Below are 253,555 nucleotides of genomic sequence, written 5' to 3' on the forward strand. Positions count from 1 at the left end.
TTTAGCAGCTTTCTTCTTTTTCTTTTTAGTGATTAACCGCTTTCCGACCGCCTCACGCCGATATACGTCGGCATAAGGGCACGTACAGGCAGAATCGCATACCTGTACGTTGCCCTTTAAGAGGCGGCTTGTGGGCGCGCGCCTGCCGGGAGTTTCGCGAGTGTGATCGCAGGTCCCGCGGACTCGATATCAGTGGGGATACCTGCAATCGTCTCACGGAGAGGAAGAACAGGGAAATACTAATGTAAACAAGCATTTCCCGTTCAGCCTAGTGACACTGTCACTGATCACAGCTCCCTGTAATCGGGAGCGGTGATCAGTGTTGTGTCACACACAGCCCCTCCCCCCCACAGTTAGAATCACTCCCTAGGACACACTTAACCCCTACAGCGCCACCTAGTGGTTAACCTCTTCACTGCCAGTCACATTTACACAGTAATCAATACATTTCTAATTGCACTGATCATTGTATAAATGTGAATGGTCCCAAAATCATGCCAAAAGTGTCCGATCTGTCCACCATGTCGCAGTCGCAATAAAAATTGCAGGTCACCGCCATTACTAATAAAAAAAAAAAATTATTAATAAAAATGCCATAAAACTATCTCCTATTTTATAAACGCTATAACTTTTGTGCAAACCAATCAATAAAAGCTTATTGCGATTTTTTTTTTACCAAAAATATGTAGAAGAATACGTATCGATCTAAACCGAGGAAAAAAAAGTTTTTTTATATATTTTTTGGGGATATTTATTATAGCAAAAAAAACAAAACAAAAATACAAGGAGTTATTGCAATCATTGCGAAGTCCGAAAGGTTTCAGGGTTTCTACTCCAACCTGTTTTCTGTTCTAAAAGGGGTATTCACCCCATCTTGTATCTGAAGGCATGCAAGATTTGCATAGGTCCAGGGTGCCTAGGTCTGGTCATTGCCTCCCTTCATCAGGGAGACATCCTAGCCTATGGACATTGAGGATGCCTACCAGTGGCGGCTGGTGAAGTTTTAGGAACGCCCTTCATTTTTGACCCCTCCAACTTCTCATAAACCCCACCCCTTACAGAATCCACCCACTCAGTCTCCTGTATTCCACTTGCTTCCACCCATAGTGTTGGGAGTATACAGCTCAGCATCACAGGACAGCGTATACAGCCCCAGCATCACAGGACAGCGTATACAGCCCCAGCATCACAGGACAGCTTATATAGTCCCTGCCTCCTGATTGGCAGGGAGGAACGTTAGCGAATTCATTTTCGCTATTTTCACACTATCGTCACACAATTGGGTGGGATCGGGCGCACTCTCTGCGCCCCGAGCCCACCCTATTTTGAAGCCTATTAGAGCCTCTGGCTCTAATCAGGTGCTTAAAAAAAAAACACACCCCCTCCAAAGGAGTCCATGTGTCTGGCGTCCTGAAAGGGGCTGGGCGCATGGATAGGGGAGCGGTGACCACAATGCATGACCACTGATGCCTACTTGCATGTCCCCATATTTTCAGCACATTAAAGCTACTTATGTGTTACTGTGGGCACACGTTACCAATTAGCAACCCTTCTATTTGGTATTTTTTCTCTGCATTCTGTGTGTTCACCAAGTTACTACTAGCCTTCCTGTGCTTTCAGAGCATTTCCATTCTAGGACACAGACCATCTCCTCTTGAGAGAACAGTCAGCACAATCTCCATCATTGTCCAATGTAGTGTTCAGACTTCACAAAGGTTTGGTTGAGTCCTAAACCTTCAGAACTCAGTGCTAGAACCAACACCATTGCTTTGAGGATCTGGATCTAATCCTGGATACTGTTTAGTCCAGAGTTTTCCTACTTTTAGGGAAAACGCCAGATTTGTTGCTCTTAGATTTGGACCCTACAATTTAGGAGCCATCCAACTCTGTTTCTGCATGAGAGATCCTGGGCCTGATGGTGGCCTCATTCTGAGCCATCCTGCTTCCTGTGCAAGGCTTGTCTCTGAAATGGCTACATTGTCTTGTAAGAGCCTCTTCTTATTCTACACAAAGCCCAGCTTGTCTTGCAGCTTGGAGTCTTATTTCACCCCAAGGGGGTTTCTTCCTTTAACCTTAACCAGGACATTGTTCTTCCATCCTATCATCTTCAGTGTCTGGATGTAGTTAGTGTAGTTTGTCTAAAGGAGGAGATTGCTGTAAGATGAACACAAACTTATTCTCTTTTCATCATTCCCTGAAGGTCCCCCATAAGGGACAACAAACTTCTTATTCCACCATTTCTCAGTGACTTTCAATAAATCATCATACAAGGCTCATCATCCTCATACACTTAGGAATTAGGTTCCTTCCTATCAAGGAGCGTGCTACTAGATCAATAAATGTTTCTTGGACCATAAGATATCACGCATCTTTTTTTTTTTTTTTTTTCAGCTTTGCCAAGCTACCACCTAGTCTTCTGTTCATACATTCTCAAAATGTTACCAAGTGGATGTTCAGGCTACATCTGATGTAAGGTCCTCATCAAGCTACAGGTTGTCCCTATTTCACTGTTATGATCACTGTAAATTGCTGTATAAAGGTGGACATCCTAATTGTTTGACTTACTTTGCATCCCTTATTAAATGAAAAATAAAACCCAGATTTATTTATTTTTTCACTCACCATTTTCTTGGTGAGTGAACCATCAGTTTCTTGGAGTTCATTAAGACCCCTTTCACACTGAGGCAGTTTTCAGGCGTTTTAACACTAAAAATAGCCTCCGAAAAGCGCCTGAAAACTGCCTCTCATTCATTTGCATGAGTGCTTTCACACTGGGGTGGTGCGCTTGCGAGACATTAGAAACAGTCCTGCAAGCAGCATCTTTGGAGCGTTGTAAAAAGTGCTCCAAAAAAAAACGCCCCTGCCCATTGAACTTAATCAGCAGCGCTTTCGAAAGTGCCGCAAAACGGATGTTTTTTGGGTTTTTTTTTTTTTTTTTTTTTTAAGGTCACGTCATTGAACCTTAAAAAAAACGCCCCGCTAGCTCCTGAAAAGCACAGCAAAAGTGCCACTAAAATGCAGCTATAGTACACAAAAAAACGACTGGCGCAGTGTGAAAGGTGTCTAAGGAACACAGGTACCATCACTCAGTGTTTGCACTCTAGTCCTTCTATTGCTTTTGTTCAAAACTGCATCATCTTGAGAGGATTACACATGGATGGTTAAAGTTGTTGGGTTTTTTTTTCTCTATACCAGTACAATTAGTCCGAATGGTAGCAATATAACCCAATTGTTTACGCTTTACTTTTGATCCTGTGTTCGGTAAAGAAACAGATCTTACAATAAGAAAAATAATTTTGACTGACTTGTAAATTACTTATCATGGAGTATAGTACAAGCCTTGTATTCATAGACCATGGTTACATCTAGGGTAAATTGAGGCAATTGGACAATGCAAAAAGCTTGTAGGGCTGTCCCTACTATACACTTATGAAACCCCACCCACCCTGGGAGACTTTTTTTCTTTTAGCAAGCAATATTGAGTGATAAAGACAGAGGGAGGGACCTGTTTCTTGTGCTATACTCCAAGATAAAGAATTTACATGTATGCCTATTAACCTAATTGTACAGTACAGGACTTGTATTTATAGACTTTGGGACATCCTCACGGTACAGTGTAGTATGACCGCGCAATTGTCATTTAAACAGCGACAGTGCTGAAAGCTGAAAATTGGCTTGGGCAGGAAGAGGGGACATGCCCTGTATTGACGTGGTTGTAAACCCTTACAGACCACTTTTACCTACAGGTAAGCCTAGATTAAGGCTTACCTGTAGGTGCAAGAAATATCTCCTAAACCTACATGGTTTAGGAGATATTTCCAAAAGACAGGCACCAATGTTTACGGCGCACTGAGCGTGCCGTCTCTAACGGCGATCATGCGATCAGTGCTGTGATTGGCCGGAGCCGCGATACCTGGAAATAAGATGGACGCTTCGTAGGAGAAGGGACAGCGGTGACATTGCAGGCTCCCTTGTCAGGTAAGTGACATATAATAGGCTACTATGTGATGCATAGTAGCCCATTATGCTTTACCTTTGCAGGGAAACAAAGAGGAAGTAAACTCATGGGTTTAATAAAATCAATTGTGCTCGCGCTAAAAATGTGAATTGAAAAAAAATATGAATATATATAAACGGAGTATAAAATATAAACTAATTGTGCAAAAATGTTAAACCATAATTAGTATGCTAATAAAAACATACATGTAAATATATATATATATATATATATATATATATATATATATATATATATATATATATATATATATATAATGTGCAATCCTTATATATAAAATTCACAAAGTGCATCCACATAAAAGTGCAATCCTTATATAAAATGCTGAAAGTGCATCATGCATGAATATAGACCTAATTAATAAGTGCAAATCCTGTGACAATCAAGTGTCCAAACAAAATACGATCAGTAGATTCAAACTGAAACAAAGAAGTGCAAGAAAACAGTGTCCATGAATTAAGTGTTCATCAAGCTTCTCCTGAAAAGTGTCCAAATCACAACAAGCTGGATGTGCTCTCCCGTGATCCCCCACTTGTGCTTGCGCTCACCTCTATTCGTGTGACACGGTAGTTAAACAGTGTCAAAACACGCATTGGGGCCACTCCTGGGCTCACTCAGGATGCAATGATGTATGTCCAATCCTCACAGGTAAAACATCATTCATAAAAGAGAAAAAGAAAGCTCCATGGTGTAATATAGTAAGGGATTTATTTAAAGTAAAAGAAGTTCCTCCAGGAGGGTACTCACAGTATGCAGGTGCTACAGTGCACCAAACTATACAGGTGTATTTCGTTTAGCAGCGGCTCGTATGGCGTGCGGTGTGGTGTATATTCCTCTCCTTCCCTGCTGACAGCTCCGTCCCACCCCTCCCCGACGCGTATTCGGCACAGGGATCACGTGCCTTCCTCTGGGGGATATCATTGGACGGACTCTCAATGTGAATTTTATATGCTGCTGGCGGCCATTTTGCCGAGGACCACAGACAGCACTAGTGTGGAACTGCAGCTGAAATGAGCGGCCAGTGGCCATTTTGCCTAGGACCAACCATCTATGTTGTAATAGGCTTCAGCTGTGTATAATATTGCAATGGAGAGCCATGTTTCACATCACCCATCATCCAATAGAGTTATGTCGGCGGCCATATTGCCTAGGTCCGCAGACAGCTCTAGTGATGGGCTACATTAATAAGCAGTTAATTAAATAAAATTAAATAAAACAGCAACTGACAGCGCTATAAAATTAGATCCATCACAAAAATAACGGCCATGAATACCATAGCGGACAGTGATGGTATATGAAAGTGATCCTATACAGTTATATTGTGTTTGATAATCAAGGAAAGAGCTGTGCATCAAGAAGTCACCACACCGCACCTCATATACAATATGAAAGAGCCTGACCAAATTAAAATAAATCTGAATTGCCTTTAAAAACACATGCAAAAAGTTTAAAACATAAATTCCATAACTAAAATGAGAAATCTACTCGGATGACCTTATATTTCTCCTAAACGGAGTATTTAGAAAACCCCCCCATCAAAGAAGATCCGTATCTCTGGCCCCTATTGAAGAATAAAATAAATTTTAATATAATATGTTAAAATCAATATACACCCCTAAACCCAATATCATATCAGTAAATATTTATGATATATAATATAAAAATATTAAAAGTATTACAATTTTTTTTATTTTTATTTTTTTTATTTTTTATTTTTTTTTAAATGTTATAATGATATTAAAAAACCACCATAACAATGATAAGAACCTACAAAAAATGGTAATATTACCAACATTAACAGGTGTTAACAGGGAATCCAACACATAAATTTAGGATTAACCTAAAAACCAACCTGGATAATATATCGGAATAAACATACAGAGAAATAAAAGAAATTATTTATATTAAGTTCGTCGCTACCCTGGCATCCTCATGTGAAGTCATCTTAATATAAAGCCCCATGGTTGACCTGACCATCTGTCAAACCGACCATAGTCCACAGTGGGTCTTTATCTAGAGTGGGAAACTCGATACCGTTAAATACATAGGAACTAATTAAAAATTACTGAGGAAACATGTTAAATCAAAGTCCCTATTGAGCCCCCCAGGGGACAGAGAGCCCAACTGGTGTATCCACCAAGATTCTCGTTTACTAATTTCTCTCGTGAAATTGGAACCCCTCCAGTGGCGTTTGGGAGCCTCTATCCCCCAAAATTTCATCCCTACCGTGCTTTTATTGTGCATTTTCTCAAAATGGATATAGATTGCACATTATATATATATATATATATATATTTTTACATGTATGTTTTTATTAGCATACTAATTATGGTTTAACATTTTTGCACAATTAGTTTATATTTTATACTCAGTTTATATATATTCATATTTTTTTTCAATTCACATTTTTAGCGCGAGCACAATTGATTTTATTTATATTCAAATACACGGAATGAAACGTGGTGAAGTGTTTGCTGCTTTAAATATAGTTGTTTTACTCCTTAGAGGCATTGGTCCACTTGTGGCTCGCAAGAACCCCACCTGTTTGTTTAAACTCATGGGTTTACTTCCTCTTTAAGTGTGAATTTCAGTATTTAGGCAACAAACAAGTAACATGTGCAATTAGCAATGTGATTTAAGGTAGATATTAAGTCAAAAAACATATTTCTTATTTTCAGTAAAGGCGGATTATTGTAACCCATCAATATTTTGTCACCTATGTCAAACTGGTGAGGTTTCCCCTTAATTTCTGTCCCCAAAGAGAGAGACAGCTCCCACATCACCCCACAGAGAGACTGCTCCCACATTACCTTGCACAGCCGGAGAGACAGACAGACTGCCGTGCCCCCACAGAGAGAGCCTCAGCCTGCCCAGCAAACAGAATAAAAGAGACTGCTGCTTACTGCTTCCCATTCCCGGATTCAAGTCTGTTTACCTGATTTAACTTCACACACAGTTATGTGACAAGATCACAAAGTATTGCTAGCACTTACTAGCAGTGGCGTCACTAGGGTTGGTGTCACTGCCTCCCCTAATAATCTTTTTCCCATATATACGCTGGGCAGCACACAGTCAGGGTGTGCACCCCAAGCCGGCTTCTGTAAATGATGCTGTTACCCCGATCTCTGCGCCAAGACATGCTCTAGGGGCTACTACACATTACGGCTCATCATTTGGTTGCTAGAGGTTACTAAACGTTACTGCTTGCTGATTGGTTGCTAGAGGTTACTATACATTACCACTCACCTTTGGTTACTACACATTACCACTAATCATTAGGTTACTATATATTACTGTCCACCATTCGGTTGCTAGAGGTTAACATACATTACTGCCCACCATTTTGTTACTAGACATTACTGTCCACCAATTGTTACTACACATTACTGCCCACCATTTGTTACTACACATTACTGCCCACCATTCGGATGCTAAAGGTTACTATACATTACCACTCACCATTCGGTTGCTAGAGGTTACTGCACAATGATTGCCTGCAACTCAGTGTCCCCCTCTGCAAGCTGCTCAGTCCTGCCGCTGCTTAATTAAGCCCCACCCCCGCTGCTGGCAGAAGGGTGAGGAAGAATGCACACAGCCCTGTCTGTGTGTCTTTAACCACTTGAGATCCGCGCTATAGCCGAATGACGGCTACAGCGCAGACCTGCTTTGCCGGGACTACGTCCATTGACGTCGTCCCATGCACGAGCGCCCCCCTTTACCACGTGATCAGCTGTCAGCCAATGACAGCTGATCATGTGATGTCAACAGAGCTGGTAATCGGCTATTTCTTCTCGCGCTGACAGCGTGAGGAAAAAAAATGCTGATCACCGGCTGCCGTGAGAGGGACATCAGTCCCTCTCACAGCAAGCTGCTGCAGATCCTCAGTGCCCACCTGTGCCCCCTGCCAGTGCCACCAAGCAATAGGCAGCAGTGTCGCCTACCAGTGCCCACTCATTAGTGCCCACAGTGCCACCCATCAGTGCCCACAATCAGTTACTCAACAACAGCGCTGCACATTAGTGTCACCTACCAGTGCCCATCAGTGCCACCTCTCAGTGGTACCTATCAGTGGCCATCAGTGCCGCCTTATCTGTTCCCATCAGTGCCGCCTTAACTGTGCCTATCCATGCCCATCATTACAGCCTATCAGTGCCCACCAGTGCCGCCTCATCAGCGCATATCAATGAAGGAGAAAAATTACCTGTTTGCAAAATTTTATAACAAACTATGAAACATGATTTTTTTTTTTCAAAATTTTCCATTTTTTTTGTTTGTTTACCAAAAACTAAAAATCCCAGCTGTGATTAAATACCACCAAAAGAAAGCTCTATTTGTGTGAAAAAAATGATAAACATTTCATTTGGGTACAGTGTTGTATGACCGCGCAATTGTCATTCAAAGTGCGTCAGCGCTGAAAGCTGAAAATTGGTCTGGGCAGGAGGGGGGTTTAAGTGCCAAGTAAGCAAGCGGTTAAACTCCGTGCTCGTGCTGCTGACCAGATGGGGGGGGGGGGCGCAGGACATTACAGAGAGCCATCTCTGCCTCACTCACTGTCACAGACTCACAGCAACTCCGGTCCTGACAGAAGGAGAAGCAGGCTCTCTAGAACATGAAGCCCATAGCTGTGCCTCTCCTCTGTCACAGTGTGGCCACGAGAACAAGTGGGGGCTGATGGTAAAGTGCAGGGAACAGAGCAGACTCCCGCCCGCCTCAATACAGTACAGCCACACTTTCAGCTGCCCGCATCTTCTTGTCAAATATGGCGAGCTGTAGGAAGATGACGGGTTACAGTACAGCTCTAAATGCTGATTGGCTGAGAGGCGGTGGTGGGTGGAGCAATTATCAGAGGTGCAGATCTGATTGTCTCGGGCAGCTGGCTCTCGGGTATCTCCGGAAATTGCACATGCGCAGTTCCGAGCTGAGCTGGTCACAGACATTTTACTGCTACTTTTTCCGTGCTGCGGACATTTACGGGCAGGGGAAAAAGTGCCGTTTTTACAGCCTGCCTGTAAAAATGCAGTTGGTTGGCAACACAATACAGGTGGTTGGCAACACTGCTCCCCGCTGAAACCACTGCCAGTGGAAGAGAATTCCACATCCTTACCGCTCTCACAGTAAAGAACCCTCTACACAGTTTAAGGTTAAACCGCTTCTCTTCTAATTTTAGTGAATGGCCGCGTGTCTTTTTAAATTCCCTTTTGTGGAAAAGTTGTATCCCTATTGTGGGATCACCAGTACGGTATATTTACATTGAAATGATAACCCCTCTCAAGCGTCTCTTCTCCATAGAGAATAAATTCAGTGCTCGTAACCTTTCCTCATAACTAATATCCTCCAGATCCTTTATTAGCTTTGTTGCCCTTCTCTGGACTATCCAGTTCCAGCACATCCTTCCTGAGGACTGGTGCCCAGAACTGGACGGCATACTCCGGGTGCGGCTAGACCAGTCTTGTAGAGTGGGAGAATTATCGTTTTAACTCTGGAGTTAATCCCCTTTTTAATGCATGCCAATATTCTGTTTGCTTTGCTTGCAGCAGCTTGGCATTGCATGCCACTGCCAAGCCTATCATCCACTAGGACCCTTAGGTCCATTTCCATCCTAGATTCCCCCAGAGGTTCTCCCCCTAGTGAGTAGATTGCATTCCTATTTCTGCCACCCATATGCATTATTTTACATTTTTCTACATTAAACCTCATTCGCCATGTAGTTGTCCACCTCTATAATTTGTTCAAATCTTCTTGCAAAGTTTCCACATCCTGCGGAGAAATTATTGCCCTGCTTAGCTTCGTATCGTCCCCAAATGCTGAGGTGTTTATCCCATCCTCCAGGTTGTTTATGAATAAATTAAATAGGATTGGTCCCAGGACAGAACCCTGGGGGACCACACTTTCCACACTGGCCCAATCTGAGTACTCCCATTTATCACTACCCTCTGAATTTGCCCCTGTAACCAGTTTTAAATCCATGTACTCACCCTACAGTCCATGCCGACAGACCTTAGTTTGTACAGTAAACGATTATGGGGAACTGTATCAAATGCCTTTGCAAAATCCAGATACACCACATTTACAGGCCTTCCTTTATCTACATGGCAGGTCACCTCCCCATAGAAGGTTAATAGATTGATTTGGCAAGAACGATTCTTCATGAATCCATGCCGATTACTGCTAATGATACCGTTTTCATTACTAAAATCTTGATGTTAGGCTAACTGGTCTGTAATACCCAGTGATGTATCTTGGCCCTTTTTTAAATACTGTAGCTACATTGGATTTTCTCTAGTCAGTAGACATTTGTAAAAATTAGGAACGAATTAGGAACAACGGTCTGTCAATTGACTTGACTGAGTAGCTTAAGAACCCTTGGGTGCAAGCCATCTGATCCCGGTGACTTATTAATGTTGAGTTTTTCAAGTCTATTTCTAATTCTATCCTCTATCCACGAGGGTGCTTCCTGTGACGTATCATAAGGATAAACTTTGGAGTTTTGGTTACTGAATCCCCGCCGTTTCCCTCATTAAGAATTCATTCATTCAATACCTTCGCCATCTCTCCAGCCTTAGTAACCAGATTCCCTTCAGCATTCTTTATGGGGCCAGTGTGATCTGACCTCCCTTTCTTACTATTTATATACTTAAAGAATTTCTTGGGATTTTTTTACTCTCCTCCGCTATGTGCCTTTTATGTTCTATCTTAGCCACCCTAATTGCGCCCTTACATTTCTTGCTGCATTCTTTGTAAAGTTGGAATATTGATGACGATCCCTCAGCCTTGCATTTTTTTAAAGGCCTTCTCCTTTGCTTTTATATGCATTTTTACATTGGAATTAAGCCACCCAGGACTTTTACTAGCGCTTTTAAATGTATTTCCCATTGGGATGCACTGGCTAATACCCTTATTTAATATGCTCTTAAAGCACACTCATTTTTCCTCCGTGTTTTTTGTTCCTAAGATTTTCTCCCATTTAGTATCTTCTAGCAAGGATCGTAGTTTAGGGAAGTTGGCTCTTTTGAAATTCAGTGTCTTCGTATTCCCCTTGTGTTTTATATTTGCGTTATTTATACCGAAACTAATTGACCTGTAATCGCTGTTTCCTAAATGAAGTTAATGCATAAATAAAAATTATATATGTATAGTTTACAAGGTAACTGCAATACTCATCTTTATTTTTCATCAAAATTTGCAACATTGACAAGTTTTGGGCCTAATCATTTGACCCTTTCTCAAGCCTATTGTCTGATATTCACCACCTTCTGTCAATTATCTTAAATCAAAACTAACGAACTGATATACATTCACTAAAGACTTATACACATGGACCAAAAATTGGTTGGTTCAGCAGGAACCAGCTGACTGGCGGCCAGTTTGTACATTTGTCTGTTCTACAGAAACTGGTCTTATGATAAGCTTCTGTCAAACGGATATGCTGGAAAACCAGCATCTGACCAGTGTGTACTGGTGGGGGGTGGGGGGCGGTTCCAGTCAGAATACAATAGCACAGTGGGGGAGATCACCACGAACTCATTGCTTGTGTTAGTACAGCAATCTTTTTTCTTTTTCCGTTTAGCCAGCTGGGTTGAACGAAAAAAGAAAAACCTCTAATGTGTACCCAGCTTAACCTTAACTCTGTACAACTTAATTAACTTACAGCATTTTTTCACACCTGCCTAAAACTTTTGCACAGTAGTGTAAATCATTTAGGTTGACTGGCATGTTAGCTGATGCTTAAAGGATAACTTCACCTTTTGTAACAAATGCACTAGCCCCTGCACCCCTGGAGTCCCTGTTTTGACAGCGAGTGGGGGATCTATTCCCCCTGATCAGAGTCACAATCAAAAAACAACACGGCCATGCGGGGCTCTGGCTTTTAGTTCTCAATAAACTGCAAGGGCACTGTTGATTGCTCTAGGTAGTTAATTGAGCTTCCTGTCAAGAGTGTAACTGCCTGCCCATATTGGAGGTACAGGCAGACAGCTACACAGACAGTCTGCAGGATGCTTTACAGGTGCCTAACAAAAAATAAATACAATTTTTTTAACCTGAAAAAAAAAAAAATGTGCATTTATTTTTTTTTGTAAAAGTGAACTTATCCATCACTTGTTAGATGTGATCATACTTATTAGATGGCATACGATGCATGTACAGTGAGGGAAAAAAAGTATTTTATCCCCTGCTGATTTTGTACATTTGCCTACTGACAAAGAAATGATAATTTTATAATTTTAATGGTAGGTTTATTTTTTTTCCAAATAGCGTTTTTATTTTCAAACACAAGTGCATTACATTGCAGTGAGAACATTCTGAGCAATGGCGGTACCTAAACTTAAGTTAACATATAGTTTGCTGATGCTAAATTTCTATACTCATAGACAAAAGTATTACTAAGTGCCTTCGGTAGTCCAATGCTTGTCATCTAGTGATTCATTTGTTTTACATGTTATTGGAATACCTGCTTCACCACTGCATAACTGTGGTTATATGTTTCAAAACTGTAGAAGTCATAAATCTATACATTAAGAGAAATTAGAGGTAGATAGTGGGAGGTGGAGAAGAAGGTGGGGGAGAAAGGAAGGAGAAAAGGAATGAGATTTAGAAAAAAAGAAGGGGGGGTGATATAGAAGTCGTTGAGATGGTGGTGTTACCTGGTCAAGGTGGGTCCTCCCGGAGGTGCCATGGCTCCCAGACCCTGTTATGTGCCTCCAGTCTGTCTTGTATTCTGGCTGTCATATTTTCCATCACTTCTATGTCCTTAATTCTGGCATAAAGATCCTCAGCAGTTGGTGGGGCGGAGCGTTTCCAGTGTAAAGCTATGAGGCATCTTGCTGCCGTTAGGACATGACGCACTAATTTCTTATATGGGGTGGAGAGTTTGAGTGGTGATAGACCTAATAAAAAGAACTTTGGGGACGCCTGGACCTGTGTGTCCAATAGGCGATCTAGTAATCCTTGAACTGTGGACCAGTATGGGGCCAGAAGTGGGCAGCTCCAGTATATATGTAGGAAGGTGCCTTTTGCTCCTTGGCAACGCCAGCACCTATCGGAGGTATTAGGGAAGATAGTATGGAGCACCTCTGGGGTCATATACCACTGTAGGAGAATTTTATAGGAGTTTTCCTTATACAATGTGCATATTGAGCTCTTTGCTGCTTGGGACCAAATGATCTGCCACTGTGTCATAGGAATGTCCTCACCAAGAGTCCTTTCCCATTTGGTCATATAAGAATGTTTGCCCTGCCCATCTTGGGAGAATGTGTTTAGGATCTTGTATATGCCCGATATGAGCCCTCTCTGGGCATTGCCTGCCAGAATCATAGTTTCGAATGGGGAAGGAGGTGAGAATTGAAGGTTGGGTGTTATAGTAAGAGCATAATGTCTGATTTGTAAGTACCCATAAAACGCCTGTCTAGGGAGTTCATATTTATTTTGTAGATCAGTAAATGGCAAGAGTTTCCGTGTCCTAGGATCCACCAGGCTTCCAAAATGGAATAAATTCTGGGAGGTCCAGGGGTGTGACATTTGATAGGTGAGGCTATCAGGCACTTTGGGGTTACAGACAAAAGAGGTCAGGAGCGATCTCTCTGAAGACAGTCCATGAGTAGAAGCCAGTTTACGCCATACCCTCTGCAAGAGGGACATGGGACCTAGCATACGTTCAGGGGCCACATCCGCGTTCGCACTCCATAATAGGTTATTTGGATGTGTGGGAGCTAGCCATAACTTCTCAATTTCCGTCCATTTATTGTAGGACTTGTGGGTGTACCACGATGCTACTGCACATAGTTGAGCTGCGTAATAGTATTTATTGATATTAGGGAAAGCTAGTCCCCCTTCATTGCGGGACGCCATCAACACCGATCCCGGTGCCCTGTGTCTTTTATAATTCCAAACAAATTGTAGGAGATCAGACTGGAGTTTTTTCAATTGGTGGAGCGGAATTGGTATGGGTAGTGTTTGAAAAAGATAAAGGAGCTTCGGAAGGATAGTCATTTTAAGCGAAGCTATTCGACCTAGGTAGGTTTATTTTAACAAAAAAAATTCAGAAAAATGCATTTCAAAAAAGTTATAAATTGATTTTGCATTCTAATGAGTGAAATAAGTATTTGACCCCTTCGCAAAACCCTTGTTGGCAATCACAGAGGTCAGATGTTTCTTGTAGTTGGCCACCAGGTTTGCACACATCTCAGGAGGGATTTTGTCCCACTCCTCCTTTGCAGATCCTCTCCAAGTCATCAAGGTTTTCAAAGCCGACTTGTGGTAACTCGAACCTTCAGCTCCCTCCACATATTTTCTATGGGGACTAGGCCACTCCAGGACCTTAATGTGCTTCTTCTTGAGCCACTTCTTTGTTGCCTTGGCCATGCATTTTGGGTCATTGCCATGCTGGAATACCCACCCACGACACATTTTCATTGGCTGAGGGAAGGAGGTTCTCACCCAAGATTTGACGGTACATGGCCCCGTCCATCTTCCCATTGATCCGGTGAAGTCCTGTCCCCTTAGAGCAGAAAAAGACCCCCAAAGCATAATGTTTCCACCTCCATGTTTGACGATGGGGATGGTGTTCTTGGGGTCATAGGCAGCATTCCTCCTAATCTCCAAACACAGCGAGTTGAGTTGATGCCAAAGAGCTCAATTTTGGTCTCACCTGACCACAACACTTTCACCCAGTTCTCCTCTGAATCATTCAGATGTTCATTAGCAAACTTCAAACGAGCCTGTACATGCTATATAAAAAAGGGAACTGCGCTCTCAAAATAACATATTAACCAAATATGAATACAAAACAAATATAAATAAAAATAACATATATAAAGTGACATATATAAAGTCCTCAAGTGGACAGTGAAACCTTAAAAATTCCTCCAATGGAAAATAAACAAACAGTAAAAGTTTGTGAAAATGCTGTGACTTTTAAGGACAGGCAAAGTGAATCCACCAAAGAGTGCACGCTTACCAGCTGCACAAGCTTTAACACTTGTGGCTAATACCCAGCCAGGGCCTTTTCCTCCAGGGACTTCAGATGTCTGGTCCAGCCATATGATGCAGTAGACCGTTGATCCTGAAGGTGGTCAAAGGCACGGCTCCTCTGGCCAAATCTGGACTATTGTGGCTAAATGCTCTGTAAAGTTTATGAAACTGTGGTATAGTTGAAAACTAGAGCGTATATGCGCTCTTGAGCAGGGGAACCTTGCGGGCGCTGTAGGATTTCAGTCCTTCACAGCGTAGTGTTACCAATTGTTTTCTTGATGACTATGGTCCCAGCTGCCTTGACATCCTTAACAAGAGTTTCCCGTGTAGTTCTGGGCTGATTCCACACTGTTCTCATGGTAATTGAAACTCCACGAAGTAAGATCTTGCATGGAGCACTAGACCAAGGGAGATTGACAGTTACTTTGTGTTTCTTCCATTTGCGAATAATCACACCAACTGTTGTCACCCTCTCACCAAGCTGCTTGGCAATGGTCTTGTAGCCCAGTGGTTCTCAACCCTGTCCTCAAGTACCCCCAAAAGGCCATGTTTGCAGGTTTTGCTTTATCTTGCACAGGTACTTTAAATCAGAGTAAATGGCTTGGTATTTTGGACAGCTATTTTATCTAAGAGAAATTCTCAAAACATGGCCAGTTGGGCGTACTTGAAGACAGGGTTGAATACCACTGTTGTAGCCCATTCCAGCCTTGTGTAGGTCTACAATCTTGTCCCTGACATCCTTGGACAGCTCTTTGGTCTTGGCCATTGTGGAGAAATTGGAATCTGATTGATTGCTTCTGTGGACAGGCATCTTTTATACAGGTAACAAGCTGAGATTAGGAGGACTCTCCTAAAGGGGGTGCTCCTAATCTCAGCTCATTACAAAGCTATAGAAGACACCGGGGAGACAGAAATCTTGCTGACTGATAGGGGATCAAATACTTATTTCACTCATTAAAATGTAAATCAATTTATACATTTTTTAAAATGCGTTTTTCAGGATATTTGTGTTGTTATTCTGTCTCTCACTGTTAATAAAGCTACCATTAAAATTATAGACTGATCATTTCTTTGTCAGTGGGCAAACGTACAAAATCAGCAGGGGATCAAATACTTTTTTCCCTCACTGTACAAGCTATCAAGTATCTGGTGAAGAATGACCCAACTGTTAGCTATTGGGTTTGTCTGCACTACAGAGAACCTGCCAGGATATATTGGGGCTCTCCTTTCCAACTTGTTTTGAAGGCACGTGTTCCTGCGTGGTGAGTGAGGTAAAGAAATAGGTGACCGATCTGGATCTTCTATTCCAATCCACGCAGGGGCTAAAGTACCTTAAGAAGGGAACAGGTGATAAAGATATATTATCAGGTTCATATAAAAACATGTTTACAGGGTCCTAGTCCCTGCATCAGCTGTGGGCTATCTAGTGCCCAATAGCTTTAGGAAAGCGGGTTTAAATAAAAGATGACTGAGGACTTTTGGGAAGCGAAAGTTAAGAGAGCTCCTGTGGTATAAAAAAAGTCGAGAATGGCAGAGAGCAAGAGAGGGGAGTGAAGGATGGATCAGTAGGGAAGGAGAATTGGGGAAAGAGAGGGAGTGGGTCTCCTCTTACTCGGGGCTAGGATTCAAGGTTGGGAGGCCAAAGGGTAAGCCAGGGTTTCCTTTTTTTTTTTAGAAATTTAGTTTAGTACATTTAGAAATTTAGTTTAGTACATTTTTCAAGATACTAGTTAATTTCTCATTAGCCATCATCAATGTCGTACACTCTTTGACCTTTTGGAAACTAACCATGGGCTTCTTTCTAAGCTTTAGCAATCACTTGAGTAACAGCCAAAAATAAGCATATGCCAGTTTCTCTTGGTGTAGGAAAGGGCCTGGGACTGTACAATGCAGAAAGGTCATCTTTGCTTCCTTTGGGGCAACTGTATGGAAAAAGCTTTGGAGAAAGCCAAATATCCTAGAACAAAAAGCTGTCAACTTGGCAGAGTACCACCAGACATGTAATACCTCTTCCTGAAGCCCACAATTTCATTAGCCAGTTAGACTGGTACCCAGTACCGCCCAAAAGTACTTTAATATCTATATTTCTGTAATGTGATATAAAGGAACATTTTGTCATTTAAAACCAGCTTTTGGTCCAGGGGTTGGAAAGATCTCGGCCCCAATTCAGAGTATAACAAATAGAATAGGTCCTCTCTGGTTCAAAGTAGAGTATAGCAGGGAAATTATCTTTGGAGACCCCAGGGAGTGCAGGCATATGTGTTCAAACTGGTTTTGCATGTGGGAACCCTGAATATTTCCTAAGAGTTGAAATCCAGTAGCAGATTTGGAGATAATGTTTTTTTAGGTGCTTGGTTATATTCTTGTAGAGCCAACCAAAAAGGGAATGAACACTACATTAGGAAATGGTTATATGTGGATGAAGCCTTGAGCCGTCCCCCAAACAAAAGGCCTTTGGTTTGTCCCTAGCCAGGGGGAACTGTGTGTTAGTAAGGTAAGTAACTTCTGCATTCCCACTCCATTATTCTATGCTACTATAGACCTGCCATAGATACACCCTACATCAACATCATCCTATAGTGTTGAGGAAAAATAGAATATGTCTGACTAGGTATGTTCAATTACAGATTGCAGTGGATAGCACTGCCATATTTGGACAGGAAAGTGGAGATTAACATTGTACAATTTCATAGTCCGATCTAGCTGAACAGATCTTTTAGTGATTTCTGTTGGGCTTAGGGCCCTTGCACACAGGAGTAAAAAAAATAGGACTTTTGTAGTCACCGTAAAATCCTTTTCTCTGATGTTCATTGATGGACACAGCACTTTAATCTTGACCTTAGGGTTATATCGCCACCTTTAGGAGAGGACTAGGCAGAACACAATAAAAAACAAGCACAGTACCTCCCAGGGGGCGGTCCTACTGGCTATAACCCCTCACTCTGCTCCCAGCAGCTCAGTTCATCAAAAAGCAGTACAAACATAAATAGGAGGGGTGGGTGCTGTGTCCGTCAATGAACATCAGAGAAAAGGATTTTACGGTGAGTACAAAAATCCTATTTTCTTTTTCGTTCATTGACGGACACAGCACTTTAATCTTGACCTTAGGGACGTCCCCAAGCAGTGTCAAAACGAAGGGTGGGAACACAGAAAATAAACTCCACCCACCACCAAAAGAACTCCCCATCAGAGGAGTCACAAACTCAGACGGCCTGCAAAACCTTGCGGCCCAAGCATGCATCCGAAGATGCGTCCACATCGACCTTAAAAAATTTGGTGAAAGCGTGTACGGACGACCAGGTAGCCGCCTTACACCCAGAGAAACAGACGTTTGATGCCAGAAAGCCCCGGAAGCACATTGCCCTGGTAGAAAGCGCAGTGACAGGAAAGGGAGGTGCCCGCCCCCTTATGGCAAAAGCCTGAACCACAATCTGTCTGATCCACCGAGAAACGGTGGCCGAAGAGACCGCCAGGCCCTTCCACCAAGACACACAGAGTCTGACCTCCGAAAAGGAGTCGTAGCAGACAGATACACCCGCAGGGCCTGGACCACATTCAAAGAATGGAAAGCGACCTCCTCGGGATGCAATGGCCGAGGACATAAGGACGGAAGCACAATGTCCTCGTTTAACTGGAAGGTCGAAACAACCTTTGGAAGATAAGAGAGCTGTGGACGCAGCACCGCCCTATCCTCATGTAGATAAAAGAGACTTGCATGCCAAGGCCGCCAACTCAGAAACCCGCCCTGCAGATGTAATAGCCACTAGAAAGACTACTTTCTGAGAGAGTGTCCATAAAGGGATCTCCCCAATGTTTTCAAACGGTGGTTTCTGAAGCACCAAAGCACCAGATTCAGATCCCACGGTGGCAGTACCGGAGGAGCCACATGCCGAACCCCCTGAACAAACGTATGCATCAATGGGCGGACCGCCAATGGCCGCTGAAAAAAGACAGCCAAAGCCGATATCTGCCCCTTAATGGTACTCAAGGCAAGCTTCTGATCCATTCCTTGCTGCAGAAAACAGCAGGATCTTGGAAACCGGATAAGAACGCGGATGCCACTCCATCTTCTCACACTGGGAGATGTAGGCCTTCCAGGAAGAAGACTTTCGCACCCTTAGCATAGTGGTAATCATTGAAGCCGACAAAGCCGACAAGCTCTCGATCCCTCAGCCCCTGACTTTCAATAGCCATGCCGTTAAAGCCAACAATGGTAAGGCAGGGTGGAGTATCGGACCTTGAGACAGAAGGTCCTCCTGCACCGGCAGCCGCCCAGGAACATCCGCACCATGTGGGCGTACCAAGGACGTCAAGGCCAGTCTGGGGCCATCAGAATCATCAGAATCCCCTCGGCCTCCACTCTGTGCAGCAGACGAGGGAGGTGCCTGAGAGGGGGAAAGGCATAAATTAGCAGATAATGCCCCCATGGGGCTACCATTGCGTCTGACGCTTCCGCCCAGGGATCCCTTGACCTGGCCACAAACCTCTGCACCTTCTGGTTGAGCCGAGAAGCCAGGAGATCCACATCCGGCATGCCCCACCTTAGGCAAAATGAGCCGAAACACTTTCGGATGCAGTGACCATTCCCCCTGGTCCAGCAATTGACAACTAAGTAGTCCACCTGACAGTTGTCTACGCCCGGAATGTACCCGGCTGACAAAGCCAGCATGCACCGCTCTGCCCACTATAGAATGTGGGAGACCTCCAGCGCCGCCGCTGAGCTCCTTGTCCCTCTATGATGATTGACATACGCCACCGCCATGGAGTTGGCCGACTGGATCCTGACTGGACGACCGTGCAGCCTCTGTGACCATGTGGAGAGGCACCGCCCGATCGCCCGCAGCTCCAGCACATTGATCGACAGACGGAATTCTACCTGCTCCCAGCAACCCTAGGCCAACTGGATGCCAAAAATTCCCCCCCAGCCGGTCAGGCTGGCGTCCGTCCAATGAAGAGGAAGGAACGATTTCCCAGACCAAAGGGCCAGGGACCTCAGCCACCAGAGAAATGAAGCCCTGGCTAGCTGGCTCACCTGGATTTGATAATCCAGGGATGTCGGAGACTTGTCCCATATGGACAGGATCTCTTTCTACAAGACCCGAGTGTGGAATTGAGCATATGGTACAGCCTTGAAAATGGCTACCATGAGGCTCAGACCTCGCATGCAGAAACGCAGCAACAACCACCTGCGGGACATTAGTAACCGCACCGCGGATTGGAGAGCTTCAGCTTGCTTGAAGGAAGACAGACTCGCCTTTGGGGAGTCCAGAATCAACCCCAAGCACTCCAGGCATTGGGTCGGCAGCAACACCGACTTCTGGAGATTCAACACCCAGCCAAACTTCTGAAGAGTCTGCATGGTGATCGCCACATCCTCCCTTAGTCCTGAGGCAGAAGCCACCCTCAGGAGGAGATCGTCCTGGTAACCCATGATCGCAATCCTTAGTTTCCGCAGCAATGCCAGAATCGGAGCCAGCACCTGGTGAAGACCCTTGGTGCCGACGCTAGGCCAAAGTGAAGAACTACCAATTGGTAATGCTCGTCCCAGACCGCAAATCGCAGGAACCTCTGGTGTGCAGTGACCACATAACGGATTCCATTTTGAAACCTCCGAACCTTCACAAAACAATTGAGGGCCTTGCAATCCAGGACCGGACGGACCCTTTCCTTCTTTGGGATTACAACCCGATTGGAATAGAATCCCTGAAATCTTTCCGAGGTCGGTACAGGTACTATTACCCCATGCAGCAGTAAGTCTTGTACTGCCCCAAACAGGGCCTCCCAACGAGCCAGAAGGAGATGAAGGTTGGAGGGAAAAAAACCTGTCTGGCAGACAAGAAAAACTATCTTGTAGCCTGACAAAACCAGCTTGCAGACCCACTGGTTGGAAAGGAGAGAAGTCCACCGGTCAGCAGACTCCTGAAGGTGACCCCCCCACCCGAGAGCCGGGCGGAGGTGAACCTTCATGCGGAAGCCGATTTGTTTGCAGGCTTGTTCAGCCTACGATACCAGGGCCCCTTGTGGACTGGGGACGCTTACCCGCCAACTGGGGCGGATGAAAAAACTGCTTATGTGCGGAAAGAGAGGGGGCCCTTGCCTACGGCTTAGCTCCTTACCTTTTCTGGATTGTGGGAGCAAAGTACTCTTTCCCCCAGTAACATTTTCAATAATGTCATCCAGCGAGGCGCCCAACAGCCTCCCTCCTTGGAAGGGTAACTCCGCCAGCGCTTTCTTAAATGTCTGGCCCGCAGACCAACACTTGAGCCAAACCAGGTGACGCAGCACTACTGCTGATACCGAGGCTCTAGAAAGCAAAAGGACTGTATCCCGGGCAGCATCACAGATATACTTAAGGTTGTGCACCAACTGGTCTGCCAGTTCCACACAGACTGGGGAAACCTGTTCCTTCCCCAACTCACAGTGCAACAACTTAGCCCATTCAGTAAGTGTTTGTGGTACCAGAGCCGTGGCTAACACCGGCCGAATCGCTGACCCCACAAACGTAAACACAGTTGGGGCAACCGCCTCGGCCTGTCGGCAGGGTCCCTGAAAAGGGGGGAACCCTTCCACCGCAATCGTGGTCGGAATTCTTCAGGAATCCCTCCTCACAGGAGTAACGCACAGCCATTCACCTCGCTTCCACCCTTGCAAAAAATTATTCCAGGACCGCCGACAGAGCATCCATGGGCACCGCAGGTACAGGGGAACCGGCTGCTATTATAGGGGTGTCTGAGGAAGAAGTGCCCTGAAAAGGCACACTGCGGGCGTTCCCACTCCTTGTCAATAAACTTCTCAAAATAAGTTAGGTAGGGAAACACCTTAGAGGTGCGGATCGGCTTGTGTGAGCCAAAAGGGACCAACACATCTGCAGATGCCCCAGCCATATCCTTTACCCCTCTAGCGCTTTCCTGTGCTAAAAACTGACATGGAGGCTTCCTTCTCACTGTCTGGCAAGTCATGGTCCTTGAACTCTGAAGTGTCAGAATAGGGGCCGTCTGCCACAGCGGGGCCTGAGTTTGAATCAGAGCTTTCCCCGGCAGACGGGGGGGGCGTTTTTTTACACACCTTGCGCCCGCACGCCGCTTCCACACTGGCAACAAATGATTCCCGGGCCACCAACAAAGCGTCCATGGGTACCGCAGGTGCAGTGGAACCAGTTGCTATCATAGGGATGTATGGGGAAGAAGCGCCAGCATCCGACGCCATGTCTGACCCACTCTCGCCTGTCACCCGGGACCGAAGGCAAGAGACAAAAAAATGCCTACCCTCCCAGCTGCCACAGACTGAGGGCCCCCCCCCCCCGCAGGACTCGCCACCCTGACCCAGGCGTTGTGTTGTGCTGCTGTGCCGCTGTCCGTTCTCCCTTTCAAAACACGGGGTGTTCAGTGTCAGTTTCGCGCTGTTCCTGGCTTAAACAGCTGCCCAGCGCTAGAGAACTAACAGACACCATCCCTCGTGGCCACAACAGCAAGGCTGCGGCTACAGGAAAATGGGCGGGGTTCCCGTGGCGAACATTCCCCTCTGCATGCGGCAAACGAAAGCAAAGAGCCGCGGTTCCCGCGCCGAACGTTAACAACGTTAAAATGAAAGGATAAATGAGTGGAACAAACAAACGCACAGCACAACCCCCTGCCAGGACCCAGAGACCACCCGGAGGACCCCCAGGCCAGGTACGTGCCCCTATGCCCAGCCACACAGCGCCCCCTTAGAATGGGGTGGAGGGAAGAGGCAGGGAGAGAGAGAGACCCCCTAATCGACCTCCCAGGGAGTGCCCAGCTGCTCCAACCTGTCTAAACAGGTGGAACCATACTTACCCCTCTTGCAGGGACTACTGGACGCACTCCACAGATAGACCCATCACCCGAGCAGTACGGGGTGGCTGTCGGCCACGGCACACTGTGATTCAGACAGCAGGAGCCCGGTCATATGTGTGCCCCGGAGTATATAGCTCACCGGCCGCCCCTGGGCCAGAATGGGGCCTGTCGTGGCCGACCCAGCGCGGAGCTAAGGTCTGCACACACTCGATGGCCAGGCTGGGGAGACTACCAGGATCTATACTATCCAGCCTGGCACCCAGCCCGGCTGTTGATTGTAGTTCACAGGAAGCAAAAACAGCAAAAAAGAAAGAATTTCAAAGACCACTGGTCCCCACAGAGAGCCAGGTCCTTCTAGACTAGGCAGAAAAAAAAATGAGCTGTTGGGAGCAGAAGGAGGGGTTATAGTATGAGGTTGGTCTTAAGAGTCTCCTCAGTGTTCAGTCCCATAGAAACTAACATGACACAAAACAGATGAAAAGATACCCTGTCACCAGACCTCACTTTTTCAATGAAAACTTAGCAGCAGTAGAGAATAAGCAGCACTTGTGTGTTTTCCCACTTGGAAATTCTTCCCCTGTGTAACTTCAGGTGGGAATCTAGAAGTATCAATTCCTGTCTGTGCCCTCCCCGGCTGCTTTGCAGGCAGACAGCAGGAGCCTGCAAAACTACTTGTTAGAAAATGTTAGTATTTTAGGCAAAATTAGCCATTATCAGTAAACCTATAAAGTAATTAAACAGTGCCAGTTGCAGCCATTAGGGCACAAAAATGAAAACCAAGCAGGTGGTTACTATAGTATGTGCAGAGCACAGGTGTCACTGCTGGCTTTATTCAGCTCTCTGCTGTGTGCAGGCTCCTAACATCTCAGCCTCATCATTCGATAAATGAAAGCCCGTTCGGTGAGCCTTCAATAGCAGGGGAATACTACAAAACATAATTTTAATGACAGCTCTGTGGCTGCTGCTGTCACACACAATTGAACAAGCCTGTTCAATATAATCAATAATTACAGGTCGAATAAATACATGAAAAAGGTAATTTGGCATATCTTATGGAAATAGTTTGGGCACGGTGAAATACTTTACAATGTAAGGCAAAGCTTAATATAGTTAGGCAACTTCCCATTAGAATAACAAGGGATGATTCAGTTACTGAGTTGCTGTTCATACTGATGTAAGACTTGAGGTTATCCTCTAAAGACATATTTTAAGAGTGAACACAGAAACGTGCAACCAAAACACTGAATAATAAATGTGCTAATAAAACATTCACAACATTGTAAACATTCTTCTAGTTCCAAAAACCTAAAAGGAAATCTATGGTCACAGCATACACTTTCATTTTATAACATCAGCATTGTAATAAAAATACAAACAATATTTCATTTTGACAATCCAATATAAGCTTACTTGAAAAATGGTGAGTGCTGTCTGCTGCCCAATCTTTCCACATCTTCCTGGATTCCTTGCATGCTTTGCAGCTTCTCCTCTGCTTTAACTTACAATTTCTAAGGACTACATAGTACCTTGCGGCCTGCAAGCAGTGCCTCCTGAAACTCTGCCTCTCAGCACCTTTGTAGTTGCTGTAGTTCAGAAGGCAGGCTCTGTGAATTCTATGACACAGCAATGCCTATCAACAGGGCAGAGTGAATACATGTCACAAAATTCAAGGCAGTAAATATGTGGGGATGTTCTCAAAGTAAGTTTACAAACTTCAAGATAATTGACACTGTATGTAACCGCTTCAGCCCCGGAAGGTTTTACCCCCTTCCTGACCAGAGCCCTTTTAAAATTTGGCACTGTGTCGCTTTAACTGACAATTGCACGGCCGTTTGACACAGTACCCAAGCAAAATTTGCATGCTTTTTTTTCCCACAAATAGAGCTTTCTTTTGGTGGTATTTGATCACCCCAGAGGTTTATTTATTTTTTGTGCTATAAACAAAAAAAAGAAGCGACCATTTTGAAAAAAAATATATATTTTTCACTTTTTGCTATAATAAATCCCCCCCAAATTAAAAAAAAAAAAAAAAAAAAAAACACATTTCTTCAATCAGTTTAGGCCAATACACAGTCTTCTACATATTTTTGGTAAAAAAAAATAAAAATAAAATCGCAATAAGCGTATATTGATTGGTCTGCGCAAAAGTTATAGCGTCTGCAAACTATGGGAAAGATTAATGGCATTTTTGTTATTTTTTTTTTTTTTTTTACTAGTAATGGCGGTGATCTGTGATTTTTCGTGGTATTGTGACAGACAGATCGGAGACTTTTGACACTTTTTTGGGACCATTGGTATTTTTACAGCGATCAGTGCTATAAAAAATGCACCGATTACCGTGAAAATTTCACCGGCAGGGAAGGGGTTAACACCAGGGGGCAAACAAGGGGTTAATTGTGTGTTCCCTCACTGTGTTCTAACTGTATGGGGATAGGACTGACTAGGAGAGGAGCCATATCATTTTTCCTACTTAGTAGGAACAAACGATATGGCTCCTCTCCTCTGACAGCACAGGGATTTGTGTGTTTACACACACACAAATCCCTGTGCTGGCGTTCGTGCCCCCCGGCCACACGCATCGAGACCCCCCCGTCGTGCAGCGGGCACACCCTCTGGTGGCCGAAAAAGGGTAGGACATACCGTACGGGATTTTGCCCAGGAGAGCCATTGTGCCACAGTATATCTGCCTGACATGGTCGGCAAGTGGTTAAATATGTTGCTCAACTGTCAGCATGCCTTTGTTCCCTAAACCTAAAAGTTGAGAGATACAGAACCGTGACCAGTATTATAATTTTTAGACAAACTACATAATGTGGTTTACCAACTCACAAAAACACTAAGATAAACAGTTAGTAAAAGGGTTAGTGGATATTGCTCTCCAGCTGCTTCACAAATTTATTTTGGTAATCCACTGAAGTTAAAACAGACAGTGGAACCATACAAAATGTATGCAGAAGCCAAAACATTAGGACTCAGTATCATTGTGATTTAAGACTTAAAGCGGAACTTAAAGCGTTTGTTACCCCCAACACGTCATGTTCCTGATATGTGCCTGCTGTACCATGTACTTGTATGAGAAAGTATCCTGTTCTCTTTGTATTGCGCTTCCTTTTATTTAAAATCCCTGGTGATCGTACCAGTCCCTCTGTTTTCCTATTAAAAGCTGACCACACTAAGCAGAAGCGTACAGCGTGGTCAGTTCTCTAGGTATGCTGGGAACTCAGCCTGCTCTCCTTCAATGATTTACATTCACTTTGTCTGTAAATACTCATCGCCTTGCTGGAGCTGACATTTTCTCGTTTTCTGCAGAGTCTTTGGTAGTCTTGATTGACCAGCAGAAAATGACGCTACTTCCATGCTTGCACACAGGAGTTTATTCACTCCTTAAGCCAAGTTGTGCAGAGAATGTTCACTGAGTTGCGCATGCACATTGGAAGCTTTTTTGCAGCAGCAGCAAACACAGCGGGGGGCATTTACTTAAAATGGAGAGTGTAACATCTGGTGCAGCTGTTCATGGTAGGTAGCCAATCAGCTTCTAACTTCAGATTGTTCAATTAAACTTTGATAAAATAAAGCCTGGAAGCTGATTGGCTTCTATGCAGAGCCGCACCAGATTTTGCACTCTCCAGTTTTGGTAAATCAGTCCCAGCATGTCACTGCTGCAATAAAGAGTCTTCCGCTAACAATTTGTGTTTAGTTCTGCTTTAAAGCACATCTAAACCAACAAATATTATATTGCAGCCTACAAGTTCTTAGAAGGGGTTCCTGCATTCGTTTTATTTTTCAGGATTTTTTTTTTGTTGCAGTTTTTCTTTTACCTGGTAATCCGGTAAACAACATACCCTGTGCCCATGGGTGGCTAAGCTCACTCACACCACCGCATCTATGAAAGGAGCCATGTTTTTCACCCAAGCTGGATTACAAATATGTGACTACAAAACAAAAAGAACAAATGAAGTATGCTGTATAGTGCAGGTAAAACAATTTATTAATAATAATAATAATAATAATAAACAATGAATTGCACTCACAAAAGTTATGTTGTGATTATTTTGTGCATCAGGCATGAGCACATCTGAGCAGTGAAAACTGAATGGTCAATCTGAATAACACTGCATGTAACATAAAACCAAAAATGCTGCAAAAATTTGGGAGCACCACAATTTTACCAAGGTAAAATAGATTCTCACATGTGGCTATCGTGTAGGGCACCACTGCGTTACACAAGCTAAATGTAAACAAGTCCGAACAGATTTAAAATAATGAAACATCCTGACCTCACATGCTCACTTGGATTGCTGAAAATAAAAGCATGTCTAGGGATAGAAAATAAAATCAGAAATTATTTTGCCCCAATATTTTCCAATGTATCATCTCAACTTTGACAATAAATTCCTGAATTTGATGGTTATTACTCACATTTTGTCAAGATGTATGTACACTTCATCAACAAAGGGTGGTCATACAAGATTTGGCCTAATATGCCAACCTTATGTTAGGTGTATTTATTTGCTATGTGTAGAATACTGAATATAAACTTGTTTTGTTCTGGTATTGAGAACTTTATACTGGCTTAATTTTTTTTTTAATAATGCAAACAGCAATGTATAAAAGGCTATAAGTGAAAACAGCTAGTCACCGCCTCCTTCCTTTGCACTGACCTATCAAAAAAGTTAAAGCAGATTGGCATTTTGACCACCATGGTAAAAAAGATTTAGGAGAACAGGGAGAAGTTGACATCAAAATCTTTAGGTAAATAACCGATGTAAGTCAATGATGTGCTCCCTGAAAAAAATACTATAGCTTCCCATTAAAATAAGTCAATTTGTGCATCTCTGTAATTCGTAAATACCATGCTTCCCACAGACAAGGAACTGCTGTCCAATCTGTCGGAAAACAGACATCGTAGTGCCAAAAAAAAAAAAAGTGGGCAGGCAGAAGAGACATGCAATGCCTCTTTAACAAATTAAAAACTTCCCTGCCTGCTCTCAAACTTCTTTAAAATGTACACTGAGCTGTGCATGTGCAGCTCAGTTGACATTCTCGACACAGTGCCCCTATGCTGGGGTGACTAAACTCCTGCGTATGCATGGGAGTTATATCATCCTGTGCTGGCCAATCGAGACAGCTGAAGACTGGCACCTGTAAGAGAAGATGCAGGCACAGGTCCTCACAGGAATCATACCACAGAGGTAAGTATTGCGGACTTTAATTCAGATTTAAAGTTCAACTCCAGCCAAGCAGCAAAACATACAGTTGAAGGGTTTGTAATTCTAGGCAGCCAACATTGTGACCCAGGCACCCCCTCCAGAAAGCACAGGGAGATTCTCAACAGCACCAGCACAACTTAATTAAGAACACACCTCCAGCTTGCTGACCGGTCAATAAACAGACCGGTCAATAAACAGAAGCAGGCTGAGGTGGTCATCACGTTTTATCTGTGCTCACCTGGTCAGCAAATGTGCCTGTAGTACAGCCTGACTGGCTCCCATTACTGCTGTACAGGGAACCATAAAAAGTTATATCAAGAAATTCAGGTGCTTATCAAGTTGCACATAAATACATGTAATATTTTTATGAATAGTCAGAAACGATTGGTGTTTTTACATTTGTCTGGAGTTGAGCTTTAAGATTTCATAATTGTAAGTTCCTAAAAGAGAGTTTAGTATGTGTTTGATGTGTGCACAGCATGCTCCCCAAGTCTCTAACAATGAGTGTTTTGAGGTAACTGATGCAGTTATATCAATGCTGCGCTGCATTCCCCAGATCCAAAGAGTGCATTTACATCTCTGTGGTATGGGGTGTTAGATAAAAAAAAATGCCTGCTGAATCTTTGGCACAGTTGCAAAACACACTTGCATTGGGATACATGGTAAAGCATGCAAAAAACTAAAAAAAGAAGAGCCTACATCTCCCTTGATGTTTGCCTACAGTGTTCTGTGGGATAAGGAAAGAAAGGGGTGGACAAAGTTGTAGTTAAAGTGCATGTAAATCCAACAATTGACGCTTTCCCTATTTCCTCCTTTTTGGTCTGCCAAATATACCATTGAATGCAGAACTGCAGCTAAAGACTACATCCTATTAGACGGTCTGCCAAACATACCATTGAGTGTTTTTATCCTAACTTTCACCAAGTGCAATATAGTTGTTAATTTTGCCAGAGCACAAGTAGGAGTTATGGGGATGTGAGGAGGTCGGTGTTCTTTGTAATGCACCAGAAATTAAGTATGCAGGCCTGACAACACGTGCTGTGGAAGCCAAAAATACTCTGCCGTCATTTTAAAGAGGATGGTAAAAGCATACTATATTTTGTGGCACATCAACAGTTTTTTTATGCATTTATTCCAGAGATGCATGAAGAATATGGTTTTTATTTTGTCTTAAAATAAGCTTTAAGTGTTTTTTTTGTGTATTCAGGCCCTAACTACAGTGCATATTTAAAGAATAATTCTGTCTGTACGATTAGTCCCCAGGGGAAAGCCCACTTATTATATACCTGAATATAATCTTATAATCCACAAAATAAGGGAACTGCGTTACAGTAACTTTAAGATATGCTAATATTCTCAAGTAAGAAATCACAACAAAGCAAACACAGGTCTAGCTAGTGTGAAATGTCAAACCAATAGGCATACGTACATGTGGCAGAAAGTATACTGCCCACTTTTCACTCGCTCTGTGCAAATGCATAATGCAGAGCTAACACAAAACCCAGTAACTTACTGTACTTAAAAGTTGATTCCATGCAACAAAATCAAAAAATATAAAAAACGCACACAGCACAGATCACAGTACAAACAATTGCAAAATACTTCTACATAAGCACTCAAGTGGAATTGAATTTAATAATGCTTTTTTTCTGCAGTGCACATTTTACAAAATACTACAAAAACTCCAAGTGCCTGTACTAAAATTCCTATTTAGGAACAAAGTCAATAAAAAAGTGTACCTGTCACCTGTAAACTGTAGAGGCTGCCATTTCTGGGATGTACCAATGGTTACTAGAATGCACTCCCCAGAAAAGAAAAAGGAAAAAGTAAAAAAAAAAAAAAAAAAAAAGGAAAAGCACAAACTGTCTAGCCCGCAGCAACCAATCACACTTCATTTTTCAGATTAAACTTCATTAAACTGAAATCATACTGGCTGCTGCTGGCTACATCACTTTGCACATCTTTTTTGCTTTACATTCTGAATTAGCATTGCAAGTTTCAACAAGGTGAAAGGGCTACTTTATTATACCTGACTGAAGCTGCATGTTAAAGTCATTAATATATTAAGGGCTACACCCACAATATGGCTGCTTCCACTGTATGGAGGAGATGGGTCCACTTTAATAAATACCAAAGACAAGTTATGTAATGTATGCACAGGTTACCTGTGCATTATCTGTACATAATCTGAGTCATTAATATACACATTTATATATATTTATATAATAAAGTGAATTCGAAAAGGTCTTGTTTCTTTATAAACTACATTGCCAAGTCATTAAGGAATTATTTAACCTCCTCACTGCGGCCTAGTCCTGCACTTCTGTACTTCAGGCAGAGAGCTGCAGGTACAATGGCAGTGAAGTGGCTTCCACACCATGGACTACAACAAAGTGACACATAGTGTCACAAACATAGCAGTGAAAATGCATTGCTGTAACTATTCTACACTTTTTTTTTGTCTGTGTATATTTTTTTTTTTTTTTTAATAAGGATATATATATACATTTATTTATTTACATACACATTGTCCGCAGTTTTTTTTATACAATCAAGAAAAAAAGATACAATTTGTATCAACAAACAAAAGGTCAATTCTGGCTATGCAAGATGGATATTTCGGCTGCCCTTGGCCAATCCTGGATAAAAGTGGTACAACAAATCTTAACATTCATTGTTGCTTTAAAGAAAAAGTAACTTTATTTAAGGAATTTAAAGTCGACCACAACCCAAACTTTTTTTTCCCCAACACAGAGGGCAATAAAAAAGATCTGATTAGTTTTAAAACTCTTCATCAAACTTAAAAAAGATAGGGATCAGGGTGCTTTATATAAGAATAGTTTGGTAAATATATATCGGAGATTTTAGATTTAAATCTTTTCGTGCTCTGAATGTGCTGTAAACATTTGTATTCCAATCAAAGAACAGCAAAACAGATATGAATAGAGGAACAAATCCAAAAGGATCTGGCCTACCTTTTCATTGCAGTTACTTATGTGTCCAACTATCCAATATAGTTTCTCACTAACAGATTTCTCCACACAGGCTTGTGGAAACACAGCCTATGGCTAGCTGAAGATTTGTGACCATTACCCAGGAATGGTAGCTTGCACAAATAGAGAAGTGAAACTGAAAAGTATGATGCACAACACTGAGGAGCAATACAAATCCTCAGCACGTTAAAGTGAACATTTCAGAACATCTTTTATATGTCACAAACAAGGCTCCTATCTAGAACTGAAGGTGCCACTGCCTTACTCCTAGAAGTAGTTCCATTTTCACAATGGCACAAACCTGAGCTATATGCTTCCAAGCTAAAATAACAAATTAGAGGTTAGTTGTGACAGAAGAGCCATTCTGACAGGTTCACTTTAATGCTCAATTATAGTGTTCATAAGAGGTATGCAAGTTCAAAGCTCATGCACAAACAGTATAGTTGTACATCAATGCCACTTTCACTTCTCAATGAGCCCCATGATTGAAAGCATCTGAAAGAAGGCTGCTTACTCACAATACGTTTCTCAGTTCCTTTTTGCTGTGTTTCACAGACATGAAAAGGAAAGTACATGCAGCGATAAGCAACACAATTCTTACAAACACTGACTCAGGAGGCTCAATATATGTATCACAGGTTCCCGTTACCAAAAAAAAAATATGTAAAAGTCAATGTGGAGCAGCCGAAGACCCATTCTCAGAAAGCCAGAGAAAACCCTGACGGCAGCCTGACGTTCCGTTTTGTTTCACAGTAAGAAACATTTAGGCAGTTATCACCTTCTCATGAAGAAACAAAAAGGCCAATCAGCTTGGCCCTTCTAAGCTTACATGAAAAAAAACTGAAGTCACCTTAAGCCCAAAGCAGTGGCTATGGATCGGCTTCAACACCATAAATTATTATACAATGGGGTTCATTAAAAAAAATTTAAATAAGCGGTAGTGCTAAGGGTCAGCAACCTGAGTGCAGCAGAAGACCACCAAGAAAATGCCTGGTCTGGCAATGCTAATTGCAGTGTTCCCCCTTACACCTATGTACATGGACCAACAATAACAACCGCAAAAAAGTGCAACTAATCCACTAGCAAAGTAGTGAATAAAGTCTGCATCTCAAACACATCCAGTACCTGCTGGAAAGGAGCAGCATTGATAGTTACACCTTCTGTATCTCTAACTAGAGTATCATGTACAGACACTAAATACAAGGTGGAGTGTCTCCACTGAGTCGTGTTTGACATTACTGACATCCTGACATCTACAAATTAATTGGTAGTAGAAAAAAAATACTACACAAGTCAAATTAAATGATTAAAATTCTCTCTTCCTATTGCAGGAATGACACCTCAAGAGCTGCACACCCTTACTGTCAGGTAAAGGACTAGTAAACCTCATAAACAAGCTTGGGTAAAAGAGCTAGAAATAACATTCAAATATCATAAAAACTTCTGTATCTGTATTAACCCTAGAACAAGCCAACACATGTTGGCAACATGCTGTTGATATGTTTCATTTTAGGCTAAAGAATGCCTACAAATGGTATTTTGTAACATTAAAGTGGTATTAAACCAATGCAAACATTATATAGCAGCTTACAATTCTTACATGATGGCTGCAATAGTTTTATCTGGTAATCTAGGTCAGTAAGTTTTTAAAAAACAGGCTCTCCAGCAGGATGCCATCAGTTACAGGGATGAGACAAACCATTTACCGACAGGGGTGCTTATAATGATCAGATTTTATTTATTGCAAAAGAAAAAAGTGGTTTGCTGAAACTGCATAAAAAGTATTAGCTGGAGTCTGGCATCAATTTGTTAGCGTATTTAAATCTGTTAGTCCATCGAACACTCCCCTCCCCCCAGATTGACAATGCAGCTGTCCAAAAGGTACCCCTGCGCTAGTTCGGCCACACTCTAATACAGGAGGTGGGTTACTGGCCGGATCACCAAGTGAAAACAGAGGGGGAAAAAAGCCTAAAAAAGAAAATGAATGCAGTCCCTATATCTGATGATTGGTAAGCTCCAATATAATACATTTTTGTTTTGGGTTTAATACCACTTTAATTTATGGTATTACTAGACATAGATTACCTGTTTCTGGGTAGTAAACAACCCAAATACCACATGTATCTATTAAAAACATATATATTTGTCTACAAAATGTTATCAAAAGCTCTTATCCATGCCTGCATTATAATTTATTAGCCGTTTAACCATCTGGGTACTGGCAATAAATATCACTTCATGGCCAGTTAAAGCCAAACAACTAATAATGCATTCAGAAATTAAAGTCTTAAGCTACTCTCCTCAGGAGCTGTATCAATGGTATACTATCAGAATGGGTTTTTCCTTCAAGAAAAATGTCCAGGGTTTTTTTTGCCCACAAACGGACACATAGCGACATCAAAAAATATACAAACACATTTCTTCCTCTATTACAAAATACTACATGCATTTGGCCCACCATGAAATTTAAAGGCCTCCTTTGAATTTTGGGCACCAAAAGCACAATTGTGATTAAGAGGCGCATGGCTATTACAAAATATTACTGAGGTACAACTGACCAGTGACCTGTCAAAAATTGTGCAAAAAAACAAAGAAAAAAACAAAATTAAAGTTCTGTTTGTGCAAATATAAAATTTGTAGTACAGCTAAATATTGCAACATGGTAATGTATCTATGAACTCTGAAAGATACACAAAGATGTGAGCGTTCAGCAATACATTTCCCTGTGCAATAGAAACCTCCTTTTACGCAAAGACAGAAGTTTTGTTGAACAATAGAGAAAAGGAACTAGCTATGTACAAGGTTGTACTGATTGAAATTGCAAATACACATGTAAGCATGCAATATAATTGCTAACAATATGAACAGGTGTTTTTTGTGAACAGCTGAACTTAACATGATGCAAGCAACTTATGTGCTTTGATGATGTGCTGGGATCTCCAGCATTGGAGAGATTGACTGACCCTTCCATCCTCTTTATTAAGAATAGGAATCAGTGACTTAGCCTTCCAAGAAACTGAGGTTTTACCTGTCAAACAGGTCTAGCAGGGATAAATATATCTATACAGTAAAATATGCACTCCTTTGGGAATGCTGCAAAGATCAGAACGTTTACGTTAAAAAAATAAATACAAGTTTGTCTTTGTAAAGTTTCAGTTGTGGCAAGAAAAAAAAAAAAAAAAAAAAAAGGTCGATAGGTCATCTGAGAAAGCTAAAATGAGAAAAACACTGCCAGGTTTTATTTAGGCAACTTGATCAATAGATACTATTGTCCAGGCATTAAGAGATGATATTAACAGTGTTGATGACCTGATCGTAACCTTGATACAATAATGGCTGCAAGCTGCTGGGCATCGGTCATATGTGGGTTCTTCTCCATGACAGAGAGTACCATCCCAGGAGGAAAGATGTTACATAGGTTTTTGTAGGTCTGATACTGATGCTCTGGAATGATGTGCTGCTCTCTATGCTCACTAGCCATAACTGGCCAGTGAGGAGATCTCCAGAGCTGTTCCATCTTCTCAGGCATACTTCTTACCATGACTGGTTCATAGCATGGCTGCATGAGACTATTACTAAGTGGGTATGAGTGGTAATTATAGGAGTCAGTGGGGCAAGGTAAAGGGTCCCAGCTAGCATGTTGTTCACGGCACAGTGGAGGTCGTCTTTGCCGCATGGGGTTACTCTCATAAAGACGGGAGTCTGAAATGCTATCCATTCTAGTCATGACCAGTGCTCTCCCAGGCTGAGCATTAGCAGAAGGATGCATATTCTCTGGTGCTGGGTAATCTCCAGGACAGCTGGACCTTGCCCCAACAAGTGGATGTTGTATATGTAAAGCCAGATGCGAGGAGGACTGCTTGCGGGAATTCTGCATTGGCTCCTCCTGGCCATAGCTCTGAACTCGTGTTAAAGCTTCATGGTAGCCATGTGCAAATGGCTGTAGCCTATTATGTGGAGGTGGCCTTTGGGGTTTGATAGTATCTTCAGGTCCAGGATCAGAGATGCCCAAATATAGGTCACTGTATGATGAGTAGGAGTCACTGCTAGTGTGACTCATGCAGCTATCTGGACATGGGCTGGAGTTCCTTGAAAATGCTGCTCGGTCCTGCTCTGTGCTGTAGTATTCAGAACTGTGCATACTGCTTATGCTCAAATTAGAAAAATCACTAAGCATTGAGTAATAACCATGGTCTCCCAGAGAGTCATATTTTGGATACTCCTCATTGTAACTGACAGAATTGCCATGACTGTTAGTGACCAGTATCGGTGGATAATGAATGCTTGTCATGTGCTCCAAAGAGGATTTCTGGTGGGAGAACTGTGATGATCCAGGCACAGGGCTGCTTGCTGAACGTGTGTTCAAAGCGCTGACAGCATGACTTTTGGAAGGTGGAAGAGTTGGCACGCTCAAGGCAGATACAAGTGATGGCACAGAGTTGGCCTCTGATTTGCGGGCTGCTGAAAGCCTCTGTTCTGGCTCTACAGCTGCAGAACGAATACTAGGATCAGATTGTCTTTTAGGAGCAATTCTCTTTATTTCCATGGATCCATCTCCCTTGGAATTAGATGGCCCAGTACCACATTTTACCAATGCACCTTCACTCATAGTCTTGACAGCTGACAGTTTCGCACTTATTCTGAGTTCATCGGCTACTGATCGCAGAGGCTGGTTTGCCCTCTCAGGGTGGTAGTATTTACATTTGTGACCATACGTACATTTCTTCCCTGAAATAGATGAAGGGCATTACCAAGAAGAATAATTTTAAAATAACATGTGTTTTAATTCAGTTCATTACTGTTCTATATAGCCTGTAGCATTTACTTTTGTGTACTAGTGTGTAAAGTAATTTCTGTAAGGTATAGAATTTATTAGAACTTTCATTAATATTACATGACATCCAATGTATCATTTGTGTGATGCCTCCATAACTTAAAGGAAGCGGTCATGGGTAAAAATATTGAGCTGCCTTTGCATAGCTGACTGGCTTCAAAACTTTCTGGCCTAGGCAAACAGGTGGTAAGTGAACTCTTGACCTACGCAGAAAGCATTAAATCCACAGGATCAGCATGACAGCCATAGAACTATTATTTTAAGAAGCAATGACAGCCCCAATTTTTCTCTCGTGACCAGTTTTGTTTAAGAAAATACTGTGGTTTGTTGAGGGCTGGCCATATGGAGTGCTTCAAGGTGCCTGCAAGGTTTTTTTATTTTTATATATTTATTTATTTTTTTAAGTGGAACTTTAGGCTGAAGAAAAAAGAAAACTTGCAGGCAACAGGAAGTTATTGTATTGCAAAATATACTATGCTGCTAAAGAACTGTATTACCTTCCTGCTCGCATGTTTTCTGTAGAATGTATACAGAGCTGCACAAGTGCAGCTCAGTGTACATTATCGGCACACCTCTGCATGGGGATAATTGAACACACGATTTATGTCATTCTGGACAAAAATACCAAACCTGGAGGAAAACTGGGCAAAAGTGGCACCAGCAAGGGAACTCGCAGACATCCCATCATTACAGTAAAGGCAACTTAAATTGCACTTTTTATAGTTCCCTAGGCAGTGTTAAAAAATAAAATCCAACACTGCCTTTCACCACAATTCTCCAAGTTGAACGATGCCCAGTGTCACTCAAGACAGAGGATTTAGCAAATACTGCAAGTTCAGGACATCGGAACCGTGTCCAGCCCAAGTGGGTTTCATGACAGTGCCCTTCATTCAACATGCACTACTGCAGAGATTGACGCCGACACTCATGTCAGTGCTGCTCTATGCATCAGTGAGGACCATCCAGCACAGACAAGAGGTGAGGAGGACCCTGTGGCGTCATGAATCCAGCCTGAATACTTTAGAAAAGGTTTACATAATAAACCATAAAGTGCTGCCAGCAGGTGCCACAAAAGGGAAGGCAAAGGGGAGTTGCAAGGGCCAGAGGTGGGCTTTAAAGGCATTAATAATCCTTCCTACCTGCATAAGTTGTGCATGGATTATGTAGTTTTATAGTGTCACTTGTTGGCCTGTATCAACAGCCTATAGTAGAGCAAAATCTTCACATTTCAATTTCAGATGTTTGTCTGTATTCAAACACGAGGCATGGCACTGCACGGGTTAATGCATGACCTGTATTTTGAAAACTGAATTTCCTGTTAAGGAATTACATATCCCACAATACCCAGATCGCTCAGTTTAGTGCTTTGCAGGTGAGAACTACACAGTAATTAGATCCAACATAGGAAGAACCATTAACAGAGCTCACACATGCTGAAAGATTTGTTCTCGTCACATTGCAACTCCAACATTTGTGATGCAACACAGAGGAAATGGCTAGGCATACACTGACATAGTGACCCAGAACAGGAAGTTGTCTTGTCCCTCAGCAATAATACATGGATATAGGGGAATTAATTAGCTATAACACTACAAACTGCAGCCCATCAATACAAGGCAAGACAAACATCCCAGGGAATATAACTACACCAATACCTAGTCAAAAAAACAACAAAATAATTTAAAAGTGTGCAATGCCTTTAAGCATGTTTACATAAAGTTTCAGGGAGCCGCCAAGTCCTGGGATGCTCTCAAAATGGGACAGGTTACTTAACTGGCCAAAAGATGCAGGTGATGTAAACTGACTGACACTAATTGCAGTTTGTTTTATAGAACAGTGTGGGATTTAGGGCCTTTCAGGTAGACTGGAAAGAAGCTGGATGCAGACACATGGATAAAAAACAATCCATACAAACAGCCAGCTTAACACCCTCAAACAAGCCATGTATATACTTCAAGATGTATCAATTCCTTTGCACTTGCCGTGCAATATTAGGTCAACGGCCTCATGTAGCAATAGGCTGTTGGTGAGATCATCTGTTTAGATGACTAACATTACTGGGGCAGGAAGCAAGGTGAAAGCCTCCTCAATGGGGAGACATAGACAGCAATCAAACTTGACAAAATAATTTAACCCTTACCTGAAAAAAAAAAAAAAAAAAAAAAAGATTTTGTACTCATCGTAAAATTTTTTGGAATCCATTGAGGGATTCGGTTAGGTTAAAGTGATGCCTACAGGAGATTGGGACACTGGTAATGACCACTGAAAGCCAGTAACCTATATATAATCCCCTTCTCTGCCCATCATGCCTCAGTTTTGTGAGATAGCAGTACATAGGGCCAATAACACAGAGGGGCAGGACTAGTGTCCTCAATAGACTCGAAGAAAAAGATTTTACAATAAGCATAAAAAATCGTATTTTCGCTAGTAAGACTGAAGAGCCAAAAAAGCAATTAACCAAGATAACATTTAGAAACAAAGACAAAACTGAAATGGATATAGAACAAGAGACCAACAGTTACATCAAAAAAAAAAAAAAAAAAAAAACCTAAAAAGGGAAGCTTGGGCAATAGAATAAAAAAAAAGACTAGCTGGTCAAAAGTGAAGGAGAGAAGGACTAAGCATTATACTCTTAACCTTCGAAGCAGGGTAGGAGTTTCTAGAATGAGGAAAGGGCTGTGCTGCCACATAACCATTCTTGTAATAAATATACAGTTGACATAGCCCTCACAAAATACCATCACAATGGATAGACAAAAGAAAATATTTCCCAAGCCCAGAGGGATCCCATTGAAAGCACTCCAAAAGCCATATGAAGGGGAAAAGTATATCAAGTGAGCAAAACCCATATGCAAAAACGGATAGGCAGAGATGAGAGGACCCACCATACAAAGAAGTGCCCTCAGGGTGACCCAATGGGCATCACCCTATTGATGGGCAGAGACTGAGTATCAACATCTTCTTGATTGAAAGGAATTACCTGGAGGTCTTTGCTTGAGTCTAGACACCCCGACACAGAAAGGGAGCTCAGTGATGGATGAGAACCCCCAAGAGAAGGGAATAGAAAAGCAAATTCTATATACCCAAAACACTCTGAAGAAAGGAGGCACACATTTTTGGACGGATAAAGAGCAGAAGGGGGACCTCTTTAGTGGAGGTCTAACACAAACTCCCTTGGACTTAGGTGAAACAAAAATGCCAGTAGAAGACCCATGTTCTACTTATTTTTTCAGTGCAGGGCAGTGCACATCAGCACAAGACACGGGTTCATATTTATCTGATTGTAATACATTACTTCTATGCTATATGCGCTGGCATTCATTGATCAACACATGCTAGTGCAGCTATGTGAAAAATTATGACTCTGGTACAAAGTATTGCAAACTTATTTACAAATGAAATAAGAGGAATTTTACACTTGCCTATAAATTGCTTATTTTGGGAGTTCAGTACAGGATTGGGCCGAGTATTTACAGACCCTGGGTTATAGGAGCATGCCTTCAGGTGATTGGACACTGGTAAGCTTTTGAGGACAAGGCTCCTGGACCCCTCCCCTATAACCTTAACCCACTGTGTGAGTCTTCAACTTCGTAGCAAGCAATGTAGAGTAACCATGGAATAGAAGGGAGGGTGGCCCATGTCCTGTGCTGTACTCCAAGATATGGAATGTATAGGCAATTCAAAATTCCTCTTACCCAAAACTGTACAGTACACAGGCCAAGTATTCATACACGACCCCAAGCAGTGAATGAAAAGTTTGGGCAATAAGTAGACAAAAAGAACTGTGGCAACAGGCTAAACAACAATGGTCAACAGACTCATCAAAGTGCAGCTCAAAGCTAGAGCCTCAAAAGATTAGAAGTCCACCCAGTAGAACTTTAAAAAGGTATGTAAAGAGTGCCATGTGGTGGCCTTGCAAAGATGGGCTACAGAAACCTAGTGCCGGAATGCCTAGGAAGCACACACTGACTTTGTGGAGTGAGCACATAAAAGCACAGGATGGGATTCATTTTTGAAAGTGAAGGCTCTAGTGATTAGATTTCTTATCCATAGAACGATGGTGGATCTGGAAACAGAAAGCTCCCTTGCGAGGCCCTGAGGACAGGAAAAATAGGGAATCACTTTTCCCGATTAAAGCTGTTGCTTTGAGGCAGACACTTATGGCTCTGATTACGTCCAGGCAATAAAGAACAATTTCCTTTGGGCGATTTGGAGTGGTAGGATAAGGAGAAGGATGGTAGTACTAGGTCTTAATTAAAGTGGAAGACTTCTTTTCTTTTCAGTTCAAAAGGGTGGATTCTGCAGGGCAGAGAGAACCAAGCTGAAATCCCAAGAAAGCACAGGGTGCTGCAAGGGAATCTTGATGGTAGCCACGCCTTGAATAAAGGTTTTGAGAAGGGGGGAGTGAGGCAAGAGGTTTTGGAGAAGACAAGGCCAAAAGCTATACTTTTGGGGTGCTTAAGACCAAAATTCTGGTTAAGACCTGACTGCAAAAAGGCCAGATTGTAAGGCACAGCATAAACTCTGAAACTAAAGTGCCTGTGTTCCCAGCAGGCAAAGAAGGATTTCTAGGTATGATAGTAGAGCTTTCTGGAAGTGACTTTTTTGGCTTTTAGCAAAGCAGAAATTTAGAACAAGCATCGGGTTTTCAGAGGCCCATAGAAACCCATACAGGTTACCAAGAAGGAAAAGAGGGACCAGAGGGGGGCGGAAGGCTAGAAGCCAAAAGAAAAAGAGTCTGAGAGGCATTGGGATTTTTAATCTCAGCACGGTCCATTTGACGGAAGCCGAGAAATTGGTTCTGGACAAGGGACTGAAATTCGTTCCCCCAAAACCCTTAAATAAATTTGGTACATTCATCGATGTACTCAAATTTACGAGGAAATTAAACATACACAGACATTTTCTGAATCAACCCTCCATCCCTACTACAGCTAACCATAGTTCTAATAACATAGAATACATACATTCAGGTTTAACTAACCCTTCCTTATTTAACCCCCCGGGGAATTTGGCCCCGTCTCTTCAAGTGTTTAAAAGTTTAGTCCTACAGGATTTGGACGAACTTTCCAAACCTAAAAGGAAAACTTATATTGACCCCCTAATTAAAACAGGACTTAAAGAACTCTGCAACAGGAAGAATCTTGTCATAAGACCCTCTGATAAAGGCGGGGGTATTGTAGTCCTCAATAAGGAGGACTATGTTGGGGAAATGCTTAGAATTCTCCAGGATCGAGACACATATACCCCCATCAATTATAACCCCACCCATAAATTTAAACGTACTTTGGTGGAGTTGGTTGATGAAGGGTACTCTTTGGGGATTCTAAGTAGAAAGGAGAAAGACTATTTAGTACCCACTGTCCCGCGGATTCCTGTGATTTACTATCTCCCAAAGGTCCATAAGGACCCAGTCAATCCCCCTGGCAGACCCATTGTCAGCGGGATTGACTCGGTCACTTCCAGGATAGGGAGATATGTAGATTTTTACCTCCAACCGTTGGTTAAATTGACTCAGTCTCATCTTAAAGACACCAGAGACGTCATCCAACGCTTGGAGCCAGTTAGGCTCAGAGAGGGCACGTTTCTGGTCACTGCCGATGTAGCTGCCCTATATACGTGCATACCACACTGTCTGGGGTTTGATGCCGTTGAGAAACATCTGTCTAGGAACAATACCCTGCCACTATTACAGCGCAACTTCATCATGCAGCTCCTACGCTTTGCCACTGGCCATAATTACTTTTGGTTTCAGAACCAATTTTACATATAACGAAAGGGTATGGCCATGGGGGCTAAATTTGCCCCGAGTCTGGCCAACCTTTTCATGGCCCAGTGGGAGGAGGATGTCGTCTATGCCTACCAGAGACCAGAATTGGTTCTTTGGGTTAGGTATATAGACGACATCCTCCTCCTATGGCAGGGAAGCCGTGAGTCTTTGGATGAATTCATGAGAGTTCTGAATGCCAATGACCGCGGGATTTCTCTTAGCTACGAGGCCAGCTTGAGCTCCATCCATTTTTTAGATCTTGAAGTTATGGTTGTTGACCAACATCTCGAGTTCAAGACCTATTTCAAGCCCACGGATCGAAACGGGTATATCCCGTCTGATAGTTGCCATCATGCACAGTGGCTACGGTCGGTTCCACGCAGCCAATTCTTACGGCTGCGCCGTAATTGTTCAAAAATATCTGACTACTATGCCCAATCTCATATTCTAAAAGAGAGATTTGTTGCCAAAGGCTATAAGGCGGGAGACCTTGATGCAGAGATCTATAAAGTTTCACAGGTTGATAGGAGCTCTACCCTGGTAGAACGCACCTCCAATATTTCAGATTCTAGAGCCAAATGGTCTTTCTTTACTACATACTCTACTCAACATAAGGAGATAAAGGCCATCTTCAGAAAACACTGGAAAGTCCTTAAAAGTGACCGACTCCTAGGCCCTGAGCTACCCGATAATGCGGGAGTCATTTTTAGAGGTGCTTGTTCCATACAGGGACATATTGCCCCTAATATTATAGACCCTCCAAAGAAAGTTTCTTTCTTCCAACAGAGTCAAGGTTTTTACCAATGTCGCAGATGTAACGTATGTGCACATAATACTTTAATGGGACGTAAAACCGATACTTTTATTTCTACCACCACTTCCCATATCTATCACATGAAAGAGTTTGCTACCTGTGCCACTCAATATGTGGTATATTTGATTCCTTGTCCCTGTAAGAAACAATATGTTGGTAGGACCATTAGAACATTCACCACACGCGTTAATGAACATATTGCAGGTATCAAGGGTGGCAAAGATAAACATACTGTACCCCGACATTACCTACTCCACCATAATAGGGACCCCTCGGGTAGTACGTTTCAGGTGATCGACAAGTTTGTCCCCCACTGGCGGGGGGAGTCACGTATACGAGGGGTCTCTAGGTTAGAAACTTATTGGATACATGAGCTTAGATCTTATTTTCCTTTTGGGCTCAATGTGGAGTGGGATCTGAACTCATTTATCAATCTTTCCTAATTTTCCCATACATTTGTATTGATTTTAATTTGCTCTACATGGTTCACATCTACCCAGGCGATATAAGACTTATTTCTCCTTTTGCCAGCATATAATTATTTTGTTTACTGTATATCATAAATCACGATTTAATATTGATATGGCTTATTTGCCTTTCCCTTCCCCTTCCCCCCCCCCCCCTGTCCTTCCTCTCTTTTTTTGATTAGTATACATACACATGTTTTCACATCTATTTTACTTCATTTTTATATTAGATATTTTTTCTACCAGGGGTTTAGTTCCATCTGTATTTATTATTTGCTAGGCCAACCGGATTGTCCTATTTGGATTGTGTACCATCTTTCCTAATAGATTGATATTTTCGATGTGCATCGGGTCATGTGACAGACCCGAAGAGTCAGGTGACCGCGGTGTTGACACGCCTACATCATTCCTGGCTCTTCCTGATGCCGCGTCGGGGTTGCCCAGCAACCCGTACGCACTGCCCGCACGTGATGGATGTTGTCAACACGTGGGGCGGTCCGGGTTCCACATGACGGCCGCGCGATCACGTGTTGTGTTTTCGCACGCTTTCTGCATCGAGCGTGGTGGGTTGCTGGGCAACCTCCACGTGCGCCCTGTGATACTTCCGGGTCGCGGCGTTAGATGCGGGAGCCCTGTTTTGTTTCAGGACTTCCCAGCATATACACGCCCTGTGTTAAGTGCCAATCACAGGCGATCAGTATGAGACGTCCTGGGATATTGGCTAGAAACTTTCTAATTTCTCTGTCATAAGCATACTAATAGGCTTAGAGGAGGGGGCGGATCAGTGCCAACCAGATGACCCCTACCCCTGGCCAATCAGATTCATTATTGTTCAATGTTTGACAGCCGATTGGTCCTTGAATATGTTTGATGGTTTATTGTATTTTATAAATATCGGCAGTGTTATGAGGGTCCCATATACCCCTGTTGAAGATCGTTTTGATCGAAACGCGTAGGGTGGATATTATTTACCCCATACACTGCTTTTATTCGTGATCACGTTTTAATTTTTGCTCTTTGTACTGCGATTTTTTAGTAATAAAAATACGGAGTTACACTATGTGGAAGTATCCCTTTTTTCTCCACATGTTCTGATACATCGAGGAACTATTGATCTGTGGACACCATCTCTGACCCAGTTCTAGTGGACCAGAAGGGACATCCATAACGGATAGAGGCTCTACCCCTGCCTCCACCATAGAGGCTCTACCCTTGCCTCCATCACCTCATGTTTTTGCCCTTGGAGGCACAAAGCTTTATCGATTCTATGCTTATGGCAATAGAATCCAACCCAGCCGGTAAGCGTATTCCATCTTTTCACTTACCTTGAAGACTTCTGAGTACATCGTTGAGAAGTTGAATGTATTGCCACACGGATCACTTACCTTGATTGTGGACTTTTGTGTTTACAGCAACACGGCATTTTTTTGGGACATTATATGCACGTGCACAGTAATCACTTATACATGTTGATTTAGCGCTACATTTATTTAATATATGGTATTCATTCTTGTCACATGGTTTGTAGCAGCTTATCCACTCACTGTTCATCCTCTTTTTTTTAGGGCAGCGCAATAATTATTCCCTTCCTAGAAATAAGAGACCCCTTTGTCTCTTAAGACCTGGGCTTCAACAGCCAAACCATTAAACCCAGTGACTGAAAAGTAAGATGGAAGAGAGGGCCTCGAGACAGCAAGTCTGCCCTATTGTGAAGAGGCCTGGGGTCATTCTCCTAGCAGTTTGGGTAAGTCTGTGTACCAGATTTGGTCCAAAGAGAATCATCGTCTTCTCCTCTTGCTCTCCCCCCTCCCCCATTGGCGAAACGCGCTGGGGCGGGTCCTGACGATGCGGACGTCAGTTCCGGTCTGCGGAACATCCAGAGTAACCATGGCGGAAGCAATGCTGGCTCTCTGTCCAGCTGTACAGAGTGGCTGCGGCTTCTAATAAGTATTCATGCTGTTAATATGTGGCAATATAGAGCACCAACAAATGGGAGTGGAATATTCTGTTTTAACTTAATAAAGCTTTGGTTTTATGCGAGGAGTCCCCCTCTCTGTTCTTCTCGTTTTGAGTGAAGTTAATCTGGGTCTGAGGGAAAGAAGATAAAGAGACAGTACTATAATGCGCAATCTGACCTGTTGAACAAAGGTCCATCTATTTTGGCGAGTTTAGGCTGTCCAGAGGAGTGGGCATGATTGGTGTGGTGGAATTTGGTCACCATTGTGGAGTGGAGCACTCAAAGATTTTAAGTGGAGCACCTTGTAATAAATTCATATTCATGAACTTATGTTGGAATGGACACTGATATGCACTTTATTTATTGACTGTACAGAAAAAGGTTTTTATTTTATAAACTTTTTATGTATGTTGTATTATATATCAAAGTTATTATATTAGCATTATTGCCTTTCCAGTGTTAATTGCAAAGCGCAGGAAACACTAATGATGTGAATATGCAGTTAGGCATATTGAATGTCTATGGATGCCAGGTATTCCCCTTGTATCCAAGAGGCGATAACCAAACTTGTGGATTCCATGCAAAAGTTTGGAATTTGAAGGCATTTGTTGAGGAATTTTAATTGCAGAATAGGACGAATATCCCTGTTGGGCTTTGGTACCATGAACAGGTTTAATTTGAAACCTTTAAACCTGTCTTGTGGGGAGATACTGGCACAACCACTCCCTGGGACAAGAGATGGTTCAGGGAATTCTGCAAATCTGAGTATCCGTGGAGAGTATTTGGTTGATTTGAGAGAAGAAAGTGGTGACGTTAAGTTTTGAACTTTGTTTTCTACCCCCTTGAAACCACCAAACCCACGGGTCTGCGACATCTGTGACCCAGGGAGGCAGACTATAACAGACATCCCTCACTCTTAAAAGAGTGAAGATGCCCCTTCATTAGGAAGAGGGCCTAGGAGAAGACTTCATGGGCTTTGTGGACCATGTCTTGAGCTGAAAGGAAGGGCTAAACTTTGAAGCGGAGGCCTGGGTAGAACAATTTTGATGCTGTGCATTTTGAAGAGGTAGATGTCCCTGAGAAGGGCAATTTTGAAATCTTCCACTCTGGAAGATAAACCTTTCCTCCTGTGACCTCTTAACATTTTGTCAATTGCCTCCCCAAAAAAGATGTGTGCCTTCAAGGCATATACACAGGAGGAGTCTTTTACAGACAGCTTCAATTGTCCATGCTTTGAGCCACAAAGTTCTTTGCATGTGAATGGAGATTAGGGCCATTCTGGACATTTGTTTCATCACGTTCTTGGGCATCCGCACCAAAAAAGCAGAGAAAAAGGTAATTGCTCAGTTAAGACAAATTCCTAAAATACGGGATCATCTTGGTTTTTCATTGCCCTGGTGCAGTTAGCTGCAGGGCTGGGCCTGCAAAAGTAAAGAGCCTTCAAAAGCTTCTTACGCTTCCTGTCTACAGAATCTTTTAACAAAGGCACATTGGTACAGTGAGGTACCGGAACAGACCACTTTTTAAGTGAACTTTTTCTCCACTGGATTTTTATTATTATTATAATACAGGATTTATGTAGTGCCAACAGTTTTCGCAGCACTTTACATCATGAGGGCAGACAGTACAGTTACAATTCAATACAGGGAGAAATCAGAGGGCCCTGCTCGCTAGAGGTCACAATCTAAAAAGGGAGGGTCAAGTGATACAAAAGGTAATAGCTGTGGGGGATGGGCTGATGGAGAAAATAAAGTTGTTAGATGGGGACAGGATAGGCTTCTCTGAAAAGAAGGGTTTTCAGGAATTGCCTAAAAGCAGGCAGAGTAGGAGATAGTCGGACAGATTGGAGTAGGGAATTCCATAGGACAGGAGGAGAGGTTCGGGAGAAGTCCTGGAGGCGAGCATGGGAGGAGGGGACAAGGGAACTAGAGAGCAGGTGGTCTTGGGAGGAGAAGAGAATGATTTGGTTGGTATTTTGAGACTAGGTTAGTGATGTAGCTGGGGCCAAGTTGTGAATGGCTTTGTAAGAAGTGGTTAGCATTTTGAATTTAATTAGTTGGGAGAGTGGCAGCCAATGGAGGGATAGGCAGAGAGGGGTGGCAGACATTGAATGGTTGGTAAGATGGAGGAACTGGCAGCAGCATTCATATTAGACTGAAGGGGGATAGCCTATGTAAAGGTAAGCCAATGAGGAGGAAGCTGCAGTAGTCGAGGTGATAAATAACCAGGGAGTGGATTAGGAGCTTTGTGGTGTCATTGGTTAGGAAAGGGTGCATTTAGGAAATGTTGCGGAGGTTGAGGCAGCAAGCTTTGGAAAGGGATTGGATGTGGGGTCAAAACTGGATAGAGTTTGGCAAAGATTTTTGGAAGAGTGAAAATCTTTTCTAGAGTGATCCAATCGTCAGATTGCCCATTGTATTTGTTCATGAACGAGGAATGTCTTTTTATGTAGATTTTGCAGGTCCCTTTGTACCTAAAGGGGAATAGCGAGACAGAAGGAGAATTAAGTGTGACAAAGCCGAGGCTCTTGAGCACAACAGCAGTGCGTGTATCAACATTAGCAAGCATGTTGTGTGAAGCTCCAGCTTAAGGCGTATAGAGGGTAAAAATTCAATGCAACCTCCCTTATTGCTGCCTCCGCGTCTTCTTTGTTCCCTTCTATGCCCACATACTGGGATCTGACAGGGGAGCTGGAGAAAGAGCTTGGCGTTTGCAGTCCTGGACAGAGGTGACTGTATTAAAGTGGTTAGTTGTCCAAGCAATTGTGACATAAATGCAGAAAAATCCGCCTTTGTCAAGGTAGGCCGATAGACGTGTGACTAAAATAGAAATAGATGCAGAGATTGGTGTTAATATCAGGTACAATTCCAGCGCAAGGGAAGCATTGCCACTTTGAGGTGGAGTGTTGTGCAGGCCTTCAGCAGAGCGAATGTTATCTTTTGCCTTGTTTCCACCATAGCTACAGGTGAGAGTATTCCCCTGTGGGATACTCACTAAGTAGAGTACAGAATATAAGGTAACAATGTGCAGGAGTATGCAGCAACCCAGCTGTAGATCTTCCTGTAGCAAAGTCCTGGTAGTGAAAGGGTGGGGGTGTCTGAGTAATTAGAAGGGATCTAGAAAGAAGCTGAGGCAAAGTTTGTGACCAGCGGTGTGATACATACTGTTCTTTTACAGTAACAGTCAGAGATACAAATCAAAGTTACCTGTCTACAATGATGGACCATATAAGAAGTCCAGGCTTCGCTCACCACTGTGAGCATATCCCCGTGTTCATCAGGGTCTGTGTTTTATAGGGATGGTCCATGGCCCTGGACCTGTATAGCACCCTACGGCTGACTAAGCTTAGAGTAAGAGAAGAGGTCCATCACCTATCAAAAAACAGAATTCAGAGTAGTGTAAGATTATAGGGGAGTTGCCTAGGGGGCGTGTCCTCACAAGCTTGCCAGTGTCCAATCACCTGAAGACCTGTAATCCAGGGTCTCTGAATATTCAGCCTATGTCCTGTACTGTCCGATTAGACTAAAGTGATTTTTTTTCTTCTCAATTTTGCGCTTTCAAATGTGACGTAAAAAAAAAAAAAAAAAAAAGAAGGTTCAAACCATCAGTATTAAAATAGAAATTAACAATAAAAAATCATCAGGAAAAAGGCTTGAAGTGAGAAGAACAAGTTTTTTGGGTATGTGTAGAGCATTAAGTGTTCTAAACTAGTTAAAAAAGACTGAATGGATACAGCCTTAGGAATAGCCCTATTAAACGGCTGATAAAGCGACAGCTAAAAGAAAAAACAGTCAATTTCAATGATTTAGCCCGACAGCTACCGGAGAAGACATGAATGTTTAAATGCAAGGCAGATGCAGAAGGCGGTGCAGAGGAGATAGAGGACCTGCAGCTTCAAGTCTTATTGTTCAAGTGGGAGGAAGAGTTGGACTGCATACAAGCTACTACCGATGAAGTAGAGGAAGAAAAATTAGATTGTCCTGCTCCTTTGAATGATTTAATACATACATTGAGCCAGGAATGACCTCTGATCATCAGCGGAGTTTCTAATGAAAGCTCCAACAGCAGGTCAGAAGAGGTGACAACCCTGGAAAGACAACTGAGTCAGATGTTCCTTGGACATATTAATGGCACCCCAGGAATGTATCCAAAGTACTGTTTCTTGCCCATGTTATTAGACACCTGTGCCATGCAAGAAACAAGCCTAAATGCTCAAATCCAGACATTTGCTCCACATGTCCAGTGAAATTAGATCCTACTCTTTGAACATCAGGGTCATTTTTAAAAAAGCACTTAGCTCAAAGAGATACATTTTTGAAAATTAAAATCACTGCCAACACAGGATGCAAAGTCATTCCAGCTAAATCAGAGTGGGAATCCAACTGTCTGTAAGGGTCCTTTCACACTGGGGCGGTTTGCAGGCGCTATTGCGCTAATAATAGCGCCTGCAAACTGACCCGAAAGTGCCGCTGCTTTAATTCCAGTGTGAAAGCCCCGAGGGCTTTCACACTGGAGCGGTGCGCTAGCAGGACGGGAAAAAAAGTCATGCTAGCAGCATCTTCGGAGCAGTGAAGGAGCGGAATATATACTGCTCCTGCCCATTGAAATCAATGGGACGGTGCGGCTATACCGCTGGCAAAGCGCCTCTGCAGAGGCGCTTTGAGGTGGTTTTAACCCTTTCTCGGCCACTAGCAGGGGGGGGTAAAACCCCCCTGCTAGCAACCGAATACCGAAGGTAAAGCGCCGCTTACAATAGCGGCGCTTTACCACCGACAACGCCTCCGCCCCAGTGTGAAAGGGCCCATAGTGAAATCCCAAAATGTGAGCACATCTGTTTGGTAGTATGTCTGTTAAAGTGGAATACTAGAGCATCTATGGTGAGAAAAGACACTTCCAAGAAGGAAAAGCTCCATAAGGTTCTCTTGAGGTGGCCCGGATGCTATAGGGCAGTGATGGCGAACACTGGCACCCCAGATGTTTTGGAACTACATTTCCCATGATGCTCAACTACACTGCAGAGTGCATGAGCATCATGGGAAATGTAGTTCCGAAACATCTGGGGTGCCAAGGTTCGCCATCACTGCTATAGGGAGTCCCCAGTCCTCAGAGAAATTACTTAAACAGTGGGTATAATGAAAAAGTCTTTGCAGCTGTGGGAGCTTTAATCACTTCAGCTCTGGAAGATTTACCCCCTTCATGACCAGGCCATTTTTTGCAATACTGCACCATGTTATTTTAACTGACAGTTGCGTGGTCGTGTAACCCTGAACCCAAATAAAATGTATGTCCTTTTTTTTCCCTCACAAATAGAGCTTTCTTTTGGTGATATTTGATAGCCTCTGCATTTTTTAAAATATAAACAAAAAAAGTCAATTTTGAAAAAAAAACCCAAAAAACTATTTTTTACTTTCTGCTATAAAACATATCCAATAAAAAAAAAATCAATTTAGGCCAATATGTATTCTGCTACATATTTTTGGTAAAAAACCTCAATACGTGTATACTGATTGGTTTGCGCAAAAGTTATCTAAAAACTAATATGGAATTTTTATTTATTTATTTTTACTAATAATGGGCCTAATGGTGGGTGGCCACTTATAGCGGAACTGCGATATTGAGATGGACAAATCGTACACTGCCACGACACTTTTTTGGGGACCAGTGATACTAATACAGTGGTCAGTGCTAAAAATATGCACTGTTACTGTACCAATGACACTGGCTGGGAAGGGGTTAACATCAAGGGGCGATCAAAGGGTTAAATGTGTGCCTAGCTAGTGATTTTGTGTACTGTGGGAGGTGCTTTTACTAAGGGAAGGCATGGATCGGTATTATCTCTGCTTTGCAGGAATACAGGATCCATGCCTTCCCTACTCACAGAACGGCAATCCGCCTTGTTTACATAGGCAGACTGCTGTTCTGCCTGTGTACCAAATGATCGGCTGGTGCCGGCGGACATAGAGTCCATGGCTCCTGCTGTGCATAACCACAGCGAGAGCGACCCACCAGAAGCGTGCACTTGCGCCTGATACCCGGAAGTGCAGGATCACGTATATATACACACGTGATCCTGCGCACAGAGGCCATCTTGTAGCAGTAAAACTGCTATAGGGCTGTCGGCAAGTGCTTAATAAGCCCTAGGCCTGAAATAACAAGTTGATCTTCCAAAAACAAGGTAGCACATACTGCATCAATTAGGTTAAAACCTTTTGTACACTAGTCATCTGCAGGTGGCACAAAAACAGCCTCTCTAGGGGTAGACTGTGAGGATTCTAAAATGGGATCAGAAAAGGTTAAGAAAGGCCTCTGGCACGGATTGAGGTGAACACCCAGAAATGTCAGGGCTAGACTTTATCAAGGATGGTGCAGGGGCATGCTTAGAGCCTCTGCAAGCAAAAGGTCAGACAAAAAGTAGACACAGCAGTCCCTGTTTACATGGGGAAGGCTTCAACCTCGTCCCATGGAACTCAAGAAGCTTCCAAAGAGGATGCCCCTATAAAAATAGGGGGCTCAGGTTCTATATTGCAGGCGTCTGTTCCTTCCAGGGATACTGGATAAACACCAAAAGAACCAGAAGAGGAGTATAGGTTGGGGTTACCCATTCCAGCGGGACTGCCCCCTATGCTAATGAGGGTTGCAGGTGGATGGAGGTGATAAAGTCACTGTAGTTAGACAGTGGAACGAGATTGGATAAATCTACATGGTGCTTCATGAGCAGCAGCAGGCTGGAGCTTCCTCCAAGCTGAACACCAGGAGAAAGAGCAGAGCTTGCACAACACTCCACTTAGCTGATGACACTGGTGCCCAATTGCTCCAGCCTCAACCAAGTTTATGGTGGCAGGAATTTAAAAATGGTTCTATAACGATACCAACTGTGAGGCAAGCTCATGATGATTCAACCCGACCAGCCTCACTCACATTAGTATTCAGAGACTGGGTCACACCAGAAGCTGTGCCATTGCTCAGGCCCCAGAAAGTACTGGCTTACAAAGTCACTGAGGTCTGGAAAGCACCACAATGCAGAGCTGGGGGCTCCAAGGTCACATTCCAGGCTAGCAATTGTATGGAAATTTTTTGGATGAAATCCAACTTTAAAACTCTTGGAACATCTAACTCCTATATAAACTGCATGCATGGTCTTAAATATGAGAAATCATAAACTCATGCTGTAAGAAAACTCACACCACACCCACACTATACAGTTAGCATTGTCTGCTTACCATAGGGACATGGTTGCTTCTTATGCTCAGGAACAACAGGCTTTTTACGCCAGAAGTTTTCTAGACTGGGGCCATGCCTTCCTAGTGGGTCATCTGGAGGCATAAACCTGGATATACAATGGAAAAAGATCACATAATTTAAATTAGATTTTAGAGAAGCCATCAATGCAAAATTCTATGGTATGCTTTGTAATGTGTAATTATTTAAAGGAGGAACCAAACACAGCCCGACACACGGTGATGTGAAAAAAATGTAGTCATTAACCACTTCAGCCCTGGAAGATTTTACGCCCTTCCTGACCAGAGCACTTTTTACAATTTGGCATTGCGTCGCTTTAACTGACAATTGCGCGGTCATTTGACGCTGTACCCAAATGAAATTTGCGTCCTTTTTCCCCACAAATAGGAGGTTTCTTTTGGTGGTATTCGATCACCTCGTCGGTTTTTATTTTTTGCGCTATAAACAAAAAAATGAGCAACAATAAAAAAAAAAAAATTAATATATATATATATATATATATATATATATATATATATATATATATATATATATATATATATAATTTTTTTTTTTTTTTTTTTAACTTTTTGCTATAATAAATAGCCCCCAAATTAAAAAAAAAAAAAACACAAATTTCTTCATCAGTTTAGGCCAATATATATTCTCCTACATATTATTGGTAAAACATAAAATCACAATAAGCATATATTGATTGGTTTACGCAGAAGTTATACTGTCTACAAACTATGGGAAAGATTTATGGCATTTTTATTTATTTATTTTTTTTAACTAGTAATGATCTGCCATTTTTAGTGGTACTGCGACGGACAGATTGGAGACTTTTGACACTTTTTGGGGACCATTGGCATTTATACAACGATCAGTGCTAAAAAAATGCACTGATTACTGTGTAAATGTCACTGGCAGGGAAGGGATTAACACTAGGGGGGCGATCAAGGGGTTAATTGCGTGTTCCCTCAGCGTGTTCTAATTGTGGGGGGATAGGATTCACTAGGAGAGGAGACAAAGTTTTTCCTACTTAGTAGGAACAAATGATATGGCTCCTCTTTCCTGACAGCACAGGGATTTGTGCCGTGCAGCAGGCGTGCGCGCCCTTTGGTGGGCGCTAAAGGAATGGACGTACCCATGTGGGATTTCAGCCAGGGAAGCCATTCTGCGGCAGTATATCTGCGTGAGCTGATCGGGAACCGGTTAATAGAGAGGTTCAGGTTTTGTTTTTCATACTGAAGGTGAGCCAGACACACGATAAGATATTAGAATTACCAACAATAAAAATTAGATTTTTTGTTTACCTGTAAAATTATTTTCTTGGAGTACATCATGGGACACAGAGCAACTTCATACTTATTACAATAGGGTTATGCTGCCACCTTCAGGTAAATGAACCGTGCCAAAAAAAAAAAAAGATCGGAAGTCCCTCCCTGGAATAACCCTTCCCAGTTAGGCAAGGCTTAGGTTTTTGTAGCAAGCCATAAGCCACAAAAAGATGAGGGGTGGGATCTCTGTGTACTGGGATGTCTTCCAAGAAAAGGATTTTACAGGTAAACCAAAATATCCCATTTTCTTTATCGCACATCATGAGAAACAGAGCATTTTCATATCCATAACGATAGGGAGAACTAAACCAAAACCGGTTAGCACCTCACGTGCAGCCTGCAAAACATTCCGACCAAAAGGTAGCGTCTGCCAACATCCTGAGAAATAAGCTGAAAGAGCCAAGGAGAAATGGTAGGCTTGAAAGCTGGTTGACACTTCCTTTGGCCTTCAGCAAGCACAAAAAGGGAATCTGATGAATTGCACCAGTCAGCTTTAGGTAAGACCTGACAGCATGAACCACAACCAAAAAGTGTGAAGTCACTCAATATCTGTGGCTTAAAACAGAACGGGGGGAGGGGGCCTGACAGTACTGGAATAAAGTACATTCCTGCTGCAAGCCTTGCTGCTCTCACGTGAGGAACCAAGATGCCCATGGTCTGGCGGGAATGCAGTGGTCGGAGGGACACTCTCTGACTCCTGCATTTGGCACCCCGAGACTCCCGGCCTGGAGGGGGGCTGGGGGCTACATAAGCTTAGCATGATAAATAGCAATGAAAGTGTGCAATTAATTAGAACCAACCATATGGCCTCTTAAAATGAATTACCCTTCCAAGTGGACAAATTACCTCTCCTATAACCTACCCACCACACAGGAAATAAAAGGAAGATAATCAAACTATTAAAAAACCTGACAGAAATCCTAACCCTTTCCAACCTTATCAAGTTAACAAAAACATTTCAACTGAAGTTCCATTTTATTTGAACTCCAAATTGTTGTTACATTTTTCTGTGCATTATCTTTACTGTCTTACTGAACAAGTCAGAAAGATATTTGCACAAGTGAACTTCAATCAGCGCAGCAAAAAAAAAAAAAAAAAATTGAATAATGTATAAAATTAATAAAATTAGTTGCAAGCTAAACACCGACAGTGATTTCACTGTGCCCTCAAATGCACATATAGCAATATTAGCGTAGCGCAACAATATATAACAATAATTAAATACATAAAGTTTGTGTCAAATAATAAAAGTCAATATTCAATCTTCCATCACCATTGTAAATTAAGTACCATAAATCTTCAGCAATATAATAAAATAAGTACTGTAGTGCCAAACGTGCCTCCACCACCAGTAACATGAAGCCACTCACCTCCCAATTTGACCTTCAAAAAGTGCTAATTCTCCTCCAGGTGAAATGTCAGGACAGGTTCTGACCATCCAACGCCTCCAAACTGTCAGCACCACTCTCAATCATAAAGGACTCGTTTTTCAGTTGCGGTTGTAGGGAATTTTTACACTCACAACTGAAAATGAGTCCTATATGATTGAGAGCACTGCCAACAGTTTGGAGGAGTTGGATGGTCATAACCCGTCCTGACATTTAATCTTGAAAGGGATTTAGTGCCTTTTGATATTTTTTAGGTCAAATTGGAAGGTGAGCAGCTTCATGTTACTGTGGAGGCACGTTTGGCACTACTTGTTTTATTATATTTCTGAAGATTTACAGCACTTTAATCACAATGGTAATGGAAACGGAATATGGACTTTTATTATTTATTGACACAAACTTTATGTATTTGATTATTGTGACACAGGTGCATCTCAAAAAAGGAGAAGATCAAAAAGTTAATTTCAATAATTCAATTCAAAAAGTGAAACTCATATTATATAGGATTGATTACACACAGAGTGATATTTCAAACATTTTTCTTTTAAATTTTGATGATTATGGCTTACAGCTACTGAAAATCCAAAATTCAGTATCTCAGAAAATTAGATTATTACACAAGACCAAAAAAATTAATAAAAAAGAAAGGATTTTTAACACATAAATGATGGCTTACTGAAAAGTGGGTCTTGTGTCTCCTCTTCCTCTTGACAATACCCCACTGATTGAACCTTTACAGGTGTTTTGAGTTTATTAGCTGCTTAGAGTGTGACACTACGAGTCTACAACATTGTCACAATATTCAAATTTCTGACATACTGAATTTTTGGTTTTCACTAGCTGTAAGCCATAATCATCAAAATTAAAAGAAAGAAATGCTTGAAATATAATGAATCTATAATGAATCTATACAATATAGGAGTTTAGCTTTTTGAATTACCAAAATAAAATTAATGTTTTGCTGATATTCAAATTTTTTGAGATGCACCTGTATAGCGCTGCGCTACACTAATATTGCTATATGTTCATAAAATCAGGCAGATACTTTGGCCACTGGCAATATTGAAAGAATTACCCCAAAATGCATCAGAATCTCTGTATTTGCATCTATTTTACATGAACATATAACGCAACTGGACTGAGCTGCATTCTATCAGTTCATTAAGACGTTGAATTCCCATCCCCTTTATGCCAAGCTAAAACTTTAGCAGGCAGCTCAGAAAAAATAATAATGATTTTAATAACAGTTACTGCCAGCTCTGTTATTTTCTTATTTGTTTTTTTCCTGTATGGTATAGAAAAGCAATTAAAATTACAGACTTCTGAGATCATGGATACAGGCCAATGGCAATAATGCAGAACAGAAGACCCTTACTTGTCATTGACAAATGAATACATAAGGAGCCTCTCTTCAATGAACTTCTTCCACTCAGGCTTCTCATTTTGGAGGTCTCGGTAGTTATCATTAGATACAATGATGCCATCAGAATCAAAGGCCAGCTTGACAATGAAACGATCATCATAGCAAACCACTCTGCGACCCTGCACCCGGCGGGATGGCGTAAACACAAGAATTTTCTCCTTCTCGAGCTTTCGAAGAACCTCCTGGTCTGTTATGGGTGACCCAAGAGTTAAGAAAGAAAAGTTCATAATGTATAATTTCATTATTTATATGCAATACACTGCTCATTTTATCTCCACACAATCATATTTTTACCCTTTTGAACCTAAAGCGCACCTGTGATTTGCCCACAGCACAGCAACAGGTTCATTTTCGTAACAGCCTCACTAGCAGCTTTTATTTAACTTCCATTTGTGCCCCTGCCACTGTGTTTGGCCACTGAAACCAAAGAAAAATATCATAACTTTCTGGTATTGGGAGGGACTTTTTCTCTTCTATATCACAGTGTTTGGCAATTTGCCACTTGAGCTAACACCACCGGCACATTTTTGGAACAAACAAAGCAACACAGAATGGAAGGAATGGGTGCGCCATTAAAGTGAACCTTTTGCTCTACCTTGCATGCCAAAAGCACAGATTTACTTTACCTTACTTGTATTCATTTTGTTCTCAGCTATAAATCTAAATGATTTACATTTTTCTAGGAACTGTCTGAGCATACTTAATCCTAAATTATGCGTACTGAACCATTGCAAGTGTTACTTTGTGCAACATATTCTGAGAAAGAAAGCATCAAGTTCATGAAATACGGTACACCACTTTCAGATCATGGTCCTTCATATCTACAAAATCGTGATGAAGTTACACCCTGCCAGCTTCCTCTTTGTGATCCATTATTGTCATCTACTTGTACATTTTTTTGTTTTCCTATTTATAAAGACAATTTGTCAAGTCCAGCTATATTCGTCAGAATCTGGTTTGGGCTGGTATTTTAAACTTTGAATGCTCTCTAACTATTATATTCTGACCCTTACGGACATGCATTCCTCCTTGAAAAGCTAGGAATATCCCAGTGAAGCGTATGCACAAGTCTTACAGGGCTGTATTTTTTTCCTTTATCATATGCTAATATTTCAGTGATGTTTGATAAGTAAATGTTAAATATCTTATTGCTCATAAGAGATTTTGGAAATGCTAAAGTTGAGGACTCAAACTAGCAAGTCAGCTATATGATTTTTCCAATTGCTCATAATTCAGTGAATTAACATTTATTATAGATTTGTCATTTTAACACAAACATTAGGGAATACACAAGAAGCGTCAAAGTATTATAATGGTTAGTAACTTATCCCAAATGCAGAAAAAAAAATGTACCTGTAATGGGGGCATCAGGTCGAGACTGCTCCTTTCTCCAAGCTGGTACAAAGACAGTGATGTCTTTGTGGCCTTTCTCCAGAAACCATTCCACAGCCAGCTGTATTCCTCGGCATGAGAAGACCTCTTTATTGCCATGGCTAAATGATGACAGATAGAAGATTAAAAAAAAAAAAAAAAGACACATTCAAGACACAAACATGCTCCTCTCCTTCACTCAGTGACATCAGCATCTCTGCTTTATAGGAATAGAGGTTGTCAGGTACAATCCCATCTACTACATCTGTTAAAGTGAACCTGTGGACTTGGTAAGCCAGATAAACCAGCCGCAACTTTATAAACAATCAAATCCAGGTAGTTGCATGCTAGCTTCATTCATTTGTAGAGCGCCCCAGTGCTGCACAAAGGCCGTCCACTATAACACACACGACAATAAGAGCTTTATTCGTTCCCCTATTCCTCTACCTGCCAACTTCTACACCCAATCCCCCATATTTACCATATCTCCATATAGTGGATTCAAGATAATTTTTCAGTCATATACATTGGAGACAAGCAAACACACTCAAAAAGCATTCCTGAATTAAACTTTTCATCACCTTTTTGAAATGTATTTACGTACCGAAAATGCTTATATACTTTATAGGTCTATGTACTTAATTGATGTAGACACCTTTTGCTACCCATGTCTTCCTGTAAAAACTCTCAATAAAACCTGAATTACGAAAATATACGCATTTGAATGTCCACCTAGTCAGCAGCATATTGACTGCATGGAGTCACTGAGGGCACCCTCTAGTGGCTAATCAACAAATCTCTACTAAAATAAAATAAACTTCATTACAAGCCAGACAAAATATTGGTGGAATGATTAAATATCAGAAATAATCTACTTGCAGAAAGTAAGTATACCAACCTCATTGCTACATTACTTCCATCAATGACGATTGGTCTAAGGTTATCTGAACTGTCAACAACTTCATCTTCTAAAGACAGTTCAGGACTTGTTATCTCTTTGGTGCAAGGGCCTCTAGGTACAAGATTGCTACTCAAATTGCCTCCACTAGTCTGTGCTTCCGACTCTCCCTTATTGCCTAGCCTCACCAGCTCTGCCAGAACATCATTAATAAGAGCATCTGCCCCCAACTTGTTGAGGACAGCTTGGATTTGTTCTCCACCGTAGCCCAACTTTAGGGCAAAGTCCATTTTTGCTTGATATTCTCTGTCTAGGCTGCTCTTTGCATCATCTGACTTGGTTAGTTGTTCAAGGGGAACTTGAATACTGCCCTGAGAGAAGCTGGGACGGTCCAGACAGGGGGATCTGCAGAGTTGTCTGTGTGGCTTGCTGGAAATGTCCATGCCTTGAAAAAGGGTACTAACATAGCTGCCGAGGGCACTTTTTCCTCCCTGCTGTTCTGCTTCACTTTCAGAGCTGGTCCATTCATCAGATTCTCCACTGCAGTCTCCCATCTCGTATTCCATCTCAATTGTAGCCGCCCGCTCTTCTTTGGACGGCCTTGTCTTTTCCATTTCCAGTTTTCTGACCATGGACCAGGCCGTCATCACGTTTACCAGATGGCCAGAGATCACAAGGCTCCCCTTTTGCTTTGTTAATACAACCAGTTATGTGGATTTGAGGGCATTTTCAAGCAAGGGCAAGATTCTTTCCATTTTTGAAAACCAAACTCTTGCAGGGTATGTTCTGGGATGCCAACAGATAAAATGTATTCCTGAAAAAAAAAAAAAAAAATGAAAAGCCTTTATCAAAATGATTTTGAAATAATCCTTATGTAACTTGAAATGATCAACATACAGATTTCTTATGAATGATGGTCAACTCCAATTTTTAAAGGGAACATTTCTGAATAGAAATATGTAAACAGATTGCTTGATTTTAAATTGAAATATAACTGAAACATGCGCTGTCTTTACTAGAGTTACCCTGGCCTTTACCTTACCTTTCCCTCTTCTCAACAGCATATGCTGACTTTTTTTTTGCAACCCCCTCCCCCCACTTCAGCTTAGTCACCAGTTGCAAGGTAAAATACCCAGAACTTCTGAATTTTGGCCAACATGTTACTTGCACTGGTTACACAGCCTTCTGCACAGTTCGACAATTCAGCCTGGAGGTTCCACTGGGCTTTTTGCTCCAATCCTAGTGGACAAGTGATAAAAAGGGTAATATAAGCTGCTGGGGGGGGGGGGGGGCACAGAAAAGGGTCACAACTTATAAAGGACTGACCCAGAACAGGCACGTTGTGGTGAAGCCAAAACTTCTGCTCTGATAAGTCCTCACTGAAAAGGGAATGAAAAATAATGATGACAACTTCAGAGCTTCCACCATTAACCATACTGGCGTTTAGCGGCTTCCAATTTTTTTTCCATAACAGGTTCCCTTTAAAGCCTAACCCATTGCAGGTCTTAAAAAAAAGATGTTCTTGCTCAAGCAGATAAAGAATATATACTGCTAGTTTTCTATCGGCCAATTTCTTTAATGAAAAAAATCCCCCCTTTTCCTCACTAGTCTGCTCAATACACACAGCTTTGGCCATCCCCCTCCACTGGCTGCAGCATCCTGTGCAGTCTACAGCCCGGTCAGTAAGAATCTAGAACCAAGAACCCCCTGCCTGCGCATTAACATCCCATAGACTTAAAAAGGTCATACCTGTATAGCAGGAGCACCATCCAATTCAAATCTATGGGATGTCAATGTGTAGGTAGCCAAGTGTTGTATTTTATGGACACCAGCTTCTCTTTAAATCCAGCCTCCCACAGGGCTATCATGGGTCTGCCAGACACAAACTGAATGGGCATGTATGTAAAAAAAAAAAAAACCTGACTTCTCTCTCATTCAGCTCCAATTCAGCATACTATCTGCTCACGGGCCCTGCTCCATGTGAAAAAACTCTAAGGAAGAATAACGTATATGCAAAACACTAGGGTGGTCTAACTTCTAAACTGAACATTCACTTGTCCACTCATTTCTTGGAATACATTGTTTGAAATAAAGAGCAACATTTCAGATGAACGGTTATTTTTTATTAATTTTTTTTTTTTTTAAGTAACGACAAAGAGATGGAAATGAGAACCCTGTCTACACAACAAAAATTCCCCAAGCAAAAACTGGTCTAACAACTTGTTGAGAATTTCCCTTTTTTTGCTATTCCAAAACGTACTAGAAAACAAAGTTAGTTACCTGGTAACTCATTTTCCAGGAATCTTCCAGGACAGCACGAGTGTTATTTCCCCTTCCAAAACAGGAAACACAAGGCTCACAGACAATATTACGACAAGCATAGACTCAATGCCTCAGTAATATTTAAAAAATGAAAAGCAAATAGTGGATCATACTTTTAATTTTAAAGCCCTAAGCAAATAATTGCATGGATTTTCCTGCTGTCATGGAAGATTTCTGTAAATTGAGTTACCAGGCAACCAGCTCTGTTTTCCCCCCATCACCTTCTAGGACAGCATGAGAGATGAGCAAGAAAATACCCTACTAGGTCTTAAAGCGGAGTTCCACACAAAAATGGAACTTCCGCTTTTCTGAACCCTTCCCCCCTCCGGTGTCACATTTGCCACCTTTCAGGGGGGAGGGGGGTACAGATACCTGTCTAAAACGTTCCCACGAGCCGTCGTAGCTACACGTCGGCTCCTTTAAGCGGGATAGCAAGCGCGCGCTGCACTGCGGGGGTGCTGATGCTTATAATGAGAGCAGGTCATGATGCCACATCTGCAGGCTGCAGTGGGAACATGTGATGCAATTTAAAAATCATGTAAATGTCCTGTCTGTCGCTGAAGCAGGCTGCTACCATGCTTACATAAGTCATGAAAGGGGTTTATGTTATGGGTTTGGATCAGAGATTCTACAAAAGAGCGCAAAGGACGACACATCATATAAATTGGCCTAGCATTTTAAACACATATGGTTGCATGTTACATAGTTACATAGTAGGTGAGGTTGAAAAAAGACAAGTCCATCAAGTCTAACCTATGTGTGTGATTATGTGTCAGTATTACATCGTATATCCCTGTATGTTGTGGTCATTCATGTATTGCGCTAGAAACACGAAAGACATGCATAAATCGTAAAAAAAAAATAATAATAATTTGCATAAATACAACAATATGAGATTTTTATATATAATTTATATAATTTATATCTATATAAATTTTATGTCTTTAACCACTTCAATACAGGGCACTTTTACCTCCTTCCTGCCCAGGACAATTTTCAGCTTTCAGTGCTGTCGCACTTTGAATGACAATTGCGTGGTCATGCAACACTGTACCCAAACTACATTTTTATCATTTGATCACCTCTGGGGTTTTTACTTTTTGTTAAACTAAAAAAAGACTTAAATGTTTGAAAAAAGAAAAATGTTTTTCTTCATTTTTATAAAATCTTGTTTTCTCCACTGACGGGCACTGATGAGTTGGCACTGATAAGGAGGCACTGATATGTAGAATTGATGGGCACCAATAGGCAGCACTGATTGGCACTAATATGGGCACCTACATGCGTTTCTGATGGGGCACTGGCAGCTGATGGGCACCTTTTTGGTAGCTGTGGTGGCACATCTGATGGGGCTGTGCTGATAATCAATGTGCTGATTATCAGCACAGACTCCCCCCCTCCCCCGACAAGGAGAGCTGCCGATCAGCTCCCTGTCAGCGCGAACCGAGGAATGCTGTTTACCGGCACTTCCTGGTTCACACAATGATCAGCTGGGATTGGTCACAGCTGATCACGTGGTAAGGAGCCTCCATCAGAGGCTCCACACCACGATCGGAGATGCAGTGTGTCAGACTGACATGCAGCACCTCCGAATGCCGCGTGTTATCTGCGGGACATCATAGGACGCCCAGTCAAGACAACAGAACCACCGCCAGGCTGTCATTCTGCTATTGGCCAGGCGGGAAGTGGTTAACGAAGCTCCGCAGTGCAGTGCTTGCCAAAACCTAGTGAACAACTAAAGTGAACCATGAAATCACAAGACACAAAAAAGTGCAAGGGTTAAAATAAATAAATAAATGGGACCAACCTCCAAAAAGGGCGTGCATCCTTGAACCCCTCGGGGTGCAAGGCTCCTGAGAGAGAGGAAAGGTACTCTTAGTCTACCTAGGCCAAAGTCAGATGGATCCTGCTTCTTATAGACCTGCAGAAGCTGGACCTTCAAGTACTAGGAGAGAGCTCTCCTGAAGGGAGACCCCCTGTTGGACAAAAGAAAAAGATCTTAAGGCCACAGATCCTCTCCCTGACATATAAGTGGAGAAATTATTCCTCTTTCAATACCCACCTTATACATCAGAAATTACCAACAAGCATAAAAGACAACCCAATCAAGCCTAAGCAGACAGAGATCTTATCCCCAAGCCTTCTATTCTGTGTACAAATTCATGACTAAACAACGCAACATGAGTGAGTAGACCAAAAATACATGCATTAGAGCTGCACGATTAATCGTTAAGAATCAAGATTGCAAATTTTTCCCTCTCGTGATCTTAAAGCATTTTCCCAATTCTTTCTTTGCAGAGAATTCTCTGCTCAACCCAACAGCTGTCAAAAAACAAACAAAAAACAGGCAGTCTGCCAAGTATCACAACATTCCCCATTCCTGAGCCAACTATAAACATTGTAACTTTGTTCTTTAGATCACAGGAATGAACTTCGGTCTGCAAATGAGCGAAGTTTAACCATTTAAAGACTAAAGCTTTTTCTGACAGTTGTTGGTTTCAAGTTAAAATCATTTTTGCTAGAAAATTACTTAGAACCCTCAAAACACACACTTTTTTTTTAGCAGAGATCCTAGAGAATAAATTGGTGGTTGTTTCCACATTTTATGTCATACTGTATTTGTGTATGTGTTCTTTGAAATGCAATTTTTTTGGGGGAAAAAAAAAAAAAACACTTTAATAAATAAAAACTAAACAGTAAAGTTAGCCCAATTTTTTTGTATAATGTGAAAGATATTACGCCGCGAGAATAGTAAGAGCATTGTGATCTTTATTCTAAGCAAGAAAATCGTGATTCTCATTTCGGCCAGAATCATGCAGCTCTAACATGCAGTAAGGCTCCATGCACACTGGATAGATGGAGTAATATATAATATATATATATATATATATATATATATATATATATATATATATATATATATATATAATCTCCTGGCAGAATTTATTATTTCTCGCCCATTTTTCAGAGAATATGAATAACACAAAAACTTTTTTCACTCATGGTTAGTGTTTGGTTGAAGCCATTTATGATCAATCAACTGTGTTTACTCTTTTTAAATCATTATGGCAACAGAAACTACCCAACTGACCCTGATCAAGAGTTTACATACCCCAGTTCTTAATAGCGTGTATTGCCTCCTTTAACATCAATGACAGCTTGAAGTCTTGTGTGGTATTTGTGGATGAGATTCTTTATCTTCGCAGATAGTAAAGCTGCCAATTCCTCTTGGCAAAAAGCCTCCAGTTCCTGTAAATTCTTGGGCTGTCCTGCATGAATTGCACGTTTGAGATCTCCCCAGAGTGGCTCAATGATATTGAGGTCAGGAGACTGAGATGGCCACTCCAGAACCTTCACTTTATTCTGCTGTAGCCAAATGATGTTTGATGTTCCTCCAGTATTTTTTGACAACATACTGCATTCATCTTGCCATCAATTTTGACCAAATTTCCTGTGCCTTTGCAGCTCACACATCCTCTAAACATCAGCGATCCACCTCCGTGTTTCACAGTAGGAATAGTTTACCTTTCATTATAAGCCTTGTTGACTCCTCTCCAAATGTAGCATTGTAGCCAAAAAGCTAAATTTTGGTCTCATCACTCCAAATGACTTTGTGCCAGAAGGTTTAAGGCTTGTCTCTGTGCTGTTTGGTGTATTGTAAGCAGGATACTTTATGGCATTTACGTAGTAATGGCTTTCTTCTAGCGACTCGACCATGCAGCCCATCTTTCTTCAAGTGCCTCTTTATTGTGCATCTTGAAACAGACACACCACATGTTTTCAGAGAGTCCTGTATTTCACCTGAAGTTATTTGTGGATTTTTCTTTGCATCCCGAACAATTTTCTTGGCAGTTGTGGCTAGGGCTGGGAAAAAAATCGATTTAAATCTTGAATCGAGTTGAGAGGTCATGCCCGCAGCGCCTCAGGACCGGCGCGGTTTCCAAAAAAAAAAAAAAAACTCGATTCAAATCGTGAATCGAGTTTTTTTTAGAGAACCGAAGATTTTTTTTTTAAAGAAAATCTCCCAGCCCTAGTTGTGGCTGAACTTTTAGTTGGTCTACCTGACCATGGTTTGGTTTCAACAGAACCCCTCATTTTCCACTTCTTGATTAGCGTTTGAACACTGCCGACTGGCATTCTCAATTCCTTGGGTATCTTTTTATATCCCTTTCCTGTTTTATACAGTTCAACTACCTTTTCCCGCAGATCCTTTGACAATTATTTTGCTTTTCCCATGATTTAGAATCCAAAAACGTCATTGCAGCACTGGATAAAAGATGCAAGGGTCTGTCAGGAGTCCAGAAACTCATTGACCTTTTATACACACACACACACACACACACACACACACACACACACACTAATTACAAGCAAACAGATCACAGGTGAGGATGGTTAACTTTAATAGCCATTCAAACCCCTTTGTGTCAACTTGTGTGCATGTTATCAGGCCAAAATCACCAGGGTATGTAAACTTTTAATCAGGGTTATTTGGGTAGTTTCTGTTGTCATTATGATTTAAAAAGTGTAAAAACACAGTTGATTTATAATAAATGGCTTCAGCCAAACACTAACCATGAGCGAAAAATGTTTTTATCACTCATATTCTCTGAAAAATGGCCAAGAAATCAAATTCTGCCAGGGTATGTAAACTTATGAGCACAACTGTACAAGGCCTTATCCACAGCATAGAGATAACCTAGTTGAACCTCAGTTAAAAGGCTTGATTCTAGGGGTTGACCAATATCGTTTTTTCAGGGTCGATACTGATTTTTCAGCCGCCTTTCAGGCCATTAGCCGATATCAGGTGCAGATATTCTGTACACTACCCAGATGCAGTGTGCCACTTGTCACTGTCTCCTGCAACCCATATGCAGCTTTTCACTATTTCTGACAGCGGTGTCTGAGCGGGTAAACTTGCACATGCGGGCGGGCTGTGAGAGATGGTGTAACTAGCCCTCTGCTCGCCTGCGGCTGCAGCTCTGTCCAGAGCAGCCTTCGCAGCCCTGCTGTAGGGGCGAAAAGCGGTGATGCGAGGCGGGCAGTGAGAGATTAGGTCCTCTCTCTGCTGCCCGTCACACTGCTGAGAGAGATTGCAGTGAGCGCTGCGCGGGGACAGCGGGAGGTCTGACCAATACAGATTATTTGAAAAATGTGAATATCAGCCCCCAATAATCGGCCACGTCAATAATCGTTCAAACCCCTACTTGATTCACAGCATAGAGAAAACCTTGCTGCAGCTAGAAGCCCTGCTCCTAAGTTTTCTATTCCTTATACATGTTCAGGATTAAAAAGCATACAATATGAATACAGACAAAGTAATAAGTTCATAAATTAATTGACTCCAATGTCCTGTATTTAAATAATACATAAAACAAGAGCATATTGCTGAAAGCTTGAGGTCAGGGTTTGTGGTGTATTCATCCACAAAAGACCCAACAATTAAAAAGATTCTTAAAAGAATTTTTTTTTTTTTTTTTATTTAAACAAACATTCTGACCCCCCATTAGTGCTCCCATAGCAAGCCACTTGCTATGTGGGCTTGCTCCCTAGCCACATTCCGTCTATTGACAAACACAGTATGGGTCGGCTCCGTCCCCCACTGTCGCCTCACTGGCTGTAATTGACAGCAACAGGAGCCAATGGTTCCCGCTGCTGACTAGCTCTCCAGTACAAAATATAAAGTCTTCTGTAAATGGGCAAAAGAGGGTAGGGGCAGGCATAGCTACTCTGTTTGCTTCTCTCCTCTCAGATCCCACAGTGTTTCTCCAGCAAAGCAATAAACCTGTCACATGCAAATAGACAGAAGACCAGGAGATGCCATGCGCCTCCTTGGACTTAACTCATAGTGTGCATTTTTTTTTTATACAAAGTGGCTGAATACCTACAATTCAGACTTAAGTTTGTGGGGATGGCTGCCCCTCATAAGGTAACAAAGGAAGAAATGTCAGAGGGAGGGACTATAGCTTAGTATTTAACCACTTAACAACCGGCCCATAGCCGAATGACGGCTACAGGGCGGTTGCATAACTCTGGGAGGGTGTACAGTGACGTCCTCCCAGAAACCCGTTCTCACATCCGTGCTCTGGACTCGGCGCATCACGGTAAGCGGCCGTTGACCATGTGAACGCCCTGTCAAATGACGGAGGGATCACATTTAAACAAACCGGCATGATATCCGGTTCCTCTTTCCCCTCTCCGTCCAGTGTGAGAGGAGAGGGGAGAGATCGGTGGCAGCAGCGCTGTGGGCTGGATGTGTAGTGCCCACAGCGCTGCTCAGTGACAAATCCATCCATCCATACTCGGCAAACCCATCCATCCATACTCGGCAAACCCATCCATCCATCCTCATCCATCCATGCTTACAAATCCATACTCAGCATACTCATCCATCCATCCATCCTCATCCATACTTGGGATACTCATCCATACTCATCCATCCATCCACCCCCATCCATAATTAGCCATACCAATCCATACTCAGTCATACCCAGCAATATTCAGCCGTGCCCAGCCATACCCATCTGTACTCAGCTATACCTGGCCATACTCATTCATGCTCAGCCATCCCCATTCATGCCACTACTGTGCCTCACAAAAGTGTAATAGGTAGTCAAATTAGATTTGAAACTTATGTCCCTAGAACACCTGATGGTGCTCCCTGCATGTTGGTCCTCTGTATGTGGCCAAGCAGTGTAAAAGTCTCACACAAGTGGTATTGCTGTACTCGGGAGGAGTAGGAGAATCTATTTTGGGGTGTAATTTTTGGTATGTATATGCTATGTGTTAGAAATATGGTGTAAATGGACAACATTGTGTAAAAAAAAAAAAAAAAAAAAAAAAAAAAAAGCGTTTTCATTTTCTTTACACATTTTCCAAAAACTTGTACAAAAAAATGACATGTTCAAAAGACTCGATATGCCTCATACATTATACACTGGGTTGTTTTCTTTCCAAAATGGGGTCATTTTTGGGGCGTTTCCATTGTCCTGGTTCTCCAGGGCCTTCAAAAGTGTAAGAGGTAGTCAAGAAATGATATGTGTAATTTATGCTCCAAGAACGCCTGATGGCGCTACCTGCATGTTGGGCCTCTGTATGTGGCCACGCTGTGTAAAAGTCTCACACAAGTGGTATCGCCATACTCAGGAGGAGTAGCAGAATGTGTTTTGGGGTGTAATTTGTGCCATGCATATGCTGTGTGAGAAATAACCTGCTAATATAACAATTTTGTGAAAAAAAAAGAAAAAAAAGCTTGATTTTTCAAAGAATTGTGGGAAAAAATTACAACTTCAAAAAACTCACCATGCCTCTTACTAAATACCTTGGAATGTCTACTTTCCAAAAAGGGGTCATTTGGGGGGTATTTGTACTTTTCTGGCATGTTAGGGTCTCAAGAAATGATAGGCCGTCAGTACTTCAGGTGTGTTCAATTTTTTAAAGATTGGCACCATAGCTTGTGGACTCTATAACTTTCACAAAGACCAAATAATATGCACAGATTTGGGTTTTTTTTACCAAAGATATGTAGCGGTATAAATTTTGGCCAAAACATATGAAGAAAAATTACTAATTTGCAAAAATTTTATAACAGACGAAAAAAAAATGCATTTTTTTTAAAAGAATTTGTGGTCTTTTTCTTTTATAGCGCAAAACATAAACCCAGCAGTGATTAAATACCACCAAAATAAAGCTCTATTTGTGTGAAAAAAGGACAAAAATTTCATATAGGTACAGTGTTGCATGACTGAGTAATTGTCATTCAAAATGTGAGAGCACGAAAGCTGAAAATTGGTCTGGTTAGGAAGGGGGTTTAAGTGCCCAGTGGTCAAGTGGTTAAATCTTCTAGACAGCCATTAGACGGATCCTTTTTTTCCCCCCCTTGTGTTTGATAAAGGTGTATTGATTTATCAGTGAATGCTCGATTTGAGCTGGGGAGTATCTAGGGAGCTAATTGACATATGGTGACCATTTATCAGAACTTTGTCATTTCCGTGTACAGACTCGGATGTTGTTTTTAGAATGGACAACGTTGTCATTTTTAGTGCTGGGTGAAGGGGTTTAGTAAATTTAAATTGATTGGGGTGTTTTAAAAAGCAAGAGTTCACATATACTTTAAGGATTTTTCTGCTGTACTATAGGATATCATTAAAAGCACTAAACTTCCAAGTGGAAATGAGATGAAAGTACAAAAAAATAACAGTATACAGGATTTACGCTAAAATCACATTCACTCAAAGTACATTTAACAAATATGCTTCATGGAAGACTGGCAGTAAACAATTAAGGATTTTTAAAAATCATGTTGTACATTTCAAAAAGACGTCACAGGTGTTATTGATCAGCCTGTTATGTCAGAATCCATTAGGTTACTGAAAAGCATCACAGCATCAGCCCACTTATTTAAATACTTGACATTTTGTACCAAGATATACCTCACAAGGCAATAATGGAACAAAGCTCCTCATCTCGTCATAACATTTGCCAATCCATTATCCCTTACCCAAGAGCCTTCTACCTAAACTACAGGACTCTTCAGAATATCCACTGCATCTGTAGAGCAAGTGTACAGAGAAACCTGAGAGATCAAGATAGATCTATATATAAAAATATATTCCATGATGTCTTCCAATGATAACACATTACAGAGACAGGTATAGTGATCTTTTTGAAACAAAGTAGGACTACCAAAAGAGAGATAGAGAATAGATATGTATTATATTATACACACACATATGCATACATACATACACACACAGATCTACAGTGGATATAAAAAGTCTACGCACCCCTGTTAAAATGTCAGGTTTCTGTGATGTAAAAAAAAAAAGACAAAAGAAATCATTTCACAACCTTTTCCACCTTTAATGTGACCTATAAACTGTACAACTCAGTTGAACAACAAAACTTCAGGCTAGGTTTCCACTAGTGCGTCCCCAAAGTCGCGCGATTTTACCGCGACTTTTTACCGCGATTTGAAGCAATGCCTGTATCTATAGACCTCAAGTCGCATCAAAGTGGGACCAAAGTAGTGCAGGGACTACTTTGAAGTCGCTGCGACTTGAAGTCGCACACATATGAACGGTACTCATTGGAAATCATGGGAAACAATTTGTCATGCGACTTTTCAGTCCCAAGTCGCATGAAAAGTTGCACTAGTGGAAACAGAGCCTCAATCTTTTACGTGGAGGGGAATAAATAAATAAATGAAAAAAAACCCCTAACATAATATGGTTACATAAGTGTACACCCTTAAATACTTTGTTGAAGAACCTTTTGATTTTATTACAGCACTCAGTCTTTTTGGGTATGAGGCTATCAGCATGGTACATCTTGACTTGGCAAAATTTACCCACTCATCTTTGCAAAAACATTTTCAGCCCTCTTCAGATCACTCCTCTGTTCATTTGGATGTACGCTTTGAGTCATTGTCATGCTGAAAGATGAAGTTCCTCTTCATGTTCAGCTTTCAGAAGCCTGAAGGTTTTGTGCCAATATTGACTGGTATTTGGAACTGTTCATAATTCCCTCCACCTTGACTAAGGCGCCTGTTCCAGCTGAAGAAAAAACAGCCCCAAATCATGGATGCTGCCACCACCACCATGCTTCACTGTGGGTATGGTGTTCTTTTGGTGATGTGCAGTGTTTTTGCGCCAAACATATCTTTTGGAAACATGGCCAAAAAGTTTAATCTTGGCTTCAGACCATAACACATTTTCCCACATGCTTTTGGGAGACTTCAGATGTGATTTTGCAAAATTTAGCCAGGCTTGGATGTTTTCTTCATAAGAAAAGACATACAGTGAAGGAAAAAAGTATTTGTACATTTGCCCACTGATAAAGAAATGATCAGTCTATAATTATGGGTTTATTCTGAGAGACAGAATAATAAAAATATCCAGAAAAACGCATTTCAAAAAATGTATAAAATCGATTTGCATTTTAATGAGTGGAATAAATATTTGACCCCTTCGCAAATCAGGACTTAGTACTTGGTGGCAAAACCCTTGTTGGCAATCAGAGGTCAGACATTTCTTGTAGTTGGCCACCAGGTTTCCACACATCTCAGGAGGGATTTTGTCCCACGGTAACTCAAACATTCAGCTCCCTCCACATATTTTCTATGGAATTAAGGTCTGGAGACTGTGCTTCTTCTTGAGCCACTCTGTTGCTTTGGTCATGTGTTTTGGGTCATTGTCATGCTGGAATTCCCATCTACAACCCATTTTCAATGCCTTGGCTGAGGGAAGGAGGTTCTCACCCAAGATTTGATGGTACATGGCCCTGTCCATCATCCCTTTGATGCGATGAAGTTGTCCTGTTCACTTAGCAGAAAAACAACCCCAAAAGATGTTTCCTCCTCCATGTTTGACGGTAGGGATGGTGTTCTTGGGGTTATAGGCAGCATTCCTCTTCCTCCAAACACGGCGAGTTTAGTTGATGCCAAAGAGCTCGATTTTGATCTCATCTGACCGCAACACTTTCACTCATTTCTCCTCTGAATCATTTGGATGTTCATTAGAAAACTTCAGACGGGCCTGTACATGTGCTTTCTTGAGCAGGGGGACCTTGCAGGCGCTCCAGGATTTCAGTCCTTCACAGCGTGGTGTGTTACCAATTGTTTTCTTGGTGATTATGGTCCAAGCTGCCCTGAGATCATTGACAAGATTCTCCCGTGTAGTTCTAGGCTGATTCATCACTGTTCTCATGATCATTGAACCTCCACAAGGCGAGATCTTGCATGGAGCCCCAGACCAAGGGAGATTGACAGTCATTTTGTCTCTCTTCCATTTGCGAATAATCACACCAACTGTTGTCACCCTCTCACCAAGCTGCTTGATGATGGTCTTGCAGCCCATTCCAGGCTGGTGTAGGTCTACAATCCCTGACATCCTTGGACAGCTCTTTGGTCTTGGCCATGGTGGAGAGATTGGAATCTGATTGATTGCTTCTGTGGACAGGTGTCTTTTATACAGGTAACAAGCTAAGATTAGGAGCACTCCCTTTAAGGGAGTGTTCCTAATCTCAGCTAGTTAGCTGTATAGAAGACACCTGGGAACAAGAAATTTTGCCAATTGATAGGAGATCAAATACTTATTTTACTCATTAAAATGCAAATCAATTTATAACTTTTTTTAAATGCGTTTTTTTCTGGATAATTATTGTTGTTATTCTGTCCCAAACTGTTCAAATAAACCTACCATTAAAATTATAGACTGATCATTTCTTTGTCAGTGGGCAAACGTACAAAATCAGCAGGGGATCAAATACTTTTTTCCCCTCACTGTATGAAGAATATGGGAGATTGTCGTCACATGTACCACACAGCCAGTACTTGCCAGATATTCCTGTAGCTTCCTTAATGTTGCTGTAGGCCTCTTGACAGTCTACCTGACCAGTTTTCTTTTCGGCTTTTCAACAATTTTGGAGGGATGTCCAGTTCTTTGTAATGTCACTATTGTGCCATATTTTCTCCACTTGATGGTGTTCCATGGTATATCTAATGCCTTGAAAATCTTTTGTACTCTTCTCCTGACTGATACCTTTTAACCACATCAATACTGGGCACTTTAGCCCCTTCTTTCCCAGGCCAATTTTCAGCTTTCAGCACTCTTACATTTTCACTGTCAATGACAATTGCGCGGCCATGCTACGCTCTACCCAAATTAAATTTTTTATCATTTTGTTTGCACAGAGCTTTCTTTTGGTGGTATTTATTCACGACTCGGTTTCTTATTTTTTGCGATATAAGGGAAAAAAGAGCAGAAATTTGGAAAAAAAAAAACAATACATTTTCTTTATTCTATTCTAAAAGAAATCCAATAAAATCGAATTTTAACATAAATTTAAGCCAAAATGTATTCTGCTACATGTCTTTGGTAAAAAAAAATCCAGTTAAGTGTATATTAATTGGTTCGTGTGATCACGGACAGAGGTAAGAAAATGATCATGTACAGATGTGCGCAGGTGATCACGGTCATATGTGTGCAGATAATCATTGGGACATGTGATTTTACTGGGACATATGTGGGGGACAGGTGTTTTGGGACATTGTGTTTTACACTGTGTGTTACTATGCTGGTGATCAGTGTAAAAAGCTGTAAAAAACAGCTCATACACACTGATCAGCCGGTTGCAGCGATCCGCTCTCCTCTGCGACAACTAATGTGTGAGGAGAGCCGATTGCCTAGCAAACGGTTCTCTGTTTACATCACGATGGCTGTGATTGGCCCTCCTGATCACATGACGGCCATGTCCAATCAATCACAGAGCCCTCCTGCCGATCTGAGATGCGCTGCGTCCGGGTGACACGAGCGCATCGGGATCACGCCGCTGCGCAAGCCCGCGCGCGATCCCCCTCCTTCTGGGGGACGTTCCTGGACATCGATTCAGAAGGAGAGATCGCCCACCTGGCCGTACATATGCAGTGGCCGGGTGGGAAGTGGTTAACAATGAGATCCCTCTGATGCTTTGGAAGCTCTCTGAGAACCATGGCTTTTGCTGTAGGATGTGACTAAGAAAATATCAGGAAACACCTACTAGAACAGCTGAACTTTATTTGGGGTTAATCGGAGGCACTTTAAAATGATAGTAGGTGTGTACGGACTCCTATTTAACATGAGTTTGAATACGGCTGCTTACCGTATTTTTCGGACCATAGGGCGCACCAGGTTATAAGGCGCACTAGCAATGATCAGCTACTAACGGGGTTTATTTTCATATATAAGGCGCACCGGGTTATAAGGCGCACCGGGTTATAAGGCGCATTAAATGAAACAAAACTCTGATACGGTAAGTCAAATTTTATTCAACTCTTTCACAATAACCATAACATGGTCTTTAACAATAACTCTCAACATTGTTCAGTAAAATAGAAAACAATACACTCACTTTTTCACTCTATTCTTCTCCCGCAAATCCAAATTCTTCATCTTCAGTGTCTGAGTTCAACAATTGGGCGATTTCGGCATCAAGCACGCCTGTATCCCTCTCATCATTATCCGAGTCAGTCTCGTTGCTGTCATCGGTACTTAGCTGTTCAGTGATAATTCTGGCCTTCCTGAAAGCTCGGATGACACTGGAGACTGATACCTTCGCCCAGGCATCCACGATCCACTGGCAGATAGTGGCGTAACTCGCCCGGCATTGCCTCCCTGTGTTGGTGAATGTGTGTTCGCCTTTTGTCATCCAATGCTCCCATGCAGCTCGCAGTTTAACTTTAAACGACCTGTTGACACCAATATCTAGTGGCTGGAGTTCTTTGGTAATCCACCCGGAATGATTGCAAGCACCGAATTAGTTTTCTTCACTTGGGTTTTGACAGTATCGGTCAGATGGGCGCGCATGGAGTCATAGATCAATAGGGACGGAGATTTGTGGAAAAAGCCATCCGGTCTCTTGACGTAAACCTCTCTCAGCCACTCACTCATCTTCTCCTCGTCCATCCAGCCCTTCGGGTTAGCCTTGATGATGATGCCAACCGGAAACTTTTCTTTTGGCAGAGTCTTCCTCTTGAAAATTACCATGGGTGGTAGTTTCTGGCCATTAGCCTGGCACCCGAGAACTACAGTGAAGGATGACTTCTCGTTTCCTGTAGTGTGTATAGATACCGTACTGGTCCCTGTTCTCTCGACAGTACGGTTTACGGGGATATCAAAGGTAAGGGGGACCTCGTCCATGTTGGTGATGTGTTCTGGCCGGATCTTCTTTTCATTGATCTTGTTCTTGCAGTAGGTACGGAAAATGGCCAGCTTTTCTTCGTAATCCTTTGGCAGTTGCTGTGACATAGTAGTTCTTGTGCGGATAGAGAGATTATGCCTTTTCATTAAACGGAAGCTTCAAGAGGGACCTCCTCGAAAGTCGTTGATCTCCATGTCGCGTGCTATTGATGTTGCTTTGAGTCGAATAGAGACAGTAGAGACACTTCTACCTGCGGTTCTCTGTTCAATAACCCACTGTTCAATTTTGTCCTCCAACTGTGGCCATCTTGCTTTGTTTCCTCGGAAACTCAGTTTGGTCTTCTTTACCTGGCGCAGGGCATCTTCTTGCTTCCTCCACTTCCTTACCATTGATTCATTAATGTTGAATTCTCTCGCAGCTGCTCTATTTCCATGTTGTACTGCGTAACTGATAGCCTTGAGTTTGAAATCCGCTTCGTAAGCATGTCTCTTAACAGGAGCCATTTTTTGGGCAGCGAGACTATGATGGCCGTAATGCCCAATCCAAGCAGTGCAGCTTCGTAGGATTACCAAAGCTAGGAAGCTGCACTGCTTGGATTGGGCATTACGGCCATCGTAGTCAGGAGGTGTGCGCATTCATTCCTTCATTTTCTATACTCGCTGCCCAAAAAATGGCTCCTGTTAAGAGACATGCTTACGAAGCGGATTTCAAACTCAAGGCTATCAGTTACGCAGTACAACATGCTAGCCGTGCTAAAACATTTTGACAGATTTTTGCCATACATTAGGCGCACCGCATTATAAGGCGCACAGTCGATTTGTGAGAAATTTAAGGCTTTTAGGCGCGCCTTATAGTCCGAAAAATACGGTAATTCTGAACACAGCTACATTCCCAGTTATAAGAGGGTGTGTACACTTATGCAACCACATTATTTTATTTTTTATTTTTTTACCCCCCCCCCACCCAAATATTTCAGTTTGTTTTTCAATTGAGTTGTACAGTTTATAGGTCACATTAGAAAGGTAGAAAACATTCTGCAATGATTTATCTCTGTCTCATTTTTTTTTTTTTTTACATCATAGAAACCTAACATTTTAACAGGGGTGTGTAGACATTTTATATTTATCCACACACACACACACACACACACACACACACACACAGGGGACGGAAAGTATTCAGACCCCCTTAAATTTTTCACTCTTTGTTATATTGTAGCCATTTGCTAAAATCATTTAAGTTCTTTTTTTCCGCATTAATGTACACACAGCACCCCATATTGACAGAAAAACACAGAATTGTTGACATTTTTGCAGATTTACTAAAAAAGAAACACTGAAATATCACATGGTCCTAAGTATTCAGACCCTTTGCTGTGACACTCATATTTAACTCAGGCGCTGTCCATTTCTTCTGATCATCCTTGAGATGGTTCTACACCTTCACTGGAGTCCAGCTGTGTTTGATTATACTGATTGGACTTGATTAGGAAAGCCACACACCTGTCTATATAAGACCTTACAGCTCACAGTGCATGTCAGAGCAAATGAGAATCATGAGGTCAAAGGAACTGCCTGAAGAGCTCAGAGACAGAATTGTGGCAAGGCACAGATCTGGCCAAGGTTACATAAAAATTTCTGCTGCACTTAAGGTATCGGGGGAGAAGAGCCTTGGTGAGAAAGGTAAAGAAAAACCCAAAGATCACTGTGGCTGAGCTCCAGAGATACAGTCGGGAGATGGGAGAAAGTTGTAGAAAGTCAACCATCACTGCAGCCCTTCACCAGTCGGGGCTTTATGGCAGAGTGGCCTGACGGAAGCCTCTCCCCAGTGCAAGACACATGAAAGCCCGCATAGAGTTTGCTAAAAAAACACCTGAAGGACTCCAAGATGGTGAGAAATAAGATTCTTTGGTCTGATGAGACCAAGATAGAACTTTTTGGCCTTAATTCTAAGTGGTATGTGCGTAGAAAACCAGGCACTGCTCATCACATGTCCAATACAGTCCCAACAGTGAAGCATGGTGGTGGCAGCATCATGCTGTGGGGGTATTTTTCAGTTGTAGGGACAGGACGACTGGTTGCAATCGAGGGAAAGATGAATGTGGCCAAGTACAGGGATATCCTGGACGAAAACCTTCTCCAGAATGCTCAGGACCTCAGACTGGGCCAAAGTTTACCTTCCAACAATGACCCTAAGCACACAGCTAAAATAATGAAGGAGTGGCTTCACATCAACTCCGTGACTGTTCTTGAATGGCCCAGCCAGAGCCCTGACTTAAACCCAATTGAGCATCTCTGGAGAGACCTAAAAATGGCTGTCCCCCAACGTTTACCATCCAACCTGACAGAACTGGAGAGGATCTGCAAAGAGGAATGGCAGAGGATCCCCAAATCCAGGTGTGAAAAACTTGTTGCACCTTTCTCAAAAAGACTCATGGCTGTATTAGATCAAAAGGGTGCTTCTACTAAATACTGAGCAAAGGGTCTGAATACTTAGGACCATGTGATATTTCAGTTTTTCTTTTTTAATAAATCTGCAAAAATGTCAACAATTCTGTGTTTTTCTATGGGGTGCTGTTTGTACAGTAATGAGGAAAAAAATGAACTTAAATGATTTTAGCAAATGGCTGCAATATAACAAAGAGTGAACAATTAAAGGGGGTCCGAATACTTTCCGTCCCCACTGTATATCTATATCACACACATATACATACACACATATAATTTTTATTTCTTTTTATATATATGCTGGGCGACATGAGTGTACGAAACAGGACACTATAACACCACACACACACACACAATTTCATCAGTCACAAAGGGCACTTCTATGGCTAGCTGATTTTCTCCTTCAGAGACTGTAATCAATAAAGGAAGAAAGCTGGAGAAGCATTTGGGGCCTTGTAGCACTCCTTATTTACCAGCGACCCCAGCAACATAAATTTATAAAGGCTCCTGCATGATGGTCTAAACATGTCTCAAATCCACGTACTATGTGACACAAAAGCCTCATAAAGTAAACAAAAAAACAAAAAAAAAAACTTCCTTTACTTTCCCTGACTGAGCCACATCCTTCTTCATTTGTACCTCACATGCCCCCCCAACCAAACACTGCAGCTCAGTGTTGAAGGTTTCAGCAAGAGACAGTGCTGCCAATCCAGAAAAGAGTGGGTGGGACCATGTGTGGCCAAGTGTTGAATGACAAGCTACAGGCTTGTGAGTTGGCAGTGACAATGCAGACAGCCAAGCCTCCTGTAATATCTTTTTCATCACACTGTAGTGCCTGTATGAAGTGGGTGCAGACGTTTTCACACACATAACTACAATAATGTTGCAGATTTTTGTTTTTCTGGAGGACCTGTCAAGCTACAGATGTTCTTCCCATTTAAATAAATAGGAACCTGTCTGTGCGAGCAGCACTAAACAAAATTCTGAAATTGTGTGCAGTGGTATATAGTCTGCAGAGGAGCAGGGCTGTAGGAAAGTATGATCTACTACAAAAAGTACAGGGAAGAGTAAGGTCGGGGAAGAAAAAAAAAAAACACATACTTTTACTTTTTTTTCCAAGGTTGCCACCTTAGGGGGGAAAAAAAAGTATGTTTTTTTTTTTTTGTTCTTTATACCCCCACCTTAGAAGAGTTGGAACCACTTTTTAAAATTGTAGTAAACTGCTGGGTGTTTTTTTTTTTAAACCTGCAAGACAATGTGAACGAAGCCCTCCAACGGCGCACTGTCACCCGGTCTTCTTTCCGGGTTCCACGGACTCCAGCTGTGTGAGTGGCCAGAGCCGCGATGACGTCACTTTTGCACAGGTATGCCGTTCCTTCAGAGCACATTCGCCAATGCACGTTTAGGAGATATTTACAGTACCTATAGGTAAGCCTTATTATAGGCTTACCTATAGGTAAAAATTATGCATAAGAGTTCACGCTCACTTTAAAACTATCAGTTACTCTATTTGGAAAAATTCAGATAATTTTCCAGTAAAAAGGCAAAGATATAAAATCGGTTTCAGGTTTTTGTTACGGTGTCCACATTGGGAAGATTTCCAGATGCTTCCTACTGAACAAACAATATTTGGAAATATAAATGAAGACACAGAGGGCAGGGTTCTACACAATTCAAAACTAAAGAAAGCTTGGAGGTTTAGCTGTTAACATTTAACTACTTGCTGTTCGGTCACAGTAGATTTACTGGTCAAGTGGTAAAGAAGATGATTACAGTTGTTTTTTTTTTACCGTTTTGTCTCTTATGGGACAAAGTACCCTGCTTCATAACCACAGTTTGCCTTGGCTCTGAGCACTTTCCACAGACAAGCAAGACACAAAGAATGCTGGGGAGGCCGTGTTAGTCAGCCTCATCATTCCCCTTGCTGTTGATTGGAAGAATACGAGCTTTCTGATAAGATCCCTGGAATTATCCCAAAGAAGCTACGGCACTGTAGCATATTCTCACAAAATGTAGGTACTATGCATGTGTTTTGTGTGGCAAAAAAGGAACTGTCACAACCCCCAATGTGTTTTTTGACACTATAAGCTTTTTCACTGGGTTATTTACAAAAAATATACAAAAATAAAAAAATAAAAAACACATGCGCAGTGAATCCCTTCAGTGGTCTGTAGAAAATCAGCTGTTGCACACTCTGTCCCACGCCACCATTTCTTCTGAGGTCATCAAAAGAGCTGGCTGTATGAGGAAATGACAGCCAGCCCATGATGACGGGCAAGTGTTTCCTAAGGATACGTAAATTCTCACCTAGACAGCGTCTAGAAAGCTTGTTCCCAAAACAAATTAAAAAAAGGAAGTTATTTAATAAATATCCGAGAGGAGTTGGAGGAGGAGGAGGAGGAGGAGGAGGAGGAGGAGGGGGGAGGAGTGAAATGAAGGAAAGAGGGTGGGGAGGATTAAGCTCTGCACAACAATTTGTCCAGCTAATCTGTATGTAAATTGTTTCTGTGTGAACTGGGAAAAAAAATAGGTTCTTTAAGGCCATTTTCTTGTCAGAAGGAAAGTTTTTATTATGGGCCATAGTAAAATACTGTACTGCATTTTGACCACTAGATGAAGCTAAGTAGCAAAGGAAATTCATATGTCTTTGTAATGAGACATACAATGTAACAATTCTAGAGAACACTAGAGAGAATGAGCAAATAAACGTAACAATGTAACGTATTTAATAATTTCCCTCTAGCATTCACAAGAATTGTTGCATTGTATCTCTTGTTACAAAGATGTATGCATTTCTTATGCATCTAGTTGCCACAATGCAGTATCTTACTACTGCCTGTAATTAAAAAAAAAATGTGTTCAAAAGAGAAACTAGCCTGAAGAACATTTGTTTTGCCCAGTTTGCACAGTGTACATGCAGAATGGCTGCACAAATGGCTGTGCATTTTTTTCTCTCTTTTTTTTTTTATAAATATAGCTCATAACATTTTTCTAAAAAACAAATAAAGATGCTGTTCCGACATCCTACAGGATAGACCCCTAACTGGGGGTTTGCAGTCATTTCTAAACTCCCAGATTGTTAGTTATTACAAATTCTACTTAAATATTCAGGGTTCTTATAGAATAACATGCTTATCTTTCACAACATAGGACGCAGTACACAGATACTTAGGTCGCCAATATTAAACGAAATTTAAACTTAAAACAACAAAAATTTAATCTATGGCAGTTTACCAATCCTTGGATGTGCTGCCTGCATTACTTTTCTTTAGACATAGAACATTTCTAGCAAATACCCATTGCTCTTGCCAGAAAAGCAGTGTCCTTGTCGCTTCCTGTGAGTTGAAGTGAAATCACAAACAATGCTGTTTTCATTCCAAGCTATCTTGTAAAAAACCTTAGGGCCCTTTCACACTGACAGCGTGGCTGCGCTAGCGGTAAAGCAACACTAGTTTTAGAGGAACATTTTGGCCGCTAGCGGGTCGCTTTTAACCCCCGCTAGCTGCCAAATAAAGGGTTAAAAGTGCCCGCAAAGATGTATACACCGCTCCTAAAGCGCCGCAAAGATGCTGCTGGCAGGACTTTTTTTTTTTTTTTTTTTTTTTTTTTTTAACGTCCTGCCAGTGCAGCGCCCCAGTGTGAAAGCACTCGGGCTTTCACACAGACTGCAGATGAGGCATTTTTCAGGTGCTATTTTTAGCGCTATAGCGCCTGAAAAACACCTCCGGTGTAAAAGGGGTCTTAGTTAGACTTACCGGTGATGGTATTTCTAGAAGTCTTTCAGGACAGTACCTGGAGGGAAAGTAGCGCCACCCAACTTCTTAGAAAACACTGCGATTAATACCTTTTAAGGCAGCCCACTTCCACCATGGTCTCAATCGTAACCGAGAAACCTCCAGCCATGCTGAAAGACAGAATTTAAGGAAAACATACACATACAAAAATAACAGTGCAAGTAATAATGGGAACCACTAGGGAGAGTAATAGCTGCAGTCCTAAAAGACTTCTAGAAATACCGGTAAGTCTAACTAAGGTTTTCTCAAAACGTCTTTCAGGACCGCACCTGGAGAGGATAAGCGAGAATTAACTCTAGGGTGGAACCACCGCCTGTAGGACCTTCCGGCCAAAGGCCTGCTCCGAGGCTGACAGTAGATAGACTCTAATGCCGGATGAATGTAGTGAAACTTGTCCATGTTGCTGCCTTACAGATCTGCTCGGGTGAGGCTCCACCCCTCTCAGCCCAGGATGTTGCTACTGCTCTAGTTGAATGGGCCAGGATACTTTCCGGGAGTATATGCCCGAGGCCCTGTAGGCTTATTTAATGGCTGTCCTGATCCATCTTCCCATTGAGCTTTTGGAAGCCCGCCCCCCCTTACGAGCCTCTGCAAAAAACGCAAAGAATTTGATTTCCTAAATTGCCTAGTCAACTCCAAGTATTGTAGTAGACATCATTTCACATCCAGCATGTGGAAGCCTTCCCCTTTAAGACTAGCTGGCAATGCACAAAACGTTGGCACAATTACCTCTTGTGAATGATGAAAAGAGGAAGAGACCTTAGGCAGAAAGCCTGGGTCAACCTTCAGAACTATCTGGTCTGGGAAAATTGTTAGGAAAGGTTAAACTATAGAAAAAGCCTGCAGCTCACCGACTCTTCTGGCAGAGGTGACTGCCACCAATAGGGCCGTCTTTAAAGTCTAATCCCTTACTGTAGTGTTTTCTAGTTAGTCCCTGCAGAACCACTGACAAGTCCCAATTTGGAAAAAAATTGATAGGTGCTGGTCTTGACTTAGCCATGGCCTTAAAGAACCTAATTATCAACAGGTCTTGTGAGAATTGTGTTTCCAAAAAAACTAATGAAGCGGCCACCTGTGTCTTCAAGGTGCTAACCGCCAACCCCTTCTCCATTCTATCATGAAGAAACTCCAGGATGGAAATGATCTCCTGCAGCAAATACTGCTTTGCCACGCACCAGGAGTTGTAGCAGTTCCAAACCTTGAAATAAATATCTCTAGTAACTTTTTTCCTGCTGTTTAGCAGCGTAGAAACTAATTTGTCCGATAGACCCCTTTTTCTTTTTTAGGATCTGCTCCTCAGAAACCAAACTGCTAACTTGAGCTTATGTTTGGATGCCGGATGGGCCCCTGCTCCAGTAGTTTGTCCCGTAGAGGTAACATCTAATGGGGTTCTGCCACTAGGTTCAGAAGTGTTAAGAACCATATCCTTCTTGGGCCAATAGGGGGCCACACGTATCAGATTTGTGGATTCTTCCTGAAATTGTTTGGAGGACCAGCGGTATTAACTGGAAGGGGGGAGAAGCATAACACAAATGGAAGATCCAAGTCTGGGCCAGAGCATTCAGGCCCCTTGCCTGATCCCTTCCGTTCAGTGAAAAGTAAGTCGGGAGCTTCGCGTTTGAGTGGGTCGCAAACAGATAGACTTGCGGATTGCGCCACTTGTTTGCCACAATCTGGAAAACTTCTGAATTTAGACTCCGAAATTCTCCTCCTGCTCAGGAAGTCTGCCATCCAATTAAAACTGCCCTTCATATGCAGTGCCGACAGGGACGCCAGATTGTCCTCTGCCCAGATTAGGATCTTCCGAGCCAAGGTCAGGGAACCCTGCTTCTGGTACCTATCTGGTTAGCGATCGCCGTGGTGTTGTCCCCTGATACCTTCCTGAAACCAAAGGTGCCCCATCCAAATTGCCTTTAGTTCCCTCCAATTGGATGATCTTTTTTTCGTCTGAGCTTGAGCAGACCCCTTGAGCAAAACGACCTTCCAGATGTGCTCCCCACCCCCAGGAACTTGAATCTGTCATTAGCCTTTGTGACACAGGGAACACCCAAAGTAGACCCTCGATCAGATTTCCTACACCACCACAATTTCCTCCTCACTTGTAAAGGAATCATGAATCGTTTCTCCAAGGTTTCTTCGTGCTTCCCATTTTGGACAGTTATTTACTGCAGCTCCCCCGAGTGGAGGCGGGGCCATTGAATGGGCAGAAGAGAAGATGTTAGAAGACCCAATGTTGACATAGCTGGCCGAACTGTCACTGGCAAGCTTGTCTGCATCTGTTTTATCGCCCCCAGAATCTTTTCCTTGTTCTCTTCTGGCATGAAGATCTTTTGTTGAATTGAGTCGATGGTGTAACCCAAAAACATTATCTCTTGGGAAGGAACTAGATTAGACTTTTCCTTGTTCAGGAGCCAAGCTAAACTTTGCAAGTGGTGTTTTGTTCTGCTCAAATTTGTCAGCAGCTGATCTTTTGAGCTGGCAAACAGAAGAAGATCATCTAGAACACAGGACTATCATGATTCCCTGGATCCTAAGAGGTGCCGAAGCTTCTGCCATGATTTTGGTGAAGATCCTCGGAGCCGAGGACAACCCAAAGTGCAGGGCTCTAAACTGCAGATGGGATATCGTGCCCTCTGAGCTGACGGCCAGACGGAGAAACCTTTTGGATGCCACTGCTATTGGGATGTGAAGGTAGGCATCCCTGAAATGTATGGAAGCCATGAAAACACCCACCGTGAGAAGCTTCCTTATGGAGTAAATCATATCCATCCATAGCCACATCCTTGTATCCATATCTTTGTAGCGAATGGATGGATTCAGCAGTTTTAGGTTCAAGATTAACCGAAATTTCCCTGTGGGTTTTTTTATTAGAAAAATGTGAAAATAAAACCCTAGCCCTTCCTCCTCCTGAGGAACTGGAATAAATCGCTCCCTGCCGCCTCAGGTCCTTTAAAAAGGGACATTAATACTAGGGCCTTGTCCTGCGCTTCGGGGATCTGGGTTACAAAAAAACGGTTTGGAGGATTTTCCGAAAACTCTAGTCTGTATCCCTGGGAGATGACATTCAGGACAAACAGACTGGATGTCACCGCCCTCCACCGAGGGAGGAAGGATAGAAGTCTCCCTCCCACAGCAGGACCTCTGTCACTGGCTTTTAGCTGGCTGTTCAGGTCATCCAAACAGAACTCTAGCCCTGCCCCTCCTCCTTTGTGAATTCTAGGTTTTCTTATAACCCATTTCCTTGGAGGCCCAGGTTTGCTGAAAACGACGAAAAATATTTTTAACTAGGGGCGCTTCATTTTCTTTGCCGGAAATGCCTTTTTCTTATCTGTGGTCCTATCCAAAATGGTCTCTAAGTCAGGGCCAAACAGCAGATCCCCATTAAAAGGGAGACCACAGAGTTTCAATTTGGAAGCGGAGTCCCCAGACCAAGTTTTTAACCAGAGAGCCCTTCGTGCCGAGTTTACCAGGGTCAAAGTTCTGGCGGACATTCTGATGGACTCGACTGAGTCATCTGCTTCATAACCCACTGCTTTCAACAGAACTGGGATGATGTCTAACAGACCCTCTCGGGAAGTACCTCCCTCAGTATGCTTCCTCAACTGTTCTAGCCAGTGTTACAAGTTTCTGGCTACCACCGTTGAGGCCATGGCCGGCTTGAGAATGGCCATTGACAAACCCCATGCTTTTTTTTAGAAGGGAGTCGGCAGGTTTATACATGGCATCCTTTAAGATGCCCATGTCCTCAAAGGCCAAGTTAGTATCGCGAGAAACTTGGGAAAAGGCCGCATCTAACTTCAGCCTTTTGTTCCACACATGCGACTCATCTTCCTCAAAGGGAAACCTCCGCTTAAGGGATTTAGAGAAAAACAGAGCCCTCTCTGGGTCCTTCCATTCTTGTTTGACAGCCTCCAAAAAGGACCTTGTTTACTGGAAAAACTCTTTGTTTAGCTTCTCCAAGGCCCTCAAACATCTTAACATGCAGGGATAAAATCAACCTTATCCTCCTGAATGCTAAGGGTGGTATGGATGGTCTTAATCAAATCATCCACTTCCTCAAAGGATAACTAGGACGATCCTGCTTACGGCCTCTTCCTCTGAGTCACTCTCCTCCCTGAATACTGAAGTGGACAGCAGAGGACTGGATGGTACACTGGCCTGACTCCCTGATTGGAGTGCCAGGTGCTTGTCCAAAAAGGAGTGGAAGGATTGAAACGTATCAGTAAGCTCTTTTTGTAGGGAGACCAACAGATTTGAGCTTTGTGGCTGTTTAGCCTTACCCAATTCCTGCTTTACCAGGTCGGCTATACAATCTTTGCATAGTCTTTGTCTAGGTCTCCTTTAGGGATGCCTTGAATGAAGGGCACCTTTTCTTAGAAGAATAGGGAAGGTTATACTTTGATTTTTTCTGTGCTGTCTGCAATAAAACCAAGAAAGCACCCGATTAGGACCTAAACCCTAATCCCCATTCTTCCCCCCCAAAATACCTACCCATCCCACCCAAAGAAAAAGAGGAAGGGGGGGGGGGACCATCCAACCATACTCCTCAGTGAGGTAACTCAAGGGGTATGGAACAGGCTCCCCCCCCCCCCATATTACCAGGACACCAAGGGAAGGGAGGAGGGAAAAGAACATAGCCCTAGAGCCTCTGCCCCAGCTTACCTGGGCTTGGCTGGCTCCTGTTCCTGCCATTACCGCTAACTCCGCCGACTCCATGACTGCAGCAGGTATTGCGGCTATTGCTGTCCTTTTTTAAAACTCCCCATCTCTTCCCTGCTGCGAAGACCGGAAGTACACGCCAGCCAGGGCCTGCCCCCTTCTCCCTGCATTCCACAGGCCGGAACCGGAAGCCACGCTCCTGACAAGAAGTCCCGCCCCTTTTGGAAATAACGTCACCCGCCACTCAGAACCCAGAACAAGCAGAGGCCTGGGAAGCCCATGGCCTCGCGTTGCAGGTCCAGGGCAGATCCCCCCAGCCAGTCCCGAGCAGGAAGGGAGAGGGGAGCTCCGGAACATTCCCCACCCTTCTGGGAGGATGCTGGGATGGCCTCATAGACCACCAGGGTCTAGGAAATAAAAAAAAAAAAGAAAAGGGGATCTAAGGTATGCCATGCCCCCATGCACAGGACCTCTTCCTGGGGTGAGCGCAGCACACCCATCATTCCTTACAACACTTCCACCATGGCAGAGGAAACACTACAACTGAGGTCATGGTCGAAGTGGGCTGCCTTAAAAGACATTAATCACAGTGTTTCCTGAAAAGTTGGGTGGAGCTAAGCTTTCTCCGGGTGCTGTCCTGAAAGACGTTTTGAGAAATTACAGATTATCCTGTCCCTCATGTAATGGATATGAGGAGAAGACAACAATGTTTGGGATCCATATCAGATGAGCCACCTAGAGAGTGTGACAACGCTACTTACCCATAGATACAGTGGAGGGAGTGAGCGTTGGCACCCTAAAACAGGAATTGTGTTACCAGGATCACCAGGTGATAATAAAGGGAAAAAACCTCAAACCACCACATCGAAGGGCTTTTAAGCCACAATTTATTACAATTTTGTTTTTGGGTTTAGATGCCCTTTAAAGAGAATCTAATCTATAGGACTACAATTATATAATTCAAATCAGACAGCATCACTTATGGAGGAAGAGAAGATACCGCAGTCCATCCTTACTTGCTCCCTACTGAAAATGCTAATTGGCTGGCTCTGGCTTTAGTATTTTCTAAATCATTAACCCTGAACTAGCATACATCACAATGAAGTTGCTAATCCTGACATGTATACATGTTTGGGATCAATGACTCAAAGAAATGAATACACTGGATCAGCAAGGCAGCCAGGTAACTCCTAATTTCCAAAGCAAGCTATAGCACCCCACTCTCCTCTTAGCACAGATTTCCATTAACAGGATGACAACCTCCAATGGATATTTATCACTCCCCCCAGGTAAACACATACTGTGAGGAATTTTTACACAATTTGCATGTAGGAATAAAATGAAACTTCAAGGCTATGGACAAACACGCACACAGAAATAACAATAAAAAAAAAAAAAAAAAAAAGTTTCCCTGTACACTTACAGGAAACTATTTCCTGCTAGCAAGAAAACAAAACTGGAAGATTTATACAACCATTTGTATAGAAGCACAAGTCCAATTTCCCTGGTAACAGAAGAAAAAAAAAAAAAAAAAAAAGAGATTATATATATATATATATATATATATATATATATATATATATATATATATATATATATATATATACACACACATACATATACATACACACACACACACACACACACACCTTTTCATCCTACAAGTTCTGTCAGCTTGTAACTTATTGTATTTAGCTGACAATACTGACATGAAATCCGAAAAACACTTAAGAGCCCTGAGTTTTTTCTGTGGACTACAAAACAACCCTTCCCCCATGTTATGGAGATAAGAAGAGAAGAGGAGAAGATGTTCTGAAGTTCACAACACCCAAGCGGCAGAGGGCAGCCTTCGGTGACAACACCCAAGCGGCAGAGGGCAGCCTTCGGTGACAACACCCAAGCGGCAGAGGGCAGCCTTCGGTGACAACACCCAAGCGGCAGAGGGCAGCCTTCGGTGACAACACCCAAGCGGCAGAGGGCAGCCTTCGGTGACAACACCCAAGCGGCAGAGGGCAGCCTTCGGCGACAACACCCAAGCGGCAGAGGGCAGCCTTCGGCGACAACACCCAATCGGCAGAGGGCAGCCTTCGGCGACAACACCCAATCGGCAGAGGGCAGCCTTCGGCGACAACACCCAATCGGCAGAGGGCAGCCTTCGGCGACAACACCCAAGTGGCAGAGGGCAGCCTTCGGTGACAACACCCAAGTGGCAGAGGGCAGCCTTCGGTGACAACACCCAAGTGGCAGAGGGCAGCCTTCGGTGACAACACCCAAGTGGCAGAGGGCAGCCTTCGGTGACAACACAGCTCCTCTGTCACACTAACAGAACATGTAAGAAAAAAAAAATCAAATGAGGATAATTATAATAATGATTTTATCCCCATTTGTTAATAGCTTACTGTCGTGAACTCGTTATTTTCCAGGATTTAATGTTAATGAACCTTTAAAATAATTATTAAATATATCGTATTCTATGTATTTTAAAAACAAAATATTTTGAAAGCAAAAAATTCAAATGAAACCCAAATTTTTGCCCTCTGTGGTATTGGCCAATAGCACTATACAGCCAGGTCATTGTTTTGTTGTGACTTCCCCACCATAGAATTACTACAACAGATAATAATAATAATATTATGGACAATGTGCTGGAATATAGTTTTCTGAATCAGTGTAAAAAACAGAGCCTGCAACTCTGGTAAAAAATGACTGCCATGAGCAAACCGTATAATTTCCATCTATATACTCCATATAGGAGATAAATATTTGAAAACATTGCTACATCACCAGGGAGGGCCATCCCTCATAGAAGAAGTACGGTGGAAGCATTGTAGTGTCAGTGATCGGAGAACCCTAGCCCGTCAGTCTATTAGGAGGTCAGTGGGTTTACCTGCTCCTTGCTGTGTGGCTCCTGCCTGCTCTCCCTCTGTGGATGGACCGTGCTCTCTTTCTGCAGTCACACAGACGAAGGATTCTGGGAGGAACAGGAAACTGTCATTGATCCTGCCTTCCCTATACTCCGCAGTCGTGCAGCCCTGAAGCCGGGAGAGGGCGGAGCTAGAGAGGACGGGCGGCTCTGTGAGCTGATGGACGATGCCCAGACCCTATCACTGGAAAGGTCACCGCCCTCTATCACCTTAAAGGTTAACGCCCCCCTATCTTCTATCTCCGGACTCTTACATTGCTGCTGCACAGTCTCCTAAGCCGTGAACTCGCCCAGCGCCCCCTTAGCGAAGCAGGACATGGTCCCTATGACAACACCTGTGAGCGGTAGAAGCCGAGCCGATTACACAGCATGGACTGACATCACTCAGTTGTAGGCCGGCCTTCTCTATGACGTAACCGGGAGAGGAGAAGCTGGGAAATTCAGCCGATGCACTCGTGACCTCCCCGATCCTCGCCCAGATTTCATGAAGCCCACTCATGACCGTGTCATTACGTCATAGGAGGAACTACCTCTCCCCAGGGGAAAGACAATACGCAGCTTTACATTATGTAATGATCCATGGGATTTGGGCTAAAAGGAAATCCGGAGTCCCTTGTGCTAAAACGTTCTAGGGCTGCAACTAACGATTATTTTCATAATCAATTAGTTGGCCGATTGTTTTGATTAATTGGTTAATAACCTTAACAAAAGTGTGGTGTATAATTTAGTTAATATGTAAAGTTTAAAAAAAGGCAATTTATTCTTAAATATCTCTATGCTGTGGTAAATATAAATTACCAACTATAGGATTAGGGAACAAAATCTCTAATACACTCTGAGAATAACAGACAGAAGAGATATACTGTATATATACCATCAGAGGAGATATACTGTATATACTATTAGAAGAGATATTCTGTATATATACTATTAGAGGTTGAAGCTGGTAAATATCATCAGAATCAGAGATCACATTTTTTAAAGAAAAAACAAAAACAAAAGTTAGACTGTTTTGCAGATTTTCAAACAGAACTGTAATATATGCTGGCCATACAAAAATGCCTTCCTTCAAAAAAAAAAAAAAAATGCAATTTTAAGAATGTTCATTCGATTTTCTAATCGTTAGTGGGGTCAAATTGACGTATGTTTTTAACACCACAGTGATGGGAAACTTTAGAAATATTAGAAAACTTCCTGGTCAAAGGAATTTTTAGAGTGTATGTGGTTTTCATTCAGAAATTACATTCATTTCATTTTAAAACAATGTTAAAAGCAAGTGAAATTTTCAAACAACATTCTTTCATTCAGCAAATGTACAAAGATTTTTCGTATCAATATTCTAGTCTGAAAATTGATCCGTGTGGCCAGCATAAGGCTCGGTACACACCTATGCAGTTTGCTATTGATCTGTTTCTGCTGTGCGTTTTGACTTTTGCAAATGTGATTTTGCGGAAATTTGCCTTTTTGAATTTTTTTATGCTTTTTTTTGGCCAATTTGTTGTTGCGCAGATTAAAAAAAAAAAAAAAAAAAACACAAATTGCAGCAAAAACACACTACACCCTTTTCTGCAGCTTCTCCATTAAAGTATATTGAACCAAAAAAGCACAGTTTTGCGTAGAAAAAAAGTCCTTGACCCTTTCCAATTACACAGCGATTGAAAAAAAAAAATCCCATAGATGTGAACATGTCCCATAGGAAACCATGTTAAATGAACTGTAGAGCGTTTCTGCAAAAAAGCACAAAAAAAACACATAGGTGTGAACCAGGCCTAAGATGTTTAACCACTTGCCGACCGCCTAACGTATATATACGTCGGCAGAATGGCACGGGCAGGCAGAATCACGTACCTGTACGTGATCTGCCTCCCGCGGGCGGGGGGTCCAATCGGACCCCCCCCCGGTGCCATCGGCGGTCGGCATCTGACTGGGAGCGTCGGGAGGCGAGGGGGAGACCATCCGATCGTGGCCCCCCCCTCGCGATCGCTCCCAGCCAATGGGAATCCTCCTCTGCCTGTGTATAGTTTCACACAGGCAGAGGATGTGATGTCATCTCTCCTCGGTCTGGCAGTTTCCGTCCAGCGCCGAGGAGAGAAGACATGTAAGTGCACAACACACAAACACACACAGTAGAACATGCCAGGCATACCTTACACCCCCGATCCCCCCCCGATCGCCCCCCGACCCCCCCCCAATCACCCCCCCCCCGTCACAAACTGACATTAGCAGTATTTTTTTTTTTTTTTTTTTTTTTTTTTCTGATTACTGCATAGTGTCAGTTTGTGACAGTTACAGTGTTAGGGCAGTGAGTGGTAGCCCCCTTTAGGTCTAGGATACCCCCCTAACCCCCCCTAATAAAGTTTTAACCCCTTGATCACCCCCTGTCACCAGTGTCACTAAGCGATCATTTTTCTGATCGCTGTATTAGTGTCGCTGGTGACGATAGTTAGAGACGTAAATATTTAGGTTCGCCGTCAGCGTTTTATAGCGTCAGGGACCCCCATATACTATCTAATAAAGGTTTTAACCCCTTGATTGCCCCCTAGTTAACCCTTTCACCACTGATCACCGTATAACTGTTACGAGTGACGCTGGTTAGTTTGTTTATTTTTTATAGTGTCAGGGCACCCGCCGTTTATTACCGAATAAAGGTTTAGCCCCCTGATCGCCCGGCGGTGATATGCGTCGCCCCAGGCAGCGTCAGATTAGCGCCAGTACCGCTAACACCCACGCACGCAGCATACGCCTCCCTTAGTGGTATAGTATCTGATCGGATCAATATCTGATCCAATCAGATCTATACTAGCGTCCCCAGCAGTTTAGGGTTCCCGAAAACGCAGTGTTAGCGGGATCAGCCCAGATACTCGCTAGCACCTGCGTTTTGCCCCTCTGCCCGGCCCACCCAAGTGCAGTATCGATCGATCACTGTCACTTACAAAACACTAAACGCATAACTGCAGCGTTCGCATAGTCAGGCCTGATCCCTGCGATCGCTAACAGTTTTTTTGGTAGCGTTTTGGTGAACTGGCAAGCACCAGCCCCAGGCAGCGTCAGATTAGCGCCAGTACCGCTAACACCCACGCACGCACCGTACACCTCCCTTAGTGGTATAGTATCTGATCGGATCAATATCTGATCTGATCAGATCTATACTAGCATCCCCAGCAGTTTAGGGTTCCCACAAACGCAGTGTTAGCGGGATCAGCCCAGATACCTGCTAGCACCTGCGTTTTGCCCCTCCGCCCGGCCCACCCAAGTGCAGTATCGATCGATCACTGACACTTACAAAACACTAAACACATAACTGCAGCGTTCGCAGAGTCAGGCCTGATCACTGCGATCGCTAACAGTTTTTCTGGTAGCGTTTTGGTGAACTGGCAAGCACCAGCCCCAGGCAGCGTCAGGTTAGCGCCAGTACCGCTAACACCCACGCACGCAGCATACGCCTCCCTTAGTGGTATAGTATCTGAACGGATCAATATCTGATCTGATCAGATCTATACTAGCGTCCCCAGCAGTTTAGGGTTCCCACAAACGCAGTGTTAGCGGGATCAGCCCAGATACCTGCTAGCACCTGCGTTTTGCCCCTCCGCCCGGCCCAGCCCAGCCCACCCAAGTGCAGTATCGATCGATCACTGTCACTTACAAAACACTAAACGCATAACTGCAGCGTTCGCAGAGTCAGGCCTGATCCCTGCGATCGCTAACAGTTTTTTTGGTAGCGTTTTGGTGAACTGGCAAGCACCAGCGGCCTAGTACACCCCGGTCGTAGTCAAACCAGCACTGCAGTAACACTTGGTGACGTGGCGAGTCCCATAAGTGCAGTTCAAGCTGGTGAGGTGGCAAGCACAAGTAGTGTCCCGCTGCCACCAAGAAGACGAACACAGGCCCGTCGTGCCCATAATGCCCTTCCTGCTGCATTCGCCAATCCTAATTGGGAACCCACCGCTTCTGCGGCGCCCGTACTTCCCCCATTCACATCCCCAACCAAATGCAGTCGGCTGCATGAGAGGCATTTTCTTTATGTCCTCCCGAGTACCCCTACCCAACGAACCCCCCCCCAAAAAAGATGTTGTGTCTGCAGCAAGCGCGGATATAGGCGTGACACCCGCTATTATTGTCCCTCCTGTCCTGACAATCCTGGTCTTTGCATTGGTGAATATTTTGAACGCTACCATGCACTAGTTGAGTATTAGCGTAGGGTACAGCATTGCACAGACTAGGCACACTTTCACAGGGTCTCCCAAGATGCCATCGCATTTTGAGAGACCCGAACCTGGAACCGGTTACAGTTATAAAAGTTAGTTACAAAAAAAAGTGTAAAAAAAAAAAAAAACACATACAAAAATATAAAATAAAAAAAAAATAGTTGTCGTTTTATTGTTCTTTCTCTCTCTATTCTCTCTCTCTATTGTTCTGTTCTTTTTTACTGTATTCTATTCTGCAATGTTTTATTGTTATTATGTTTTATCATGTTTGCTTTTCAGGTATGCAATTTTTTATACCTTACCGTTTACTGTGCTTTATTGTTAACCATTTTTTTGTCTTCAGGTACGCCATTCACGACTTTGAGTGGTTATACCAGAATGATGCCTGCAGGTTTAGGTATCATCTTGGTATCATTCTTTTCAGCCAGCGGTCGGCTTTCATGTAAAAGCAATCCTAGCGGCTAATTAGCCTCTAGACTGCTTTTACAAGCAGTGGGAGGGAATGCCCCTCCCCCCCAACGTCTTCCGTGTTTTTCTCTGGCTCTCCTGTCTCAACAGGGAACCTGAAAATGCAGCCGGTGATTCAGCCAGCTGACCATAGAGCTGATCAGAGACCAGAGTGGCTCCAAACATCTCTATGGCCTAAGAAACCGGAAGCTACGAGCATTTTATGACTTAGATTTCGCCGGATGTAAACAGCGCCATTGGGAAATTGGGAAAGCATTTTATCACACCGATCTTGGTGTGGTCAGATGCTTTGAGGGCAGAGGAGAAATCTAGGGTCTAATAGACCCCAATTTTTGCAAAAAAGAGTACCTGTCACTACCTATTGCTATGATAGGGGATATTTACATTCCCTGAGATAACAATAAAAATGATTAAAAAAAAAAAAAAAATGAAAGGAACAGTTTAAAAATAAGATAAAAAAATAATAATAATAAAGAAAAAAAAAAAAAAAAAAAAAAAAAGCACCCCTGTCCCCCCTGCTCTCGCGCTAAGGCGAACGCAAGCGTCGGTCTGGCGTCAAATGTAAACAGCAATTGCACCATGCATGTGAGGTATCGCCGCGAAGGTCAGATCGAGGGCAGTAAGTTTAGCAGTAGACCTCCTCTGTAAATCTAAAGTGGTAACCTGTAAAGGCTTTTAAAGGCTTTTAAAAATGTATTTAGTTTGTCGCCACTGCACGTTTGTGCGCAATTTTAAAGCATGTCATGTTTGGTATCCATGTACTCGGCCTAAGATCATCTTTTTTATTTCATCAAACATTTGGGCAATATAGTGTGTTTTAGTGCATTAAAATGTAAAAAAGTGTGTTTTTTCCCCAAAAAATGCGTTTGAAAAATCGCTGCGCAAATACTGTGTGAAAAAAAAAAATGAAACACCCACCATTTTAATCTGTAGGGCATTTGCTTTAAAAAAAATATATAATGTTTGGGGGTTCAAAGTAATTTTCTTGCAAAAAAAAATTATTTTTTTATGTAAACAATAAGTGTCAGAAAGGGCTTTGTCTTCAAGTGGTTAGAAGTGTGGGTGATGTGTGACATAAGCTTCTAGATGTTGTGCATAAAATGCCAGGACAGTTCAAAACCCCCCCAAATGACCCCATTTTGGAAAGTAGACACCCCAAGCTATTTGCTGAGAGTCATGTTGAGTCCATGGAATAATTTATATTGTGACACAAGTTGCGGGAAAGAGACAATTTTTTATTTTTTTTATTTTTTTTTGCGCAAAGTTGTCACTAAATGATATATTGCTCAAACATGCCATGGGAATATGTGAAATTACACCCCAAAATACATTCTGCTGCTTCTCCTGAGTACGGGGATACCACATGTGTGGGACTTTTTGGGAGCCTAGCCGCGTACGGGACCCCGAAAACCAAGCACCGCCTTCAGGCTTTCTTAGGCCGTAAATTTTTGATTTCACTCTTCACTGCCTATCACAGTTTCGGAGGCCATGGAATGCCCAGGTGGCAAAAAAACCCCCCAAATGACCCCATTTTGGAAAGTAGACACCCCAAGCTATTTGATGAGAGGTATAGTGAGTATTTTGCAGACCTCACTTTTTGTCACAAAGTTTTGAAAATTGAAAAAAGAAAAAAAAAAATTTTTTTTCTCGTCTTTCTTTATTTTCAAAAACAAATGAGAGCTGCAAAATACTCACCATGCCTCTCAGCAAATAGCTTGGGGTGTCTACTTTCCAAAATGGGGTCATTTGGGGGGGGTTTGTGCCACCTGGGCATTCCATGGCCTCCGAAACTGTGATAGGCAGTGAGGAGTAAAATCAAAAATGTACGCCCTTAGAAATCCTGAAGGCAGTGATTGGTTTTCGGGGTCCCGTACGCGGCTAGGCTCCCAAAAAGTCCCACACATGTGGTATCCCCATACTCGGGAGAAGCAGCTAAATGTATTTTGGGGTGCAATTCCACATATGCCCATGGCCTGTGTGAGCAATATATCATTTAGTGACAACTTTGTGCAAAAAAAAAAAAAAAAAAAAAAAATTTGTCACTTTCCCGCAACTTGTGTCAAAATATAAAACATTCCATGGACTCAACATGCCTCAAAGCAAATAGCTTGGGGTGTCTACTTTCCAAAATGGGGTCATTTGGGGGGGTTTTATGTCATCTGGGCATTTTATGGCCTTCAAAACTGTGATAGGTAGTGAGGAGTAAAATCAAAAATGTACGCCCTTAGAAATCCTGAAGGCAGTGATTGGTTTTCGGGGCCCCGTACGCGGCTAGGCTCCCAAAAAGTCTCACACATGTGGTATCCCCATACTCAGGAGAAGCAGCTAAATGTATTTTGGGGTGCAATTCCACATATGCCCATGGCCTGTGTGAGCAATATATCATTTAGTGACAAATTTTTGTAATTTTTTTTTTTTTTTTTTTTTTTTGTCATTGTTCAATCACTTGGGACAAAAAAAATGAATATTCAATGGGCTCAACATGCCTCTCAGCAAATTCCTTGGGGTGTCTACTTTCCAAAATGGGGTCATTTGTGGGGGTTTTGTACTGCCCTGCCATTTTAGCACCTCAAGAAACGACATAGGCAGTCATAAATTAAAGGCTGTGTAAATTCCAGAAAATGTACCCTAGTTTGTAGACGCTATAACTTTTGCGCAAACCAATAAATATACACTTATTGACATTTTTTTTACCAAAGACATGTGGCCGAATACATTTTGGCCTAGATGTATGACTAAAATTGAGTTTATTGGATTTTTTTTAGAACAAAAAGTAGAAAATATCATTTTTTTTCAAAATTTTCGGTCTTTTTCCGTGTATAGCGCAAAAAATAAAAACGGCAGAGGTGATCAAATACTATCAAAAGAAAGCTCTATTTGTGGGAAGAAAAGGACGCAAATTTCGTTTGGGTACAGCATTGCATGACCGCGCAATTAGCAGTTAAAGCGACGCAGTGCCGAATTGTAAAAAGTGCTCTGGTCAGGAAGGGGGTAAAACCTTCCGGGGCTGAAGTGGTTAATAAAATAATGGGGTTAAAAAAACTAAAATTAACCCTTTATAGTACAAAAAGAGCAAATTGCTACTGTATGGGGGTTCATTTTTTTTACTGTGGAACAGTGAAAGTAAAATTTACAGTAGCGATTATTTGCTCTTTTTGTACTATAAAGGACCAATTTTAGTGTTTTTTTTTTTAACCCCATTATGTTACTGGCCGATTGATCAATTATGAAAATAGTAATCAATTCATTTCATAAATTGATTAGTTGTTTCGGCCCTAAAACGTTCCTATAGTCAGGAGAGGGCCCCATTCTCATCTGAGCGTTACTGTGAAACACACTAAAAACATGCAACACGTGTTTGGATGCCATTCATTGGTAATGGAATCCAAAAGGCACTAAAGAAAGCATCGTTTTGTTGTGTGACAAAACACACTATTTAAAAGCACACCAAAGTTGGCTCCAAAGAAGAGTACAAGGGCTACTTTTGGCACGTTTTTAGAGCGGAGGGTAGCTTATTCAAGTGAATAGTGTCGCTCCAAAAAATGCAACACTCGCGTTGCTCGGGGTGAACCGAGTCTAAAGTGGAGGTCATTAACCCGTTGATCGCAATCTACCTGTCAACCGCCAGCAGGTGACAGATCGTGTTTTGAGTCCCTGCCCTGTCAACCCCCAAGTGCTTCCGTCACCCCCTCAGAGTGGCAGAGCAGAGAAGCGATGAGCTCAGGCGTCTTATCGCCTGACTGCTCAAGCTGGAAAGCAGTCAAAGCAAGACACATGTTGTCTTTGGGAAATAGACCTATGAGTGCTCCAGCATTGCTGCAGAGGTTGAAGGGGTGGGGGGTCAGCCTGTCAGTGCTCAGACCAAATGCCACACACTGCATGGCTGTCATCCCAGAAGGAAGCCTCTTCTAAACATGTAGCACAAGAGAGCCCGCAAACAGTTTGCTAAAGACAGGCAGACTAAGGACATGGATTACTGGAACTACTGGAATTACTGTGGTCTGATGAGACCAAGATAAACTTATTTGGTTCAGATGGTGTCAGGCGTGTGTGGCGGCAACCAGGTGAGGAGTACAAAGACAAGTGTGTCTTGCCTACAGTCAAGCATGGTGGTGGGAGTGTCATGGTCTGGGGCTGCATGAGTACTGCCAGCACTGGGGAGCTACAGTTCATTGAGGGAACCATGAATGCCAACGTGTACTGTGACATACTGCAGCAGAGCATGATCCTCTCCATTCGGAGACTGGGCCGCAGGGCAGTATTCCAACATAACGACCCCAAACACCTCCAAGATGACCACTGTTTGCTAAAGAAGCTGAGGGTGAGGCTGGGTTCACACTGCTGCGGTGGCAGACATCGTATGTGATTCGCAGCGCACTGCTGTTCACATCACATGCGATGTCTGTGCTGTGCGATATCAGCCATACAGATAGTATGGCTGATATCGCACCGCATTCGGTCCAAACTTGCACAGGACCCTTTTTTTTTTGTTCGGACCAGAATCGGATCGCATGGGTGTTCACACCTATGTGATCCAATACATGTCCGAATTGTCAGTTCGCAGTGCGAAATGCGAGCTGAACTGGGGGTGTCGTTAACATTGTGTGACACTCCCCAGCAGTTCGCATATGGCAGTGTGAACTGCCGTGCGAGTTGGTGCGATGCGGGAACCCGCAGTAAATTTGCTGCGTTCCCGCACCTCAGCAGTGTGAACCCAGCCTAAAGGTGATGGACTGGCCAAGCATTTTTCCAGCCATAAGAGGACTTCAGTGGCAACCTGTGAAGCTCTGGGGAACGCAATGCACAAAAGGGTTAAGAAAATAATGGTGGCCACACAAAATATGGACACTTTTGTTGCCAGCGGTGTAGACATTAATGGCTGTGTGTTGAGTTTTGAGGGGGCAGCAAATTTACACTGTTATACAAGCTGTACACTCACAACTTTACATTGAAGCAAAGTGTCATTTCTTCAGTGTTGTCACATAAAAAGATGTAATAAAATATTTACAAAAATGTATACACAGACACACACTAAAACCTTGGTTTGAGAGCGTTTTGCAAGACAAGCAAACATTTTTAAATAAATTTTGACTTGATAAACAAGCGATGTCTTGATATACAAGTAGCGTCATGTCACAACTGAGTATATAAGAGAAGAAAGGCGCCTATAAGTGTAGCAATGTGGTTACATTTAATGAAGGTACAACATTTAGCAATGCACATGGTGGATGATTAACCACTTGCCGACCAGCCGCCATCATACTGCGGCAGGTTGGCTCTATTACGTGAATCGCCGTAGCTGTACGTCGGTATGTGTAATAGATACAGTGAGGGTGCTGGAGGAACGCGGCGCCGATGCGTGTGACTGGCGGCCGTGATGTCCGCCGGCCACCCACGATCGCTCCACAGGGAGCCAGAAAGGGGGTCCGTCAATGTAAACAAACAGATCACCCTTCTGTCGGGAGTAGAGAAAGATAGTCTGTTCCTATTGATCAGGAACAGCGATCTCTCTCCTCCTCCAGTCAGTACACCCTCCCCCCCACAGTTAGAAACACCACCCACGGAACACATTTAACCCCTTGATCACCACTAGTGTTAACACCTTCCCTGCCAGTGTCATTTATACAGTAATCAGTGCATTTTTATAGCACCGATTGCTGTATAAATGTCATTGGTCCCAAAAAAGTGTCTGATCTGTCTGCCGCAATGTCGCAGTCCCGCTAAAAATCATTGATCACCGCCATTACTAGTAAAAAAAAAAAAATTATAATTATAAAAATGACATAAATGTATTCCCTATTTTGTAGACGCTCTAACTTTTGCGCAGACCAATCAATATACGCTTATTGCGTTTTGTTTTTCTTTAACCAAAAATATGTAGAAGAATACATATTGGCCTAAACTTAGGAATTCGTTTTTTTTATTTTTTTAGGATATTTATTATAGCAAAAAGTAAAAAATACTGCTTTTTTTCAAAATTGTCACTCTTTTTTTTGTTTTACAGCGCAAAAAATAAAAACCGCAGAGGTGATCAAATACCATCAAAAGAAAGCTCTATTTGTGGGAAAAAAAACCCCATAAATTTTGTTTGGGCACAACGTCACACGACCTTGCAATTGTCCGTTAAAGCGACACAGTGCCGTATCGCAAAAAATGGCCTGGTCATTAAGGGGGTAAATCCTTTTGGTCCTTAAGTGGTTAAAATAGACATATCTAAGTATTCAGGCATCTGAAGTAAAGCTGTCCACATCAAGTTTCCCTTTCAGATCGCTCTACTGCAGGGTAGTCTTCCCGGTCACGATTGCAGACTGACAGCGGTGAGAGCCGGCGGTGGAAGATGGTCTATGTGGACAGCTTTATAGATGTGCCTGTTTTAATCATTAACCACGAGTTGCTAAATGTAGTACCTTCATTAAATATAACCATATTGCTACACTTATGCCGCATACACACAAGCAGAATGTCTGACAGAAAAAGTCAGACAGAAGCTTTTCATCGTATATTCCGATCGTGTGTATGCCTCATCGGACTTTTTTCTTTAGAAAATTCTGAGCACGTGCACTCAACGTCTTTTTTCGACCATGGCGAGACCTGTTCTGAGTGGAACCTGTCCTGTTAAACCGCTGTATGATCTTGGCCACCATGCTGCAGCTCAGTTTCAGGGTCTTGGCAATCTTCTTATAGCCTAGCCCTAGGCCATCTTTATGTAGAGCAACAATTCTTTTTTTCAGATCCTCAGAGAGTTCTTTGCCATGAGGTGCCATGTTGAACTTCCAGTAATCAGTATGAGAGAGTGAGAGCGATAACACCAAATTTAACACACCTGCTCCCCATTCACACCTGAGACCTTGTAACACTAATGCCCCGTACACACGGTCGGACTTTGTTCGGACATTCCAACAACAAAATCCATGGATTTTTTCTGACGGATGTTGGCTCAAACTTGTCTTGCATACACACGGTCACACAAAGTTGTCGGAAAATCCGATCGTTCTGAACGCGGTGACGTAAAACACGTACGTCGGGACTATAAACGGGGCAGTGGCCAATAGCTTTTATCTCTTTATTTATTCTGAGCAAGCGTGGCACTTTGTGCGTCGGATTTGTGTACACACGATCGGAATTTCCGACAACGGACTTTGTTGTCGGAAAATTTTATATCCTGTTCTCAAACTTTGTGTGTCGGAAATTCCGATGGAAAATGTGTGATGGAGCCCACACACGGTCGGAATTTCTGACAACAAGGTCCTATCACACATTTTCCGTCTGAAAATTCGACCGTGTGTATGGGGCATAATGAGTCACATTACACTGGGGAGAAGAAATGGCTAATTGGGCACAATTTGGACATTTTCACATAGGAGCGTACTCACTTTTGTTGCCAGTGATTTAGACATTAATGGCTGTGTGTTGAGTTATGTTGAGGGGACAGCACTTTATTCTGCTGTAGCCAATGACAGGTCGACTTGATCTTGTGTTTTGAATCATTGTCATGTTGGAATGTCCAAGTACGTCCCATGAGCAGCTTCCTGGCTGATAAATGCAAATGTTCCCCCAGTAATTTTTGATAACATACTGCATTCATCTTGCCAACAATTTTGACCAAATTTCCTGTGCCTTTGTAGCTCACACATCCCCAAAACTTCAGCGATGTTTTGTGTTTCACAGTAGGAATGGTGTACCTTTCATCAAAGGCCTTGTTGACTCCTCTCCAAATGTAGCGTTTATGGTTGTGGCCAAAAAGCTCAATTTTGGTCTCATCGCTTCAAATGACTGTGCCAGAAGGTTTGAGGCTTATCTCTGTGCTGTTTGGCGTATTATAAGCAGGATACTTTGTAGCATTTGCAAAGTAATGGCTTTCTTCTGGAGACTTGACCATTCAGCCCAACTTTCTTCAAGTGCCTCCTTATTGTGCATCTTGAAACAGCCACACCACATGTTTTCGTATTTTACCTGAAGATATTTGTGGGGTTTTTCTTTGCATGCCGAACAATTTTCCTAGCAGTTGTGGCTGAAATTTTAGTTGGTCTACCTGACCGTGGTTTGGTTTCAACAGAAGCCCTCATTTTCCACTTCTTGATTAGAGTTTGAACACTGCTGATTGGCATTCTCAATTCCTTGGGTATCTTTTTATATTCCTTTCCTGTCTTATACAGTTCAACTACTTTTTCCTGCAGATACTTTGACAATTCTTTTGCTTTCCCCATGACTCAGAATCCAAAAACGTCAGTGCAGCACTGGATGAAAGATGCAAGGGTCTGTCAGGAGTACAGAAACACATTGACCTTTTATACACACACACTAATTACAAGCAAACAGATCACTGGTGAGGATGGTTACCTTTAATAGCCATTCAAACCCCTTTGTGTCAACTTGTGTGCATGTTATCAGGCCAAAATCACCAGGGTATGTAAACTTTTGATCAGGGTCATTTGGGTACTTTCTGTTGCCATTATGGTTAAAAAAAGAGTAAACACAGTTGATTGATAATAAATGGCTTCAGCCAAACACTAACCATGAGTGAAAGAAATATTTTGTGTTATCATTCATATTCTCTGAAAAATGGCCAAGAAATCATAAATTCTGCCAGGGTATGTAAACTGTATATTTCCACATGTGTGCAAACAAAACCCTCTGTTTTTAACGTGAATTGTTAGACAGGGGCAATTCATTGTTTTGCAGGCTAGTTGCTAAGTGTGCTCAGAAGTCTTTGTTTGTTATTGGCAGAGGGGAGTAGCAGCCATGGATCAGTTAGTAAGGCGTATAAGCAAGTTTAAGGAATCTGCAAAATCGGATTCACATGTATAAGCACATTCAGTGGAATGTTGCGGGCAAAAGAGAAACTATAGGGGGTCAAGAAGGTTGTTATCTGTGAGGTAGCAACTCATACAGTTGTGGACAAGGCACTTAAGAAGCATGGAGGCAAATGAGAGCAGAGAGAAGGGTCTAAAGTTCTTAAAAATGGAGATGGGGTAGGCTTCCCTGAATAAGTGAGTTTAAGGATCGCCTAAAGGCGGACTGGGGCAGGAAGTTCCAGAGGCTGGGAGAGGCTCTGGAGAAGTCCTAAAGTGAGCATGAGAGGAGGTAACAAGGAAGCTAGAGAGCAGGTGGTCTTGGGAGGAACAGAGAGGAAGATTTGGGCGATATCTGCAGATGAGGATGGTGATGTAGCTGGGGTGATGATGTTGGTTAGTATTTTGAATTTTATACAATGGGGTAGGGGAAGCCAGTGAAGAGATTGGCAGAGAGGAGCAGCAGTCATGGATCAGTTAGCAAGGTGTATCAGTATGGCAGCAGGATTCATAATAGACAGAAGGGGGATAGCCTGTGTAAAGGTAGGCCAGTGAGGAGGGAGTTGCAGTAGTCAAGGTGGGAAATAACCAAGCAGTGAATACGTTGTTTTGTGGGGTCGTTAGCCAGCAAGGGGTGAATTCTGGAAATGTTGTAGAGGTTAAGGTGGCAAGATTTAGGCTGGCCATACACTATACAATTTTCTGATTCAATTTCCTTTAGATTTACCTTCAACTATGTAGTGCAAGGGCCTGTCTGATTGCATACAAATTGAAAGGGTTTAGGTTTGACCTCATATTATATGGTTTTGGTAAATCTAAAGGAAAGTTGAACAGGAAAATTGTATAGTGTATGGCCAGCTTTAGTCAGCGATTGGATGTGGGGGCTGAAGGACAGGTCAGAGTCTAGGATTACATCCAGCACTCTTACGTGTGAGCACGGATCTGTGAGCACGGATCTGTGAGCACGGATCCCACTGAATGGATTTTCCGCTGAAAGCCACGGGAGGCAGAGAAGGAGAAGCGGCTGATCAAACGCCATGCAGGGAGATCGGTGCTCATGGCTGTCCCTTAGCTGCACCGATCACTCCCGACTGTCCCTTGTGTCGTCCTCCTCCAGCGCCTGACCCGTTCTCCTCCTCAACCATAACCACTTCCCCTTCTTCTCTGGCCCCCCTCCTGTCCTCATCCGCCTGCTGTGTCATCCTCCTCCACCCCCCCCATCCCCCGCATTCCCGTGGGCTCTCTCAGGATGGAGAGCGGAGGAAAGGACGGAAACGCTATACGTGTCATTTACGGGGGGGAGGTGGAGTGCTGATGGACACAGCTATATACAGTGTGTGTATATATATATATATATGTGTGTGTGTGTGTGTGTGTGTGTGTGTGTGTGTGTGTGTGTGTGTGTGTAATATAGCTGGCTGAGATTATGTGGAACATCCAATACTGGCAGAGCAGGAGAAGAAAGGAGTGGGAGGGAATTAAAAAATACTGCATGTCTCTTACTTAGGCTAGTGCACGAGATATGTAAATCACCTGTCACTCACAGCAAGGGGGAGTATTTGACAAAGTTTTTCTCAGTTTGTCAAGAATTATCTCACGAACAATAAAAGAGGATTGCTCAGAGATGAATTAACTCTGTGTGGCAAGACTGGGCTCAAATGATAGGAAATCTTATACTCTACAATATGACATCAAAAAGAAAAAAAAAATTCGGGTTTACATCCACTTTAAAGCTAAATTGGTACATAGGGAAGCTGGATTTTAGAAAAAAAAAGTGAACAAAGGTGAACTTAGCCTTTAAATCTGTTCAAAGTCGAGAATTTATACAGCTTGTCTGAAAATTCAGAAAAAAGGTGGTGGGGAGCTGTAGTTACATTCTGCAGAGCTCAGTGAGAAGCTCTGTGAACTGATTGGAGGGATAGGACACACCCCCCTTCCCACAGCACACAGGAACAGAGCTTTGGTTGCCAATCAGCTGGGGATCCCTCCCCTGTCACCTTTTTTTTCTGTTGATGTCAGGAAAACTTGTCAGAAATGATTGATGCTGATCGTACAGGAGTGAAGCAGCAGACAGAAATGATGCTTAGTGCTCTTAACTGAGACAAGTACACACTATAAAGGGACAGGGCTATGTTCATATTTCATGTCTGAGGTTTACAACCACTTTAAAACGTGTTGGGTTCATCCATCAGTCTAAAAAAATATAAAGTTCCAGGGTTAGAAGAACTCCTGGTCCAACTAATTCTGTTTGCAGTTCCGTAGGTATAACACAAATGCTTGGAGTATTCTTGTATGAGATTGGGCCAAAGTACTGTATGTGCCGAACTAGATGCCTTCATAAGACATTATGTGTCTCATGGTTATCATCTGTGATATCTTGACCAACTTTGTCATGGTTGCAATCTCCTCGACCTTTTCTTTGGGTAGGAAAATTTTTCAGGTCAACAAGTCTAACCAAGAAAAATTCTGGACTGGGCTGCAACTAATGAGGATTTTCTTGTTGACCACGCAACCTAGTTTTCCTTATGCCGCGTACACATGATCACACCCATTCTTAAAAAGCCCTCACTAGACCCTACCGACCTTAACAACTTAAGACCCATCTCATTGCTCCCATTCACCTCTAAACTTCTAGAACGCTTAGTCTACAACCGTCTTAGCTCCTACCTCAATGAAAATAACCTTCTTGACCCCTTACAGTCGGGCTTTCGCTCGCAGCACTCCACGGAAACTGCCTTACTAAAACTCACTAACGATTTACTAACTGCTAAAACCAACAGCCAGTACCCCATACTCCTACTACTTGACCTCTCTGCGGCCTTTGATATTGTTGACCACACGCTCCTTCTCAATAAACTAGATTCCCTTGGCCTCCGAGATTGTGCTCTATCCTGGTTCTCTGCCCATTTATCACAGCGCTCCTTCAGTGTCACCTACAACTCTGTCTCCTCCTCTCCATTACCCCTTTCTGTGGGGGTCCCCCAAGGCTCGGTTCTTGGACCCCTTCTCTTCTCTATCTACACCTCCTCCCTTGGTCACTTAATAATGGCCCACGGCTTCCAATACCACTTATACGCTGATGACACCCAAATCTGTCTACTCCTCACCTCACTCCTTCAGTCTCCTCTCGCATTACTAACTGACATATCAGCATGGATGTCGCACCACTTCCTTAAACTAAATCTCTCTAAAACTGAGCTATTAATATTCCCCCCCCGCCCGTGCCCCCATCCGTGACTTTTCCATCAAAATCAACAATGCAACCATCAGTCCCTCCCCTCACGCCAGGGTACTAGGTGTAATCCTAGACTCTGACTTGTCATTTCAGCCTCAAATCCAATCGTTGTCAATAGTTTGTAGAATTCACCTCCGTAACATCTCTAATATTCACCCCTTTTTAACAAATGAAACCACCAAGCTCCTTATTCACTCCCTTATTATCTCTCGCCTTGACTATTGCAACTCCCTTCTCATTGGCTTACCTCTCCATAGGCTATCCCCTCTTCAGTCTATCATGAATGCTGCTGCCAGACTTATCCACCTTACCAACCGCTCAGTGTCTGCCAACCCTCTACTCCAATCCCTACACTGGCTCCCAATCACCCAGCGAATTAAATTCAAAATTCTAACCACAACATACGAAGCCATTCACAACTCTGCCCCGAGCTACATCACTAATCTTGTCTCCAAATATCACCCAAATCGACCTCTCCGCTCTTCTCAAGACCTCCTGCTTTCAAGCTCTCTCATCTCCTCCTCCCATGCTCGTCTCCAGGATTTCTCCAGAGCCTCTCCCATCCTCTGGAACTCGCTACCTCCATCTATCCGGCTATCCCCTACTCTTGCTACCTTCAGGCGATCCCTGAAAACTCATCTCTTTAGGAAAGCCTATCACGTCTCCAACTAATCTCCTACCACTTCCACCAGCTCATTCCCCACAGTTACAACCTTTTGTACCACCTGCCCCACCCTATTAGACCATAAGCTCTTCTGAGCAGGGCCCTCTTAATCCTCTTGTATTTTATTGTATTATAACTGTATTGTCTCCCTTTTATATTGTAAAGCGCTGCGTAAACTGTTGGCACTATATAAATCCTGAATAATAATAATAATAATAATGACCGGTCTTTCCATCGAAATAAACTCTGAAGGTTTCTCCAACGGAGTTCCGCTGAAACTGAAACGATCACACCAAAGTCCGACCGTCTAGAACGTGGTGACGTACAACACGTACGACGGGACTAGAAAAAGGAAGTTCAATAGAGAGTAGCCAATAGCTGCCGTTTCGTACTTGCTTCAGAGCATGCGTCGTTTTTGGTCCGTCAGAACAGCATACAGACGAGCGGTTTTCCCGATAGGAACTGATTCCCTTGGAAATATTTAAAATATATAATAAATATTTAAAATATGTTCTATTTCTAGGTCAGTCAGAATTTTTGAAAAAAAAAGTCTGATGAGGCCCACACATGATCGGAATGTCCGATGAAAAGATTCCGACTGACTTTTACTGCCGGAAAGTCCGACCGTGTGTACGCGGTTGAAAAGCCATTTGTAAATGTTCTTCCAACAACTGTTGGGTTGCCGTAAATAGGAGGATGATATTAGGGAAATATTCTGTAGCCTCAGACATCACCTCCGCAAATCTTTTTTGTTAAAATTCTCTGAGCTGCTGATAGTTCGAAACGATAATGCCCAAAACTGTCAATAAAAGATCCTTCCATTCAATAGTACTGCAAAGCGCAAGAATTTTTGGTGTGTGGAGGAATGGGGATATGCAAGTATGCATCTTGTAAGTTGAGTGTGACCATGAAACTCCTTTTAGACATATCTTCAATAAGGCGTAGATGCTTTCCATCTTGAACCTCTTGTAAAACAGGAACCTTTACAGGAAGATTTACGATCAACCTGAATTTTCCTCCTGTTTCTGAGCCACAAAAATGTGGGAGTAGAAACCCCCAGAATATCTAACCCCCCCCCCCGTGGTACAGGAGCCATAACTCCTTGTACAGCAGGTTTTAATGCATTTCTCCAGGAAGGAATTTCTTCTCACTGTTGGAAGTACTGGCATAACCTCCCTCCCAACACTCTGCTTGGCTTCCCCTAAAATCCCTGGTATTGGGCATTGGAGGATTAGGCTGGGTTCATATATATGCAAATTAAAGAGTCTTAAAGTGGTAGTAAACCGCTGAAAAAAAAAACAAAAAAAAAAAACCAAAAAAAAAAACCCTGCAGGACAATAGCATAATGTGCTAGTATACATCACATACTAGTTTATTATGAAATACTTACATTCGAACGAAGCCCAGTCACCGCTGAGGGACCTGACATGTTCCCTCCGGGTTTCTTCCAGGTTCGCGGGCCTCATCGCTGTAAGTGGCGGGAGCTGCGATGAGGTCAGTCCCGCGCATGCGTGTGGGAGCCCTCCATTCCAGCAAGGAGCTCTGAAGTTCCAGCACAATACACCAGACCTTCAGAGCGCATGCGCCGCTGACATCAAGAGGTGCGTCCAATTTAGGGCACCTGAAACATTTTTTTTAATCATCCTCCCTATTAAACAGAAACCTTCTCTTCCAGGCTTAAACATTAATGATTTTTTTTTCTCTGGTTTATAGGGCTGAAACAACTAATGGATTAATCAACAACTAATCGATTATGAAATAGTTGTCAACTATTTTCATAATCGATTAATCGGCCAGCATACAGGATGCAATATTTGTTTATATATCAGGAAATACAGTGCAGCACACATATAGCTCAGTACACCGTCCATACATGTCATTAAGTGCCTGAGAACTTATGAATATGGGAGGAGCAATGCCTCATGGGACATGTAGTCCCGGGCAGGATATGAGTGGTTCCAAAGTCAGAAGTTTTTTTTACCTTGCTATAGGGGCACGCTATACTAAACTCTGAAGGCAGGAGTCAGAAGCGTCAGTGGGGGGGGGCCTCAGAAGAGGAGGAGGATTGGGGCTGCTCTGTGCAAAACCATTACACAGAGCAGGTAAGTATAACATGTTTGTTTAAAAAAAAAAAAATTACTTAAAAAGACTCTGTGCAAGTTATAGAAGGCATTATAATTATATTTAAAGTAAAAGTTTACCATTATTGTGCATTATATTTAAAATGATTATAAAGTCTCAGCTTTTACTACTTTAATATAAAAGATTTTTTTATCTCTTTTATATAGCTTCATGTCTGACTCCTAGTTACAATACCCATATATCCTACTTCTGGGTAATATATATATATATATATATATATATATATATATATATATATATATATATATATATATATATATATATATATATATATATATATATATATATATATATATATACACACACACACACACACACACACACACACTATATATCTATCTCTATCTATCCACACACACATACACACCCGTGTGATTACGTTCAGTTTCACAGTATAAATGAACCCCTTACAGTAGTGATTATCTGTTCTTTTTGTACTATAAAAAGGGCTCATTTTAGTTTTTTAACCCCATGATGACAGGCGATACAAAAAAGCATGCTGCTGCTACTAAACGTCCTAGGCCTGGTTCACACCTATGCATTTTTTTAATCTTTTTGCAGAAACGCACTACAGTTCATTTAACATTGAAATAAAAAATTTGATCTGAGTGATGATATTTATCAGATTCAACCTCTAATAGTACATACATTATATCTCTTCTGTCATTCTCAGAGTGGATTAAAGATTTTGCTCCCTAACCATCTAGTTTAATTTATATTTACCACTGCACATAGTTATTTAAGAATAAATTGCCTTTTTTTTAAATATACTTTACATATTAACTAAATTATACACCACACTTTTTTTTTAAGGTTATCTGATTAATCGAAACAATCGGCCAACTAATCCATTATGAAAATAATCGTTAGCTGCAGCCCTACTGATTTACTCCAAGAGACTAGAGGAAAAGAAAATTCTCCTTCGAGTCCCCTGCAGAGGGCTTTGAAGTTAGATTCAGAGAGTTTAGCATTGCAGTTACTGTAACATCTCTGGTGGCTAGCAGTAGAACCAGAAGCATGAGAAACAGGCTTAGATACTCTTTCAGGCTAAGGCTGGCCATACACGGTTGGAATCTCGGCCGGTTCAGCAGGTTAATGGGCAGGCAATCGATCAACTTTGGTACAACAAACCTGCCAGATTCTCTTGTGATTGTCCCTAGCAGCTGCTATAGCCACTAGCAATAGTCACTGCCTGCTCCCGACGGGGATGGCTTCCCCCGCCAGAAGACAATGGCTTGGCAGGAGGGATTCCCGCATCAACACTGTCTGTCACGCATCATCCTGAGCACCCATGGTTGCAGTAAAGAGATTTGCTCCATGTATGGCCGGCCTTAGGTGCTTCCCCTGCTGTGTCCCTGGGAACAGTAGTCGACGCAGCGGTTCTCTCCTCATGATCCCTGATGTAAGACAGTAGTGGCCTCTCCCCCTACTGTATCTCAGCATGTAAAGCTATGGCGCTGCAGCAGGAAGGGCTAGAAATTAAATCCCCTCACAAATCTGCACAGGGTTCGAGACCGCTGACCCAACAGCTATCTGTACAGAACATAACTAACACAGCAATGCTTTCTGGACCATAGGAAACACAATCTAAACTGAGTGACGGGGGTGGGAGGGGTTTTTAATTGTATTATATGTGTTATACATTACGGACCTATCATTTTCCAGGTTGCTGTCCTGAAAGATGACTAGAGAAACAAAAAAACAAAAACAAAAAAAAAGTAAGGCTTAGGCTTCATCCCTTTTATATTGTAAAGCGCTGCATAAACTGTTGGCGCTATATAAAACCTGTATAATAATTCCCACGAGGCGGATCCACTGCCATGGAGTCCACCTCTGTCTGCCAGCTCAGCGGGAGATCTCTCCGTTGATCTCCGCTGAGCCAGCAGATGACAGGTTCCTCTCTGCTCACTGAGCGGGGAGGGGCTTGTCGAGCGCCACTGGTTGCTATGGAGAGATCTGATGAAAACGGACATGCTGTCCGTTTTCGTCCGATCTAACCCAACCCAATCCGCCAGGGACAGATGTGAACGTAGGGCCATCCGTCTGATTTTAGCAGATTGGAGCGGGTCGGATGTCAGCGGACATATCACCGCTGACATCCGCCGTTCCATAGACTAACATGGAGCGCCCGTTCAGGTCTGCCAACAAGACTGACAGGCGGACCTGAACGGTCCGACAGTGTGAAAGGGGCCTTAGAACTTACTTTTATAAAAGGAGCTATTTTAGGTTCTTACTCATTACATATGCCAGAAAAACTAATATTTCCATAAAATGTGTAGGAAGATAACAAACAAAAAGGTGAAAAAAGGAGTAACCAATATAATGCAATATAATTACCAAATGGTAATTAACAGAAATATTGCTGTTTAAAAAGTCAGGCATTTCATACATGTATATAAATAACAAGAATTATTATTTTAAATAGAACTTTAAATTGATATAGTGCAAAAAAAAAAAAAAAAAAGATTTCATAATAAAAGATATTTATATATGCAAAATAGGTGAATATGGCATGTACAGCATTGATCAATAGCTGTAGCAGAGAAACATAAAACACCTGCAGATAATAATTAAGAATAAAAGGATACTTTGTAGCAATTACTAGTCACTTCAGGTCTAAGCATATCGATGGTCAATAGCCTGTTCCATTTAATCAGAATTATTATTATTATTATACAGGATTTATATAGCGCCAACAGTTTACGCAGCGCTTTACAACATTAGGGCAGACAGTACAAGTACAGTACAGGAGGAATCAGAGGGCCCTGCTCGTTAGAGCTTACAATCTAGGAGGGAGGGTCAAGTTATACAAAAGGGTAATAGCTGTGGGGGATGAGCTAATGGAGAAAATAGTGCAGTTAGATGGAGGCAGGATAGGCTTCTCTGAAGAGGAAAGTTTTCAGGGATCGCCTAAAAGTGGATAAATTTGGAGACAGTCTGACAGATTGGGGTAGGGAATTCCAGAGGATGGGCGAGGCTCGGGAGAAGTCCTGGAGGCGGATATGGGAGGAGTTGATGAGGGAGCTAGAGAGCAGGAGATCTTGGGAGGAACAGAGATGGTGATTAGGTTGGTATTTTGAGACTAGGTTAGTGATATAGCTGGGGGCACAGTTGTGGATGGCTTTGTAACTTGTTAGTATTTTGAATTTAATTTGTTGGGTAAGTGGTAGCCAATGGAGGGATTGGCAGAGAGGGGCAGCAGACACTGAGCGGTTTGTAAGGTGGATGAGTCTGGCAGCCGCATTCATGATGGACTGAAGGGGGGATAGTCTATTTAAAGGTAAGCCAATGAGGAGTGAGTTGCAGTAGTCAAGGCGAGAGATAACCAGGGAGTGAATCAGGAGCTTTGTGGTTTCACTGGTTAGAAAGGGACGTAGTTTAGAGATGTTGCGGAGGTTGAGGCGGCAAGCTTTGGAAAGTGATTGGATGTGGGAATGAAAGGAGAGTTCAGAATCTAAGATAACACCTAGCACCCTGACATGTGGGGACGGGTGGATGGTTTTGCCATTGCTCTTCACAGAGAAGTCAGGGGAAGAGGCACGTGGGGGAGGAAATATTATAAGCTTGGTTTTGGACAAGTTGAGTTTGAGGAAGTGGTGTGACATCCATACAGATACGTCGGTTAGTAAGTTAGTGATGCGTGAGGAGACTGATGGAGTGAGTTGAGGGGTGGAAAGATAGATTTGTGTGTCATCAGCATAGAAATGATATTGAAAGCCGTGAGAGGCTATCAGCTGACCCAGGGAAGAGGTGTAGATTGAAAATAAAAGAGGTCCAAGAACAGAACCTTGGGGGACCCCGACAGAGAAGGGAAGAAGAGTGGAGGAAGTAGAATTGTAAGTGACACTGAAGGTGCGTTGGGATAGGTAGGATGAGTGCCACTGAAGAGCACAGTCACGGAGACCGAGGGAGTAAAGTTTTTTGAGGAGGAGGGGGTGGTCAACCGTGTCAAAGGCAGCTGAAAGATCCAGAAGTAGGAGTACAGAATAGTGTCTGTTGGTTTTTGCAGTTAGTAGGTCATTTGTGAGTTTTAAAAGAGCAGTTTCTGTGGAGTGTTGAGGGCGAAATCCAGATTGAAGGGGATCAAGAAGGCTGTTTTTAATGAGGTGGCCACTCAGTAGGTTGTAAACCAGGTGTTCAAGGAGTTTAGAGGAAAAGGGGAGCAAGGAGATAGGTCGTAGGTTGTTAAGATTGGTAGGGTCCAAGGACGGCTTTTTGAGTATGGGAGTGTCAGTGCATGTTTTAGAGCATCGGGGAAGATGCCAGAGGTGAGGGAGAGATTGAAGATGTGGGTTAGAGAGTGTAGGATGGGGTCAGAGGGTGACCGTAGCATTTGAGAAAGAATAGGGTCCAGGGGACAGGTGGTTAGGTGGGCGATAGAAAGCAGTTTAGCAACTTCGTCTGGAGTAGCAGATTTGAATAGGGGGAGTGTCAGTTGTACCTGTTGACATGGGGTCTTAGCTGGGGGAGATACCTGTAGAGTGGAGATTTCATCACGGATTGTATCAATCTTGTTTTTGAAGTGATTAGCGATTTCCTGGGCAGTGAGTAAGTCAGTGGGGGGAGGCGGTGGAGGACAAAATAGAGAGTTGAAGGTAGAGAAGAGTTTACGGGGATTGGATGAGAAGGTGTTAATAAGAGTTGTAAAATAGGTTTGCTTGGCAGTGTGGAGGAAAGAATAGTATTTTTGGAGGGCAGATTTGTATTGGTTGAAGTCTTTGAGAGACTTAGTCTTGTGCCGCAAGGCGGTGGAGGACAAAATAGAGAGTTGAAGGTAGAGAAGAGTTTACGGGGATTGGATGAGAAGGTGTTGGCCCAGGTGCCGCAGACGCTCAAAAGCGCGACTACGTTTTTTGAGAATTTTAGTGTCATCTGTTTGCCAGGGTTGTAGGGGTCGAGGCCTGATTCTGCGCGTAGTGAGGGGAGCGAGCTTGTCCAGGGTGGAGGACAGAGATTTATTGTAGATGGACATGGCTTGGTTGGGGCAGGCTGGGGAGGGATTTTGTCATAGAGGTGGTCAGTAGCAGAATACAGGGAAGAGAGGAGTTGAAGTTGCGAAAGTTTCTACGGGTGATGGTTAGGCGATTGGAGGGAAAGGTTGTGGAAGACAGGGGGAGAGAGAAACTAATAAGGTGGTGGTCGGAGAGAGGAAAAGGATTGTTTGAGAAGTTGCATGGAGTGCATAGGTAAGAGAATACAAGGTCAAGGGTGTTGCCATCAGAGTGAGTAGAAGCCTGTACCCATTGCTTCAGGTCAAATGAAGAGGTTAGACTAAGAAGTTTAGAAGTAGCAGGAGTGTTTGTATTAGCAGGGATGTTGAAATCACCGAGAAGGATTGTGGGAATATCCGAAGAGAGAAAGTAGGGTAGCCAGGCAGAAAACTCATCAAGGAAAGTCGATAATGGTCCAGGGGGGCCAGTAGATCACAGCAATTCTTAGGGAAGTAGGAGAGAATAGACGTATACAGTGGGCTTCGAATGATGAGAGTGAAAAAGAGGGAGGAGGGTGAAAAAGAGGGAGGAGGGTGAATAACCTGGAAGGTGCTCTGGGGGGATAGGAGGAATCCCACGCCACCTCCCTTGCGTCCATTAGGCCTGGGGGAGTGAGTCCAGTGAAGGCCACCCTGGGAGAGGGAAGCAGGAGAAGGGGTGTCATATTCGTGGAGCCAGGTTTCTGTGAGAGCAAGTAGATTAAAGGAATTAGTGACAAAGAGGTCATGAACAGCAGTGAGTTTGTTGCAGACAGAGCGGGCGTTCCAGAGGGCGCAGGAGAGAGGGAGGCTGGTGTTGGCAAGAAGAGGAATGGAGACTAAATTGTGTAGATTGCGACTACTGCCAGAGGGTGTAGGGAGATGGGTGTGTTGGGCACAGTTAAATAAGGGGGGCCCAGGGTTTGGGGAAATATCTCCAGCGATTAGGAGAAGCAGAAGAGTGAGGGAGGTAATATGAGAATATGATTTGTAGGAGGGGACATGCTTCAGTATCCTGGGGGGTATGTTAGCAAGTGGGCTTAGAGTTAGAAAGAGGTGATGAGTGCAGTAATAGGGGGAGGGGAGAAGTGAGGATGATATGTACAGATTGTGGGGTGGAGCAGAGGGATGTAGAAAAGAGAGTTTGAGGAGAGAGGCAGCAATTGTGAAAAGGAGGAGAGGTAAAGAGTGCATGTTTCAGAGAGGAAGATGATAAGATTTGGAATTGAGGTCACCTGCAGTCTTTTATAGTTAGCTTTGTGCAAATTGTTGAAGTGCAAGAGCAGAAGTGCCACTTATTTAAAGAACCCCACTTCTTTGGAAGAACCCCCTGTATGTGCAGCCCCCTGTATGTTTTCCCCCGTAAGGAAGGCCTTGTTTTTATACTGTGTGTTGGGTGTGGGTTGAATCTGGCAATTAATCAATTAGGAGGGCATATTAGGAACATAGCTATCAGGGCATAACTTTCACACCACAATCAAACTGCAAGGGACTAAAAGGCCAAAATTGTAAAGATAAGGGAACCCATAATTTAGGTAAGACTTAATGGCTAAATAAACATTGAAATAATGTGAGCATGGCTACAGATGGAGTTGAAACAGTGGTGACAAACAGGTTTACCAAATAAGCATTTGTGCAGTCAGGCAATATTCAGTTTTAAGGTGTGTGGAGGTATAAATGCAGGTTTACCAAATAAGCATTTGTGCAGTCAGGCAATATTCAGTTTTAAGGTATGTGGAGGTATAAATGCAGGTTTACCAAATAAGCATTTGTGCAGTCAGGCAATATTCAGTTTTAAGGTATGTGGAGGTATAAACGCAGGTTTACCAAATAAGCATTTGTGCAGTCAGGCAATATTCAGTTTTAAGGTATGTGGAGGTATAAGCGCAGGTTTACCTGTGAAGAGAGAAGAAGATGTTCAGATGGATGGTGCAAGAGCAGAAGTGCCACTTATTTAAAGAACCCCACTTCTTTGGAAGAACCCCCTGTATGTGCAGCCCCCTGTATCTGAATGATCTTGAAGTTTGTAAACTTGCATTGTGAAAATTCTCACACATTTACTGCCTTGAATTCTGTGACATGTATTCGCTATGCCCTGTGAGTAGCTGTGTCACAAAATTCACAGAGCCTGCCTTCTGAACTAAAGAGGTACTGAGAGGAGGAGTTTCAGGAGTCAGTACAATAATCACTGCTTGCAGACAGCAAGGTACCATGGGATATGTAGTCCTTAGAAATTTAAAGTAAACAGCAGAAGAGAAGCTGCAGGGAATCCAGGAAGTTGTGGAAAGATGGCCAGCAGACAGGCAGCACTCACAACATGAAAAGAAGTAAGCTTATATTGGATTGTCAACAAAAACTTTTGCTATTACAATGCTTGAGTTTTAAAATGAAGTGTATGCTGTGCCTATAGGATTTCCTGTAATTACCACAATGTTACAGAATAAAGCTAATTAAAAATTTCCTTATTCAGGCCTTTACGAGCCATGCTATTCTCTGCACAAGTATCAATTATCTTTCTCTCTGGTATAATCTTGAGAAATGTTCCTTCTCTGTGAGATTAAAAGGGGTAGCCTCACTAATAAAATGAGGCCCTTTGCATCACTGTTATGATGGAATTATAAAGTGCCTGGGTACACTGTGAACCAGGCTCCCTTGCTCACCTATCTTCCCCAAATCGAATGCACATGGTCCTAATCGTACTCCCTATGCTTATAATGCCACAGGGACAACTCAGTCCATACATCACACATGTATGAATTGCTGGATGGTATAACATTTGACCTCTGTCACATTTTTTTTTTTTTTACATGGGAAATAAAGTCGCAGGCTCCACACTTTTTTCTTGAAACCAGGGCTAATGCACACCAGGCGCTGAGTTAAAACGCATCGAATGATGTGCAATGCCTTCTGGCGGGATCACTAATGTGCCAATCTCGGCACATCACACTTACATTTTTCTTTAAATGAACTGTATTGAGTTTGTGTGGTGCAAGGTGGTGGATTGCCTCACACTGTGCTGAGCTGGAAAAAAGTACTGCGCAAATTTTGCCTTGTCAAGCAGTGGGATTGTGCTGGAATAGCCATCCAGTGCAGTCCTATAGCATCTGGTGTGAATAAACCCCAAGTTCCCTGTATACTAAGAAAAATTGGCATATTTCTGACGGAGGTTTTTTATTCTTTTTAATTTACTGTGGGTAACACAATTTTTGATATTCCTAGCTCTCCTAATAATCACATTATGTTTTTAGGGAGGATTTTTCCATTTCAAGTCCTGTATTGAAATTGGTTAATGCTTGTTGATAATATTGGTCATTATATTTGGTTGTGAAAACAATATTATCATAAAAAGAGAAGTATGGCCAAATCTTTTTTTTTTGGCCACGCTTCTATTCTGGGTCACAGGAGTGTGCTTAGTTCTGCAATCTTGTGACCCAGAGTCAGCCAACAGTGGGCTGCAGCATGGAGGTATGTACGTTTATTTTTTTTTTAATTCTCACACTTCTCCTTTAATGCTGGATTCTGTGGTTTCCAAGGGTTTTTTTGTGACCCATGCGGGTGTTTTTTTAAATGCTTCCTTAATGTGCTCCTCTTTATATACCTGTTCTAGGAATTAGTTTTGTGTATTACACTTTGCTTATAATAGTCCTGGTCTTTAGTACAGTTTCTTCTCAAAAACTGAAACTGGCTAAAGGGGATGTTCCTTTTCCACTGTGGATGATGGCAACTTTTCTGATATAAATAAGAGCCATCAGTCTTTTTTTATGAAATGTGAAGGAATGATTTTATCTGTTGCATCGGACAATAATACCAAATTTAAAAACACTGAAAAGTGTGCATTTGTTACATGTGTGAACTTTATGTTATACAGTAGGTATAGAAAAGAATCACCCCCTTTTAAAATAATCACATTTTGCTGCTTTGCAGCCTGAAATGAAGACAGACACAGTTTGTTTTATCCAGCTTTATTTACTCAGTGCAGCTTATAACATTCAAGTGAACAATATAACACCAACATGTCAGAAAAAAAAAAATCAAAAACAGAATCACTCAGTTGGAAAAAGGACCACTCCCTTGTGTCAGTATTTTGTTAAACCACATTTAGCTTTAATTACAGCCTTTAGTCTGTGGGGATATGTCTCTACTAACTTTGCACATCTGGACTGTGCAATATTTGCCCACTCTTTGCAGAACTGCTCAAGTTCTGTTAAATTTGATGGTGACCTTTTTGTAGGCTGCAGTCTTCAAGTCATTCCACAGATTTTCAATGGGATTTAAGTCTGAGCGCTGACTAGGCCATGTAAGGACATTCACCTTTCCCCTAATTGTCTTTCAGGACAGCCACCTGAGAGACTTTGGCTCCTCCCCTCTGTAGGAAACCGTGCCAGCCATCTTTAAAATTCCTCCTCCCCAGCTGGCTCCTCAGTTATTTGCGCTTCCTCCAGAGGGGAGGCACCGCATGGAACTGAGTCCAGCGAGCCAAGGAGGCTCAGGACGGATGTCCTGAAAAGGGGTACAAAGCTCCTTGGACGACTTGCCCAAAGAAGGCTCACTTACCTGATCACCATCCTCCGCAGCTCTGAGTGCAGGAGAGCCCCACTTCAGTACCGAGGGCGGTAAGAGGAGGTCCATCCCCCACAAGCTTTCCAGGGCCCGCGGGCATGTACAGCATTTATAGCCGCGCCGGGTGCAATAGCTGCATTCAGCCGGGTGGTGGGTGACGTCACTTCCGGCGGAAGGGACGGACACTTCCAAATGATCCGCGGCTTCTGGTTCCAGCCACGGATCACTGAAAAGGGGCCAGACAAAGGCCGAAGGCTGGAGAAGAGCCATGCTTGCTGTAGTGAATGCATAGGCTCCATTGGCGGCACCAGGATGTTGGATGCGGAGGGGAACACTGCTCCAGCAGAAGCCAGCTCCAGCCATAACAAGGTAAGGGGGACCTAGGGAGGAGCTCCCCTTACCACATCACTCACCCCACTACCACCCAAAGGAAAGGAGGGGGGTGGGTACCCTCTTGGTGCCAAAGGGGAGGAACATGGGGTCTCTGGGGAGGACAGCCCACATGTTTTAGAAGCTGCATCCCCTGCAATAGGGGCAGGGAGGAGATGGTTAGGCTGGGTGTGGTGGTATGCGTTTATACCCACCTACCTGGGAGGCTGAGGCGGGCGGATAACATTACAGTATGTTTTGATACTTGCTTCTGTTTTATGTATTCCAGTGCAAAGCAACAGACAAAACCAGACCCCCTCATAGCTCAAAGAGGAAGTGCCCCTCATGAAAACTACACTTAGGGACTCCTGAGGTAAAACTCTATGTAAGGAATTTATTGACAAAGTAGTTCAAGAACATTCCACTGAAAAGGATAGTGAGCTAGCAGCCTCAGTTAAAGAACTTGCTAGTACATTTCAAATCGCTCAAAACATTGTTCACAGATTTTCAGGTCTAGCAGCCTCACACTGCTCCTCTACCACTACAGCAGGTAGTGTTAGCAAAAACGCAAGTACCTTCCACAAGTGCAGCCTCCAGGGAGGAAGCCGAGGAGGAGTCATACAGTGCAGCTTCCGGCTCCCAGGAATCAGAAGGAGATTCTAGGAAGCCCTCCCGGTATAAACTTTCACTGGGGGAAGTAAAAAGCCTCCTGGGGGCCGTTTATACCACCTTGGATATACAATTGGAAAAGAAAACCCTCTCTTTACATCACCAAATGTATCAAGGCCTGGGAGAACAAGAGAGGTCCATGAGGTTCTAGTGGAGGCAATAAAGAAGGAATGGCAGGACCCGGAAAGGAAACCCTTCTTTTCAAAAGCCTTAAAAAGGTGGTTTGCATTTGCAGATGATCCGGCATCAGTTTGGAATAAGATTCCCAAGCTGGACGCTGCATTTTCCCAAGTCTCCAGACATACCAATCTAGCCTTCGAAGACATGGGGGTGCTCTATGACCCAATGGACAAAAGAATGGACTCCCTCCTAAAGAAGTCTTGGGACTCTACGGAAGGGCGCCTAAAACCAGCTATGGCGGTTACTGTAGTATCCAGAAATGTAGAATTCTGGCTAATGCAGATGCAGGCCCAAATTGAGGAAGGAACACCAAAAGAGCAAATCTTGTCTTTTCCTACGCTCCTCAGGGGCATTGCTTATATTGCAGATGCTCCTGCAGAATCGGTACCGATGGATGCAGGGTCCTCGGCCTTATCAAACTCCGCAAGAAGAGCATGTGGTTAAATACTTGGCAGGGGGACGGCACCTCTAAAGCCAAGCTCTATGGGATCCCACTTACAGGGGACTTGTTGTTTGGGCCAGGGCTGGAAAAAAAGTACTGGATCGCACGGCGGATAAGAAAAAAAGCATTTCCACTGAAGTGTAAACCAACCTGGGGACAGCCACAACAAGGCAAGAAAAGACCAAGAGTGGACGCAAGTTCTTGATTTGGACCACCCAGAGCCGAGAACCAAAAAAAGATCCTGGGGACAGAGAGAGAAGGGCAAAGGAAGAGCAATTTTTCATCCTCCTGAACAAGCCCGTAGTAAGCAATGACAAGTTAGTCACAATGGGAAGTGATAACCTCAAGCCGAATACTAAGAACTGTGCTACAGGGTTATCACTTGGAATTTTCAACTCCGAACAGGTTTTATGCCACGGAACTGCCAGGAAGCAGAGAAAAGGCCAAAAGGTCTTTTGAAAGCCATAGGAGAACTAATAAAACAAAAAAGGTAGTAAACTATGTGCCACAGGAAGAAGTAGGCTAGGGATTCTACTCCCATGTGTTCGTAGTGCAGAAACCCTCGGGAAAATTCAGACCAATACTGAACCTCAAACCTTTAAAAATGGTCAGCGACCTACAAACCATTCAGGATGGACTCAATCTTTTCTGTAAAAGCACTATTACACCCAAATTGTTACATGGCTTCCCTGGACCTAAAGGATGCATATTTGCACATCCTTTTCAATCAAAATTGCCAAAAATACCTAAGACTGGCAATAAAAACAAAGGAAGAGACGTTCCATCTTCAGTTTCAGGCTCTTCCTTTCGGCCCTACCTCCTCGCCTCGGATATTCACAAATGTGATGGCAGAACCTCTGGCGACACTGCGACTCAGAGGCATTGCAATCATCGCCTATCTAGACGACTTGCTGATCTTTGCAACCACTCCAGAAAAACTAGCCAAAGATCTGAGGTACACCCAAGATTTTCTACAAAAACTAGGATGGTTGCTAAACACAGAGAAGTCCAATCGGATTCTCTCCCAGCAGAATACATATTTAGGGTACATCCTAGGCTCAAAACAAAGGGTGTTTTTGCCCAAGGAAAAAGTAGAAAAAAAATTCAGGAAGCAATAAAGATGTTCCAGAACAACCGACCATGGACAAAAAATATGGAATCATAGACCAGACTCGCTAGACACATAAGTACATATACTAACACAAGTGAAAAGGTCTTTATAGTGGCAGAGAATTTAGACAAGGGACAGATGTGGACCCTGCCAGTCACCCGAATAGTAACTACAGATGCAAGCGGAGTAGGTTGGGGAGCCCATCTAGGCCCACACAACACAAGGAGTGTGGAAAGACGAGGAGATGGAAGAGATCATCGAAGAAGTCTGTAATCAGCATGAATTCTTGCAAATGAATTGTTTCTCACACTGTTTTCTCTTTCCCACGTTCTTTTATCTTAAACCCCCCCCCCCCCCATTACCTTGTATCTAGCAGCTTGGGAACAGAAGAACAATGACTATTTCTCTTATTGTAGTTGCCTTGATATCTACTGCACATGTTTTTAACTATGAAACTTCTGTGTGATTTTTTGCTATAAGACATACCCCCTGATAACCTAATACAACCAGTTTTTAGAGAGTAACTTTCTTCATTCTCTAAAAGCTGATTCCAGATATCTGAAATTACATGGTACATCGGATCTGAGGTCAGAGGTTAAAAGAGGACCCCCCCCAGACACAGCATTAACCCTATCAGCACTGGTGGCTCGTCCGGGATATTGGAATCTACCTTTAACGGAGGATGGAAGGCTGCTTTTAATGGATACGGTAAGTTAATCTTATTATTATTGAGTGAAACTGACTTGCTGGGGCCCAGGTGTGTAGCTTCCATCCACAGGGATTGCAGGTGGGCTATAGAACCTCTCATAAGTAGAGATAAAAGTTGACCGGTCATATAAATAGTGTTTTGGGGACACTTGAAAAGGTTTTAGTGACCTTAAGAGAAGTTAAAGAGTACTCTAGAGATTTTTCTGTTTGGTACAGAACAAGAGACTGACGATCGATGTATTGTGTAAACTTTGTATGATTGTATAACTGCTTTAAAAGTATCACGCTGTATGCATTGCGCTGAGTGTATATGTGGACTGCTATTGTTTCAAGAACCACAGGGCACATTTGGTGTCCCCGGGGGTTATATGAAGCAAGACAGCAGGTCTGTGAGCATGGTTGTATATTTATTGTATGTCCAAAAACTTTTGAATTTGTTCCAAATTTATTCTGTTAAGGAAAATAAATTGGCGTTGGCATACTCTGAGGCTAACTCTTGATCAAAACATGCTATTTGAACAATTTTTTTTGCTGACATCTCTTGTACAGGGGAAGTCAGGTGCAAAATTTGGATATTTGGCTTTTTGCCAACAGGGTTCAAGTGCTAATATCTATCTAACCATATTAGATAGTGGAGAATTGTTTTCGGCATTAGTACTACCACAATTAAAAGGCACTGTTTGAACCTTTTGGCACTCTGCCAAAAAATTTGAAATATAGATAAAAATTGTTTGGTTATAAAAATAAGAAAAGTAATAACGTACAAAGCTTGCTTGTGATCAGGGGAACCTCTGACCATAAGGAGTGCTTATTGGCATTTTGCCAAAAAAAAAAAAAAAAAGAAGAAGAAAAGACTCAGAGTATCTACAAGAACCTAATCAGAATGTTTAGAAAGAAAAATAAAAGACATAGATCTGCCACTCTCGCCAACCTGAAAAGAGCTTGTGAAGGCAGAAACTACACACAGGAAGATATGAGGTTAATTATTGAGAGTGTTGTAGGGACTGGTACAGGTTGGAACTGGACCAAGGTCGGAACTATATCTACTGTAGAACCGGCGGGTACAGCTGCAACCAATTACAAGCTTAACACAGAACAAGGGAGAGATGATATGTGGACTGAATTAAAAACTCACATGCTAGAGATTTTTAAATCAAAATCTTCATTGCCCACCGCCATAGCATGCAAACAAAAAGTCAGGAGAATCAGCTCTTGAATTTTGGAAAAGATTCAATGATGTGTGGACACAGGAAGCTGGTTTGGGTATTCAGCCAGATATGGATCCATTATTGATCCAGACTTTCCTGAGTAATCTCAAACCCCATTTAGTGGCCCCAGTCAAACAAATGGATTACTGAATGGTCAACTCTTTCTAGAACGGACTTTGGCAAAGCACTTTCACAGAAAGGTGCAGCAGGTTGTTTTGATATACCAAAGCCATCACCTGTCTCCACACAACATTTCCAAGGAAATATGAAGGGAAACTTTAAAGGAAGAGGTAGAGGCAGGTTTAGAGGCAGACATGGAAGAGGGATGAGTCGCCTAGGAACAATGGATGTTTTAACTGCGGTGCCGAGGATCACTGGGTGAGTCAGTGTCCTCACCCCACCTCTCCTCAGACTCCCGACTCCAGCTCTGCCCCTAACCAGACACAACAACCACAGGCATCCACCCAACAAGGTCCAACATTTCCAATAAAATGGGGAAATCAACAATGATGGGGCCCGGAGGGTAGTGTCCCAGCTTTTCCTTTTGTCTCAAATGATTTCACTGACAGTCCAATGGTTGTTATTTCAGTAAAGGGGAGTCCCCTTTCCTATCTCGTCCATAGCGGAGCCACTAGGAGTACTATTTGTGAAGATCATTTCAAAGGCAAATGGGAACCAGCAGAACCCTCTTTGGGAATTAATGGGATACTGACAAAAACATATAGGACCCCACCCCTACCAATAGAAGATGATGAAGGTTACACCATATGCACACACTCTTTTAGGATAATACCAAGGTGCCCTGTAAATTTGATGGGAAGAGACTTGTTTGGGCCACTGGGAATCACAATTAGAACCAACTCAGAAGGAGGTCTAGACATTTCCCCTGATGAAATCACTATAGTAGCATGTAAACCAGGTTTGTTGATGCTGTCACAACAAAGCAGTGAAGAAGATTTTGAGGATATAGACCCCCAGGTCTGGTCTACAACAGATCTGGATGTAGTACTTATTTCATGCACACCATACAAAGCCACTCTCAAAGAAGGTGCATTTCCTATCTGTCACAAACAATATCCACTCCCTAAGAAAAAGATGGATGGAATAGTGCCAATGGTGAATATGTTTCTGCAGGATGGGGTCCTGGAAGAGATTATTTCTCCATACAACACACGACCTCATAGTCCCAATAGCACCCATTGTACCTGATGTTCCATCACTCCTGTCCTCCATTCCAGCAACAGCCAAATGTTTTACTGTGACTGATTTAAAGAATGCTTTTTTCTCCGTCCCTGTAGACAAGGGAGACATGGCCACTCTTTGCTTTTACTGTGTCGATTGACCAACACAATCGCCAGTTTACCTGGTGTAGTATGCCCCAGGGTTACATAGACTCACTTGTGGTCTATTCTATAGTACTCCAAGCCACCCTCAGGCCTTGGACTGCCCCTCATGGTTCTGTACTGTTGCAATATGTTGATGATCTTTTAATTTGTAGTTCTTCAGGGGAGGACTGCCGAGCTGATAGCCTATCCTTACTGAAATGGTTACATGTATGTGGTCACAAAGTGTCTAAGAAAAAATTACAATGGTGTAAACAGGAGGTTGAGTACCATTGTAGGCGCGCCACGTGAGCCCTGCATGGAGCGGACCCCTAACACAGCACGAACATCCGTAACATCATCTTTTTCGGTACCGGACCCCCTTGCTGGGACACCGGCTGCCTTTTGAGAGGATATGGAAGCTCCATCCAACAGCCAGAGCCAGCTAGACGCCGACCACCAAGCTATGCTGCAGGCTCTCCCCACGAGAGCAGACATCAAAGCTTTAATCCAGTGCATAGAAGAGGCACATAGCAGAGACGTCCAGGAGCTGCGAACGGAGCTACACACGGTGACTGATCGAGTAGCCTCCAGTGAGACCATGGTCACTTCACTGGAATCCTGAGTACAAGCACTTGAACGGGTGAACATCTCCCACATCAGGAAGACCCAGGAGATGCAGCTACATTTGGAGGAAATGGAGGACCGCATCCCTGAAGCCACGGGCCCAGAAGACCTGACGGAAATGGTAACGGCCATATTCCACAAGCTCCTAGACTCTCCACCTCCATCACTGGAAATAGACCGGGTGCACCGCGCCCTGGGCCAGAAATCCATGGACCCCTCCAGACCTTGTGATGTGCTGTGCCATCTGCACCGTTATGCACAGAAAGAGGTCATACTACGCAAGGCATGGGAGCTAGGAGACTTGGACTTTGACAGGGCAAATATACAGATCCGCCCAGATCTCTCTAGAGCCACGCTGCTGCGACGAGCGATGTTGAAACCAGTCCTGGAAGCTGCAAGGAGACATGGCTGCACATACCGCTGAGGATACCCCCTGGCGGTTACCTTTCGCACGGTGCAAACCTCCTTTATCCTGCCCACACCAGCTGATCTACCAGATCTCTTTACGTTCCTAGGAGCAGACCCAATCTAGGTACCCAACTGGTTGCTAAGGATCCCGAAAACAACAGGCTGCATGGGCCCAGCCACTGGCAGATTTGACCGGCCTGCATGTTCTCAAAGGCCGCGCGGTCGTCCTCGATCTCCACCGAATACCGGGTCACGTGAGTCCTAATTGTTCTTTTCTGCAGACTTTTCCCTGATTCCCATGTAGGCTGACTTTGTTATTCCACAGTTGTGATGTCCCCCCGGTGTGGACTCCCCTGCGGCCCCCCTCCCTGTGCCCCCCTCCGGTGCCATGGAGCTGGAACTTATGCCCCCCCTCCGGAGATTTGGCCGGGTGTGAGGGGAGGAGATGCGGCGATACTTAGGACTGCCTCACCCGTCTGGTAGTCACTGCAACACGTCTAGGCCACGAGCCTTGCACCCTGCCTCCCACCTGGTCCTGGTAATGTATCACCTTGTGGTCGCCGCCCGAGCCTCAGAGAGTTATAATCCGGGCCTTGTTGTTTATGGTTGCCCCAAACTACTCCTGAGAGACATACCCGTAGAGGAGCTCAGACCGGAGTACGGCCTCCCCACTCACCCACAGGAGTAGTGTTGTGCTGCTGAACACTGGTGGTCCCCTCTTCCCTCTAAGCAGTGGTGATAATGTCTTCGGACCTGGTCCTCTGCCCTGTCACACTCCAGGAACTGCATGACAGTCAAACTGTAACACTCTCCCAAGGCAGGACAAGAGGAGCTTTCCACCCCCATCATCTGCAGCCCGGAAGCGCTAAAACCTCGCACACTGACCTTTTTGGTGCTCCCATTTATCTATCCAGGCTCAACAAATGTCTTACCCGGTCAGGGTCTAACAGAAGGAACAACTCCTGGAAACCCAGGGGTAACAAAAGACACATTGCTTTACCTACGTGAGCTTGATGAGTCACTGTAATGGAAGTATTGAGCATCAGACTTAAGGTGACAAGACTTAGTTCTAAAGATGTTTAGCAAATTGCATGAGTGGCGTGGTCACCGGGTCTTACGCCGGGAGACTACGCGGTGGGGGTCATGGGCTGGGGCCTGGGGTGGAGGGCTGCGGACGAGGACGGAGGGAAATAATAGGTCTTAACTCTCCCGCATGCAGAGATTAACTTGGGGATGACAAGGGTAGACATTCTGGAAGCACCCACCACATATGTTGGCAATTTCCAGGGGAGTTGCCCTATTAGTGCCATTTGAGGGAGGGTCCCAGGGAATGTTTGATTGGCCCCCCCGAGGGGAACACTGGGGGATAGCGCCATGTGGCGACATGCCTTGTTTCATAAGTCAGCCTGGGATTGTTGCAGTTTGATATTTTATGTTATAGATTCTGTTTATAGCATTAACTGTGGCCTGATAGACCTATATAGATATAGGTCTCTGATCTAAATGCACTGTTTTTGATGTTTACAGATAACCATTTATTTATAGCTCACACTTACATACTTGAAAAAGACCGTTGTGGTCGGGAAGGGACTGGGAGCCTCCCGGAAGACCCTTGCTAAGCACATCTCCACATAGGACAACGCTCTTCACCCAGGTGACACTGGGGAGCGTAATAGCAATTACTTTGCTGATACTTTAGATACCCAGCAAAACTGGTTAGCGCCCGCTGCGGTTACACCCTCTTAGCGGACGCATTTTGCACCTCTGCAGGATTGGTCACACTTCAGGGGTTAACCCTCTTTCTTTACCTACTCTCTCTCCTCTCCTTCACTGACTCTACAACTTCCTTTCTTCTTTTGCCTTATGTCCCTGCTACGCCCTATCTCCCCCCCCAGAACATGGACAAGATTACCATTGTCACACTAAACGCAAAGGGACTTAATGCGGATGCTGCTCAATGATATGAGACGCCTACGCGCGGGCATTGTCCTACTACAAGAGACACACTTCCGGGAAAACAAATTCCCAATCCTCAAAAATAGATTTTACCCGACAGTGTACCATTCTACCTATGCGGAGGCCAAATCTAGAGGGGTCACTATTTTGATCTCTGCAAATCTCCCGTGGACTTTGATTGCAGTATTAACGGACCCGATGGGTAGATTTTTATTTCTCAAAGGCCTAATCGGGGGGGTAAAGGTGACTATCGCAAACTTTTATGCTCCAAATAGCCAACAAGACACTTTCATTAACCACTTCAATACCGGGCCAATTCTGACATTTCTCTCCTACATGTAAAAATCATCATTTTTTTGCTAGAAAATTACATAGAACCCCCAAACATTATATATGTTTTTTTAGCAAAGACCCTAGAGAATACAATGGCGGTTGTTGCAACTTTTTATCTCACACAGTATTTGCGCAGGAATTTTTCGAACGTGTTTTTTTGGGAAAAAAAACAGTTTTGTGTTTAAAAAAAAAAACAAAACAGTAAAGTTAGCCCAATGTTTTTGCATTTTGTGAAAGATGAAGTTACGCCGAGTAAATAGATACCCAACATGTCACGCTTCAAAATTGCACACGCTCGTGGAATGGCGCCAATGTTCGGTACTTAAAAATCCCTATAGGCGACGCTTGAAATTTTTTTACTGGTTACATGTTTTGAGTTACAGAGGAGGTCTAGGGCCAAAATTATTGCTCTCGCTCCAACGTTCGCGGCGATACCTCACATGTATGGTTTGAACACCGTTTTCATATGTGGGCGGGACTTACGTATGCATTCGCTTCTGCGTGCGAGCACACGGGGACAGCGGCGCTTTAAAAAATTTTTTTTTTTTATTGTGAAATTATATTTTATTTTTTTTATTTTGACACTTTTTTGAAAAAAAAAAAAAATTGATCACTTTTATTCCTATTACAAGGAATGTAAACATCCCTTGTAATAGCAATATGACATGTCAGGTGCTCTTAATAGTGAGATATGGGGTCAATAAGACCCCATATCTCACCACTAGGCTGGGAAGCCTGAAATAAAAATATAAAATAAAATGATCGCCGCTTCCCAGCCGAAGCAACGCCGTTTTTCTGAATGGAGAGGCCGGGCGTGACGTCATAACATCGCGCCCGGCCTCCGACGATCATAGAGATTCCGGGGACCATCTGGTCCGCCGGAAATCTCCATGATCTACATCCGGCGCCGGCGGATCCACTCTCCGCCTCACCGATCGTAACGGTGAATCGGAGCAAGCACCGGAGGGCGGCGGGAGGGGGGGGACGTCCCCTCTCAACTCCCACAGGAACGATCAAGCGGCGGAACGGCCACTATGATCGTTTCTATGGTGTAGAGATTCGCTGGCTTAAACCGGCAATATCTGAATGATGTCTAACTACAGGCATCATTCAGATATACCTGCCCAAAGCCCAGGATGTCATATGACGTCCGTGGGCTGGAAGTGGTTAAAAAACATTTAACTATCCTCCGGAAGTTTTCTGAGGGTCAGCTTATAGCTGGCGGCGACCTCAACATCCCCCTGATCCCGACAGAGGACACCTCCACGGGAAACTCCTCCACCACTCAAGGTACACATAAGGCCATACATACAGCCCTCCATGCGTCACAGTTGATTGAAGCCTGGCGTCTTTTTCACCCTGGCGAACGAGACTACTCTTTCTATTCCCATAACTTGCATTCGCAAATAGACTACTTTTTAATCCCCCACAATCAACTTCAGGCTGTCAAAGACATCTGCTAGGGTCTATCACATGGTCGGACCATGCTCCGGTCACACTGAAACATGCCCTGACGGACTTCTATAGAGGTCAAAGGAAACCATGGAGGCTTAATGAGAGCCTCCTACAGGACCCTGAGGTACTTGCTGACGTGACAAAAGAAATTAACTACTTTCAAACTAACAGTACCACTGACAGCGATGCGGGCCTGGTGTGGGAGGCCCACAAGGCCGTGATACGTGGCGCGTTCATAAAACATGGCGCAAGACTGAAAAAAACAAATAACTGCTCAACTGACCCTACTCCTTAGTAAGTTACAGACACTGGAAATTAGTCACAAACCCCGACTGGACCACTAAAAAACGAGCTAGACACAATACGCACGCAAGTCACAGATCTCCTTAACTTTTAAGCCAAAGCAGCACTCCAAATCTCCAAAAGTTTTCGAGTCAGGGAATAAATGTGGTAAACTCTTAGCCCAATCATTGCACGCCCAGAAACTGGTGTCCTACATACCATACATACATACATTCCCCGACGGGTCACAAAGTAAATCTACCTCAACAAATTACACAGGAATTCAAATCATATTATGAAGCACTTTATAATTTAACCGCGACACCCCCACAATTGGACCGTATGATCGACTGCATAACCTCGTCAGGCATGCCCACTCTAGCTACTGAGACACGTGAATTACTAGAAGACCCCATCACACTATCTGAAATACAGTGTTAAAGTATTCAAGCGATAAGTGAATATATAAAACTGTAAAGTGTTGTACAAAGTAGTGTAAAAAATAAATGAATAAATAAACTAATATATAAAAAAAAATGATATATATATAAAAAAAAAAAAAAAAAAAGGAGTTCAAATATCCAGGTACTGCAGCTGCAATCATTCAGTGACACCCCACTTATAAATAATTAAATAGATAAAGTGATGCGCTCGTAATATCTATAGGATATCCTACTATTCAATGTGCTGACAGGTCACATTCTACTTGTGGATACTTTGTTACAAACTATACAAAAACTTGAACAGTGATTAGCATAATATAAATAAATATAAATACAATGTGTTGAAAAGTCTGCTGTGAAAGTCTAATTGGGGACCTTCCGGAATACAAATCCAAAAGTTAGTTCACCATTTGTTCTTGTGAAATAATAAACAAACAAAAATATGTGGAAAAGGGAAATAGGGAGAAGTAGCCTGTCAGCTCTTGTCAGTGTGCAGCCTGCAGTGATCCTGAATAGCAGCAGCACGGAGGAACACGAAGGCAGTGATTTCTACTGACCATACATCAGTGAAATGCATCTAGATTTTTTACATCATGTGAGTGGATCTATTGGGCTTTTTGTTAACTTTATCTAGTAGAAGTTATGTGCGCAATGGTCTTGTCCCACTTTTGTATTTCATGTGGGGGAAAGCATATGAACAGGAGAAGTGGAGATTAGATTATCCTAGCTGGTTGATGTACAGTAAGCCTATCCTCTGCTGATTAACCCAGACTCAGTAAGCCTTGTTTAAACACAGATAACAGGTATCTTCTAACCTGCAAAGGAATCACCTTTTCAAGTAAGGTGTATGGGAATCCACACAATTGTAATCCTTTTATAATTGTTACCAACTACATATTTATTGAATATATCTGTTTTAATATATTTTTCACTCTATTTTTTCACCACCTTTTTCCACATATTTTTGTTTGTTTATTATTTCATAAGAACAAATGGTGAACTAACTTTTGGATTTGTATTCCGGGAGCTCTCCAATTAGACTTTCACAGCAGACTTTTCAACACATTGTATTTATATTTATTTATATTATGCTAATCACTGTTCAAGTTTTTGTATAGTTTGTAACAAAGTATCCACAAGTAGAATGTGACCTGTCAGCACATTGAATAGTAGGATATCCTATAAATATTACGAGTGCATCACTTTATCTATTTAATTATCTGAAATACAGCTTGCAATAAGACACCAAACCAGGGAAAGCCCCCGGATCGGACGGCCTCACGATTCAATACTACAAGACACTACTCCCAGCATTAGGAGACCACCTAACCAAGCTGCTAAACGGCCTTACTGAGGGAGGAACACTACATGCCGCCACATTGCAGGCCCAGATATCTATTATTCCTAAAGAGCGTAAAGACCCGAGCTGTTGCGGGAGCTACCGACCCATATCCCTGCTAAATGGTTTACCAAAATTATAGCCACCAGACTGCAATCCCACCTACCCCACCTGATACATTTGGACCAAGTGGGCTTTAACCCCACAAGGGAAGCAAGAGACAACACCACCAAAGTCTTGAATTTGCTCTGCTCGGCCACTCAATGAAAAAGCATTCCATCGGGTCAACTGGGCCTTCATGTTCACTACATTACGACACATAGGTCTGGGCAGCAACATGTTGAGTTGGATTACAGCGGCATACAAGGCACCGTCGGCTAGAGTCAGGGCAAACGGGGTGATTTCAGAATCTTTCCCAATCACTAATGGAACGCGACAGGGGTGCCCACTGTCTTCCCTACTCTTTGCCTTATCCTTAGAACCATTCCTTTGCCACATGCGAATGAACCCTAGCATCTCAGGCATAACACTAAACCACACCCAACATAAGGTGTCCGCATGTGGATGACCTAATGTTCTCGATCACTACTCCCTCTTCTCCCTCCCAAACCTGCTTCAGGAATTCACAACGTATGGGGCTCTTTCCAATTTGAAAATCAACTTTGCCAAATCGGAGGCAATGGGAATGGGGATAGCGCAACCACAGCTCACACACCTACAATCCAGCTTTAAACTGAAATGGACAACAACCGTCCTAAAATACTTGGGCACGTACATCCCACACACATTTTCGTGGCTATATGATCTTAACTTCCCACCACTGCTGAAGACAATCAGAACACTACTTAACCAATGGCACACGGGCCTACACTCCTGGATTGGGAGATGTAACATTCTGAAAATGATGATCCTCCCAAAATTCCTCTACCTCATGCAAGCGCTACCTATATTTATCCCTACATACTACTTTAAGCAGATACAATCCTTGTTTACTGAATTCATATGGGCCAAAAAGAGACCCCGGCTCTCACATAAACTCCTAATCCTACCCAAACAACATGGCGGTCTTGCGGTGCCAGACATCCGTGCTTACCACCAGGCAGTACATTTGGGGAGGCTAATAGACTGGTGTCGACACCAAGAAACTAAACTCTGGACACAAATGGAGCAAAACCAAACCACAGTCCCCCCTTAGGAGGGCCCCCTGGTGCTACAAGACTCTACCGCTAGAAACAAAACGTCATCTACTGATTGGCAATACAACACAAGTCTGTTCTCGACTCTTATCTCAGACATCTATCTCTTCACATAACTCACCTCTATATCCCATATTGGGAAATCCCGGGTATACAGGATGCGATCTTTCGGGGTCTGAGCGACGCAGGCCTACACCAAGCCTCCCACTTTAGTACTAGAGGACGCTGGTACACAATCACAGAACCTTCAGATCCCGCAGGCCTGTTTCGCCTAGACTTCTTGAGACCCCGTCAACTAAGTCACTTCCTCCATTCCCTGAAACCCCCTATCACCAATGATCAACACCTCACAACACTGGAGGAACTTTGCAATACCTCAGGAACCATAACACATACGCTATCCCTAGCCTACAATCTCCTAAACACACCGCAGGCAGATTTCTCTCCCCCAGGATTAATTAAATGGGAAAAGGAATTAAATTGCCACTTCAACACGACTAAACGACAGCGCATCCTTAGTTTTACTCACAAATCCTCCATCTGCGCCAAATCACAGGAGACGAACTACAAGCTCCTATCAAGATGGTATAGGACCCCAGCACTACTTCACAAGTTCTTCCCGGAGACGTCTGATCTTTGTTGGCGGTGCCGGGCAGACAAGGGAACATTAGTACACATTTTCTGCTCATGCCCAAACTTGACCCACTTCTGGCGAACAGTGCGTGAAGTTACTCAGAAATTTACAGAACACAGCATTCCAGAAGACCCTGCATTTTTTCTCCTGCATGCGTCTAACATACCGGAGAAAATATACAAAAAATCTGTGGTTAGACACATGCTAGATGCAGCTAAAGCCTGCATCCCAATCCATTGGAAAACCACACTACTACCAACCATTGCCTCATGGATTGCTAAAGTATAAGAAATAAAACACATGGAGGATCTTATCCTCACAGCGCAAAACAGGCAAGAAACATTCACCAAAACTTGGCAGCTATTGAACATCTTCATATTCTCGACTGGAGGGTCAAGCCCTGAGAGAACCCACCACGGCTATATGAAGGTACACCCTCCAGCAAGCCCCCACTCACTCTCGGTCAATACTAATACAGTATACCATGTTCGCATCTTCTGTACACCCCTCTGACATTACATGCCCGGGAGCCTAAAACCACCCCTCCTCCACCTTCTTATCCACTCCTGACCATTTCCTTTTCTATCTTTCTAGTTTCTATTACACTATCCTCTCTAGCTCTCAATATCCCCTCATATGGGGGTCTCCTTTTTTCTTTTTCTTGATAAAAGGGAAAAAAGACAATGCAGGGATGGGTCGCATGAACCCCAACACCTAAAAGCCATTACCTAAACTGGCACATCAACACTCGCACTTACAAAAGAGATTTTTTCTGTTAACAACACAGACTAATTAAAGTAGAGGCACCTAGACAAACACTATGGACACTTGAGAAGCCTCAAAGATACAAAACTATGTCTAACACGATTTATTCTGTGATCAAAGTTCTTGGTCAGACATGTTATTATATACCTTGATGTGTTAATGTACAATTATATTACCCTCTGTACTACTGTATACCATGTCGGCCCATGTGGGCCTAGTTCCTGTTGTAAATAATTAAAAAAAAAAAAAAATAATAATAATATGCGCTGGTTATTAGCCCGAGCCTCGGCCTACCTGAATATGGCAAAATGTTTCACTTATTTGCCAGGGAAAATTGCAGAACCAAGGCAGGAGTACTGGCCCAGGAACATGGTGGGAGACTACGCCCTGTAGCTTTTTTCTCAAAGGTGGTTCCAGTATAGGTGCAGGGCATGCCCACGTGTCTCAGAGCGTTGGCTTCTTGTGCTATGGTTGTAGAGATGGCAACACCATTTACCTTGGGTCACGACACTACCTTACATACTACACACGTCACCACGCTCCTCAAAACTTTATATACTTAACATATGTCCGCACAAAGATTGAGTGGGTATGAAGTCATCCTCCTGTCCAATCCAAACCTGAAAATAAAAAGTTCAAACAAACTCTGGCCCTGCTCCAATTTTGAATGCCTTATTAGGTCTTAAAGGAGAACTGGATGAGTTACCACCACCTCATGACTGTACACAATCAATACATCAGGACACTTCAACTAGAGCAGATATGCTTTCAGTACCAATCCCTACACAAACAGTTTTTGTTGATGGCTCTTGCAGCAGACCAAGTGATAATGTCTATCATGCGGGATATGCTGTGGTCCAACTGCCGGATACCGTCCTCGAGGCCAAGCCAATACCCTATCAGTCTGCACAAGCTGCTGAACTGATAGCATTAACCCCATGCATGTCAGCTGTTTGCTGTTTGAAATCTTTGTCACCAACAATGAAAACGCACAGACTGTGGTGAAGATCCTCACACAGGAAATTATTCCTAGATGGGGATGTCCATTACAAATAAATTCAGACAATGGCCCAGCCTTCACAGCTAAAATCTGCCAAGAAGTACTGAAAATAGACTGGAAATTTCACCTCCCCTACCATCTACAGAGTTCAAGGATTGTAGAAAGAATGAATAGAACAATTAAAGACAGGATAAGGAAAGCTACAGGTGGGAATTTTGGCAAATGGAGAAAAGTTCTTTCAGCTGTATTAGCTGAAATCAGATGACCCCTCACAGTGTGACGGGTTATTCCCCCTTTGAGGTACTCATGGGTAGGCCATTCCCCACACCATGGGCTAGTCATCCTGTGATGGTGGAGGAAGGTGATTTGGAACAGATACAGGAGGAATATGTAAAAAACTGATTGAAACTCTTGATATTGTTGAAAGAAGAGTCCCTCGCACCTCTCCTTCTTCACAGGTACCAACCCACCCGTTCCAGGTCGGTGATCAAGTTGTGGTCCAGAGGCTTCAGAAGGGCCGAAAGCCACAAGAGGTTCCATTCGGACCATTGACCAAAGTGGTAGCCGTCACCAGGACCTCCATCCTTAAGGAAAGTCCCACCGGGATCCATGCCAACAGGATAAAGAAGGTTGATCCAAACCCAGGAATTGAAGAAAGGCTGAAAAGAGGAGAAGCAGGTGTTTTAAGTCCTCAAAAGAAAAGCATAGAAATTAAGGACAATGATGTCACTCATTTCACCACAGACTTCTGGGAAGGCCTTTTGCCTTCTGGTGATGCTTCTACTTCTGATCTTTGTCCCAGTGTGGATAATAACTATCATCCTGATGACTTAGGAGCCTTGAAACTCATATGTGGTAAAAGCAAAGTACACACCAACCATACTGACTTTCACCCCGGAGATCACAGTAAAAGAGATGTCTCTAATGAATTGATCAAAGAAAACTGGTTTTTCTGGAAAAATGTTACTGTTAAAATTGAAATATGCTTATGCTAGAAAGTCAGGATATGAAAAATGCTGGATTTGTAGTAAGTTACACCCAGAAATTGCTAAGAGCCCACTTTTAGCTGTCCCTCTAAACCTCAAGTCATTATTGAAAAATACTCTAGTCTTAAGTATTAAGAATGTCTCAGAAGGTTACCGCAATCAGAGTATTATGTTTTACACTTTAGGAATGACATATGAACCCGAGTGGTGTGTTCAGTTAGGCAATACATCCAAAGGAATATGTATGTGCTCCAAAGTCAGTATTTAACATTTCGAAGGGTATGCCTAATAATTTTACACATACAGGTCAGATGTGTAGTTACAAAAATCAATCCCTTAACACCATTAGTGACTTACTACATATAAGGATACAACCTCTGGGATACTTGTGGCTAAATTTGTTAGTGCTGCGCTTGAGGTTGGAGCTGAGCCCCAACGTAGTTCTCTAAGAAGTTTTTCATTGGGAAACAATACATACATATGCTGTGGTAAGATTTGTTACCCATGGATCCCCGCAGGAGTGAAAGGATGGTGTTATTTAGCACAGTTAGTACCAGTCATGTCAGCCCTAGGCCAGAATCAGGAACATCACATACAAGTTACTTCAAGTCCAGTACATAGGTTAACTTATAAATACAAGAGAGAAATCCCACCTATGTTTTCTGCCTCGGATAAGATATGGACATGGTTTCCATCCTGGATAGGATGAGGCATAACCATGATGGACAAATTAAATAACTACGCTAGTCTAATAAATGATGTTATGGAAAAAACCTCCCAAGATAGAACTACTCAATGACGAGCTCAAAGCAATTAGAAGACAACTAGAGTTACACAAATTAGCTATTGAAAGCATGAGTGCAGCTCTAAGGCGCCTTTCACACGGACGGCTATTCTGCCGCAGTTAAAAGCATGTTTTTTTCCTGTGAAATTCAAGACTCCAAGCACTGCGATCAGCTGCATTTGCACTGTGCGATTAGCTGTGGTTTGCCATCTCCATGGCAACCCAACAGGGTACTGACTCACACTGTTTGGTATGAATCTTGAGGGGGAACTCCACGCCAAATTTTAAATAAAAAACCGGCGTGGGTTCCCCCCCAGGTAAGGGTCTGGTATGGATTTTGAGAGGAACCCCCTACACCGAAAAAACAGCGTGGGGTCGCAGCCAGGTTGGTCAGGAATGGGGGTGGGAACAAGCGAGCGCCCCCCCCCCTTAAACCGTACCAGGCTGCATGCCCTCAACATGGGCAAGGGCCTCTTCCCGACAACCCTGGCTGGGTGATGTTGACCATGCCCCCTAAAAAGTCACAGTCCCAGCATGCCCAGGGACTGTGACGGCATAAGGTGGCGCGGTCACCGCCTATATAAGTCAGAGCGGAGCACTCAAAGAGCATTCCAGCCGGAGAGAGCGTCATGTCAACATCGGAAGAAAAGAAGAGGGAAGAAAGCAGAAGGCAGAAGTCCGGGCCACGGCTAGCAAAAGAGCGGCAAAAAAGCAGAAAATAGTGGAGGAGCCCGGCAGAAGACCCGGAGAGCGCGGAGAAGAACCGGAGAGACCCCCAAAGCCGGAAGAAGACACCCGAAGCCGGAAGAAGATCCGGAGCTGTCTAATAAATTACTTTAAAAACCTGTGTAACCCAGGTGAATGGGTAGGGGTACCATGTACCCCATACTCATTCACATAGGGTGGGGGGCCGGGATCTGGGGGCCCCCTTATTAAAGGGGGCTCCTGGATTCTGATAAGCCCCCCGCCCGCAGACCCCGACAACCAACGGCCAGGGTTGTCGGGAAGAGGCCCTTGTCCTCATCAACATGGGGACAAGGTGCTTTGGGGTGGGGGCCCCCCTCCCCCAAAGCACCCACCCCCATGTTGAGGGCATGCGGCCTGGTACAGTTCAGGAGGGGGGGCGCTCGCCCATCCCCACCCCTTTCCTGACTGACCGGGCTGCGTGCTCGGATAAGGGTATGGTATGGATTTTGGGGAGGACCCCACGCCGTTTTTTCGGCGTAGGGGGGTTCCTCTCAAAATCCATACCAGACCTAAGGGCCTGGTATGCCCCTGGTGGGGGGACCCACGCCGTTTTTTTATTTAAAATTTGGCGTGGAGTTCCCCCTTAAGACTCATACCAAACAGTGCCGGGCCCCGTGCTTGTCGCTCATTGGAAAAGGAAAAATAATTTTTCCTTTCCCGATGAGCAGCTTGGCGCTGTTATCCGCAGCTGACACAGTGCACTGCGATTACCTGCGGTTATGTGCGGATAGCTGCGCTAAATCGCTCCTGGACGCAGTCAATTCTATTTTTTCTATCCGCACGAAACCGCATGTATCTAAATTGCAGCTAAACGCAGTGTGTGAATGGGGCCATAGGAAAGCATTGTGTGCTTTTAGCTGCGGTAGAAAATTAGAAAATCTGCAGCTAAAAGCACCATTCTATCAGTCCGTGTGAAAGGGGCCTAACAGGTTTATGTGAAATGACCCAGGATTATGAATGTTGTACATGGCTTCATAATACCAGCTTGGAAATCCCAGACTACTATGACGTTCTTAATCAACACCGAACACAGGTAATTGAATTAATGAAACAAGCAAGGGACATAGGTAATTATGGATGGAACCCCTTTTCTAGTTTGGGTTTAGGTGGAATGTTTTCATGGTTAAAGAACATAGTGATTATGATTATCGTAGTACTATTGTTAGGATTGATAGGCTACCTGATTTTCAAGCTTATTTTACTCTGTATTAGCAAATGCACTACACCAGACCAACCTTCTCACGCATATACACAATACCTGCAGCTTTATGTAAATGAATACACCAAACATAGAAAGAATCATAGATTTCTGGAGGCTGCGGATCTGTAGAAAGTAATTTATGACTTAAGAGGGGGTTGAAAGGTTATGTTAATGCCAGCCATCTTAAATAGTATGTACAGTTTGAGTATCTCTTTAGTTTTCCTGAGAAGTCTGTAATCAGCATGAATTCTTGCAAATGAATTGTTTCTCACACTGTTTTCTCTTTCCCACGTTCTTTTATCTTAACACACCCCCCCCCCCCCCCCATTACCTTGTATCTAGTAGCTTGGGAACAGAAGAACAATGACTATTTGTCTTATTGTAGTTGCCTTGATATCTACTGCGCATGTTTTTAACTATGAAACTTCTGTGTGATTTTTTGCTATAAGACATACCCCCTGATAACCCAATACAACCAGTTTTTAGAGCGTAACGCCATGTGAGTGTCTTTTCTTCATTCTCTAAAAGCTGATTCCAGATATCTGAAATTACATGGTACATCGGATCTGAGGTCTGAGAGGTTAAAAGGGGACCCCCCCTAGACACAGCATTAACCCTATCAGTTACTACCAATCCGAGAGGCTCTACTCTCTCAGTGTCCAGTGTGTTGTCCCCAAGTAGAAAGGTGGAACCTCGCTGCTTGATTTCTGAGGAGCAGTTGTTGAAAGCTAAAGGCTTCTCAAATTGCTTGATCAATACACTGCTAAATAGCAGGAAAATAGAGACTCGCAACATAAATTAAAAAATAAATATAAAAAATAAATTTGCTTCCATGAATAGTTCAATTTTTTTCATGCCCTGAGCAGACAGAGACCAGTGCAGAGTCCACCCTTTCCTAAATGGGACCTGTCTTTGGTGCTACAAACCCTGTCAGGGGACCCTTTTGAACCACAAGAAACTTGTTCAATTAAATTGCTGACATTCAAAGCAGTTTTTTTGGTAGCGGGGACTACCGCAAGGAGGGTTTGCGAGATAGAAGCCTTATCAATCAGACCTCTTTTTTTTAGGTTTTCCTGGATCGCATAGTTTTTAAGATAGATTTGGCCTTTTTGCCCAAAGTGGCCTGAAAATTTCATAGAGGCCAAGATATTGGTGTGCCTTCCTTTTGTACAAATCCTTAGGGAGAGCAGGAGATTAAGTTCCACATGTTAGACATAAGGAGATGCGTTCTATATTATTTAAAAGAAACAAAACCTTTTAGAAAGTCAGATTAAGACTTTGTTTTATTTTCAGGGGCCAAGAAAGGCCATAAAGCCTCAAAGCACACTATAGCCAGGTGGCTTAGAGAGGTTATTGGCCAGGCCTATACTTTGGGAAGTATGCAGATCCCGGAAGGTATTAGGGCACATTTGACAAGGTCAATGGCGACGTCACAGGCAGAAAGGGCTGGAGCAACGCCAGAGCAGATATGCAAAGCGGCAACATGGTCCAGCTTCAATACCTTTGTCAAACGCTACAGGGTGGACCTTTTGTCGACAAAGGAGCAAGCCTTTGGAAGCAAGGTCTTACAAGCTGTAGTCGCACCCTAATGCAGCGTACACACGGGCGGACTTTTCCACCGGACTAGTCCGACGGTCTATCCGACGGACTTCCGACGGACTTTCCCAACGAACGGACTTGCCTACACATGATCACACCAAAGTCCGACGGATTTGTACGTGATGACGTACGAGCGGACTAAAATAAGGAAGTTCATAGCCAGTAGCCAATAGCTGCCCTAGCGTCGGTTTTTATCCGTCGGAGTAGAATACAGACAAGCGGACTTTTCGACCGGACGCGAACATGTTTCAAATCTAAAGTCCGTCAGATTTTTGACCGAAAAAGTCCGCTGCAGGTCCGATGGAGCTCACACACGGTCGGATTGTCCGCCGGATTCGGTCCGTTGGACCAGTCCGGTCGAAAAGTCCGCCCGTGTGTACGCGGCATTAGGGTAAGTGCTCGATTATCCTCTCAGGTGGCTGTCCTGAAAGACGATTAGGGGAAAAACAAAAAGTTACTTACTGGTAACGTTCTTTCCCGTATTCTTTCAGGACAGCACCGGTACCCACCCAAATACATAAGTTGTCTTGAGATTTCCTGAAGCAGGAACTGTAGTAACTGGTTGACTATGTGTACCACATGTTCTTGTGTCTCCCCAGCAGACTGGAGGTGCTTTAAAGAAAGCTGAGGAGCCAGCAGGGGAGGAGGAATTTTAAAAAAAGATGATTGGCGCAGTGTTTCCTAAAGAGAGGAGGAGCCAAGGTCTCTCAGGTGGCTGTCCTGAAAGACAACGGGAAAGAACGTTACCAGTAAGTAACTTAGGTTTTTTTTTCTATTTCAACCACTGTGTGGTCATTTTTTTTGTTGTGTGCTTTTAGTCATTGTTATATTGGAAGGTAAACCATCCTATTGACAACTTTCTGGCAGAGGGCAGCAGATTTTCCTCAAGAATTTGACAGTATTTTGCCCCATCCATTTTTCCTTCTATCCTCACAAGTGCTCCAGTCCCTGCCACAGAGAAACACCCCCATAACAAGATATTACCACCTCCATGCTTTACTGCAAGAATGCTGTTATTTGGATGATGAGCTGTATTGGATTTTTGCCAGACATCGTTTGGTGTTGAGGCCAAATTATTCAATTTTAGTCTCATCTGACCATAAGACCCTTGTGGCCTCAGAATCTTCAAGGTGTATTTTGGCAAAGTTCAGTCGTGACTGCATGTGGCCTCTTAAGGAGTGGCTTTTTTCTTGCAACCTTCCCATACAAGCCACACTTTGTCAAAAATTCCTGCAAATGCTTCAGTGTTGCTGTAGGCCTCTTGGTAGCCCCTGTTTTTAAACGCACACAGTTAGGTTCATTTGGTTGTCCTTGGGCTGGTCCTTGGCTTTTCTTCTAACATATGTTGCCTTCCAATACTACTTGCTGGAATGGCCAGTTATAGGTGGGGGGCAGTGGCTTTTTTGTATTATTGTTATATTGGTCAGGCAATGCACTGACACCTTTGCAGCCATTGTGCTATGTGCTGGGTGTTCAGTGTGCCCCTGTACCTTTAAGAAGGAGTGGGCTCCCTTCAGTCCACCTGCCCTCCATCTACCCATCAGAATGCATGTGCTTCCATTGTGGAGTCAATCATAAGCTAGTCATAGGACTACAGATACCAGGGTGCCTTGGCGGGGCCTATAGCTTACGCATGTATTTGCAAATGTGTGCAGACTAAACCCCTGTTTTAACGCATACCGTTGGACAGGTTCATTTGGTTGTCTGCGGGCTGGTCGGTAAGTGAGCTTGGAGTTTTCCTTGGATTTTTCCTTGGCTTTTTTTATAACATATGTTGCCTTCCAATGCTACTTGCTGCAATGGCTAGTTATAGGTGGGGGCAGTGGCTTCCTTTTTTGTATCTCTGATCAGTTTCCTCCAGTTTGGAGCAATGTCCTGATCCAGGGAGAGTCTGTGTTGTACTAAATACCCTACACATCTTAATAATAGGTTTCACTGTGCTAGGCATTGATAAAGCCTTTGATGATCTTTTGCAGCTCAGTGATTCTGTTTTTGAATTTTTTTTCTGACATGTTGGTGTTAGATCTTTCACTTGGATGTTATAAGTGTCTATCTTCATTTCAGGCTGCAAAGCAAAGTGTGATTATTTTAACCACTTGCCTACCAGGCCAATTCTGACACTTCTTAGAACCCCCAAACATATATATATATATATATATATATATATATACACATACATATATACACATACATATACACACACACACACACACACACACACACACACACACACACATACATACATACACAGTGGGGATGGAAAGTATTCAGACCCCCTTAAATTTTTCATTCTTTGTTATATTGCAGCCATTTGCTAAAATCATTTAAGTTCATTTTTTTTCCTCATTAATGTACACACAGCACCCCATATTGACAGAAAAACACCGAATTGTTAAAATTTCAACAATTGTTAACATTTGCTCAGTATTTAGTAGAAGCACCCTTTTGATCTAATACAGCCATGAGTCTTTTTGGGAAAGATGCAACAAGTTTTTCACACCTGGATTTAGGGTTCCTCTGCCATTCCTTCTTGCAGATCCTCTCCAGTTCTGTCAGGTTGGATGGTAAATGTTGGTGGACAGACATTTTTAGGTCTCTCCAGAGATGCTCAATTGGGTTTAAGTCAGGGCTCTGGCTGGGCCATTCAAGAACAGTCACTGAGTTGTTGTGAAGCCATTCCTTCATTATTTTAGCTGTGTGCTTAGGGTCATTGTCTTGTTGGAAGGTAAACCTTCGGCCCAGTCTGAGGTCCTGAGCACTCTGAAGAAGGTTTTCGTCCAGGATATCCCTGTACTTGGCCACATTCATCTTTCCCTCGATTGCAACCAGTCGTCCTGTCCCTGCAGCTGAAAAACACCCCCACAGCATGCTGCTGCCACCTTCATGCTTCACTGTTAGGACTGTATTAGACAGGTGATGAGCAGTGCCTGGTTTTCTCCACACATACTGCTTAGAATTAAGGCCAAAAATTTCCATCTTGGTCTCATCAGACCAAAGAATCTTATTTCTCACCATCTTGGAATCCTTCAGGTGTTTTTTAGCAAACTCCTTGCGGGCTTTTATGTGTCTTGCACTGAGGAAAGGCTTCCGTCGGGCCACTTTGCCATAAAGCCCCGACTGGTGGAGGGCTGCAGTGATGGTTGATGTTCTACAACTTTCTCCCATCTCCCGACTGCATCTCTGGAACTCAGCCACAGTGATCTTTGGGTTCTTCTTTACCTCTCTCACCAAGGCTCTTCTCCCCCCGATAGCTGTTTGGCCGGACGGCCAGCTCTAGGAAGGGTTCTGGTCGTCCCAAACGTCTTCCATTTAACGATTATGGAGGCCACTGTGCTCTTAGGAACCCTAAGTGCAGCAGAAATTTTTTTTTTGTAACCTTGGCCAGATCTGTGCCTTGCCACAATTCTGTCTTGGAGCTCTTCAGGCAGTTCCTTTGACCTCATGATTCTCATTTGCTCTGACATGCACTGTGAGCTGTAAGGTCTTATATAGACAGGTGTGTGGCTTTCCTAATCAAGTCCAATCAGTATAATCAAACACAGCTGGACTCAAATGAAGGTGTAGAACCATCTCAAGGATGATCAGAAGAAATGGACTGCACCTGAGTTAAATATATGAGTGTCACAGCAAAGGGTCTGAATACTTAGGACCATGCGATATTTCAGTTTTTCTTTTTTAATAAATCTGCAAAAATGTCAACAATTCTGTGTTTTTCTGTCAATATGGGGTGCTGTGTGTACATTAATGAGGAAAAAAAATGAACTTAAATGATTTTAGCAAATGGCTGCAATATAACAAAAAGTGCAAAATTGAAGGGGGTTCGAATACTTTCCGTCCCCACTGTATGTATGTATGTATGTGTATATATATATATATATATATATATATATATATATATATATATATATATATATATATATATTTTAATTAGAGGTCGACCAATGTTTGGCGTTTAACTAATCGGCATCTGCTGATAAAAAATGCTGTGCTGATAAAAAAAGGCAGATTATAACTTCAGCACAACTTGCAAATGACTTCTGTAATAGAAGTCAATGCAAGTTGCCTTCTATCCTCTCTGGGCAGCCTGCCAAGTCTGATAAAAGAAACTAAAAAGATACAATGTTTCCACTTGTCAATGAACTGAACTGGTGTGGAGGAGTTCTCAGTTTAACCATTTAAAGACTAAATCTTTTCTGACATTTGTTGCCTACAAGTAAAAATCCTGTATTTTCTGCTAGAAAATCACTTAGAACCCCTAAAAAATATATATATTTTTTTTTAGCTGAGACCCTAGGGAATAAAATAGTGGTTGCTGCAATATTTTATGTCACACAGTATTTGTGCAGCGGTCTTTCAAACACAATTTTTTTGGAAAAAAAATACACTAATGAATTAAAAAAAAAAAAAAAAAAAAAAACTAAGCAGTAAAGTTAGCCCATTTTTTTTTCGTCCAAAAGTTTTGATTACCTGTTTAAATGGAATAAATTTTCTGTATCACTTATTACTTAAGGCTGCTTTCACACTGGAGCAGGCAGGCGTTGACGGCAAAACGCTGCTAGTTTTAGCGGCGCTTTACCGTCATTTTAGCGGTGCATTCGGCTGCTAGCGGGGCGCTTATAACCCAACTAGCACCCGAGGAAGGGGTTGAATGAGCGCGTGAAGCGCCGCTGCTGAATCGCTTTGCAGGCGCTTGGGCAGCGGTGCGCATTCATTTCAATGGGCAGGAATGGTGGAGGAACGGTATACACCGCTCCAAAGATGCTGCTTGCAGGACTTTAACATCCTGCCAGCGCATCGCCTCAGTGTGAAAGCACTCGGGCTTTCACACTGAGACTGCAGGGGAGCCGTTTTGCAGGCACTATTTTTAGCCCAAAAGCGCCTGAAAAATGCCCCATTGTGAAAGTGGTCTAACTGTTAGATTTTATGAGATGAAGGGAAAAAAAAAAAAAAAAAAATCGCATCATATATCGGCCACGATTTCTAAATATCGGCATCGGCCAGAGAAAAACCCATATCGGTCAACCCCTAAATATATATATATATATATATATATATATATATATATATATATATATATATATAATAATATATATGCCTAGGTAGGTATTTGGTCTTGGAAGAAGGGCGTTATCTGCCTAAGCCCGTAAATGTTACTATGAATACCATGTCATTTTGATGTCTTTTTAAATCTTTTCATTAAAGTATTTTTGTGCAGCAATCCCTTTTTCTTTTATATATATTTATATTACACATACACAGTATCTCACAAAAGTGAGTACACCCCTCACATTTTTGAAAATATTTTATTATATCCTTTCATGTGACAACACTGAAAAAATGACACTTTGCTACAATGTAAAGTAGTGAGTGTACAGCTTGTATAACAGTGTAAATTTACTGCCTCCTCAAAATAACTCACCACACAGCCATTAATGTCTAAACCGCTGGCAACAAAAGTGAGTACACCCCTAATGAAAATGTCCAAATTGGGCCCAATTAATTTTCCCTCCATGGTGTCATGCGACTCGTTAGTGTTACAAGGTCTCAGGTGTGAATGGTAAGCAGGTGTGTTAAACTTGGTGTTCGCTTTCACTTTTTTTATACTGGTCACTGGAAGTTCAACATGGAATCTAATGGCAAAGAACTTTCTGAGGATCTGAAAAAAAAGAATTGTTGCTCTACATAAAGATCGCCTAGGCCAGTGATGGTGAACCTTGGCACCCCAGATGTTTTGAAACTACATTTCCTATGATGCTCAACTGCACTGCAGAGTGCATTACCATTATGGGAAATGTAGCTATCTAGGGGACAGCTCACTTCCTCATAGAATATTAACAGATTGGACTGACAACAAAGATATTTCATAAATCCATGCTGATTACAAATGTAACTGTTTTCATAAGCAAATTCTTGGATAAAGTCCCTTATCACCCCCTTCAATAGTGATGTTTAACTGATTGGCCTGTAGTTACAAGGTATGTTTTTTTTTTTGTCCTTTTTTAAATATTGGTACAACGTTGGCTTTTCGCCAGTCACCTGGTACCATTCCAGTCACTAAGTTGTCCTTAAAAATTAGGAATAAATTCAATAAATTGTTTTTGAAAACAAACATAACATAACTTAAAAAAAGAAAAACTGTACTGCGTTAATAAATAAAGCTCTGTGAATGGGGTCCTGGGGCTCATTCACATGGACACCGTGGTCTGATAGGTGTGTGGGTGCAGTTGTACAGCCCCAAACACAGACTGTGCATTCTGCTCACCCAAACCTGCACGACTGTCAAAAATACAGTAACAGCCAGCTCCAATTGCATGAACAAACCACTTATTCACACGACCAGAATACCTGTGGGAATGAGCCACAAGGGCTTGTTCACACTTGGGGGGGGGGGGGTAAACCCCACAGTTGGCCACGCTTACAATATGATGCCTCCCTACTGCCTGTCCAAATGCAGATTACTCTTCAGAGGGCTAAGCTAGTGTGAATGAGCCCTTAATGTTGTTTTTTAATTATTTTTTACAATTATATATATTTTTTATTTTTTGACAGCCCTGTTGGGGGGGCGGGGGGGAGCTTTGATGAAATATCAGGGGTCTAAACAGCCCCTGATGTCTCACTTTTGAGGCAGAAAAAGTGATTGAGGACAGAGTGATCAACCCGTTTCTCTGCAACCTCAGCTGCACTGCAGATAAATGAACAAGAAGCGCTCTGTAGAGAGGCGTCCTGTTCATTAACAAACTGAAGCATTGTAACACAGCTTTCAGGGTCAGAATGAACCTCGTGTTCTTTAATGAATAAAGAAATAATATATGTATTACTTGAGTATCATTCGTAATGACAAAAGGTATTGCCAAATCTAAATATAGGTCTATAGCAGTAATGCTAAGTGGTTTATATATGTGACAATTCACATGCATTTATATTACTTGCTACATTCACACTAAGATGAAGATGTCCCACATAAGTGACAGTGGTTTAGAAAAACAAAGACAAGACAATACTGTCATGGATGTATGCACTGTTTTTGGTTTAAAAAAAAAAAATACAAAATAAAAAGGAAAAGAAATCTTGCAGCAAATGTAAAGACACTCTTGGCAGTTTTACAAAACCCAAGACTACATTAGTACCAAATACATAGAAGTGGCAGTTCTGACATACTATTGACTGCACAAGGGAGGCATTAGACACGATGGGCAGTCACCAGTCTGTTTGTTGTGCTATACAGGTAAATTGATTTAGCTATCTGCAATTGGTCAAATGATCCACGAGTTCTGATGCAAAAAAGTGGTCATGGCTCTCTTTTTGAAATGTCTAAATCCAGATATTTTAAACCCAACTTTGGGACATCCAACCACACCCAAAACTGAAAATTATGTTTATAAGCCCTGTTTAGGTTTACTAAAATTGGGGATGCCTGGACACCCTCCGTCTTTGCTCCTTTTACTACCGAGTTCAGACTGGTAACTTAAGAGAATTGATAAGCAGGTTGCTCCTTGAATATAGTTCTTATTTTCTTAAGGCTAAAAAACACACCTTCATGGAAAAGAAGCAGCCACTTCACCAAGTATAGAAGTATAATGAAGGACAAAGCATTAACACAAAGCTGGCACTGGCTCTACAAGAAAGGGAACTTAGTTTGGCTATAATTTATTAGCAATTTTCGACTAGTTTTTAATTGCAAAAGCACACCAACAAACCCACTATTATTCCCATCATGTAGATATAAATTTATAAACTGCTGCTGGTAGGTTGCCTTGATCAGTTTTGTTAGCAAACAGCTGGCTGAAAGTGCTTGATATACCTAAAAATTCCAGTGTCTATGGCCATCAATACTGTGATGACCCAAGACCCAGGAAGTGCTCAACCTCAAAGCCCCACTTTGGGCTGCTGATAAATTTACCCATGCAATGTGGTCCCTCTGACATTGCATGGGTTAAATTCCTGTTTGGCCAAGACATAAGGAAAAGTAACAAATACTTACCTTGTTCCTTACTCCCTCAGTAGTCCACACTCTCCGCTGTCTGAGAGGAGGAGGAGGACTGCTGAAGAATGGAGTAAGGAAAGTTTTTTAATGAATATACCCCCTCACCAAAAAGGGATTTAAACCATACTGTGTGGAAGGACACCACGGCATGGGCTGCCCAGAGTGGCGCTTTAAAGTGATTGTAAAGGCATAGATTTTTTTTTTTAAATAATATACATGTTATAGCTTTTCTGGGGTCCCCTGCCCCCCTGTGGTGCTCTTGGCTCTTCCTCCTTTCTGGGTTCCCCCATAGAAAGCCACTTGCTATGGGAGCACTCATGCAGGATTGACCCAGAGCTAGGTTGTCTATAGACACACGCAGTGCAGCTTATCCTCGCGCTCCCCCCTCACAGGATATGATTGACAGCAGCCGGAGCCAATGGCTCCCGCTGCTGCCTCTGAGTCCTGTGGGGAGAGAGAGAGCAAGCTTTTGTACCTTAATGCAGAGAATGCATTAAGGTAAAAAAACCTAATGCCTTTACAACCACTTTAAAGTAATTGAGAGGCTACATGTTTACTTCCATTTAAAACTTTTGCAGCTATTTTAGACACAATAGATAACATTCATGTTTAGCGCTGCAATTGGCCCATGTTTCCAGGTATTCTTTGTTCAAAGAATAGTAAACATAAAATACAGGAAACATTCAACTCCATAAAAGGTATGCATCAGCCTACATCTCTTAAATTAAACAGATATGAGAGACTAATAAAACCCTGAAACCATAACAACAGCGAGAGGCCTGTCTAAATTAGATGCGTTTCAAAAAAGAAATAATGCCAGTTTATATAGATTATAAATACAGTATGAAAACGGTAACTAAAGTTTATGTAATTATGTTCAATATTTTATTGTAGTTAATTTGGCATGTACATGGATTGCTACTCTTATCTTTTTAAGATCTTTTAAAAAAAAAAAAAAAATTATATATATATTATATATAAAATGGTATTGCACAATTCTGCACCGTAAAAACTCATTATTATTTGTATTTGAAAGAGTCAAAGTCCTGTGACTGAATTCAATCATTTAGAATTGCGGAAGTGATGTATCCTCATTTATAGTTAAATTGTATGAGTTTGTGTTTAAAATGTTATCTTTCAGTCACTGAATCTAAATGGAGACGTTTGTATCCTGCTAGTAGTGAAGGGGTTAAGCGTCTTCATTGAGTGTCTATACAATCCTGTTTGCCATGCCGGATAGCCACACCCTCGGAGAAAGTCATAATGATGAACGACACTTCAGGGCAGGGCTATACGGCAACCAGAAGGGACGTCAACATGCTGAAACAAATGCGACGCAGGGAAAAAAGTTTGGCGAGACACACTGACCGCATGGTTCTGGTCTTATTGACAGCAATTGACCCATTGATGAACATCTGTTTTATATAGTGTGTGTGTGTGCGCAATTTTAACTGGGTATAGGTTTCAAATAAAAGCGGTTTAAAATGGGATTACACTAGTGATGCGCAGAAATTTCGGCCGACAAAATTGATCGGTTGAAAATAGGGTTTTCAGCGTTGTGCCGAAAAAAATAAATAAATTGCCAATAATGGCTGCCAAAAACGCCCACCATTCTGCTGTGATTTTACCTTGCTTATGGTGTGTTTTTAATAGGTCTTATGACTCAAAAAACGCATCAAAAACGCAACACGGGTGCATTTTTTGATGCGTTCTTGCTGAATTTCAATGCATTTCAAAGGAGAGGTGCTTTTTTTTACCTGACCAAATATACATTTATAAAAATATATATTTATTTTTTAAAAACCGTCAATTTTCGGTTTCAGCCAAGTGCATCCTGAATTTTCGGTACCGAAATTTTCATTCTGGTGCAACACTATATTGGCTATTCTCGTCTCCGAGGCACAGTACACCCGTTTGTGCAGAGCATTGAAAGTGGAGCCATTTTAAGGTTTTTGTTGAGAGCCTCTGTTATTTATAGTCAGTGAGTGCAGTACCTTATGGGAAGTGAAAATCACCTGGAGCACAGTGGTGGATATAGTTTGACGACTGTTTGAAATGAACACACTGGACTTTATTTATGAACTTTTTTAGATCATTTTACATAGTGGTGTCAGTTATTGTTATACTTTTAGCACTGGGCGATTAGTGCTTCTAAAATGAAGTGTAGCGCCAAGTAAAACCTCGTACACATGATCGAATTGTTGGCAGGGGATTGTCTGTTGACAGACTGTGGGCCTAAAATCTGACCATTAGTATGCTCCTTTTGACAATTGTTGTCCAACTTTCGGCAAACAAATGTTGGATGACATGCTAGTAAATTTTAGGCAGACAACGGTCTGTTGTCAGATTTTCGTATGGTCAGTACACAAATCCGTCACACAAAAGTTGAAAGTACAAACACGCATGCTCAGAATCAGTGCTCATCAAACATGAAATTAGCAGAAGGGGCCCAAAGGGTGCCGCTCAAGAGCTGAAATTCCTCGTAGTACGTCACTATGTTCGTGTTAGTGGCATGACAATTGTGTACCGTTAGTATGCAAGACAATATCCAGGCACAGGCCTTTTGGACAAAAATTAGATGCTCGGTTGGCCAACAATCTGATCGTGTGTACCAGGCTTAAGAGTGTACGTTCATCTACTCTATTCGTGGTCTGATTTAACTAGTTCCGGACCGCTCACTGTATATATACACACGTCATTACTTTGAAGCTTTATACCGTGGTTATAGCAGCAGCTAGTTGCCATAACCTCGGTATTTTTTTACACAGCGAGTGATCCTCTTTCACATAATGGTGGTCCCGGTGGCGGATTCACCACAGAATCAATTTTTATGGGCAGTGGGAGAGGTGCTTCCCTCCCCCACTGCTTCCCGGAGCCATCTGTAGCAGCGAAAATTATCCAATCCTGTTGAGCGATGGGAAGGAACTCGAGTGAGGGCAAGATGGCCCCCACTGGGCTCTTGGAGGACCGGAGCGATGTCTGACGTCACTTCCGCCTAATGGCCTTAAAGGGCCATTTTTTTATTTTCAGAAAATGTAAAATTACATTTTTTTTTTTTTTTTGCTTTTAAGTGTAAATGTGAGATCTGAGGTCTTTTTGACCCCAGATCTCACAATAAAGAGGATCTGTTATGCCTATTCTATTACAAGGAATGTTTACATTTCTTATAATAGGAATAAAAGTGATCAAAATTTTTTTTTGACATTGTGAACTAAAAAAAAAAAAAAAAAAAAAAAAAAAAAAGAAGAAAAAAGAAAAAAATGTAAAGTGCCCTGTCCCTCCGAGCTCGCGCGCAGAAGCAAACGCATATGTAAGTCGCCCTACATATGTAAACAGTGTTCAAAACACACGTGAGGCATTGCCGTGATTGCTAGAGTGAGAGCAATAATTCTAGCACTAGACCTCCTCTGTAACTCTAAATAGGAAACTTTTTTTTAAAATTTAAAGCGTCGCCTATGGAGATTTTTAAGTACCGTAGTTTGTCGTTATTCCATCAGCAAGTGCAATTTAGAAGCATGACATATTAAGTATCTATTTACTCGGCGTACCATCATCTTTCACATTATACAAAAAAATTGGGCTAACTTTACTGTTTTGTTTGCTTTTTTTAATTCATGAAAGTATTTTTTTTTTTTAATTGCGTTTGAAACACCGCTGTGCAAATACAGTGTGGTATAAAATATTGCAATGGCTGCCATTTTATTCTCTAGTGTCTCTGCTAAAAAATATATATCATGTTTGGGGGTTCTAAGTGATTTTCTAGCAAAAAATACTAAATTTTAATCTTGTAAACAACAAATGTCAGAAAAAAGCCTGGTCCAGAAGTGGTTAAAGTGGTTGCAACCCTAAGAAAAAAAAAAAATATATATATATTCGTATCCTTTACAGCAGGATACACAGCATAGTGCATGTGCTGTGTCATTTGTCCCTCTTTATATTGTAAAAAAAAAACCTGGTCGCGACTGCCTGTTCCTATGTCCCCCTGTCTGTGCTGACCACGGTAATCATGGCTGCTGATCTCTGATTACCATGGTCAGTTTACGTGCCTCCATCATCCCACCATCTATGTCAGCCCCGGACTCTGCGTTACCCATCTACTCCCCGCCCCTCCGGCCGCTATAACTGTTAAAATTACTAGTGACAAATCCTGTAATCCCCTTTCTTACATGAAGATCTAATGTGCAGTGTATGCGTTTTTAAAAAATTATTCTGCAAAATACCTTGTTTACAACGCCGCTGGGCGCTCACGTGACCTTCCCACCATGCTCCTCCTCTTCTCCCGGCTGACATCAGTGGGGAAACACAGCCCCTTCCGATTGTAGTGCTCAGATCAAGGAGGGATAGCACTGGCAGGTCACATGAGCGCCCCGCAGCGCTGTAAAATAAGGTAAGAAAGGGGATTACACGATTTGTCATAACTGACTTAACAACCACTTTAAGTCCATATGGTCGGGATCCACCCAGAAGCCTAGACCGGAACCTGGCTCAGCCTTTTAGTGATCCACTGAAAGCCTGAGCCAGTCCCTTCAGCCCCCTCTCCAGCCCAGCACTTCAGTGAGCACTGGAGGGGAAAGTAGAGATCTGCCAAAAGAGTCATGGCTCTCTGCTCAGAGCTGAGGGGGAGAACTGAGTGATCAGCAGTGTTTGATCGCTCAGCTCTCACTGCAGAGCCAGCGGGGGACAGATGCTGCATTAACCTAGGTATACATTTTTTTTTAAATCCCAAACTTCTTTTTAAAGTTCCTCCTGAGAGCGAGGTATTTGGTTTAAAAAAAAAATGGATGCTACATCTACTGCAAAAAAACCTGACAAAGAGACCCATGCTGCTGACTGGAGAAAAAGAGATAACCCCTCAGAAATAGGTGGGACTTTGAAGGCAACAAAGTAGTAAAAAAGAAAAACAAAACAATTTTATTGATACAAATATACAAAAGTACATATAAAAAGGAATCTGGTACAATGACACTCAATAAACAATACGGCAATAGAAAGAAAAATATACTGATGTAGAATTCGAATGTATATTCGTGTAGTCTTCCACCTGGGCCTACGCGTTTCGGGACTACCCATAGAGTCCCTTCATCAGGGGTAACTTGTAGGAGGATATACACTACATAATGAAATACAAATTAGCGTAATTAGAAATATATGCATTGTGCACATTGCCTGCATCCTAAACCATTCTATACAGCTTAACAGAAACAACGATCAGCAAAAATAAAAATTAAAAATAGAAATAAAAATAAAAAAATAAAAAAATAAAGATGAAAAAAAAAACATGAAGTGTGTAAGAAAGATGATAAGCATACCCAAGTATATTCAGCAAAGGCTCACTGTCAAAGTCTCGGAGGTAAGTATACACAGAACGCCACCAGGAATCCAGGAGGGAAACGGGCGTATATCTGGCCCCGCCTTATCCACACTGGTCCCCCCGTGTGGCCCCAAAGGGGCAAACAACACTGTCCCGGAGGAATCCACAAGAGAACCAAAAAGGGGGGTTATCTGAAACAAAGAAAAAACCAAATAGGCTGGTGTCCCCCAGGAATGCCTCTGTATTCATAATCCCCACAGCATGAACGCAAAAACCCATATTCACCGTGCGAATCCGCAAATAGGTGGGGCATGGGGATGAAGGTGATCTGGTATAACTTACCCTAGTACTGGTATGTGAAGGATTATATTGGCGGAAATAGACAGGTGACCCCACGGTACCGGCAAGGGAAGGAGACCCCCTAAAGGCACAAGCCGCTCCAAAGATCACACAAAAGATAGGGGCTTCTCACAACTGTAGGATCTGTAAGGCAATACAAAAAAACAACCTGATTACAAAGACTGGAACAGGAATGTCCTCTATGTGTTGCCATGTATAGTATACATTGCATAAAACTCCATCAAAAAGGCAACATGAAGAGCCTATAACAGGCTGGAGTTAGCAACAGGTCAAAAGTAAAAAACGAGGAGAGAAGAGGAAGGGCAGTATTACCATGTAGGGGCTGCGCTACAGTGTGCCGAGGAGCTCCATAATTCTGATCTGTAACCACCGCCGCCGAGCAGGACAATGACACTGACTCGGCGTCCGGCGGCTTAATAAGGAGTTTCAGAGGAAGACAGGTGCAGTGCTGATTGGCGTGCAGATTCCGCCCATCGTGACGCCGCTCCGGCAAGGAGAAGGGAGTCATGGTAACCCAATGACGCCGCTCCGCCTGGAGAGAGGAGGAGAAGGGAGTCATGGTAACACCATGATGCCGCTGTGCCTGGGGGAGGAGAAAGTGCGAACCATGGTAACAGCACGGGAGCGTCCTGTGTCATGGCATTCTCCTGAAACTTAGTAATAAGACCGTGGAGGAAGTCCATGCAGGTATCACGATTGTGAGTGAAGTTAAAGGTATCTATTAACCCCAACATTGCAGCCATGACTGAGGGGAAGACAGCAGGTGGAGAACTGCAAATATAACTCAGATTGCATAATAGGGCAACAGCTAGCCAGTTTAAAGAAAAAAACAGGCAGAGACAAAAGAGTAACTATTGAAACAGGAATGACAGGGATGGTCATTAACCCCGACAAAGTAATCATGCATAATCGCCGCCTTATACCCACAAGTGGTTACTACTGGACGCCAACGGGGTGGGGGGACCCTGAGCAGCCACTGCACGGCACCCCCCACAGCGGGCTGAGGGAGGGGTCATGCAGCCGCCGCCCACCGACGCAAAAAAGGCGACCGGGTCCGCGGGCAAAGAGCAGCAATTGCTGCCAATCATCCCGCGGCACGAACCGGGCGTCTACAAAAAGGCCCCCCAAGGGACAAGAAAACCCAGGGTTCCCCCTGTGCGCCGGGCGGGACAAAGAGGGGCCAGAAGACTGTGATAGAACAACACTCCTCAAGTGAGACCGACAGTGTGCCTTAATACATAAAAATATGCCTGTACACATAAGGCTACAGTGGAACAAAAAAGATAAACATAATAGAAGGTGGCCAAACGTCACAGAACATACATATCCAAAACAGAGGAATTTGTGGGTAAACAATCGAGTAGTAGGCCGGGCATCAAACATCAAGCCCCACTGATTGGTATAGACCCACAAGCAAGAAGCGGGGGGAACCATGGATAATGTGCAGCTATCAAATTGGAGACCCTATAAATTCTTCTCACAGACCCCAGAAGAGAAGCCCTCTAAGAAGGGCCTATAACTCAAATGATCGTTTAGCCCGGTGGGTGAGGTGGCCGCAAGGTCCATGATCCAGCGGGCTTCCCGCTGTAGCAGGGCCTTGTTCCAATCCCCACCCCTCGGGCTGGGATGGACTCTATCCAGGATTAAAAAGTAGATGTTGGGGAAATTGCCATGATGTTCACCAATGGGAAATCTGGATTTGCTTTCCTCATGACGCTGATATGTCGTGAGGCTCGTAATGAGAATTTTTGTTTCGTCTTACCTACATAAAATTGTTGACATTGGCATACTAAAAGGTATACTACACCCTCGGTTTTACAGTTTGAAAAGTGGCATGGTCTATATGGACGCCCATTTGGAAGAATCAAATTCTGTCTTGTATTCATAAATCTGCATACGGAACATCCTCCACAGGTGAACGTCCCAAACCTCTTGCAAGGATCACCACGAGATTCGCCGACAAATTCGCTGTGGACCAGGTGGTCACGCAGGGAACCAGTGCGTCCAAAGGTGATCGCTGGTCGTGCAGATAAATGTGGACGTAGGGTGGAATCAGAATACAGAAGGTGCCAATGTTTGTTAAAAATAGATTTGACAGACTCATGTTGGTTAGTAAACCTCATAATCATCCTAGTGGTGGGGTCCATTTCAGTTTTCTTTTGATGGCTGAAAAGCAATTCCTGTCGAGGTCGTTTATTGGCACGTTTAAAAGCTTTCTTTAACAGAGAACGGGAATAGCCCCTCAAAAGAAGCCTGTCTCTGAGTGCGGCAGCTTCAATTAGATAGGTCTGCTGATCCGAGCAGTTCCGTCTCAGCCTCAAATATTGGCTGTAGGGGATTGCGCGGAGTAATGGTTGGGGGTGAGAGCTAGAGGCATGTAAGATGGTGTTGCCCGCGGTGGGTTTACGAAAGAGGCCACTGGAGAAGGTCCCATCCGAGTTCTTACTGATAATAGTATCCAAAAATGTGATGCTATGTTGACTATGAGACACAGTAAACTTTAGATTGAAAGTATTGTGCTGCATCAATTTGATGCATTCGTTCAGTTCCCCTTCGGAGCCCTCCCACAACACCAGAATGTCATCTATATAGCGGTACCACGCCGCTATATAGTGGGTGTGGGATTTGAAGGACTCATCTGAAAGGAATGTCTGCTCCCATTCCCCCAGGTACAGGTTGGCGTAGGACGGGGCGCAGGAGGTCCCCATCGCGACACCCTGCACCTGGAGGAAATGGGAGCCATCAAAAGAAAAGATGTTATGATGAAGGATAAACTCTAAGGCCATAATGATGAATTCGCATAGTTTTTTATCATCTCTATGTGTTTGAGTGATAAAATGCCTAGCCACTGCTAGCCCCAAATGGTGGGGGATAGAGCTATAGAGTGCCTCCACGTCGATCGCCACCAAAAGGGACTGTGGTGAGACGTGTAGACCCTCTAAAGATTGTAACAGATGGATAGTATCGCGTACGTATGAAGGCAAATTTTCAACAAACGGTTTGAGATGGGAGTCTACAAAAAGACTCAGATGTTCCGTGATAGCCCCATTCCCAGACACTATGGGTCTCCCTGGAGGTGTTTGGCAGTTTTTATGGACTTTAGGTAGACAATAGAAGGTTGGGATTCTGGGAAACTTTATACGCAAAAATTCCCAGATGTCCTGGTTGATGATTCCTTGTGAAAAAGCACCATCGATTAACGCGTAAAATTGAATCTCAAATTTGGCGATATGGGCCTTCGAAATGGGCCTATACCAGTCCCAATTGGCCAGCACTTTGTGGCACATGATTTTGTATTGCTCATTTGACATAATCACAATATTGCCCCCCTTATCAGAGGGCTTGATAACAAGGGACTGGCATTTTTTGAGATTATTGAGGGCAAGTAATTCAGAAGGGGATAAGTTGCCAGTCTTTTTGTGTATTTTTAGTTTTTTGATTTCCGATGTGACAGTAGTCACAAAGGACATCAAATTGGAGTTGGAACTGAGAGGAGGGAATTTGTCAGATTTGTTCTTCAACTTTTTAATGTGGGATTGAATGGTTGACTCAGTGGGTTTATTGGAGAGGAGAGAATCTAAATCAATGGAATCAATGAGGTCAGAGGAATCCTCTTCCTCAAGCAAGGACAACAGCACAAAAAGATCCTTGTCATGTTGTGCATCAGTGATTTCAGATTTAATCTTGGCCTTGGAATACATGCTTTTCAACAATAGCTTACAGGCAAAGAGGTTTAAATCTTTAATGGCCTCAAAAATGTCAAGATTAGAGTTTGGGCAAAAGCTCAAACCCCTGGACAGGAGGGACTTTTCTTCATCTGACAGGGTATAGTTAGATAAGTTGATGATATTTCTGTCATCAACATTAGTGGCACTTGACTGTGCACACATTAAGTTTTTGAATTGGGAGTCGTGTCCTGTGGAAAAAAATCGGCTCTGGCCTGCCTCCATCCTAGATGCCGAGCTCACGTTCGGTTGGGAAAGCTGAACCCCCGGGAGTGAAGAAACAATAGGGTTGCCACCAGGGATGCCTGAAGAAGGAAGAGAGCCCTCACCACGTGCACCATAGTTACCCGGCGTGCCTGAAGCAGGAAGGACAGCAGAAGCAGGATGCTCAGAGATGTGTTTCTTGTGTGCATTACCATCTTCTCCGGACAACGCCCGTTTCGGTTTGTTTTGCCTGTTCCTATTACGATTACGAGAGGAGAAGGAAGCAGAGACAGAGGAATTAATAGACGAGTCAGAGCCCCTTTCCATGGTAGATTTAGTTAGACCTTTACTTTTAAAGTTAGACGTGCGATTGCTTTGGGTCCACTTGTACGCTTTCCCTTCCTGAAATGATAATTTATCACGCCAGAATTTTTTATCTTTCTTTCTAAGTGTTTCAGTAGTAATCTGGTCTAAATGGATTTTAATTCTTTCCTCGTGTTCTTTTAAAGAGGGGAGGCTCTTAAAAGTTTGCAATTTTACACATATACTGTCGATGTCTTTATCGAGGGCTAGACTCCGAGTCTTATACTCCTCTATGAGCATCAGCATCATGCTTCGTGTGCACGCCTGTAAGTTATCCTCCCACCGTTTCTTGAACTAAGGGCTGATATGATCAATCAGAGGGAAGATTTGTATCCGTAATCCATAAGGATTGATGTCCTCTCTGATGTATCTTTCGAAGTTGTCTATGTGCCAAAAGAGGGCTGCTTTTTTCTCCACCTGTTTACTTAATTGATTACAGAGGGAGGATAGCTCAGATTGGACTGCCTCACCTTCCTCATGATTTTTTGAGTAGTCTGCCATCAAGGCCACCCAACTTTGTCCCTGAAACATACTGATTGTGTCTCTCAAAAGTATAATACCAAAAAATAATAAATATGGTCACAAAAACAGAAAAAATGGTTCAACGATACAAAAAATTGTGGACAAAATACAATGCACAAGAAATACAGATAATACTATTTTTAAAGAAAGGAATTATGACATAGTTGGATGGAAAAGAGGGGTATGGGTATTTGCTACCCTGCGTCTAAGATATAAAAAGGGGGGTACCATCCAAATAGGTCATATAGGTTGCCACCATCCCTTAGATAAGGAGAAAAAGAGATAACCCCCTCAGAAATAGGTGGGACTTTGAAGGCAACAAAGTAGTAAAAAAGAAAAACAATTTTATTGATACAAATATACAAAAGTACATATAAAAAGGAATCTGGTACAATGACACTCAATAAACAATACGGCAATAGAAAGAAAAATATACTGATGTAGAATTGGAATGTATATTCGTGTAGTCTTACACTTGGGCCTACGCGTTTCGGGACTACCCATAGAGTCCCTTCATCAGGGGCAACTTGTAGGAGGATATACACTACATAATGAAATACAAATTAGCGTAATTAGAAATATATGCATTGTGCACATTGCCTGCATCCTAAACCATTCTATACAGCTTAACAGAAACAACGATCAGCAAAAATAAAAATAAAAAATAGAAATAAAAATAAAAAAAATAAAGATGAAAAATAAAACATGAAGTGTGTAAGAAAGATGATTAGCATACCCAAGTATATTCAGCAAAGGCTCACTGTCAAAGTCTCGGAGGTAAGTATACACAGAACGCCACCAGGAATCCAGGAGGGAAACGGGCGTATATCTGGCCCCGCCTTATCCACACTGGTCCCCCGTGTGACATTCCTGTTCCAGTCTTCGTGATCAGGTTGTTTTTTTGTATTGCCTTACAGATCCTACAGTTGTGAGAAGCCCCTATCTTTTTTGTGATCTTTGGAGCGGCTTGTGCCTTTAGGGGGTCTCCTTCCCTTGCCGGTACCGAGGGGTCACCTGTCTATTTCCGCCAATATAATCCTTCACATACCAGTACTAGGGTAAGTTATACCAGATCACCTTTATCCCCATGCCCCACCTATTTGCGGATTCGCACGGTGAATATGGGTTTTTGCGTTCATGCTGTGGGGATTATGAATACAGAGGCATTCCTGGGGGACACCAGCCTATTTGTTTTTTTCTTTGTTTCAGATAACCCCCCTTTTTGGTTCTCTTGTGGATTCCTTTGGGACAGTGTTGTTTGCCCCTTTGGGGCCACACGGGGGGACCAGTGTGGATAAGGCGGGGCCAGATATACGCCCGTTTCCCTCCTGGATTCCTGGTGGCGTTCTGTGTATACTTACCTCCGAGACTTTGACAGTGAGCCTTTGCTGAATATACTTGGGTATGCTTATCATCTTTCTTACACACTTCATGTTTTATTTTTCATCTTTATTTTTTTATTTTTATTTCTATTTTTTATTTTTATTTTTGCTGATCGTTGTTTCTGTTAAGCTGTATAGAATGGTTTAGGATGCAGGCAATGTGCACAATGCATATATTTCTAATTACGCTAATTTGTATTTCATTATGTAGTGTATATCCTCCTACAAGTTGCCCCTGATGAAGGGACTCTATGGGTAGTTCCGAAACGCGTAGGCCCAGGTGGAAGACTACACGAATATACATTCGAATTCTACATCAGTATATTTTTCTTTCTATTGCCGTATTGTTTATTGAGTGTCATTGTACCAGATTCCTTTTTATAGGTACTTTTGTATATTTGTATCAATAAAATTGTTTTTCTTTTTTACTACTTTGTTGCCTTCAAAGTCCCACCTATTTCTGAGGGGTTATCTCTTTTTCTCCTTATCTAAGGGATGGTGGCAACCTATATGATCTATTTGGATGGTACCCCCCTTTTTATACCATGCTGCTGACTGGGCTCTGTGGCCTGGACTGAGTAGTTGAGAGTGACTATTGCTGATATAAAAATTCTCCTTTATGTTATTGAGACTGTATTATCCTGAAAAGGGAGTTTCCCTTTTGTTGATATCGACTTTTGCCTGCTGCATTGAAGCCTTTTTTGTTTAATAAAAGCCTGTTTTGTTCTAAGAAACTTTTGTGCAATCCCACTGAAACCCCCGACGCCCCCCCCCCCCCATCCTGCCAAATGTCACACCTAGCATGTATAGCCCCTCATATTTTGCAATAAAACCTCAGCGTTGACTTTAAAATATAATGTACAGTGATGTATGTCATCCTACAGCTTTTTTTTTTTAATTTTTTTTATTACAAGCTCAAGTACAAGAAGAATTCTGTAAAGAAATCATATACTTCCACCTTCCTGATAATTTTCTAAATATAATTACAGACTAAGATGCAAGCTCTTCTCACTTGCTTGGACTACAACGTCATGCAATAGTAAACGCCCTTAGGCCTCTTGCACATGATACTCCTGTTTGAGCATCTACTTTTTCAGACTTTTTTTTGTAAGCATTTGTGTGTATTTACGCGCATTTTCACATATTCCCCTTGTGCATTTTTGTGCAAAATGCGTGAAAACGTATTTTCTCATTCTGCACAATATATAAATGGGCATTTGCATGCATTTGTGGGCATGAGGCGTAAATTACTAACCAAAAAAGCTGATTTTTCTAATTTGTTTTTGAAGAATCCACGCCGCTTGTTTACACACGTGTGCATAGGCACATTACAATTAATAGGATTTTCAAGCTGCAGTGTGCAAGAGGCATTTTTGGGAATAATGGCCAAGTCCATCTCTAGCTCGGCAAATTTAGCAAGGGCATCCATTATTTTATATGGCAGTGGAATTGTGACATTTTATAAGACTCCAGAATAGCAGCATGACATAATCGCTGCTCTTAGAGCCCTTTCACACTGCCAGCGCAGGGGCGGTAAAGCACCGCTAGTTTTAGTGGCACTTTACCTTTGTTTCTGCAGCGCTTTTCGGGCGCTAGCGGGCTTTGCAGGCGCTGCCCATTGATTTCAATGGGCAGGGGCGCTTTAGGAGCGGTGTATACACCGCTCCTAAAGCGCCTCAAAGAAGCTGCTTGCAGGACTTTTTTTATTGACGTCCTGCCAGCGCAGTGCCCCAGTGTGAAAGCTCTCTGGCTTTCACACTGGGATTGCAGATGAGGCTTTTTTCAGGCGCTATTTTTAACGCTAAAGCACCTGAAAAATGCCTCCAGTGTGAAAGGGGTCTTACACTGGTCAGGTCAGGCAGTGGGAAGGTGGTCAAGTCTGCAATTGATGTCTTCAACGATATAAATTGATAAGGACAGGCACTGGTAAGGTTATGGATTTTCTTGTAAAAAGTATACATACCCTATAAACAAAATATAGTTCTAAAGAACATACATAAAGCATCTTGAGTCCTTTTGTATGCAAACTTTTTGCTTTTTTTGTTTTTCATCCAAGCTGTGATACCGTCTAACAATTTGGAATAAATCAAAAAGCGTGGGTGAACAAATACTCTTCCAGTGGAGAGAGAGTAAGCAGTGGGCTGCCTTATGAATATGGTTAATCAATTTTTGATCATAGTTAGATAGTGAGACATAAAATAAAGATAATAAATACTGAAATGGATCCATGTGGACTTATACTTCTAGAAAAATTTATTCTACTTAAAAGGAAAAGTATAGCCAAAGCTGCACTCTTGTGACCCGTTTGCAGCAGACAGCGGGTTGAAGTCTGCTGATGTCACAAAGCCGGTCTGGGCTCGGGAAAGACTGCGACCATATGGTTGGGATCCACCCACATGCCACTCCACCAGCCCCCCCCCCCCCCCCCCGGGGCTCACCGCTGTCTGCTCCGCCCCTAAATTGTCAACTTTTTACTGCTGCCTTGTTCCATATAGCATTTGTTTCATAGTTTTTGAATTTAAAAAAAAAAAAAAAAAACACTATTTCAGTGTGTTAAATATGAAGTTTTGCAAAAAATATTTTTTGCCCATTTGCACAGTAAAAATAGGTTCCCTCCAAAGAAGTGTGTTTTCCCTCCAAACCATGCATTTTTGGTATAACTTATACTTTCATTCAGCTCGCACTCCCCTATTGGGGCTGAAACTTGTATTTCTGGCTGTAGTACAGATATCATAGAAGGTCATGTGCCCAGCACCTCCTCCATTCATAAAAAGCCTTACTATCTTCTCACGGAATGCACAGTGTTCTGTGATGGGAGGAGGGAGATTGTGACAATTATCCACACTTCCTCCATTCGGAGATTGCCTGCCTCACTATTGGTCCATAGATTTGCCCATCACAGAGATGGGTGGATAAATGAGATGTATGAGACAGAAGGTGGGGACCAGAGTAGACAATCATCGGAGCTGGGTCAATATTTTAATTACAATGCACTATAAAAAAAAAAAAAGCAGGGATGACATGCAGCCACCTGGAAGGTACCCGCTATGCAATATAAGGGCCACTTTAGTTTCTGTTTAGAGATTATAAGTTATACCTAAAGACAAAATTACATGTAAGGTGCATAGACATTTTGCCAAATCCAACTATTGTCACTTGCTGTGTGTAAACTGTCAAGCTTCCTGAAACTGGATTATTGGAAAAAAAATTTGAAAAGATAATTGTGGGTTCAATTGCACACTTGTACAATATATGAGTTTCCAGTTCTGTCCACCTGACTTGGCCATAAAACAAAAATATGGCAAGGGCCACACTTCATGACCTGAGGCAGCAGAACCAAGAATTCCAGCAAGATAATCTCCCCTGCCCCACACTCCGCTTTCCAAGCTTTCCCATTATTTATCAATTGCTTGACAATTTTGAGTACTGTATTCAAGATACAATGTATTTTCAAAAAAAGTCTTCCAACAATGAAACTTATGAAGAAATGTAGTAATAATAACTTGTTCTTTTTTATTTAACAGAATATGGTGCAAACATTTTCTTTTACAAAAAGCACTTTTATATTTTCTTGTGTCTGCAGTTATGGTACAATTTTTTCAAAAAATAAAGAAGAACTAAGATTAGACCCGTTGAAGTCATGCTTTTAACAGCTAGAGTACAGCATGAAATACAGCAGGATGCCAACCTGAGAGGAAGGGGCAAAGTTGGGAGTGATCATAATTATTTCCTAGTAAGTTTGTTTACTTAAAGTGATTGTAAAGGTTTTTTTTTTTTTTAAATAACAAATATGTTATACTTACTTGCCTCCTCTGTGCAAGAGTTTTTCACAGAGAGGCCCCGATCCTCCTTTTCTGAGGTTCCCCGGCGACGCTCCTGGCTCCTCTGTATCAATAACCCCCGAGGAGAGCCGCATTCCATGGGGGGCACCCATGCGGATGCGCTCTCGAGTCCTGCTGCTGCGTCCATTAACACAGACAGCAAGACTCGGCCCCGCCCCCGGCTCCCGTGTCACTGGATTTGATAGCATCGGGAGCAGCTGCTATCAATCTGTCCAATGAGGACCCGAGACAGCGGCTGGAGCTGCTGGGCTCGTTCTCGACACTGGAACAATCGGGTTCAGGTAAGAAAAAGGGGGGCTCTGGGGGGCAGCTGCACCACAGAAGGTTTTTCACCTTAATGCGCCACAAAAAAATACACTCCGGATACGTTCAGGTTGCAGGTTTTGCTTACAGTTGACACCACACGCAGTTCCAGTGCATTTTTTATACAATTTTCTAGGTTCCAGTACAGTTCTGTGCAGAAAAAATGCAGCACGCTCTACTTTAATTTTCTGCACCAGAAACTGACTGCACTGGTGTGAACTAGAGCCATTGGAATACATGGAAAACACTGTGCATGCATGCATTTTTAGTGCAGAAAAAAAGTGTTCACAGAACTGCATCTTGTGTGAACACTGAGACTTTACAACTGCTTTAAATGTCAATGTAAAAACCAATTCAGAAGACATATCACCTTTTTTATACTGTTTTTTAACATGATATAAGGTAACATTTTACAGATGAGAAGAAACTGGGATGAGACCTGTTATCAATAAACACCAGGGCTGTGACATCACTACCTGCAAAGACATTAAAAAGATCCATAATGTCAGCTATGAATGGCCCGGTTTATGGATAGAAGGAAAAAAAAAAATAGGATGAATGGCACATCTCTAGCAAAGCAGCTTGCTCACCAATCTCTGCAAAGCTAGTGTTATCTTAATAATGGACACTACAAACTGGGAGCAGGGAGGAGGACAACACAGACGCCTAGTGCTTAGCAACCAAACCTTTCTACCTAAATACTCCCTTTTATGAAAGTCACGACTGACTCTTAAGACAGATACCATCATGCAGAGTAATCCTGTTTTCTCAATGTAGCCCAAACTGCACATCAATAAAATCAGCACACCCTTATCCACTTCAGAAATCATTTTTATCCACCAAAAAACAGAATTATGTTTTTTAGAGGCTTTAAACATAATTGAAAATGTCACGCAGCTTTAAAAAAAAAAAAAAAAAAAAAAAAGGGCATTATGGGCAAGAACTGGTCAGTATACAATAATTATTACATTTAAATTGTACAATTAAACGCATTATAAAGTGCAAAATTTGACCATTGTTATCTAGGAAAAGTAGGACATGTTCAGAAGCCATAGTTGAAAGAAAATGCAGGTAAGAGAAAATTCTTACTGACTGTCAGGAATTGACTAAGGAAAACAGTGGAATCAGAAGGGCTTGGTCTAAAGGTTTTGCAGTCTGTTTTATATTTTTATATTTGAGATTTTATCTTGGATGAACCCCTTTTAGGCTGCTTTAATTAACCACTTGCTTACTGGGCACTTAAACCCCCCTCCCGTCCAGACCAATTTTCAGCTTTCAGCGCTGTCGCAATTTGAATGACAATTACGCAGTCATGCAACACTGTACCCAAATGAAATTTTTATCATTTTTTTCCCACAAATAGAGCTTTCTTTTGGTGGTATTTAAACACCACTGCGGTTTTTACCTTTTGTTAAAAAAATTTAAATAGACAGAATTTAAAAAAAAAAAAATTAAAAAAAAAAAAATTATATTTTGTTATAAAATTTTGCAAACAGGTCATTTTTCTCCTTTATTGATGTACGCTGATGAGGCTGCACTGATGGGCACCGATGGGCTGCACTGATGCATTAAGGTGAAAAAACATCCGACAATACAGCCCCCCGTTTTACTTACCTGACCCCTCGAAAGTCCCGCACTCGCCCCCGACATCTTCTTTGCCGCTCAGCCTGGCCGTTGATTGGCTAGAGTGGATGGATTGAAAGCAGCGCAGCCATTGGCTCGCGCTGCTGTCAATCACATCCAATGACGCGGCGCACCGGGGGGGCGGGGCCGAGTGATACAGTGAGCGGCTATGGCCGCCGGCTGTATCACGGGAGCACGCCCGCAAGCACTCAACACCATGCGAGGAAGCTCGCATGAAGGTGTTGAGTCCTTGCGGGGGGGAGCCAAGACAGCCGCCGAGGAACCCCTGAAGACCAGGTTCGGGGCCAAAACGAGCTGCAGAGTGGAAGTATAATATGTTTGTTATTTAAAAAAAAAAAAAATAATAATAAAAATATTTATAATATATATATATATATATATATATATATATATATATATATATATATATATATATATATATATATATATATATATATATATATATATATATATATATATATATATATATACACACACACATACATATATACATACACACACATATACACATATACATACATACACACACATACACAGTGGGGACGGAAAGTATTCAGACCCCCTTAAATTTTTCACTCTTTGTTATATTGCAGCCATTTGCTAAAATCATTTAAGTTCATTTTTTTCCTCATTAATGTACACACAACACCCCATATTGACAGAAAAACACAGAATTGTTGACATTTTTGCAGATTTATTAAAAAAGAAAAACTGAAATATCACATGGTCCCAAGTATTCAGACCCTTTGCTCAGTATTTAGTAGAAGCACCCTTTTGATCTAAAACAGCCATGAGTCTTTTTGGGAAAGATGCAACAAGTTTTTCACACCTGGAATTGGGGATCCTCTGCCATTCCTCTTTGCAGATCCTCTCCAGTTCTGTCAGGTTGGATGGTAAACGTTGGTGGACAGCCATTTTTAGGTCTCTCCAGAGATGCTCAATTGGGTTTAAGTCAGGGCTCTGGCTGGGCCATTCAAGAACAGTCACTGAGTTGTTGTGAAGCCACTCCTTAGTTATTTTAGCTGTGTGCTTAGGGTCATTGTCTTGTTGAAAGGTAAACCTTCGGTCCAGTCTGAGGTCCTGAGCACCCTGTAGAAGGTTTTCGTCTAGCATATCCCTGTACTTTGCCGCATTCATCTTGCCCTCGATTGCAACCAGTCATTCTGTCCCTGCAGCTGAAAAACACCCCCACAGCATGATGCTGCCACCACCATGCTTCACTGTTGGGACTGTATTGGACAGGTGATGAGCAGTGCCTGGTTTTCACCACACATACCGCTTAGAATTAAGGCCAAAAAGTTCTATCTTGGTCTCAACAGACCAAAGAATTATATTTCTTACCATCTTGGAATCCTTTAGGTGGTTTTTAGCAAGCTCAATGCAGGCTTTCATGTGTCTTGCATGAGGAGAGGCTTCCGTCGGGCCACTCTGCCATAAAGCCCCGACTGGTGGAGGGCTGCGGTGATGGTTGACTTTCTACAACTTTCTCCCATCTCCCGACTGCATCTCTGGAGCTCAGCCACAGTGATCTTTGGGTTCTTCTTTACCTCTCTCACCAAGGCTCTTCTCCCCCGATAGCTCAGTTTGGCCGGACGGCCAGCTCTAGGGAGGGTTCTGGTCGTCCCAAACGTCTTCCATTTAAGGATTATGGAGGCCACTGTGCTCTTAGGAACCTTAAGTGCAGCAGAATTTTTTTTGTAACCTTGGCCAGATCTGTGCCTTGCCACAATTCTGTCTCGGAGCTCTTCAGGCAGTTCCTTTGACCTCATGATTCTCATTTGCTCTGACATGCACTGTGAGCTGTAAGGTCTTATATAGACAGGTGTGTGGCTTTCCTAATCAAGTCCAATCAGTATAATCAAACACAGCTGGACTCAAATGAAGGTGTAGAACCATCTCAAGGATGATCAGAAGAAATGGACAGCACCTGAGTTAAATATATGAGTGTCACAGCAAAGGGTCTGAATACTTAGGACCAAGTGATATTTCAGTTTTTCTTTTTTAATAAATCTGCAAAAATGTCAACAATTCTGTGTTTTTTGTCAATATGGGGTGCTGTGTGTACATTAATGAGGAAAAAAATGAACTTAAATGATTTTAGCAAATGGCTGCAACAAAGAGTGAAAAATTTAAGGGGGTCTGAATACTTTCCATCCCCACTGGTTGTAAACCCCTTTTTTTTTTTAAATAACAAACATGTCATACTTACCTCCACCGTGCAGTTCGTTTTGCACAGAATGGCCCCGATCCACCTGTTCTGGGGTCCCCCGGCAGCACTATCAGCTCCTCCCCACATCAGTAAACCCCCTAGGAGAAGCGCTCTCCTTGGGGGTTAACATGTGGGCACGCTCCTGAGTCCGGCTTCTGTGTCCATAGATACAGAATGCCAAACACGGCCCCCCCCCCCGGTGCTCGAGTCACTGGATTTGATTGACAGCAGCGGGAGCCAATGGCTGCGCTGCTATCAATCTAGCCAATCAGGAGCCAAGACCACGTGCAGAGAGGTAGGTCTCTGTGGGCTGGGGGGCTGGTCAGTGTCATAAGTTTTTTCACCTTAATGCATTAAAGCGGAGTTCCACCCAAAAATGGAACTTCCGCTTTAAGGTGTTGGTGACCCCCTGACATGCCAAATGCCATTTGGCATGTCATTTTTTTTTTTTTTTTTTTGGGTGGGGAGAGCGGGTACGCTGTTTTTACAGGCACCCAGCTCCCAATCCTTCCCCTGGCGCCACTGCAGCGGAAGGAAGATCACCTCTCCTCCCTCCCTCCCTTCAATCTTCTGGGACAACAGAAGATTGCCCGGCCATTCACAGCACGTAGCGCGGCTCGCACATGCACAGTGCGCGCAGGTTTGTAATGTCGCTTTTACAGTCATGATCGTTCCATCATGCAGACAAATAAACTTCATTCCCAGTTCAACTTTTTTCTGGTACAACTCTGCTGCTCCTGGACGCACTGGCTGTGGGGTTTTTTTTCTGCCTCTAAACACTTATGTGTGCAGGGATACATAGGCTACCATGCAGGGGAGTTTAGAGACTGGTAAAAAAAAACATTGCAAATTCCCAAAATAAATGTCTAGTGTGCATGGGGCTTTATTGTATGATGATTGTGGACTTTTTATTGTCATTTACATAGCATGCTGATTGAAGGTTTTGCAGCAGATCGGCTTTGGTCTGACAGGGAGGGCTAAACAGATCGAAATTTGGAATTTTGATTCGCGTACACCCAGCTTTAGGCTAGATCCATACCATTCACTCAATGGGTTTTCTTTTTAAATGAATAAAAAATTAGGGGTGCACCAAATGGAAATTCTGGTGCCGAAACCGATACCGAAAATGAAGGATACACTAGGCCGAAAACCAAAACGGATACCGAAAATTACAGTTTTTAAAAAATATTTAGATTTTTATATATAATTGTATTCAACTTTTTAACCACTTCCCGCCCGGTCAATAGCATATTGACGTCCGGGAAGTGGTTGAGTTATCCTGACTGGACGTAATATGATGTCCAGCAGGATAACATGCCGGCGCGTGCCCACGGGAGCGCGGCGATCGGCGGCGCCGCGTGTCCCTCGGACACAGCGCTTCCCCGATCTAGGTAAACAGACAATTTTATTGGCTGTTTACCCCGTGATCGGCTGTGTCAAAGTCACAGCCGATCACCTGTCACAACAAACTCGGCATCCAGAGCAGTGATCGAGGAAGGCGAGTGTCCCTTGGACACAGCGCTTCCCTGATCGGTAAACAGCCAATGAAATTGGCTGTTTACCAGGTGACCGGCTGTGTCCAATCACAGCCGGTCACAAATGTAAACAAGTCAGTAGCTGTTACTATCTGATCCCTGCTCTTTCCTTACACACCGATCGTGAGAGGAGAGAGCAGGGATCAGTGAGTGAATCAGTGTCTGTCTGACATTACTGTATTGTTCTGTACTGTGCACAACACGACCCCCCCCCCAATAAAGAGGACCTGTCACACAGCCCAGCCAATCAGCCCATCTGTCAATCAGCCCATCTGTCAAAGGCCCACCACCATCGGTACCGCCACACAGGCTACCAGTACCGCCATCGGTACCACCACCAGTAACACCACTAGTACCTCCATCAGGCCCACCATCTATACTGCCACACAGGCCGCTACCAGTATCGCCACTAGTGCCGCCATCGGTACCACCACCACCCGTACCACCGTCAGTACCGCCATCGGTACCACCACCACCCATACCGCCACCTGTACCGCCATCACCACCCGTACCGCCATTGGTACCACCACCACCTGTACCGCCACCGGTACCGCAATCACCACCTGTACCGCCACCACCACCCGTACCTCCATCGGTACCACCACCCATACCGCCATCTGTACCACCACACAGGCCCGTCAATAAGAATTGTCATAATGTCCCAAAGGGTTTACACACCTGAGGAGGCATATGAGATTCTTACCATGTCGGATGATGAGAGCAGCGGGGAGCTCACATCATCTGGTTCGGAATACGAGCCAGTGGAGGATAGTGGATCAGAGTCCGAGTCCGCGGAGGAAACCGTCCCTCCCAAAAGATTGAGATCAGGACCAAGATCAGGAGATCTGCCCACCACCAGCAGCGCCAGACCCCAGGAAGAGGAAGAGGAGCCCAGTACAAGCACTGGAATTACCACCAGCAGCGCCAGACCCCAGGAAGAGGAGCCCAGTACAAGCACTGGAATTACCCGCCCAACCCGAAGAACCCAGCCCCAGTCCTACCTTCCCGATGCCCTGGCAAACCCCTTATGGTTGCCTGCCAACTCAGGACCTGCTATCATCCCCCCTTTCATCGCACAGCCAGGACACTACAAATTTTTCTGAATTCGATTATTTTTCTTTATTTTTCCCACAAGATTTTCTGCAGAATATGGTGGATCAAACTAATTTATATGCATCCCAATTTATTGCTGCCAACCCCAATTCTTCCTACGCCCGCATGTTCCAGTGGCGATGTGTCACACTGGATGAATTTAAATTGTTTTTGGGCCTAACTTTTAATATGGGGCTTACAAAAAAGAATGAACCCCATGCATATTGGTCCACCCACCCCATCCAACACATGCCCATATATTCCGCTGTCATGTCCAGGACAAGATACGACATGATTATGCGTTTTCTCCACTTCAGTGACAATTCCCAGTGCCCTCCCCGAGATCATCCCAACCATGACATATTGTACAAGATACGCCCCCTAATCAATTCCTTTTCCCAGCGATTTAGAGAAGTTTTCATCCCAGACCAAAAAATTTGTGTGGACGAGTCCCTCATACATTTCACTGACCGACTGCACTTCAAGCAGTATATACCAAGCAAGAGATCCAGGTATGGGGTGAAGTTAACTAAATTATGCGATCGAGCCACTGGATATGTCTTCACATTCCAGATCTACGAAGGCAAAAGATTCCCAGCTCCAGCCCCATGATTGCCCCACATATATTGGAACCAGTGGGAAAATTGTCTGGGAGCTGGCATACCCCCTATTCGACAAAGGATACCATTTATATGTCGACAACTACTATACCAGCCTGCCCCTTTTTCGTCACCTTTATAGTAAAAAAACCCCGGCCTGTGGTACCTTCAAAAAAAAAAAAAAAAAAAAAACGTAAGGGATTCCCACAAAATCTGTTGGCAAAAAAATTAAGAGAATCGGCATTCATGAGGAACGAGGAGGTGTTGGCCATGAAGTGGAGGGACAAGAAAGATGTCCACATGCTCTCTACCATCCACAATGACACCGTGGTGGAGATCCAAAGAAGACGCGGCCCCATTGTAAAGCCCGAATGTGTCCACGACTACAATATGTATATGGGGGGGGGGGGGGTGGATTTAAACGATCAGATGCTACAGCCCTACTTATCAAACAGAAAGTCCCGTTACTGGTACAAGAAAGTTGCCTTTCACCTTTTTCACATGGCCCTTTTTAATTCGTTTGACTGCTACCAAAAAGCAACTCAAAACCAACAAGTCACCTACCTCAAGTATTTTGAATCGATCGTCACTGCCCTCATTTACCAACAAGGTCCCGCCCCAAGAAGCATTCGCTCGGATGCTGTGAGTAGACTTCACAAGCAACACCTTCCCTATAGCATTCCCCCCACAGAATCTGGAAGAAGACGCCAAAAGAAATGCCGTGTATGCAGCAGAGGAGGAGTAAGAAGAGATTCCAGCTATTATTGTCCCCAATGTCCCTCCCAACCTGGCCTGTGCATCGGAGATTGCTTCAAAAATTATCATACATTCATCCAATATTAGTTCCCTGTATTATTACCAGACTGCCATTTCCCCATTTGCCTGCTACCATGTTAATTAACTGACCCTGGCCTGCTTACCGACGATGTCTTTGCTTGCCGTTTCTGCACGTTTCTGACTTGCACGTGTACCAACCTCAGCCTGTTTACCGACGATGCCTCTGCCTGCCGATTTAAACCACGTTTCTGACTTCCACGTGTACCGACCTTGGCCTGTTAATCGACCATGTTTTTGCCTGCCACTTGGACTGATCTTTTGGCCATCTACTTTAGTACACAGGGGTCTCACATATGTGAGGGGCTTCAGAATAGCGTTCTGAGTAGAGAAAACCAGTTTTTCGTTTTCTGTGCTCCCAGAACAGGGTCTGGTTGCCCGGAGGCTTCAAATCGATTTGGGTGGGAGAAGCCTCTACCCCTGTCCCCCTGTCCCTAAGCTTGATGGTCCTTTCTGCTGCCTGGACCAATACTTTGGCTGTGCTGACCCTATTGCTGCCTGTAAAGGCCCATGACATTATGGACCATGTTTCTTCCTGCTGTTTGGACCAATACTTTGGCTGTGTTGACCATATATCTGCCTGCTGCCTCTACTGACTTTGGACAGTATTCCTGCCGGGACACCTCTGCCTGCTACCTGGACCTGTGCTTTGGCTGTGCTCTGGCTGTGCTGACAGTATCTCTGCCTGTATGAACTATGGACAGTATTCCTGCCTGCTGCCTGGATGATTGCTTTTGCTGTCGCTGACCTCATTCCTGCCTGCTGCCTGGACCGATGCTCTCCTCTGTGGACCACTGCACTTCTAAAACCACAGGTAATCTTTTGTTATTTGGTATGTACCGGCTATGTGTTAGAAATATGAAGGGCCTTCAAAAATGTGATCGGTAGTCAGAAAATGATATGTGTAATTAATGCTGCTAGAATGCCTGGAGGTGCTACTTGGATTTTGGGCCTCTGTATGTGGCCAGGCTGTGTAAAAGTCTCAAACATGTGGTATCGCCATACTCAGGAGGAGTAGCAGAATGTATTTTGGGGTGTCATTTTTGCTATGTACATGCTATGCGTTATAAATATCTTATAAATGGACAACTTTGTGTAAAAAAAATGCATTTTCATTTTTTTTCCACATTTTCCAAAAACTTCTGGAAAAAAATGAACCGTTCAAAAGACTCATTATGCCTCATAGATTATACGTTGGGGTGTGTGCTTTCCAAAATGGGGTCATTTTGTGGACAATTCAATTGTCCTGGTGCTCCAGCGCCTTCAAAAGTGTAATAGGTGGTTGAGAAAGGATATGTGCAATTTATGCTTGTAGAACGCCTGAAAGTGCTACTTCAGTGTTGGCCCTTTGTATGTGGCCAGGCTGTGTAAAAGTCTCACACATGTGGTATCGCTATACTCAGGAGGAGTAGCAGAATGTATTTTGGGGTGTAGTTGCAATTATGCATATGCTGTGTGAGAGAAATAACCTGTTAATATGACTAGTTTGTGTAAAAAAAAAAAAATCTTAATTTTCCCAAGAATTGTGGGAAAAAATGACAGCTTCAAAAAACTCACCATGCCTCTTAATAAATACATTGGACTGTCTACTTTCCAAAAAGGGGTCATTTGGGGGGTATTTGTACTTTCCTGGCTTGTTAGTGTCTCAAGAAATGAGATAGGCCTTCAGGTGAGATAGTACATCAGTTGTGATCAATTTTCAGTGATTGGCACCATAGTTTGTAGACTCTATAACTTTCACAAAGACCAAATAATATACATTAATTTGGGTTATTTTTACCAAAGATATGTAGCAGTATAAATTTTGGCACAAATTTATGAAGAAAAATGACTTGTTTGCAAAATTTTACAATAGAAACTAAAAAAAAAGTATGTTTTTTTTCAAAATTTTCGCTGTTTTTTTGCTTATATCGCAAAAAATGAAAAACCCAGTGGTGATTAAATACCACCAAAAGAAAGCTCTATTTGTGAGAAGAAAATGATAAACATTTTGTTTGGATACAGTGTAGCATGACTGAGTAATTGTCATTCAAAGTGTGAGAGCGCTGAAAGCTGAAAATTGGTCTGGGCGGGAAGGTGCATAAGTGCCTGGTATTGAAGTGGTTAATAATATCATCAATTTAAATTAATATGAATTTATCTTTTGCCATTATTGGTACCTTTAGTGCAAGAAAGGTCAAGAAAAATGCAGTCTGCAGTCTCTAACTATCTCTTGTATCATGCTAGCAATCTCTTAAACACATTGCTAATAGTAGTAGCAAAATTTCCATTCGGTGCACATCTAGCAGATATGATACAGGAGATTAATGCAGCCTCACCAGTGTCCATCAAATGCAACCTGCCTGTGCCCTGCAGCCTCACCAGTGAACGTTACATGCAGTCTGCCTGTGCCCAGCAGCCTCACCAGTGCCTGTCACATGCAGCCTCTCCAGGGCCCATCATATGCAGCCCACCAATGCCCAGCAGCCTCACCAGGGCCCGTCATATGCAGCCTATCTGCGCCCAGCAATCTCATCAGTGCCCATCATATGCAGCCTGCCTGTGCCCAGCAACCTCACCAGTGCCCATCATATGCAATATCGGACACTTTTTTTGGGACCACAGCTAAAAATAACCACTGATTACTGTATAAATGTCACTGTCAGGAAAGGGGTTAACACTAGGGGGCGATCAAGGGTAGACTGCCTGGGGAGGAGACTGATTGGTGTTCCTATATAATATACTAGGAACACACGATCGGTCTCCTCTCCCCCTGTCAGAATGTGGATTTTTGTGTTTACACACAGATCCTCTGTCTGGCTCTGTCAGGAGCAATCGCGTATGCCCGGCGAACACCGCAGCCGCACTGCAGGCGCTCCCCCCATACCCCTTAAAAGCAGCCGCTGTACAGCTACAGCGATTCACGCAGGGGAGTCATTCTGCCGCTGGCAAGCGGTTAATAAATATACTACACTGAGATCAATGGCGCTTCTTTCTGTCACTTTTTTTTTTCCACATTTCCTAAGAGTCGCCCCTCATTCACTCCTGGACAGACAGATGCCACATTTCTTATCCTCGTCCAAGCAGGTCTCATTCGGGCCTTACCATTTACCTCATCAGGTAAATTTCATTCACATGATCACCTGAGCAAACAATCTGACCAGCAATCAGGAACATGATGGCAAGTGCTCCAACTGTTTCACTTTCTTCATTCCATTTTCTCGGATGAAAAATTTGTTCCGTGATAAACCAGCCTTTGAAAAGCCATGTCTTGTATCCCCCCCCCCCCCTACAGACACACCTTCTCCACAACATACTGTTTCCTGCAAGATACAGGGGCAAATAATCCTCCGGCACACATTCGAGCCTAGGAGAAAAAGCTCAATCTCAGATTTACAGAAAACCAAGCTGATGGCTTCCTTTTTGCCCACAAAGCCTCAGTTTTCAAATAAACTCAGGAAGCAGGCTATAAACTATTAATAAGATGGTACAGAACTCTGAACTTATTAGGCAAACTGTATCTTCAAACCTGCTTGGTTTATTGGAGTAATACAGAAAGGGTCACTCTCCTAAACATTTTCTGGAATTGCCCTACACTTACCCCTTTTTCTGGTCAGCAGATCAGGTTATGTTACAAACTAACAGAAGTTTCCATCAACTTTAGCATTTATCCTACATCCTACTCCCATTCTCATGAAAAGATACAAAAACTCACTGTTAATCCATTTATTCAAACACTGCCAGAACATGTATCCCTAATCCTACAGGAATAGACAACTCCACGTACTCTCTTACACTTATTTGCTTGTATCAATGAAACTATGCAGATGGAAGGCTTGATAGTTTCCCTTCACCACAAAGAAGAGAAATTCTGACAGACCTGGTATTACTGGTGGCATCAGTTTTGAAGTTCTCATATTCTATGGGATCTGACCTAATTTCCTCTTTCCCCTACATGTACTTACTGTTGGTATTCTCTTTCGGTATCCGGTACCATCCCAATCAAAACTTAGCATAACCATAATCCCCCCCCCCCCTTTCCCTGCTGCAGGCTATAATTTTCCCTTACTTCTCAATGTGACAGACTCACCCGGGACAGAGGCTATTGGAGGGGACTGAACGCAAGCCTCTTGCCCACCGATCATGGGCCCTAGCATTTGGGGGAATGGTGCTCTCGGTGAACTGTATGCCTGGGGACCCTGGGGTTGGTGTTACTTTGGATTCAGCTCCATGTCCCCCCAAAACACACAGACTCTGGAACCCTTCATATGCCATATTAGAACGATAAGACTGAATTATACCGTTGGGACACATCCTGTGAGGAGATGCTGGTGTCATCAACTCCAACTACCTGTGTTTATGTTAATTGAGTGAGCTGATCACATTAGCCACCAGCACTGGCTAGGAGATGAACTGTTGATGACTAGGCTGAGGAGGGGGGAGATTGTTGTTTGTATTGTTAATTGTAATTAGCTCCAGCTATTGTGTTTATACTACTGTGTGAAGCTCGGTGCCCACAAGTCTGTCATCTGGTGTGAGTAAATGTTTTAGTAAATTAGCTCATGTTAATTAGGTTAGCTTTGAGTCAGCCTGCTGTATAAATGTATGTGATATCTCAAATAAAGAGTTAGTCCTGATGTACTCCAAGACTGGTGTTGTCTAGTTCTTGGGGGTTCCTATAGCCAGATCCATTGGACTCATGTTCCAGAACTTAGGAAGCGGTATATGACGGAAGCACTCAAGCGCAGTGTGGGACGTTCCGTGACACCTGGTATTACTGGTGGCATCAGTTTTGCAGTTCTCATATTCTATGGGATCTGACCTAATTTCCTCTTTCCCCTCCATGTACTTACTGTTGGTATTCTCTTTCGGTATCCGGTACCATCCCAGAAGAATCAAAACTTAGCATAACCATAATCCCCCCCCCCCCCTTTTCCCTGCTGCAGGCTATAATTTTCCCTTACTTCTCTCTCCCTGCTACCCTATTTTCTCCATCTTCTGCACTCATGCTATTCTTTCCTGTTCCATGCTATTCTATTCAACAGCCTTTTCAATCCCTGAAATCTCTCTCCCCGTCTCTCCCACTCACTTTTGTTTCTGTCCCCTACCTTCCTCATCTATTTGCTTATAGTTTTACAGAACTGCTCTCGATGCTTAGAGTCACCAGCTTCATCCAAAGAGTCAAATTATCTTTCTGAACTTCTAGAATAAAGTAGATCTATAGACAAAATATTTTTCTGGATAGAGTAAGAGAGGGTTATAACCACTGTGAGGTTTATTTTTGTCATATTTGTCCCATTGGGGAGATATACCTTCACTTACTGTCCCATAGCCAAAACAAGAAGTAAGAACAAATCCCTGTAAATTAAGGAAATCTCTTGGGGACCCCCAGGTCACCAAAACTAGAGTCCCCATTGGAAGATTTACCCTCTATTAATTTTTTGTGAACGACCCAAATTTTGGGATTTATTTTTTTACTTTCACTTTTATCCACTTGCCGACTGGCTAACGCCGATATACATCAGCAAAGTGGCACTGCTGCGCAAATCGCCGTACCCATACGATGGCTCCTTTAAGAGCTGGGGACCCGATGCACGTGGCCATTGGGCGCGATCACCACCTGCTACCCGTGATCGCAGGCAGGAGAGCCAGAACAGGGATTTGTGTGTGTAAACACACAAATCCCTGTCCTGACAGGGAAGGAGAGACAAATCGTCTGTTCCTATTAAGTAGGAACAACGATCTGGCTCCTCCTCTAGTCAGTCGCATCCCCTCACAGTTAGAAACACACCTAGGGAACATATTTAACCCCTTGATCGCCTCCCAATGTTAACCCCTTCCCTGCCAGTGACATTTACACAGTAATCAGCGCATTTTTATAGCGCTGATAGCTGTATAAATGTCAAATGGTCCCAAAAAAGTGTCAAAAGTGTTCGATCTGTCTGTGGCAATCCCGATAAAAATCCCTAATCGCCGCCATTACCAAAAATATGTAGAATACATATCGGCCTAAACTAAGGAAGAAATTTGTTTTTTGTTTTTTTTTTTTTTTAAATTGGGGGGGTATTTATTACAGCAAAAAGTAAAAAAATATTGTTTTTTTGTTTTCTCAAAATTGTCGGTCTTTTTTTGTTTATAGCGCAAAAAATAAAAACCGCAGGAGGATCAAATACCACCAAAAGAAAGCTCTATTTGTGGGGGAAAAAAAAGGACATAAATTTTATTTGGGTACAACATCGCACAAACGTGCAATTATCAGTTAAAGCGACGCAGCGCCGGATCGCAAAAAATGGCCCGGTCAGGAAGGGGGTAAAGCCTTCCGGGCCTGAAGTAGTTAATGATAATGAAAAACAAAACAGAGAGAATGAATCTCCCTAACGGGGGCACAGGCAGCAATAAAAACTGACAGGTGTTCTAAACCATCTCCACTCTATCCAAAGAAAAAAAGTTTTGTCTTTAGTTATACTTCAAAGCGTAACTCCACTTTCGTTGAGAAAAAAAACAAACATTCTCCTCTGTACATTGATCTATGTACATTACAAGGATTTTGACAAACTTTGTTGTAAAGTCCTACCTTTTGTTATTCTGAGGAAATCCCAGTTCGTTCCTCTGTGCCGAGGGAGTCTAATGGGAGTGGTTTCATAATTATCAACCAGCTGCGCACCTGCAGGCCTCTAATGAGGAAAATTGCAGGGTCAATCTCCCTTTAGCCGTGATTATCTATTGAAAGTATCTCACCAAAAATGACATTTTTGTTGCAGGGGATTCCGGAAATCTCACTTGTATCTTAGTGCACACTTCTGGGAAAATCAGTGAGCCAATCACACAAGCAGAAAATTATGTTTCTGGGGGGCGTTCTGTACACAGAACACCTCCAGGTAGCCATACTGCATTTTCAGAAAATTACAGAGCTGCAGATTGAAAAGGAAAGGTAATTTTTAATAACATTCAATTACAATATGACTCGTGTCGCAATTGTATACGTTATATTATTTTTTCTTTGTTTGCCATTTTTTTCCCCCTGAAAGTGGAGTTACCCTTTAGGTGCAGGAAGGCTCTATCTCATATATACCTCCAGGTGCTGCTTCACCTTTTTTTTTTCTACTTTAAGTACAGCTACATGCAGAATTAACTCTTTTCACAATTTGTAAGTGCTTTTGTAATCCGTATACCTTATATTTTTACATGAATATAATTGTATTTTATACTTTGCAACTCGGATTTCAAGAGTTTCTTACAATAAAGTTTGAATAAAAGAAAAAACAAAAAAAAATAATAACTAGGACACATTTAAAAATCATACCCTAGCTCATGCCTAGCTAAGGCAGATTCCACAAAATTCACCCATATATTGGTGAGGCTTTGCCCCGTTTCAATCAGCAGTTCACCAGTGTCACTAAGTGCACGACTCTACAGAACCAGCTGGATCACTGCTGCAGGCATGTTACTTTTTGGAATTGTGAGGTGTTAATTTGACCAACATCTTCCGTATCATAAGCATACATTCTGCTGCATATGGATCAGGATGCAAATGAGACTAACAGGAGAGTTATAAAATAGCTACCATATGAGGAGTCAAGAGAGACCTTCTTTCCCCTTCTGATCATTAGACACATCCAGTATATAGACAAAGCACCAATTGGGATGCTTAACAGTTTAACAGCCGCAGCATTAAACTGGTTTTACTGGTATTGATAAAGTAATAAGGTATGTTTTAGCAATGTTCTGAAAGGCACAGTTATAGTAAAGGGGTTTTGAACAGTGAGATCTGGAAGCAAACATAAGATAACTAGCAGCTGTAGTTGAAAGGACAACATACTGTCAGGCAAGAAGTAAATCTGGCATTCTATCATCATTAGAATGTGATCAGGAAGGATCTACCCACACAAAGTCTACAGAGCAACAAGAAACTCAACATCAGCCATCTAAATTTTATCATAGTGACGGGCCAATGGGAATGTGTGGAGGCAGGAGGTAGTGCCATGACCTGACAAGTGTTGGAGGCTTGCCAGTATTTGGCCATAAAAAGAGGATTTCCATGGCTGCTGCAGATACAGTACGCATGTTTAGTCTCAAATGTTATACATGTGGATTTTTTTTTCTTCGTTTAGCAACAAGGTCACTTTACCTGCTTTACCTTTTAATTATAGCACTAAATAGCTAAAGTTCAGGTTAAATACTTGGGTAAATAAATCAGTGGAGTGACTCGTTCCTCCCTTCCCCTGTCTGGTCTATTCGGAGTTGGCCATTTGGAGATGCAGTTTGTGATATAATCCCAACAATTCTCTGCAAAACTAGTACCCTGGGTAAACACTGCATTAAATATTGATTAGTTGTAAAAAAATAAAAAATAAAAATAATAATAATAATAATAATAATAATAATAATAATAATAATAATAATAATAATTTAGCAAGCAATAAAGAATCCACAGAAGCGGAGGGGAGGGACCCATGTTCTGTATTGTACTCCAAGAAACAATTTTACAGGTAAGTCAAAGCTTTTTTTTTTTTTTTTTTAAATAATATTACAGTATAGGACACAAACATACATAGTCAAAGACCCTCAAGATGCCTAAAAGCAATATATTAAAACAAAGGTTAGCAAAAGAGCCAACTTACCTGGACCCGTTTCGGAAGCAAAAGAACTAATGGAATGTTCTCCAAAACAGTGGACTGTACAACCTGGAAGCTGATGCTTCCTTTGACATGCTGTGATTTTAACACTTTTTTGGTGAGTATATTTATTTGTGGATTATTAATAAATGGTGTGTGGGATAATGCACTGGGCTGGTGGTGTGCCCTCTTTTGTTTTTTTGTTTTTGTAGAGTTATATGTTTTGCTGCCACCAATACAGAAGGCAAAGCCTGCTTGGTGTGTTTGCTGACAATTAAAGTGGATTTTCATTATGGAACAGTGTTGCAGATGTCCATTGTCCCCTCTGATTCTGACAAGGTGTATACAGTATATGTAAAAATGGTCTGTAAGTTATTTAAAAACCTTTGTTAGAAAAATTAGGCATACAACTAATACGCTATGAATATGACAGATTATGAGCTTGAAGCACAGCCTACTGGTGTTTCTCGTTATTGCAAACACATCTAACAACTGCTACTGATGAACTTTTCTATCAATGAAAACTGAAGCTGCAATTCGGAAAACAAACCTATACTATTTAAACAAAATCTAATGAAAGATGAGAAACACACAAGTCACGAACTGACAAACTTGCACGTATGAGCTGGTATATCACAACGTGTTTGTTGGCTTAGTCAACCCTGTTTTCTAAAAACCAACAAATATGTTTTACACATATAGGCAATGTCCCCAACTTACAAACATCCGACTTACATACGACTTGGACTTACAAATGGAGGGAGACAACAGGAAGTGAGAGGAAATCCAATCCAAGGAAGGGAAATTCACTCCTGTAAGAGTTTTCATGGGAAAAAGGTGTCTCCACCGAAGCTTTATCACCAATCCTTGTTTCCATGACAATCCAAAATTTTCAAATCTGATTGTTGCAGAGACAGAAAGTGAGGTGAAATCTTTTGAAAAGGGGCAGAGACAGCAAAACAAACATTACAGGGGTGTTAACCCTTCCCTGTGCTATCCAAAAAAAAAAAAATAAATAAAAACCTTAAAAATATTTGTGTTGTGTATATAAATCATACTCAGCTGGGTACAAACACTCTCCCTCATTTAGTACACATCAATGCACTGCCTGTTTTTTTTTTTTTTTTTGTTTTTTTTTAACCTAATTTTTATTATTAAATTATCAAGAATATAACAATTGATTTGATGCCCTGCCTGTTTTTTTTAACATATTTGAAAGTTACTTTTAATTAAATAATTAAAATTAGTGCTGATTTTTACACTCTTCTGTCTGCATGTCTGAGCTAAGGGCAGATGGATTCCAGGAAGAAAAGGCTACATGAATCATTTGCCCTTGTACAGAAATACTGGGGGGGGGGGGAGCAAAATAAAGCATTGAGACATGGATGGATGGGCGAGTTTGCTTTGGAAACTAAAAATGAAGTAAATAGCATTTTTGTAAAAAGTAACAGTGCACCGCTTGGAAATTCTACATACATAAAATAGCATGCATAAATGAACTGCTGGAATTCATAATCATCAAATTAAACCAAAAAAAAAAAAAAAATTTAACATAAAAAACAATACATGTAATGAGAGGTGATCACCACTACATGACAACCATCCTTAAAAAGTGCTGATAGTGCAAGGATGAATATCAATCTTCCTCCTTAATAAATGCACCCCCGGTGTCCCCAAATGCATAAAAAATTCACATGGTCACCAACAGTGCATCGCACACAACCTCGGCAATGCACTCACCAGATAGATGAAATGTATGTGCAAATACACATCCAATTCATCCGCTCGATGTTCAGACTCCAACAGCTCAGGTGCCGGTGATGCTTTCTCTGCATATAAAGTTCACACCATGGAGCTCCAGAGGCTGCCAATCCGACGTCAGCACGTACAGGCCCTACCCAACGCATTTCGTGCGCACACGCGGCCTCAGGAGTACCGCCTAAGTCTGACATCAATCATTTTACAAAATAGCGTTTTTGGTTTGTGGTTCTCAGATGCAGTGTAGTTCCACTTTAAGCTCACCATTACATTGCAACTATAAGGCCTCATGCACACTTGAGCTAAAAAAAAAAAAAAAAAAAAAAAAAAAAAAAACTTAGCTTTTACAAGGGTTTGAGCTTTTTTTTTGTCCCTGCCTCTAAACTCCCTTCTATGTTAACCTATGTGTCCATGCACACTATAGGCAGAGATAGAAAAATAAAAACCAACACGTGCATTCATGAGGGGAGCTTTTGAGCATAACCAATGCCTGTCGCACCTAAAGGTTTGTAAATGCGTTTTAATGCTTGGCGTGGTTTCATTTCAATGGTCAGAATAAATTATTATTCCAACCAATTAAATTAATAAATGCCCAAGTGCTTCACGTGCCTATATATGCCTGAATAACTGTGGTTTAGGAGCATTTGTGCAGCTGCTTTTCTCCTGCCAGGAGAAAAGTATTTAGAAACATTATAGATTTTTAAGGCTCATTTACATCTCCGTTTAAAATCATAATAATGTTAAAGGTAAAGTCAGAAGGTTTTTTTATCTTGATGCATTCTACACATTAAGATAAAAAGCCTTCTATGTGCAGCAACCCCCATCAAACTTATCTGAGCCCCATCTCTATCCAGCGATGTCTACAAGTTCCTCAGCCATCCGGGGCTCTCCCTCCTCTCCTTGGCTGACACACAGCATTGGTGCCATTGGTTCCTGCTGCTGTCAAAGTCAGTTAACCAATCGAGAGAGAGAGAGAGAGAGAGAGAGAGAGAGAGCTCAACGTGGCAATGGACTGACGCAGCTGCAAAACAGGTAAGTATAGCGATTTTTTTCTTTACAGGGCTAGATAGGTTAGGCTTAAAATGTGGCAGAAAGTAGGTTTAGCGTTAAGCCTGGTACACACTACTAGTTTTTTTTTTTTTTTTATTCAACCCAGCAGGGTTGATTAATAAAAAAAAAAAACCTGACAGCTCAGGAAAAGTCGCTGTACTAACTCTGATGTTAGTACAGCGACCCCCCCCCCTGCTGTGCTATTGTGTTCTGACCAGGGGAACTGCACCCCCACCAGAACACTCCGGTCAGCGCTCTCAGCCATTGGCTGAGAACAGTGATCGGGAGTTGATTGGTAGACTTTTTGATTACACCCCTACGACAGAAGCCGGCCATCTGGCCTGGCTGCAATACACACGGGCCGAATGTCGGCCATTTTTTATTGAACCGATCAATGCCGTCTGACATTTGGTCCGTGTGTACAGGGCTTTAGGTTTTGACTAAACTTCCACTTTAATGCTTACCTCCCTCTCCCCCCCCCCCCCCCTACTGTCCTATTCATCTGCCAGAGAGAAGTGGTGGTATGTGACTCTTCCCTGTCTCCCAGAATGCAGTGCTGCATACTGCAATCTGAATAGAAAATGTAGGTTTCCTATAATAACCTCTCAGAATTGGCATCATTTAATTACACAGTATGCAAACAGAAACAAGAGTGCCTGGCTGAACTGATTAATATAGACATTCTTTTTTTGGCATATAAATATGTTTATACATGAGTCCACTATAACAATGATGAACTCCTGAAATGTAGCAAATAGACTATATTCCTTAACCGCTTGGCATCCGCGCTATAGCCGAATGACGGCTACAGCGCGGACCTACATTCCCGGGAGGACGTCATATGACGTCCTCCCCTGTGCACGCTCCCTGCGCGCGCCCTGCAGGGCGCGCGCCGGGCGCGTTGTGATCACCGAGTCACTGAGACTCGGCTGATCACCGATCTATGTAAGGGGCTGGTCCCGGCCCCTTACCATGTGATCAGCTGTCAGCCAATGACAGCTGATCACATGATGTAAACAAAAGATCGGTAATCGGTTTTTTTTTTTACTCACGCTGACAGCGCGAGTAGAAAAAAAAGCCGATCACCGGATCGGATGTGAGGGACATCGGTCCCCAAGTGGAAGAGGCACATCTGCCTCATCAGTGCCCAATAAAAGTGCCACCTAATAGTGCCCACAGTGCCACCTAATAGTGCCCACAGTGCCACCTAACAGTGCCCACAGTGCCACCTAACAGTGCCCACAGTGCCACCTAACAGTGCCCACAAGTACCACCTATCAGTGCCCACAAGTACCACCTATCAATGCCCACCTGTAGTGCCAATCAGTGCCACCTGCCAGTGCTGCCCATCACTGCCACCCATCAGTGCCCATCACTGCCACCCATCAGTGCCCATCACTGCCGCCTATCAGTGCCCATCACTGCCGCCTCATCAGCGTACATCAATGAAGGAAAAAAATTACCCGTTTAAAATTTTTTAAAACAAAATATAAAAAAATAAACTTTTTTTTAAAAAAAAATTCAGTTTTTTACATTTTTTTAATAAAAAGTAAAAACCGCAGAGGTGATCAAATACCACCAAAAGAAAGCTCTATTTGTGGTGAAAAAATGATAAAAATTTCATTTGGGTACAGTGTTGTATGACCGCGCAATTGTCATTCAAAGTGCGTCAGCGCCCAAAGCTGAAAATTGGTCTGGATAGGAGGGGGGTTTAAGTGCCCGGTAAGCAAGTGGTTAAAGAAAAAAAAAACAACTGGAATATTTAACTGGAAAGAAATCCTGCCACCTGTGTCCTAATGCAGCAATGAGTCATCCCTTTGCTCGGTGTTCAGGTAGGAACTACTAGAAGAGCACAAAGATGACTCACAGCATTGTCTGTCTGCACCGAGATATATCTGCTATGTGGGGTATTCACTGAGTACTGCTACTGTTCTGGGTTATGCAAACAGAAAAAAGAGAAACAGATGTGCATTAAAATAGAAGTGTTAGGGCATACGAGTCAAATGCAATATGGTTTGTGTTGATTCGATTTGCTTCTGTGTTGTTTGTAGTCATCTTTATGAATCACTGAGTTGTTTCAAGCTTTTTATATATTCACGTTGACTTGTATGGGAAAGGAAAGTAGTTCACACACAAATTCCCAAAAGTGAAAATTCTGGACAGGTTAATACTGATTTGTATTTTTAGAGTTCAAAAGTATAATCACTTCAGCTGACAAATCCAGAATTTTCAGAATAAAAAAAATAAATAAACCACTGTGCAGTTACAGCAGCAACAATATAGTTGCCAATTAAAATACCCTGCAGCCAACTTCTGTTTGGCACTATGATAAAGCAGAAGCATAGTGGGTTGGCTATTTGGCTGGTGTAGGAGTGATATAAGATGCTGATCTCTTAGCTGAGTCAGGGATGCTTCTGAAAAAGAGACGCTATTTCCATGTTGAAAAGCTGTGGATCAAAAACAACCATGCTTTTCCTTACAGTTTTGGTGAGGTGAAATATATCCCAGCAAAATGTCCCCAATAGAAAATGTTTACAAATCACTGCATACAGTTAAAGCACACTGCTGAACCAGTCAAAAAAAATAAAAAAAGTCAAATGCATTGCAAGCTCACAGACCATAAGCTTTTGTGGAGAACTGCTAATGCGGAGTATGAAAACAGTGCATTGAGCATTACACTCACTTACTTACTAGGGTCATGAGCTTGTTTATATTTTATTTTTTTACAGTGTAGTTTTTCAAGCTAACTGAAAAAGATGATCAGTTCTTATAGGTAACACAGTTGGAACATGGTGGTTAACTGTACTGTTTCTTATTATGCAGCTTGACCATTCAGGAATGAATCATCTGATCCTACTTCTCAAGACTGTGCAGCCTATTAATGTTATCTCTTATCTGCCAGCATCTCTTTTTCCTGCCACCCACATGAGTTGTAATAGGACATGAATCTGTGACTTTGCACAATTGGGTTATACAGGCAGGGAGCGTGACTATGATTCAGTCCCCAGTGAGGAATCACTTCTATTGTTTAACCACAGGATGGGATTGCAGAAGACTGAGATGGAAGGTAGCTTTGGCCCTTCCAAAAGAAATTGTTTTTTTTCTACAGCAGTAAGACAAAAACAAACACCTGATTCATGTCTCTGCAGAGCTCAAACTATACATGAGCCTACTGAGAACAAATTAGTTAGGCTCAGCATATGGACAGTCAGCCTTGAATCCAAGATCTATATACATTTTTCAGTCCGGTCATGTGACATCATGGGTCGTCTTCCTCTGGAGGTGGACAGGCCCTGAATGGTGTAGAGAATGGTGCCACATCATTAAATGGCACAGTTAACGCTGCTTGAAGTTATGCCAAAAACCTTGTACAAATGAAATAATTGTCTTTATGCTTAATGTGGTTGTAAACCCCTACAGACCACTTTTCACTGCAGGTAAGTCTATAATAAGGTTACCTGTAGCTAGGAGGGATATCTCCTAAACCTGCATGGTTTAGGAGATACCCCCTGTATCAGCATGTGCCAATGTCATTGGCACATGCGCACTGAAGTAACGGCTTGTTCGTGCCATTGCTTCAGCTGTGTCGTTACCGGCGGCTCCCGCGTGCATGCGCGGGAGTAACGTCACTGCAGCACCGGCCAATCACAGCGCTGGAGCCCGCGATACCCAGAAATTACTCCGGGAGACATATCGCCGGGCAGAGCAGTGTAGTGACATCAATGGCGGATGCACACTGCACCCTCAATGGATGGCGTGTTGCCATGCACAAGAGTGGCATCATCATGGCTCAGCCAGTCAAACAGTTGAAGCCCGCAAACCCCGAAGGAAGACCAGGTGAAGATGGAAGCCCTGTCAGCGAAGACAGTGCACTGGAGGGCTTCGTTCTAAGATAAGTCTTTCATAATGTGCTAGCATGTGATGCATACTAGCACATTATGTTATTTTTTGCAGAGGACATTGGGATTTATTTACTAAAGCTGAAGCGTGCAAAATCAGGCTCACGTCTGCATTGAAGCCAATCAGCTTCCAGGTTTTATTGCCAAAGCTTAATTGAACAAGCTGGGGTTAGAAGGTGGTTTTTATGCAGAAGCGTGACTGATTTTGCACTCTTCGAAAAAAAAAAAAGGGGGGGGGGTGTTTGTGTTTTTCATATATATATATATATATATATATATATATATATATATATATATATATATATATATATATATATATATATATATATATATATATATATATATATATATATATATATATATATATATATATATACACATATATACACACACACACACATATCCAAATATCGCCCAAATCGACCTCTCCGCTCTTCTCAAGACCTCCTGCTTTCAAGCTCTCTCATCTCTTCCTCCCATGCTCGTCTCCAGGATTTCTCCAGAGCCTCTCCCATCCTCTGGAACTCGCTACCTCCATCTATCCGGCTATCCCCTACTCTTGCTACCTTCAGGCAATCCCTGAAAACTCATCTCTTCAGGAAAGCCTATCATGTCTCCAACTAATCTCCTACCACTTCCACCAGCTCATTCCCCACAGTTACAACCTTTTGTACCACTTGCCCCACCCTATTAGATTGTAAGCTCTTCTGAGCAGGGCCCTCTTAATCCTATTGTATTGTATTGTATTATAACTGTATTGTCTCCCTTTTATATTGTAAAGCGCTGCGTAAACTGTTGGCGCTATATAAATCCTGAATAATAATAATAATAATAATAATATACATATACACACACACACAGTATCTCACACAATTGAATACAACTCTCACATTTTTGTAAATATTTTTTATAACTTTTCATGTGACAACACTGAAGAAATTACACTTTCCTACAATGTAAAGTAGTGAGTGTACAGCTTGTATAACAGTGTAAATTTGCTGTCCCCTCAAAATAACTCAACACACAGCCAATAATGTCTAAACCGTTGGCAACAAAAGTGAGTACCTGAAAACTGAATATTGAAAACTAAATTCTACTAGTGTATGGCCAGCTTTATCCCTTCAGTAGAAGGTTACTACAACTCACAAACTTGAACAATGTCCTCCAATATTTTCTATTCCAAGTTGCTGGGTGCCTACACACTTACGATTCACTCTTTCACAGCAAGATATTGATGCAAAATTTAGCCCTAAATTTCATGAATCAAATACTGTGATTGCTGCACCAATTCTTTTTGTAATAATAAATCCTTATCCCCTACAATAAAATATTGTAGATATGTAATTTCTGACTTTTATCAAAGCATCTGCACAAAAATAACTTTTGGTGACAAAAGTTAGCACCAAAGGATATATATTGTTAAAGGTAGTAAAGGCTTTATTTTAATTTATACCTATATGTAAGTCTATAATAAAGCTTACCTGTAGGTACAGTAAATATCTTCAAAACGTGCATAGTTTTAGGAGATATTTACTTTAGCAGGCACCGGCGCATGCGCATTGTGCCCTCAATGGATGGCGTGCCGTTCATAGAAAGAGCCGTGCTGCGGCTGTGACTCCTTGTTGGAGTGACGTCATAGCGGCTCCACCAAATGGCGGCTGCCCGCAATCCCGGAAGGGAGACCGGGTGAGAATGGAAGCCCTGTCAGCGGTGACAAGGTGCTGCTGGAGGGCTTTGTTTTAAGGTAAGACTTTCATAATGTGCTAGTATGCGATGCATACTAGCACATTATGACAATTTGCAAGGAATTTTTTTTTTTTGTGGTTTACTACAGCTTTAATACATGTTAGAGTAGGCAGCACGTACAACACCTTTTCCTTTTTCATATACTTTCATAACCAAGATTCACAAAATTGGTATAGAAGGAACAGGATTATTATAGTGAAGAGAATTTTAGGAAATTTAGGATAAAAATAATGTAAATCTCAAATGATTGATGCAAGTTATTGGAAAGCTGTTGTGACTTTTTTGTAAATAAAAATGACCGATTTTGTCCAAACGTATCCTGATCGGTTTTGTCCAAACGTATCCTGAATTTTCGGTTTTGGTTTCAGCAACAAAATTTCCATTCGGTGCACCTCTATTAGATGTACTAGCCCATTTAAATACACTAACAAATTGAAACCAATCTCCAGTTAATACTTTAAGCAGTAACAGTTTGGGGTGACTGTTATTTAAATAAATAAATACATAAAAGCTGATCATTGTAAACACCCCTGGCAGTGGTAAATGGTTCGCCTCATCTGCATAAAACTCATACATTTTGCAGGATAGCTTGTGCTTTTGAAAAAAAAAAAAAAAAACAGACTTACTTGCTAGATCACCAGATTAAATTAGAGGAGCCTAAAAAATAAGCCTATCACATCTAAGAATGGTAAGCTGCAATATAATACAGGTTTGATTTTGGGTTTAATAATGCTTTCAGTGGAAGGAACGAAAGGAAAAGCCATACAGGCACCTCTGTGAAGCAGAATCCCTTTGCTCAGCTTTCCGCTGAGTAGACAAATGATAGGTCCGTGTCCAATCCACTATGCACAGCGGCCATGGACAAAGTTCCGCTCTCCTCTATGGGGCAATCTGGTGGAAACAGACCACCTGTCCGTAGGGTTGTCACCTCATCCCTTTAAACCCGAGCACATATGAAGTACACAGGTTCTGAGGCTAATTTAATGCAGATAAGGCACCAAGTGGTTTGGTTTTAAAGGGATGGAGGTGGCAACTTTACCTGTCCATTTCCTTTCGCTCTGATCCGTCAGACAAATGGAAAAAAGGACCACCATCTGTCTGGTTTTGGTGGACAGGATTGGATGGCGCCTGGTGTCAGCGTGTGTCTGCTGACATCCATAGAAGAGACTGGAGGGTCCAATCAGGTAAGAATGATCTCCGGTGTGTTCGCACAGCCCACGTGCCGAGTCCGCCAGGAAGTGGGCGCTGCGCTAATCACAGGCAGGGAGACATTTCCTGATCTCTGCAGCCGCACATCGGGACAATGTTTCACTGCCTGTGATTAGCGTCGTGCCGACTTCCTGGCAGCTCTGTACGTGGGCTGTGCGAACACACCGGAGATCATCCTTACAACCAGGTCTGCCTGAAAATCTGACAAGATTGATTGGACAGCCCATGTGAAAGGGGCCAAAGGATGTGGAAGAAAACAACTAATGCAGGAAGGAGGAGGAAAAACACTGGTCAGGTATACCTGGAATGAGGAGGAAATAACAGCCATTGGCAATAAAGGAGTTAGGTGGGGGTGAGGTATGTACATGGGACAGAGAAGAGGTGACAGGTAAGTGGTCTACAGACAATAGTGATGTGATGAAGGGGTGAGGGCGGTAGGTAGAAGGTAAGTGGTCTACAGACAATAGAGTGATGGTGATGAAGGGGTGAGGGCGGTAGGTAGAAGGCAAGTGGTCTACAGACAATAGAGTGATGGTGATGAAGGGGTGAGGGCGGTAGGTAGAAGGTAAGTGGTCTACAGACAATAGAGTGATGGTGATGAAGGGGTGAGGGCGGTAGGTAGAAGGTAAGTGGTCTACAGACAATAGAGTGATGGTGATGAAGGGGTGAGGGCGGTAGGTAGAAGGTAAGTGGTCTACAGACAATAGAGTGATGGTGATGAAGGGGTGAGGGCGGTAGGTAGAAGGTAAGTGGTCTACAGACAATAGAGTGATGGTGATGAAGGGGTGAGGGCGGTAGGTAGAAGGTAAGTGGTCTACAGACAATAGAGTGATGTGATGAAGGGGTGAGGGCGGTAGGTAGAAGGTAAGTGGTGTGTGACATAGGATGGAGCTGTCTATATAAACAAACACTTGATGGCTGAGCCTGATGGGGTTTTATTACCTGCATGTGACACTGTGCACACCACAGAACAGTACAGGGTTGTCACCAACAGGCAGTTTTGGTAAAAGGGGGGGGGGGGGGGGGGACATGAAAAGTACAATAAAAAGCAATGTAAAGTGCCATTGGGTGAGGAGTTGAATAGAAAGCTCACCCATTCCACTCACCCCGCTCTCTCCTCATGCCGGGCTCTCTGAGCGCTCCTGCTGTCGCCGAGTGACAAGACTTCCTCTCAGCTCAGGTCCTGCCTTGTACCGGGCTCTATGACAGCAATGTGAGGCCAGACCCGAGGACTAGGGGGCCACACACCGGCCTACACCGAGCTTCTTCCTCCTCCATCCCGAGCCCTGCCCACACTGCTGACGAACAGCCTATCAGGGGAGAGCAGCGAACAAGAGGCGGGCTTATCCACCTTCCACAGCGCAGGAGACAAGCGTCACCACGGCAACCGAGCGGCTGAAGGCGCACACAGGAAAGGATGCTGGAGAAGGACAGTCAGTCCCTGTGATTCGGGTGCCTGCAGGTGGATGATGCCAGGGGTGGATGGACTGGGTGAGGCTGGCACTGTACCCTCAGGGCCTGCCCACTTCTCACCCCTGACACATAATGAGGCCTCATACACACAGGGCAATTGATTTTCTCTTCTGAACACACTAACTTCTGACAGGAAAAATACGCTTAACCACTTAATGACGAGCCTTTTATTTTTTACACTGTTTAAAAGTTAAAATCATTTTTTTTTTGCTAGAAAATTGCTTAGAACCTCCAAACATTATATATATATTTTTCAGACACCCTAGAGAATATAATGATGGTCATTGCAATACTTTATGTCACACCATATTTGCGCAGCGGTCTTACAAACGCGATTTTTTTGGAAAAGATACACTTTTTTGAATTAAAAAATAAGAAAACAGTAAAGTTAGCCCAATGTTTTATTACATTGTGAAAGATAATGTTGGGTATCAATTTACTCTGCCTAACATGTCACGCTTCAAAATTGCGCCTGGTCATGTAATGGCGACAAACTTTGACCCTTATAAATCTCCATAGGCAACGTTTAAAAATTTCTACAGCTTACCAGTTTAGAGTTACAGAGGAGGTCTTTTGATAGAATTATTGCTCTCACTCTAACGATCGCGGTGATACCTCACATGTGTGGTTTGAATGCTGTTTACATATGCGGGCGTGCCTTACGTATGCATTCACTTCTGCGCACGAGCACGGCGGGATGAGGCGCTTTAATTTTTTTTATTATTAGTTATACTTTTTATTTTTTAGTCTTACTCTGTCCCTTTAACCACTTCCCGCCCGGCCTATAACAGAATGACAGCCGGGAAGTGGTTCTGTTATCCTGACGGGGTGTCATATGACATCCAGCAGGATAACATGCCGGTGCACGCCTGCGGGGGCACACAGCGCAGCGATCGCTAGTGTGGAGTGTCAGCCTGACACGCCGCATCTCCGATCGTGATAAGAAGCCTCTGACACAGTCTTCTTACCACGTGATCAGCTGTGACCAATCACAGCTGATCATCGCAAAAACCAGGAAGTGCCGGTAAACGGCATTCCTCGGTTCGCGCAAACAGGGAGAGCCGATCGGCGGCTCTCCCTGTCAGAGGGGGGATCTGTGCTGATGATCAGCACACTGATTATCAGCACAGCCCCCATCAAATGTACCCATAAGCTACCAATCAGTGCCCCATAACCCCCTGTCAGTGTCCAATAAAGTACCAATCAGTGCCCACCACAATGCAAATCAGTGTCCACCATAGTGCCAATCAGTGTCCATCACAGTGCCAATCAGTGCCCAGCATTAACACCTGTCAGTACCTGCCCAATCAGTGCCGCCCATCAGTGCCATCTATTAGTGTCCATCAAGCCACCTATCAGTGCCCAACAATGCCGCCTGTCAGTGCCTATCAGTGCCGCCTGTCAGTGCTACATATCAGTGCCACCTATCGGTGCCCATCAGTGCTGCATATCAGTGCCCATCAATTCTACATATCAGTGCCTGTTAGTGCCACCTTATCAGTGCCAACTCATCAGTGCCCATCGGTGCCACCTCATCAGTGCCCATCGGTGCCAACTCATCAATGCCTGTCTGTGAAGGAGAAAAAAATTTATAACAGAAACGAAGAAAAATGTTTTTTTTTTCAAAAATGTCAGACATTTTTTAGTTTGTTTAGCAAAAAATAAAACCGCAGAGGTGATCAAATACCACCAAAGGAAAGCTCTATTTGTGGGAAGTAAATGATAAAAATTTAGGTTGAGCACAGTGTTGTATGACCGTGCAATTGTCATTCAAAGTGTGACAGCACTGAAAGCTCAAAAATTGTCCTGGACAGGAAGGGGTGAAAGTGCCTGGTATTGAAGTGGTTAAAAAAAAAAAATTGGATCATAGAAAAAAAGCATGACAGGACTTCTTTAATGTGAGATCTGGGGTCAAAAAGACCTCAGATCTCACATTTACACTTAAATGCACAAGAAAAAACCCTCCCCTTTAAGACCATTGGGCGGAAGGGATGCTTGACGTCGCTTCCATCATCCAATGGTATGGAGTCGAGTGGGGGCCATCATTCCCTCACTTGACTTCCATCCTTAAAGGGGAAAGGACCGGATCGTCTCCGCCGCTACCAACGGCTCCGGTAAGTGACGGAGATGACCGGGACACGGCGGGAGGGTGTGGGCAGCGAATCTGCCACAGAGACCACTTTTATCCGAAAGTGGACCGCCCGCCGTTTTTTAAAATACCAGGGTTATGGCAGCTATCTGCTGCCATAACAACGGTATTCAACACCAAAGTAGTGATTTTTTAACGGCGGGGGGCGATCCAGAAGTGATTATCAATGCGCCCAAAACCACGTGTTGCACGCACGTATATAGGCCCTTCTAGTCACATCAAGCGGCAAAGGCATCGGCCAAAATATTAATTTACACAAGCCATTGCAATGAATGAACGCTCAAGCGCTAATCGCATCTACACATGTCAAACATTTTTTCTGCCCAAAAGCTCCTCTCCTGAACATGCTAGTGATGTTTTGTTTTCTTTTTTCAGCACACCTTGCAAACCCTCTCTGTCTGAGGTGTCTGAAAAAAAGGGGGCAGAGAGCTGAAGTTACACATTGCAGAACTCATTGAGGAAAGCTCTGAGAGCTGATGGGGAGCTACACTGAGGGAAAAAAGTATTTGATCCCCTGCTGATTTTTTACCTTTTCCCCTATAACAAAGAAATGATCAGTCTATAATTTTAATGGTAGGGTTATTTTAACAGTGAAAACAGAATAACAACAAAAAAAATTTAAAAAAAACGCATTTTAAAAAAGTTATAAATTGATTTGCATTTTAATAAGTGAAATATATATTTGATCCCTTCGCAATACATGACTTAGTACTTGGTGGCAAAACCCTTGTTGGCAATCACAGAGGTCAGACGTTTCTGTAGTTGGCCACCAGGTCTGCGCACATCTTAGGAGGAATTTTGTCCCACTCTTTGCAGATCCTTTCCAAGTCATTAAGGTTTCGAGGCTGACTTTTGGTAACTCAAACCTTCAGCTCTCTCTACAGTTTCTATGGAATTAGGTCTGGAGACTGGCTAGGCCACTCCAGAACCTTAATGTGCTTCTTCTTGAGGCACTCCTTTGTTGCCTTGGCCATGTGTTTTGGGTCATTGTCATGCTGGAATACCTATCCACGATCCATTTTCAATGCCCCGGCTGAGGGAAGGAGGTTCTCACCCAAGATTTAACGGTACATGGCCCTGTTCATTGTCGCTTTGATGCAGTGAAGTTGTCCTGTCCCCTTAGCAGAAAAAACACCCCCAAAGCATAATATTTCCACCTCCATGTTTGACGGTGGGGATGGTGTTCTTGGGGTCATAGGCAGCACTCCTCCTCCAAACACAGCGAGATGAGTTGACGTCAAAGAGCTCGATTTTGGACTCATCTGACCACAACACTTTCACCCAGTTCTCCTCTGATTCATTCAGAAGTTAATTAGCAAACTTCAGACGGGCCTGTACATGTGCTTTCTTGAGCAGGATTTCAGTCCTTCGCGGCGTAGTGTGTTACCAATTGTTTTCTTGTTGACTATGGTCCCAGCTTCCTTGAGATCATTGACAACATTCTCCTGTGTAGTTCTGGGCTGATTCCTCACCATTCTCATGATCATTGAAACTCCATGAGGTGAGATCTTGCATGGAGCCCCAGACCGAGGGAGATTAACAGTTATTTTGTGTTTCTTCCATTTGCGAATAATCGCACCAACTGTTGTCACCCTCTCACCAAGCTACTTGGCGATGGTCTTGTAGCCCATTCCAGCCTTGTGTAGGTCTATAATCTTGTCCTTGACATTCTTGAACAGCTCTTTGGTCTTGGCCATGGTGGAGAGATTGGAATATGATTGATTGACTGCTTCTTTGCCGTTAAGAGAGTGCTCCAAATCTCAGCTCCTTACCTGTAAAGAAGACACCTGAGAACCAGAACTCTTGCTGATTGATAGGGGATTAAATACTTATTTCACTCTTTAAAATGCAAATCAATTTATAACTTTTTAGAAATGCGTTTTTTTGGATATTTTTGTTGTTATTCTGTCTCTCGTTGTTAAAATAAACCTACCATTAAAATTATAGACTAATTATTTCTTTGTCAGTGGGTAAACATTCAAAATCAGCAGGGGATCAAATACTTTTTTCCCTCACTGTAAGGGACACACCCAACTGTACAAACAAGTGGCAACCGCCCCAACCTATAACTAGCCTGTGCAGTAAGGTGCACATGGAAGGGCAACGCACAACACAAGCAAACAGATTTCCCAGCACACTTGCCAGCCTGCAAAACAACCAAATTGACCCTGTAACCACTTGACTTCCGGAAGATATTACTTTCTTCCTGACTACAGCATTTTTCGATATTTGGCACTGCTCTCCTTTAAGGCTGGGTTCACACTTAGGCAAATTGGATGCGGGTTTCCCTATGGAGCCGGTTCGCACATCTCAGCAGCGGCTCCACTGTGAATTGCACAGAAGCCCTGTACGTCTTTTGGTCCATTTCAGGTCCGAATTCAGCCCAAAATTCGGGCTGAAATCGGACCTGAAACGGTGAATGGAGACGCATCGGGCCCCTGCTGTGAGCTGCTGTGTGTTCTAGTGTGAACCTAGTCTAAAGCCTTGTACACATGATCCGATTGTTGGCAGGGGATTGTGTGATGACAGACTGTTGTGCTAAAATCCGACCGTTAGTACGCACCTTCTGACAATTGTTGTCCAGCTTTCGGCCAACAAATGTTGGATGGCAGGCTAGTAAATTTTCGGCGGATTTTCGTATCGTCTGTACACAAGTCCATCACACAAAAGTCCAAAGTACAAATACGCATGCTCGGAAGCAAGGACAAGCCGGAAGCGGTCAAAATGGAGAATTAACATTCGCGACGTGGCAAATTATGAAATGTCGAAATGCAGCGCACATTCTCTTCTTCTTTGCATTCTCTTCTTCTTAGCTGCTTTGCTGGTGATACTGATGGAGTTATGGCAAACGTATTTGAAAAGGCTTTTTTTTCTAGTGATATCAAGAATAATATTATTATGCTTGTTGTTTTATTTTTTGGGCAAGTTACCACAACACCATTATCCCGTATTTTTTAAGATCAAAAATACAACTATGTTGGTGTCCCTTGTTAATTTTACATTGTATTTTTTAAAATGTAACTGCCTACTCCCAAACTGTCATTTAAAGTAAAACACATAGCCAAGTATTATTCTACACATCCAAATATAAAGAACTTAATCAAAAAGTGCATTCTATGCATACAAAAATATAGAAAATATAACAAATAAAATCATTATTCAACAAAACAAAAAAAAATTAAATAGTAAGAGGGGTAGGGGTGAATTATGTGTAAATTAGCTGTTCTTTCTCCAAGTAGCTCTAGAGATTTATATATAATGTTTTCTAAAATCGTTGGATGACTTGGTATACTAAAGATGAAGGTAAATATAAAGCAGATATGAACATTCTTATTTGGTCCTGTTTTTGGAATGTCTTTATTTTTGGAACAAATCTGGCTTCAAATGTGTATACATGTCAAGTGTTTAGATGTCCAAACCAAACACCCACTCCACACATTAGCAAAGTATGTAGTGCCTTAACATTAGCATGGAGAAGGAAGAGGTGGAAGGAGCTGGCAGTGTTGCTAGGTACCCAAGTTTTGTAGACACAGGCACCAGGGTCAAGATTACATAGTAGTTGCAGTGTGTACATTCCTAGTAGTGTAGGTGTCTGAAGGGCAAGCAGGTTGCAAGCAACAATAGATTGGGTAGGTAAGTATTTACACAATTTGACTAGTAGCTTGACCATAATTGACTATGTAGCCTCAGCCACTTGATCATCGTTCCCTTAATACTTTTTTCTCTTCTTACAAGGTCACAAACTTCAAAGATGCACAATTGGCCGAATGAGTGCAGATATGATGCAGTGTTTATATGATCTGGAGCAAATAAAGGAGGCTACCACTGCTTTACAGAGAAGAATACGTGATTATGTTGACATGCTTGCCAAATTTTAAGTTAATCTGGCCTGGGCTGAAGTTTTGTGCCACTTGTTGGCTCCTGTTTGCACTTTTCATATTTCACATATTTTTCTGACTTTTAAGCCCTGGTTCACATTGACGCTACTTGGAAATCGCGCTACTTCACTTGAAGTTGCGCGATTTCTAAGTAGCAAGATCAGCGCGATTTCAGGTGCTACTTGATAGACATTTGTGTGGCTCCATGCCCAGATGTCTATTGAAGTCGCACCTGAAATCGGCAAAAGTAGTGTAGGAACTACTTTTGCAAATTGGTGCAGCACCACTAACTTGATGTCGCACCAATTGGAACAGTGCCATTGCCTACAATTGGCTGCGACTTGTCATGTCATTTTATCTCTCAAATCGCATGACAAATCGCTCCAATGTGAACCTAGGCTTTAGTGTCCGAGGTCAGTGTTTCTCCACTCCACTACTCTAGGTGCATCATCAGGTCCTGTTTTCTGTATTTTCCTCGGTATAAAAACAACTGTGTGAATTACTAACCTTGAAAATGACATCATCACCTGTGACAAAAGCAAAAAATATCGAAAACAGTAATGTTAATTAGATCTTTATGTGTTTTTAACCACTTCTGCCCCGGACCATTTGGCTGGTCAAAGACCAGAGGACTTTTTACAATTTGGCACTGCGCTGCTTTTACTTGTAATTGCGCGGTCATGCAATGTTGTACCCAAACGAAATTTGCGTCCTTTTTTTCCCACAAATAGAGCTTTCTTTTGATGGTATTTGATTGCCTCGTACGGGGCCCCGAAAACCAAGCACTGCCTTCAGGATTTCTAAGGGCGTAAAATTTTGATTTCACTCCTCACTACCTATCACAGTTTTGAAGGCCATAAAATGCCAAGATGGCACAAAACCCAGCCAAATGACCCCATTTTGGAAAGTAGACACCCCAAGCTATTTGCTGAGAGGCATGTTGGGTCCATGGAATATTTTATATTTTGCCACAAGTTGGGGGAAAATGACAAACTTTTTTTTTTTTTTGCACAAAGTTGTCACTAAATGATATATTGCTCACACATGCCATGGGCATATGTGGAATTACATCCCAAAATATATTCTGCTGCTTCTTATGAGTATGGAGATACCACATGTGTGGGAGTTTTTGGGAGCCTAGCCGCGTACGGGGCCCCGAAAAACCAAGCACCGCCTTCAGGATTTATAAGGGCGTACATTTTTGATTTCACTCCTCACTACCTATTACAGTTTTGAAGGCCATAAAATGCCAAGATGGCACAATCAATGCCCCCCCCCCAAATGACCCCATTTTGGAAAGTAGACACCCCAAGCTATTCGCTGAGAGGCATGTTGAGTCCATGGAATATTTTATATTTTGCCTCAAGTTGCCGGAAAATGACAAACTTTTTTTTTTTTTTTTTTGCACAAAGTTGTCACTAAATGATATATTGCTCACACATGCCATGGGCATATGTGGAATTACACCCCAAAATACATTCTGCTGCTTTCCTGAGTACATCGGACATTTTCCATCGGATTTTCCGACACACAAAGTTTGAGAGCAAGCTATAAAATTTTCCGACAACAAAATCCGATCGCGTCAATTACGACCGTGTGTGGCCAGTTCCGACGCACAAAGTTCCACGCATGCTCAGAAGAAATTCCGAGACGGAACAGCTCGGTCTGGTAAAATTAGCGTAATGGATACAGCACTTTCTTCACGCTGCAATTTTTTAAATAGTTTAATACAGCGCACTCTCTTCATCTTTATAATGTGAGAAGAATGAAGTAGTTTTGCTGCTCATATTCACACAGACTTCTCACAAACTTCTTTCTTTATTATTTATCAGGATTCCCTCAATATATTTTGATTTGTCAAATCTGACAAAATTTCTTTTTTGTTGTTTTTTATTTATTTTTTTTTTTTGGAAGGCTGTTTTTTTTATTTTTTTTAGGGTTGTATTTTTTCCAAGGCTGTTTTTTTTATTTTTGTTTTTTTGTGTTTTATTCCATAATATTTTTGTGTGTGTTTTGTGTGTCAAGTTACCACAACACCATTGATATCTTGTATTATTTAATCTCAAGGAGATTGTTTGGTGTTGGTGTCTCTTGTTAATTTCACATTGTAGTTTTGAAATGTACCTGCCTCCTCACAAACAAACTGTCCTTTTTGAAGGAAAACACACATGGGCAAGTATACTTGAAACAAAAATTCCTTTATTAAGGGCTCAGAACCAAACAAAGAGGGAGGCAACGCTGGAGAAACAGCAGAAATTGGTGAAGCCTTTGACCTCCAGGGCACACATCAATTATTTTACAGCAAAATTGGTGGCCTTAGGAATTCATATCTAAGGGACTGCTGTCTGGTCCAGAAGTCCCAGAGATCTGGAAAGCAGCAGATGACATCTGTGTCCCCAGGCTGTGGTACTACAAGAGGCTGCATATTTTGCCAGACCAGACTGAACCCAGGGCCATCACTCTCTGGCCTTCCTTCCACACTGTGGCTCTGGTGTTGGAGATGTGGAGGAGGAGGAGTAGGACCTGGAGGAGGAGGAGGAGGAGGACCATGTGTGAGGTCACAAATGTGGGTAGAACATCTTATTTGGCCCCTCAACCCCTTATTGAGAGCTTCCAAAATTAAGAACTCACACAGGTCGTTGGCCCTCCTCCATCTGCATCATTTTGCAGGCAGTTATGCCAGCAAAGTCCTCCTCCACACTGTGGGGGGTTCTCAGGGCCTCCGTAGCCTTCCAAAAGAGGCCTATAGCAGCCTACTCCAGGTTAATCCTCTTCCTGCCACTTTGTCTTTGAAGGCGGAGGGTAGGGACCTGGGTATCAGGCAGCCTGCTTGGCCCGGCCACCTCCTGGCTGAGACTTCCCTGTGTATGAAAAAGGGACATGGTTTTAGTTTTTTCTTCATCAATCACAATCATAAATTAGTACTCCAAACTAACATCTATTTCACATCATTGATTGGACAACCAGAAATATTTAGAGGAATGCTATACCTGGCTCAAGCTGGGCTCCTCCACATGTTGCTGCCTGGAAGGCCCAGGTTGGGTGTCAGAAGCCTCAGCTGGGGGGGGAAGGAAGCGTGGAAGGAAGAGTGGAGAGTGCTGGCCTGGGTTCAGTCTGACCTGCCAGAAAATGCAGCCTGTCATAGTACCACAGCCTGGGGAGATAAATGTCATCTGCAGCTCCTGATCTCTGGGAATCCTGGACCTTCTTGTGCTCCCTTAGATAAGTGCTCCTCAGGCCACCAATAAGAACCTTCAAATAGGTGATGTCTGCCGTGGGGATCACCGTCTTCACAAATTCCAATAAATTATCCAGCGCTGCCTTCCTCTTTGTTTGGTTCTTATATTCGGGGTGGTTTATCTGCCACAGACAGGGCAGCTCCCTGAACATATCAATGAAGATTGGCATAAAGTCCTTATCTTTCAAGATATCCATTTTCACTGCAAGACACAACACAAGACAAACCCTAATGTCAGCCTAAAGTCTCCTAAACTTGTGCAAATACAGGCCTCAATCTAGAAGCAGCATAGGCCCAATGTTAAATGTTACCTTCGTTATCACGATCGGCGCCTCTGTTACTCCTTCCTCCGCTCACAGATCGTACGTACTACGCACGCGTGTTACGCTTTATAGACACTGCACATGCGTGAAACTCCGCCCGCCCCTGACGTTCTTTCTAGTCTATTCCCCGCCCCTTCTCGTTCGTCGCAGTGGGGAAGAGCACATGGCGGAGACACAGCAGGTGTCTGATAATTACACCAACGAGGAGGAGGAGAAGGAAAGCCCAGAGGCAGAAACATCCCGATCCAGAAGGAGACGATATAAGGCATCAAATATGTCCTTTGGGGAGATGTTGGAGATGGTCGACATAATGAAGATGGCCGACTATGACGGGAAGTATGGACCTTACCCCAACCCCAATGTCAGAAAGGCCAAGATCATGGCGAAAGTGGTCAAAAGTCTGCACCGGAATTTCGGGGTACGACGATCGAAAGATCAGTTCAGGTGGTCGGACCTCAAATTAAGAGAGCGCGAGCAGTACAGAAGGATCCGGAGAGTGCTGCAAAAAAGTAAGTATTTGTGCTGTGTTCCGATTCTTTTTATGTTTATTGTGTTCATGCTGCTCCATGTGCTTTTCTTAACTGTTATCCATTTTAAAATGTCAACTTTCATGTTCATGGGCACATTATTCGTTCGTATCAAACATTTTTCGTGCGGCCTAGAAAACACCATTGTTTTGGCCATATGCATTTGCCCCATTTTTTAGGGCCTACTTGTCTGAAAATAATTTGGTTGTGTAGATGGGTTTGTTACTAGAATGAAATGCAAACTAGATTCTGTGTAAGGAGAGGACACTCAGCAGCTGGTTACACATCTGGACGCTGGAGCACTAGTGTGGGACACAAGAACACCCTTTTTATTAGGGGGCCCACACAGGTGCTCCAGTGTATACTATAGGGGTGTCTCCATCTGTGAAGCTTGTACAAGACAGGTAAAGTATTGAAGCTTGACAAAGGAAGGGAAAAATGCAACATCTTGGAACTCTGCCCACAAAAAAAATTGTACCCCACTTCCAAACAATGTTTCATATTTATAGTTCTGCCATCAAATATCTGTGTGCTAAGTATACCTATTTTTGTTACATAGGGGATAAAACACTCGGAGGACACCCCTCATCCGAGGAGACCAGAGACCCCCCACCTCTGGAAGAAGGGGAAATCCACCCAAGCCAAGCAGAGCAGGAGGAGGAAGACGTGGTGGAAATTGGCACCACAACAGGTGAGTGTCTGCGACCACAGGCTCAGGTAAGAGATGGATGCCGGAATATTTATAATACATGTTGTTTTTTGTTTTCTATCTTTGTAGGTGATCGTGATGTTGTGGATCCAGATCCGTTCACCTCGGAAAGTGCACAGATCCTGATTGGGGAGATCATGGGGTGTAATAGGGACTTGGAAAACATCCAGAAAAACATCAATGATGTTCAGCAAAAAATGAGGAACATCATTGATGTTTTAGGGAGAGTTTAAAACTCCTCCAAATCCCTTAGGTTTTTGGTGTGCTAAAGAGAATTGACATTTTTTTGACAAATTTGAGAAAAGCCAAATTTTGAAGAGGCACACAGTGTGTCAACATGTGCTATCTGCCATCACGGGAGATGAATGTAGCCGTTTTGGGGGTGCAACCCCTTCCTCAATAATAAAGTAGCTGTGAGGAAGGGGTTGCACCCCCAAAACACGTCCCTTGATCCCCCGTGATGGCAGGTAGCACATGTTGACATTCGGAAATTTGTGTGCATCTTCAAAATTTGGCTTTTCCTGGGGTGACTTCACCCCATCTGAACGCAATATCAAACACAGTTTGTAAATACTCATGTCTGATATTGCCTTCAAGTTCTACCAAATGTGAACTTTGTAAGTTCAAGATTTGTGTCTTTCTTGTTGTTTTTAAACATACCTGTTTTATCTTAAATGGACATTTCTACTTTTTCTAATGTGACCCCAAAAATTGTTATACAACAAACATGTTGGTTTTTTAAAAAAACCTTTTCTAAATGCACATGTGATTGTGCTGGTATTAAAAAGATTGATAATCAAGATTGTGTGGATTATTGTCTCAACGCTCCAACACTTTTGTGGTGCTCTAATTGGTGTTTTCTGTGACAATGGGTGTTATTTCCTGAGGGCAAATCCACTTTGCACTACAAGTGCAGTTTCAAGTGCACTTGTAGTGCAAAGTGTCTTTGCCTTTAGTAAATAACACCCAACAGTGCTTTTTAATGTTACACAATCACGCCATTTTCAGGACTCACCACATTTCTGTCAGGGTCAGCTAAAACAAACACAAGCAGTAAATGTCACCAAAGATTTGAGTATTTTTTTTTTTTTATTTGAAAAAGGTTTTAGACATTTTCTGGCATATTGATAGCCCCCCTACCCACAAAGAATTCAAGGTATCTTAGCCGGACATCATGGGCACTCAGGGGGGGCAAGCCAGGATGGCCACTTTCAAGCGCCGTCAGGGTTGGTTCATTTGGAATTCCAGCCTCAGGCCCAACTGAGCCAGCATAGTTGGCAGAATGTTGCCCTAAAAAGTTGTGTAGAACACAGCACGCCAGGATAATATGATTCAGTTTGTACTCCGCCATGTGTATGGGTGTAAGAAATAGGAGGAACCGGCTGGCCATGATCCCAAACGTGTTCTCCACCACTCTTCTGGCTCTGGCCAGTCGGTAATTAAAAACCCTCTGGTCCGGGGTGAGGGTCCTCATCGGTAATGGCTGCATAAGATGGTCCCCCAGCGCAAATGCTTCATCCGCAACGAAGACGAATGGGAGTCCTTCCGCATTGTCTTCTGGAGGTGGCAAGTCCAAGCTGCCATTCTGGAGACACCTGTAGAACTCTGTCTGGGCGATGACTCCACCATCGGACATCCGGCCATTCTTCCCCATGTCCACATACAGGAATACAGTAGCCGACACCACCGCCAATCGTAATAGTACGACCTCGAGTTGGGTGGTGGGACGATGTGGACGTGTTTCCCATCAATTGCCCCTCCGCAGTTAGAAAAGTCCCACCGCTGGGCAAAGTGGGAGGCCACAGTCTTCCATTCCTGTGGCGTGGAAGGAAACTGTGGAGTCAAACCAAAAAAAAAACAATTATTCATTTTGCACATAAACAGGGAAAGCAGATTAGACACAAACATTCTTGGCCAACATCAAGATAACATTTATTTGAGGGAGTTTTTAAAGACCAAAGTATAAGATACACCTATCAGATTCCCCCCCTCTCATGGGCCATTTCTAACATTATAGGGGGGGAGCTCTTGGACAGGTAACCCTCTCCACTTCATTGAGAGATGAATGCCTAAATAATGGGTATTGCTTTGAACAGCCCCTCCTTAGTTACACTATTGGCAGCCCACTGGACAGGTAAGAAGTGTCATAATACAAAGATATAAATACACATTGTACACATTTGAGCACATTTGGACATTCTGCTATTACCTATCAAGATAATAATAGGATACAAAAACTTTAAACAGTACCATTTGAAAGTATACAGGCAGGCCCTTGCACTACATGCTTTGGGGAATTCATCCATAAATCTGACCACAAAAGAGATGGGTATAGTGTGTATGGGTTTGGCAAAGTCAGCAGATAGATGATTGAGGGTAGATAGAGAATTGGTATCAGCTGACTTAGCAGTTGGGGGGAGGGAGGGTTAAAAATGATTTGGGGACACCCAAAAAAAGCCTCTGGCACTCTGCCTGAATTTAAACCACAAATCACATTTATAAACATTTTAGGGGTATTTAGGGTAAAGCACTACTATGGAGCTAATAAAATACATTGTTAAGTGACTACATGAGGTGAATATAGGGGCAGGAGACCATGCTAGGGAGGTAAGTGAAGGCAAATATGTATGAAGGACAAAAAAAATAATTACATAAAAATCCAGCATGCATGAGGACAAAGGGGACATTCACAGCACATTACAATCATGGTAATTAGGGAATGTGAAAGAAATACAATATATTATCAAACATTATATACAATAAAATGTGATGTTAAAGGATAAAAATCTTACCTTAATATACTCCTTCTGCAGGACCTGTATGATGGCAGAACAGGTCTCTGGGATAATGATCCCCAGAGCCTGGGGGGAGATGCCTGTCGAGAACTTGAGGTCCTGCAGGCTTCTCCCCTTCACCAAGTACCGCAGGGTTGCGACGAGCCTCTGCTCCGGAGTGATGGCTTGCCTCATGCAGGTATCCTGCCTGCTGATATAGGGGGTCAGCAAAACCAACAAACGGTGAAATACGGGGTCCATCATCCGGAGAAAGTTCCTGAAATCATCAGGATTATTCTCACGGATCTCACGGAGCAAAGGCATGTGACAGAACTGGTCACGCTGGAGCAACCAATTCTTGGTCCATGAACTCCTCCCCACCCTGTTCATGGACTGGACTTGTGTCAAGGTAAGGACCCCAACACCAAGCCCCCGCACAGCACAAACTCTACGAGAAGTACGTATACGCAACATGGCTAGAAAACGGTCGGCTGCTCAGAACGAAATAACAGAACGCACTGAAGAACAGCAAGGCCTGTGAAGAGCGACCTGAAAAACAGTAACGAACTAACAAGAACACAATGACAGAGTCACGCGTAGCTTGCTGCACGCACTGAAGAGCAGATACAAACCCACAAGCACAAACTGAACAGCAGAAAACGATCTGAAAACCACGAGTCTGAAAAAGCGCGAATCGTCTCTCGCCAAACTTTTACTAACACGAGATTAGCAAAAGGAGCCCAAAGGGTGCCGCGCTTGGTTCTGAACTGGCCTTTTCTAGTCTCGTCATACATGGTGTACGTCACCTCATTCTTGGCGAGCGGAAATTCCAACAACTTTGTGCGACCGTGTGTACGCAAAACAAGTTTGAGCCAACATCCGTCGGAAAAAATCCATGGATTTTGTTGTCGGAATGTCCGATCAATGTCCGATCGTGTGTACGGGGCATAAGACTTACCATACCTGCAAAAGCAAATACAAAAAAAAACATAGTAAAAAATAAAACATTTTTTAACGCAACCTGTGCCTAAAATATATATAAGACCAGGATTGTCAGGACAGGTGGGACAATAATAGCGGGTGTCACGCCTATATCTGCGCTTTCTACAGACACATTTTCTTTGGGGGGCTCGTTGGGTAGGGGTACTCTGGAGGACATACAGAAAATGCCTCTCATGCAGCCGGCTTACTGCATTTGGATTGGGAAGGTGAGGTGGAGCACTGTCTGGATACAGAAGGGCTCTGACAATCTCTTCCTGGAATTTAAGGAAGGATCCAGCCCATCCTGAAGCTCTGTAAAGCACATTAGCGTTCAGCGAAGCCAATTGAAATAAGTATACAGACACTTTCTTGTACCAGCGTCTGGCCTTACGGGCAATTAGGTATGGCGCCAACAACTGGCCGTTGAGGTCCACCCCTACCATGTTAAGGTTGTATTCGTGGACTCAGAGGGGTTTCTCCACAACACCAGTCGCCGTAGGAATTTGGACCGTTGTGTCTGCATGAAGGGAGGAAAGAACGAAAGACACTTTCTTGTACCAGCGTCTGGCCTTACGGGCAATTAGGTACGGCGCCAACAACTGGTCGTTGAGGTCCACCCCTCCCATGTTAAGGTTGTATTCATGGACTCAGAGGGGTTTCTCAACAACACCAGTCACCGTAGGAATTTGGACTGTTGTGTCTGCATGAAGGAAGGAAAGAACGAAAACATTCTTATTATCCCTCCATTTCACAGTGAGCAAATTATTACACTTGAAGCAGGCTCTCTCCCCCAGCCTAAGATGGGAATCTACAAGCCGCTGGGGAAAGCCCCAGCGATGAGGTCGCACGGTGCCACATGCGCCAATCTGATGATCAAACAAGTGACTAAAAAGTGGTACGCTCATGTAATAATTGTTCATGTACAAGTGGTACCCCTTTCCGAATAAGGGTGACACCAAGTCCCACACAATCTTGCCAGCGCTCCCCATGTAATCTGGGCAGTTCTCCGGCTCTACGTGGCTATCTCTTCCCTCGTAAACCATAAAACTACATGTATAGCCTGTGGCCCTGTCACAGAGCTTATACATCTTGACCCCGTATCTGGCACGCTTGCTGGGAAGATACTGTTGGAATGAAAAGTGGCCATATAACTTAATCAGGGACTCATCAATGCAGACAACTTAATGGGGAGTAAACAAGGCTGCAACACGTTGGTTGAAGTGGTTTACGAGGGGTCGAATTTTGTAGAGCCGATCGTATCCAGGGTCTCCACAAGGACGACAGAGTTCATTGTTCTTGAAGTGCATGAACCGCAAGATCTGCTCGTATCGTGCCCTGGTCATGGAAGCAGAGAACACGGGCATATGGTGAATTGGGTCAGTGGACCAATATGACTGCAAATCACTCTTTTTAGTTATGCCCATGTCAAGGGATAGGCCCAGAAAGGTCTTAAATTTGGAAACCGTAATTGGTTTCCAATCTCTGGCAAGGGAGGACTGGGGATTAGCAGCGATGTATTGACCAGCATACAAATTGCTTTGGTCCACAATAGATCTATAGAGATCTTCGGTGAAAAACAGCGAATAAAAATCAAGTGACATAAAATCAACTGTTTCCACCTGAATGCCGGATTGGCCAGTGAATGGGGGAAGTACGGGTGCTGCAGAAGTGGTGGGCTCCCAGTTCGGATTGGCGAATTCTGCAGGAAGGACACTATGGGCACTGCAGGTCTGTCTTTGTCTTCTTGGTGGCACTACTTGTGCTTGCCACCTCGCCAGCTTGAACTGCACTTATGGGACTCGCCACGTCCCCACGTGATATTGCAGTGCTGGATGTACGACCAGGGTGTACTAGGCCGCTGGTGTTTGCCAGCTCACCAGAAGGATGAGCGGCACTAGTACTTCTCTGCTCCATACGAGAGCCCTGCGGTTCTTGCACCTTAACAGCAGAAGAAGATCAGGGTCTGGTATGCCTGACCTTGGCAGGGACCACAACTCTGTCGTCATAGCTATCTGTCATGGAGCCGCTGTCGTCTACAGGATAATATTCTGAGCCTGAATCTGACAGATGAGTGACTTCCTCTTCACTATCTGTCATGCTCAGAAACGTGTAGACCTCTTCACTAGTGTACCTTTGATTTGCCATTTTGGGCTCTAAATTTACTGGTACACTAGTGAGACTTACAGATAAAAAAGCTCCTAGGGTGTCAGCAACTGTAACAAACGCTACCAAAAAAACTGTTAGCGATTGCAGGGATCAGGCCTGACTCTGCAAACGCTGCAGTTATGTGTGTTGTGTTTTGTAAGTGACAGTGATCCATCGATACAGCACTTGGGTGGGCTGGACTGGGCAGAGGAGTAAAACGCAGGTGCTAGCAGGTATCTGGACTGATCCCGCTAACACTGCGTTTTCGGTAAACTGCTGGGGACGCTAGTATAGATCTGATCAGATCAGATATTGATCCGTTCAGATACTATACCACTAAGGGAGGTGTATGCTGCGTGCGTGGGAATTAGCGGTACTGGCACTGATCTGATGCTGCCTGGGGTGACACAGACCCTATCTGACACTAAAACCTAACTGATACCACCTATCGGGCAATCAGGGGGTTAAACCTTTATTGGGTAATAAACGGTGGGTATAAAAAACAAACAAACTAACCAGTGTCACCCGTAACACTTATACGGTGATCACTGGTGAAAGGGTTAACTAGGGGGCAATCAGGGGGTTAAAACCTTTATTAGGTAGTATATGGAGGTACCTGACACGATAAAAAGCTGACGGTGAACCTAAATACTTACCTGGCTACCTAGCGACACCTGTGACACTAATACGGCGAATAGAAAAAAGATCGCTTAATGACACTGGCGACAGGGGATGAAAGGGTTAACTGGGAGGTGATCAAGGGGTTAAACCTTTATTAGAGGGGTTAGGGGGGTACCCGGGGCCTACCACTAACTGCCCTAACACTTATTGCAGTCACAAATGACACCAAATGCAGTGGTCAGTAAAAAAATAAAAACACTGCAATCAGTGACACTGTGACTGGGGGTGCAGGGTGTGATCGGGGGATGATCGGGGGGGGTTATGTGCCTATGTGTGCTAGTGTCAGTGTAGTGTTGGTGCAGACTTACTGTGATGTCTTCTCTCCTCAGGCGCTGGAACGAAAAGGCTGTATGAGGAGAGATGACATCACTTCCTCTGCTTCTGTTTACCTTACAGAAGCAGAGGAAGCTTCCCATTCGTCAGGAGCGATCGCGAGGGGGTGGCCATGAATCGGTGGCCTCCCCCTCAGCACGGACCGCTCCTGGACTGAAACCGACCACCGTGGGCACCGGGGGGGCCCAACCGGGCCCCCCACCCGCTGGGAGGCAGGGACATACAGGTATGCCCATATGCCTGCCCGTGCCATTCTGTCGACGTACATCATCGTGCGGTGGTTGGTTAAGAATCGCAAAGCCAAAATTTGAAGATGCCAAAAGATTCTTATTTCCCTCATGATCCCATGCCTAAAATGTGTGTCTTTCCATACATCTAGTTTGCTAAAGCCACAAAACACACAGTGGGTAAACATGTGCTAGCTCCCATCATGGGGTATCAATAGACGTGTTCTGAGAGTTCAACCCCTTCCTCTCACCTACTTTAGTTATGAGGAAGGGGTTGGACCCCCAAAACGTGTCCATTGATCCCTTGTGATGGGAGATAGCACATGTTAGCAATGGACGCATTTTGGGGTGCAACCCCTTCCTCTTACCTACTTTAGTTATAAGGAAGGGATTTCACCCCAAAACACGTACATTTATACAGCGTGATGGGAGATAGCACATGTTGATACTTTTGGGGAGATTTACTAAAACTGGAGCACACAGTATCTGTTGCAGCTGTGCATGGGACCCAATCAGCTTCTAACTTCAGCTTGTTCAATTAAACTTTGACAATAAAGCCTGGAAGCTGACTGGTTTCTATGCAGAGCTGCACCAGATTCTGTGTGCTCCAGTTTTAGTAAATCAATCCCACTGTGTGTTTTGGGGCTTTAGAAACTAACCTGTTTGTAGCTATACACATTTTAGGCAGGGGGTCATAAGGGACATTTAACAGTTATGCCTCTACCTGTACGTGGCTTCAAATTTTGGCTTTTAGAGGGGTGAGATCACCTCATCTGAGGAAGGCAACAGCCACACAGTCTTGAGATACTAATGTCTCATATGGCCTTCACTTTAACAAACTCCTGAGTTGGGGATCTGTATCTTATGTTTTCAAACATGCCTGTTTAGCCCCAAAAAAGGCAAAATAATGGCAAACATACATGTTTATACACCAAGATGTTGGTTTGTTTTAAAACCTTAAAACGCACATGTGAATGTGCTTCGAGTAAAATGTTTTTTACTAAATAATGTGTGGCTTATTATTTCAAAGCTCAATACCAGTGTATTTGTTAAGTTTGTGTAGCTACAGTGACAATGTGCTCTTAAATGTGGCCAACTCAGGCAATTTTATGGCCTCAAAGAAATTAAAGGAGTTGAAAAGGCATAGTGTTTTCGAACTTAATGCATTAGATACATTAAGAACAAAAACATTATGTGTGTGTAGCAGACCCACAGCACAACATAATAATTAGCTGAAAAAGAGATTGTCACCCCATGTAGCAAATAAGGTACGTTTGCACTATTGTATGAAATGGTCAAAATAAAGGCCATTTGAGAACCTATTATACAGATAAGAAACAGTAGTTCAAATGAAATAGGAGTTATTGATCAAATAAAAATATTATTCTGGATCAGCTACAGTTTGCTGCCAAGCCACTGCCCCTCTACCCACAAAATAATCCATGTATTTTTGCCGGATATCTTGTGCATTTTGGGAGGGCAACCCAGCATGGCCAGTATCGAGAACCGTCATTACACCCACCGATGGACAAGCTGCAGCCTTTTCAGCTGGGCCTGACACCGCGGGGTCCACATCAGTTGACACTGAGGAAAGGTAGCTGCTAGCATTCCTCCGTACAAAAATTGTGGAAGATACAACAGCACAATACCACATGGTTTATTTTATATTGTGCCAGGTTAATAGGTGTTAAAAACAGCCTGAAGCGACTGGAGAGGATGCCAAAGGCGTTTTCAACCACCTTCCTGGCATGAGAGAGCCTATAATTAAAGATTCTCTGCTCTGGGGTGAGGTTCCTCATAGGAAAGGGCTTCATAAGATGTTCCCCCTGAGCAAAGGCTTCATCTGCCACAAAAACAAAATTGAGGCCCTCAACATTGTCCTCAGCAGGTGGCAATTTTAAGGTGCCATTCTGGAGCCAATGGTAGAATTCTGTCTGAATAATTACACCTCCATCCGAGTTGTGGCCGTTCTTCCCAACATCCAAAAATAAGAACTCATATGTTGCAGATACTACAGCTAGCAGGACTATGCTGCAAAAGCCCTTGTGGTTAAAAAAATATGAGCCGAGTTGGGTGGTGGGACAATCCTGACATGTTTGCCATCAATAGCACCACCACAGTTGGGAAAATCCCACTGATGCTGGAACTAGGCTGCAACATCCTGCCATTGCTGTAAGTTCGAAGGAAACTGTGGAGTCAAAAAAGAAAAAAGAAGTTACTACTTCTGCACATAACATTGCAAGCAGATTTGACACAAACATTCTTGGCCAACATAAGTCTAAAATTAAAATAAGTATTTAAAGACAAAAGTGTAAGGTCAACTTATCAGATTCCTCGCCCCCTCTGGTGGCCCGTTCGAAAAATGTTATGGTGGGGGGGAGATAATGGGTAGATGTTTTGGACAGGTAACCCTCTCCACTTCCATGAGAGCTGAATGCATAAATAATGTGTGATACTTTGGCCAGCCCCTCCTTACTTACACTACTGGCTGCCCAGTGGACAGGTAAGAAGTGTCATAATCCAAAAATATGGATACACATTGTCCAAATTGAAACACATTTTGACATTCATAAATTACCTATCAAGATAATAGGAGACAAAAACTTTTTACGTTACAATCTGAAGGTAATCAGGCAGGCCCTTGCACTACATGCTTTGATGAATTCATCCAGAAATATGACCACAAAAGAGGTATAGTGTGTATGGGTTTTGCAAAGTCAACATATAGAGTATTGGTATCAGTTGACTTAGCATTTTGGGGGGGGGGGGGTTTCAAATGAGTTTGTGCCCCAAAAAAATGGCCTCTTGCACTTGGCCTGAATTTGAGGACAACAATAACATTTTGACACATTTTAGGGAGTGTTTAGGGTAAACACAAAAATGCAGCTGACAAAATACATTGTTAAGTTACTAGGCTAGGTGTGTCTGGGCCCAGGATAGCATGCTGGGGAGGTTAGTGAAGGAAAATATGCATGAAGGACAAAAAAAGGGAATAAAAAGATTACAGCATGCATGAGGACAAAGAGGACATTCACAGCATATTACAATAATGGTAATTATGGAATCAAGAAATTAATACAATACATTAGCAAACCTTAAATACATAGAATGTGATGTTAAAGGCTAAAACTTAATCAAATATAGTCCTTCTGCAGGACTTGAATAATAGCAGGAACAGGTCTCTGGAATAATGAGTCCCAGAGCCTGGGGGTGGATCCCAGTCATAAACTTGAGGTCCTGGAGACTTCCGCCCGTCGCCAATTACCGCAAGGTGGCTATGAGCCTTTGCTCGGGAGTAATGGCAAGCCTCATGCATGTGTCCTGCTTCTTAATATAGGGGGTCAACAATGCCAAGAGATGGTGAAAGCAGGGGTCTGTCATCTGGAGATAATTCCTAGAATCATCAGGATTATTCTCCTGGAGCTCTGGCAGCAAAGGCATATGACAGAATTGGTCACGATTAACCAACCAATTTTTTGTCCATGAAATCCTCCTCCACCTGTTCCTGGACTGGACTTGGGTCAAAGCAATAACTCCAAGCCCAATGATAGCACGTTCTCTCCTCCGATACCGCAACATGGCTGGTTGACGAACGGCCGTTTAGAAACAAACTGAAAAGCACGAACTGGAAAACGCGAATCAACACTCACCAAACTTCTACTAACACAAAATTAGCAGAAGGAGCCCAAAGGGTGGTGCCTGACAATTGAACTTCCTCTTTATCGTCTCGTAGTACGTCACTATGTTGGTGATTGTTGGCCGACAATTGTGTGCCGTTTGTATGCAGGACAAAAGTCAGAGGCTTTGTCTGTGGAAAATCCTATCGTGTGTACGAGGCTTTAGTGTGAGGGTTTTTTTGTCCCATCTTTTTGAAAAATTAGGAAATTAATTCAAATGTGTTTTTTTTTTACAAAGTTCTCATTTTAAACAAGTTATTTCCCACACACAGCATGCTTACAATAACACCCCAAAACATGTTTTGCTACTCCTCCTGTGACAACTCCCCCTTATTGGATTACCTCTCTGCAAGCTATCCCCTGTTCAGTCTATCATGAATGCCGCTGCCAGACTCATACCCCTTACCAACTGTTCAGTGTCCGCCACCTCTCTATGCCAATCCGTTCACTAGCTTCCCATTGCCCAACGAATAAAATTCAAAACACTAACAATAACCTACAAAGCCATTTACAACTCTGAACTGAGCTACATCATCAATCTTATCTTGAAATATCACCCAAACTGTCCTCTCCACTCCTCCCAAGACCTTCTGCTCCCTAGCTCCCTTGTCTCCTTCTCCCATATTAGTGTCCAGGACTTCTGAAGAGCCTCTCCCATCCTCTGGAACTCACTACCTCAATCTGTCCAGTTATCTCCTACTCTGTCCTCTTTTAGGTGATCCCTGAAAACTCATCTTTTCAGAGAAGCCCATGCCTTCAGCTAACAACTGAATCTTCTACTCCCCTCATCAGTTCACCTCTAAGGCCGGGTTCACACTGGTCCGACATGACAGTTGTACCACTTTGGATCCAACTTTGCCCTATGACTTGAAGTCCGACATGCGTCCAACTTCAATGAACAGGGATCCCACTTTGATCTCCGACAATACCAGGCACTGTGTCTGGTATGAATCTTTAGGGGAAACTCCACGCCAATTTAAAAAAAAAAACGGCATGGAAAGACAGAGCCAAGAGCCTGGTGGTGAGAGCCTCTCATGTTTATTGCGAGAGGATGAAACTATTGACGGAGTTGAGGAACAGAATAGATAAAGTGAGTAGCAGCAAAAGACCGGAGTTTAAAGATGCAATTGACAGTCTCAGGAAGCAGTGCATCTACATTGGAGAGCTCATGATGGGCCTAATCCAGAGTGGTTCAGAGGAGAGATGCTTCCTGGTGAGTGTGGAGAAAGCTCTTCGGGTGGCGTATGATGAACGGACCCAAGCTGTGAGATGTCGCAATCAGCGCCTTTCTCAAGCTGCAGTGACCAGGAAAGAGGTGGCGGACCCTGCGGTGGATGCAGGGATGGAAACAGATGCAGTGGTGGAAGGAAAGGTGGCGGACCTAAACATGGAGGTGGCAGCTCCAGTGATGGAAGAAGAGGAGATAACCAATCCATACTCGGAAGTGGCGGTTCCAGAGCTTGGAGGTGAAAGAGGAAGAAGTGAAAGTGGGGGAACGAGTGTTTCCCAAAAGGGGGTTGTTGGCCCAGGTAGTGCTGTGGAGGTTCCCTGTGTGCCGGCAAAGGCACAGCCTGTGAGACAGGCTGGTGTCAAGTCTAGCCAGAAGGGTTTTGTTGATACAGCTGGTAACCTGGGTCAGAATACCCTGAAGGAAGGAAAAGAGAAGATTCCAGTGGTTCAGCTTTCCACACTACCGGATTATAAGGACAGTGTAAAGCAACCAAGAGACTTACCGGTGCAGTCCCCCATGACCCCTGGTGAAGTCTGTGCGCAGGGTAGGCTGTCAGCTGAGTTGTCGGCCACTGCTGCGGTAAACTGGACCCAGGGAAAGGGGAGAGGGGCTGAGGGGGTTGTTGGTGGAAATCAGGGTCTGACCAGTAAGGCCGCCACCGTAATGGCGGGTGTAGTGGTGGCCGGTGGCAAGACTCCTGGTAAAGGTACAGTAATGGCGGATACTGGGAAGGGAACGCCGTATTCCTGCGGGGGGGGGGGCATTCCTGGTTGACCTGGGGCCAATGGGAATACAGTTGGTAAGGGTGACGTAGTTGTGGAGGGTGGAGCCGCGTCTGAAGTGAATGACGTCGGACCGTAAGTGAAGGACAAGCCGGAAACGGAAGTAGATCTCGTGGGTCACTTCCGGTCGGCAACCTCCGAGGCTTCTGGTGTCCTGGGTCCCCAAGGGTCAGATTGCAGGACGGAAATAGAAACATCTGATGGTCTGCAACCAGGTCAGGTATCCTCTTGGGGTGAATGTCCGTTGGGGCCATTGGGGGATGAGAGTCCTGCAATGGGTTTCATTCGCCGTTTAGAGGGATCCCAGTTAGACCAGGTTCCAGTGGATTCCTGTGGAGCCCATGTAGAATTAGAGGAAGGGTGGCCGGATGACTGGGATGCCCTTTTAGAAGGTCATCTTGAGGAGGATCCGGTGGCAGGGGATCCTCCAGGAGATCAACCGGCGCCTAGAAGGAGTGGGAGGGTAAGGGTGGGGCTCTCAGGTTCAGGGGGTCGTTGAGGCTTCTACTTCGGTTGCCCCTCCTGGATCCTCTTCGGGAGCTCCCCTTCCTGGACAGGTCCTGAGGGGTACGTCGGAGGTGAACCTCCTAACGGCCCTCGGGGAGCAGCGTTCCTACGCTAATGTGGCTGGCTCAAACGCGGCTCTGGGCCACTTGTACGACCAGTTTGGTGCCCGTAAATTCAGAGTTCCCCCGGCAGACCAGTTTTCTGGGGCGAACTCTTGGTCTCGGGGTACAGGTGGTCCAGAACGCAGGCGTAGGAACGTAGTTCAGTTGAAGTGGGAAGGGGAAGGACAATGCCCTAATAGGGGACAGGTCGTTGATATGATCTTGTCCCTGGGCATAAAAGTGGCGGAAATTTTTGCTGTTATTCACCCCACGGGATCCCCTGATTTCGATATAAGTTTTGTGAATGTGGTAATCATGGAACTTTTTATCATTTCTTTTGGGTTGATCAAGGGGTCAGAGCCTTGGAAGGGTTTCCATATCATTCCTATAAGCAGGCAGGAGGATGTCAAGAACATCACGGTCTTGGTAAGGAATGAAATTTTGCCTCCTGAGGACATTGCAACATGGCTAGGAAGGCATGGTCAGTTGCAGTGTCCTCTGAAGAAATGTTTAGATGACCGGGGGGTTTGGACTGGGGCTTGGAGCACCAGGATCAAGTTGAGAAGGCTCGGCAACTCGGTTGCTCACGTCCCGGGAAGTGCCTTCATCGGGAGAGATCGGATCCTGATTTTCTACCCTGGCCAGCCCCGGTGGGTGCCCGACTCACTTGAGTGCCGATTGCACGGTGGTGCGTTGCACCAAGTGCAACAAATTTGGGCACTCGGGTGAGGCATGTGGCCTTATTTGCTGTAATCTCTGTGGGCAAATGGGGCATCCGTTCAGTAGATGCCCCAGGGCCTACAGAGAGAAGGCTCCTGCAGGTGGTGCATCCAGAGGGAGTGTGGGCCCGCTTCCCCGGAAGCAAAAGCCTGCTAGGAGAAGTCAGGCAGAGACTCCGGGTGGTGAGGAGGCTGGTCAGCAGGAGCCTCAGGTTCCAGTTCCTGGGGGTTCTGTTCCTGGTCCTACCCAGAGTAGGAAACCTCCTAAGCACCCTCGCCCTCCTCCCCCGAGTGGGGTTTCCTGGTGCCCTTCTTCCCCACTTCCCCTCCAGGGACAGGTCTCCCCTTGTCCTTCTCGTCCATCCTCTTGTAGTTCCTCTGATGGTGAAGGACGGGCAGAGGAGGAGATGGAGGTGTCAGTAAGAGGGACCCAGAAACGTCCTAAGGCTTTGTCAGGTCAGATGAGGAGGGGGAAGTTGGGTGGGTAGCTATTAGGAAAAAACATAGCAAGAAGAAAAAGAAAAAACTTCTTGAGTTAAGGTCGGAACCGGAGCCTCAGCCAGAGCCTCCACCAGGGGGACCAGATCCTTTACCAGGGCCTAGTTGTGAAGATGAATGGGCTATTTGCATGGATGCGATTTTCTCTTCTTGTATAATTGCATCTACAGTAGCAGTTAAAATAAAACAAAAATCTCCAGCTCCAATAGCGTATATTAAAGTTGCTGCAGTTATAAAGCTCGTAGTTGGATCTTGGGATCGAGCTGGCGGTCAGCCGCGAGGCGAGCTACCGCCTGTCCCAGCCCCTGCCTTTCGGTGCCTCCCCGATGCTCTTGACTGAGTGTCCCGGGGGCCCGAAGCGTTTACTTTGAAAAAATTAGAGTGTTCAAAGCAGGCCGGTCTTCAGGTAGGAATAATGGAATAGGACTCCGGTTCTATTTTGTTGGTTTTCGGAACTGGGGCCATGATTAAGAGGGACGGCTGGGGGCATTTGTATTGTGCCGCTAGAGGTGAAATTCTTGGACCGGCGCAAGACGAACCAAAGCGAAAGCATTTGCCAAGAATGTTTTCATTAAAGCCCCCAAAGATTATATATATATTTTTAACAGAGAATCTAGATAATAAAATGGCGATTGTTGCAATATTTTATGTCACACAGTATTTGTGCAACGGTGTTTTAAACGCAACTTTTTTGGGAAAAGGGACACTTTCATGAATTTAAAAAAAACGAAACAGTAAAGTTAGCCCAATTTTTTTGTATAATGTGAAAGATGATGTTACGCTGAGTAAATAGATACCAAACATGTCACACTTTATAATTGCACGTACTCGTAGAATGGCGACAAACTACAGTACCTAAGAATCTCCATAGGCGACACTTTAAATTTTTTTTTACGGGTTACCAGGTTAGAGCTACAGAGGAGGTCTAATGCTAGAATTATTGCTCTCGCTCTGACGATCGCGGCGATACCTCACATGTGTGATTTGAACACTGTTTACATATGCGGGTGCGACTTCCGTATGCGTTTTCTTTGCTGCCCAAGCTCCCGGGGACAGGGGGTGCTTTGAAAAATTTATTTTTCTTATTTATTTTATTTATGTATATATTATTAAATTGTGTTTAAAAAAAAAAAAAGGTCACTTTTATTGCTGTCACAAGGAATGTAAACATCCCTTGTGACAGTAATAGGTGGTGACAGGTACTCTAATGACCCCCGATCCCTCCTTTGCACTACAAAGTATTCAGATCGCCATTATCGGCGATTCTGAATACTGTATATTTTTTTTAAACCGGTGCCATTGGCAGTCGAGTAAACAGGAAGTGACGTTGTGACGTCGCTTCCGTGTTTACAATCAGGAGACTGGAACAAAGCAGTTTCCGGCTTTGTGCCAGTCTGTCCCTAGCTGGCGGAAGTGGCGGATCGTCGATTGGGTCTCCCGGTGGGACGGAAGCCCCGTTCAGAGCGGCGGGAGGGGGCAGGAGGGGGTTACGTCCCCTCCCGCTCCTCCGGGATAACAGCCGATCGGTTGTTATCCCTGGAAAGCCGATCTTCCGCTCTACAAAACGGTACCGGGATGATGCCTGCAGCTGCGGGCATCATCCCGGTATAACCCCTGCAATACAGAAATTCGAAATTTGAAAATTCAAAATGTGAGAATTCGGAAATTCGAAATTTGAAAATTTGGAAATTCGAAATTTGAAAATTTGGAAATTCGAAATTTGAAAATTCGAAATTTGAAAATTCGGAAATTCGAAATTTGAAAATTCGAAATTTGAAAATTCGGAAATTCGAAATTTGAAAATTCGGAAATTCGAAATTTGAAAATTCGAAATTTGAAAATTCGGAAATTCGAAGATTCGAAATTCAAAGATTCGAAATTTGGAAGATTCGAAATTTGGAAATTTGAAAATCCGAATTTTCGAAAAAAGCAAAAAAACGAATGAAAAGGAAAACAAAACAAACACTTTTTTTGTCAGTGCACATGTCTAGTTTCCACATCCTGCGGAGAAGTTATTACCCTGCTTAGCTTAGTATCATCCGCAAATACAGAGATTTAACTGTTTACCTCATACTCCAGGTCGTTTATGAACAAATTAGAATTTTGAAATCAATGCGGTACCTCAAATGCAGCGTTGCACCGATTAGGGCGGTGCCATTGCCGGCAATTGCCGGACACACACCTGTCCAGGGAGCCCGCGATGTAGGCCTTCCCGAGGCCGATTTGTCCACCGGCTCGGGTGCAGGTGCCGCCATTACAACTATGGGAAACCGGAAGTGGAGCCTTCAGGCTTCACAGCCGGTTTCCTACTGCGCATGCATGATTCGTGTGGTGCTTTCTGAATGGACACCTCGCCTTCTGGGATACACACAGGTCCCAGAAGGCAGCGGGAGAGAAGGAGGAGGGCTCGCTGCAGAAGAGGAAATTACATACTTTGCCGCGGCCTGGCTAAGACAGAAGTACACTTTGTACTTCTTAAAAGGTGGAAAAGAAAAAAAAATTGTGTTGGGTGGAACTCCGCTTTAACCACTTGCCGACCGCCTTCTGCAGATATACTGCCGCAAGGCGGCTCGGCTGTGCAAATCGACAATCCTGTACGTCAGTCCATGCATGAGATAGCATGGATTTGATGTCCGCCAGCCAGCCCGGATCGAGGTACAGAGATGCAGGAGACAACACTGAGATTTGCTGTTCCTACTGATCAGGAACAGCGATCTCTGTGTTGTCCCAGTAAGCCCATCCCCCAAACAGCTAGAACACACCCAGAGAACACAGTTAACCCCTTAATCGCCCCCTAGTGTTAACCCCTTCCCTGCTAGTGTCATTTATACATTGATCAGTGCATTTTTTTAGCTCTGATCACTGTATTGGTGTCCAGGGCCGTCTTTAATATGGATTGGACCCTGGGAAAACATTTTCTTGCTCCCCCCCCCATAGAATTTTGTTCTCCACCCCAACATCCCAAAAAATCTCTCCTATTCCCTCTAATGTTAGTTGCAGCCATGTACACTGCTCTATGCACACTACAGATCCAATAGTCCATCTCAGGAGTGAGCAAGAGTGGATGGCTACATTCCTACCTACAGTAGGACCATGAAGCGGGAACTTATCCACCCTCTAACAGAATGTCAGATCACAGCAGCAAAAAAAAGGGGAGTTTGGAAAATGCTGCGAGCAAGAGAATTAACTTTTTTTTTGAGCTAAAAATATACACTCACCAGCCACTTTATTAGGTACACCTGTTCAATTGCTTGGTAACACAAATAGTTAATCAGCCAATGACATGGCAGCAACTCAATGCATTTGGGCATCTAGACGTGGTGAAGATGACTTGCTGAAGGTCAAACCAAGCATCAGAATGGGGAAGAAAGAGGATTTAAGAGACTTTGAACGTGGCATGGTTGTTGGTGCCAGACGGGCTGGTCTGAGTGTTTCTGGGATTTTCACGCACAGCCATCTCTCGGGTTTACTGAAAATGGTGGGGAAAAGAGAAAATATCCAGTGAGTGGCAGTTGTGTGGAGGATAATGCCTTGTTCTATCTATGCCACGAAGAATGAAGGCAAAAGGGGGTCCAACCCACTACTAGCAAGGTGTACCTAATAAACTGGCTGAGTGTATATCCCATATTATTATTATATATATTATTATACATTATTATATAATAAATATTATTATTATTATTATACAGGATTTATATAGCGCCAACAGTTTGCGTAGAGCTTTACAACTTGAGGGTAGACAGTACAAATACAATACACTTTAATACAGTAGAAATCAGAGGGCCCTGCTCCTTGGAGCTTACAATCTAAGAGGGAAGGTCAAGAGATACAAGAGGTAATAACTGTGGGTGATGTGCTGATTGAGAAAATACATGTACAGTTGTTAGGTGGGGGCCAGATAGGCTTCTCTGAAGAGATGAGTTTTCAGGGATTGTCTGAAAGTGGATAAAGTAGGAGAAAATCAGATGGATTGGGGTAGAGCATTCCAGAGGATGGGAGAGGCTCTGGAGAAGTCCTGAAGGCGAGCATGGGATAATGTGACAAGGTAGTTTGAGAGCAGGAGGTCTTGGGAGGAGCGAAGAGAACGATTAGGTTGGTATTTTGAGACTAGGTTATTGATGTAGCTGGGGACCAGGTTGTGGATGGCTTTGTAAGTTATAGTTAGTATCTTGAATTTAATTCGATGACTGAGTGGAAGCCAATGGAGGGATTGGCAGAGAGGGGTAGCAGACGCTGAGCGGTTTGTGAGGTGGATGAGCCTGGCAGCAGCGTTCATGATGGACTGAAGTGGGGATAGCCTATTTAGAGGTAAGCCAATGAGGAGGGAGTTGCAGTAGTCGAGGTGGGAGATGACCAGGGAGTAGATTAGAAGCTTTGTGGTGACATTGGTTAGGAAGGGGCATATCTTGGAGATGTTGCGGAGGTTGAGGCGGTAAATTTTGGATAGTGATAGAATGTGGGGCCGAAAGGTTAGTTCAGAGTCCAGGATTACGCCTACATATTTTGTGGACTCTATAACTTTCCTACAGAATAAATAATATACACTGATTTGGGTTATTTTTTTCCCAACAAAATGTGTCAGAATAAATTTTGCCATAAATGTATTAAGGATTATTTATTTACAAAATTTTATAACAGAAATGAATAAAAAACTATTTTATAATAATGCATACTGGCACATTATGACAAACCTGCAGGGGTAAAAACAATAACAATTAAAAGTCCCTAAATCTATCCCCTATATTGTAGACGCTATAACTTTTGCGCAAACCAATCAATACACCTTTATTGGGATTTTTTTTACCAAAAATATGTAGAAGAATACGTATTGGCCAAAACTGATGAAGAAATTAGATTTTTTACATTTTTTTTTTTTGGATGTGTCATATAGCAGAAAGTAAAAAAGTTTGTTTCTTTGTCAAAATTGTCGCTCTTTTTTTGTTTATAGCGCAAAAAATAAAAGCCCGCAAAGGTGATCAAGTACCACCAGAAGAAAATTCTATTTTGGGGTGGGGGGGGGACATAAATTTTGTTTGGGTACAACTTCACACGACTGCGCAATTGTCAGTTAAAGCGGCGCACTGCCGTATTGCAAGAAATGGCCTGGTCGTTAAGGGGGTAAATCCTTCCGGGGCTGAAATGGTTAATAAAGGTTACGTTTTATACCAGTGGCGTTTGGTGAGTAGGGTAACGCACCCTCATTAGTTTTGAAAATTTTTGATTGCCACAAAGGTAATTATTATTGTACTTCTAAAAGACATTTGTTGTAAGTAACCACTTTAAATTTAGCATCATGCAAAAGCAGCTGTGATTAGCCAAGGTGCAGAATTGATTCTCTTATTGTACCAGTTCAATTGTAAGGAAGTATAACACAATGATGTGTCTGTGACCACATTTAAAAATATCAGAACAGAATGGTGTAAATGCCAGATACTTTTCCATTGTAGAATATGCTAGTACTCCCCCATGTTTATTGTAACATTTGTGTGTACGCACATGACATATATTTTTAAGAAAGGAAAGCCTTCAGATAACACAATTTTACCCAGCAGCACAATGCTGTCTGGATTTAATAAAATGTTTCATCACAAAGAGAAAAACACATTGTTCATATTTGTGTGCCATTTTTTAATCACTGATAATCACTGTTCTCTCTCCCTTACTATGGTTCTCCCTCTGTCTCTCTGGAGTCTGTTGCATAGCAACCATCCTGCCGCACGGAGCAGATACCTTACACCCACCCACTGAATCAAATGGTCTATTCAATTTAAGCTGTGTCTTCACATAACACTGTTCACCCCCTCATTTGTATTGTGTTGGAAATCCTGGAATTTTCGAATTATTAAGTAAAAACATCTTGCTAAATAAAGCTTAGGTGTAATGTATATACGTTAAACTTGCCACACAATCAGAGTTTACAGTGTACTACAGTTGTGCTCATAAGTTTACATACCCTGGCAGAATTTATGATTTCTTGGCCATTTTTCAGAGAATATGAATGATAACACAAAAACTTTGATTTCACTCATGGTTAGTGTTTGGCTGAAACCATTTATTATCAATCATCTGTGTTTACTCTGTTTCAATCATAATCACAACAGAAACTGCCCAAATGACCCTGATCAAAAGTTTACATACCCCAGTTCTTAATTTTGTTTATTGCCCCCTTACATCAATGACAGCTTGAAGTCTTTTGCGGTATTTGTGGATGAGGCTCTTTATCTTCTCAGATGGTAAAGCTGTCCATTTCTCTTGGCAAAAAGCCTCCAGTTCCTGTAAATTCTTGGGCTTTCTTGCATGAACTGCACGTTTGAGATCTCCCCAGAGTGGCTCAATGATATTGAGGTCAGGAGACTGAGATGGCCACTGCAGAACCTTCATTTTATTCTGCTGTAGCCAAGGACAGGTCGACTTGGCCTTGTGTTTTGCATAATTGTCATGTTGTAATGTCAAAGTACGTTCCACGCGCAGCTTCCTGGCTGATGAATGCAAATGTTCCTCCAATATTTTTTGATAACATACTGCATTCATCTTGCCATCAATTTTGACCAAATTTCCTGTGTCTTTATAGCTCACACATCCCCAAAAAAAACATCAGCAAACCACCTCTGTGTTTCATAGTACCTTTCATCATAGGCCTGGTTGACTCTCCAAATGTAGCGTTTATGGTTGTGGCCAAAAAGCTAAATTTTGGTCCCATCACTCCAAATGACTTTGTGCCAGAAGGTTTGAGGCTTGTCTCTGTGCTGTTTGGTGTATTGTAAGCGGGATAGTTTGTGGTATTTACGTAGTAATGGCTTCAGGAGAAGGATACAAAAGAATTTCCAAGGCATTAAATATACCATGGAACACAGTGAAGACAGTCATTATCAAGTGGGGAAAATATGGCACAACAGTGACATTAGCAAGAACTGGACGTCCCTCCAAAATTGATGAAAAGACAAGAAGAAAACTGGTCAGGGAGGCTGCCAAGAGGCCTACAGCAACATTAAAGGAGCTGCAGGAATATCTGGCAAGTACTGGCTGTGTGGTACATGTGACAGCAATCTCACGTATTCTTCATATGTCTGGGCTATGGGGTAGAGTGGCAAGACGGAAGCCCTTTCTTACAAAGAAAAACATCCAAGCCTGGCTAAAATTTGCAAAAACACATCTGAAGTCTTCCAAAAGCATGTGGGAAAATGGGTTATGCTCTGATGAAACCAAGGTTGAACTTTTTGGCCATAATTCCAAAAGATATGTTTGGTGCAAAAACAACACTGCACATCACCAAAAGAACACCATACCCACTGTGAAGCATGGTGGTGGCAGCATCATGCTTTGGGGCTGGTTTTCTTGAGCTGGAACAGGGGCCTTAGTCAAGGTAGAGGGAATTATGAACAGTTCCAAATACCAGTCAAAATTGGCACAAAACCTTTAGGCTTCTAAAGAGGAACTTCATCTTTCAGCATGACAGCGACCCAAAGCATACATCCAAATCAACAAAGAAATGGCTTCATCAGAAGAAGATTAAAGTTTTGGAATGGCCCAGCCAGAGCCCAGACCTGAATCCCATTGAAAAATTGAAAATCTGTGGGGTGATCTGAAGAGGGCTGTGCACAGGAGATGCCCTCACAATCTGACAGATTTGGAGTGTTTTTGCAAAGAAAAGTGTGCAAAAATTGCCAAGTCAAGATGTGCCATGCTGATAGACTCATACCCAAAAAGACTGAGTGCTGTAATAAAATCAAAAGGTGCTTCAACAAAGTATTAGTTTAAGGGTGTGCACACTTATGCAACCATATTTTTAGTTTTTTATTTTTACTTCCATGCACCAAAAAGATTTCGGTTTATTGTTGAATTGAGTTGTACAGTTTATAGGTCACATTAAAGGTGGAAAAAGTTCTGAAATTATTTATCTTTGTCTCATTTTTTTTACATCACAGAAACCTGACATTTTAACAGGGTTGTGTAGACTTTTCACATCCACTTTTCATATCCACTGTATATTCTGCAGACCAAAGGATATGGGAATTCCCTCGTGAACATGCAAAAAAGAACAAAGGCAGAGTGCCAGGTAAGTGTAAGATTAACCGCATTTACTGCAGCAGGGTGGCCTTTCAGTGCGAAATCAAGTACCCGTACATGATTTTCAATTGCCGGGTCTGGGGTGTGAACACACTACGCTGGCAACCGCCTCCTGCTGTGATTGGAAACAGCAGGACCCGCCCGTGGCAGACAGAATGGCGGTCTGCCTATGTAAACAAGGCAGATCGCTGTTCTGTCAGAGGGGAAGATGGAAATCTTGTGTTTCTGCTAAGCAGGAACACAGATCTTTGTCTTCCCCCAGTCAAAGCACCCCCCCCCCCCTCCACAGTTAGCAAGCACTCCCAGGGAACACATTTAACCCTTTGATCGCCCCTGATGTTAACCCCTTCCCTGCCAGTGTCAGTACAGTGACAGTGCATTTTTTTTAGTACTGATTACTGTATTGGTGTCACTGGTCCCCAAAAAGTACCACTTAGTGTCAGAATTGTCCGCTGCAATGTCGCAGTCAGGCTACAAACTGCTGATTGTGGCCATTACTAGTAAAAACAATAACAAAAATAAAACTTCCATAAGTATATCCCATAGTTTGTAGACACAATAACTTTTGCGCAAACCAATCAATATACGCTTATTGGGATTGTTTACCAAAAATATGTAGAAGAATACATATTAGCCTAAATTGATGAAGAAATTAGATTTTTAACATTTTTTTATTGGATGTGGTTTATAGCGGAAAGTAAACATTATTGTTTTTTTTTTCTGTATTTTTTTGTTTATAGCACACAAAAAAACAGCAGAGGTGATCAAATACCACCAAAAGAAAGCTCTATTTGTGGGAAAAAAAGGACATACATTTATTTTATTTGGGTACAGTGTCGCACGACCGCGCAATTGTCAGTTAAAGTAACTCAATGCCACATCGCAAAACATGGCCTGGTCATGAAGGGGGTAAACCTTCTGGAGCTGAAGAGGTTAAAAGGCGAGACTTTATCACTTTAGCAGGTATACTGGTCCACTGGTCAGTGTAATGCCCCGTACACACGGTCGGATTTTCCGACGGAAAATGTCCGATCGGAGCGTGTTGTCGGAAATTCCGACCGTGTGTGGGCTCCATCGGACATTTTCCATCGGATTTTCCGACACACAAAGTTGGAGAGCAGGAGATAAAATTTTCCGACAACAAAATCCGTTGTCGGAAATTCCGATCGTGTGTACACAAATCCGACGGACAAAGTGCCACGCATGCTCAGAATAAATAAAGAGATGAAAGCTATTGGCCACTGCCCCGTTTATAGTCCCGACGTACACGTTTTAAGTCACCGTGTTTAGAACGATCGGATTTTCCGACAACTTTGTGTGACCGTGTGTATGCAAGACAAGTTTGAGCCAACATCCGTCGGAAAAAATCCTAGGATTTTGTTGTCGGAATGTCCGAACAAAGTCCGACCGTGTGTACGCCCTATTAATGTGCAGGCACTATCGGTCCATTGAGACTGCAGAGAGCTGTGCCTGCGTGTCCACACCGACCAGTGGAGCACTATACAGGATGTTTACATGTCAGTGAATACGGAATAAAGTGTTGCCTTTTAATCTCACACTTACCTGGCGCTCTGCTTTTGTTCATTTTTGCACCAGCAGGTTTTAAATGCAGGCACCAAGGGCAGCTGGCATGCACCTTCAGTTTTGTATAAAACCCAATGTGATTATCAATGAAATATCAGCCTGCAGATCTAAGGACAGACTTCTCATTTGCCCTTTTCCACATATTGCTTCCCGATCCTTTAAATGGTGATGTGCAGAGTGCAGGGAGGAGCATGGGGGAGATTGACTTTGGGGTGAAAGTTAAGATTTGCATATTTGTTTGTGGGGATCCTGGAGCACCCTAGAAAAATTTTTTTTTTGTTTTAAAATGTATTTACTTTAAAATGTTCAGTACTGAAGAAAATTAAAAAGTTGTATTTTTTTAATCATTTCTAATATTGCATATTACATTTTTTTTTTTTTATTTTTTTTTTTTTACGTTTAATCTAATTTTATTGAAGTTTTAACAAGGTTTACAGGTAAAGAGGACAGGTATCCAACAATACATAGTTGTAAAGTCAAATATTTAGAGAAAAAGCGTTGGCGTCACAAACAATTTGTTGCAATTAACAGTAGCACTATAGCTAACACACAAAGTCATAACATGTTATCATAAACACAGTCAAAGATAATATAACCACTAATATATTATATCATTATAAAATGATGCAGTGACCTCGAAACTGAATGGGGGTTGACACTGAGCAGTTCTATCCTCGGGTCTATAATATATCACGTGAAGTAAGTGGTCACTCAAAGCATACAGTATGTACAATGATAATCAACAACTCAACAAAATCCCCAGATATGTGAGCCAATGAAAATCATAACAGAAGAAAAGATAGAAAAGTGAAGGTAAAGCAAGAAGTAGAAATAAAAAAAGAAGAGGGCGCGGTTGGCGTAAGAGGGGGTCGCTCCTCCCATTATTGCTGTGCCAAGAAGCGGTAATGTAGTAAAGAGGTAACCAAATTTCGAAATCCTCCTGAATGACGGAAAATCGTCCAATAGGCCTAGGTATGTTTGTGGAGTTGATCGTACTCTGCTGCCAAAAGATGTTCCATATCATTAATAGCATCCACTTCCACAGATCACTCCATGAGGCAGGCTATCTGGGCAGATCTACATTGACAAGTTATCGTGGTTCCTGCTGCTGTAAAAAAATGGCTAAGGATATCTTTTTTAGCAGATTTGATAGACCCCGGGATCTTAGATAATAAGGTCATTTTCCAGTTAGTCTGCCATAGTAATCATATTTTATAATCAGTATTTTTATAATCAGCCCATTAGACAGATGTAGACAAGCAACATTAGAACATACACCAAAGCTCCATTTACACAGGCAGCTGCATGGCAAGAATCTGCATAGCTTACCAGCAAGGAAACTGTCTCAATGCACACAGTGGGGTTTATTTACTAAAGGAAAGAAAGCTATTCACTTTACTATGGAATTTGCACTTTGCAAATAAACTGTCCCTGTCTTAGTGCCTGTGGCGAGATTTCACAAAGAATACCCAATTATGTGCAAGGGAAAAAAAAATACAAACTAATTTCTGCTTGCACATGACTAGATGATGGAGGTCAGCAGAGCTAAATGAACAACCTATTTTCCTTTAGTAAATCTACCCCAAGGATTCAACTTTGAGCAACTGTTCAATGTCTATCCAGATTTTGTTCCAAATAGTTTTTGTATGTGTTAGTAAATAGGTGTAGTGGCGAGGTTCACCAGATAGTCTTGAAAAATGCACACTGCATTCAATACTTTGTGTGAAAAACACAGCATCACTTTAGTATTATTATTATTATTTTATTTCAGGTACTTATATAGCGCCGTCAATTTACGCAGCGCTTTACATATACATTGTACATTATACATTCACATCAGTCCCTACCCTCAAGGAGCTTACAATCTAAGGTCCCTAACTCACATTCATACATACTAAGGACAATTTAGTCAGGATCCAATTAACCTAGCAGCATGTCTTTGTGTGGGAGGAAACCGGAGTACCCGGAGGAAACCCACGCAGGCACAGGGAGAACATGCAAACTCCAGGCAGGTAGTGTCGTGGTTGGGATTCGAACCAGCAACCCTTCTTACTGCTAGGCGAAAGTGCTATCCACTTCACCATCTGATTGCTGTATCCTTGTAATACATATACAGTATCTCACAAAAGTTAGTACACCCCTCACATTTTTGTAAGTATTTTATTATATCTTTTCATGTGACAACACTGAAAAAATGACACTTTGCTACAATGTAAAGTAGTGAGTGTACAGCTTGTATAATGCCATGTACACACGGTCGGACATTGATCGGACATTCCGACAACAAAATCCATGGCTCAAACTTGTCTTGCATAGACACAGTCAAACAAAGTTGTCGGAATTTCCGAACGCCAAGAATGCAGTGACGTACACCACGTACGACGAGACTATAAAAAGGCAGTTCAATACCAAGCGCGGCACCCTTTGGGCTCCTTTTGCTAATCTCGTTTTAGTAAAAGTTTGGTGAGAGATGATTTACGCTTTTTCAGACTCGTGGTTTTCAGATCGTATTTCTGCTGTTCAGTTTGTGCTTGTGGGTTTGTATCTGCTCTTCAGTGCGTGCAGTGCGAGTTCCCATTGCCTTGTCATTGTGTTCTTGTCCGTTCGTTACTGATTTTCAGGTCGCTCTTCACAGGCCTTGCTGTTCTTCAGTGCGTTCTGTTATTTCGTTCTGACCAGCCGACCATTTTCTAGCCATGTTGCGTGTACGTACTCATCGTAGAGTTCATGCTGTGCTGGGGGCTTGGTGTTGGGGTCCTTACTTTGACACAAACCCAGTCCATGAACAGAGCGAGGAGGAGTTCCAGCGTGACCAAGCCGTGAGATCCGTGAGAATAATCCTAACGATTTCAGGAACTTTCTCCAGATGACGGACCCTGTATTTCACCGTTTGTTGGCTTTGCTGATCCCCTATATCAGCAGGCAGGATACCTGCATGAGGCAAGCCATCACTCCGGAGCAGAGGCTCGTCGCCACCCTGCGGTACTTGGTGACGGGGAGAAGCCTGCAGGACCTCAAGTTCTCGACAGGCATCTCCCCCCAGGCTCTGGAGATCATTATCCCAGAGACCTGTTCTGCCATCATCCAGGTCCTGCAGAAGGAGAATATTAAGGTAAGATTTTTATCCTTTAACATCACATTTTATTGCATTTAATGTTTGTTAATGTATTGTGTTTCTTTCCTCATTCCCTAATTACCATGATTGTAATATGCTGTGAATGTCCCCTTTGTCCTCATATGTGCTGGATTTTTTTATCAATTTTTTTTTTGTCCTTCATACATATTTGCCTTCACTTACCTCCCCGGCATGCTCTCCTGGGCCTATATCCACCTTGTCTACTCAATTAACAATGTATTTTGTCAGCTCCATAGTAGTGCTTTACCCAAAATAACCCCTAAAATGTTTAAAATTGTGATTTGTGCTTTAAATTCAGGCAGAGTGCCAGAGGTTTTTTTCTTGGGGTCCCAAAATCATTTGGAACCCTCTCTCCCCCCCAACTGCTAACTCAGCTGATACCAATCCTGTATCTGCTGACTTTGCCAAACCCACACACACTACACCCACCTCTTTTGTGGTCAGATTTATGGATGAATTCCCCAAAGCATGTCGTGCAAGGGCCTGCCTGAATACTTTCAAATGGTACTGTTTAAAGTTTTTGTATCCTATTATTATCTTGATAGGTAATAGCAGAATATAAAAATGTGCTAAAATGTGTATAGTGTGTATTTATATCTTTGTATTATGACACTTCTTACCTGTCCAGCGGGCTGCCAATAGTGTAAGCAGTGGCGTAACTACCGCCATAGCAACCCATGCAAACGCTATGGGGCCCGCAGCCGCTATGGGGCCCGGTGAGGATGACAGCACCGCTGTGCCCCATACAGCGTGACCTGTGCACACCCCAGCCAGGGGAAGAGAGAAGAGAGGAAGAGGCAAGCTATCCGTATCACCAGAGAGTGTGATTGCTCACTGTAATAGCTTTCCTTAGAACTTCCAGTGTTCCCGGGGCTCACGTCACATAGCTCCACCTCTTGGCCCGGCACCTTTGATAGAGAGAATGCCGGTCCAATGCGGGATGTGTGACGTCATCAAAGGCGTCAGGCCAAGAGGTGGGCTATGTGATGATGAGCCCCGGGAAGACGGGAAAGTAAAATGAAGGATATTACAGCGGGCAATCCTGCTCTCTGCTGATCCGGGTGGCTTGCCTCTTCCTCTGCACAGGTGAGGCTGTATGTAGCACAGGTCACGCTGTAAGGGGGACAGGTCATGCTGTATGGACACAGGTCACGCTGTATGGGACACAGGTCACGCTGTATGGGACACAGGTCACGCTGTATGGGACACAGGTCACGCTGTATGGGGCACAGGTCACGTTGCATGGGGCACAGGTCACGCTGCATGGGGCACAGGTCACGCTGCATGGGGCACAGGTCACGCTGCATGGGGCACAGGTCACGCTGCATGGGGCACAGGTCACGCTGCATGGGGCACAGGTCACGCTGTATGGGGCACAGGTCACGCTGTATGGGGCACAGGTCACACTGCATTGGGCACAGGTCATGCTGCATTGTGCACAGGTCACGCTGTATGGGGCACAGGTCATGCTGCACTGATACTAAGGCGGTTGTGGGGGGGGGGCTGTTTGCAGGGGGGCCCCATACAACATTTTGCTATGGGGCCCTGTGATTTCTAGTTACGCCCCTGAGTGTAAGTAAGGAGGGGCTGGCCAAAGTAATACACATTATTTAGGCATTCATCTCTCAATGAAGTGGAGAGGGTTACCTGGCCAAAACATCCCCCCCCCTAAAATTTTTAAAATGGCCCATGAGAGGGTGGGGGGAGAAATTTGATAGGTGGACCTTATACCTTTGTCTTTAGATACTCCCTAAAATAAATGTTATACTGATGTTTTCCAAGAATGTTTGTGTCTAATCGGCTTTCAATGTTTATGTGCAAAAAGATTATTTTTTTTTCTTGTTTGACTTCACAGTTTCCTTCCAACCCACAGGAATGACAGACTGTGGCCTCTCACTTTGCCCAGCAGTGGGCCTTTCCTAACTGCGTTGGGGCAATTGATGGGAAACACGTCCACATCGTCCCACCACCCAACTCGTAGGTCATACTATTACAACTACAAGGGGTTCAATAGTATTGTGATGTTGGCGGTGGTGTCGGCTACTTACGAGTTCCTGTATGTGGATGTGGGGAAGAATGGCCGGATGTCAGATGGTGGAGTCATCGCCCACACGGAGTTCTACAGGTGTCTCCAGAATGGCAGCTTGGGCTTGCCACCTCCAGAAGACAATGCAGAAGGACTCCCATTCGTCTTTTTTGCGGATGAAGCGTTTGCACAGCGTTTGCGTTTGCACCATCTTATGCGGCCATTCCCTATGAGGACCCTCTCCCCGGACCAGAGGGTTTTTAATTACTGGCTGGCCAGAGCCAGAAGAGTGGTGGAGAACACGTTTGGAATAATGGCCAGCCGGTTTCGCCTATTTCTTACACCGATACACATGGCGGAATATAAACTCAATCACATCATCCTGGCTTGCTGTGTTATCCACAACTTTTTCAGGAGAAATTCTTGGAACTATGCTGGCTCAGTTGGGCCTGAGGCCAGAATTCATAATAATGAACCAACCCTGACACCGCTTGAAGCTGGCTGTCCTGGCTTGTCCCCCCAGAGTGCCCACGAGGTCCGTATAAGATACATGGAATACTTTGCGGGTAGGGGGGCCATCGATATGCCAGACAATGTCTGAGACATTTTTTAAATAAAAAGATATTTTAAACTGAACAAATATTTGCTTTGGTTTACTGCTTGGCTTTCTTTTAGCTGACCATGACTGAAATTTGGGGAGTCCTGAAAATGGCGTGATTGTGTAAAATTAGAAAGCACTGTGGGTGTTATTTACTAAAGAAAAATACACTTTGCAATACAAGTGCACTTGAGACTGCACTGAAACTGCACTTGTAGTGCAAAGTGGATTTGCCTTTAGTAAATAACCCCCACTGTCACTGAAAACACCAGCTTTACTACAAAAAATGCTTTTGAGCATTGAAAGAAGTAGCCACACATTGTTGATTCTCAATCTTTTTTAACCACTAGACATCCGCGCTATGGCCGAATGACGGCCACAGCGTGGACCTGCATTCCCGGGAGGCCGTCATATGACGGCTTCCCCTGTGCACGCTCGCTGCGCGCCCTGCAGGGCGCGCGCCGGGCGCACTGTGATCACCGAGTCACTGAGACTCAGTTGATCACCGATCCAAGTAAGGGGCCGGTCCCGGCCCCTTACCATGTGATCAGCTGTCAGCCAATGACAGCTGATCACATGATGTAAACAAAAGATCGGTAATCGTTTTTTCTTTTACTCACGCTGACAGCGCGAGTAGAAAAAAAAGCCGATCACTGGCTGAGATGTCAGGGACATCGGTCCCAAAGTGGAAGAGGCACATCTGCCTCATCAGTGCCACCTAAAAGTGCCACCTAACACTGCCCACAAGTGCCACCTAACAGTGCCAACAAGTGCCACCTATCAATGCCCACAAGTGCCACCTATCAGTGCCCACCTGTAGTGCCAATCAGTGCCACCTGCCAGTGCTGCCCATCACTGCCACCCATCAGTGCCCATCACTGCCGCCTCATCAGTGTACATCAACGAAGGAGAAAAATTACCCGTTTTAAATTATTTATAACAAAATATAAAAAAATAAAAATTTTTTTTTTTTTTTTAATTCAGTTTTTTACATTTTTTTAACAAAAAGTAAAAACCGCAGAGGTGATCAAATACCACCAAAAGAAAGCTCTATTTGTGGTGAAAAAAATGATAAAAATTTAATTTGGGTACAGTGTTGTATGACCGCGCAATTGTCATTCAAATTGCGTCAGCGCTGAAAGCTGAAAATTGGTCTGGATAGGAGGGGGGTTTAAGTGCCCTGTAAGCAAGTGGTTAATCAAAGCACAATCACATATGCATTTATAAAAGGTTTTTAGAACAAACCAACATGTTTGTTGTATAACAATTTTTTAGATCACATTAAAAGTAGAAATTGCCTTTTAAGGTAAAAGAGGCATGTTTAAAATCATAAAAAAATACACAACTCTGGAACTTACAAAGTTCAACTTTTCTAGAAAGTGAAGACAATATCAGACATGAGTATTTATAAACTGTGTTTGATATTGTGTTCAGCAGATGGGGTGAAGTCACCCCTGGAAAAGCCACATTTTGAAGATGCACACAAATTGCCTAATGTCAACATGTGCTAGCTGCCATCATGGGGGATCAATGGACGTATTTTGTGGGTGCAACCCCTTCCTCTCAGCTACTTTATTATTGAGGAAGGGGTTGCACCCCCAAAACGCGTACATTGATCTCCCGTGATGGCAGATAGCACATGTTGACACACCGTGTGCATCTTCAAAATTTGACTTTTCTAGAATATGTCCAAGAATTGTCACAAAAAAATAGAATACAGAAGAAATAAATTAGGGATTTCTAGGGGTTTTAAATTCTCCCTAAAACATCAATGATATTCTTCATTTTGTTTTGAACATCATTGATTGTTTGCTTGATGTTTTCCAAATCCCTATTACACCCCATTATCTCCCCGATGAGGATCTGGACAATTTCACTGGTGAAGTGACATTCCCCTTCCACAACATCACGATCACCTAAAATATAAAAAAAAAAAAAAAAAAAACACACCATCTATTATAAATATGCAGGCATCCATCTCTTACCTGAGCCTGTGGTTGCAGACACTCACCTGTTGTGGTGACTATTTCCACAACGTCTCCCTCCTCCTCCTCTGCTTGAGTTTGGGGGATTTCCCCTTCTTCATGAGGTGGGGGGTCTGTTGGCTCCTCTGATGAGTTGTGTCCTCCGAGTCTTTTCTCCCCTATGTTAAAAAAAATAGGTATACTTAGCACACAAATTCTTCAAATAAAGAAGAAGAGAGTGCGCTGCATTAAAGAATTTAAAACATTGCAGCGTGACGAAAGTGCTATATCCATTACGAACGCTAATTTTACCAGACCGAGCAGTTCCATCTCGGAATTTATTCCGAGCATGCACGGCACTTTGTGCGTCGGAATTGTCCACACACGGTCGGAATTTACGCAAACGGATTTTGTTGTCGGAAAATTTTATAGCCTGCTCCCAAACTTTGTGTGACGGAAATTCCAATGGAAAAAGTCAGATGGAGCCCACACACGGTTGGAATTTCCGACTTTAAGCTCCGATCGCACATTTTCCGTCGGAAAATCCGACCGTGTGTACAGGGCATTAACAGTGTAAATCTGCTGTCCACTCAAAATAACTCAACACACAGTCATTAATGTCTAAATCGCTGGCAATAAAAGTGAGTACACCCCTAAGTGAAAATGTCCAAATTGGGCCCAATTGCCATTTTCCCTCCCCAGTGTCATGTGACTTGTTAGTGTTACAAGGTCTCAGGTGTGAATGGGGAGCAGGTGTGTTACTGGTCACTGGAAGTTCAACATGGCAACTCATGGAAAAGAACTCTATGAGGATCTGAAACAAAGAATTGTTGCTCTACATAAAGATGGTCTAGGCTATAAGATTGCCAAGACCCTGAAACTGAGCTGCAGCACAGTGGCCAAGACCATACAGCGGTTTAACAGGCCAGGTTCCACTCAGAACAGGCCTCGCCATGGTTGACCAAAGAACTTGAGTGCACATGCTCAGTGTCATATCCAGAGGTTGTCTTCGGGAAATAGACGTATGAGTGCTGCTAGCATTGATGCAGAGGTTGAAGGGGTGGGGGGTCAGCCTGTCAGTGCTCAGACCATACGCCGCACACTGCATCAAATTGTTCTGCATGGCTGTCGTTACAGAAGGAAGCCTCTTCTAAAGATGATGAACAAGAAAGCCTACAAACAGTTTGCTGAAGACAAGCAGACTAAGGACATGGATTACTGGAACCATGTTCTGTGGTCTGATGAGACCAAGATAAACTTATTTGGTTCAGATGGTGTCAAACGTGTGTGGCGGCAACCAAGTCAGGAGCACAAAGACAAGTGTGTCTTGCCTACAGTCAAGCATGGTGGTGGGAGTGTCATGGTCTGGGGCTGCATGAGTACTGCCGGCACTGGGGAGCTACGGTTCATTGGGGGAACCATAAATGCCAACAAGTACTGTGAGCAGAGCATGATCCCCTCCCTTCGGAGACTGAGCCACAGGGCTGTATTCCAACATGATAACGACCCCAAACACACCTTCAAGATGACCACTGCCTTGCTAAAGAAGCTGAGGGTAAAGGTGATGGAGTGGTCAAGCATGTCTCCAGACCTAAACCCTATTGAGCATCTTTGGGGCATCCTCAAATGGAAGGTGGAGGAGCACAAGGTCTCTAACAATCACCAGCTCAGTGGTGTCGTAATGGAGGAGTGGAATAGGACTACAGTGGCAACCTGTGAAGCTCCGGTGAACTCCATGACCAAGAGGGTTAAGGCAGTGCTGGAAAATAATGGTGCCCACACAAAATATTGACACTTTGGGCCCAATTTGGACATTTTCACTTAGGGGTGTACTCACTTTTGTTGCCAGCAGTTTAGACATTAATGGCCGTGTGTTGAGTTATTGACACTGTTATACAAGCTGTACACAAGCTGTTCAGTGTTGTCACATGAAAAGATAGAATAAACTATTTACAAAAATATGAGGGGTGTACTCACCTTTGTGAGATACTGTATCTGCTATATGACTGCAATACCAGATTAAACAAGTAATAGTTGTCAACTCTAACAATGTCTCCTCAATAGCGCACTTTTGTAAGTTAAGCTCGCTCTGAACAGCACATTTCCAGCAGATAGCTGCAGAAATATAACAGATACTTTTTATTATATGGGTGTACAAATAGCTTCTACATTGGGTACCAACATCCCCCATTTGAATACATGGTATAGAAGAAAATAGGTCCACCTGATATTTTTTGGGTCATTTTAGGTACCACAATTCAATGTCAATTATATCCAAGATTTATGGTTGCACAAAACCATATTAAAATAATTGTCTGGTTATAACAAACAAATATAAAATTGCAAAGATCCGTATATAGCTTCCCCCTGGTCTCTCCAACCCATTTATACAGCTTATGTTATCTGAAATATCATCAAAAGTTACAGTATTAAAAATAACGTATCCTATTTATTATAACAGGGTGATCTTGGACAAGACATTCTTTCTTTAGGCAATTACGAGTCATGGTCTGCTGTTAGGGAGAACAGGAAAAGGAAATTATGTCTATGACAAATGTAACACTATATTGCTAAACATCATTCCAACGCTGTCAACTCATTTAAACAGAATTCTCATAAACTACTAACCACTTATATACTGTATGTAGTATCAGTTGCATAACATACAAGTAGTTAAAGATATGACAAGGCTTACCTGTAGGTACAGTAAATATCTCCTAAACTTGCACAGTTTAAGAGATATTCACACAACATGCAGGGATGTCACCAGCGCATGCGTTCTGAAGGGACAGCATACCTGCGGGAATGACGTCATCACGGCCCCAGCCATTCATGCATCCGGAGTCCACAAAGGAAGACCGGGTGAAGATGGAAGCACTGGGAAGCCGTGGCAGCCCTTTGCTTGAGGGTCTGTGTCCAGGTAAGTCTGTCGTAAGGTGCTAGTATGCAGTGCATACTAGTACATTATGAATTAAACCTGCAGGGGGCCCGATTTTTAATTTATTTTTTCTGGTGGCTTTAAAAAGCCTGCATCTCTGTTACTACACCTATGCCAGCCCCCAACATGCACTGGCAGGGTATTCAAATATATATTTAGGGACAACCATAGGTCAAAATCCTGGTTATACTGTATATAGATATTATTATTAATCATATTACATATCCTATGGGCCAACACATATACATTTATAAGATGCAACCCAACTTTCACAGGTTTATTGCTATATGATGTCTGTAATGCTATGATGTCTTAAACATAGGAATTTTGCAGACAGAAACATTGGGCTTTTGAATTAATCTGTTCCCACTGGCTGTATGCAGTTATGCGGCTGTTGGGCAGGGGAGCTTTAATGTTGAGCAGCTGCATGCATGCATCCACGAGGAATGGCTTTTCTGTGCTGAAAGAATGCATGTAGGCAGGTTGCCTACAAAGATGCTAGTACAGTCAGTGGCTGACCCAGGCTGGGGGGAAAGAGTTAGTTTGTGTTGCTGCTGTTCCCGAGCTTTTTGGATGCAGATTTCCCACTGGTGATATAATAAGGGGGAAAGCTAGGATCTGAGAGCTGGTCATTGCAGCCCTTAGCTGTACATGTTGTGAATGTGTTGGAAAATGACTGCTGCACTTTACAGTCCGATGGAGGCACCGGGAATCGTGAGATCAGCCAGGACTTGGAGATCGCCTAAAATGGACTACTACCTTTTGGAGAGTTGCTTGGAGCCAACTAGAGGTAGCTAGGGTCACGTTGAGGATGTTGTTCATGTTGAACTGTAATGCTAAGAGACTTTTAAGTAAAGTTGCATCAACAAGTCTGGTCTGAAGTCATTCAAAGGGGTGCATGCTGGATCTGGCATATCAAAAGAACTTGGGTCAGTAAAACACCTGTGGGGTACAAAGGGAAGCTACTACAAAGGTCAACTCGATAGTCTATCAGGAGAAGGAATGCTGTTGCGATTGATAACCAAGAACAAGTTACATGCACCCAGTTGCAAAGCGTGGTACCTGGTCTAGGTGATGGGTCCTCCAGGGGGGGGGGGGGGGGGTTGATGTTTTGGCTCTCTCCTCAGCAGTCAGTCTCCTGTGGCAACCGGAACTCAGTCCTCACCTGGTCCTGTGCATTGATGAGCGCATTCACGGTGAAAGGTATCCCCAAGTGCAGGGCAAGTGGCCCTACCACATGCTTAATGCACGCTCTCACTAAAGCTGGGTACACACAATCCGAATACACACATTCCTCCTGAACAACACCCGACATTCGGACAGTGTGTACAGCTGCCTTTTCTCAGCTGTACAGCTATACAGCTGGTCTCAGCTTCTGTCAAATGGTCTTGCTGGAAAACCAGCATTCGACCAGAAGCCAATCAGTGCTGGCAGCTAATAACTGCCAGCGCTGATCAGTGTGTTCTAATGGGGACAGTCCCCCTGTCGAACACAATAGACCAGCGGGGGAGATCGCCATAACAACATTGCTGGTGTTGGTAGGTCTGTCTGATTTTTTTCGTTCAGCCCACTGGGTTGAACAGAACAAAAAAATTGAGTGTGTCCAGCCTAAAGCTTTTGTAAAGGTTCAGCTTTTAAAAAAAAATAATAAACCTGTCATAGATACCTGCTCTGTGCAATGGTTTTGCACAGAGCAGCCCTGATCCTCCTCTTCTCGGGTCCCCCGCTGATGCTCCTTGCCCCTCCCCCCGTTGAGTGCCCCCAGAGAAAACTGCTTGCTCTGGGGGCACTCTCATGCATGCTCGCTCCTGAGCTGCCTCTGTGACTATGAGACCCCCCTGCTCCCTACATGGCTGTGATTGACAGCAGCAGAAGCCAATGGATAATGAGGAGGCACAGACCCTGGAGAGTTTGTGCTCTCCTGCACATCACTGGATCAGGATCGGGCCCAGGTGAGTATGGAGGGGGGCCTGAGGGGAATGCTGCACACTGAAGTTTTTTTTACCTTCATGCATATAATGTCTGGGCAGTAGACATGCAATACATCATTGCACACATGCACATTTCTCCATCTTTTTTGTTTCTTTTAAAAGCACTGCGAGCACAACAAAATACTGCCAGAAATTCAGCTCCTAATTGCCCTCTTTAAAGAGGAGGTCCAGCCTGAGTGAAAAAAAATAAAAGTCAGCAGCTACAAATAATGTAGCTACTGACTTTTAATATTAGGGCACTTATCTGTCCAGGGAGCCAGTGATGTCGGCACCCCAGGCGATCTTTGGATCGACTCCCGGGTGCTGCTGCTGCCATTCCTGGTAAGGGAACCAGGCAGTGAAGCCTTTTGGCTTCACTCCTGGTTCCCTACTGTGCATGCGTGAAGCGCACTGTGCTTTCTAATTGGTCCAGTGGTGGGGGAAGGAGGAGGGGCTGAACTTCCGGGAGATCGGGCCGCAGCCCGTCTCCGGAAGTGAGCCTGTCAAAAACAGGTCCTCCGTCCCCCCCCCCTGCCAAATGTGACACTGGAGGAGGGGAGGAAGAGTATAAGTGAGAGTTCCACTTTTGGGTGTGTAGTAAGGTCCTGGGGCCCCAGAGGTCTAATGGTGACCTTGAGGGTTAGGGAGAGCTGACATCCTTCCTTGTAGAGTGGGTTACCAGGCATGATGGGTGTGATACAAGAAGAAATGATGTATAATACAATGATATTCCTGCGCTACCAAGTGTGTGCATTTTTTTAACAATATGCTGCAACACTGAAGGAAATATCAGAACCCAGAAAATATATAAAGTGAAGGTAGTGCTGTGCTATGAACCTAAATACTGTGTGTAATAAAGTGCAAAGGTGCTCAATAAAAGATATAGTTGAAAGAGACAATGTTCAAAGGTCAAAATATATCCAATCCTAGGCAGTATGAAAACGTATCACATGCCCTGCAATTTCTTCGGATAAAACAATAAAAAGTGTATCAATAAAACAATAAAAATATATCAAACACTCAAATGATTCTTCATAGAACAGTAATAGAAAATATATCCATATGGTGTACAAATGAAGTGGGAAAAAAAAAACAGTGCTCAAAAGAAGGTGCACTAAAATTGCAATAAATCCTGAAGGAATAGGTAAAATCCTAAACGGCATATAAAAGCATACAAAAAAAGTTTCCTTCATATAGGTATATGCTGCAAATGTTTTTATAGATAAAAACAAAAAAGATAAGTAGTGTCCATATAAGGTGCAAAGTAGGTAAGTGGCTGTATATTTAGCAGTGTCAGCATGAAATGACAAAGTGCTGGTGCTAGTGACAATCCTCTGGCATAAAGTACTGATGATAGGTGACTTCCTGGTTCCTGTGCAGAGTAATGTATACGAAGCGCACTACCACCGTGGGAGCTGCTAATAGTTCGTTCTTCCCTGAAGTGTGTTCCCATTACCCCCTTTCCCTCATTGAAGTAACACGACAGACAGTCCATGAACAGTTAAACTTTATACATCTTTATTCTGCTTTTGGTGTTTAATGCTGCATTACATTGAAAAGCCACTCTGAATAACTTCCAATGTTTTAAGCAATGAAAATACAACATTCTTCCCAGAATATATGAAGCCTTTGTGAATAGAACTTCCATCTTGCACCGGTTCCCATTTTGTGTAATGCATCTCTTCTTCTTCCAGTTAGTCACTAGTTCCTGACTGCACAGCACTTCTAGTTTAACTCTGTGAACGATACTCTGAATAAAGTCCAAGAGATGACTTTTGGATTGCTCCAGGGTATTAGTTCTCTAAGGCCCAGCCCTGTTCTCCTGAACCCGCACACTAATCCCTATAAAGTCTTTAGAAGCACTGTTCCCCTGGGTTACACTCACGTGTGTTACCGTGCGACCATCCATGAAGCACATAGAAGATCCTCTCCCAGTCCTTGTGTCTGTCAGTAGTAGCATCTGTCCTGTGAAGAACCTTCCTCTCAAGTCTCCTCTCCACACCGCATGCTTCCCCTCCCCCCGCAGGGGAGAGCACCAAAGCTGTATCCGAACTACATCCTTCCTCCTGGATCTCTCAAACTCCCATGCACCAAGAACCCCAGGAAGCATGTGACCAAGCCTTATATAGAAGTCCTGCCTCTGCCCAAGCAAATTTATGATTGGTCTAGAGGGGTCTTCCAGAACTACCTGTCACTCTAACTTGTATTCCTCCCATCCTCCAGGTCAAAACATAGAAAATAGAGGAAACTATCACAAGCAGAGCGCAGGGGGTTACACCCTCCTCTACTCTAATCAACATCCCATGTCAATCAAACCCACCAGCTTACACCGCAGGGTAAAATACTGGTATTTTGGCCTAATTCTACACCTAACTCTCGAATTTAGCTCTCACCTAAGTAGGTGGGCGCTACATACAGATGTACCCTAACCTTAGCGCTCTAAGGTAACAGCATGTGGGTATATCTCAATGTGTTTCTTGGCAGCCTCCCAGTATGGCGTATCCGGCTCCACTGGTGTGTGTCTCTAGTCTGGAATCAGAGTCCCCTTTTGTCCCTGGTGTGTCCGCATCCAATGAACCTCGCAATGGGGCACGGGGGGGATGTAAAGAGGGATGCACGATAGTGTAGTATTTGCAAATGTTTATTGACAAAATAGTAAAAATAAAATCAAGGTACTCACAATAATGCCCCGTACACACGGCCGGATTTTCCGACGGAAAATGTATGATAGGACCTTGTTGTCGGAAATTCCAACCGTGTGTAGGCTCCATCACACATTTTCCATCGGATTTTCCGACACACAAAGTGTGAGAGCAGGATATAAAATTTTCCGACAACAAAATCCGTTGTCGGAAATTCCGATCGTGTGTACACAAATCCGACAGACAAAGTGCCACGCATGCTCAGAATAAATAAAGAGATGAAAGCTATTGGCCACTGCCCCGTTTATAGTCCCGACGTACATGTTTTACGTCACCGCGTTTAGAACGATTGGATTTTCCGACAACTTTGTGTGACCGTGTGTATGCAAGACAAGTTTGAGCCAACATCCGTCGGAAAAAATCCTAGGATTTTGTTGTCGGAATGTCCGAACAAAGTCCGACTGTGTGTACAGGGCATTAGAAGTATCAAACAGACATATAACATACGAGCTGCGAGCTTGCCCACGTCACTTCCGCTGCCTCGTGTTCCCGCACGTGTTCGTCACTGTCACATGACTTCATCAATGGAAGGTGTACAGTTTCCCCTTGGTCTGTTGGACATGTGAGTATACAAGCAGCACATGTATATTTATATTTCTATCTTTGTCTGGATCCATCTGTCGCCATTGCATGGACAGAGAAATATTGTTGAGGTGTATTTTGTCATTGAAAATATGTTCTTTTTATATTTCAGATTGCTACATTTAGAATCAAATGCATATCGGGCTATCCCTGAAGAAGGAGCTTTTACTCCGTAACGCGTAGGAAACATCGAATGCATTTCTATTGTTACATGTTCATATTTTGCGTGCATAATCTTCTATAACTCTTCTGGAACACTATGCACCTGAGAGTTATTTGTACAGATTTTTCCTATATATGTTTGTATGAGTTTTATGTTTTTTGACAAACTATTTAATAAAATTATTATATTTTTTTACGATACTGTGTGTCTCACAGTCCATGCCTTTAAAATCCCGTCCCCAATGGGAAACTTTGTACACAATTTGAATTTGGGATGTTGGCTGGTACATACAGCAGACTTTTCTACAACCTCCATACTTTTTGATTGTCATCAATGGAAGGAGAACCAAGACAGGATCTTGAGTGTCAAAAAACTGACTGGACAGCAGGGCAACTTTTATCTAGATGGTATGTAAGAACAGAATGCTTCCATATAGTGTAGGTCAAAAAATTGTTTTTTTATTTCTAAAAACCGGAATACAGCAATAAAAAACTGCGATCACAAGTTAAAATTCAGAGCAATGTGGAGAGCAATAAGCCTTTTCCCAACGCGTTTCGACCAAAGAGGCCTTCAACTGGGGCATATGCCGGATGAGAGTGGCCTTGCTGTCCAGTCACTTTTTTGACACTCAAGATCCAGCCTTGGTTCTCCTTCCATTGGAGGTTCGTTTGGTGGTCACCCATAAACATCCGTGGAGGTCCTGGATCCTTTGAAGTTCTGTTTATCCTCTGATTTCGGCACCCTTGCCTTTATGACTCTTTGTCACTGACATTTGAGTCCACCTGTTCTAGTAAGAGTATATATACCTCTCTCCTTTGTTGAAGATGTACCATCCTTGATGTTTATCTTGCCGGACAGTGCCAGCTCAATCCATCTCTGACTTATCTTCTACAGGTGGTTGATGCACAGGCTATCTTCAATAGATTTCCTCATTTATTGGACTTTTTCACATTTTTCTTCTATACATGTCACCTTTGTATATTTGATTTTTGCATGGTTTCACTTATATATCAATATATGTGTATATGTGTTAGCACTACAATATTCACCATTTATGCTTCATATGTTTGTCACATTTTTTGTAGCTGCTTCTTTTTATTCATTTGAGGTTAGAGCAGTCACGCCCACATTCACAATACGTTTTTATTATTCAGAGCAAACTCACGCATCCATCCATGTCTTCATGCTTATTTTGCTGAGAAATCATTTTGAAAAACACCCCCCTAGCATTTCGAGCCCTCTTGAGTAAGGACAAGTATTTACATCCTGGAAACCATCATCCTTAGCTCAGGCATGCAGGTAGGATTGTGTGCTTAGCTGAGAAAGCCCCTGCTCCCTTCCTCCAGATGAAAGAAAAAAAATGCCCAGGAAGACTTCTGGGATGTATGACATTATTTAGGCCTAGGCCAGGAACTGAAAAAATGTAAAAAAAAAAAAAAAAAAAGTTTAAATCAAGTAGATATAATATACCTTCCTATCTTTTTACTAATGTCAGCAGCTTACAAATAGTTATTGTTAAAGGAGAAATTCACCCTTTTGACAAAAATAATAAATGCACATTTTTTTGCAAGTAAAAAAATGTGCATTTATTATTTTTTTCTTTTGGAACCTGTAACCAGCGGCTGCAGCATTGGGAACATGTTACATGTTCCACCCTAGAAATGGGTAGAGATAGCCACACACAAATCTCTTGCCTTCTGGGAGCTGCGGGCAGCTGTCTGGGGGCAGGTTCGGCATCACTGGGGGGCAGGGCAATGATGTCAGCAAGAGAATTTGGCCACACCCACTTTTTGCTATGGCATGCTATGCGCACCGCATTACTACTCTCCTTGGGGCAAAGGTGTCCCAGGCCGCTGAAGTGATCAAATTTGTCTTGAAGAAAAGGTGGCAACCCTACTTTGTATGGACCTTCCAGAATGTGAAGAAAAGTGGATCTTGGAACGTATCACGTGTGTATGTGCCTACACTGTATGCTCATCTGTATATGCATTGAAGGCATGATCCTGCTGTTGGAGGTGTGCTAGTAATGACAGAAGGAACACTAATGCTTTAAAAGCCAGCTATTCTGTATCTATACAGCTCGTGCTGCAGTGATTGCAAACGTATGTGTTGTTAGCTATTACAGGGCTGCAACTCCCACGACCAACTGCCTTACTAAAGGCTTCTGCTTCATTTTGTTTTCCTCAATATGTTGCATTACTAACACAAGCTTTTTTTTTAATATGCATTTCTGTTACCTTATTTATTTTTCTTAAAGTGTATCTATGGCTAAAATATAAAATCATGTGACATTTGTAAAAAGTGATTACATGCTAGAGATGCAGCAGGGGTTCCCATCGAGTAGGTATGGGTGGAAGCCCCATTGAAAGCAATGGGAGGCTGACAGCTTCCGCAGCTAATTTGCATCAAGGGCTGATCATTCGCATGTAATCGCTACTTGAGCAATTACATGCAAGAGGTCGCAAGTAGCTGTGGGAGCTGTCAGCCTCTCATTCATGTGAACGGGGGCTAGGTTTACATCTATGCGATTGCGGTTGATGTGGTTTTGCAGTGTGTTTTATGGTGCATTTCGTGTTTTTGAACCTGTGTATTTGAATGCATTTTTCATGCGTTTTGCGTTCTATTTTTTTTTTCTTCTCCTTAACAAACTGTGAATAGCCGGTTTTTAAGGAGTGGGCGGCTGCTGCGTCCTTAGCAACCAATGAGTCATCAGCTTTCAGAAACCCAGCATGCTCCTGGCTGACGACGACACAAGGAGGCGGGGTTACCTGGTGATGTCACCGGGTGGCCCTCACCCCTTAGTTAGATGGCGGAAGCGGACCTTTTTTTTTTTTTTTTTTATTTTTGGGTCGGCAGTGACAGCGGGCATCGTGATTAGCGATGGATCTACACCAGAGGACATTGTTTTTTTATTTTTGTTTTTTAAATAAAGGACTTGTCAAAATGTCTACTGTCATTTTTTACACTACACCTTTGGTGAATGGGTAGGGGTACTATGTACCCCATACTGATTCGCATTGGGGGGCCCGGGATCTGGGGGCCCCCTTGTTAAAGGGGGCTTCTAGATTCCAATAAGCTCCTCGTGGGCAGACTCCTACTACCACCGGCCAGGGTTGTGGGGAAGAGGGGCTCGCTGGTCCCCCGTTCCTGGCCTGCATGCTCGGATAAGGGTCTGGTATGGATTTTGTGGGGGTGACCCCATGCCATTTTTTTTTTAAATTGGCGTGGTATGGATTGGGTGGGCATTTTTACATGCATGTAAAAACAACAACAATGCAGGTCCATTGAAGACTATTACACATAATCTGCTGTAGGAAAAAAGTCCCTGACCCTTTCCAAAAATGCAGCGGCTGAAAAACGCATAGATGTGAATGTGTCCCATGGGAAACCATGTTAAGCGGATTGTAGTGCATTGTAAGCTGCAAAAGGCACTAAAAAACGAATAGGTGTGAACCTAGACTAAAGCCCCGTACACACTATCCAAAGATCGAATGACAGATTTTTTTTTTTTGCATGCTAGTCGCATATCGAACATGAAGAGTTTACTAAAGTTACGAAAATGACAGAATAAAAAAATCAGAAGTAATGTCACATGTTATGTTTTCAACGACAACTGTACTAATTAAAACGAAAATCATACGATCTGGTATCGTACAAGAAACATTTTTGTGCTTGTCCGATCGGATAATATCGGATGAACTGTCATATTCGGCTCCTGAAAGCTCTGTACTAATGATCCAATTATCATACGATTGCTTTGAAAGTGGTATTTTTTGGACGATTTTCGGATCGTGTGTACGGCCTTAAGTGCTCACTTTGTGTCACACATTTCACATAGCCTGCTTTATGAAGTACAGAGGTGCTGAGATGAGGAGTTTCAGGGAGCAGAGTCAGTACAGGGATCACTGCTTGCAGGCAGTAAAGTACCATGGGATTTGTAGTTCTTAGAAATGGAAAGTAAACAGCAGAGGAGAAGCTACAAATGCATGCAGGGAATCCAGGAGGTTGTGAAAAGAGATGACCAGCCGACAGGTAGCATTTGCAACATGAAAGATTTTTCAAGTAAGCTTTTATTTATTGGATTGTCAAATTGTTTGTATTGATATTACAATGCTGATGTTATAATATGAAAGTGTATGCTGTGACTATAGAACTCTTTTAATGAATACTCTTGGTAAACATATATCACATATTGAAAGTAGTGGCATTGTTCTACTCATGTCATGTGTCACTTCCCAGCTGTGACCAAGGTATTATCATTCTGTATACCTGGAAGGTCTGCATTCTTGACTATGTAAAGTGCAGGACTTTTCAAGTTACAATGACTTCCTGTGCTGGCTATTGTTTTTCTAATTGCAGGGGAAGCTGAGGATGGCTAGGAACTTCTTCCCACTGTGTAAAGCAGGCTGCATCCAGCATGTATTGTTCTTTCCAAACATCACACAGCCAGTCATGCAGCTTTATACAGTAAATGGCAATAGGACTTGGTGATTCAGGTCAAGTGGAGTTCCAGATTATTACTACCTATGATAAACCACTTGGTCACAGGGCACTTATACCCCCTTCCTGACCAGGCCAATTTTCAGCTTTCAGTGCCATAGCACTTTAAATGAAAGTTGCGCGGTCATGCAACACTGTACTCATATGACATTTTTATCATTTTTTGAGACAGATAAAGCTTTCTTTTGGTGGTATTTAATCACCACTGGGTTTTTTATTTTTTGCTAAACAGTCAAAAAAAGACACCATTTTGAAAAAAACAACTTTTTTTTGGTAATTTTTCTCCTTCACTGATGTGCGCTGATGAGGCTGCATTTATGGGCACTAATCGGCGACACTGATGGTCACTGATAGGCGTCACTGATGGGTGGCACTGATGAGGCTGCACTGATATGCGGCACTGGTAAGCACTGATAGACCTCACTAATGGGCACTGATAGGCATCACTGATGGGTGGCACTGATGAGGAGGCACTGATGGGCAGCATTGATAGGCACCGATTGGCACTGATGGTACTGCACTGATCTTAAGGACACTGATGATCAGTTCCCTGATTATCTGTGTACATGTCCCCTGTCAGGATTGCCGATTACTGACTCTCCTTATGCTGTGACAGCGCGTGAAGAAAGTACGGACAATAACCGGCAATTCTGTTTACACTGTGATCAGTTGTGATTGGACATGGCATAGCTGCCAACATTGGAAAAAAAAAAATTCGGCACACTTTTTTGCATGCAGGCGGAGCCTGCTATAGTTAGGGGGCGTGGCATTTGTTTGTAAGCGGGGCATACTGTAACAGAAAAATGTGGCGCGCTCCGCGGTGAAAAATGGGCATGGCTCGGGCGGAATAGTGGGCGTGTCTTAAATGGGCGTGGCTCGGAAGGGGTGAGGTATGAGATGAATGAGGGATGGAGGGAGAAAAAAAGAAAGAGGGAGAGAAAGAAAAAGAAAGAGAGAAAGAAAAAGAAAGAGAGAAAGAAAAAGAGAGAAAGAAAGAGGGATGGAGTGACAGCAGGCCCAGATCATACACAACAGTAGAAATATGTGTATTCCAGAAAGTTTAACAAATCAGCAGATAAAGATACTCCAAACACCTGGTGTTGGCGCTTCAATCATCCCGGCACCATGGTTGGTATGGTGTCAGTATGATTGAAGTGCATTATTTCTATAATTACATTGTAATATAGAATGAAATTATTTAACTCACCATAATGCAGAATCAGTGGGAACCCTGAGCGTGTCACCTGCCACGTCGCCTGCCACCAGATGCCATCAGGTGTCCCCAGCGGAGTCCTCCCTTACATCAGTCATTTCCAGCTGACTCCTCCCTCACATCAGGCATTGCCAGCAGAGTCCTCCCTTACATCAGGCATTGCAGCGGAGTACCCCTTACATCAGACATTGCCAGCGGAGTCCCCCTTACATCAGACATTGCAGCGGAGTCCCCCTTACATCAGACATTGCAGCGGAGTCCCCCCTTACATCAGACATTGCAGCAGAGTCCCCCTTACATCAGGCATTGCAGCGGAGTCCCCCCTTACATCAGGCATTGCAGCGGAGTCCCCCCTTACATCAGACATTGCAGCGGAGTCCCCCCTTACATCAGACATTGCAGCGGAGTCCCCCCTTACATCAGACATTGCAGCGGAGTCCCCCCTTACATCAGGCATTGCAGCGGAGTCCCCCCTTACATCAGGCATTGCAGCGGAGTCCCCCCTTACATCAGGCATTGCAGCGGAGTCCCCCCTTACATCAGGCATTGCAGCGGAGTCCCCCCTTACATCAGGCATTGCAGCGGAGTCCCCCCTTACATCAGGCATTGCAGCGGAGTCCCCCCTTACATCAGGCATTGCAGCGGAGTCCCCCCTTACATCAGGCATTGCAGCGGAGTCCCCCTTACATCAGGCATTGCAACGGAGTCCCCTCTTACATCAGACATTGCAGCGGAGTCCCCCCTTACATCAGGCACTGCCAGCAGAGTCCTGTCTTTACACCAGGCATCCCCCAATGGAGTCAGGCATTCCCAGCAGTGCAGAATGGGACAAAATAGCCGGGTGGCTGCCAATAGCAATTGAGCTGCGGCGCCACCCACCCCCGTCCCTTCCCACATCAGGTCGCAGCGGGGGGGCAGGTGGGCGGTGCCACAGCTCAAATTCTATTGGCAGTCACCCGGCCATTACTAAATAGTAATTTGGCCTCCGGGAAAATGGCGGCCGGTGGAGACATTGTCTCCGTTGACCACAGACCTCTAGCGGCGGGCGGCGGCAGGCGGCGGTGAAAAAGAAAAAAAAAAAAAAAGGGTAAAATTAGAATTACCCGGGACATTTCCCGGGAATGGCTAAATCCGGGAAAGGGGGCTAAATCCCAGGAATGTCCCGGGAAATTCGTGACAGTTGGTAAGTATGACATGGCTGATCACGTGGTAAAGGGCCATTGTGATTGGCCTTTTACCACAATCTGTGATTGAAGCACAACAATCACAGAGTGCACCAGATGCACACCCCAGGGACTTAAAAGAGAAATATGGGGTTCTTTAAAAAAAAAATATTATATTCACCTAGGTGGATGCAGCATCGGTGACTGAGAACTGAGCAATAAAAGACAGCTGATTGCTCAGTTCTCAGTCTTCAGTGAGCAGAGGGCCATTGACTGTCAGTCACTAGCTCTCTGCTCTGCCCCTCCAGTGCTCACTGGAGCACGGGGCTTTGGAGGGGAGGGGAGTGGCTGGCTCAGGCTTTCAGCTGCCGATGCAGGCATCTGGGTGGATCCCAGCTGTAAAGTTGGGATCTTTCCAGAGCCTGGACTGGCTGAGTGATGTCAGCTATCAGACATTTGCTCACTGTTGACTGAAAACGGGTCACAGGAGTGCAGAACGAATACCAATACCTTGGAATGTCTACTTTCCAAAAAGGGGTCATTCGGGGGGTATTTGTACTGTCCTGGCTTGTTATGGCAGGAATACACGATAAGAAAATCGAGCAAAAATTTCTGTTCTGCGAACGATCGCCAATTTTCTACTCGTTGATGCCCAGCTAGAAATACCCGATATCAATATTGTGAAAAAAGTGGAGAAATTGTGTCGTATCGTTTGCGAATGAACTATATTCTATTTGTTGGTGTGAAGGTCATCCGTAAAATATCTCTTGAACATTATCACGCATGAGCGTAACTAGTAGAGGACCCCACTTGTACGTGAGACGTCAACACTATGGGGGTTATTTACTAAAGGAAAATCCACTTTGCACTGCAAGTGCACTTGAAAGTGCACTTGGAAGTAAAGCTGCTGTGGATCCGAGGGGGACATGCAAGGAAAATAAAAAACAGCATTTTAGCTTGCACATGATTGGATGATAAAATCAGCAGAGCTTCCCCTAATTTCAGATCTACCCCTCAGATTTAAAGCGACTGCGCATCCAAGTGCACTTTCAGCGCAAAGTGGATTTGCCTTTCGGAAATAACCCCCTATGTATGAAATCGATTGCTCTTTTAAAGATTTTTTTTTGATTGGTTAATGTCGGCGACGATTTCGACCAACGAACGCTGTTTCGTTGGTCATCGGTTGAGCGATCGGTCGATTTTCTAACCATGTATTCCTGCCATTAGTGTCTCAAGAAATGACATAGGCCGTCAGTACATCAGGTGTGATCAATTTTCAATGATTGGTACCATAGCTTGTAGACTCTATAACAGGGGTCTTCAAACTACAGCCCTCCAGTTGTTCAGGAACTACAATTCCCACCATGCCTAGTCATGTCTGTGAATGTCAGAGTTTTACAATGCCTCATGGGACATGTAGTTCCGCAACAGTTGGAGAACCATAGTTTGAAGATTCCTGCTCTATAACCTTCACAAAGGCCAAATAATATACACTGATTTGGGTTAATTTTACCAAAGATATGTAGCATTATACATTTTGGCCAAAATTTATGAAGAAAAATTACAAATTTGCAAAATTTTATAACAGAAACTAAGAAAAATGCTTTTTGTTTTACAAAATTTTCGGTCTTTTTTAATTTATAGCGCAAAAAAATAAAAAACCCAGTGGTGATCAAATACCACCAAAAGAAAGCTCTATTTTTGTGAAAAAAAGGACAAACATTTCATATGAGTACAGTGCTGCACGACTGAGTAATTGTCATGCAAAATGTGAGAGAGCTGAAAATTGGTCTGGGCAGGAAGGGGGTATAAGTGCCCAATGGGCAAGTGGTTAAACACAGCATAAAATGCATATGCAAGAAAAATGAATGTATTCCAATGAGCCTAGTTTATGCCACAGCAATGTTTTGAAAAAAATACAGCATGCTGCATATTTAAATGCAACTTAGTAAAGAATTCCAAAAAACGCACTGGAAGCGCACACGCAGAACCGCACAAACGCCGAGATTGTGGCGGAAACGAGCCCTTAATATGAGTCTTGATGTACATCCTGAAGGGTCGGTATAGGGAAGAGCCCATTATTATAGGGAAGAGCCCATTATTATGGGGAAGAGTCCATTATTATAGGGAAGATCCCATTATTATAGGGAAGAGCCCATTATTATGGGGAAGATCCCATTATTATAGGGAAGATCCCATTATTATGGGGAAGATCCCATTATTATGGGGAAGATCCCATTATTATAGGGAAGAGCCCATTATTCTAGGGAAGATCCCATTATGGGGAAGAGCCCATTATTCTAGGGAAGATCCCATTATTATGGAGAAGAGCCCATTATTATAGGGAAGATCCCATTATTCTAGGGAAGAGCCCATTATTCTAGGGAAGATCCCATTATGGGGAAGAGCCCATTATTCTAGGGAAGATCCCATTATTATGGAGAAGAGCCCATTATTATAGGGAAGATCCCATTATTCTAGGGAAGAGCCCATTATTATGGGGAAGAACCCATTATTATAGGGAAGAGCCCATTATTATGGGGAAGAGTCCATTATTATAGGGAAGAGCCCATTATTATAGGGAAGAGCCCATTATTATAGGGAAGAGCCCATTATTATGGGGAAGAGTCCATTATTATAGGGAAGAGCCCATTATTCTAGGGAAGATCCCATTATGGGGAAGAGCCCATTATTCTAGGGAAGATCCCATTATTATGGAGAAGAGCCCATTATTATAGGGAAGATCCCATTATTCTAGGGAAGAGCCCATTATTCTAGGGAAGATCCCATTATGGGGAAGAGCCCATTATTCTAGGGAAGATCCCATTATTATGGAGAAGAGCCCATTATTATAGGGAAGATCCCATTATTCTAGGGAAGAGCCCATTATTATGGGGAAGAACCCATTATTATAGGGAAGAGCCCATTATTATGGGGAAGAGTCCATTATTATAGGGAAGAGCCCATTATTATAGGGAAGAGCCCATTATTATAGGGAAGAGCTCATTATTATGGGGAAAAGTCCATTATTATAGGGAAGATCCCATTATTATAGGGAAGATCCCATTATTATGGGGAAGATCCCATTATTATAGGGAAGAGCCCATTATTCTAGGGAAGAACCCATTATTCTAGGGAAGATCCCATTATTATAGGGAAGAGCCCATTATTATGGGAAAGATCCCATTATTATGGGGAAGATCTCATTAATATAGGAAAGAGCCCATTATTATAGGGAAGAGCCCATTATTATGGGGAAGAGTCCATTATTATAGGGAAGAGCCCATTATTATAGGGAAGAGCCCATTATTATAGGGAAGAGCTCATTATTATGGGGAAAAGTCCATTATTATAGGGAAGATCCCATTATTATAGGGAAGATCCCATTATTATGGGGAAGAGCCCATTATTATGGGGAAGATCCCATTATTATAGGGAAGAGCCCATTATTCTAGGGAAGATCCCATTATTACAGGGAAGTTCCCATTATTATGGGGAAGAGCCCATTATTCTAGGGAAGATTCCATTATTATGGGGAAGAGCCCATTATTCTAGGGAAGATCCCATTATTATAGGGAAGAGCCCATTATTCTAGGGAAGATCCCATTATTCTAGGGAAGAGCCCATTATTATGGGGAAGAGCCCATTATTATGGGGAAGAACCCATTATTATGGGGAAGAACCCATTATTCTAGGGAAGATCTCATTATTATGGGGAAGAGTCCATTATTATAGGGAAGATCCCATAATTCTAGGGAAGATCCCATTATTCTAGGGAAGATCCCATTATTATGGGGAAGATCCCATTATTCCAGGGAAGATCCCATTATTATGGGGAAGAACCCATTATTCTAGGGAAGATCCCATTATTATGGGGAAGAACCCATTATTCTAGGGAAAAGCCCATTATTATGGGGAAGATCCCATTATTATAGGGAAGATCCCATTATTATGGGGAAGAGCCCATTATTATGGGGAAGTTCCCATTATTATAGGGAAGAGCACATTATTCTAGGGAAGATCCCATTATTATGGGGAAGAGACCATTATTATAGGGAAGAGACCATTATTATAGGGAAGAGTCCATTATATTAGGGAAGATCCCATTATTATAGGGAAGAGCCCATTATTATAGGGAAGAGCCCATTATTATGGAGAAGAGTCCATTATTATAGGGAAGATCCCATTATTATAGGGAAGAGCCCATTATTATGGGGAAGATCCCATTATTATAGGGAATAGCCCATTATTATAGGGAAGATCCAATTATTCTAGGGAAGAGCCCATTACTCTAGGGAAGATCCCATTATTCTAGGGAAGAGCCCATTATTATGGGGAAGATCCCATTATTCTAGGGACGATCCCATTATTATGGGGAAGATCCCATTATTCTAGGGACGATCCCATTATTCTAGGGACGATCCCATTATTATGGGGAAGAGGCCATTATTATAGGGAAAACCCCATTATTATAGAGAAGAGCCCATTATTATGGGGAAGATCCCATTAATATAGGGAAGAGCCCATTATTCTAGGGAAGGTCCCATTATTATAGGGAAGATTTCATTATTCTGGGGAAGATCCCATTATTATAGGGAAGATTTCATTATTCTGGGGAAGATCCCTTTATTCTGCGGAAGATCCCATTATTCTAATCCTAGACATTTTCCTGCTCACACTAATAAGCCATTGATAAATGGAAGGTGCAGTCAGCCGAGGACAAGGAT

The 253,555-nt window shown here is 43.1% G+C and overlaps 1 protein-coding gene across 3 annotated transcripts; it reads right to left on the minus strand.

Moving 5' to 3' along the window:
- Positions 1-26,765: 26,765 nt before the first annotated feature.
- Positions 26,766-190,566, minus strand: ZC3H12B (zinc finger CCCH-type containing 12B). Of its 3 annotated transcripts, none has more exons than XM_073599456.1 (6): positions 190,376-190,566; positions 58,484-59,297; positions 57,568-57,707; positions 56,167-56,401; positions 52,066-52,172; positions 26,766-35,731 (listed from the first exon to the last, which is right to left on the minus strand). In XM_073599456.1, exons 2-6 carry the CDS (start codon positions 59,128-59,130, stop codon positions 34,296-34,298), a joined length of 2,565 nt encoding a protein of 854 aa, XP_073455557.1. In that variant the 5' UTR covers positions 59,131-59,297; positions 190,376-190,566; the 3' UTR covers positions 26,766-34,295. The 3 variants fall into 3 exon arrangements, with proteins under 3 accessions (XP_073455557.1, XP_073455556.1, XP_073455558.1); XM_073599455.1 differs by lacking the exon at positions 190,376-190,566 and adding an exon at positions 88,270-88,528; XM_073599457.1 differs by lacking the exon at positions 190,376-190,566 and adding an exon at positions 62,613-62,892.
- Positions 190,567-253,555: the final 62,989 nt, after the last annotated feature.

Source organism: Aquarana catesbeiana, linkage group LG09 (genome assembly GCF_042186555.1).
Source record: "Aquarana catesbeiana isolate 2022-GZ linkage group LG09, ASM4218655v1, whole genome shotgun sequence".
Lineage (NCBI taxonomy): Eukaryota > Metazoa > Chordata > Amphibia > Anura > Ranidae > Aquarana > Aquarana catesbeiana.

Bases quoted from the DNA above. Each gene is read 5' to 3' on its own strand.
- ZC3H12B (XM_073599456.1), bottom strand. From the start codon at position 59,130: ATGACGGCCTGGTCCATGGTCAGAAAACTGGAAATGGAAAAGACAAGG. The intron at 52,173-56,166 runs GTAAGGGTCTTC...TTGTATATCCAG, and splicing joins TATTCATTTGTCAATGACAA to GTTTATGCCTCCAGATGACC. The intron at 35,732-52,065 runs GTAAGCAGACAA...CATCTATTTCAG, and splicing joins GAAGCAACCATGTCCCTATG to GGAAGAAATGTACGTATGGT.